Source organism: Mytilus galloprovincialis, chromosome 1 (assembly GCF_965363235.1).
Source record: "Mytilus galloprovincialis chromosome 1, xbMytGall1.hap1.1, whole genome shotgun sequence".
Taxonomy (NCBI): Eukaryota; Metazoa; Mollusca; class Bivalvia; order Mytilida; family Mytilidae; genus Mytilus; species Mytilus galloprovincialis.
Window position 1 is genome coordinate 131,157,087 of NC_134838.1, and position 288,358 is coordinate 131,445,444.

General features: G+C 33.3%; 10 protein-coding genes across 17 annotated transcripts; 4 read left to right on the plus strand and 6 right to left on the minus strand.

The window, feature by feature from the left end:
• Positions 1-1,447: 1,447 nt before the first annotated feature.
• On the minus strand, positions 1,448-41,235 carry LOC143060002 (uncharacterized). 4 transcript variants are annotated; one of them, XM_076233529.1, is made up of 10 exons: positions 41,080-41,235; positions 35,241-35,352; positions 33,441-34,050; positions 28,877-29,016; positions 27,438-27,458; positions 23,530-23,770; positions 22,350-22,950; positions 3,570-3,760; positions 2,994-3,157; positions 1,448-1,601 (listed from the first exon to the last, which is right to left on the minus strand). In XM_076233529.1, exons 2-10 carry the CDS (start codon positions 35,343-35,345, stop codon positions 1,524-1,526), a joined length of 2,151 nt encoding a protein of 716 aa, XP_076089644.1. In that variant the 5' UTR covers positions 35,346-35,352; positions 41,080-41,235; the 3' UTR covers positions 1,448-1,523. The 4 variants fall into 4 exon arrangements, with proteins under 4 accessions (XP_076089644.1, XP_076089645.1, XP_076089643.1 ...); XM_076233528.1 differs by lacking the exons at positions 1,448-1,601; positions 2,994-3,157; positions 3,570-3,760; positions 41,080-41,235 and adding exons at positions 17,163-17,843; positions 20,412-20,575; positions 21,738-21,928; positions 35,795-35,931; XM_076233526.1 differs by lacking the exons at positions 1,448-1,601; positions 2,994-3,157; positions 3,570-3,760 and adding exons at positions 17,164-17,843; positions 20,412-20,575; positions 21,738-21,928 and having other exon boundaries at positions 41,080-41,234.
• On the plus strand, positions 40,800-48,343 carry LOC143060045 (dual specificity protein phosphatase 23-like). The gene is made up of 4 exons (XM_076233531.1): positions 40,800-40,839; positions 44,732-44,906; positions 46,700-46,803; positions 47,326-48,343. Exons 2-4 carry the CDS (start codon positions 44,738-44,740, stop codon positions 47,524-47,526), a joined length of 474 nt encoding a protein of 157 aa, XP_076089646.1. The 5' UTR covers positions 40,800-40,839; positions 44,732-44,737; the 3' UTR covers positions 47,527-48,343.
• Positions 48,344-54,054: 5,711 nt separating this feature from the next.
• LOC143060246 (E3 ubiquitin-protein ligase HECTD3-like) lies at positions 54,055-128,989 on the plus strand. Of its 2 annotated transcripts, XM_076233571.1 has the most exons (19): positions 54,055-54,478; positions 56,357-56,496; positions 56,978-57,209; positions 58,050-58,168; positions 59,472-59,585; positions 81,200-81,288; positions 82,137-82,302; positions 83,061-83,142; positions 86,655-86,731; positions 104,679-104,837; positions 105,565-105,733; positions 107,408-107,530; positions 110,707-110,796; positions 111,179-111,382; positions 115,774-115,903; positions 118,625-118,778; positions 121,211-121,279; positions 126,036-126,237; positions 127,488-128,989. In XM_076233571.1, the coding sequence occupies exons 1-18, from the start codon at positions 54,152-54,154 to the stop codon at positions 126,133-126,135; spliced, it is 2,544 nt and encodes an 847-aa protein (XP_076089686.1). In that variant the 5' UTR covers positions 54,055-54,151; the 3' UTR covers positions 126,136-126,237; positions 127,488-128,989. The 2 variants fall into 2 exon arrangements, with proteins under 2 accessions (XP_076089686.1, XP_076089679.1); XM_076233564.1 differs by lacking the exons at positions 121,211-121,279; positions 126,036-126,237; positions 127,488-128,989 and having other exon boundaries at positions 81,200-81,300; positions 118,625-118,847.
• Positions 88,553-96,968, minus strand: LOC143060062 (uncharacterized). Its single transcript, XM_076233532.1, has 2 exons — positions 96,726-96,968; positions 88,553-94,422 (listed from the first exon to the last, which is right to left on the minus strand). The coding sequence occupies exon 2, from the start codon at positions 94,417-94,419 to the stop codon at positions 92,737-92,739; it is 1,683 nt and encodes a 560-aa protein (XP_076089647.1). The 5' UTR covers positions 94,420-94,422; positions 96,726-96,968; the 3' UTR covers positions 88,553-92,736.
• A 6,868-nt stretch (positions 128,990-135,857) lies between the features above and the next one.
• LOC143060078 (ethylmalonyl-CoA decarboxylase-like) lies at positions 135,858-140,502 on the plus strand. Of its 2 annotated transcripts, XM_076233533.1 has the most exons (4): positions 135,858-135,944; positions 136,620-136,680; positions 138,655-138,804; positions 139,728-140,502. In XM_076233533.1, exons 2-4 carry the CDS (start codon positions 136,623-136,625, stop codon positions 140,399-140,401), a joined length of 882 nt encoding a protein of 293 aa, XP_076089648.1. In that variant the 5' UTR covers positions 135,858-135,944; positions 136,620-136,622; the 3' UTR covers positions 140,402-140,502. The 2 variants fall into 2 exon arrangements, with proteins under 2 accessions (XP_076089648.1, XP_076089649.1); XM_076233534.1 differs by lacking the exon at positions 136,620-136,680 and having other exon boundaries at positions 135,864-135,944.
• Positions 140,503-145,096: 4,594 nt separating this feature from the next.
• On the minus strand, positions 145,097-148,766 carry LOC143060104 (uncharacterized). Of its 2 annotated transcripts, none has more exons than XR_012973851.1 (2): positions 148,593-148,611; positions 145,097-146,313 (listed from the first exon to the last, which is right to left on the minus strand). XR_012973851.1 is itself a non-coding variant. In XM_076233537.1 (2 exons), the coding sequence occupies exons 1-2, from the start codon at positions 148,655-148,657 to the stop codon at positions 145,504-145,506; spliced, it is 828 nt and encodes a 275-aa protein (XP_076089652.1). In that variant the 5' UTR covers positions 148,658-148,766; the 3' UTR covers positions 145,097-145,503. The 2 variants fall into 2 exon arrangements, 1 of the variants encoding a protein (XP_076089652.1); XM_076233537.1 differs by lacking the exon at positions 148,593-148,611 and adding an exon at positions 148,640-148,766.
• A 34,021-nt stretch (positions 148,767-182,787) lies between these two features.
• LOC143057670 (uncharacterized) lies at positions 182,788-187,244 on the plus strand. 2 transcript variants are annotated; one of them, XM_076231132.1, is made up of 4 exons: positions 182,788-182,910; positions 184,239-184,306; positions 184,995-185,081; positions 186,383-187,240. In XM_076231132.1, exons 1-4 carry the CDS (start codon positions 182,875-182,877, stop codon positions 186,714-186,716), a joined length of 525 nt encoding a protein of 174 aa, XP_076087247.1. In that variant the 5' UTR covers positions 182,788-182,874; the 3' UTR covers positions 186,717-187,240. The 2 variants fall into 2 exon arrangements, with proteins under 2 accessions (XP_076087247.1, XP_076087174.1); XM_076231059.1 differs by having other exon boundaries at positions 182,834-182,919; positions 186,383-187,244.
• A 3,464-nt stretch (positions 187,245-190,708) lies between these two features.
• LOC143060137 (tartrate-resistant acid phosphatase type 5-like) lies at positions 190,709-196,476 on the minus strand. The gene is made up of 6 exons (XM_076233546.1): positions 196,370-196,476; positions 194,710-194,918; positions 194,220-194,347; positions 192,991-193,191; positions 192,034-192,181; positions 190,709-191,192 (listed from the first exon to the last, which is right to left on the minus strand). Exons 1-6 carry the CDS (start codon positions 196,431-196,433, stop codon positions 190,947-190,949), a joined length of 996 nt encoding a protein of 331 aa, XP_076089661.1. The 5' UTR covers positions 196,434-196,476; the 3' UTR covers positions 190,709-190,946.
• Positions 196,477-207,041: 10,565 nt separating this feature from the next.
• On the minus strand, positions 207,042-209,553 carry LOC143060263 (prostaglandin E2 receptor EP4 subtype-like). The gene is made up of 2 exons (XM_076233582.1): positions 208,427-209,553; positions 207,042-207,604 (listed from the first exon to the last, which is right to left on the minus strand). Exons 1-2 carry the CDS (start codon positions 209,243-209,245, stop codon positions 207,125-207,127), a joined length of 1,299 nt encoding a protein of 432 aa, XP_076089697.1. The 5' UTR covers positions 209,246-209,553; the 3' UTR covers positions 207,042-207,124.
• A 21,987-nt stretch (positions 209,554-231,540) lies between these two features.
• LOC143060152 (prostaglandin E2 receptor EP4 subtype-like) lies at positions 231,541-252,558 on the minus strand. The gene is made up of 3 exons (XM_076233547.1): positions 252,427-252,558; positions 250,329-251,288; positions 231,541-232,892 (listed from the first exon to the last, which is right to left on the minus strand). Exons 2-3 carry the CDS (start codon positions 251,205-251,207, stop codon positions 232,431-232,433), a joined length of 1,341 nt encoding a protein of 446 aa, XP_076089662.1. The 5' UTR covers positions 251,208-251,288; positions 252,427-252,558; the 3' UTR covers positions 231,541-232,430.
• Positions 252,559-288,358: the final 35,800 nt, after the last annotated feature.

Genomic DNA, 288,358 nt, shown 5'->3' on the forward strand with positions numbered 1-288,358 from the left:
CATAACACTTTTGAATTTAGGGTACTGCAGGTGAACAATATTTAACAAGAGGCTCTCAAGAGCCTGAATCGCTCACCTGGTTTAATCTCTCATCAATGATTATTTTGGCTTTTCAATTTATTTAAATGTTCTTTGAATCGTCCTATTTTCTTCAAAAGCAAAAAAAAATCATTTTCTCCTATGTTCTATTTTAGCCATAGGAGCTATGTTTCTTGACATACAAGGAAATGAAATATAAAATTTATACTAGATACTCTGAAACTCTGAAACTCATTTAGCCTAAGTTTGGCTGAAATTGATACAGCAGTTTCATAAGAGAAGATTTTTTAAAGTAAGTCAACATGATGAACAAATTGTGAAAAAAGTCTTTAAAGGGCAATAACTCCTAAAGAGGTCAATTGACAATTTTGGTCAAATTGACTTATTTGTAGATCTTACTTTGCTGATCATATTTGCTGTTTACAGTTTATCTTTATCTATAATAATATTCAAGATAATGACCAACAACTGCAAAATTTCCTTAAAATTACCAATTAAGTGGCAGCAACCCAACAATTGGATGTTTGATTCATCTGAAAATTTCAGGGCTGATAGATATTGACCTAATGAACATTTTTACTCCATGTCAGATTTGCTCTTAATGCTTTCGTTTTTGAGATATAAGCCAAAAACTGCATTTGACCCCTATGTTCTATTTTAAGTAACGGCGGCCATGTTTTTTGACGGATCAAAAATCAAAGCACACACTTTGTGCAGGATAATCTAAGGAACAACCATGCTAAGTTTTAACCAAATCCATTCAGTAGTTTCAGAGGAGAAGATTTTTTAAAGTTAGCAAATATGATGAACAAATTGTGAAAAATTGTCATTAAAGGACAATAACCCCTTAAGGGGTCAATTGACAATTTTGGTCATATTAACTTATTTGTAGATCTTACTTTGCTGATCTTTTTTGCTGTTGACAGTTTATCTTTATCTATAATAATATTCAAGATAATGACCAAAAACTGCAAAATTTCCTTAAAATTACCAATTAAGTGGCAGCAACCCAACAATGGTTTGTTTGATTCATCTGAAAATTTCAGGGCTGATAGATCTTGACCTAATGAACATTTTTACCCCTTGTCAGATTTGCTCTAAATGCTTTCGTTTTTGAGATATAAGCCAAAAACTGCATTTGACCCCTATGTTCTATTTTAAGTAACGGCGGCCATGTTTTTTGACGGATCAAAAATCGAAGCGCACATTTTGTGCAGGATATACTAAGGAACAATCATGTTAAGTTTCATTCAAATCCATTGAGTAGTTTCAGAGGAGAAGATGTTTGAAAAATTGTTAACGACGACAGACGACGACGACGACGACGACGACGACGACGGACGCCAAGTGATGAGAAAAGCTCACATGGCCTTTTAGGCCAGGTGAGCTAAAAAGGTCATATAAAGTCCCCATTGTGAATCACTTTTTGCTTCCTTCAATAGTAAACTCCATTTTGTATTTTTCGTTTTATAGTCTATCCTATGTTACTGTCTCATTTCTGATTTCACCATTTTCATAGCTTGTTTAAAAGTCAATGTCTTTGGTCTGTGTTTCTTTATATACTGAAAGTAGACAAAATCAAACATGACATAGAATTGACCTTAATATAATATAATATAATCATACAAACAATTACATCAAAGTATTAGATTTTTACTCCAAGAATACCTTTCTTTGAGTATGTTTGTTTTGTTCTTACATCGTTGACAATGTAATGGAATTTGACGCGACTGTCATACAAGTGAGAGGTTTAGCTAGCTATAAAACCAGGTTCAATCCACCATTTTCTACATTAGAAAATGCCTGTACCAAGTCAGGAATATGACAGTTGTTATCCATTCGTTTGATGTGTTTGGACTTTTGATTTTGCCTTTTGATTTTTTATTTCCCTTTTTGAATTTTCCTCTGAGTTCACTATTTTTGTGTTTTTATTTTTTCATGACAAATTGAATAGCATTGGTATACAAATTGGTCTACAAAATACCCTGAACAAATTTTATAGAAAGAAAGATAACTCTAAGTTGTATACTATAAATAGAAATTAATACATGGCCTTTTCCATATCAGCCCGGGTATCATTCCGAGATGAAGTCGAGGTGCTGATATGGGTCAAGGGATGATACCCAGGCTGATATAGAAAAGGCCATATATTAATCTCTTTATCATATACTTCTGACAATTGATTTTTGTATGGCAAATTAACAAATGCAATAACTAAAACAGTCGAAAACTTTTTATAAAAGTTAAATTATGAATCCAACAAATCCACTATAACTGCCCAACAATAACATCACTACCCCCATATTTATTTATGTTACTATTTTCTGTAGAGACATTTTGAAACATTGAAAATTTGGAAGAGTTTTATGATCATTATTACTCTATGTTTATTGTACTATAAAATGATTCATAATTGTCAATGGCATTTGTTAGCAAGTACTAAACTATCCCCCCCAAAAGTTTCCCTAAATTTTGATGTCGTCATACAAAAATATCGGACGTCACAATGGACAGTAAACAACCGATACCGGAAATACTGGAAGTAACTTGCACGAGAGGCACTATTTTGGATTTTGTGCATGAGATGCCCCTGATATGGGTATTTAGCCCGGGTGGGAAATTATGGCTTGTGTGCTTCCGCTCATTACACATTGCAAAAGCTATCATATCAATGCTAAGTATACTATAATGTAAATTAAAGCATTTTAGGACTTTCAGGAATGGATGTGTAAACTATGGTTCATGATATCTTTGAGAATGGATATTATATTAGAATTCAGCCTTGAAAGGTAAAAATCTAATCTCTAAATATGTAATAAAGTTTGTATTCCCTGAAAATTTTGTAATGAAGATGATGGACTTGTAAATTGATGGTGTTTTATGTCAGCTAAATAAGAAAATTAATGATACAATCAAAATCTGGCATTTTAACCTAAAGTATAATAATAGTGTACCTGTCTTGTATCCTCTAGTGTTGTATATTTATGTGTTGTCTCCATAGAGTCTGTAAATGATGTGTACAGATATTTCTGAGACTGAATAAATTGTTTAGTCAGATCTAACTGTTGTTTTAACATATCATGGAGTGCTAACATGGCTGGACTGTACGCTGTCATAGCTGAAATACAAGTTGTCTAAATGTATTGATTGTCACTGCCCTTACAACATACATGATGACTTAATACAAATGTATCAGGAAGACTTAAAAAGTTCGACAGGCTATCTCCAGAGGTGAAGCATTGTAATTAAGTCCCTTTAATACTTTTCTCTGATTGTTTTGTGATCATGACAGCTGTCAATCATTCGCGTATTGTATCATTACTATTACCTGATCAAAATGACAAAAAAAAACCTACACATTGACAAACCTGAAAGACAAACATATTTGATTGATCTGCTCCAAAACTTTAACCCAAATTAAAGTTTTCACAGTTTATATGTGCCTTTGTGCACAGACATGACAATTAAAGGGAACAAAAGTGCCTTAGCGAAGATTATTCCAATATTTCCAAATATACTATATATTATACCTTCTAAAGCGTCTGGACTGACCACATGTGTTGCTATAGGTGTGGGGTCCACCATTCCTAGTCCTGTTAGAAAACCTGGTACAGCAAATCCAGAATATTTAGAGTCCCATTGATACTGTAGTCCTGGTTCTGATGTTTGGACCTCCACTGTGTGGGTCTTTACTCTTTCTCGTCTTGGTGCTGGTGTGTCACTGGGGGAAAACAAAATGTAATAGTAAATATAAACAATTGTACATATTCTGAAGTTGTTCAAATCATTTTAGTATCATTTTCTTTAAAACTATTTCTTATTTTATATCAATAGTCTAACTTTTGTGGTTCATTTACAAACATGATGTAAAAATAATGACTGATGGACGGACGGACGGACGGACGGACTGACAGACAGAGGTAAAACAGTATACTCCCCCCCCCCTTTTTTTAAAGCGGGGGTATAATAAATGAGATTTAATACAATTACTAAAAACTTAGAAAGTGCCTCCTCTACAGCTGAAAAAAGTAAATCTTCATGGGAAATAGTGTATGCATAAACTGTGCCTATACTGTATGTAGTTTTCAGCATACTTCCAATATTCTTAAAATTAACCACGAACACATGCATAATAAATACTCCTTCTAATATACTTTTCAACAACTATAACATAAAATTTAAAGGAACACATAACTGGGAATTTGTACATGTTGTAGGACTAAACAGTAACCATAACTGCCATAAAGTTAATGACTTATCATAACTGGTACTTATATACAGGACCTAAGCATAAGTTCAACATGTAATAGTCAAATAGTCAGAAGACCATGAGATAGGAAGCAAAACAAGATATGCTATATATGTTCTAAAGTTTGAATGTACCCTGGATTCTGTCATTAATGACTCTGAGTCACTAATCAACCTCTCACTTATATCCTCTGTTTCATCCTCATCACTGTACTGAGTCTGTATTTCAGAATATGATTTCATTTTAGGTTTTTTCTCACTTTTACCAATACGTTCTGATATACTACTGTCAAAGTCTTCTGAGTAGGAGCTATATTTGGGGGTTATTGACCGGGTCTTTATTTCTGATACTATCATTTCTGATCGTGAATCCTTCAATTTCTGTCCTCCTAACATCTGATCTGATCTCTCTGTTTTAATTTCCGCTGATTCTGATTGAGTCTTTATCTCGGATACTTCACTTCAAGGTTCTTCCAAATCTTGGATATCACCTAATAATTCTTCTACAGTGTGTAGACCTAGTGCACTAAATATGTCATCATTCTTTTTCTCTTTTTTCTTCTTCTTTTCCTCTTTTTTTATTTTATTGACTACTTTTTTCTTTGTTACATTTCTTGATTTCCTTTCTGAGATGTTAGGTTTAGCAATAATTACAGGTTCCAGCGTGTCAGCATCCATCAAATTCACTGAATTCATAGAAATTCTTATTAATATTTTAGCAAAGAAAATAGACATTCATAGTGTATTAATTTACGTTGTTTGATTGAGTTAAGCCTGCCAATTGATATTTTATCGTGTGTTTTTTTTTTATGTTGCGATGTTATGCTATTGTTTTAGAAAAAGGGAGAAGGTTTGGATCCATTAAAACATTTAATCCTGCTGCAAATGCTTGCACCTGTCCTAATCAGGAATCTGATGTACAGTAGTTGTCGTTTGTTTATGTATTTTATACGTGTTTCTTGTTTCTTTTTTTTTTATATAGATTAGACCGTTGGTTTCCCCATTTGAATGGTTTTAAACTAGTAATTTTGGGGCCCTTTATAGCTTGTTGTTTGGTGTGAGCCAAGGCTCTGTGTTGAAGACCTATAATGGTTTACTTTTTTTAAATTGTTATTTGGATGGAGAGTTGTCTCATTGGCACTCACACCACATCTTCCTATATCTAATTATAATGCATTAAAAAATTTGTAAGGGTTCCACGGAACCCAGTGTCTCGCCTACTTTTGCTGTAAATCGCAGGCTCAACAAAAATGAGGAAAAAAATCAATAAAAATATTCCTCTTGATACTATCTTAGGATTGTAAGAAGCTTCTGTCCAAGTTTGGTAAAAATCTAGGATAGTTAATGAACATAATAAATGTTTTGAAAACTTTAACTGCAGACTGTATGTTATGTTAACTGGAAGAAAATCTAAGTCCTTTTAAAAGTAAAATACAGAAAAAATGGAGTTATCTTTTTACAAAATTTACTTCTGGATACTATCTTATGATCATAAATAAGCTTCTGTCCAAGTTTGGTACAAACCCAGGATAGTTATTAAAATTTTAAAAACTTTAACCACAGAGTGAATGTAAATGTTTCCCATTAGAAAATCTAAGTCCTTTTAAAAGTAAAATACAGAAAAAATGGAGTTATCTTTTTACAAAATTTACTTCTGGATACTATCTTATGATCATAAATAAGCTTCTGTCAAAGTTTGGTACAAACCCAGGATAGTTTAAGAAAGTTATTAAAATTTTAAAAACTTTAACCACAGAATGAATGTAAATGTTTCCCATTAGAAAATCTAAGTCCATTTAAAAGTAAAATACAAAAAAAATGGATTTATTTTTTTACAAAATTTACTTCTGGATACTGTCTTATGATCATAAACAAGCTTCTGTCCAAGTTTGGTACAAACCCAGGATAGTTTAAGAAAGTTATTAAAATTTTAAAAACTTTAACCACAGAGTGAATGTAAATGTTTCCCATTAGAAAATTAAGTCCATTTAAAAGTAAAATACAAAAAAAAATGGATTTATTTTTTTGCAAAATTTACTTCTGGATACTATCTAATGATCATAAACAAGCTTCTGTCCAAGTTTGGTACAAACCCAGGATAGTTTAAGAAAGTTATTGAAATTTTTAAAACTTTAACCACAGAGGGAATGTTATGTTTTCCATGCAGAAAAAACTAAGTCCATATATAAGTAAAATATGGAAAAATAGAATTTTATTTTTACAAAGTTTACTTCTGGATACTATCTTATGATCATAAACAAGCTTCTGTCCAAGTTTGGTAGAAATCCAGTAAAGTTTAAGAAATTTATTAAAATTTCAAAAACTTTAACCACAGAGTGAATATTTGTTGACGCCGCCGACGACACCGAAATGTAGGATTGCTTAGTCTCGCTTTTTCGATGATGAGTTTGTTTACAACCTACAGTAAACCAAAAATATAAATTTTCAAATGTCTCTGTCTGTGCAATATATTAATGGTAACAGTCTTTTTCAAAATTAAAAAAAAATGTACTATTAGCTACAGTACAGTGTCTATTTAGTTCGATTTGAAGATGCCTCTATTCTGCCCTGATCCAGCAATATATATATGTAGGACTCTATAGTGCGATGGGGACGCTAAAGTACGATGGTCACGCTAAAGTGCGATGGTCTACGCTAAAGTGCGATGCTTCCATTCGCTAAAGTCCGATGGTCCGCGAAAGTATAGACGTACGAATTGTACTTGGATTATGACGTTAACAGTTGTTTATACAAACCAAAAATGAATATGCCGGAAGATAAGTTAAGAATATTTGATTGACAACTTTTAAACCAAATGTTCATGACTTAATTTCAGACCTAACCGTGCTTCGTTGGCTGAAGCAACTGTGTTGATTTATTTTGGATGCTGGAAGAAGGACTTGTATCCCGCAGTCGACCATTTTACTTTATTGATCCAAAATAGTATACGCATAGCTATCGTATATACTGCTTCTATTGGTAGCAAACGGATGCACTGAAATTATTGTTTACGTTGCAGTTAACATTGCGGTCCCCGTTAAATTATTCTCGATTTTATTGGAATGTATCGTTAGTAAAATAAAGGTTCATGTTTTTCACAGTAAATTATAAATTGTCGGCTGAAACATTGTTTGTACAGTGAAGGAAAATATAACATGTCTTTTTTAAGGAAAAGAGAAAGATCGACGAATAATGCCCTTTTCTAGCATTAAAGATTAAAGCTAAATCAAGATTAAAGCTAAATGCCTTGTACAAATAAATGTTACGTATTCCGACAATGTGGTTGGTCTTCTAAATTTAGAAACTATTACTTAAGCTTACCGATAAATCATAAAGTCTACCACATATGTTATACCTTAGCATATTAGCTTTTCGAAAAGACTATTTTTTTTAAATCCATGTATTTTAATGTTTCGAACCTTATCATATTGGTCCATCGCACTTTAGCGTGATATACCATCGTACTTCAGCAAACAAACAACCATCGCGCTTTAGCGTGAGACACCATCGTACGTTAGCGTAGATCATCGCACTTTAGCGTGACCATCGCACTTCAGAGTACTATCGCACTTTAGAGTCCTACATATATATGTTATTTTGGTTTTTGTTATACAATTTACCTTACTCTTATGTTTTCAATTTTTTGACATTTCATGCTTGGTTTGCTATCTGTATCTTAGATGTTTTCACTTAGATGCGTGGGTAGCCAGTCTGTTTTTGTATTAATATATTTTTCTTATTGTCTTTATTTTTATACCCATTTTTATGCTCATTGCATGACAGACAATGCCATGGTCGATGTTCCAAGACTAGGTAGTGTTTATCAATCATTTGCAATGTTTTGGAGTTAATAAAAAATATCTGCATTAATATCAGATTAGTTGCAATAACATTATAAGCAATGGAATAGAAATAAAGCCTTGGATTATGTTTTCCTTCAAGGTTTATTGTATTCTTTTCACTACACACAAATCAGAGTAGGACAGACTTTTCAATGGCGCTGCTGAGAATACTAACTGTTGTATATGATAGACAATAATAACACTCCAGTAACTTAAAATTATTTTTCTTTTATCAAAGACCCACATCGTTTTTCCCTTCTTATAGCAAATAAAAAGTAAAATAACAAAAATGTCGAACTCTTATGAAAATTCAAAACGGAAGTCTCTCATAGGTAGCAAAATCAAAAGCTCAAACACATGAAACTAATGGATGACGATTGTAATATTCCTGATTTAATAAATAGCTTAACCCCCCACTTGTTTGACAGTCACAGTGAATTTCATTATGTTGACAACGACGTATGAACAAAATAAACAGCTAAGGTGGATGAGTTTTTTTAAGACCCTAATACAAGGGAACTCCTTTTTTAGTCAATGGGATGGATTTCCTCAGACCTAAGTATGGACGGCATTTAGACCAAAAACTTGTCAAATATAGTAATGCTTAAAAAAATATGAAACTACAAATGTACTCATTACACTATATATAGCCAATGGTCAATGCAACAAACATTACCGAGTCAAGTAGATGCGAGTGATACGGTGCTTTTTGTCCGCAATTTCTTTTCTGTCCGCTTTTCCTATTTGTCCGACACTTTTGCTTTTTGTCCGTTGCTTTTCGTCCGTTTTGCTTTTTGTCCGATAATTTTGCATTTTGTCCGACATTTCTGCTTTTTGTCCGTTGCTTTTGTCTGATAATTTTGCTTTTTGTCCGACACTTTTGCTTTTTGTCCGTTGCTTTTTGTCCGTTTTACTTTTTTAGCTCAACTGGTCCAGAGGGCTAAGTGAGCTTTTCTCATCACTAGGCATCCGTCATCTTCGTTAAATTTTACAAAAATATTTTCCTCTGAAACTACTGGTACAATAAAAGCAAATATGGCCAAAATCATCTTTAGGAGATCTTTTTTCAAAAAAAGTATCCGATGACCCCGCCCAATAATCAAGATGGCCGCCATGTCTAAAAATAGAACTTTGGGTAAAATGTAAATTTTGGCTTATATCTCTGAAATCAAAGCATTCAGAGCCAATCTGACAAGAAGTAAAAATTTTCATCAGGTCAATTTCTATCTGCTGAAAATTTTTCCGACACATCAGATAACAAGTATTTTGGTTGCTGCCCCTGAATTTGTAATCTTAAGGAAAATAAGCAGTTTTTGGTTTTTATTTGATTGGAGTTTTATTTTTTAAGTCGTTACAACGAATAAACTTACTTGTTATCACGACTTAGCTAAATACCTAGCTACATGTAACTTGTTTAACGACTTAACTAACTTGTTTATTTTTAACATCTTATTATAAATACACTTTTTCTAACAGACTTATGTTTAATTCATTGATATTTTCCACATATTGGTTTGTAGACGCGAATCCAACGTACAAGATCTTAAGCCTGTTATCTGTAATTAAATTTTGAAATGTTTATAAATTGTTACGTGACCAAAACACTTATAAGTTGTTGAACACACGTATATGATTTTGGTTTCAAGTTTTTAATTTGAGCGAAACTAATGTCTTATGTCAACGAAACGTACGCCTCTTATACTATGTCAAAGAAGCCTGTTGTTGTTGATGACTTTTTATCTTACAACCGCAGCGTCAGTTCAACTGACGGTGTATATTTTGTCTCCAAAAGTATCACAAATGTAGTATCCAGCATTCGTCTGACAGCATGAATTTTCATTGATATGATAATTTTCTGTAGATTCATTGTCTGTAAATGATCCTGCGTTACTTTTATCCATTTTCCTTTACAAAATTTTATTTGGTGTTTGATATTTGTTCGTCTTTTCGAATCTGAAACGGCGAATTAACATACAATTCTCAACACGATTCTTACTCCTACGGTGGAACGTTTACCAATAGGATATCTCATCATTAAGTAGTTTTTCAAACTCTATTTTCCTTTTATTTCTAATCGCTTTCTTATTACTTCTTTTGCTAGTTGTGCAGTTTCTATAGTATTTCGTGTTATTTTATGAAGTTTATTTTTATATGCTTTTAAACGAAATATGACTTTTAGTTCTGAGCGCTAACAGCAAGTAGTTTTAAGAAACAGACTCCATACGGCTCGGAACTCTGTACTATATGTGGAATATATCAAGCGTCCTTTTATGCATGCATTTATGATTTAACGAGCTTAATACGTAGCTTGTTAACGCTACTGATAGTTTGTAGAAAAGGCAATAAGCTGACATAAAGGTGCTAATATACACCTTTGTCAGACTCAAAGTCTGGAGCTGGCATGTCAGTTAACTGCTAGTAGTCTGTTGTTATTTATGTATTATTGTCATTTTGTTTATTTTCTTTGGTTACATCTTCTGACATCAGACTCGGACTTTTCTTGAACTGAATTTTAATGTGCGTATTTTTATGCGTTTACTTTTCTACATTGGCTAGAGGTATAGGGGGAGGGTTGAGATCTCACAAACATGTTTAACCCCGCCGCATATTTGCGCCTGTCCAAAGTCAGGAGCCTCTGGCCTTTGTTAGTCTTTTATTATTTTAATTTAAGTTTCTTGTGTACAATTTGGAAATTAGTATGGCGTTCATTATCACTGAACTAGTATATATTTGTTTAGGGGCCAGTTGAAGGACCCCTCCGGATGCGAGAATTTCTCGCTACATTGAAGACCTGTTGGTAACCTTCTGCTGTTGATTTTTTCTATGGTCGGGTTGTTGTCTCTTTGGCACATTCCCCATTTCCATTCTCAATTTTATCAAGTGGGTTTTTGCATCATTGGCAATCATACCACATTTTATGATATAGCAATGATATTAATGATATCATAAATACAAAATGATGTGTTCTATCATTTTATTTCTTTTTTTTCTTTACTTTTCGAGATATCAATTTGATAATATTTTTAGTATCATTAAATTAGGACTTTAGGTCAATTAATTTTATTTCTTCTGGAACCATACGTCTCCAAAGCTTCACAAACAGAGTCAGTAGAAAAATGACATTTGTCATAATAAATGAAAACAGAATCCCCTTGGTGATTGAGGTTCTTTTCAAAATACAAGATGAAGCATGCAGTAAGAATGCATGAACATATAGAATATTTCTTTCAGATTTTATAGTCTTTATTTTATCGGAATATCAGACAATACAATTGTCTAGAGCATGTTTTGTAATTTCCGCTCTATATTGATCCCAAAGGTTCTTATAATCATTTAGCTCAACGTGTGTTTCTGATAGATCACTCTTTTTTCATGAGAGTGAAAGACGGTACAGTAACTAATAGTTGAACTAAATCTAAGCCACGGTAGAATTGTCTGTCTGCAAATTTCATTTACAACATTGCGAAATTTAATTACGGACACTTAGTTTATCTCAATAAATATCTATATGAACACATTGAGACACGGACTCGTGCACTCAGATATAAATCCAAACCCTATATATCTAGAAATCACCATATGTATATACGTAAATATAAATCTATAGAGACAATTGTTCAGTCATGTTAAATTTTAAAAAACTAGCTTTTATTTTCAACTACAGTAAACCAAAAATATTAATGTTCAAATGTCTCTGTCTATGCAATATATTTATGGTAACAGTTTTTTTTCAAAATTAAAAAAAATGTATTATTAGCTACAGTCTACAGTACAGTGTCTATTGGGTTCGATTTGAAGATGCCTCTATTCTGCCCTGATCCAGCAATATATATGCTTTTTTGCACCAATCTTAAATGCATATAAGTACAGGCTACAGGTTATTTGGTATGGTAAGTAGTTTCACAACCTTTTAGTTCTAGGAATATAATGATTATAAATGGTTATTTGTGGGAGGGAACGGATGTACAAATGTATGTTCTTTGGCGGTATTAAGTACTGTTTGCTTGAGATGAATACCAATGGATGTTGAATTTTGATGCACTGAGATTTCATGGTGTGTTTCTTTTACAAAATGAGGTGCTATTTTATCAGCACCAATTGCTTTAGATGCCACCATTTTTTTTTCCTTAAAATGTCCTGTAACAAGTCAGAGAAATGACCATTGTTATATTAAAGTTCGTTTCTGTGTGTGTTACATTTAAATTTTGTGATTCTGCGGTGTCGTAGTTCTCTAATATTTGATGCGTTTCCCTCAGCTTCAGTTTGTAACCCAGATTTTTTGTCTCAATCGATTTAAGAATTTCGAACAGCGGTATACTACTGTTGCCTTTTTTAAAGTTTGTTTTAGTAATTTATAGCTTCTTTCTTGAGTGATATTGAATTGCTTCATTTAAAATGTGTGTGCTGTTTATTTCTATCATTTCGGTTCAGAAATGTGTTATTATTATAAAGGTTTAGGTGTGGTAAACGCTGAGTGAAAAGGATTGTCAAGTGCTTTAGTCTGATCTTGAGGGTTCGTTTATTATAAACTATTTACCTTTATAGTGCTGATACACCTGTATGAATGACCAAAATTTCGTGCTGGGTTTGCTATCCCCAAGTTAACTCTCTTCAATTATAAAACTTTCTATATAGTTCCAGTATGATTTTCTCAGCCTTTGTTGCACTGAGCATTTTGTTTTTGTTTCAAAATTTTTGATGGAATATTTTCGTCTATTATTTTTTTTTAATTATTTTTTCTACCCATCGATGAAAGACAATGTCATAGTCGATGTTCTAGGACTATGTAGTGTTTGGCAATTATAATCAAATGTTTTCGGTTAATGAAAAAACGACATTAAATATCAGATTAGTACCAATACTTTATAAACAATGGAATAGAAACAAAGCCTTGGATTCTATTTACCTTCAATATTTATTGTATTCTTATCACTACACAGCTATCAGAGTATGGCAGACTTTCAAATGGCGATGCTGAGAATACTAACTGCCTTATCTGATAGACAAAACTAACACTTCAATTACTTAAAATTATTTTTCTTTTATCAAAGACCTACATCGTTTTCTCCTACATAAAAAGTAAAATAACAAAAATACTGAACTCCAAAGAAAATTCAAAACGGAAGTCTTTCATGTAATAGCAAAAGCAAAGGCTCAGTCACATGAAATTAATGGATGACAACTGTCATATTCCTGACTTGGTGCAGGCATTTTATTATGTAGAAAAAGGTGAATTAAACCTGGTTTAATATATAGCTTAACCTCTCACTTGCATGAAAGTCGCAGTAAATTAATTTCATTATATTGACAACGATGTATGAACAAAACAAAGGTGGATGGGGTCTACGAATTATGTAGGAAAAAATAAACATTTAGCCTGATTAATATGTTCTTTTCCGTTCAGAGTTTTTTTAAAAATCCTTATACAAGAAAACTCCTTTTTTAGTCAATGGGATGGAGTTCCTCAGACCTATATATGGACAACATTTAGGCCAAAAACTCGTCAAATATATTAATGCTTCAAAGGTTGCATTTTTTTAAATTCAGCTGATCTCAAACCACGCCTCTTTTGGGGAGATATATAATATTTATAGATAATTTGATTTGTGGACATACTGGTTCCCAGATATGATCTGCATGTTTCATCTCATAGAGACAGAACTTGGCATTGTTGCCAGTATAAAAACGTAATATTGCGGTGAAAATGATTTCTGAACTAGGCAAAAAATAAAGGTTGGGGTAGTATACAATTTTAGTAGAACTTTAAACTCTAACAAGTTCAGGGCAGATAAATGTTGAAAATATGCCGCAAATTCCTATGTTTTGACCTTTGAATACAATAGTGGTGCATATCGACTTAATGTTCTAGGATTTAATTTTTTACAAAACTTAAAAGTGTCAGTTTTTAAAAATGGTGGCGTCTATAAAAACGAAAACAAATTTTGACAATGACAGGCATCATTTGACGATGGCACAAGATATTAAACAATGGTGCTGATCTTTTCATGGTGGAGGAAGATATTTTAATGATGGCGGGCCGCAATTCATAAAACAGCTCAAGGAGATCCCTGGTTTTAGCCACAAAAGGGGGTTCCTATGGGAAATTACATTGCTTATATTTACAGAAATGTAATCTGAAAAGAATATAAAACTACTCATTAGACTATTACTAAACTGGTCTAGTGTGTTCCTTGAGGACTGACAATGAAAAAACCAACTGCCATAGCTTTAGAATTGTCCAATTATAGAATACGATCAAAGAAGTTAATGGTAACAAAACTCAAAACGTTGTATTTATTTCAAAGAAAGCTGTCATTTACTAAAAAAAATCTCTTGAAACCAAGTTATGAAAAAAATGAAATGTTTTTTCCAAACCTGCATACGGGCATAAAAAAGTCGATAAAGTAGCAAGTGTTTACCCTCTGCCCCTTCGTATGGTGTTTACATATCACAATTGATACGTTATTCTCGTGCTTGTTCACACTATACGGACTTCATATACAGGAGTGTGCTCCTTACGCAGAAACTGCTCCAACAAAGTTATGAGGAGGACAGATCAAATATTGACACTCCGTAAATTTTATGGACACCATCACGAATTGGTGGATCCATACGATGTGTCTTTGACCAAACTAGCTAAGGACATTTTTACCACATGGTAGATTGTGGTTTGCCATTATGTCGTCTAATCTTTTAAATACCAAACGTGACTAATTCCCGATTGTGACTGTTTTGCTGAGTGTGAATTCGCATTACTATAAGACATATTACGGTACTTGTCTATCCCAAATTCATATATTTAGTTTAAATGTTTAATGTTATATTTGTAATTCGCATCGGATTTTGTCAAATGTGTTGACATCTTTTCTATTATATTTATGTGTTATGGTAAAGAAAATTAATCACCGCATTCATTTATTAGATTTAATTTTGTTCAACGTAATCAGTACGATATTTTACGTTTGAAGTTAGATTCAAAACAAACCGGACATAGCTTTATAATATAGTTAATTGCTACCTTAGTCTGCTATTAATAAGTATTAAAATGTGCATTGTTAATAAATGCAATATCAGTATTTAGTTCAAATATAATCTTAAATCAATCCTACATTGTAATTCTATCTTCTTCATTCTAATGTGATGTCATTTTTCATTTTTTGATGATCTATTTTACAAATTCAAATGACGTCATTTTTTTGTCATTTTTTACAATTTCAAATATGGCGTCACTTGGCGTTGAGGTTTAAACTTATTCGGATGTGTCTACATTTTGTGTTGCAAATGTCTGGTTATGTAATGTATTTCAGTTGTTTCCTGTAATTAGTTAATATATCAGTTTTATCATGTACATCTTTTGTATAATAATTTTATAAATTTACTGTTTGCAAAAGTATAAATTATTCTAAATAATAGGGATGTATTGGTAACTAACAGAAAACCCTGGCCGTTTTTGGCACAACTTTTTTTATCTTTTGGTCCTCCATGCTGTTCGACTTTGGGCGTTTCGGCTTTCAAACTTTTGTATCTGGACGTCACTAGTAGATCTTGTGTGGACAAAATGCACTTCTGGCGTATTAAAATTTTGAACTTGTTGCCTTTTGTTGGCTGCTGTTCGTGTGTTTCTTTGTCAATTGTGTTCTCCAATTTATTTATATTGTAGTCCTGTGGTGTTGAGTTGTCATTTTAATGTTTTATTTCACATGGCTATAAAAGGGGAGATTTGGCATGCCACAAAACCAGGTTCAACCCACCATTTTTTCCTTTAAAAATGTCCTGTACCAAGTCAGGAATATGGCCATTGTTTATTATAGTTCGTTTCTGTGTGTTACATTTTAACGTTGCGTCATTTGTTTCCTCTTTTTTTTAATGTAAATTCACATTGCCATAAGACGTGTCACGATACTTGTATTTGGTTTTGATGTTGTGTTTGTTATTCTCGTGGGATTTTGTCTGATGCTTGGTCTGTTTCTGTGTGTGTTACATTGTAGTGTTGTGTCGTTGTTCTCCTCTTGTATTTGATGCGTTTCCCTCGGTTTTAGTTCGTTACCCTGATTTTGTTTTTTGTCCATGGATTTATGAGTTTGAACAGCAGTATACTACTGTTGCCTTTATTTACATGTTATTTTGATTTTTTGATTACACAATCAAGTTTTCAAAATTAGAGGCTCCAAGGAACCTGTGTTGCTCACCTAATATTTACAATTGATGCATGAAATAATGCATCGGTTATACTTTTAATTAATGTGTTGTTCAGTCACTCATTGAATATTTTTCTCTATTTGAATTCTATTAGTTATTCTATAAATAATCTTGAAAATACTTCAGCTGGTTTAAACCAATCTATTCTAAGAATGCTACAGCTAATTAAAACCAATCTATTTTTAGAATGCCACAGCTGGATAATACCAATCTATTCTTAGAATGCTACAGCTGGATAATATCAATCTATTATTAGAATGCTACAGCTGGATAATACCAATCTATTCTTAGAATGCTACAGCTGGTTAAAAACCAATACATTCTTAGAATGCTACAACTGGTTAAAAATCAATGCACTCTTTGAATTCTACAGCTGGTTAAAACCAAGGCTGTAAAATTATCTATATAGTTATTAATTTCTGTGTCATTTTGGTCTCTTGTTGAGATTTGTTTCATTGGCAATCATACCACATCTTCTTTTTTATATTGACATTTGTTATTCATTGATGTTATAGGTGATAGCAATTTCTGTTGTAATCATATCACATCTTCTTTTCTTTTATACATCATGAATTATTTTTTAGGACAAGGACAAACAACATATAATGATACAGTATATTCTTAGAATGCTACAGCTGGTTAAAAATCAATGCATTCTTTGAATTCTACAGCTGGTTAAAACCAAGGCTGTAAAGTGACCTATTATGTTATGGAATTAAATGCTCATACTGAAAATAAAACTATTGAATACTGAATTATAACATATAAATTTATTTCTACAACAATTTAGAATATCACAGTCATATCATGAGTTAAAGTTTAACAAAACCTTTTCTTATTTCATCAAAACTTATAAAAATAGGTTCGCTAAAACTGATCTTAGTAACATGTACTCATGTTTTATAAGTTTGAATTTTCTTTAAAACTATGTAAGGTAAAAAAAGCTATCAATCTTCACCTGCTAGATTCCACTTTTTGAAGTTAGATCATACAACCTACATATGATGCACATTTTAATATCTATCTTTATATTTAGCACAGATAAGTTGTTTACATGTCATATATATCTTTCAGCCCTACACATGTGTTTCTTATACATGTAATGGTCATATTTTATACATAACATTTCATTCTACATAGATACAAATAATGTACATTCCAATATCTCTCAATAAAAGTCTTTTTCTAAAACATTGCTTGGCACAATCATACTTATTTATTTGAGACTAATGACGAGTCTACCATCAATTTAAATGTTTTAAAACACTGCACCATGTAACTTAACATTCAGTCAATCATAAATTTTTTGAATCTAGGGTAATGTAGATGATCAATATTTAAAACGTTCATATACTTGTCCCCATGTGAATTCACTTTTTGCTTCTTTCAATAGTAATCTCCATCTTGTATTTTTTCTGTCTTAGAGTCTATCCTATGTTACTGTCTCATTTCTGATTTCACCATTTTCATAGCTTGTTTAAAAGTCAATGTCTTTGGTCTGTGTTTCTTTATATACTGAAAGTAGACAAAATCAAACATGACCTATAATTGACCTTAATATGATATATTCATACAAACAATTACGTCAAAGTATTAAAAATGGGGATTGTGATAAAGAATCTTTTTGCATACCACGTTTTAGGGAATAGCATTTCACAAAATTACCAACGTCAGAAATTGGGAAGAAAATATTATGTGTGAGGTACATGGTGTATCATATCTTTTTTGGAGGTATAAGAATATTATGGAGCCATCATTTAATATCTTTTTTTCATTAATTCATAATAAAAATCTGTTTATCAAATTCCTATTGAAAATTAGTTTACCATTGCAAAGTATTTTACGAATAGTTAATCCCTATGATTAATTTAGTATTCAATGCACTTATAAGTAATTTTACTATACAAATTAATGGAGATTGAAATTGAACTCTTGTTTTGATTGGTTACTAGTTATTATGGTTAAGTTGTGTTTTCCTTTGTTCTCTTCTGGTAGAATTTACGTGGACTGGTTTTAGAAAAATGTCCATTTAAATGTCCAGATTGAAATATATAAAATACAATTTATATTTACCGACAAAATTTCCATGTTTATTGGACATAACTACTTTACTGACAAGAACTCTGATGAAGATTACCTTTTTTGTACTTTGTGCCACATTCCTATATGACCAACTAAGGTTTGTTTTATTTCAAGAATGAATACAATTATGATATATCCATTTTCAAAGATATCATGCACCATATTTTTACACATCCATTCTTAAAATGGTTTAATGTACATTATGAAATCTAGAGTTATCTCCCTTTCTACTTGGTTAGTGTGGATTTATTGGTTAAATAAAAAATTAAATGACTAAATATGTGTCAGTCATAGAGAATGACATCACACTCATAAAAATGTAACAGTTATTAAATAAACAATAGGATGAAAGCAAGACAATATTTTTCATTTTCACACTCTACATACAAAAAAGTTCTAAGGCAAAAACGAAGACCATGATCATTGTCTTTAATTTATTGATGTAAATTCTAAACACTGTCCTTTAAATTATCGATTTTTGATAGGTCTGCACAAGAGGGTAGCATTAATCAAAGTGATGAAAATCACTCATGGAAAGATTAGAAGAGTAGTTTGAAAAATTTCATATAAAGGTATGGTGGGAGAAAATGAAAATTAATAAAGCACTATTGCCGAAAATTTTCCAGTATGAGAATAAAATGAGCTCATTTAATTAAATAATATGGGTCTCTTAATTTGCACAATTTTATTTAAACTGCAGTTTATATCTTATCCAAATAATGTTGCCTGTTCTGAACATGTTTCAAAAAAACAAACAATTGCAAACCAAAATTCTTGTGGTAAATGCTTCCAACTATCATTGTAAGACATAAAATCTAGACCAACAGCTAAGAACTTTAAAGTGTCCACCAAAATAATCTAAATATGTTGTTATGGGGCATTTTGTAAGTTGAAACATAGGTTATATGACATTGAAGATTAAAAGTTGTAGAGTGCATTATGATAAATTTTAAAAGTATTTCTCAAAACAGGGCATTAAAAATGTACTTTTTCAACTTAAACAAATTAAAAAAAAACTTATCTTATTAAAATTTGGATTCTTTCTTGATTGCAAAAATATATATTCACTTCTAATAAAAATTCAAATGACTAAAATAGACACGATGATTGATGGGGAATAAATTAATAAACAATGGTTTGTTTTAATAAAATGTTTTAAGATTTTAAAACTGTTTCAAGCCAATTCCTGATGATAAAAAAATAAGTGAACTAATCTAAATTGTTGATTAATTACAGATGATTATTGGAAATTTATCAAGTAAATTACAGGCCTTACTTTAATAGCTTTTATATATTCATATTTATATTCATATTTCATTTTTTTTAAAGATATCTTGTTAATCCATTGATCATTTATCTTTCAGACATAATTTACAGAATCACTTTATGTACTGTAGATCAAAAGTAATAGGCAATAAATAAATCTATCATCCTTATATATGTCAAACATCTAATACAAACATTTGTGTATTCAACTATGAGGTCAAATATTTGAGGTCAAATATTTGTATATTGAAGGTTCTAATTATGTAGGACTGAGGGGTCAATTTGATTGACAGTTTAGGAGGTGGGGCATTGTAATTAAAGGTCCACCTTGTCTCTGATTGTTTGGTGGTAATGACAGTTGTCAATCATTATAGTATTGTATCAATACCCAATTACCTAATCAAAATGCTATAAAAAAAGCCTGCACATCAACACTACTTAGTTACATACATTCTTGGATGAACTGCTCCAAAAATATACCAATTATGTATTATGTGCACATACATAAGAACAATAGGGAACTATATTTCTTCAGTGTGAATACATATAGTAACAGTAGCTAACCTGTCGTGTTGTTAGAGAGGCCAGTGCCTTAGTAAAGATTTAGAACAAGTTCTAATCTTTCCAAAAAAATTGTCTCACACTGAGCCATCAGATAGAGTAAATTATCTCCCTTTTTTATCCAATCAAAATCTAGCATATTGACATGAAGCAAAATAATAGTAGTTCATATACCTGTCTCGTATCCTCTAGTGTTGTATATTTATGTGTTGTCTCCATAGAATCTGTAAATGACTTGTACAGATATTTCTGAGAATGTATAAACTGTTTAGTCAGATCTAACTGTTGTTTTAACATATCATGGAGTGCTAACATGGCTGGACTGTACGCTGTCATAGCTGAAATATAAGTAGTCTAAATATATTGATTGTTACTGCACTAACAACATGACATCTTATCCCCGGCTTAGTATATATCTAGGATTTTGATTGGTTAACGCACGTCGTTACAAAACCCATAGCCCCTGGGTGTTGCTAACCCATATCCCCAGACGTTGCTAACCATTATCCCAGGGAACTTCACGCAAGTTTTCCTTAGTTCCATGATTGCTCCTTGTGAAATATTGAATTCTGTAGATTATCCATGATGTTTGTAATTAAATATTTAATTCATTAACGATTTTGTCCTATTATGCCGATCATTTACACTCATTTCATTAAATGCATCACTTGACTGCCACATTTTCAAGTAATGGGACTACTGACCTAGCTATGCAAATGACCCACATTGACGTCACACCATCTATGACGTAACTCTCACAACATTGAGCGCCAAATTTGACTCAATCCAGTTTCTCTGTCTCCGTATTAAAAACGTCTTATATTTGACTACCTGTAGGGTTCTACCAAAGGTAGTACCCTACACCCCGTAAAAAATATCTAAAATTTCCAAATTTCAATAAAAAAAATTTAGATAATGAAAAAAATGTTGTTTTCACGTTACACTTTGTACCCGAATTTCCATAAAACTTGCCCGATTCAGACTAAGACCGGGGATAAATTCATTATCTACGTTCATATCCGTAGATATGGATATTTAAACACCCATCAGTACCCTGTACACCCTTCGGCTACGCCTCATGGTGTACTGGGGTACTTCAGGGTGTTAAAATATCCATATCTACAGATATGAACGTAGATAACTTATATTATGACCAAATACCTAGAAGACATAAAAAGTGCTACAGGTTTTCACAAAGAAGAAAAGGCAATTTGACTTGTTTCAGTTCAGCATATGTGCTAAATGTACATGTACATGACCCATTGGTGGCCTTCAGCCTGTTTTCAGCTCTTTAGTCAGGTTGTTGTTTCTTTGACACATTCCCCATTTCGATTCTCAATTTCATGTAGGCATCAATGGCAGAAGAATACCAATCACATCACATCAAAATGAAAAAAAAGGTTTTCATGAGAAAATATCTTCAATTCAGAATTATTGTTTTTTTTTCAATTATGCTGTTTTTTTTGGATAAATTGGATATATATAACATATATATTATACCTTCTAAAGCGTCTGGACTGACCGCATGTGTTGCTATAGGTGTGGGGTCCACCATTCCTAGTCCTGTTAGAAATCCAGGTACAGCAAAACCAGAATACTTAGAGTCCCATTGATACTGTAGTCCCGGTTCTGATGTTTGGACTTCCACTGTGTGGGTCTTCACTCGGTCACGTCTTGGTGCTGGTGTGTCACTAGGTGAACAACAAATGTAACAGTAAAATCATTATACATATTCTTAAGTTGTTCAAATCATTTTAATATAATTTTCATTTAAACTATTTCTTCTTCTTTATCAATAATCTTATTTTTGTGGTTCATTTACAAACATGTACAAATAATAATATTGAAAATGACATTATTCTTGAGATTTTCAATAATAAAAGAGATTTATTACATTGTCAAACTACAACTGAAAAATTATATCTTCATTGAATATAAAGTGTATGCACATCTACTGTAGTTTTCATCATTCTGTCTATACTCTTTAAAGTTAACCAAGTTTACATTGTACCTATGTTAAACATGTAATGGTCAGAAGACCATGAAATAGGAAACCAGGGGATATATTAGCATGAAATGAGATCTGCTATATGTACTAAAGCTTGAATGTACCTGTAAGTATAAGAATCCGTAATGGTTCTGTCTGAGGTTGGTGTAGCCCTCGATTCTGTCATCAATGACTCTGAGTCACTACTCAACCTCTCACTTATATCCTCTGTTTCATCCTCCTCATCACTATACTGAGTCTTTATTTCAGAAAAAGATTTCATTTTAGGTTTTTTCTCACTTTCACCAATACGTTCTGATATACTACTGTCGAAGTCTTCTGAGTATGAGCTATATTTAGGCGTACTTGACCGAGTCTTTATTTCTGATACTATCATTTCTGATCTTGAATCCTTTAATTTCTGGCCTCCTAACATCTGATCTGATCTCTCTGTTTTAATTTCCTCTGATTCTGATTGAGTCTTTATCTCTGATACTTCACTCCGAGGTTCATCCAAGTCCTGAATATCACCTAGTAATTCTTCAACAGTGTGTAAACCTAGTGCACTAAATATGTCATCATTCTTTTTGTCCTTTTTCTTCTTCTTTTCTTCTTTTTTGATTTTATTGACTACTTTTTTCTTTGAAACATTTCTTGACTTCCTTTCTGAGATATTTGGTTTAGCAATAATGACAGGTTCCAGGGTATCAGCATCCATTAAATTCACTGAAATCACATAAATTTATGTTTTATTATTAATACATCAACAAAGAAAATAGTCATTTAAATGCATTTAAACAACAAATTGATTAAAACCTTACATGTTATGATTCTGTAAAAGTAATAACCACTGCCTTAAATATATACAGTTTGCAGAAAACAAAATCTTTTTTTTTGTTTAACTTGTATTGGACAGTAAATATCGATTTAGAGTTGGATAAGGAATAGTTCACAATAAAGGACCAAATCCAGGCCTCCGTTTACTGACTCATACATGTTTGCCCTGTCCTAAGTCAGGAGCCTATTGTTCAGTTGTTGTCAATTATTGATGTGGTTGATAAGTCTTTCTCTTTTCTCATTTTTTTTCATATAAATTAGACTATTGTTTTTTTCTGTTTGAATGGTTTTACACTAATCATTTTGGGCTCTATATAGTTTGCTGTTCCTATATATATTGAGCCAGGGCTCTGTGTTGAAGGCCTTATTTTGACCTTTTATTGTTTATTTTATACACATTTCAACTTGGATGGAGAGTTGTCTCATTGGCACTCATACCACATCTTCTATCTCATATCTATCTTTTACCTCTGAATACATCTTCTGAACTGGCACTATGTGGGTCACTCTCATTTACTTCTTCTATTATATCACTGGCCACAGTATCTTCTGACAGTGACCTTGACCTTCTAAGACCAGGAGATGGTGACCTTCTCCCTACTTTAGGTGAAGGTGACCTTCGTGGTGTCCTTGATGGTGTTGGTGGTTTAGAATCTGGTGACATAGATCTGTGTGGTGACTGCGATCTCTTTCTGAATTCTTGTCTCGTCTGCAAAAATATTCCACAAATTACAGTACATCTAGTTTCAATTTAAAATCAACCTTACCCATGATAATGAACATGAATTAATATTGGTGCATAACCCTATTATTGAGGTCAACTTTATCACAATTTAAAAGCATGAAGACTAACAACTGATTTGATATTTATGTTTGATTGCCAATGAAACAACTCTCCATAACAGACAATTGACACAGAAAGTAACAACTGTTGGTCACTGCATGGCCTTCAACAATTAGCAAACCCCATACCCCATAGCAAGCTATAAAAGGCTCTGAAATGACTAATGTAAAATAATTCAAATAAAAAAACTAACAGCCTAATTAGTGTACAAAATAATGAACAATAAAGTAAGAAAAAACTAAGTAACTATGAAATTATCTATCAAAATGAAAAATTTAGTTTGTTTTTATGTTTTAAGTAGTACTGGTAATTCTCATTTTGTTTACCTACAAAGTGCATACATAACATTTTAGAAAAAATGTAGTTCTTCAAATTAAAATATATATTTATAAACTTGTTATTATTCATATAAATGGTTATCTGTTCTATGCTGAAACTTACCAGTTGTCATAGTGATATATACCTTAATACAAGTAATATGTAATAGCATAAAAAAGTAAAATGCAAAAAACTAAATGGTAAATTACAAAATAAATTGTATGTCTCAATTTGTAGAAATACACTTCATCTTTAAAAGTTTCTTAAATTTGCTTACACTTGTGATTAACATGAAGTAATAATGAATTTCTTAGTTGAATATGTTGTATATAAATATTTCTCTAATTCTTCGTCAATTTATCCCTTTCTGCACCCATTGTATAAAAAAAATTTGATCAACGTGTGGTTCGTTTGATCTCAGTTCTTCATTGGTTAAAATCCGATTATGACTTTGAATTTTCTTGTTTTCCTCTGAATTTCCGATTGTGACGGCATGAAAAAAGGCGACCATGCCTGATGACCTCACATAGAAAGAACACATCTTTTTACAGATCAGTCGCAAAGAAGCAATAAGTTTGCCTGCGTATTGTTTGAAAATCATTAGAGAAACAGATTCTACCACTAAATCTCGTGTAATATGATATTTATCCACTCTCGACAGTTAAATTTTAAATATTTAAAACACTCGGCAAGCCTCGCATTTTATAACATATTCAATTAAGAAATTCATTATTACTTCATGTTAATCACAAGTGTAAGCAAATTTAAGAAACTTTTAAATATATATATATGTATAGAAGGAATGCAAGTGGGTCTACAGATAACTGAGACAAATCAGGAAAAAACATCACTGGGTTTATTTCTTCAGGGAGCTTTCAATGTGATCATTACAATAGATTGATGTCAAAACAAGTTAGTTCTTTCAATTTTATCTGAAATTTGTAAAATGAACTGAAATGTTAACAGATTGAAATGTGCTGCTATAAAAAGGATAGAACAGAAACAATGAGAAACAAGGTGTCAAGTTATTGCAAGTTTTCAGAGAAATTTTTTAAACTGCATTTGAGTTAGAAAAGTGAACAGATTTTAAATGACAGTAAATGCTACTAATACTCAAAAAATTTGTAAGGGTTCCACGGAACCCGGTGTCTCGCCTACTTTTGCTGTAAATCGCAGGCTCAACAAAAGTGAGTAAAAAAATCAATAAAAATATTCCTATTGATACTATCTTTTGATTGTAATAAGCTTCTGTCCAAGTTTGGTAAAAATCCAGGATTGTTTTCGAATCTAATAAATGTTTTAAAAACTTTAACTGCAGACTGTATGTAATGTTAACTGGAAGAAAATCTAAGTCCATTTATAAGTAAAATACGAAAAAAATGGATTTATTTTTTTACAAAATTTACTTCTGGATACTATCTTATCATCATAAACAAGCTTCTGTCCAAGTTTGGTACAAACCAAGGATAGTTTAAGAAAGTTATTAAGATTTTAAAAACTTTAACCACAGAGTGAATGTAATATTTCCCCGCAGAAAACTAAGTCCATTTAAAAGTAAAATACGGAAAAAATGGATTTATTTTTTTACAAAATTTACTTCTGGATACTATCTTATGATCTTAAACAAGCTTCTGTCTAAGTTTGGTACAAACCCAGGATAGTTTAAGAAAGTTATTAAAATTTTAAAAACTTTAACCACAGAGTGAATGTAATGTTTCCCTGCAGAAAAACTAAGTCCATTTATAAGTAAAATACAGAAAAAATGGAATTTTATTTTTACAAAATTTACTTCTGGATACTTATCTTATGATCATAAACAAGCTTCTTTCCAAGCTTGGTAGAAATCCAGTATAGTTTAAGAAAGTTATTAAAATTTTAAAAACTTTAACCACAGAGTGAATATTTGTGGACAACGCCGACGATGACGACGGAATGTAGGATCGCTTAGTCTCGCTTTTTCGACTAAAGTCGAAGGCTCGACAAAAATCTAAAATTATGATTTTTGATGAGTGTTTTTAAAATCATAAATAACAAGAATGTGTCCAAAGTACATGGATGCCCCACTTGCACTATCCTTTTCCATGTTCCATGGACTGTAAAAATTGGGTAATAATCTAATTTGGCTTTAAAATTAGAAAGATTAAACTATAGGGAACATATGTACTAAGTTTCAAGTTGATTGGACTTCAATTTCATCAAAAACTACCTTGACCAAAAACTTTAACCTGAAACTCCCACTTTCATTTTTCTATGTTCAGTGAACCGTGAAATTGGGGTCAAAAGTCTAATTTGGCTTTAAAATTAGACAGATCATATCATAAGCAACAAGTGTACTAAGTTTCAAGTTGATTGGACTTCAACTTCATCAAAAACTACCTTGACCAAAAACTTTAACCTGAAACTCCCCCTTTCATTTTCTATGTTCAGTGGACCGTGAAATTGGGGTCAAAAGTCTAATTTGGCTTTAAAATTAGAAAGATCATATCATAAGCAACAAGTGTACTAAGTTTCAAGTTGATTGGACTTCAGCTTCATCAAAAACTATCTAGACCAAAAACTTTAACCTGAAACTCCCACTTTCATTTTCTATGTTCAGTGAACCGTGAAATTGGGGTCAAAAGTCTAATTTGGCTTTAAAATTAGACAGATCATATCATAAGCAACAAGTGTACTAAGTTTCAAGTTGATTGGACTTCAGCTTCATCAAAAACTACCTTGACCAAAAACTTTAACCTGAACGGACGAACAGACGAACGGACGAACGGACGAACGGAAGCACAGACGGACGGAGGCACAGACCAGAAAACATAATGCCCCTCTACTATCGTAGGTGGGACATAAAAATGCGAAATACACATTATAAATCAGTATCATATGTATTTTTTACAACTTCTATTCGTGAATTTTTTTTAACACCAAACCAAAGCATAATAACCAATAAGATAGAATTTAGAAATTACATTTTTAATCTCAAACATGTGTATTATTAAAAAAAAAAAAAGGGGGGGGGGGATAATTATATAATTATAATTGCAATGAAAACAGAGACTTGGCACCTTTGAGAAAGATTTATGATATATGGTATAATCTTGAATAGTACAGAGTACGGTAAAGAGACAAGTGTGTGATAGGAAATGAAACTAAACGTTTAGATTAAAGATGAATTATTAAAAGTGAACGGGATAGAAGATACGTGTACATGTAATGTTCTCACCTTACTACTCAATATGTTCCTCTGTCAACATGATACAAACAAAGTCATCAATGATTATGATTAGGATAAAGATGTACTAAATTAACAAAGCAGTATTGTATGTTAATCTATATTAGTAAAATGGTAAGCAAATGTAAAATGTTTTACAGATAAAGTCATCCTTTTTGACTGAGACTATATGTTCTAAGGTTGGATGTGTGCAGTTAATTTAATTTATAAATATTAAAGCAAGCACTGTTGGTGTAATTTTAACTGTAACTCTCAGCAACATATATATACACATTATTACACATACCATCAGATCAGTATGGCTCTTTAAAAGACCCATTTAAACATATCACATTGATTATAATTTGATGAATGTTCAGAGGCAAATTTTTCGTGTATGTTGAATGGTGATGAAATAATTAGGAAATAGTTCATGGGGGCTTGAATATATTGTGATTTTACCACAGGTTAATTTGCCTTTTATGACAAATATTTTACCCTGAGTGAAAGCTAGGGGTAAAATATAGCCATTAAGGGACAACCTGTGGTAAAATCTAGATATATTCAAGCCCCCATAAATTTTTCATTTCTAATAGGATAAATACGGCAATTCTTTTGAATCGAAGAGCTCTAAGGTGGAGGCAAAAAATTGCTGTTCCCATAAATAAACGCACTATTAAATTGGCGTAAAAGAACAGAGCATTTGTTTACGTTTAGTTTTTTGTGATGATTTTCGATTTCACAAGCGTGCATTTTCCCATAAAATGCTTATATTCTTACGTCATAGTTCTATGACGTTGGTAAGCTTATTCATAAAAAGCATATATATGACGTGGAAGTACAATCTGAACAGCCTAAGCCATATATTCATATTTTATAACCACGGATGAATTAGTTACTATAGGATATTTTAATGATTTCAACGTTAGTAAATAACAACTTAAAGTAGAGCCAAACTGAGATTTGAGCTATTGCCTAGCATAAAACCTTATAGCTATTTGTCTGTAATTATCTTTATAAGTTTGACGTCACAAAGGAAAACTGATTATTATATGACGTAAAAAGTTCGAGTGATAATTGAACTCCAGGGTATGATCTGTTGGGCCCAATGATATATTACCCCACATCTCCTTAAATGGTAAAAACTTCCCACTCACACCATTTCACAGTGCACTATTACATCATTTACCATTCTATTTTCCTTTCTCAATTGCTACAAGATTTGTACCAGGATTACCCATAGTGTAATTTGTTCAAGGGAATTGTAAATCTCAGGACATTTATTATAAAATGAACTTGAATTTAAAAACCATACAAAATTCCTTTAGTTTAATACACTATACACTATAAACCATACATATTTTATTTTGAAGTTTGCACCATTCAAATTCTGTATATCAAATCTTATTGCTTCAAAAATGTTTAAGAGAATTACAACATAAATATCTTACAATGGTTCCTCCCTTGACAACCATCCTGCCACTATCGTCACTACCATCAGCGAAGATAAATTCTTGTAAACTCTCCTCTCCTGATGACAACACTACATCTGTCGAATATTTCGTGGAACTTTTTAACTTAAAAGGAGAACCTGAAATAACATGTTTCTACATTTATTGGCTGCAAGATAAAATTATTATTTTAACAATATCTTGTTTAAAAGCAAAGAAACCCAGTAGTTAGGCTGAAAATGGAAATGGTGTAGAAAAAAAGAGAATCAAATGAATTTAATATGTACATGCTCATACGCATGTGCCTGTGTCAATCAGGAATTGTGTCAGTGGTTCTCACTGCTGATTCAGATCTCTGGAAATATAGTCTCTATTTGATTCATTCACAACTTGTTTAGCTTCTGAAATATAAAGAGCTTTACATAGTAAAGACATTTGTCATCTATTGTTGTAGACTTCATAAAGATTTAACTCCTCCTCTAGATGTTGTTTGATTTGTTTGTACATGTATTTCTATGTTGCTGTCTAAATACATTTAACCCAAATCTCCTTCTATGTATAAGCTTATAATATAAGCTGAATTGATATTCAGGGAAACTATAACTTCACAAATGCTCTGCTTTTATATGATATGTCATATAAAAATTGAGAATGGTAATGGGAACTATGTCAAAATGACAACAACCCGACCATGGAAAAGAAAGGATAAAGTCCACCAATGTGCACTGATGATTATCAGGGGCGGATCCAGCCATTTTAAAAAGGGGGGGTTCCAATTACATGTCCCCATTCAAATGCATTGATCATCCAAAAAAAGGGGGGGTTCCAACCCCCGGAACCCCCCCTCTGGATCCGCGCCTGATTATTTTATCAACCTTTTTTAGAACCTTGAGCTTTCGGTGCCTGCTGTTGTTTTTTTTTTACCTAGTGTGGGAGTTTTTAGTACCTTAAGTTTTCTGTGCCTGCTGTTGGGTTTTTCACCATGTGTGTGAGTTTTTAGTACTTTTAGTTTTCTGTGCCGTTGGTTTTTTATACCTAGTGTGTGAGTTTTAGTACCATTAGTTTTCTGTGTCTGCTGTTGGTGTTTTTTACCTAGTGTGTGAGTTTTTAGTACCTTTAGTTTTCTGTGTCTGCTGTTGGTGTTTTTTACCTAGTGTGTGAGTTTTTAGTACCTTTAGTTTTCTGTGCCTGCTGTTGGGGTTTTTTACCATGTGTGTGAGTTTTTAGTACCTTTAGTTTTCTGTGCCTGCTGTAGGTGTTTTTTACCATGTGTGTGAGTTTTTAGTACCTTTAGTTTTCTGTGCCTGCTGTTGGTTTTTTATACCTAGTGTGTAAGTTTTTAGTACCTTTAGTTTTCTGTGCCTGCTGTTGGTGTTTTTTACCATGTGTGTGAGTTTTTAGTACCTTTAGTTTTCTGTGCCTGCTGTTGGTGTTTTTTACCATGTGTGTGAGTTTTTAGTACCTTTAGTTTTCTGTGCCTGCTGTTGGTGTTTTTTACCATGTGTGTGAGTTTTAGTACCTTTAGTTTTCTGTGCCTGCTGTTGGTGTTTTTTACCATGTGTGTGAGTTTTAGTACCTTTAGTTTTCTGTGCCTGCTGTTGGTTTTTTATACCTAGTGTGTGAGTTTTTAGTACCTTTAGTTTTCTGTGCCTGCTGTTGGGGTTTTTTACCATGTGTGTGAGTTTTTAGTACCTTTAGTTTTCTGTGCCTGCTGTAGGTGTTTTTTACCATGTGTGTGAGTTTTTAGTACCTTTAGTTTTCTGTGCCTGCTGTTGGTTTTTTATATCTAGTGTGTGAGTTTTTAGTACCTTTAGTTTTCTGTGCCTGCTGTTGGTGTTTTTTACCATGTGTGTGAGTTTTAGTACCTTTAGTTTTCTGTGCCTGCTGTTGGGGTTTTTTACCATGTGTGTGAGTTTTTAGTACCTTTAGTTTTCTGTGCCTGCTGTTGGTGTTTTTTACCTAGTGTGTGAGTTTTTAGTACCTTTAGTTTTCTGTGTCTGCTGTTGGTGTTTTTTACCATGTGTGTGAGTTTTAGTACCTTTAGTTTTCTGTGCCTGCTGTTGGTGTTTTTTACCATGTGTGTGAGTTTTTAGTACCTTTAGTTTTCTGTGCCTGCTGTTGGTGTTTTTTACCTAGTGTGTGAGTTTTTAGTACCTTTAGTTTTCTGTGTCTGCTGTTGGTGTTTTTTACCATGTGTGTGAATTTTTAGTACCTTTAGTTTTCTGTGCCTGCTGTTGGTGTTTTTTACCTAGTGTGTGAGTTTTAGTACCTTTAGTTTTCTGTGCCTGCTGTTGGTGTTTTTTACCATGTGTGTGAGTTTTTAGTACCTTTAGTTTTCTGTGCCTGCTGTTGGTGTTTTTTACCATGTGTGTGAGTTTTTAGTACCTTTAGTTTTCTGTGTCTGCTGTTGGTGTTTTTTACCATGTGTGTGAGTTTTTAGTACCTTTAGTTTTCTGTGCCTGCTGTTGGGTTTTTCACCATGTGTGTGAGTTTTTAGTACTTTTAGTTTTCTGTGCCGTTGGGTTTTTTTACCATGTGTGTGAGTTTTTAGTACCTTTAGTTTTCTGTGCCTGCTGTATGTGTTTTTTACCATGTGTGTGAGTTTTTAGTACCTTTAGTTTTCTGTGCCTGCTGTTGGTTTTTTATACCTAGTGTGTGAGTTTTTAGTACCTTTAGTTTTCTGTGTCTGCTGTTGGTGTTTTTTACCTGGTGTGTGAGTTTTTAGTACCTTTAGTTTTCTGTGTCTGCTGTTGGTGTTTTTTACCTAGTGTGTTAGTTTTTAGTACCTTTAGTTTTCTGTGCCTGCTGTTGGGGTTTTTTACCATGTGTGTGAGTTTTTAGTACCTTTAGTTTTCTGTGCCTGCTGTAGGTGTTTTTTACCATGTGTGTGAGTTTTAGTACCTTTAGTTTTCTGTGCCTGCTGTTGGTTTTTTATACCTAGTGTGTAAGTTTTTAGTACCTTTAGTTTTCTGTGCCTGCTGTTGGTGTTTTTTACCATGTGTGTGAGTTTTTAGTACCTTTAGTTTTCTGTGCCTGCTGTTGGTGTTTTTTACCATGTGTGTGAGTTTTTAGTACCTTTAGTTTTCTGTGCATGCTGTTGGTGTTTTTTACCATGTGTGTGAGTTTTAGTACCTTTAGTTTTCTGTGCCTGCTGTTGGTGTTTTTTACCATGTGTGTGAGTTTTAGTACCTTTAGTTTTCTGTGCCTGCTGTTGGTGTTTTTTACCATGTGTGTAAGTTTTAGTACCTTTAGTTTTCTGTGCCTGCTGTTGGTGTTTTTTACCATGTGTGTGAGTTTTAGTACCTTTAGTTTTCTGTGCCTGCTGTTGGGGTTTTTTACCATGTGTGTGAGTTTTTAGTACCTTTAGTTTTCTGTGCTTGCTGTTGGTGTTTTTTACCTAGTGTGTGAGTTTTTAGTACCTTTAGTTTTCTGTGTCTGCTGTTGGTGTTTTTTACCATGTGTGTGAGTTTTAGTACCTTTAGTTTTCTGTGCCTGCTGTTGGTGTTTTTTACCATGTGTGTGAGTTTTAGTACCTTTAGTTTTCTGTGCCTGCTGTTGGTGTTTTTTACCATGTGTGTGAGTTTTAGTACCTTTAGTTTTCTGTGCCTGCTGTTGGGGTTTTTTACCATGTGTGTGAGTTTTTAGTACCTTTAGTTTTCTGTGCTTGCTGTTGGTGTTTTTTACCTAGTGTGTGAGTTTTTAGTACCTTTAGTTTTCTGTGTCTGCTGTTGGTGTTTTTTACCATGTGTGTGAGTTTTAGTACCTTTAGTTTTCTGTGCCTGCTGTTGGTGTTTTTTACCATGGGTGTGAGTTTTAGTACCTTTAGTTTTCTGTGCCTGCTGTTGGGGTTTTTTACCATGTGTGTGAGTTTTTAGTACCTTTAGTTTTCTGTGCCTGCTGTTGGTGTTTTTTACCTAGTGTGTGAGTTTTTAGTACCTTTAGTTTTCTATGTCTGCTGTTGGTGTTTTTTACCATGTGTGTGAGTTTTTAGTACCTTTAGTTTTCTGTGCCTGCTGTTGGTGTTTTTTACCTAGTGTGTGAGTTTTAGTACCTTTAGTTTTCTGTGCCTGCTGTTGGTGTTTTTTACCATGTGTATGAGTTTTTAGTACCTTTAGTTTTCTGTGCCTGCTGTTAGTTTTTTATACCTAGTGTGTGAGTTTTTAGTACCTTTAGTTTTCTGTGTCTGCTGTTGGTGTTTTTTACCTAGTGTGTGAGTTTTTAGTACCTTTAGTTTTCTGTGCATGCTGTTGGGGTTTTTTACCATGTGTGAGTTTTAGTACCTTTAGTTTTTTTGTGCCTGCTGTTGGTTTTTTACCATGTGTGTGAGTTTTTAGTACCTTTAGTTTTCTGTGCCTGCTGTAGGTGTTTTTTACCATGTGTGTGAGTTTTAGTACCTTTAGTTTTCTGTGCCTGCTGTTGGGTTTTTTACCATGTGTGTGAGTTTTTAGTACCTTTAGTTTTCTGTGCCTGCTGTAGGTGTTTTTTACCATGTGTGTGAGTTTTAGTACCTTTAGTTTTCTGTGCCTGCTGTTGGTTTTTTACCATGTGTGTGAGTTTTTAGTACCTTTAGTTTTCTGTGCCTGCTGTTGGGGTTTAGGACTAGAGGGTCTGTTACTAATAACAACGGGCTCTGCTGACTGTGGTTTCTTCTTCAGAAATTTCCCTGAATTCTTTCCAATCTTAAAACTATCAGATTCTGTAATTTGACGAGGAGTCTCCATTGAGTCACTGTCTGTTTCTAAAGTAAACACTTTTCTATTTTCATTTGATCTCTGCGTAATTTTTTTGGCTAAAACTGATGCTTTTTCTAAAGCTGCTGATCTCTGACCCTGAACAGACATTTGACCTGATTTCTGGACAGACCTTTGACCTGGTTTCTGGACAGACTTTTGATCAATATGACCTCTAATTTGTTCTGAAACTGTCGGTACCGGACTAGCTGATGAAACCTGGGGCTTCCTCAAGAATTTAGACATTGGTTGAGAGGCTGTATCTCCGGTTATTTTCTTCTTTAAGAATTTGCTTCCAGATGTAGTTATTGCTCTCCGTTTCATTGAAGATGAAGTATCGTGAGTGTCTAGTTCACTGGATATAGAAATATCACCCATCTCCTCAAAATCAACAGATTTCCCCCTCTGCTGAGCAGTTTTCTGTGAAAGCGACTTAATATATGCCTACAAGGAATAGAAATCTTGTTATATATCTATGTTTAATTCAGATAGGCATGCTCATAATATAAGGTATATTATTTCAAGAAGACCATTTAGTTTTCGAAGTTGAAAGGTTAATTTCAAAGCTCAACAATAACAATGTAAAACATATATATTTGAAATATTAAATGACCATGCAATGCAGGAAATAAAAACGTTTTATATCAACCAAGCTGTTGAATATTCATTTTCAAAACAAATAATATATCAAAGATTTCAGATGTACTCTAGTACATTCTACACGTAATAATTTCCTGGATAATATTTTTGTATTTTTCTATTTTAAATATCAAAATTAGTATCACAGTTAACACAAATTGCAATTGCATCTATTGTTTCATATACATGTATATTGTATGATTTGTTTTCACTATTATTTCAATGCAGCAATTGCAATTTTGTAAATTGCATTATTTTATCAAGGACAAATCTAAAGGAAAGAGGTATAAAGACACAGTGAAAAAATATTTTTGTTTTTAAAGACTACAAGTAGCTGAAACCAATTGCCTCCTCAGTGGTAGTACATCTCTTTTAATAAGTTGATACCAATTCAATGGTACATGGATGTAGGGTTGTCAAATTTTCATTTAACAGGCTTTTATTTCAACTAAGAAATATTTTTGATTATGTAATTTTTTGTGCTTGAAATTTTTAATGAATTCCATTTTTATTCTGCATTATAATATTTTTTAGCGTTGCATAACACTTTAATTTCCATACAATGTATTTTGTATAGATAGTGTTGTGTGTCGCACAGTACATTCTATTGAAAATGTGCATTCTTCTCTGTAATAGAAAGTGTTGTGCACCGCACAGAACATTAATGCTTCAGAATAAAATACAGAATAAACATGGAATTTATTAAAAGCCTGTTTTTTTTTCGTTTTCATAATTTCATCTGCTTTCCTCCCTAGGCTTTTTATCATGTTTATATGCAAAACTTTAAAGTAGGCCAAACTGTGCTCACTTTTAAAAGAATTTATACATCCAATTAAAAGTAAACATTATTATGTTATTTTATATTGTTTAACTATAATTTACTCATTATATAATGCTTTAGACAAACAATTCATCATTAACAAGTGAAAAGGGACTTCTTCTTTATCAAAATATATCTTATTTCCTGTTTTTATTTTACTGTGGTAAAATCTTACATTGAGAGCTTCATCCTCATCATCCACTTTCTTTACACGTTCCGCTTTCAACTGTGAGGAAACTTTGTCCAACAATGCATTGGTAGAACTCCCAGATCTTTTCATCTTCAAACTACAAAATGATAAACATGATAAATAAATGATGTATAACCTATACAAAATGATGTCTGGGAAAATTTCTTGAAAGATGTCAAGATTTTACAATTTTATACTTCAACACCACTAAAAAACACAATTCATTATACAAAAGGAAATAATTAAATTTAACTATCATCTTTGAATTCAGCATCAATTCAACAGCATCACAAGATGGATTATATATACATATATTGTGTACAAATGGTGGGAATGGAATAAAAGTGCTTGAAACAATAAATGTTAAAACAAGTTTTAACTTAGATGAAAATAATTCCACATGTTTTGTTTTATATAAAACTTTCCACAAGTTTCTTTTTGGATATAAAATTCCACAAGCATGACAAGTTTCGTTTTGAATTAAAAAAAATCCACAAGTTAAACAGTATGCATGGTATGTGGCATGGATCTACATCTACCTTTGTTAATTGGGAATGATTATTCAAGCGTTGTTAAAACATTATCGCATTGTATACACAATAAATCTGGGAACTCCAAAATGAATTTCCAATATTTTACATATATCAAATTCAAAATGTTGGGATAATTGTCTCTGTAGATTTATGCATGACTTTCCAAAAATGTCTATTTTGGTGTCAATCTTAATTACATTACTAAGGGCATATATCCTAACAAAGTTTACAGCTAGCCATTTAAACCTTTGTTCAACATGGAATTTGATCATAGATCTTATTACTTTAGAAGGGATTGTCCTTTAGTACAAATGTACATACTTTAAGTCTGGGTTTATTAATAGAATATTTAGAATTTTCAAAAAATAGGAATGTATGTTAATCAAACAATTCTTTATTGTTTATAACTTAATAAATAGAACTTTTCTAAATCTTGGCAATCTTTTATTATTAAAAATTATATGCATAGGCGCACTTCTAAAGAAACCTTTTAAATGTATATTGTAAATAAATTGGACTTTTTAAGAATTGTCATCATGTTATATTTATCATGCTTATATATCCACGTCATTTAAATTTTGTCTCTGGTCATGCTGGTGGATAGTTGTCTAGCTAATTGGCAATAATACGTCTCATCATTTTTATATAAAGTGGGAAAAAAATATTTTGGCAGCACAACTTTAAGTAACAGTCAGGTAAATACAACATCAAGTTTATAGTTAATTATGTTTTAGTATTTTCTTAGTCTACTTTTAATACCAAAACAAAACATCTGTCAGAATTTGTGTGGTTTTTTTTTAAAGTAAAAAAATCAGACATTATTTTCAATGAGTTTATTACACAAAATCAAAGTCATGAAAGTATGAAGTAAATACATGTACTAAGCATGTTTAAGTAAAAGGACTTTATAAGGTTATTCTTAAGTAAAGATAAAATATGTGTTATAGTTAAAAAAAATTAATTATAATTTAGCCTTTGAAAAATTTCTAAAACTTAAATCTTCTTTAAGTTTTTTATGTACATGTATCATAAATTGTATATACAACTCGTCTAAACATCAACCAAACAATGTTAGATCTGTAAATTGGCTTTCGCAAATTTTTTGTTCTTCCCTCGCCGGGATTCGAACCCATGCTACTGAGATATCGTGACACCAAATCGCCTGCACTGTAGCCGTCCCGCTAGACCACATGACCACCTGGGCGTCATCTATCATAATGTACATGTATATGTAGTACAACATAGTAGGGGCCGATCCAGCCATTTTAATCACATATGAAGTCAACTTGTGAAAATTGGTTATCCCTTGAAATCAACTCTCATTACATTTGTACTTTAAAAGAAGATCCTTTAATTATATATAATATGAGACAGGCATTACCTTTATATTAGATTTCCTTAAAGTGTGATAATAAGTTAAACACACATATCAGAAATGTTAAACTTCTTAGAATAACTATAGATTTGGACTTAAATTTTAACAATCATATATCTGAAATATGTATAAAGGCATCAAGACAATTAAATATTCTAAAACGTATGGGTAAATATTTAAACAGGCTAGGCAGGTTAACAGCATACTTCTCATTCATTCTTTCAAATTTTAACTATTGTCCAGTAATTTGGCACTACTGAAGTGAAAAAAATTCTTTTAAAATGGAAAAAATTCAAGAAAGAGCTCTCAGATTCATTTATGAAAATCAATGAAAATTATGATATATATTAATCCTTACAAAAAACTGCTAGAAAAATCTAAATTACCATCTTTAAAAATAAGAAGAATAAAAACAATCGCAATAGAAACATTTAAAATAATTCACAAAAAAAGTCCAAGCTACCTTCATGATTTGATTGATATAAAAATTAACAAGTATGATTTAAGATCACAGGAAACAGCAGTACTCCCAAGAGTTTGAACTACTAAGTATGGCTTAAGATCGTTTCACTATAATGCTGGACAAATCTGGAATGAGCTACCGAACCATTGTCGAATGGAAACATCTTTTGACCAATTCAAACAAACAGCTGCGCCATGAGCGCATGATATGCCCGATGTCTGGTGTGGAAGTTTAAGGGCATACGATACAGTTTTGATCCCGTATTTACAGTTTAATGAAAATTTCCATATAGGCTATTTTTCGCCTGATTAAATCAAATATATGTAATAAAAAATATACCTTCATGTGCTACTTTTTGAGTTAAATGAGATTGAAATTTTGTATATTTCCTCAAAATTCGGATTTGTGGCCGTATTTTCCCTTTCGAAAGAAAGCCATAACTTTTTTGTTTTAAAAGATAAACACAAATTGTTTTTTGTTAAATAATTTGTAATTCCTGTATTTTTTAAGTATCCTATTTTTTGCTGTATACATGTATTTATAAAAAAAATTAAAAATTGCACTATTTACAGTTTTATAAAATTTGGTCCACATAATCTCCCTGCAAAATGAAACAAAATATTGTTTTTAAAAAATAGGGGTCCATGTACTCGTTTTCAAATTAAAACAGTTTGAATGATAAAAATCAGTTGAAAAATGAATCTTTTCCTGATACATGTATGTCATAGTTTGACGCAGCGAAAATAATATTTTACGTTAGCAACGTCATTACTTCCCCTGTAACTGTATTGTATGCCTTTAATGCAATAATCATAAATAGTTTCCGAGAAAGTTTTTAGCAATAACCATATATTATTTTTCAGATATGGCGGGACATATGAAACCCCCCCCCCCCCTCTTTTTTTTTACAAAAAACTAAATATCACTAAAATAAAATTTTGAATCAAAACCAAAAGTATATAGATCTTAATTAGATTAATATAACAAAGAAGTGTGTAAAGTTTAAAGCAATAAACATAAATTGTTTTTGAGGTACTACGCGACATGTAAAAAAAAACCTACCCCTTTTTTACAAAATACTCAATAATTCTAAAATAAAATTTTGGATCATCACCAAAAAGTATACAGATCTTAAGATTGATATAACAAAGAAGTGTGTAAAGTTTAAAGCAATAACCATAAGTCATTTTGGAGATACGGTGCAACACATGTAAAAAAAAACCTCCCCCTTTTTTACAAAATACTCAACAACTCAAAAATGAAATTTTGAATCATCACCAAAAAGTATACAGATCTTAAGATTAATATAACTAAGAAGTGTGTAAAGCTTTAAACAATAATCAAAAATCGTTTTTGAGATACAGTGTGACATGTGAAAAAAAACAACCCCTGTTTTAGTTAATAAGTGCCGTAACTCAAAAAGTTTTAATTTTATTTTCACCAAAAAGTATACAGATCATTTGACCATCATAAGAAACAACCAAATTAAGTTTCATGAAATTTGGATAAGTCGTTCTCAAGTTACAGTGTGACATGTTAACGACGGACAGACGGAAAGACAGACAGACGGACACTGGATATTTGTATACCATAATATGTCCTGTCAAAATTTTGACGGGCGTATAAAACTTGGTACAAACATGGGATGCAAGTAACAGCTCATGCCAGTGCAGTGCATGCATGTAGTGTTTATGCCTGTTTTATATTACTTTTATTTTTTGTGTGACTATATGATTTGTGCAATTGGATTATTAACTTGTGCTATGTTTTAAGTGTACTATATGCTTTAAACTAATACATGTATATGTCATTTATGGTATCTTACTATGTATGTATGTATGTATGTACTGGTAAATGCCTCCGATATCCGAAGAACCCCTCGAAAGCAGCAAGGGTACAGTGGCATCCATGTACACTCCCTAACAGGATTAATGGAGATGTGTCACTAACGTATATTTATAGGACAATTATTTTTACAAGGACAATCAATCCCCACCCAACACAAAGGGAGTGCTAGGACACCGGGCAGTCTGTTATTGTGGTGGAGGAAGCCGAAGTACTCAGGGAAAACCACCGGGCCACTCGGTGGAAACAGACAAACCAGAGAGATATCAGAAGATTGATCTCCAGGTCAAAGTAAGGGGCAACTTTGACCAACCGAGGCCCCCAAAGTACCCATTCTAGTTTAAACTCCGGTCTGGGTACCAGAGATGTGTGTGAGAGGGTGAAAATTACCCTTCTGATGTGTTGATAATTTTAGCACCCCGAGTGAGAATCGAACTCGGGACCTTCAGCACTGTAGCCATCGGTCTTAACCACTAGACCACAAACTCACACTATGCATTATATGTTTAAAATTGTGTTGTTTTCATGACTTTTGTATGTGTGTATTGTATTGTGTGTGTGTATTGTATTTTGTTATTAAGTCGATTTGAAAAGCTCACTAGAGCTTGTGTTTATGTACATGTAGTTTATTGACTATCGACTCTAAATAAAACTTTGAACCTTGAATAATGATTGATCACATGATCAGGATGATCCCTGATCACTTGAACAGGTCAGGAATAACCACCAATTGGTGGATTATACCTCAATTGACATATAATCCACCAATTGAGGTATATTGGTATAGACCAATTGACGTATAATGCAATTTTTTTGTAATAAAATGCTAGTGTGCGATAGGAGCATGATTTTGCAACTTATTGAGTCCTCTGAAAGTTTCAGTTTTGTCAAAGCCTGCTGCATCTCTTGAGAATGCATGTGTGCAGCAATTCTTTTGTTGAAACATTTGTACTATTGACCATGATTGACTTTTAATAATGAAAGTCAAGTATTAACAAAGAGCTCCATTCACCTGTGGAGTTGTACTCATGATTGCATGACTGCAAACAGTAATGATGTCCATTGACAGATGATTACAGGTAAATTTGCCAATCAAGAATTGACAAGATAGCAATAGAAGAAACTGCAAATGCAATATGTTATGTTACTATACTAAACTAGGAATGTTTGACAAGTTTTCATACCATAATATTCTTTTAAGAAAACAATGCTCCATTTTGATAGAATAATTTCTTTTGAAAAACAAAGAATTATTCACCAATTGGTCTATACCATTATACGTCAATTGGTGGATTATACGTCAATTGAGGTATAATCCACCAATTGGTGGTTATTCCTGACCTGTTGAAACCTTCTGGAGCTCAACAGGTATCATTTGTTTCATTTTAATGATTACTCTTTATTTAAATTTAACTCTAAGCCTAATATTAGATGAGGGTCAGTACTGTTAGAATGTTAACTTTCTTGGAAATGTTATACTAGTACTAGTTTTAAACAGTTAAAGGTAAACAAAAACATGTCTGAGCAAAGCACGAGATTCAAATCAAGGAAAGCAAAATGACAGCAACACGTCACAAATCTTTGAAAAAATATGCAATAGTAAAAAACCTTGTTGTTGATTATTCCAAGTTCCAAAAAGATATCATAGTTCTCTAGAAATTAGCATTAAAAATCCTTTTTGAACTGATTTCACATTTTCCTTCCATTTGTAAACAAAACAAAATTCACAATCTTCTCCGCGTTTGATGTGAAGCAAACTAAAAACTATACCAATGACGGTAAAGCTAAGTCGTAATCTCGGATTGCATCTTTTTCTTTACTGTATCTTCCTCCTGCTAATGAGGAGCACATCCAAACGGATTGTAAGAAATAGTTGGCTTATATTACTAATACACGGGCACAAATATCAATATAAAATGTGAGGCTTATGTTACACGGGCTCCCGGTTTCCGGGCTCCTGTAATTTAGCTCCTGTAGAATATTTCTTGTTCAGAGTCATTTAACCATATTATAATCAGGTTACTAGAGTAGTAAAAAAGAGAGACATAGATGGTGATACGATATACGATATACGAGAGACGATTTTGGTACTAGAGGTGCTGCCACTCGGGACGTACTCTTAGTGATATTCATACGGAGACTATGCCAGAGGTCCGGTATCGCCGGAACATCGGGCACTGTTACCCAAGAAAAAATCATTATAGAGTTATCCAGGAGATGAGCAATAATGAAAAAGACGGAGGAAATGGTTGGAAGAAATTTTGGCAAATATGGGTTATTTTGCTTACACTCAATAGCGGCCTCGTCGCATCAGCATGGATTTATTTTCCTAACAACCGGGTTGTACAGAAATCTCAGGAATACGGTATGATTGGGCTTTTAATGATAATAGGACTATTAATTTGTACAATTGTTTTAAAATTAATTTGGAATTCCGTTCTAAATGGTCAGAAAATAGACAAAGCTCCAATGGATGAAAGCGATACGCCCTATGATTCAGATGGAATGCCCTCTTACTGCTGTCCTAGTCCTAATAGCCCTGTTTTTAACAGGCAAAGGAACACGGAAATGGAGTTATCCGGGCACGAATCGGAAAACATGGGCACATCGACAAAATAAATTCAATCGCCAGATTTTCATAATCGGGCAAATGAATTTACTACAGATATGCCGAAAACCAAATGTTTTCGTGTGAGAAATGTTCGACCAGCAAACGAATACCCTGAATAGAACGTTTTCCGGAGTTAGCGATGACGTTTGGAATGAATTTGTACAATACTTTGAGAATGTATCCGAGCTAAATGTTTGGAATAACGAAAAGGCACGTAGGGTACTACTAAGTACTTTAAGAGGACAAGCTGAGACCTTTGCATACGGGATGCTATTAATTATTCAAAGAGATTTTGAACATCTGAAACGGAAGATGGAAGAAAGATTTGGACATACGGCGATGAAAGAAAGGTATGTGACAGAGGCAACACTGAGAAAAAGAAAACCGGAAGAATCTTTGAGAGACATCGGTCAAGCCATAGAGGATTTGTACCGTTGAGCGTATCCGGGCAATCCTGAAATTGTAGAGCAGAAGTCTATTAACGCGTTCCTTGACAAGTGCGGACAATCAGAGGTTTTTCGCCCTGCTGTCAAGCGAACCAGACATAATACCCTGCAGGAGGCGGTAAATAATTCAATGCAGGAAGAATGATTAAGAATTGGAGTGAAGGATTTCGTTAGCCAGCATTTCAAACCAGTTCAGCGGCCGATATTTGAAGTTGAAGACTGGGATAGTGATGAAGATGTAACTACAGAAGCAGAAGGAACACGAAGAGAAAATGTCGACAGAAATAATGTTCCTGATAATTACCCACGGAATAACGGTACATAGAGTTCCGAGTGCGACTTTATAACCGTGATAGATGGCGTGGAAGAGGCAGATCCCTGATGTTTAAAAATCGTCCACCAGAATTTCCGGAACCGAGAAGGGGACCGTAGAGATTCTCGAGAGACAGATTTACGTACACCAGAGGCCAGGTTTTTTTTGGTGTTCCAGGAATAGTTCGCATATAACTATGAGATGAGTAATTTTTATATATTTTTTTTTTTTATAAGATGCATAAACTGAACAGTGGAAGTTCAGGGCTAAGAGGGGGGCTGTGTAACGTTTTTCGTTCATTACATGTATCACTGGGTTTTATGATCATGATATAATTAGATTACTTAGCCGCATTAACTGTTATAAAGTAATTCCTTACAATCTATTTTTATCGCCTTTCATCAGAGTGAACTTGTTAAATGTCAAATCAATCATGTTAATCAGCTGGTGCCCCGTTGCTTTGTTTATACAGGTGCCTCGGTTGACCTCAGCTTCAGTTGACCTTAGCTCCGGGCTCCTGCAATATAGATCCTGTGGAATATTTCTTTGTTCAGAGTCATTTAACCATATTATAATCAGGTTACTAGAGTAGTATAAAAGAGAGAAATAGATAGTGATACGATATACGAGAGACGATTTTGGTACTAGAGGTGCGTACGTAGGAGATTAACGATTATACCACTGTAAACTTGTATTTACTGTTACATGTACTTTGGATTTTGAATAATACAGTATTGAACTTTTAATCGACTTTGTGTTTATGTTATCTTGCAAGACTTCGTTCATATTCAGACTACACCAGGATCCATTTATTTATTTATGTGACCAGGATTCCCTTAATCACGCTACCAGAGATTTTTTAGGGTAACCCTATTAAAGAGTATACTTGGCATTTGTCGTCCGTGGACGTGTGAAACGTAGACACCAAACAACAAAGCACAAACACAAGAATACACACTTTAGTTTAAGTCTCCATACTTAAACTTTTTCGTCACTATATAATTATACAGACTAAAAATTTCAGACTGAAATCTTTAAAAGCTAAAAAGTTTTCATATAAACGGTTTTGTAATCAGCACAACATAGCAAGACCAGGCCACTAATATTTGCTACTGTTATTCTAGCAGGCAAGCCAAGCCACACAGATTAAGCCATTCAATGCTAAAGTCCAAGCACAAAGATGATATATAAACGATAGCTATTGATTAGTCACTATGATTAATACTGGGTACACACACATTCACTTTTATTAATCTATGTACATTGCGTTCAGACGCTTCACATGCATATCATAGCACATTCTACGAGATGTTGACTCTATATTGCCATTCATAAGCTCTGTATGATAAGGAAGACATTCTCCAGTGAGTTTCCTGCAGTCTGTTTTCAAACGGCATATAATGTATCTATCACGGAACTTGCTATTCCACTGAATGCTTCTAATTTTGTTCACTATCTCTTGCTTGATGGTTCCATAGTGTTTTCTGCGGATACCTCCAAGGACAGGACATCTTGTAATGAAGTGGATAAGGTTTTCTTCTTCAATCCTACAAATGGGACAAATTGAGTGAGCCTTTTCTATGTGGAATTTTGCTTTATTTGCTTGAAGCATGTAAATTCCAGTAAGAATTATAGCTTTAATTATTGCTCTATTGTGTCATATTACGGCACGATCTCAGTATCGAATATGTAAAGTGACGTTTGTTTATATTTAAAGGGTTTATAAGATTTTAAGATAGATATTACCAATTGTGACAAGAAAGACGCATAACTTTTAGACAACAGCAAGTTTTTAGAATAAGCTATTTAAGCTTAAGTTCATGTCACAAGATGTGTGCTGGCAAATGAATAGAGAACAGAATATAAAATCGTTTGATGTTTTTTTTTCAGGGTGAAATGGATTATTTACAAGAACCACCGAATTTTTCATGGGTTGTTGATGGTAAACTGTGTGCCATGGGTCTTCCAAGATCAAAGGAACACATTCAGTACTTACTGGACAACAATGTCACCTACCTTATATCTCTAACATACTACAGTCAACCTCCGGTAACTGATTTCAAAGGTAACTCTAACATACTACAGTCAACCTACGGTCTCTGATTTCAAAGGTAACTCTGATATACTACATACAACCTCCAGTTACTGATTTCAAAGGTAACTCTGATATACTACATACAACCTCCAGTTACTGATTTCAAAGGTAACTCTAACATACTACAGACAATCTCCGATCACTGGTTTCAAAGGTATCTCTAACATACAACAGTCAACCTACGCGGTCTCTGATTTCAAAGGTAACTTTAAAATACTACATACAACCTCCAGTTACTGATTTCAAAGGTAACTCTAACATACTACAGTCAACCTCTGGTAACTGATTTCAAAGGTAACTCTAACATACTACAGAGCACCTACGGTCGCTGATTTCAAAGGTAACTCTTACATACTACAGCCAATCTCCGGTCACTGGTTCCAAAGGTAACTTTATTTGGCCTTTTTAACTTTTTTGGATTCGAGCGTCACTGATGAGTCTTTTTTAGACGAAACACGCGCCTGGCATATATACAAAATTTAGTCCTGGTATCTATGATGAGTTTATTTACAACCACTGGGTCGATGCCACTGCTGGTGGAGATTTATTTTTGTGCTGACATGAATTATCATTGATATGGTTATATTTATAAATTAACTGTTTACAAAATTTTGAATTTTGAAAAATAAGGCTTTTCTACCTCAGACATAGATTACCTTAGCTGTATTTGACATAACTTTTAGGTATTTTGGTTCTTAATGCTCTTCAACTTCGTACTTTATTTGGCCTTTTAAACTTTTTTGGATTCGAGCGTCACTGATGAGTCTTTTGTAGACGAAACGCGCGTCTGGCGTATATACAATATTTAGTCCTGGTATCTATGATGAGTTTATTTACATACTACAGACAACCCCTGGGTACTGATTTCAAAGGTATCTCTAACATACTACAGACAACCTCGGGCCACTGATTTATAAAGAAACTCTTACATACTTGAGACAACCTCCCGTAACTGAATTCAAAGGTTACTCTGACATACCAAATACAACCTCCCGTAACTGATTTCAAAGGTAACTCTAACATACCAAATACAACCTCCCGTGACTGATTTTAAAGGTTACTCTTAAGTTTTTAGATTTTGTTTTTAGAATTGTACGGCGATAGGATTTTACAGTTTTCAAAGAATGAATAATGCGAAACGTATTAACAAACTCACATCTTGAATGGAAGACATCAGTAACTCACAGCTAAAAGAAATACTTTAAGCAAATCAAAACTTAAAAGAAAGCACCGTTAAATCACTTTAAGGGACAACTTCAGTAACTCACAGCTATAAGAAATACTTAAAGCAATCAAAACTTAAAAGAAAGCACCGTTAAATCACAGCTTAAAGGGTAAACTTCACTGGTAACTAAAAGTGTTGAAAGCTTTTTTGTCCACTTTTAAATCCATAAAAAGGAATGTAATGCATATATTTTATCTGTATGAATATTGAAAACACCCTTCTTACAATAGTGTTCACATAATTACTATAGTTAAGTTTTACTGATGTGAATATAACCATTTATTATATTAGGGTAGTGTATCAAATCATAAACTTTACTGGTTTATGTGATTGTTTGTGAAACAAAAGTCCCGTGAAAAATACATGTAACTGTTTGATTGTGTATATAACTGATTTTACAATTGACGAACTTAAAGGTATATAGACAGTAGTTCTCTTTCTGAAATGTTGATATTAATCTACTTTTTTTTTGTATTGTGTAAGCTTACCAGATCTTACCATTTTCCAATCAATTTTTTTTCACATGTTTCTATTTCAGATATGAATCATCTTCATTGCAAAGTTGAAGAATTTGAACCACCATCTTTAGATCAAATCAAAGAATCTATAGATTTTATCAACACGGCATACGAACATGGAAAGGTATAGTTACAGTTTTTTTTACAGGAATTGATAAAGAAGATAACATTTTAAATAGATATAGGAAGATGTGGTATGAGAGCCAATGAGACAACTCTCCATCCAAGTAACAATTTATAAAAGTAAACCATTATAGGTCAAGGTACGGTTTTGAACACAGAGCCTAGTCTCACACCGAACAGCAAGCTATTAGTGGCCCCAAAAATTACTAGCGTAAAACCATTTAAAATGAAAACCAACGGTCTAATCTATATAAAAAGAAACGAGAAACAAGATACACATATGAAGAAAATGAACAAACGACAACCACTGACTATCAGCTTCCTGACTTAGGACAGGTGCAAACAATTACAAACAATAAAGCATTCTTTTTCAAAACCTTTAGAACGAGGTCGCCGCCAGTCGACCATCAGTGGCGGATCAAAAGGGGGTTAACATAATAACTATTTTCAAGTCTCGACGTTGCTGAATTTGTTTTACATTGTATATGTAATTTTATGCATTTTATATGTCGATAATTTTCAGGCAGTGGGTATACATTGTCAGCATGGTATAGGTCGAACAGGGACAGTTGTAGCATGCTATTTTGTAGAGAAACATAACATGACAGCAGCAGAAGCCATAATACACATCCGATCACTACGCCGGTGGTCTATAGAAACAATAGAACAAGAACAAACAGTGTATCAATATGACAAGAGAAAAAGAATAGAACAAAATAAATAAAATATTCTTATTTACCAAATGAGGTCCCCCAGGAGGCCATATATCACACATAAACAATGTCATTTTAAAGACTTGCAGAACAACGATATAATTGGGAATATTGTTTGCAAAATAAAACTTATAACATTTGTATATATTTATAAAAAAACAAATGTCATCATCATGTATGCTTTTAACATGTTTAAAAGAGCAATATTTTCCCGATTGTTATCTCACATGTTATATTTTCCTTCAGTCGTCGTGCCACATTGACCACACTTATTCTTAAGTTGTTCATTGTCAAAATATAGTGAAAAATATAAATTTGCTGTGATATGTGCATGGCTTTATACTTATATATCTACATCCCGTCATCATGTTATTGTGCTATGGTACATTTATCTATTCTTGTCTTTCATTTTTTGCTAATGTGCTATGTCTAAATGCCTTTTTTGTAGTCTTTGTTGCATATGACGTGGCTCTGAAAAAATTTACACGCCCCGCCATTGTGTTATTGTAAATTTGTGTATTCTTGTCTTTCATTTTTGCTAATGTGCTTTGTCTGAATGCCTTTACTTTTTGTGTTTCTTTATTACATATTTCTTTATTTGTAGTGATAAACAATTTAACACAATGTTGACTGCTGTACCCCTATTTTTGACATTTGTACCTTTTGTGTCTGTTTGTTTTGTTTCACGTCGTTGTCAACTTGATTTAAGGGGGCTCGCGGGTCTAAATCATTTTTTTTTCTAATATAGGATTTCGCTATATTTTTCTATCAATGAACTTTATCTTATACTTAAAAGAAAAAGAAAATAAAAAAAATGGGGTCACCATTTATTTACGCACACATTCTGTCTTCGAAAGAAGCATACATTTTTGTAAAGGTACTTTTTTCTGTTAAACTAATAGGAGAAAAAAAAGAGGGACGAAAGATACCAAAGGGACAGTCAAACTCATCTATACTATTAAACGAGAAGACCTCATTTTTGGTGTCGCTTCTCTTCTTTCCACAATAAATTAATCAACACGCCTCTGTGTCCTATAGGCAGGGGCGGATGCAGGAATTTTCGAAAGGGGGGGGTGCTAACCCAGGGCATCCAGGGCAAATGGGGGGGGGGGGGGGTGCAAAACATATGTCCCGATACAAATGCATTGATCGGCAAAAATAAAGGGGGGGTGCGCACCCCCGGAACCCCCCTCCCCCCCTGGATCCGCCACTGATAGGTACAGTGCATAGTCGCATTTGTCATCCATTCATATGATTATTCAGATTGAGTTATTTTAGGAGAAAAACGAGAGAAAAAAGGCATCCGGGTATTGTCCCGTCATTGTACGAAATTTTAAGTCAGATTAGACTTCCGGTTTGCCTTTTTTTTTGTATACTTTGAACATACATATACTACGAATAAAGTGTATTTTAAGAATTTTATCTGCTATCATTTTCAAGTTTACTATCCACGGCAGTCACAGGGTTTATTAAATAGAGAGGGTCTGTATACTATATCAATGATCACCATGGATCGATTAGTAAACTTAGATTTGAAAGTAAATACGCTTTATTTATATAGTAATGAATGTTCATAATATACAGATAAGCGCTAAAATTATTCATGTGAACTTTTGATACTTTTTCTGAAATTCTCCAGTCATTAAATCTTTTACAAAATTCATTGATTACAAAAAAAAAAGAAGATGTGGTATGATTGCCATGTTGAGACAACTCTCCACAAGAGACCAAAATGACACAGAAATTAACAATTATAGGTTACCGTACGGCCTTCAACAAAGAGCAAAGCCCATACCGCATACTCAGCTTCAAAAGGCCCGAAATGACAATGTAAAACAATGCAAACGAGAAAACAAGCGGCCTTATTTATGTACAAAAAATGAACGAAAAACAAATATGTAACACATAAACAAACGACAACCACTGAATTACAGGCTCTTTACTTAAATAAATGTTCATAACATACTAAATGTATGTTCATATTGAAATTGATAGAAAACCAAAAATTGTGAACTTTGGAAATAAAGGTGGAGGGTAAAAAAAAACATTTTCCTGTCCCCAATAACCTATGACTTATGATACTTTTGCTGAAATTCTCCAGTCATTCTGTATTTAACAAAATTCTTCCAACAACACTTTACATATACTGATACTTTAAACTACGCTCTGAATGCCCGCGATTTCGCGGGTGTGTTCTAGTAAATCTAAAATTAACTGACAACGCCATGGCTAAAAATGAAAAAGACAATCAGACAATTAATAGTACAAATGACACAACATAGAAAACTAAAGAATAAACAACACGAACCCCACCAAAAACTGGGGGTGATCTCAGGTGCTCTGGAAGGGTAAGCAGATCCTGCTCCACATGTGGCACCCGTCGTGTTGCTTATGTGATAACAAATCCGGTAAATAGTCTAATTCGGTAGGTCACATTCATGAAAGGGAAGGGGATTGTAGTTACAACGTAAGCAAACTATCCGATATCATTTGTGAAACGGTTATTCCATAACGGTCAACCAACTCGTGATGGCGTCCATAAAATTTACGAAGGGATGATTTCAACTTCACCATTTGGAACTCTTGTTTTAATAGCTTCCTTGTGAGCAGCAACCCACTATCAAGGAAACCATGATAGGAAATGCAAGCACTGGAATATCTTATCAATTGGGAGATATATACCCCGTATGCAGGTGCTGCTGGAATGTTGCTACTTAGAAATGGAAAGTTCCCAATTGGAAAGCTGAAATCATCTCCTTTGTCGTAAAGTTTTGTTTTCAGCCGACCCTCATTGTCAATTTCTAGATGTAAGTCAAGATATGAGGCCGACTTAACTTTATATGTACTTATCCTTTATCTCTAGTTCGATGGGATAGATGCGTTTCACAAAGTTACCAAATTTTGAATTATTTAGTGAAAGAACATCATCTATATAGCGGATCCGGAATCTAGAGTGAAAGGATATTGCTAACTTCTTGTATTTCTTCCTAAGAAGTTCCTGCATGAAGTTAGCCTCATAATAATTAAGAAACAAGTCGGCAAGTAGAGGGGCAGGCACAATTTGTTCCCATTGGAATGCCGACAGTCTGTTGAAAAACACGTCCTCCCAACGTAACAAATATGTTGTCAATCAAGAAATCAAGCATCTTGATAATATCAGTTTCAGAGAATTTTTTGTTTGAATCAGAGTGATCCTTTACAAAGTAAGATTTATCTCTCCCTAAGACAAGATACTTGTATCTACGTTGGCCATTCTTTTTTATGATTTCAATTTGTCTTTTAGTTTGGAATGTAATACTTCACGGTGTAAAGAGTAAAAAAGTCAAATGTTTTAATACTGTTACAAGATGAAAGAGAGTTAGATTGTATGTACTCTAAAAGATCTTTGGAATTTTTAAGTATCCACATCTGATTCACGCCACCTCTAGAATAGGCAGTTTCACAATAACTTTGAAGCCCGTCTTTGATTGCTGATAAAATAGATGTTAATAATTTAGAAAGAGGTTTCGTGGAGCACTTGGAAGACCCATCAATATACCGAGAGGTAATATCGAAATAAAAAAAATCACCTAATTACAGAAATCGCTTAAATTTTACAATTATTTAGTTTATGTACAGCTTATTTGAAAACAATAATAAAAATATATGTCACCGATTTGTTAAAAATGATATTTCAATTTTAATGCCAAAAATTACTAAAGGGAGATAATTTGGAGCTTTTTTCAATGATATAAACATTTTAAAAGTCATCTGGGGGCAAACAGAATCGATTTAATTGGTTGATTTTTGTTCAATATCATTAAGTAATAACTAATTGTGTTATAAATAAAATTTGTAATGGAAAAACAAATGTTTAATTTTTTGCTGAAAATTTTGTACCCGCGAGCCTCCTTAATCGAATTGTATGCGACTGTCATACAAGTGAAAGGTTTAGCTAGCTATAAAACCAGGTTTAATCAGAAAATGACTGTACAAAGTCAGAAATATGACAGTTGTTATCCATTCGTTTGATGTGTTTGATGTTTTGATTTAAATTTGCAATTAAATAAGTGACTTTCTGTTTTGAATTTTCCTCGGATTTCAGTATATTTGTGACTTTACTTTTGACTAGGTACCATTTATCAATTTATATATTAATTTATATGTTTAATGAATTGTAATATAAGAATATGTTGAATTTGGAAGTAGACCTTTTCAAAAATATTGTCGGCATTCATATATATAGGAACGAACTGTGCCGACCTCCTCTTATTTTCGTATGAGTCAGAATTTTTTCAGACACTTGTCAAAAGAAGAAGATTAAAGAAGCCAGATAATTTCGTTAAGATATATTGATGTTGTATTTTCCATTAACAATTCAAAGTTTTCTGATTGGGTTCCATAAATATATCCTCCAGAACTAGAAATTAAAGAAACCACAGACAAAGCTTTCTCTGTCTCATATTTAGAGTTATACCTCGAATTTGACATAAGCGATCGTCTAAGTATCAGAATGTATGTCAAAACGTGACGATTTTAATTTTGAAAATATCCTCCACCTTAGCACCATTATACCAACTTCACCTGCATATAAATATACATTTTCCAACTACTCATTCGGTATTCAAGGGTTGCTACTCCCCAGACTTTGTAAAACGTCACCACTGTCAGAGCAAAAAGTTAATGAACCAGGCAGGCGCGGATCCAGAGGGGGGGTTCCGGGGGTTGGAACCCCCCCTTTTTTTTTGACGATCAATGCATTTGAATGGGGATGTGTAATTGGAACCCCCCCCCCCCCCTTTGTCCTGGGTTAGGACCCCCCCCTTTTTTAAATGGCTGGATCCGCCCCTGCCAGGGTTATGTGAAAGAACGTCTCGGCCTTTTGTCTAGATACCAAGACTTTGTTGATAAATATTCCATATCAATTTGACAAATAATAATACATGATGGTCTTGGGGTATTGATAATGATTATAAGTACTAGTTCAAACATATTTTATTGTTCCAAAAAAAGACAAATGTATTAGACACAAGTTTTTCAACTTAGTAACGTCTTCTCCATAAATTACTGTTTAGTCTATTTTTTGTTATATTCTAAGTACTGACGTTGTTCACCATCGTGTTATAGTGTTCTTTCATTTGTCTTTGTACATTTATGCTTTACTGTTTAATCTATTTTTTGTTATATTCATTTGACGTAGCTCGGTACTTATATATCCCGTCATTGAGCTATGGAGCTAAGATAGTGTTTAGATATAGGAAGATGTAGTGTGAGTGCCAATGAGACAACTCTCCATCCAAATAACAATTTATAAAAGTAAACCATTATAGGTCAATGTTCGGCCTTCAACACGGAGCTTTGGCTCACACCGAAAAACAAGCTATAAAGTGCCCCAAAATTACTAGTGTAAAACCATTCAAACGGGAAAGCCAACGGTCTAATCTATATAAAAAAAGGAGAAACGAGAAACACGTATAAATTACATAAACAAACGACAACTACTGTACATCAGATTCCTGACTTAGGACAGGTGCAAATATTTGCAGCGGGATTAAACGTTTTAATGGTACCAAACCTTCTCCCTTTTTCTGAAACAATAGCATAACATCACAACATAGAAAACACACGATAAAATATCAATTGGCAGGCTTAACTCAATCAAAAAACGTAAATTAACACACTATATGAACGAATAAATTTGATCTGCGATATCTGAATGCAAATGCACAGTTAATAAAATATTAGGGACAAACACTCAAGGACAAAAAGCAAACCAACAATTCCAAACAAAGACATGACAAGACACCACTGCGAAATATTCAATCCTTCGAAAATAATCACATTTGAAAAAAAAACCGGTTTTAATAATACAGGTAAATCTTGAAGTTTATACAAATGTAGTACGAAGAAGTGAAAATTAGAAGATATTCCAAAAAAAAACAAAGCTGGTATATAGACAAGATCCATATTAATATAAAATAACAAAAAAGCATTATAAACAGTATCAACAGGTATTCTTGTCTTTCATTTTTTTCTAAATGTCCTTAAACGGTATGAGATGTATGCATGCCATGTTGATTTATATTTACGAATTATGTCCTTGAACTGATGATAAACTCTAGTAAATGTTTTGACTAGTTTGTGATATCGAAAACTGTTTCAGAACCATGCAGTTTAGGCATCTTTTCAATGGGCTTGATTGATCTTCGAAATTCAAAGGAATACTTGGGTGTTCTTTCTTGTACTTTCAGTGATAATTGATATTTTTGATTTTTTTCTCAGGCAGTATCTAGTCACGGTCCTGAGACTAGCTATAATGAGTTATAGTAGTCTCAGATCTGTCGAAGGGCATACATTGAATTGCTCAAAAGATACATTGTTCAAATAATTTCATTGCACTATAAAAATCATGATTTTTTTGTAAAGAATTATCAATAATTATTAAACTGAGTGAATTTATTTTTCAATACGATGATATCACTGCAAATATTAAATATAGTCCAAGCCTACAATTATTTCCGGATTTTTTCCCGCTTCGACTTTGAAATTACATGCTCTTCTTGGACTTCCGGGGAATTTTTCGAAGAAATGATTCAACAACAATTTGGGCTGTTAAAGTTTATTTGATATTTTAATACATTAACAAACAGACAATTAATGCATTCTAAGGACCATAAACAAAATGGAGCCCAAGGTTCTAGTGTTGATAATTTATCAGGTTCAAGACGCAGATTAGCCAGAATCCGTTGTATTCTGGAATGTATCCAATGCTTAAAAGAGCGAAAAAAGTTTCCAGCATGCATTTGTTTTGTTCCTTCTGAAGTTGAATATAAATGCCAAAGTAAAACAACCCTAAGGGTCTATCCTGAACCCCTAAAAAACAGTAGAAAAATAAAAGACTTGCATTGTACAACAGAATCCCGAGTGGTAGCAAGTGGAGAAGAATATTGCAATTCTCAAGGGAAATGGCTAAGGATAAAAAGGGTAATCTTTGTGTTAAATAAAAAAAGACATAGAATTTTTAAAATCGCCTTTGAGTTTCAAAACAAAAATTGGCTGCGGAATGGTGACTCTGAGGTCCTTATGTAATTTTTTACTATTTCAAGTATTTGCGGACCATACTAGGCATAGAGCATTGAATTGCTCAAAATATACATTGTTCAAATAATTTCATTTACATTACACTATAAAAATCATGAATTGTGTGAGTTCGTAGTCAAGTGGTTAAGACTGATGGCTACAGTGCTGAAGGTACTAAGTTCGTTCCTCACTCCGGATGCTAAAAATGTCAGTACATCAGAGGGGTGATTTTCACCCCTCTCCCACACATCTCTGGTACCCAGACCAGAGTTTAAACTACATTGTAGCATGGCTACTATGGGGGCCTGGGTTGGTCAAAGTTGCTCCAGACTTTGACCTGGAGATCAATCTGCTGATCAATATCTCTTCTGTTTGTTCCTGATGAGCAGCCTGGTGGTTTTCTCTGAGTACTTCGGCTTCCTCCACCATAATAACAGACTCTGCCCGGTGTCCTAACACGCCTTGTTGATAGGGTGGGGATTGACCTTGTAAATATTAAGCATTTTAAATACGCTAGTGACATATCTCCATTAATTCCGATACGGAGTGTACATGAATTCCCTCGCATCTCTCGAGGGGTTTTGGATATCGGAGGAATCTACAAGTACATGCATACAAAGAGCTACGGAATTTTTCCTATTTTAAAACATAGGGTTCTGTGGCTATACAAAAATATGATGCAAGATGTTTTGAATAATTGTATTTTGCATATTTGTTATACATGTTAGTGTTAGTATTCAGATACAAATTTACAGGTGATTGCTTGCATCTTATTCATGTTTTGACAGTCAGAAAACCAGAATGAAGTTTGCCTTTGTTCAGTGTTGTTTGTTGAACATATATCACATACATGTACATGTTTCTTTGTGCACAGAAATCAAAGAACTAGACACAGGATGTAAAATGATATGGGTATTGGGTAGAACTATTAAAATCAAATGCACATAAATGTTATACATGTGATTAATATCGACCTCATGAGTCATGACACTTCATCATTGTTCAAAGAGTTCCTGAATGAATCAATAAGTTAAGTAGAATAAACGACAGCTCAAAGTCCACTACGATCATGACGATTATTGGTTGGGACTCTAGCATACAATACACCACTACTTCAGAAATAGTGCTTACATCTGATTTAAAACCAAAAGGTTATATCTATACTACTTAATATGCTTAAGGGAGGGACTGATTTTATTGAGTTGCAACTCTTCTGAAACCCAACAAAGTGTGATATATTTGTGATAAGAGTAAAGACAGTTAAATGAAGTGTTTTGTACATCCTTAACTGTCTTTATAACAATCTTATTCCCAATAAGGGCATCAGAATGATCAGGAAACAGGTACATTTCAAATGCAAACAACCATGGAATTACACGTAAAAAAATATGTATTCAAGTTCATGTACTACCTTTTTTGTGAAAAATATATAAACACAAGAATGATACAAAAATAAAGAAGTACATGTATAGTGCTGACATTTATTTACTTGTGATCAGTATACATTCATGACATTTAACATTAAAAAAACAGATATAAGAAACTATTTCTTTTAAACAGTGCACACAAAAAAGCTGTAAAAATTGTAACTTTTGAAAATCTTGCCATGCACTAATAACCATATTGCTATGGGGATTTTCAAAAGTTGACAGCTACATGTATGTTGTAATTGATTGATAAGTAAGCTGTATATTTATTGGAAGTGATTTTTTCAAATTTTTGTCAGGAAAAAAACTTGTTTACATGTATCTTACAATGAATCATGTTTATTTGTCTTTACAGTTTAGAGTTACATCAAATGAGGAAGAAAAATTTGATAATGAAGCTTGGATACAACAGTTCAGCAGCAAAAGTTCCAATGATGAAGCACCTGTTTTAGTTCCAGTAGACAAAGCATTAAAAAGGACAAATCCAATCTCCAAGTAACTATATATATCATTAAATAATTTAAATTTGGCTTACTGGTTCATGATGTCCATATGGTATGGAATCTGATTTTAGTTTAAAATTACCTTTTTAGAGGCAGATGTAGGCATAACAGAGGGTGGGCCAGTTAGTAACTGGATTAAAATATCTGAGGCATGTTAATAAAATGCTTCTATGAGTACCCGATACATTTTTGTAGAATCACGAGAAAAATTATTCAAATATTTAACATGTTTAACATACTATTAATGTTGAATAGAAAATTTGATTCTGACAAATATTACATCAAGTACAATGCATATAAAATACACTTATATAAGTTGTACTATTAACTGCAGAGTTTGAAGTTGTTTAACCGTTTTGAATGGAAACAAAACAGAAGCTGACAAATACTTTATAATTTATATTGTGTATGTATACGTAAGTAAAGAATTAGATTTTTTTTTGTTATTTTAAGAATGTTTTCATGAATTGCAGTTGGGAAGAAGTTGTAGAACAACACTTTGCCATTCAGCTACCTAAAAAGAAATTAGACATCATGGCCGCTGATGAAGAAGCTGTAGATAAATTAAGACAAGTACCTGCTAACTGGTCTATAGAATGTGAAGAAGCCTTAGTTCGTTTAATGTCACAACATATACCTCCAGAAAATGATCATCTAGGAAGCATTAAAAACTATGTAGAGGCTGTCGATGTCTCTTCCTGCTGTGTGAGTAAAATCCTCCCAAAAATTTCCTCCCAACTAAACACTAATGGTCAGTGCATGCTATTGTCATTTAGAACCAGTTTTTTTTTTTGAAGATTTTGTCCTCTAATGTTTTTACTTTTAAAAAAATCATCCTGAGTTTGTGTATTTTTAAAAAGGTAACCATTGCCTTGTCAACCAATCAAAATGATCACTTTGATTGAAAAAAGGATAAAATCAGTAAATAGATGTACCTTTTGATATCCTATGAAATGTAAGTTTTAAGGTGAAATACCACCATTGATTTTCCCCTATTAGTCTTTGTTAAATTTGCACTTTTCGAAAACATGTGTAGAATTTATCTTTGTTTCAAATAAAGAAATACTTGGCATGAGTAAAGCTTTATCCTGTCCAGTACTATAGAAAAAACTTCACATAGCATTTCATTGCATATAAGAAAATAACCATCACTGAGTTAACTAATCAAATTTCTCCCACTATTTTATCTGTGTACAAGGTTTAGTCACCATGTAACCTCAAGATTACAAAATATTCTATAGAAATCCCAAATAAAAAAATAATGGTGCTTTGAAATACCTAAGACATACGTTTATGACACAGAAATATTTTACTGCAATAAAATATAGGATTAATTACCTACAACTGTCAAATCAAGGGAATATTTTTTTTCGACCTATTTTCGTATACAACCTGATGTTGTGACGTACCATGACTTGGTGGTATTACACCTTAATTATATTTATCAAAGCTTGGGGAAATAAAGAAGATCACTTTTCAGATTTATAGATATGCATTGTTTAATTGATCTACCATGAATGATATTTTATTAAGAAAATATTACAGGATGAATCTACTGGTTCCTCTCCCCTGACTGATGGGGATCCTGACACATACTGGGAAAGTGATGGTAGTGCAGGCAGACACTGGATAGAACTCAAAATGAAGAAAGGTGCTGTGATATCGTAAGTAATAGATTTTGAATAAAGGAAGGTCAGCACTTTGATATCTAACCTGAATAATTCAGTCCCTACCCATAATTGATCTCTCCTAATTGGGAGGGCCCGATTTCAAAACACAATAAAAGCTCTTCAAGAATCCTGTATTTTGATTGGTGCCCTGTTGAAGATGTGACCAACAGGAATCAGCTCAATTTTATCCGAATAGGTAAATCTGGAGCTAACTCCGAATGATTGATTGACGATTTTACACTGTCAAGCATCGAGGCGTTAATGGAGAAATTATAGATCAGCAGAATATAGCAAGTGATTTATTAGGGTTATGTGATATTGTAAGTACTTAACATAAAATAAAGAAAGGTCAGCACTAAGATATCAGAAGTATTTTAAACATTAAACAAAAAATTAAACATAAAATTAAAAAATTAAGACTTATACGACTGTTATATCTTAAGTAACAGACGTATAATGGAGAACAAAGATATCATATTGTTAATGCAAGGATCAAAGGAATGTAATTCAGAGGGTGTACTACCTCCAAAATATTGATTTATAAGATTTTGATTTGAAATTAAACTTTTAGAGAACATATAAAAATCAAGGAATTATGATGATTCTTTTGTTAAACAAATAGGATGATAGAATTAAACACTTTAGTGAAGAAATTTTACAAGTGATATGATCATGATGATATTGTAGTTGATAAAATCTATGTCACCAGATATTAAATTTTAAGAATAACTGGTAAAAGTCTTAAGTACCTCTGGCATCCTGACAAAGAACAAATATAACTTGTAGAATGATGTCAGATAACATTTGAAATAGTAAATGCAGGTTGTCATATTATATGTAACTGTGATATATGTAATAGACCTGTTCGGCTGTTATCTGCTCACTAGTTGGGTAACGTTGACGTTTTGACATATTTCTCATTTCCATTCTCAATTTGATATCCAAATACCAACAAAAATTTAGAACTATAACCATCGAACATCTATGGCTTCCTCAAATACTAAAATGGGATATACTGTAAACCAACTAAATTTCGCGAGCCATTTATTTTCGCGACTTTCGCGAGTAGAAAAATAACGCGAAATTAAATCGTCTTTCCCTATCAAACTACATTAGGTAAATAAGAAAATCGCAAAATTAAATCGCCGCGAAGTTGGCTAGCTGGGTATAAACGCGAAATAAAGTATCCGCGAAAATAAGTTGGTTTACAGTATATGTCATAAAAGGAATAAATTAATAACATTATCAACATTATATTTAATTGCCAAAAGTTATATTATATTATGTTGTATTACAGAGAATTGAAGGTGACCTTAGATGGTTCTGATGACAACTATCTCCCACGGAAACTTGTAGTGGAGGGAGGAGAACCTAATAATTTTACTGTGTTGAATACTGTTAATATTACTTGGTATGTACAGGTTTTCAGTACTAGTTATTCCCTCTGTTGAAGAATGTTAATATTACTTGGTATGTACAGGTTTTCAGTACTAGTTATTACATTCCCTCTGTTGAAGACTGTTAATATTACTTGGTATGTACAGGTTTTCAGTACTAGTTATTACATTCCCTCTGTTGAATACTGTTAATATTACTTGGTATTTACAGGTTTTCAGTACTAGTTATTACATTCCCTCTGTTGAAGACTGTTAATATTACTTGGTATGTACAGGTTTTCAGTACTAGTTATTACATTCCCTCTGTTGAAGACTGTTAATATTACTTGGTATGTACAGGTTTTCAGTACTAGTTATTACATTCCCTCTGTTGAAGACTGTTAATATTACTTGGTATGTACAGGTTTTCAGAACTATTTATTACATTCCCTCTGTTGAAGACTGTTAATATTACTTGGTATGTACAGGTTTTCAGTACTAGTTATTACATTCCCTCTGTTGAAGACTGTTAATATTACTTGGTATGTACAGGTTTTCAGTACTAGTTATTACATTCCCTCTGTTGAAGACTGTTAAAGGGAAACTTCGCAAAAAAATCAAAAATTGATATTATGTCCATTCTGTATAAAAAGGCTCAAATTTATAGATATTAAAGTTTTATTCCGCTAGATAAGAGATCAACATCGATTTTAAAATTTGAGTATCAATTTTCTACGCTCCGCCATCTTGTCATCTTCTACGATTATAATCACGATATGTCTATAAAACACAAAGGACCAAAACTACAGTAACCGATGTAGTCGTAATTGCGTGTCGATATCTTGTCAATCGTACGATTGTTTTATCTGACTAACTATAAACTTGATACGGAAAATGTTCTTATTTTTTTTTAAATGACCATTATTATATATCTGTTATTTTTAAACTGTTAATATTGGAATTAGTTAAAGAGTCACAGTTCAAATAATAAATAAGTGTTCCGTGAAAATTGTTTTCAAAAATCTAATTCGTTCATAATTCTTTAAAGTAATAAACTTTATTCAAATAAATTCGGATCTTTCCTCATCTGATCACCAGCATGGCTAAAGGTATTACTCCCAAAGGTATTGTGAGGGGTGTGAGGACTCAGGTGACACGTCCGGGTATTCAAGCGATTTCCTGTCGGGCTTGCAAGTTCATGCATCGTTTCACTTCTGTAGGTATTGATCAGTGTACACGGCAGACTTATAACTTTCCATTTTGAACTATCAGGTGTATAATACACATCTCTGTCTTGTGTGTCCGAAAGTGATATGATGCCAATAATTTAACTCGTACGCTTGTTTATAAATAACATTTCTGGTGTAAAGAATATTATTTATGAAAATATAAAAAATACCACAAAAAAAAAAAGATTTGAAGAAACAAAAATCTATATACATATTTTTTCCGAGGGTTAATTTGGGAAAATGTAATTTGTCAATTATAGTAAAGGACAGACTGGTACATACCAAAAATATTGATTTAAAAAATGTACGCACTTGTCGATGTTGGCTTATACGCCTGGATAGAAAGTTACGGAACTATAGTGCAATTTAAAATATATACATGTATCAGACTATATTGTATACTAAAAGAAGAAGAAGAAGAAGAAGAAGAGAACCAGTTTGATTTAAATACAGGTCGATATATATCTTGCTTTGGTTCATCGAAGTTATGAACATAGTAAAATCCCAGTTTTATGTATCAATTAGATTGTTCTCGAATAAAGGAAGAAATTCGTCATCATCACAATTGTTCCGACATTCATGTAAAATATATGCAACTGGACGTACACTAATAATCCCAAAGGGGTGTGAGTATTTTCTAGGAAAACTATTGAGTATTAAAGTTTCAAATCAATTTCGGGATTTATTTTCTTTCTTGCCGTGATATGATAGCAATTTAAAGAATAAACTGCTTGTTCGCTTTAGCGGTACCAGAAACATGTATATATGTCTCTGGCGGTATTCTTGCCAGTTGAACAGCCTTATAAGTTACATTCAAAAATAGGGAAAGATGACATAAAATTCGCTGTCTTTTGTTTTTGAACATCGTTGGTCAAATAGATAGAGTATTATACATTGTGAGACGAGGACTATTTCAACAAATACTATAAATACAAGTGGAAGTTTTCGTTTTTTGCAATTTGAGAGTAAATGATGTATCAAACGTTCAAGAATACGCATGTAAAATGTGTCACTGGATATAAAAAAAAATCAATCTCAAAACCTACTTCCGTATGGAACTTCCCCTTTCAGTGACCTGCAAATTTAACAGATGATACACTTTATAAGATTTGCATGTCCAACAACGACCCACTACTCTACATGTGTTACTGACAGCCTAAGATAGTAATTCTTCTGTTAGGTCAATTCTCTTTCGAACAATACCAGAAAACATGGAAAATAAGTTCTTTAAATTTTGACTCTGGAATTAACACCATTTTTTCGTGCGACAAACTTTATTTCTGGCGATGAGCAGACATGGACGGAAAACAATAAACAGATAGGTTTAATATTTGTTCATTCATTTAACATGTATAATATGAATACGATTGTACTTTAAAAAAACTTATATAGTTAGTTTCAAGAACAACCGGGTTCAGACAAACTGTTATGAAATCGATGCTGTTACTTATGCATTCACCCAATTCAATATTACGATCAAAGAGAGTAAATTAGTGGCAACATAGACATTCCGTTAATAACGGCATAAGTATGCAGTTAGTACACGAACACCAATCTGTGTTTTAAAAACTAGCGATGGTTGCTAAGGATATCTTGATTTCGGGAACTTTCTGCAGCTTCCATTTTATGGAGCTCTTCTTCGGTATACCCTGGCTCTAGTGCGTACCCAATATGACCATACTCGTCAAAATCTGACTCTTTTGACTGACTGGAACCACTGTTATAGTACTATCATCCTCCGAACAAGATATTTTTATTTATGATTTTATGATAAATTTTTGGACCATATATAAACTGTTCTATAAAAACAAGCACGCAAAAATCATAAGATAGAAATATAAGTAATATGTGAGTAAAGTTAATTGAATCATTTAAGTTAATATCCTTTGGGCTCGAATGTAGTTAACTAATAAATGTGTTTTATAGGATAGCTCAAATCCTCATCCAAATAATATAATCTAGTATATGTAATAAAACCCTTCCTACTACACCGAGTTTTAATGCCAAGCGGTAGACATATTTTAGGTACCAATTAAGTAATTGAATGAGTAATAGATAACAATAATTAATCATGAATGTGCAAAGATTTAAAAACAAAAGTATTTTTCTTTGTTCGTACATATTATACTCCGCTTCGGTAGATTTATCTACTTATCTTCAGATAGTTTCAGATATACATTAATACATGGCTTTCAAAAGTCTAAATGTAAGTGTTCTCGTACATTTTTTGCCTAATAAAGAAAATCAAAATGCTTTGGTAAAGCTATTTCTAATTCCCCCTTTTTAATGAGACATACATCAAGGACAAGAGGTGTATATCATTTCATTCTGACACATGAATTAAGTTTCCCGTCTTAACCGAAAATTGTTTAAATTTTATTACTTAGTAAATTAATTTATTTGAATTGAAATAAATGATACAGCAAATATAATTAAATAATTCCACGGCGATCTATTTTTATTTGTAACAAACTTGAAACTTGAATTAGTATTATAGATGTGTATATTGAATGCTCCCTTGTTTTATAATCCACTGATCCGAATAGACAGTCACACCTGGCAAGGTGTGCCCTAGAGGCGTGGTTAAATACCGAAGTGCAAATAACAATTTACCTTTCAACAAGCCATCTAAGAGTATTCAATTTGCCACAGAACCGTGAATACACACATCGTATAAATCTAGTCAAAGCAGAGATAGTAAAAGGTCAATAAGAGTACACCAACATATTGTCTTTACAGATTATTGTACTTTAATTTGTTCACCTCATATATCAGTCCGAAAATGCATTAATTAATAAATTTATAACTTTTTTGGTTGTCTACTAAAATAATTCGAATATATACGTTTAACATAGAAAATTTATCTCATGAATGTGTACAATTGCACGTCTGTGCGTCTTATCTTCTTATTATCGGATGTTTATTAGATAAACCATAAGTCATCGGCGCGCTTACGATTACGTTTAAATATCATTAAAAACCAAGACTTTTACTGATTGTATTTTAAATCCCGGCATGCAAAAACCAGGAGAAAACGTCACGACCTACAGGAAGTAGTTAAAAAAATTTCATTAATTGTTGAATTTCTCCTTTATTACTGGACATATAGCGATAAAACTTTGTGAATATATATATTTTGTCATAATGAACATATTTAAACCATAAGTAAAAAATCGCGAATTTTCCCTTTAATATTACTTGGTATGTACAGGTTTTCAGTACTAGTTATTACATTCCCTCTGTTGAAGACTGTTAATATTACTTGGTATGTACAGGTTTTCAGTACTAGTTATTACATTCCCTCTGTTGAAGACTGTTAATATTACTTGGTATGCACAGGTTTTCAGTACTAGTTATTACATTCCCTCTGTTGAAGACTGTTAATATAACTTGGTATGTACAGGTTTTCAGTACTAGTTATTACATTCCCTCTGTTGAATACTGTTAATATTACTTGGTATGTACAGGTTTTCAGTACTAGTTATTACATTCTCTCTGTTGAATACTGTTAATATTACTTGGTATGTACAGGTTTTCAGTACTAGTTATTACATTCCCTCTGTTGAAGAATGTTAATATTACTTGGTATGTACAGGTTTTCAGTACTAGTTATTACATTCCCTCTGTTGAAGAATGTTAATATTACTTGGTATGTACAGGTTTTCAGTACTAGTTATTACATTTCCTCTGTTGAAGAATGTTAATATTACTTGGTATGTACAGGTTTTCAGTACTAGTTATTACATTCCCTCTGTTGAAGAATGTTAATATTACTTGGTATGTACAGGTTTTCAGTACTAGTTATTACATTCCCTCTGTTGAAGACTGTTAATATTACTTGGTATGTACAGGTTTTCAGTACTAGTTATTACATTCCCTCTGTTGAAGACTGTTAATATTACTTGGTATGTACAGGTTTTCAGTACTAGTTATTACATTCCCTCTGTTGAAGAATGTTAATATTACTTGGTATGTACAGGTTTTCAGTACTAGTTATTACATTCCCTCTGTTGAAGAATGTTAATATTACTTGGTATGTACAGGTTTTCAGTACTAGTTATTACATTCCCTCTGTTGAAGAATGTTTATATTACTTGGTATGTACAGGTTTTCAGTACTAGTTATTACATTCCCTCTGTTGAAGACTGTTAATATTACTTGGTATGTACAGGTTTTCAGTACTAGTTATTACATTCCCTCTGTTGAAGAATGTTAATATTACTTGGTATGTACATGTTTTCAGTACTAGTTATTACATTCCCTCTGTTGAAGACTGTTAATATTACTTGGTATGTACAGGTTTTCAGTACTAGTTATTACATTCCCTCTGTTGAAGACTGTTAATATTACTTGGTATGTACAGGTTTTCAGTACTAGTTATTACATTCCCTCTGTTGAAGACTGTTAATATTACTTGGTATGTTGAAGACTGTTAATATTACTTGGTATGTACAGGTTTTCAGTACTAGTTATTACATTCCCTCTGTTGAAGACTGTTAATATTACTTGGTATGAACAGGTTTTCAGTACTAGTTATTACATTCCCTCTGTTGAAGACTGTTAATATTACTTGGTATGTACAGGTTTTCAGTACTAGTTATTACATTCCCTCTGTTGAAGAATGTTAATATTACTTGGTATGTACAGGTTTTCAGTACTAGTTATTACATTCCCTCTGTTGAAGAATGTTAATATTACTTGGTATGTACAGGTTTTCAGTACTAGTTATTACATTCCCTCTGTTGAAGAATGTTTATATTACTTGGTATGTACAGGTTTTCAGTACTAGTTATTACATTCCCTCTGTTGAATACTGTTAATATTACTTGGTATGTACAGGTTTTCAGTACTAGTTATTACATTCCCTCTGTTGAAGACTGTTAATATTACTTGGTATGTACAGGTTTTCAGTACTAGTTATTACATTCCCTCTGTTGAAGACTGTTAATATTACTTGGTATGTACAGGTTTTCAGTACTAGTTATTACATTCCCTCTGTTGAAGAATGTTAATATTACTTGGTATGTACAGGTTTTCAGTACTAGTTATTACATTCCCTCTGTTGAAGACTGTTAATATTACTTGGTATGTACAGGTTTTCAGTACTAGTTATTACATTCCCTCTGTTGAATACTGTTAATATTACTTGGTATGTACAGGTTTTCAGTACTAGTAATTACATTCCCTCTGTTGAAGACTGTTAATATTACTTGGTATGTACAGGTTTTCAGTACTAGTTATTACATTCCCTCTGTTGAATACTGTTAATATAACTTGGTATGTACAGGTTTTCAGTACTAGTTATTACATTCCCTCTGTTGAAGACTGTTAATATTACTTGGTATGTACAGGTTTTCAGTACTAGTTATTACATTCCCTCTGTTGAAGAATGTTAATATAACTTGGTATGTACAGGTTTTCAGTACTAGTTATTACATTCCCTCTGTTGAAGACTGTTAATATTACTTGGTATGTACAGGTTTTCAGTACTAGTTATTACATTCCCTCTGTTGAAGAATGTTAATATTACTTGGTATGTACAGGTTTTCAGTACTAGTTATTACATTCCCTCTGTTGAAGACTGTTAATATTACTTGGTATGTACAGGTTTTCCGTACTAGTTATTACATTCCCTCTGTTGAAGACTGTTAATATTACTTGGTATGTACAGGTTTTCAGTACTAGTAATTACATTCCCTCTGTTGAAGACTGTTAATATTACTTGGTATGTACAGGTTTTCAGTACTAGTTATTACATTCCCTCTGTTGAAGACTGTTAATATTACTTGGTATGTACAGGTTTTCAGTACTAGTTATTACATTCCCTCTGTTGAAGACTGTTAATATTACTTGGTATGTACAGGTTTTCAGTACTAGTTATTACATTCCCTCTGTTGAAGACTGTTAATATTACTTGGTATGTACAGGTTTTCAGTACTAGTTATTACATTCCCTCTGTTGAAGACTGTTAATATTACTTGGTATGTACAGGTTTTCAGTACTAGTTATTACATTCCCTCTGTTGAAGACTGTTAATATTACTTGGTATGTACAGGTTTTGAGTACTAGTTATTACATTTCCTCTGTTGAAGACTGTTAATATTACTCGGTATGTACAGGTTTTCAGTACTAGTTATTACATTCCCTCTGTTGAAGACTGTTAATATTACTTGGTATGTACAGGTTTTCAGTACTAGTTATTACATTCCCTCTGTTGAAGACTGTTAATATTACTTGGTATGTACAGGTTTTCAGTACTAGTTATTACATTCCCTCTGTTGAAGACTGTTAATATTACTTGGTATGCACAGGTTTTCAGTACTAGTTATTACATTCCCTCTGTTGAAGACTGTTAATATAACTTGGTATGTACAGGTTTTCAGTACTAGTTATTACATTCCCTCTGTTGAATACTGTTAATATTACTTGGTATGTACAGGTTTTCAGTACTAGTTATTACATTCTCTCTGTTGAATACTGTTAATATTACTTGGTATGTACAGGTTTTCAGTACTAGTTATTACATTCCCTCTGTTGAAGACTGTTAATATTACTTGGTATGTACAGGTTTTCAGTACTAGTTATTACATTCCCTCTGTTGAAGACTGTTAATATTACTTGGTATGTACAGGTTTTCAGTACTAGTTATTACATTCCCTCTGTTGAAGACTGTTAATATTACTTGGTATGTACAGGTTTTCAGTACTAGTTATTACATTCCCTCTGTTGAAGACTGTTAATATTACTTGGTATGTACAGGTTTTCAGTACTAGTTATTACATTCCCTCTGTTGAAGAATGTTAATATTACTTGGTATGTACAGGTTTTCAGTACTAGTTATTACATTCCCTCTGTTGAAGAATGTTAATATTACTTGGTATGTACAGGTTTTCAGTACTAGTTATTACATTCCCTCTGTTGAAGAATGTTTATATTACTTGGTATGTACAGGTTTTCAGTACTAGTTATTACATTCCCTCTGTTGAAGACTGTTAATATTACTTGGTATGTACAGGTTTTCAGTACTAGTTATTACATTCCCTCTGTTGAAGAATGTTTATATTACTTGGTATGTACAGGTTTTCAGTACTAGTTATTACATTCCCTCTGTTGAATACTGTTAATATTACTTGGTATGTACAGGTTTTCAGTACTAGTTATTACATTCCCTCTGTTGAAGAATGTTAATATTACTTGGTATGTTCAGGTTTTCAGTACTAGTTATTACATTCCCTCTGTTGAAGACTGTTAATATTACTTGGTATGTACAGGTTTTCATTTCTAGTTATTACATTCCCTCTGTTGAAGACTGTTAATATTACTTGGTATGTACAGGTTTTCAGTACTAGTTATTACATTCCCTCTGTTGAAGAATGTTAATATTACTTGGTATGTACATGTTTTCAGTACTAGTTATTACATTCCCTCTGTTGAAGACTGTTAATATTACTTGGTATGTACAGGTTTTCAGTACTAGTTATTACATTCCCTCTGTTGAAGACTGTTAATATTACTTGGTATGTACAGGTTTTCAGTACTAGTTATTACATTCCCTCTGTTGAAGACTGTTAATATTACTTGGTATGTACAGGTTTTGAGTACTAGTTATTACATTTCCTCTGTTGAAGAATGTTAATATTACTCGGTATGTACAGGTTTTCAGTACTAGTTATTACATTCCCTCTGTTGAAGACTGTTAATATTACTTGGTATGTACAGGTTTTCAGTACTAGTTATTACATTCCCTCTGTTGAAGAATGTAAATATTACTTGGTATGTTGAAGACTGTTAATATTACTTGGTATGTACAGGTTTTCAGTACTAGTTATTACATTCCCTCTGTTGAAGAATGTTAATATTACTTGGTATGTACAGGTTTTCAGTACTAGTTATTACATTCCCTCTGTTGAAGAATGTAAATATTACTTGGTATGTTGAAGACTGTTAATATTACTTGGTATGTACAGGTTTTCAGTACTAGTTATTACATTCCCTCTGTTGAATACTGTTAATACTACTTGGTATGTACAGGTTTTCAGTACTAGTTATTACATTCCCTCTGTTGAAGAATGTTTATATTACTTGGTATGTACAGGTTTTCAGTACTAGTTATTACATTCCCTCTGTTGAATACTGTTAATATTACTTGGTATGTACAGGTTTTCAGTACTAGTAATTACATTCCCTCTGTTGAAGACTGTTAATATTACTTGGTATGTACAGGTTTTCAGTACTAGTTATTACATTCCCTCTGTTGAATACTGTTAATATAACTTGGTATGTACAGGTTTTCAGTACTAGTTATTACATTCCCTCTGTTGAAGACTGTTTATATTACTTGGTATGTACAGGTTTTCAGTACTAGTTATTACATTCCCTCTGTTGAAGAATGTTAATATTACTTGGTATGTACAGGTTTTCAGTACTAGTTATTACATTCCCTCTGTTGAAGACTGTTAATATTACTTGGTATGTACAGGTTTTCAGTACTAGTTATTACATTCCCTCTGTTGAATACTGTTAATATTACTTGGTATGTACAGGTTTTCAGTACTAGTAATTACATTCCCTCTGTTGAAGACTGTTAATATTACTTGGTATGTACAGGTTTTCAGTACTAGTTATTACATTCCCTCTGTTGAAGACTGTTAATATTACTTGGTATGTACAGGTTTTCAGTACTAGTTATTACATTCCCTCTGTTGAAGAATGTTAATATAACTTGGTATGTACAGGTTTTCAGTACTAGTTATTACATTCCCTCTGTTGAAGACTGTTAATATTACTTGGTATGTACAGGTTTTCAGTACTAGTTATTACATTCCCTCTGTTGAAGAATGTTAATATAACTTGGTATGTACAGGTTTTCAGTACTAGTTATTACATTCCCTCTGTTGAAGACTGTTAATATTACTTGGTATGTACAGGTTTTCAGTACTAGTTATTACATTCCCTCTGTTGAAGACTGTTAATATTACTTAGTATGTACAGGTTTTCAGTACTAGTAATTACATTCCCTCTGTTGAAGACTGTTAATATTACTTGGTATGTACAGGTTTTCAGTACTAGTTATTACATTCCCTCTGTTGAAGACTGTTAATATTACTTGGTATGTACAGGTTTTCAGTACTAGTTATTACATTCCCTCTGTTGAAGACTGTTAATATTACTTGGTATGTACAGGTTTTCAGTACTAGTTATTACATTCCCTCTGTTGAAGACTGTTAATATTACTTGGTATGTACAGGTTTTCAGTACTAGTTATTACATTCCCTCTGTTGAAGACTGTTAATATTACTTGGTATGTACAGGTTTTGAGTACTAGTTATTACATTTCCTCTGTTGAAGAATGTTAATATTACTCGGTATGTACAGGTTTTCAGTACTAGTTATTACATTCCCTCTGTTGAAGACTGTTAATATTACTTGGTATGTACAGGTTTTGAGTACTAGTTATTACATTTCCTCTGTTGAAGAATGTAAATATTACTTGGTATGTTGAAGACTGTTAATATTACTTGGTATGTACAGGTTTTCAGTACTAGTTATTACATTCCCTCTGTTGAAGAATGTTAATATTACTTGGTATGTACAGGTTTTCAGTACTAGTTATTACATTCCCTCTGTTGAAGAATGTAAATATTACTTGATATGTTGAAGACTGTTAATATTACTTGGTATGTACAGGTTTTCAGTACTAGTTATTACATTCCCTCTGTTGAATACTGTTAATACTACTTGGTATGTACAGGTTTTCAGTACTAGTTATTACATTCCCTCTGTTGAAGAATGTTTATATTACTTGGTATGTACAGGTTTTCAGTACTAGTTATTACATTCCCTCTGTTGAATACTGTTAATATTACTTGGTATGTACAGGTTTTCAGTACTAGTTATTACATTCCCTCTGTTGAAGACTGTTAATATTACTTGGTATGTACAGGTTTTCAGTACTAGTTATTACATTCCCTCTGTTGAAGACTGTTAATATTACTTGGTATGTACAGGTTTTCAGTACTAGTTATTACATTCCCTCTGTTGAATACTGTTAATATTACTTGGTATGTACAGGTTTTCAGTACGAGTTATTACATTCCCTCTGTTGAAGACTGTTAATATTACTTAATATTACTTGGTATGTACAGGTTTTCAGTACTAGTTATTACATTCCCTCTGTTGAAGAATGTTAATATTACTTGGTATGTACAGGTTTTCAGTACTAGTTATTACATTCCCTCTGTTGAAGACTGTTAATATTACTTGGTATGTTGAAGACTGTTAATATTACTTGGTATGTACAGGTTTTCAGTACTAGTTATTACATTCCCTCTGTTGAATACTGTTAATACTACTTGGTATGTACAGGTTTTCAGTACTAGTTATTACATTCCCTCTGTTGAAGACTGTTAATATTACTTGGTATGTACAGGTTTTCAGTACTAGTTATTACATTCCCTCTGTTGAAGAATGTTAATATTACTTGGTATGTACAGGTTTTCAGTACTAGTTATTACATTCCCTCTTTTGAAGACTGTTAATATTACTTGGTATGTACAGGTTTTCAGTACTAGTTATTACATTCCCTCTGTTGAAGACTGTTAATATTACTTGGTATGTACAGGTTTTCAGTACTAGTTATTACATTCCCTCTGTTGAAGACTGTTAATATTACTTGGTATGTACAGGTTTTCAGTACTAGTTATTACATTCCCTCTGTTGAATACTGTTAATATTACTTGGTATGTACAGGTTTTCAGTACTAGTTATTACATTCCCTCTGTTGAAGAATGTTAATATTACTTGGTATGTACAGGTTTTCAGTACTAGTTATTACATTCCCTCTGTTGAATACTGTTAATACTACTTGGTATGTACAGGTTTTCAGTACTAGTTATTACATTCCCTCTGTTGAAGACTGTTAATATTACTTGGTATGTACAGGTTTTCAGTACTAGTTATTACATTCCCTCTGTTGAATACTGTTAATATTACTTGGTATGTACAGGTTTTCAGTACTAGTAATTACATTCCCTCTGTTGAAGACTGTTAATATTACTTGGTATGTACAGGTTTTCAGTACTAGTTATTACATTCCCTCTGTTGAATACTGTTAATATTACTTGGTATGTACAGGTTTTCAGTACTAGTTATTACAATCCCTCTGTTGAAGAATGTTAATATTACTTGGTATGTACAGGTTTTCAGTACTAGTTATTACATTCCCTCTGTTGAAGAATGTTAATATAACTTGGTATGTACAGGTTTTCAGTACTAGTTATTACATTCCCTCTGTTGAAGACTGTTAATATTACTTGGTATGTACAGGTTTTCAGTACTAGTTATTACATTCCCTCTGTTGAAGAATGTTAATATAACTTGGTATGTACAGGTTTTCAGTACTAGTTATTACATTCCCTCTGTTGAAGACTGTTAATATTACTTGGTATGTACAGGTTTTCAGCACTAGTTATTACATTCCCTCTGTTGAATACTGTTAATATTACTTGGTATGTACAGGTTTTCAGTACTAGTTATTACATTCCCTCTGTTGAAGACTGTTAATATTACTTGGTATGTACAGGTTTTCAGTACTAGTTATTACATTCCCTCTGTTGAAGAATGTTAATATTACTTGGTATGTACAGGTTTTCAGTACTAGTTATTACATTCCCTCTGTTGAAGACTGTTAATATTACTTGGTATGTACAGGTTTTCAGTACTAGTTATTACATTCCCTCTGTTGAAGACTGTTAATATTACTTGGTATGTACAGGTTTTCAGTACTAGTTATTACATTCCCTCTGTTGAAGACTGTTAATATTACTTGGTATGTACAGGTTTTCAGTACTAGTTATTACATTCCCTCTGTTGAAGACTGTTAATATTACTTGGTATGTACAGGTTTTCAGTACTAGTAATTACATTCCCTCTGTTGAAGACTGTTAATATTACTTGGTATGTACAGGTTTTCAGTACTAGTTATTACATTCCCTCTGTTGAAGACTGTTAATATTACTTGGTATGTACAGGTTTTCAGTACTAGTTATTACATTCCCTCTGTTGAAGACTGTTAATATTACTTGGTATGTACAGGTTTTCAGTACTAGTTATTACATTCCCTCTGTTGAAGACTGTTAATATTACTTGGTATGTACAGGTTTTCAGTACTAGTTATTACATTCCCTCTGTTGAAGACTGTTAATATTACTTGGTATGTACAGGTTTTCAGTACTAGTTATTACATTCCCTCTGTTGAAGACTGTTAATATTACTTGGTATGTACAGGTTTTGAGTACTAGTTATTACATTTCCTCTGTTGAAGAATGTTAATATTACTCGGTATGTACAGGTTTTCAGTACTAGTTATTACATTCCCTCTGTTGAAGACTGTTAATATTACTTGGTATGTACAGGTTTTCAGTACTAGTTATTACATTCCCTCTGTTGAAGAATGTAAATATTACTTGGTATGTTGAAGACTGTTAATATTACTTGGTATGTACAGGTTTTCAGTACTAGTTATTACATTCCCTCTGTTGAAGAATGTTAATATTACTTGGTATGTACAGGTTTTCAGTACTAGTTATTACATTCCCTCTGTTGAAGAATGTAAATATTACTTGGTATGTTGAAGACTGTTAATATTACTTGGTATGTACAGGTTTTCAGTACTAGTTATTACATTCCCTCTGTTGAATACTGTTAATACTACTTGGTATGTACAGGTTTTCAGTACTAGTTATTACATTCCCTCTGTTGAAGAATGTTTATATTACTTGGTATGTACAGGTTTTCAGTACTAGTTATTACATTCCCTCTGTTGAATACTGTTAATATTACTTGGTATGTACAGGTTTTCAGTACTAGTAATTACATTCCCTCTGTTGAAGACTGTTAATATTACTTGGTATGTACAGGTTTTCAGTACTAGTTATTACATTCCCTCTGTTGAATACTGTTAATATAACTTGGTATGTACAGGTTTTCAGTACTAGTTATTACATTCCCTCTGTTGAAGACTGTTTATATTACTTGGTATGTACAGGTTTTCAGTACTAGTTATTACATTCCCTCTGTTGAAGAATGTTAATATTACTTGGTATGTACAGGTTTTCAGTACTAGTTATTACATTCCCTCTGTTGAAGACTGTTAATATTACTTGGTATGTACAGGTTTTCAGTACTAGTTATTACATTCCCTCTGTTGAATACTGTTAATATTACTTGGTATGTACAGGTTTTCAGTACTAGTAATTACATTCCCTCTGTTGAAGACTGTTAATATTACTTGGTATGTACAGGTTTTCAGTACTAGTTATTACATTCCCTCTGTTGAAGACTGTTAATATTACTTGGTATGTACAGGTTTTCAGTACTAGTTATTACATTCCCTCTGTTGAAGAATGTTAATATAACTTGGTATGTACAGGTTTTCAGTACTAGTTATTACATTCCCTCTGTTGAAGACTGTTAATATTACTTGGTATGTACAGGTTTTCAGTACTAGTTATTACATTCCCTCTGTTGAAGAATGTTAATATAACTTGGTATGTACAGGTTTTCAGTACTAGTTATTACATTCCCTCTGTTGAAGACTGTTAATATTACTTGGTATGTACAGGTTTTCAGTACTAGTTATTACATTCCCTCTGTTGAAGACTGTTAATATTACTTGGTATGTACAGGTTTTCAGTACTAGTAATTACATTCCCTCTGTTGAAGACTGTTAATATTACTTGGTATGTACAGGTTTTCAGTACTAGTTATTACATTCCCTCTGTTGAAGACTGTTAATATTACTTGGTATGTACAGGTTTTCAGTACTAGTTATTACATTCCCTCTGTTGAAGACTGTTAATATTACTTGGTATGTACAGGTTTTCAGTACTAGTTATTACATTCCCTCTGTTGAAGACTGTTAATATTACTTGGTATGTACAGGTTTTCAGTACTAGTTATTACATTCCCTCTGTTGAAGACTGTTAATATTACTTGGTATGTACAGGTTTTGAGTACTAGTTATTACATTTCCTCTGTTGAAGAATGTTAATATTACTCGGTATGTACAGGTTTTCAGTACTAGTTATTACATTCCCTCTGTTGAAGACTGTTAATATTACTTGGTATGTACAGGTTTTGAGTACTAGTTATTACATTTCCTCTGTTGAAGAATGTAAATATTACTTGGTATGTTGAAGACTGTTAATATTACTTGGTATGTACAGGTTTTCAGTACTAGTTATTACATTCCCTCTGTTGAAGAATGTTAATATTACTTGGTATGTACAGGTTTTCAGTACTAGTTATTACATTCCCTCTGTTGAAGAATGTAAATATTACTTGGTATGTTGAAGACTGTTAATATTACTTGGTATGTACAGGTTTTCAGTACTAGTTATTACATTCCCTCTGTTGAATACTGTTAATACTACTTGGTATGTACAGGTTTTCAGTACTAGTTATTACATTCCCTCTGTTGAAGAATGTTTATATTACTTGGTATGTACAGGTTTTCAGTACTAGTTATTACATTCCCTCTGTTGAATACTGTTAATATTACTTGGTATGTACAGGTTTTCAGTACTAGTTATTACATTCCCTCTGTTGAAGACTGTTAATATTACTTGGTATGTACAGGTTTTCAGTACTAGTTATTACATTCCCTCTGTTGAAGACTGTTAATATTACTTGGTATGTTGAAGACTGTTAATATTACTTGGTATGTACAGGTTTTCAGTACTAGTTATTACATTCCCTCTGTTGAATACTGTTAATACTACTTGGTATGTACAGGTTTTCAGTACTAGTTATTACATTCCCTCTGTTGAATACTGTTAATACTACTTGGTATGTACAGGTTTTCAGTACTAGTTATTACATTCCCTCTGTTGAAGAATGTTTATATTACTTGGTATGTACAGGTTTTCAGTACTAGTTATTACATTCCCTCTGTTGAATACTGTTAATATTACTTGGTATGTACAGGTTTTCAGTACTAGTTATTACATTCCCTCTGTTGAAGACTGTTAATATTACTTGGTATGTACAGGTTTTCAGTACTAGTTATTACATTCCCTCTGTTGAAGAATGTTTATATTACTTGGTATGTACAGGTTTTCAGTACTAGTTATTACATTCCCTCTGTTGAAGACTGTTAATATTACTTGGTATGTACAGGTTTTCAGTACTAGTTATTACATTCCCTCTGTTGAAGACTGTTAATATTACTTGGTATGTACAGGTTTTCAGTACTAGTTATTACATTCCCTCTGTTGAATACTGTTAATATTACTTGGTATGTACAGGTTTTCAGTACGAGTTATTACATTCCCTCTGTTGAAGACTGTTAATATTACTTAATATTACTTGGTATGTACAGGTTTTCAGTACTAGTTATTACATTCCCTCTGTTGAAGAATGTTAATATTACTTGGTATGTACAGGTTTTCAGTACTAGTTATTACATTCCCTCTGTTGAAGACTGTTAATATTACTTGGTATGTTGAAGACTGTTAATATTACTTGGTATGTACAGGTTTTCAGTACTAGTTATTACATTCCCTCTGTTGAATACTGTTAATACTACTTGGTATGTACAGGTTTTCAGTACTAGTTATTACATTCCCTCTGTTGAAGACTGTTAATATTACTTGGTATGTACAGGTTTTCAGTACTAGTTATTACATTCCCTCTGTTGAAGAATGTTAATATTACTTGGTATGTACAGGTTTTCAGTACTAGTTATTACATTCCCTCTTTTGAAGACTGTTAATATTACTTGGTATGTACAGGTTTTCAGTACTAGTTATTACATTCCCTCTGTTGAAGACTGTTAATATTACTTGGTATGTACAGGTTTTCAGTACTAGTTATTACATTCCCTCTGTTGAAGACTGTTAATATTACTTGGTATGTACAGGTTTTCAGTACTAGTTATTACATTCCCTCTGTTGAATACTGTTAATATTACTTGGTATGTACAGGTTTTCAGTACTAGTTATTACATTCCCTCTGTTGAATACTGTTAATATTACTTGGTATGTACAGGTTTTCAGTACTAGTTATTACATTCCCTCTGTTGAATGCTGTTAATATTACTTGGTATGTACAGGTTTTGAGTACTAGTTATTACATTTCCTCTGTTGAAGACTGTTAATATTACTTGGTATGTACAGGTTTTCAGTACTAGTTATTACATTCCCACTGTTGAAGAATGTTAATATTACTTGGTATGTACAGGTTTTCAGTACTAGTTATTACATTCCCTCTGTTGAATACTGTTAATATTACTTGGTATGTACAGGTTTTCAGTACTAGTTATTACATTCCCTCTGTTGAAGAATGTTAATATTACTTGGTATGTACAGGTTTTCAGTACTAGTTATTACATTCCCTCTGTTGAATACTGTTAATATTACTTGGTATGTACAGGTTTTCAGTACTAGTTATTACATTCCCTCTGTTGAAGAATGTTAATATTACTTGGTATGTACAGGTTTTCAGTACTAGTTATTACATTCCCTCTGTTGAATACTGTTAATATTACTTGGTATGTACAGGTTTTCAGTACTAGTTATTACATTCCCTCTGTTGAAGAATGTTAATATTACTTGGTATGTACAGGTTTTCAGTACTAGTTATTACATTCCCTCTGTTGAATACTGTTAATATTACTTGGTATGTACAGGTTTTCATTTCTAGTTATTACATTCCCTCTGTTGAAGAATGTTAATATTACTTGGTATGTACAGGTTTTCAGTACTAGTTATTACATTCCCTCTGTTGAAGACTGTTAATATTACTTGGTATGTACAGGTTTTCAGTACTAGTTATTACATTCCCTCTGTTGAAGACTGTTAATATTACTTGGTATGTACAGGTTTTCAGTACTAGTTATTACATTCCCGCTGTTGAAGACTGTTAATATTACTTGGTATGTACAGGTTTTCAGTACTAGTTATTACATTCCCTCTGTTGAAGACTGTTAATATTACTTGGTATGTTGAAGACTGTTAATATTACTTGGTATGTACAGGTTTTCAGTACTAGTTATTACATTCCCTCTGTTGAATACTGTTAATACTACTTGGTATGTACAGGTTTTCAGTACTAGTTATTACATTCCCTCTGTTGAAGAATGTTTATATTACTTGGTATGTACAGGTTTTCAGTACTAGTTATTACATTCCCTCTGTTGAATACTGTTAATATTACTTGGTATGTACAGGTTTTCAGTACTAGTTATTACATTCCCTCTGTTGAAGACTGTTAATATTACTTGGTATGTACAGGTTTTCAGTACTAGTTATTACATTCCCTCTGTTGAAGACTGTTAATATTACTTGGTATGTACAGGTTTTCAGTACTAGTTATTACATTCCCTCTGTTGAAGACTGTTAATATTACTTGGTATGTACAGGTTTTCAGTACTAGTTATTACATTCCCTCTGTTGAAGACTGTTAATATTACTTGGTATGTACAGGTTTTCAGTACTAGTTATTACATTCCCTCTGTTGAAGACTGTAAATATTACTTGGTATGTACAGGTTTTCAGTACTAGTTATTACATTCCCTCTGTTGAAGACTGTTAATATTACTTGGTATGTACAGGTTTTCAGTACTAGTAATTACATTCCCTCTGTTGAAGACTGTTAATATAACTTGGTATGTACAGGTTTTCAGTACTAGTTATTACATTCCCTCTGTTGAATACTGTTAATATAACTTGGTATGTACAGGTTTTCAGTACTAGTTATTACATTCCCTCTGTTGAAGACTGTTAATATTACTTGGTATGTACAGGTTTTCAGTACTAGTTATTACATTCCCTCTGTTGAAGAATGTTAATATTACTTGGTATGTACAGGTTTTCAGTACTAGTTATTACATTCCCTCTGTTGAAGACTGTTAATATTACTTGGTATGTACAGGTTTTCAGTACTAGTTATTACATTCCCTCTGTTGAAGACTGTTAATATTACTTGGTATGTACAGGTTTTCAGTACTAGTTATTACATTCCCTCTGTTGAAGACTGTTAATATTACTTGGTATGTACAGGTTTTCAGTACTAGTTATTACATTCCCTCTGTTGAAGACTGTTAATATTACTCGGTATGTACAGGTTTTCAGTACTAGTTATTACATTCCCTCTGTTGAAGACTGTTAATATTACTCGGTATGTACAGGTTTTCAGTACTAGTTATTACATTCCCTCTGTTGAAGAATGTTAATATTACTCGGTATGTACAGGTTTTCAGTACTAGTTATTACATTCCCTCTGTTGAAGAATGTTAATATTACTCGGTATGTACAGGTTTTCAGTACTAGTTATTACATTCCCTCTGTTGAAGACTGTTAATATTACTCGGTATGTACAGGTTTTCAGTACTAGTTATTACATTCCCTCTGTTGAAGACTGTTAATATTACTTGGTATGTACAGGTTTTCAGTACTAGTTATTACATTCCCTCTGTTGAAGACTGTTAATATTACTTGGTATGTACAGGTTTTCAGTACTAGTTATTACATTCCCTCTGTTGAAGACTGTTAATATTACTTGGTATGTACAGGTTTTCAGTACTAGTTATTACATTCCCTCTGTTGAAGACTGTTAATATTACTTGGTATGTACAGGTTTTCAGTACTAGTTATTACATTCCCTCTGTTGAAGACTGTTAATATTACTTGGTATGTACAGGTTTTCAGTACTAGTTATTACATTCCCTCTGTTGAAGACTGTTAATATTACTTGGTATGTACAGGTTTTCAGTACTAGTTATTACATTCCCTCTGTTGAAGACTGTTAATATTACTTGGTATGTACAGGTTTTCAGTACTAGTTATTACATTCCCTCTGTTGAAGAATGTTAATATTACTCGGTATGTACAGGTTTTCAGCACTAGTTATTACATTTCCTCTGTTGAAGAATGTTAATATTACTTGGTATGTACAGGTTTTCAGTACTAGTTATTACATTCCCTCTGTTGAAGAATGTTAATATTACTTGGTATGTACAGGTTTTCAGTACTAGTTATTACATTCCCTCTGTTGAAGAATGTTAATATTACTTGGTATGTACAGGTTTTCAGTACTAGTTATTACATTCCCTCTGTTGAAGAATGTTAATATTACTCGGTATGTACAGGTTTTCAGTACTAGTTATTACATTCCCTCTGTTGAAGACTGTTAATATTACTTGGTATGTACAGGTTTTCAGCACTAGTTATTACATTCCCTCTGTTGAAGAATGTTAATATTACTTGGTATGTACAGGTTTTCAGTACTAGTTATTACATTCTCTCTGTTGAATACTGTGAGATGAAGATAAATTCATCAGACCATTGATTTTCTTATATTATGACATGTCGAGGCCTTTTACAGGTGACTATACAGTATATGTTTTGCTCATTGTTGAAGGCCATACAGTGATCTATAATTCTTCATTGTTGAAGGCCATACAGTGATCTATAGTTCTTACCTCTATGTCATTTGGACTCCAGTGGATCGTTGTCTGATTGGGAGTCAAGCCACATCCTTTTTATTTTCATTCATAGATTATCAAGGGTTTTTCAAACAAGATGATTCTTTGCTACAATATAATCTCATCAATAGGCAAAATAAAGGCAATAGTAGTATACCGCTGTTCTAAAGTCATAAATCAATTGAGAGAAAACAAATCCGGGTTACAAACTAAAACTGAGGGAAACACATCAACAATAAGAGGAAAACAACGAAACAACAGAAACACTTATATTTAATGAAGTGCAACAAAAAACCAAAAGACAATGTCACGCACATAGAAACGAACTATAAGATAACAACTGCGGGCGGCAGCCATATTCCTGACTTGGTACAGGACATTTTAAGAAAAAAATGCCAGGTAGGTTTAAAATGCCTGAGATCAGATGTGGCAAAAAAACATCCTCTTGTTTGAATGACAGAACATTGATAATTTGATTATTGCCTATGGCATTGTTGATATTAACATTGACTACAGCACATGTGTCATGTGTGTTCTTTGTTCCTAAGGATAATTTCTAATTCAAGCAAGTAGCATGAAAAATATGTGAAAGGAAAAAAACTCAAAATAACAATGAATAAGTTTACATAGCAGACATGGCATACATATTCATATAAAGTTCAATTTAAAATAGAAGTTTTAGATATTAATATTTTGTGAGATTCCTTAGCTTATGCTCTGATTTTATGTGTTGCCCTTGAAACCATTTTAATGGATCAGTGAATATATAATAAAGTATTAGCTTTTGTCTCAACTTCAAGTGATGCTTTGTTATGTGCACTTGCTCACTATAGATTATTAAATTTTCTCAAGAAAAGATGGGTAGGTTACTTTTTTGGCTTATTTTTTATTGTTTTTTGCAATATAATTAAAATGAGATGTTTAATTACTTTTGTAGGGAAATTTCAGATGTGGAGGACATACCATTGTTAGAAAACTCCACCGAACATTATCCTTATATCATGATCAGAATCAAAGAATGCAAATGTGAGTATACTTGTAAGTAAATCTTCAAACAAAGGGATTATAAGTTCTACACAAATTTCTTATATTAATATATTGGATTCCTCGATTATGATGGAAGCAGTTTTACTTTGTGTTTAGTAGTATGATATTTTTATATAATTATATATAAGTGACTGTAAAATTTGCACAGTAAACAAAATATATTAAAACATCTTGTCATTTTTATAACTTTGTTTTCATTAACACTGGTGATAAACAATTGGATTATTTGATTATAAACTTCTCTCAGGTGATTACATTGCTCTGGTGTGAATTCCTTCAATATCTATTGTGAACTCAACATTGAGCTAAACATTGTCCATTACTTTAATAAGGAACAGATTGTACCACATTAGCAAATTGACTAGGCCAAACAAAAAAAGTATGTGTGTTTACCATGTTTACTGTCACATGCTGAAAAAAACAGGGTAGGTAGCTATAGGTAGGGATTTGTTTTTACATTGAGTCTATGGGAGCAACATTGTGACTTTAACAGTGCTTAATCAAAAATGGCCAAAAAACTCTAGGGTAGGGGATACAAATTAGGGTAGGTAGGGGTACAGTAAACACACATACTTTTTTTTTTTACCCTACATCCTTTACTCACTCAAGATGGGTAATTGTATTCAAATTTTGAAAATGCTCTGTCAATATCTGTTTACATCATATTTTAAAGTTTGACTTACCTACTGAATTAATATTGTAGTCAAAAGGGCTGCATGATACAATCTATATATCAATATAGATTTAAAGAATAAGGAAAATCATTTTGAATATGTATAAGAAAATAGATATAGAAGTGTTTTAATGTTATAAATACTGTTTTCTAGCTGGAGGTATAGATACCCGTATTAGAGAAATAAAGATTACAGCATCAGAAGGAAGATACATGGGATTTGATATGGACGTATTCAAAAAGGATAACTTAGTCAGATTTCCCAAGTTAGAATCATACACCTCAGAACAGTTATATAGGAGATCTATTTTAATTCAAAGGTACAAATTCTGTATGCTATTTTACGTATTAGTTATATGCGTTATATCGGCAAGTTTTTACTTAACAACCTTGACTACCCATGAGGGTCTTGCACTGTTATATTTTGATTTCTTTTATTATATTGTATCTTTGTTATATTTTTTTTTCTTTTAAGCAACACATTTAGGCTATTTTGTAACGGTCAGTTTTTATTGGTGGAGGAAGCCATAGTGCCCAGAGAAAACCACTGTCCTCTGCTGTTATAAGTTTTATATATGTAAAATATGTTATATGGGTCAATATCCTTAATTAATTTCCATAGGCGGTAATGGTATGTCTTTTTCCTGTAGTTTAGTCCATAACGTAAACTTGGAAATGTATAATGGCTTGTTTTGAAGCTGAGATATTTTCACATATGTGGTTAAATTTTCAGGGTACGAAATGAGATTTACTTTTCCGTAAATTAGCATACTCCCAGAATCCTTTCATGATGTGGCTCCGCCATGTGTGATATTGAAAAGTCGTTTCATAATAGCCTGTTCAACATTGACTGATACATCACAATTGCCAATAATTGTATCAATCATCTGCTTGACTTGTTTTTCTTCATAAAGAAGATTATAAAGAGGATTTTGGCAGATATAAAACAAGGTTTCCCTCTGATATACAGCTAAATGTTTCAAATTATTTTTGTTTATCTATTTACAGATTTATATCTATATTGGATAATGTACTTAAACATGTTAAATATTTAATTCCTTTTTTTATCTATTTACAGATTTATATCTATATTGGATAATGTACTTAAATATCTAGTTCCGTCCTGGAAATACTCAGTTGGTTCGTACAGCTCACTAGAGGTAATAATTAAGTCTAATTATGAAATAAAAAAGCAAATAACACAATAAGCAGTTTTTGGGATACGATTGCTTTTAAGCAATCTGTAGACTTATACCATTGACTCAGGGCCATGCCCTGAAGTCAACCGTTTTATTCTAAACATCAAGAAAAATCTCAGATTCTTGAAATTGTCTTGCTTTAAATGGTATAAAAAACAAAAGGATTGAATTTAAACGACTGTCCTATAATGTTCTTCTCATAATTTTCATGTTTCGATATTTCCCTGGACTTGTTTGCTTGTTTTTAACATCACAGAAAATCAGAATTAAGCAGTATTTATATTTAGTGTTTTTATAAATTTAGAAACACGTCAGAGGGAATTCCCCAGTTTCGATAACATGCAAGAGTTCTCTGAATTCCAATCAACAAATCTTTTTCTGTCATATATATAAGAACTGAAGTGGAGTTTTCTTATATGTCACCGTCATGAAACTGATATTTGATATTTTACTTCCATAAAGAAATGGAGGTCGTTTAATTAACATTTAATATAAGTCCTTGCTACAAATCACAAGTCTAGGGTTTGTTTAGGTAATAATGCGAATGCGTATATTTTTCTTGACTTCAAGGGGTATCAGATTGAATGGTTGCTCTAGATTCCCAACTCCATTGATTAATTTAAAACTCACGAGATCCTTTCTATGTCTGTCAGCTATTGAGGGTTATTGTTGTTGCATAATTTTAAACCATATGTATCATTGAAATTAGAATAAATGTAGTCCACAAAGTAAAGGTGTAACTAGAACACCCCTTCAGCCAAAATGGAGTCTTCCATATTATCGTTTCGAGTTGTCTCCCTTCTGTTGTCTCCCTTCCGTAAGTAACTTCCGTCAAACGACGATACGTCCAGAAAAAATAACTTGTTCTATCGATAGATGCATATTATATTGAAACGGATCGCAATTTAAACAGAGGAACGTGTACGGAAAGGAGTCATGCCCACTGACCCAAAGGAAATTACGATAGTAGATATTTAAAGAGTAAGAATGGGGTTCCACCTAGAATTCACGTAGGAAAATAGGTGATAAGGTACGAAGTGAAATACATTCTCTCACTCTCAGTGACTGCTGGAATTGATAGTACAAAACTAAAACACAATAAGTACATTGTTCACACACTTGTATCAAGAATTGGCTATTTTTAAAGTTATTCAGGTTACGTAAATTACATTTTACGAGCATTTTACACGTGCAGTTGAAATATTTTTGAAAATGATAAATATGTGTATCAATGAAAACAATGGTAATCGTATCCTTCTAAGCAATCTGCTCTTTGATTAGTTATTAGCCTACTAGATCTTGACCTAATCCGTTCATGTACAAGTTAAACCGAGGACTAAACACATCACATTATACCACTTTGCAAAACAATCTTTTTTTAACTATTTACAAAATAGAAGATAATGAGACAACTTTCCAACAGAGTCTAAAGGACATTGACATACGCAAACTTAGGTCACAATAAGACCTTGAACAATGAACAATCTTAGGTCACAGTAAGACCTTGAACAATAAACAATCTTAGGTCACAGTAAGACCTTGAACAATGAACAATCTTAGGTCACAGTAAGACCTTGAACAATAAACAATCTTAGGTCACAGTAAGACCTTGAACAATAAACAAACTTAGGTCACAGTAAGACCTTGAACAATAATCTTAGGTCACAGTAAGACCTTGAACAATGAACAATCTTAGGTCACAGTAAGACCTTGAACAATAAACAATCTTAGGTCACAGTAAGACCTTGAACAATAAACAAACTTAGGTCACAGTAAGACCTTGAACAATAAACAATCTTAGGTCACAGTAAGACCTTGAACAATAAACAATCTTAGGTCACAGTAAGACCTTGAACAATGAACAATCTTAGGTCACAGTAAGACCTTGAATAATAAACAATCTTAGGTCACAGTAAGACCTTGAACAATAAACAAACTTAGGTCACAGTAAGACCTTGAACAATAAACAAACTTAGGTCACAGTAAGACCTTGAACAATAAACAATCTTAGGTCACAGTAAGACCTTGAACAATAAACAATCTTAGGTCACAGTAAGACCTTGAACAATAAACAATCTTAGGTCACAGTAAGACCTTGAACAATAAACAATCTTAGGTCACAGTAAGACCTTGAACAATAAACAATCTTAGGTCACAGTAAGACCTTGAAAAATAAACAATCTTAGGTCACAGTAAGACCTTGAACAATAAACAATCTTAGGTCACAGTAAGACCTTGAACAATAAACAATCTTAGGTCACAGTAAGACCTTGAACAATAAACAATCTTAGGTCACAGTAAGACCTTGAACAATAAACAATCTTAGGTCACAGTAAGACCTTGAACAATAAACAATCTTAGGTCACAGTAAGACCTTGAACAATGAACAATCTTAGGTCACAGTAAGACCTTGAACAATAAACAATCTTAGGTCACAGTAAGACCTTGAACAATAAACAATCTTAGGTCACAGTAAGACCTTGAAAAATAAACAAAACCCATATGAAATCTGCTTTAAAAGACTCCCAACATGAAAAAATGTGCAACGATTCTACAGAGAAAAGTAATGGCCTAATTTATATACTGTAAATTCAGAAATTATTGCAATGTTTTTATTGTTGCGTAAAATGTGACAGGGTTATAATCTCAATAATTTAAACTCGCATTTTGGAATATTTTATATGAATAAAACAGCATTTTTTTTCATGTCGCAAAATTTGAAATCATATTATAGTCTAAAATGATAAAATCGCATTAATAAATGCACGCAATAATTTCTTAATTTACAGTAAACAATACAATTTATAGAAAAAATAAAAAAAATATGACAGACATGAACCACTGAATTACATGCTCATGACCTAACACTAGCACATTAAGAATAGGGTTAAAGATATGTGTGTGAGGGCTCAACCCTTCACTTTCATATGGGACGGTGGTGTTGTAGCACAACATGAGAACAAACTAAAAATCAATTGCAAATGAATATACTCAATAGATTTATACAGTGCACAAAAACAACTAACATAAAAACAATGGAAACACAAGTCTAAGAGCACTCACAGTAATATATAAATATAGGCAGTTGAATGGGTTAGAGTGCCCATTGTGGACATATGGCATAGATTAACTTAAATAGTGGAGAAATATGGATTGTAACACAATAGGTAGAATGGATAATTAGCTTTATCCAGATCTTGACCTAGCTTTAGTTCATTCATGTACAAGTTAGATAATGATAAATTGAGTTATAAGTTGAATTGTAAGTACAATGTACAAGTTCATATTTTAAGAGATATCACACCCCATAAGGTCGTGATAGCCTGATTATAGTATACATATGATGTTTTAACTACCTAAATAAAATCTTGCTTATTCTTATTATGTTTTATAACCTAGAAAGAAAGCTTGTTTATTCTTCATTATGTTTTTACTATCTCGAAAAATAATTTCAATTAATATAATTTTTTCAGTTTATACGCCAGCTTTTGCCTTTATCAAAGAAAAGAATGCATTTAATAGAAACTTTTGTCAAAGAATCAGCTACAGAGTAAGTAATAAGATGTTAGATGTTTATAACTGCTACTCGAGTAGTTCATTGATATCTATTAATAGTCCCCAGTCGACAAGGTTGAAGAGAACTTTAGGTTTGCTCTCTGTCTCCATCCATCAGTCCGGCAAACCAAGTTCTAATTTTGTTTAGCTCTGATAATTTTGTGACTAGTTATGGCCCTTGGATTTAAAAAGATCACTCAAATGTGTCAAATATTCAGTTTTACAAATATTTTTTTTGTCATGATAAAAGATTCTGATTAAAAAATTGGTACATTATTTTATCATGGCAAGTTACAAATCAATTTCCAATTTTGTTCAGGTCTGATAATTTTGTGCACAGTTATGTTCCTTAGAAATTCATGGAAATAATCAATTTTCCACACTATATGTCATGCTTGAAAATATTGACTTGATATTTGTTATATTTTGTATCAGCCACCCATTATAATTATATCTATATCAGCATGGTTGCAAAGACTTTATCACACCTTTTATCTGTATGAGGTCATGTCATCGATTGCAGTCACGGTTGCAAAGGCTTTTATCAAACTTCTTATCTGTATGACCTCATGTCAAGCCTATATATAGTATAGTCTGTATGATGACATTTTAGACTTCCTTCTATGTATGACATCATGTCACATAAAAAACATCTACTTGAGGTATATATATATATAATAATGAGTATATGATATGGCTTTTTCAATATCATACACTGTATCAACCCTCAACCAATATAATCCTTGAGCAGAACTCCTTGGGATTATATTGGTGTGTCAGATTAGTATATACTGATGTGATATTGAATAAAAAACATATGAAATTCTCTATGAATATATATACATTAAGTATGTCATTTTGGTATGGTGGATCAATATTGAGATCTTCTGTATTTAAATAAAACTTTTAATTAGCTAACTGTCGATCAGATTCTACTGTAAAAAAATAGTGAACTCTCTATAGTGGTTGTCATTTGATAATGATAACTTGTATTTTGTTTTGACATAAATTTAGCATGATTGAGTCCTGCTGGTCTACTTAGCATGCTTAGGAATGACTGTTTTTGGGGATAGACTGCTTTAAGCCGTCAATTCCCTGTGTGGTTGGCCAGAGTGCCAAGCCCTCACATCATTTTGTTTTTATAGTTTGGAAACCCCCCCACAAAATCTTACTGAGATTGATGAGAAGGAGACACACATATGAATAGATTGACTCAAAACACTTTTTAACGCATTTCCCTTCTGTTTCTCATGAAATTATTGTTTCTTTAGCTCTCCCTTACACTGTTTACGTTTCTTTTACAATCTGGAAAAACAAGTATTACGAAATATTCTAAATATATCCAACCTACATTGCAGTGATGTCATAGTTGGAATGCCACACTACGTAGAAGCAAGGATATCCTTTACTGATTATTAAAATCATTCTCAAAATTTGTGTACTAATTAAAAATTGGTATTTGTTTAATTTAAACATAATCATGTTTGCTGCAGATGATTCAAACATGCAGAGCTTTAATTTGTAGGTCATGCAACTTGCAAATTTCGCGGTAAACAATGCAAATGGGGATACATGAGATTGGCGAGAGAAACAACAGTTTTCATTCTTTGTGTAAAAGTCTGTTGAGAATCTTTCTCCAATACAGGAGCACCTCAATTGATGAGTAATTATCCACTAAAATAAAAGTCAATGTATCTGAACACTTGAAATGTGACATTTAGTATATGATAAGTAGTTTTCCATTTAAACAAAATGGTGTGTACCAACATAATCATTGTAATGGTAAAAAAAAATATAAACAAATAAAATCGTTGCATTTTGTAGTTTAAAACTATTTATTAATGAAATTTACAAATATATCAAAATGTAGGATCTGGAAACAAGCTTCACACAGCTTATATCAATCATATTGGTTTTTATAAGTACATGTGTCCCTGTGATGAGAGTTGTAACTGAGAACTTTATCAATGAAAATTTAAAACTTCAGAATAGATTTTTCAGTCCTCACTTTCTTGAGAGAAAATTAAAAATCTTAGAGTACTGTCACACAAAATGGAGAATGGCCCTAGCCTACAGTTCAGTGGTACACAACTAAAATTTCAAAAAATATTGTAGTTGTTGTTAAATGATAGAATTCAGTTGAATTTTAGATAACTATAAACTTTCAACTTTAATCAATGTTTGTATTGAGAAGGTGCAGATCTCTTACATTGGTCAAAATTGACCTCATGATGTATTCTTAACTAAGGAAATGAAATTACATTAAACAACAACTAATTGCAATATTGTCAAACTTTCTACATGTTTTACCTGTTCTTTTGTTTATTCTTTGTATGTAGACTATCAAAAGATACCCCCCTCCTCCGGCACAAAAAAAATTTAAAACAATGGCCATCTTTCCCCTCAGAGCTCTTCAGCTCTTTGATTTCTGTCTATGAAGACATAACATAAAAATGTGGTGCATACTGAATATTCCATTTTATTGAAGATGATGTGTGAATAAAACAAAGGTACATCATAGGTAAAAATATACAAAATAGTGGTACATCAATCGACATTGTGTTATAATCTTAATCACTTTAAAAACAAACAAATATGTGTAACAAATAAAAACAAAAAGTCATACTAACAAAGCACATTATCAAAAATAAAAGACATGAATACAATAATTTACCATAACACAATGAAACAATGTATAAGACAATAAACAACATAAGTATCCAGAATCTATACTTCAAGGCCATCATGCATTTTTACAAAAGTCTGTATAGCAGCTACAAGCTCTTCAATTCTGAACAAGTTGAGAAATATATATCCCATATGCAGGTGAAGTTGGTATATTGTTACAAAGGTGGGGGAAATTGATAATTTCAAAATTAAAATTGTTTTGTTTGCCATTGATTCATCAACCCACTTTGGTTCAGCCATGCTGGACCTATATGATCGTATTGGAGCAAAATTCTAAGTTGAAGACATGTCATGAAAATAATTTTGTTTTTCATGACTTGCAGAAATTTTTTGTTCCATTTTAATCATCAAATGCCAACATTAAATATGTTGTTTGTCCTGAAATCAAGAAAAGATTAGATAAACAACTCTTTTATATTAGAATTTAGATATACACTTAGATAGTTCCTTTGTAAATCAAAATTTGCAATAAGTTACTTTTAATGAATTATTGTGAAAACATAACATACATCAATCTAATTATTTACTCCCTCGTTTCACTCGTCCGAAATTGTTTTTCTTTCTTAAAATAGATATTGTAGAAAAAAACAAACACAGTATATAGTTGTGCAGTCAGCCATACATAAATTAATTAACACAAGTCAATAAGAAATGATTAAGTCCCATATTATATGGGTAAGAGGTGGGAGGGTGGGGAATAGTATACCAAACTAACCTAGTCATAACTTTCTTGTAACAAGTGTTACATTAGTCTAACACACCTCAAATCATCCTTATATACTGACTGTTGACATGGTCTGTGCAGTGTATTTAGTAGATTATAATTTTGAAAGTATTTTATTAGTATCTTATGCATTGAATAAAATTTAGGTCAAGATGTGTATTGATGTATCCTAGTTGATTCCCAACTTTTTTATGGGCATAATGTTTTTTGGTCTGTGCATCCATGCGTCTGTCAGTCCATCTGTCTGTCCCCCTTCACGTGAAAGTTTTTGGTCAAGGTAGTTTTTGCTAATGGTGAAGTAAAATCAACTTGAATACAAATACAAATACAAATAGTTAATGTACGTCTCACCATTAATATTACAATACATAAGGCCATAAAAAAGAATAGGTTTGTTTGCCCAAACCCTACCTACCCAGAAAAAAGCTGCCTACTCAAATTCTTTTATTGTCCTTATTTGAAGAAGTTTTTTTTAATCAGATATGCATGAAGACTGATAAACACCAAATACTTCAATTTCTTTTTTTGAAAAAAAAATAAATAAATGCCTACCTACCTACCCACTGTCTCAACCTTTGGGTAGGGTTTGGGCAAACCAAAATATTTTTAATTGTGGCCTAATATCACTGTACAGCTAGATTATATAATTTCCTTTAAATATTTAGTACAAAACGATAATGATAAATAATAGTTTATTATTAAAGTGTCACATATTGATCTACAATAAAATTACATAACAATATCATAAAAAAAAAGAATCAATACCAAGCCTATAAAGACACTGACGAGACACTGTATATACAAATAAAAGCTATAACAGTTATACTGAAGGAAAATGTTTTTTTATAAAAAGGCATAGTCATGCATTACATGCTTTAAAACTCATTAAATATGTACACACAATTACAAAATAAAACAAGAACTACACATGTTCCATATGATGTGATCTTACTAGTTTTAATTCCAAAAAAGGGGTTTAACCTCCATTTCATGGTCCACTGAACATAGAAAACAATGGTGCAGGTGGGTCATCCTTGTACTGTTGACACATTCTTGTTTGAAATGGTATTACTACAATACTTTTCTCTAAGAGTCAGTATGGTTATCATCTGTCATGATTCTCAAACAATTAAACCCAAAGGTATAAGTATTAATTGGAATCAACTTCAGTCTTAATTCACCACAGTTAATATCTCACGACCTGTTACATGATTTAATAGACACAATTTATTACAAACCTAACTGAATACACAAATTCTTGACCTTAATAGCAAACCTACAAATGTATTAATCTACACTACATTAAATATTCTGTTAATTTTTTGTGAAAGCTGAATGATTAATCAAATTGTTTTTTTTTTTTAAAAAGAGACAAAAATGAAAAACATATCCAGACTTGGATTTCTCTTGAACTGAATTTTAATGTGCGTATTGTTATGCGTTTACTTTTCTGCATTGGCTAGAGGTATAGGGGGAGGGTTGAGATCTCATAAACATGTTTAACCCCGTCACATTTTTGCGCCTGTCCCAAGTCAGGAGCCTCTGGCCTTTGTTAGTCTTGTATTATTTTTAGGGGCCAGCTGAAGGACGCCTCAGGGTGCGGGAATTTCTCGCTGCATTGAAGACCTGTTGGTGACCTTCTGCTGTTGTCTTCTCTATGGTCGGGTTGTTGTCTCTTTGACACATTCCCCATTTCCATTTTCAATTTAATATATATGTATAAAATATGCAATCAGATATTATTTCACTTGTAATTTGAATCAGTGTCGATATCATCTGATTCAGGTCAATAATCAAGTCCTAAGTAAATGACAAGTTATCAGTAATATTCAACAGTAATTAGAAATAAATCAGCAATAGGTATTTGTACATTTATATTTGAATACAGGAAATGTATTTTTTTCTATATGAGGAATGAACACCAATTTAGATAAAAATTAGTTACTTTTTTAAATTTCTGTTGTTATTGAGAAAGTAGATGTCAAATGCCTCTATGGAAATTATTAAACCAAATATTATTAATGGCATATAAAGAATAATTATACTGCTTGATTGAAGGTTTCCCTTATTATCATGATTATTCTTGTAAACATCATTTAATTGTAAATATTTGTTTTAAAGAAAATGTTAACAAATCTGACAGTGTCTAAAATTGAAACATGTAAATAAATATTTGCATCAATATTGCAAATTCTACAGCTTTGGGCAAAATATAATACCATTTTTACAGAAACATTATGGACAAGATAAGAGCAAAAAAAAGATGTTGGAAGAATTATAGTTAGAAAAAATGTCAGACTAGCTATACAATTGGCTTGATCACAACATAGAGGATGCTTTAATTAAATTAAATCCCAACACATTTTGTACTCTTTATCAACTGAGGCTATCTGGACAGTATGATGTTTACTGTTTATATCTTTATTTTGATATTAGTATTTTTCAGGGTGTTGATGGTTGACACGGTCTGATATATTGTCCAGTTTATTGGGTCACTGATTCCTTAATTTGTATTACTAAATGTATAGATATAGTTGGTTGTTAAGATTCAGAGAAAAGAAATATTGTAGGATTCCTCAGTGTATATTTTATCTATCAACTAAATTGAATTTTGTCAAGTATGAGCCATTGAAATCACAAATAAAACCTGAAGACTCATTATGTTTAAAACGAATACACCAAGGCTCCTTCAGTCCATCCTCTTTACCAATCAGTACTTTACTCTCCTGTCCATCTTTTGATATTACTATTATTCTACCAGAGTAATAGTCTGCTACAATAATGTTACCATAACTATCTGTACAAAGTCCTCTTGGTCCTGTTAAATCCTCTTTATAATTCCAGATCTGTTTACTTGATTCATCATAACAGTATACTGCATTACCTTTCCAGTCACTATAGATTACTCTGTCATTACAGTAAACGATGTTCTCTAGGGATGATTTACTCTCAACCTGTATTGACTTCAGTGTATTGCCTTCCAAGTCTATAATACGGATTTCTTTACCACTCAAACCTACAGCCAGAGAATTATTGGAGAATGATAAACCTCTGCATGATTTGTCTAATGTGATAACTTTGGTAACTGTTTCATTGTCCATATTGAAGATCTTAATGGTTCTCTCATCAGGATAAGTTATGGCTATAGTGTTCTGATTGATCGGTGTAACACAGTAGAATCCACCAGGTATAGGTAACTGTTTCTGTAGTTTACCATCAGAAGTAAGTAGATTAACTTTCTCCAATGCTTCCACTACTATAACTCGTCCGTCCATCAGACAAATCATGTCACTGATATACTTGTTTATGTTGATATCTATCTTTGTCTCAATATTCATGGTCATGTTGTTTATGTTGGATTGTTCTCTTGATTCTACTTGTGCTTCCTTCCTCACACTTGTTTCTCTATTTAATGCTATTTCTGTTTTAACAACTGTTACTTCTCCTAGGGATTCTAGGGATCCTAACTGCTGTAGTATGTTTTCTATCTCATCATTTTTGGTCATTTTGATACAAAATTCTTTAACCCTGTCATCGTTTTCTAGATCTTCAACATATTGTTGACATTGATGTATTTGTTGTTCGATCTGATGTACACCTAGAAATGATTGTAGTTTTGAACTTTGTGTTGTAACACTAAGTAAATGCTCTTGCATTTTCTGTACGTTTGTCTTTTTCTTTTCAATTTCAGTTATAAAATTTCTTGCTGTTGATGTTTCCTGATCCCAGAGGTTGTCTGTTTCTTGACATAACTTTTTCTCAAGGTGATCTAAATGTTTATTCATTTTCTCCCTAATTTTGTGGAATAATTTCTTTATGTTTTCACATTGTTGTTCTCCAGTTTGAATGTTTATTGATTTATTATTAACCATTTTATCCAAAACATGTAAGATGGAGTAGATTTCTTTCTCTATAGAATCTTTGGATTTTTCAATTTTTGTTTTCTCCACAACAGCTGCTAAACTTTTTATTCCAGTACATTTCGAATGGTTCTTGGAAATACATTGATCACAGCAAGGCATTAAATGACTAGGACAGTACAAGTTAAGCTGTTGACCATGTTTGTCACATTCTGTTTTGATAGCTCTGATGGAGGGTTTATAACTTTTGATATCAATAGTTTTATGATCACGTGTTCCTCTGAATCTTTTATGATGACCAGAACATGCTGAACACAATCCTTCTTCACAGTTGTAACACCAGATGTCAGCTTTAGCTTTTACTTTTCCTTCTTGACAAGGTCCACATGGTATAGGTTTACTGGACGCCATGACCTGAACATATAAACATGTACAATATACAAGATCTTCAGCATGATGAATATTTTTTTTGCTTCTGGCTAATGATTAAATTCAGGTAAACAAAATTTTTCAAGATTTAACCATAATTTTATGATCAATTTAATACAGGTCAGGTTCAATAATGATGTCTTCAATAATTATCTTAATTTGTTTGAGGCTCTAGATTCCAAAAATTTCAGAAAAAAAAAAATGTTTTGCATTATTAATTTTCGTTATTACACTTTTACTTGTTACTATGTGATATGGTACCAAAATCAACCAAAAGTTGATTGGTTTTGGCCCTAGATGACTTTAAAATGTTTATATCATTGAAAATCTCCAAATTATCTCCCTTTGGTACAAAAATGCCATTTTTTTGGCATTAAAATTGAAATATCTTTTTTAACTCATCAGTGACCTATATTTTTTTTATTATCATTTTCAAATAAACAATAGGCGGATTCTGTAAGTTAGTTCTTTTTTTTATTACGATATATTACCTAATGTTCTACTATTAGTTCAACAGAAAAAAAGTACGTTAACAAAAATGCATGCTTCTTTTGAAGGCAGATTGTGAGCTTAATGAATGGTGACCCTATTTTTTTATTTTATTTTTCTCAAGTATATGATAAAGTTCTTTTGTAGAAAAAATACCAAATCCTATATATATATAAAAAAAAATTGATTTATACTCATGAGCCGCCTTAAGGTCAAGTCCCACTTTTAACAAGAGGTTGATTCCTCTGTTCATGCATTGTTAGTGCACTGTCATGCACATTAAGATAATGTGTTATTGTAGCTTGCACTAGCTTGTAAATAAACTGTGTTTGAAATAATAGATTTGTGTTTTTTTTTCTTCTGAAACAATGTGTTCTGTGTTAAATGTACCTGTTCAATGATATGTTATGAGAATATTTTATAGGATTAAACACATTTTTTCTAGAGGTTATTGATGTGTAAACCGGGGCGATTAACTCACGAACTGAATAAAAGTCCAAAGGACTTTTTTGTTGAGTTTGTGAGTAAGAGCCCGGTTTACACATCAATAACCTCTAGAAAAAATGTGTTTAATCCTTATAATTCTTCAGCCAAACATTTTTTTTGTTGATGGCTACTATATATATTTACTATCAAAAGCACAATGGCAAGTCGTAGCTAAGGAGGAGTACGCCGCCATCTTGACTTTCTAAAAACCATAAATGTCCGATAAATACAACGGAATCTGAAATGAAATAGCACCTACCTCAAAAACTCCATTTTAATTAAATTTTATCCGAATTTAAAGCGTACACGTAGCTAAATAATCTTTCCCTTGAAAATTTCCATTCGTATGACGTCGTGTTTTGCCATGACGTAAATTCGCCAAATCCTTCATGACATTTGGCGGAATTTTATTAAATTTAATTTTTGTACATTTTCGAAGCTTTAGTGCAATAAATGTATTTCTTTTTTTGTTATATATGCACTAGAATAGTCACAACTGTTATGCAATTGGTTTTTTTTGCTGAAAATCCCGGGATCACTGCAAGCTTGTGTATCGCGCATGAATAGATTACAAAAGTAGTTTCGGAAACATGGTTTATCGAAGTGTAAACTTAGAGAAAAATTCTAATTGACCAATCCAATTCAAGTATTTATAGATATGCAAATCATATAAGAATTATTAAGTTATAATACCAAGTTAAAAAAATAACATGGGTTAATACTGTCTATGAATTTTCAATTCCACTCCAAAATCCATTAAAGTCTCAATTTAAATATAATACAAACACTTATGATGAGGTGAATATGATTAGGTAACACTGAATGGAACCCAAGCTTCAAATCAGTCCATTGTTATTTGGTCAAATTCACGATTTCAAGTAGGGTTCAGATTTTTAATAAGCAATGTAAAATTGAGAATGGAAATGGGGAATGTGTCAAAGAGACAACAACCCGACCATAGAAAAAACTACAGCAGAAGGTCATCAACAGGTCTTCAATGTAGCGAGAAATCCCGCACCCAAAGGCGTCCTTCAGCTGGCCCCTAAACAAATATATACTAGTTCAGTGATAATGAACGCCATACTAATTTCCAAACTGTACACATACCATCATAACATATATGAGAAAAACATAACCTGTGTCATGCCAACAACTTGTTTTTGAATAAATGCAGACTTTTCCATAAATATTTGACTTTGCCGCAACTAAAAAATAAACAAATAAGTACAAAAATACCATATATATATAGGCTGCTCTTAAGGTGAAAGTAAGAATAATCAGTAAACTTTTACAGTAAAACTATAAATATGTACCTCAAAAAAACATCTAATCTCTGCGGAAATTACTTTCTGTATGTAACAACCAGGAAGCAAATTTGAACTTGTTAAAACATGACTATGGTTATCAGTAAACACATAAATGACATGGCCCAGATAACAGAATAGTATGATCTATTGATTGTATTTGACTTTGTAAGGGGTTTAAATCTTTTGTTTGTTGAAATATAGTTATTTTTATTGATATTGATCCTACATGACCCAAATAAATGAAATGTATGATATATTGACGGTAATTGACCTTGTAAGGGGGTTTAAATCTTTTGTTTGGAGAAATATACTAGAATTTATCATTTATTAAATAAGTACAAGAACATTTAGTTTGGAAAAATTTAGATGCGTTTTTTTTCTTTTATTTATTTTTTGTGTGTAGGAAAGGTATTTACTTATTTGTTATGATTTCATGATGGATTTAGATATGCTTGTTGGTTGTTTTCTTTTTATAATATTATTTATACTACATTTATTTTAGGGAGAAATTATATTATTTTTTGGAAAGTTTGCTATAGCTTGCTATTGCTACTTTCCATAGGCTACTTTCTATACAACTTATGTTGACAGATTATCGCATTTTAACCGCTCCAAGATAATTTAGTACTAATACTAGTGTTTGAATTCTGGTTCTTGGAAGATTCTTTTAAAATTTTGAGTAACTACTCTTTTGACTGAAAAGATTACAGCTTGAATAAAAAAGAATTGAATGTTCACCGACGATTAAGATGAATTTAACTTCATTTTGAAAATGAGTATCACAAACACTACTTCGCGGATGATCTGCCATGCCCTGAAGAGAAAATCTAAAAAAATCTACGCTTGATAGCGTTTTCATTCATAAAAATTTCATGAATGAACATTTTCTGCTCTACTTTTACTTGTTAACTATATGTACGTACGTAAACGTGATAAAAGCCCGAGTGTATCCAAAGTATTGGGAATGACTGATTAAAATGTCATACTGCTGTTGTTATGCTCCCACCGTATTGAGTTTTATCCTTGTTCTTCTGTAAGTATGTACGTTCTTCCTTTACTTATACGTACCTCCATATATCCAAAAAAAAAATTCTGTTCTCTTACTTTGATTTGCCTGAACCAAATTGTATGAAACTTATACACAATGCTTATAACCACAATTCACAAGTCAAGTTTGAATTTTAGTTGCGTCACTTTTACCATTTTAGCGTTTTTATGCTACTTTACAAATAGAAAAGTAGCTGGAAATTTTAGTTTCTGTTCTCTAACTTTAGTTTGTCTTAACCAAATGTTATGAAACTTATACAAAATTCTCATTACCACAAACACTGATCAAGTTTGAATTTTGGTGGCGATAGTAATACCGTTTTAGAGTTATGCCCCTTCACATATGTAAAAATTTGCTGAATATTTTCGTTTCAGTTATCTAACTTTAGTTTGCTCAACCAAATGTTATGAAACTTATACACAATACTTTTAACCATAAAACCAAGATCAAGTTTGAATTTTGGTGGAGTTTTTTTACTGCTCTAGGGTTGTGCCTTGTTACAAATGGAACCAGATGCTCCTCAGGGCACACTTTATACGACCACAGAGGTCGAAACCCTGAACAGTTAGGACAAATATGGACACAACATTCAAGCTTGATACAGCTCTGAATTTGGATTGCGATAAAATTTTTGACATAAACATATAGGTTTCTGACACAAAACAAATGTACATATCTATTGTACAATACTGTGTAATTAGAATGTCATGAATGTATACACAATGCTTAATGATATATATTTATACTTATATGATAAACAAAGAGCTGCTGAACCAACGCCTCTTATGTTTTGTGCTGGTAGAGTTCCCTTAAGTGGATACCAGATGGTATGCAGGGTTGTCACATAAAAAAATCAAATACCGCTACATTGACAACAACACTTAAGTAAACTGCATCTTTTATTGTCGACATGTTTCGCCGATTAGATCGGCTTCATCAGGACAAAGTATACAAAATTAGAACCCCTGAAGTACAAAAAGACGGTATCATGTATGTGACGTCATAATTGTCCATTGTTGACGTTGCTATGGGATACTCTATATCATTATGTAATGTTGAACAGAAAATGAATCAAACATAGTACAATGCAAATGAAGTTACTAAATTTAGAGTTGATCTATAATTTTTATACGACCGCAAAATTTGAAAAAATTTTCGTTGTATATTGCTATCACGTTGGCGTCGTCGTCTGCGTCGTCGTCGTCGTCGTCGTCGTCGTCGTCGTCCGAATACTTTTAGTTTTCGCACTCTAACTTTAGTAAAAGTGAATGGAAATCTATGAAATTTTTACACAAGGTTTATGACCACAAAAGGAAGGTTGGTATTGATTTTGGGAGTTTTGGTCCCAACATTTTAGGAATTAGGGGCCAAAAAGGGCCCAAATAAGCATTTTCTTGGTTTTCGCACTATAACTTTAGTTTAAGTTAATAGAAATCTATGAAATTTTGACATAAGGTTTATGGCCACAAAAGAACGGTTGGGATTGATTTTGGGAGTTTTGGTTTCAACAGTTTAGGAATAAGGGGCCAAAAAAGGGCCCAAATAAGCATTATTCTTGGTTTTCGCACAATAACTTTAGTTTAAGTAAATAGAAATCAATGAAATTTAAACACAATGTTAATGACTACAAAAGGAAGGTTGGTATTGATTTTGGGAGTTTAGGTCCCAACAGTTTAGGAATTAGGGGCCAAAAAGGGACCCAAATAAGCATTTTTCTTGGTTTTCGCACCATAACGTTAGTATAAGTAAATAGAAATCTATGAAATTTAAACACAAGGTTTATGACCATAAAAGGAAGGTTGGTATTGATTTTGGGAGTTTTGGTCCCAACAGAATAAGGGGCCCAAAGGGTCCAAAATTAAACTTTGTTTGATTTCATAAAAATTGAATAATTGGGGTTCTTTGATATGCCGAATCTAACTGTCATGACTGTGTATGTAGATTCTTAACTTTTGGTCCCGTTTTCAAATTGGTCTACATTAAGGTCCAAAGGGTCCAAAATTAAACTTAGTTTGATTTTGACAAAAAATGAATCAGTTAGGTTCTTTGATATGCTGAATCTAAAAATGTACTTAGATTCTTGATTATTGGCCCAGTTTTCAAGTTGGTCCAAATCGGGGTCCAAAATTAAACTTTGTTTGATTTTTATCAAAAATTGAATAAATGGGGTTCTTTGATATACCAAATCTAACTGTGTATGTAGATTCTTCATTTTTGGTCCTGTTTTCAAATTGGTCTACACTAAAGTCCAAAGGGTCCAAAATTAAACTTAGTCTGATTTTAACAAAAATTGAAATCTTGGGGTTCTTTGATATGCTGAATCCAAAAATGTACTTAGATTTTTTATTATTGGCCCAGTTTTCAAGTTGGTCCAAATCAGGATCTAAAATTATTATATTAAGTATTGTGCAATAGCAAGTCTCTTCAATTGCACAGTATTGTGCAATGGCAAGAAATATCTAATTGCACAATATTGTGAAATAGCAAATTTTTTTTAAATTAGAGTTATCTTTCTTTGTCCAGAATAGTAAGCAAGAAATATCTAATTGCAAAATATTGTGCAACAGCAAGATTTTTTTTTAATTGGAGTTATCTTTCTTTGTCCAGAATCAACTTAAATCTTTGTTATATACAATATACAATGTATATTCACTTTTTACTACCAACTGATAAATTAAAATAATCTTTACCATTCAGTGATAACAAGCAGTTTTTTTACATCTTAATATTTTATGATGTATTTAAATGAGTAGTTATTGTTGCAAACTCCATTAGAAATTTTAATTGAGATTAGTTTTGGAATAAGGGAAAGGGGGATGTGATTAAAAAAATTGGGTTCAATTTTTCTCATTTGAAATTTCATAAATAAAAAAGAAAATTTCTTCAAACATTTTTTTGAGAGGATTAATATTCAACAGCATAGTGAATTGCTCTAAGAGAAAACAAACATTTTAAGTTCATTAGAACACATTCATTCTGTGTCAGAAACCTATGCTGTGTCAACTATTTAATCACAATCCAAATTTAGAGCTGTCCATACTTGCCCCTACCGTTCAGGGTTCAACCTCTGCGGTCGTATAAAGCTACGCCCTGCGGAACATCTGGTTCGAATTGTCTTTAACTTTAAAATGGTTGTAAACTATTATAATGGTAAGTGTATAAATAAAATGTGTTTTTAAATAGAAATTAAATTTGTGTAACATGAATGTAAGTACAATGTCAGTGTACAGTTTTATAAAGTTTCTTCCTAATTTGGACAACACTTATAGGGCACACCCCTACCACTTCGACTGGGTTCCCTTTGGCTGGAGGTACTACTTCCAATCGCGTCGGGAATGCCGTAAAGTGGTTTACTGTCGCAAAATTTCTTGGCAATGTTGGTTGAACTTGAAATGGTGGTGGGAAGGATTTATGTTCTTTGTATCTTACTTCTTTTAACTTTAATTTCCTGCAGGTTTTAAATAGTACTGGAAATCTATCTTGGCTGTTTTGTGTCATCTCCATTTACTTTTGAAAGATCCTTTTTAAGGTTTCACACTAAAATAATTTTACATTTAATTTTATGATGGCACAGAATGATGGTACATATAAATCTTGATATATTGGCCGTCCTGTTGTAGGAATGTAGTCCTCTGTTTGTTCTTCATATAAGTTTCCTTTTGTTTGGTGGTTTCTTGGCAGTAATTGATGGTATCAGTTGTTTGTTGGCTTCTTGGAATTCTTCGTTCTTGCTCGGTATAGAGATGGCCGTGGGGTCGGCGCTGTGTGGTATAGGCGGATCCGGGGATGCAGGGGTTCAGATGGAATATCAAAAGATAAATAAAGAGCTGCTGAACCAACGCCTCTATGTTTTGTGCTGGTAGAGTTCCCTTAAGTGGATACCAGATGGTATGCAGGGTTGTCACATAAAAAAATCAAATACCGCTACATTGACAACAACACTTAAGTAAACTGCATCTTTTATTGTCGACATGTTTTGCCGATTAGATCGGCTTCATCAGGACCAAGTATACAAAATTAGAACCCCTGAAGTACAAAAAAACGGTAACATGTATGTGACGTCATAATTGTCCATTGTTGACGTTGCTATGGGATACTCTATATCATTATGTAATGTTGAACAGAAAATGAATCAAACATAGTACAATGCAAATGAAGTTACTAAATTTAGAGTTGATCTATAATTTTTCGAATTGTCTTTAACTTTAAAATGGTTGTAAACTATTATAATGGTAAGTGTATAAATAAAATGTGTTTTTAAATAGAAATTAAATTTGTGTAACATGAATGTAAGTACAATGTCAGTGTACAGTTTTATAAAGTTTCTTCCTAATTTGGACAACACTTATAGGGCACACCCCTACCACTTCGACTGGGTTCCCTTTGGCCGGAGGTACTACTTCCATTCGCGTGTGGAATGCCGTAAAGTGGTTTACTGTCGCAAAATTTCTTGGCAATGTTGTTTGAACTTGAAATGGTGGTGGGAAGGATTTATGTTCTTTGTATCTTACTTCTTTTAACTTTAATTTCCTGCAGGTTTTAAATAGTACTGGAAATCTATCTTGGCTGTTTTGTGTCATCTCCATTTACTTTTGAAAGATCCTTTTTAAGGTTTTTGGTTCATCCGTCTGTCCGTTCATTTGTCCCGCTTCAGGTTAAAGTTTTTGGTCAAGGTAGTTTTTGATGAAGCTGAAGTCCAATCAACTTGAAACTTAGTACACTTGTTGCTTATGATATGCTCTTTTTAATTATAAAGCCAAATTAGACTTTTGACTCCAATTTAACAGTCCAATGAACATAGAAAATGAAAGTGGGAGTTTCATGTTAAAGTTTTTGGTCAAGGTAGTTTTTGATGAAGTTGAAGTCCAATTAACTTGAAACTTAGTACATTTGTTCCCTATAGTACAGTCTTTTTAATTTTAATGCCAAATTAGAGTTTTACCTAATTTCACGGTCCATGGAAAATGATAGTGTGAGTGGGGCATCCGTGTACTTTGGACACATTCTTGTTTATATTTACTTTCAAGAGTGTTTTGGTTAAAAAACGGATTTTGTGATTTTTATACCACCTTTGTATAATGGTATCATGTCGTTGTTTGCGTCGTACATGTGAAGACGTGTTTAGTTTCCGGACAATAAGGCCAACCTTAAAAATATGTTTGTTTGCTGTTTTCCGACTGTACCTTCAGACTGAAGGGTCGGTAGGTAGGAAAAATATTTTATTTTATCAGCCAAAATACAGTTTAAACAAGCAGTTACACTAAACCAAGTTTCTTGTGAAGAAAAAAACATTTTAAAACAACAAACACTGGACATTCTGAAAACCAACATCAAATGAACAGGCATTTTCAGATAATTTTTTTTTTAACCAAAACTGAAACTTTAACATAGTGTCATTATCCAATTTATGACATAAAATATGATATAATTATTAAATACTGGAATACTTATAAACAAGGAATGTCATTATGACTAGAACTGTTTTAAAGAAATATATTCAGACATGTATGCTTCTTGACTAAAATGTTTTCATGAGTAGAGTATTTTCATCAGAAAAATGTATATATTATAGATTTATAAGACAATTATTAAAGAGTGTATTTTTAATAAAAAAAAAAATAACCATTGAATCTTCCTCAATTGAAAAAAAGGCAACTTGAATAAAAAAAGTATTAAGACATCCGACTGTTTTCATATTTCTAACAATATTTAATTATATGTGATAAGGTTATATTTTTGCCAGGTTTTAATGAAAACCAAAGAAATCTAAAGTTAGGGGTGAAATCCATAGCACCCCATTAAAAGTAAATGGTCTGTACTGAAATGTTTTTAATGCATAAAAAAAATTGGCAGCATAGCTCCTAAGGACATGTTTTAATTGAATTCACACAGTTTGGGTATATTTAATATTGTAAGAAAGAGAATAATTGCAATGAGTGGGGCAGCCCCCCCTTTATCCTAAAGGGGCATACTCATTGCAATCGAAGATAGATTTAATATAGAGAGAGTATATTTATTTTTCAAGCTAACCATTCATTTTCTCTACATCTTTGTGTAGTTAGGGTTGCTTCTTATTGATTTGGCATGATCTATATCCATTAACATTTCAAATGAGCCCTTCCTCCGTACAGGCGTGTTTACAGATATCCATGAAGATTTAAGTCACGGAGGAGTGGTTTCATTTTTGTCGTCTTCACAACGATTTGTAGAAAATATGCCATACTTCAAGCTGCTGTCGAATATTTAACCACTGAAATTGGTTCCATAAAGTCAGGCTCCACAGATTCTGAACCCGATTTGTTTGAGACAGAATGGTTATCGTGTCAGTTATGAATATCCGCTGCATCATGGTCAATGATATCATCACACATCATTACATGTGCCTGAATCTGTATAAACAGTTTGCTAATAAACTTTTTGGTTTGTTATTTGTCCTAAAATTGACACGAGACGACAGCGTAAAGTACTCCTCCGTGACTTCATGGATACTTGTAAACAATTTCCATGTGCTTTATCATTAAATGGTCACATGAACGCTTGACGGGAAGCTAAGAAAAACCGAACTTGCGAGTGGGGCACCTATGTTCTTGTTTATTTCAGACTAAGTAACATGAAAGAGCCTTGCTTTATTAATAATCTATTCATTTTCAGTAAGAAAATAAGGGAAAGATCAAACATATCTATTTTCTAAAGATAAAGAAAAAATGTGATGTATGATCAAGAGTTTTGTTGATTTCTTTACTATTAAATAAAAGATATGTTGATTGGCTCTGTGAGGGCCCCTTAAAGGAGTTTATCTTTTACTGATGAAAATAATGTATAGTTTGTAAGTACCAGGTGAGCTATACAGATGGCTTGGAGCCTCTATTTATCTATAAAGAATTATTATAATGTATAATTATATTTTTCAGAAGACCATCAGATACACCTAAGCTGTATATAAATAGAAGAGCTGCAATGGAACATCGGTGTGAACCAGGGAATGATCCAGATTTTAAAAATTCTATTTTCTCACAGATTTATGAAGGATTAAAACCAAGAGATAGAAATAGTAAATGTTTAGACTATAGGTATGGACATGATTCACAATGGTTATGGCTTTATTAAATAATTTGTAATGTCATGTAAATGTATTAAGGAATAATGGTAAAGTAGGAGATTTAAATAGCTATAAATTAATACCAGGTTTAACCCACTATTTTCTTCTCAAAATGCTTCATCAAAATCAGGAATATGACAACTGTTGTTCATTTGTTCTTTAAATTTTCATTTTGATTTTCTATCTAAAGCTAAATATGACAGAATAAAAGATGTAGGCTGAATAGCCTCAAATTTAATGATCTGCATTCCGAATATTCTATTTCAAAATTCAAATAGTCTCTAATAACAAATTTTATGTAAATGGAAAAAGTAGTTTTATGTTTTTATGTCCCATTTATGGGCATTATGTTTTCTGGTCTGTGTGTTCGTTCGTTTGTCCATTAGTCCCTCTGTTCATTCTTTCGTCTGTCCCCTTCAGGTTAAAGTTTTTGGCTGAGGTAGTTTTTGATGAAGTTGAAGTTGAAACTTAGTTTACATGTTCCCTATGATATGATCTTTCAAATTTTAAAGCCAAATTAGTGTTTTTACCCCATTTTTAAGGTCCCCTTAACATAGAAAATGATAGTGCGAATGGGGCATCCGTGTACTATGGACATATTCTGGTTGATGATTTAATGCAAAACTCCAGTATTACATATTTTTTTTATAAAATCAATATATTGCAGTCATGTTTACTCTAAAAATTTCTATTTGCAGATGGTCATCACGCTTTGACCAATGGTGGGAGTGTAAGTTTATGTCAGAAGGTGTAATTGATCAGGGAGGAGGATTCAGGGATAGTTTATCTGATCTTTCTGAGGAACTCTGTCCAGTCACCAGTGATGCAGCTTTACCTCTACCATTCTTCATCAGATCTCCTAACCAGGTATTATTCAATATAAAAAGGGGGGTAACAAGGGAGGGGGTTCAGGGATAGTGTGTCAGATCTTTCTAAGGAACTCTGTCCAGTCACCAGTGATGCAGCTTTACCTCTACCATTCTTCATCAGATCTCCTAACCAGGTATTAATCAATATAAAAAGGGGGGTAACAAGGGAGGGGGTTCAGGGATAGTGTGTCAGATCTTTCTAAGGAACTCTGTCCAGTCACCAGTGATGCAGCTTTACCTCTACCATTCTTCATCAGATCTCCTAACCAGGTATTATTCAATATAAAAAGGGGGGTAACAAGGGAGGGGGATTCAGGGATAGTGTTTCAGATCTTTCTAAGGAACTCTGTCCAGTAACCAGTGATGCAGCTTTACCTCTACCATTCTTCATCAGATCTCCTAACCAGGTATTATTCAATATAAAAAGGGGGGTAACAAGGGAGGGGGATTCAGGGATAGTGTGTCAGATTTTTCTGGGGAACTCTGTCAAGTAACCAGTGATGCAGCTTTACCTCTACCATTCTTCATCAGATCTCCTAACCAGGTACTAATCAATATAAAAAGGGAGGGGGTAACAAGGGAGGGGGTTTCAGGGATAGTTTATCTGATTTTTCTGAGGACCTCTGTCCAGTAACCAGTGATGCAGCTCTCCCTCTATCATTCTTCATCAGATCTCCTAACCAGGTATTAATGAAAATAAAAGGATGTTAACAAGGGAGGGGGATTTAGGGATAGTTTGTCAGATCTTTCTGAGGAACTCTGTCCAGTAACCAACCTCTACCATTCTTTATCAGATCTCTTAACCAGGTATTTTAAATATAAAAAGGGGGAGGTATACCAAGGGAGGAGAATCTTTCTGAGGAACTCTGTCCTATAACAATGATTCAGCTTTACCTCTAGATAGCATTCTTCACCAGGTCTCCTAACCAGGTTTTAATAGATATAATTTAAATGTTATTCTTTGTTGTATCTATGGTATTAATGATTATGTTCATAATTGAGCTTTCTTTAATAAAATATTTCAGAATACTAGGTTGGAAATACCAACTAAAAAATGAAAATCTAAAGACAAACTGACATCAACTGTCCTCATAACACTTAATCACAGATTATTCTTTAAAACAAATGAAGTATTTTCATATGTTTAATTTGTCTGATTTTTTCACCTATACCTCAACATGGAAGTATTTGTGGATATCCATTTTGCTTTGCATTGAAATTAGAATAGGAAACAGTGTTAGACATTTATATTATACTTTTATTGATTTGGTCATACTTTCTCTCTTAAATAAATTCACATTTTCTAAGTTTGACATAAGTTTTTTGGAATTTTGAGTCCTTAATGCTCTTCAAGTTTGTACTTGTTTGGCCTTTTAACTATTTTGATCTGAGTGTCACTGATGAGTCTTATGTAGACGACATGTATTAAATTATAACCCTGGTACCTTTGATAAGTATTGGGCTTTTTAAAGCATGATATTAAATTGTATTTTATTTGATGTCTACAAGAACAACTATTTAGTGGTATTGAAAGAGTTGAATGTTTAAGTGATATTTCATTCCAAATAAAATATTGAGAAATTTAAAATAAACAAAAACAAATCTTTTTATGGACTTTTATAAGATGATATGAGTATTATGATATAGATTTTCTATGCTTTTATGTTTTTAGGTTGGAGATGATTCTAACATTCATAGGGATGTTTACATATTAAATCATCAATGTCGAGATTTTACTAAATATGAGTGGATAGGACAACTTATGGGAGCTTGTCTTCGTGGCAAGGAAAATCTGGTAGGTAAAAAAAGCTTGTATTCTTGGCAAGAAATTCTAGTAAGTTATTGACATTTGTCTTTGTGGCAAGTGATATATGGTGGGTTATTGGAGCTATTCTTTTTTCAAGAAAAATATCTTCGGTTATTGGAGCTTTTCTTTGTTGCAATGACAATCTGGTAGTTATTGAAGATAGTAGTCATCATGTCAATAAAATTCTTGTAGGTCAAGGGAACTTATCTTTGTGGCAAGGACAACCTCAGAGGTTCTGAGAGCTTGTCTTTGTGGAAGGGGAAATCTGGTAAGTTATAATGAGTCATTTTTAAGGATCCACTTAACATGCTTAAACATTTTTCAAAGATTGTTTACCTTAATAAGTTACAGCATCACTTTTTAAGCCTGCTTAGCCAAACCTATTACAAAGACTAAAAGTTATGCCAAACAAGCATGCCAAATAAGCCCCATTTTTTAGCTCACCTGGCCCGAAGGGCCAAGTGAGCTTTTCTCACCACTTGGCGTCCGTCGTCCGTCGTCGTCGTCCGTCGTCGTCGTCGTTAACTTTTTACATTTTGAACTTCTTCTAGAGAACCACTGAATGGAATGAAACCAAACATGGCATGAATGTTCCTTATGAGGTGCTGACCAAGTGTTGTTACTTTGTAGCCGATCCATCATCCAAGATGGCCGCCAGCGGGGGGACTTAGTTTAACATAGGACCCTATGGGAAATGCATACAAATGACTTCTTTTAGAGAACCACTGAATGGAATGAAATCAAACATGGCATGAATGTTCCTAATGTGGTGCTGACCAAGTGTTGTTACTTTGTAGCCGATCCATTATCCAAGATGGCCGCCAGCGGGGGACTTAGTTTAACATAGGACCCTATGGGAAATGCATACAAATGACTTCTTTTAGAGAACCACTGAATGGAATAAAACCAAACATGGCATGAATGTTCCTTATGAGGTGCTGACCAAGTGTTGTTACTATGTAGCTGATCCATCATCCAAGATGGCCGCCAGCGGGGGACTTAGTTTAACATAGGACCCTATGGGAAATGCATACAAATGACTTCTTTTAGAGAACCACTGAATGGAATGAAATCAAACATGGCATGAATGTTCCTAATGTGGTGCTGACCAAGTGTTGTTACTTTGTAGCCGATCCATTATCCAAGATGGCCGCCAGCGGGGGACTTAGTTTAACATAGGACTCTATGGGAAATGCATACAAATGACTTCTTTTAGAGAACCACTGAATGGAATGAAACCAAACATGGCATGAATGTTCCTTATGAGGTGCCGACCAAGTGTTGTTACTTTGTAGCTGATCCATCATCCAAGATGGCTGCCAGTGGGGGACTTAGTTTAACATAGGACCCTATGGTAAATGCATACAAATGACTTCTTTTAGAGAACCACTGAATGGAATGAAACCAAACATGGCATGAATGTTCCTTATGAGGTGCTGACCAAGTGCTGTTACTTTGTAGCCGATCCATTATCCAAGATGGCCGCCAGTGGGGGAGTTAGTTTAACATAGGACCCTATGGGAAATGCATACAAATGACTTCTTTTAGAGAACCACTGAATGGAATAAAACCAAACATGGCATGAATGTTCCTTATGAGGTGCTGACCAAGTGTTGTTACTTTGTAGCTGATCCATTATCCAAGATGGCCGCCAGCGGGGGACTTAGTTTAACATAGGACCCTATGGGAAATGCATACAAATGACTTCTTTTTGAGAACCACTGAATGGAATGAAACCAAACATGGCATGAATGTTCCTTATGAGGTGATGACCAAGTGTTGTTACTATGTAGCTGATCCATCATCCAAGGGGGCCACCAGCGGGGGACTTAGTTTAACATAGGACCCTATGGGAAATGCATACAAATGACTTCTTTTAGAGAACCACTGAATGGAATAAAACCAAACATGGCATGAATGACTCTTATGTGGTGCTGACCAAGTGTTGTTACTTTGTAGCTGATCCATTATCCAAGATGGCCGCCAGCGGGGGACTTAGTTTAACATAGGACCCTATGGGAAATGCATACAAATGACTTCTTTTTGAGAACCACTGAATGGAATGAAACCAAACATGGCATGAATGTTCCTTATGAGGTGCTGACCAAGTGTTGTTTCTTTGTAGCCGATCCATCATCCAAGATGGCCGCCAGCGGGGGACTTAGTTTAACATAGGACCCTATGGGAAATGCATACAAATGACTTCTTTTAGAGAACCACTGAATGGAATGAAATCAAACATGGCATGAATGTTCCTAATGTGGTGCTGACCAAGTGTTGTCACTTTGTAGCCGATCCATTATCCAAGATGGCAGCCAGCGGGGGACTTAGTTTAACATAGGACTCTATGGGAAATGCATACAAATGACTTCTGTTAGAGAACCACTGAATGGAATGAAACCAAACATGGCATGAATGTTCCTTATGAGGTGCTGACCAAGTGTTGTTACTTTGTAGCCGATCAAGATGGCCGCCAGTGGGGGACTTTTGAATGAAATTAAACATAGCCTGAATGTTCCTTTCCGTATGAGGTTGTGTTGTCACTTTTAGCCAAATTTATATTTTTTTATATGATTTCAAAAACCCAAGTAGAATCAGGTGAGCGATACAGGCTCTTGAGAGCCTCTAGTTTTATATTCTAAACACAATGCAGTATTTTAAGTGTGAATTGAAAGCAGTCTCAACCCCTCAGTACCTCAGTACTTACAGACACTGATAAACAGGAGGTTTGGCCAACCATCAAACATAATTCAACCCACCATATTTTCTTAAAATGTCCCATACCAAGTCAGGAATTTGGCAGTTGTTATCATCAAATAGTCCTTTACTATGTATGTTGGCATTTGTTTTTGTTGCACTTCAATGTTTCTGTTGTTCTGTTATTTTCCTCCTACAGTTGATGTGTCACCCTCCGTTTTAGTTTGTAACCTCCTCCTATAGTTGATGTGTCACCTTCAGTTTTAGTTTGTAACCTTGACCTTGTTTTCTTTCAACTTATTAATGACTTTTGAACAGCGGTATAATGCTGTTGCCTTTATTTATAATGTTCAAATATGATCCTGTTGATCTGGTCACCACCTATTCTGAAAAAAAATTGATAGCTGTTAGATTTTGTTGTTTTCAGTAGAAAAAACAGGCCTTATTTCTATTTGTGTATATTTTAGGTGCTATCTTTTCCCCCATTGATCTGGAAGATGATATGTGGAGAGAGGGTGACCTGGACAAGAGACTATCATACTGTTGATGCAGCTGAGGTATGGGTCATCTTGATGTAAGATTATATATGGCAGTATTTGTGTGTAGAGCCTGAAAATCTTATCAGATCATATGGATGATCTTTAAATAAATTTCTTTATCAGAGCTGATGTTAAACCATCTAAATCTAGAACTTTATAGCACTTGTATAACTCATTTACTGTAGTTCTTATCAGGAAATTATCTTTTTCTGAATTAAACGTTTTAGATTATAAAATATATACCAAAAATTGTTGGCTATTGGGAGGAAACAAATTGATATATTTGCCTGGTAGCTTAATTATACTCATTCCTATTGAGAACATTTAAGGTATATAAAATTAATGAAATTCAGAACTTACAATTATTTAATTATTTATATTGTAAGAATTTTGTTTATAGGTAAAGTTAATAGATCAGCTAGAAACAATGGATAAAGAGACGTTCTCAGGAGCAGGTAGAATCTGGAGTACAACAATGACTGATGGTACACCTGTAGAACTGAAGGTAGACGGTGAGGGAAACCCCCTTCCTTTAGACTATGATGACAGACAGGAATATTGTAATAAAGTCAGACAAATCAGAATGTCAGAGTTTGATCAGCAGGTACTTACAAATTTTATCAAGACCAGAACATTACATAATTATGTATTATATGATTTTTAGTGAAGAAATAAACAAGTTTGGTAAGCAGTACAATGATAGTAATAACAATGCTTCTGTAACAAATAAGATGAAATGATTGCAGATTGATAACTCTTTATTTGGTCAACAAATGGCCTTCATCAGTGTCAATCTTTTTCAGAAATGAAATAAAACAATTTGAAAATCCTTTGTGTGTTCTAGTACTTATATCATGAGACAGCAAGGATCAAGAGGTCATTCTGACAAACTGTTTAAAGTCGATGTTCATATAATTTTTTTTAAAGGCAGTGCTTTAAGGCCTGACTTTCAAGTCATGAGGTTCATCTTTTCATACGCAATCTATGCAGGGGGTCTTTTGGCCAGAAATAGATCCGGAAATGTTCGAATTTCTCCTCTTCTTTTTATGGTATGATATGGTTTTTGTTTCTTTCATTTACATTGGGGACTAAAGAAACGATCAGTGAGTATTGTTCGTTTTATAGAACTTGTTATTAATGTGTATTTTGCATTATAAGCAGTCAACCCGACTACAAACTATCATTATTTGTATTCCGTGTGGAAAGAGGTCGGGTCAATTTCGAGTGTTATCTGACATCTAAAGATTTTTTAATTAGTTCAGACGTTGATATAACAATGAAAAGTCGACTGAACATGATTAATATTGCATCTTCTATAATTCAAAGCTGAATTCGGTTTATAAACGAGAAACCGTAAAGCGTTTTCAATTTCGGTATTAGTTATGTATGTTGTCTACGTATTATCCTGGTTCCCGGTACTACGTTCCGGGTATTAGCTATTTGATATATCTGATGTGTAACATTACGATCAGGTACCAGCCAATCTACGTGTGTATGCGTACATGATTTCCCGCCAAAATGACCGACTTACAGCTATGGAAAAATAGTCCATAAACGTTCCGTATAATGATATGCAAATTCATAATTAATCGTAACTTTTTTTATCTTTATATAATAAATATAACAAAATGGATTCCACAAAATTGAAAATAGCATTATTTTACGAGGATTTCTAATATTTTTTTCACTTCCGGGCGCAGTAATACGTATGTTTTGAAGAAGCTCGAAGAAATTGACAAAGTGAATTGAGAAGGAAACGGATAGATATACGTCCTTGCTATCAGGTAAAACAATTTAAATGTACAGAAAAAACACATTTACTTCACACAAATAATACAGGCTTAAGCATTTTATTGTCTTATACACGACTGTAGTCTAGTGTTTAAACGACGGCGGTGACCTACAAGGTACGGGTCATACTGGGTCAAGTCTAAATATGTAAACATATCCACGTGCTATTAGGTAGAAAGCATCGTAATGCAATATCTACAATTTTTTCCTTCTTTATACATCGTTTAACCAGATATATTTCTCTTTCAAATACACTTAAACACAGGTTGTATGTACATATCTTTTCTAGTGTTTTCTTGTCCTTATAAAAGTTCATTTGTTGATGTTTAAATATTTTTGAACGACTGAACACAGGAGTGAATGAATGCAACAATTATATATACTGAAGACTTGGGCTGTACAATGATAGTGTACGTATATCATACTGATAATTATTCTAGCAGTAATTATGTTAATTTAGGATGTAATGACAGGAATTCATGAGCTATGCCTCAGGCTTTCTGAAAAAATATCAATGACAATGTAAACAGGAACAAAACATTGACACGAATGATGCTCTCTTCTATGTTATAGTTATTTAGGTATGTGTGTTGCACAAGTTTAAAAAAAACTTAAGTTATAAAACTTTTTTTCAGGGCACAAACCCACTTTAAAGAGACTTGTCTACTGCCATACCCATCCTATTTTCATGCACCATTTGCAAGCAAGAGACTGAATGGTTTGCAAAATTAAAAATCAGGACAGTGTCCAATTAAATCAAAAGAACTAAACTGGATGAATATTGTAGGAGAAATCTAGAGGAAAGTTTTGATTTGTGAAATTGGTTTTCCTGAAAAGTCATTCATCCTAGCCTGCAGAAAGGAACTATAACTGTCCACCACCAACTGACGAGCTAATGTTGAGCTTCACATATGGAATTACTCAAATACCATCAATGTCTATGTTTTCAGCACAGATTTCACAAGTTATGACACAGCTGTGCTTTTTTTTTTATACCTGTTAAAGAGTTGTATACTAAATTTTATTTTTTTATCAATAAATATATCTTGTGTCATTTAAGAACTTGTATTTTGCCAAAAGATGCATACTAGTGAATGAAAGTGGTGCAGTTCATTTTGCTTTGGTATATAGAATTGAATTACAATTGTTCATGTTATTGGAATGCATATGAAAATAAGGAGATGTGGTACAATGTATATACATGATATTTAGTGAGTTTATCAAGCAAAAGTGAATAAGAAATAGGTATAAGCAGTTACAGGTACTACTGTACAATCTCAAACAATGAGAAAAACTCATACCGTAAAGAGAATTTCATATTTACAAGTAAGTTTTGTTTTTGCGTTGAATAATTTTCTTCTATTGTTTTAATTGCAAATATGGGAAGTGGTTAAAATGCTAATGAGACAGCTGTTATGGCCACAGAGCCTTAATTGAAAACTTCTTTTTCATTCATACCGGTAGATTTTGCCTGGAGTTAGAAACATATCTGCCAACTTTTCAAAATGCACATGGGGGTTTTACGTGAAAGATGGTTCATATAGTCATACAAAACCTTCAAGGGGGTCTTCAAATGGAAGCAGGACAAGTCGCCCCACTGGCTAATCGCCCACTTTTAAAAAAACCGCCACAAACTGATTTATCAAATCGCCCCACATGTGAAATTGGTTAAATCATGTTAAATATTTTACTCCTGCCAACCCGCCCTACTTATAAAAAAACGGTAATATTTAGATTAATATATATATATGTAATTAAAAATAAAAACTCGCACCACTTTAATGAAAACTAATCTACACAGAATACAAACAAACCGAAAATTTATTTAATTACTATTATTGATATACTGAAATTATAATTCTAAAAAAAAAATGTATTGTTGAAGAATAACTAAGTTTTGAAGCTTAGTTATTTGCATAATAATTGAAAAGAAACCTGTTAATTGTATCATAATGCAATATAAGGAATTTAACTTATATTCAACGGGATAACATCTTTTTCCATAAGTGGGGAGAGTTGGCATTACTAAATTCATCCTGGTTAATAATATATTTATCTAGATTTCACCGATTTCCATTAGGTGGGACCAGTTAGCAGGAGTAATATTAACGGAATTTAACTTATATACAACGGGATAACATCTTTTTACATGAGTGGGGCGAGTTGGCATTAGTAAATTCTTCCTGGTTAATAATATATTTATCTAGATATTATCGTTTTCTATTAGGTGGGGCAAGTTGGCAGGAGTAATATTAAGGGATATAACACATTTCACAAGTGGGGCGATTTGGTTATCCAGGTTGGGGCAGTTTTTTTTTATAGTGGGGCGAGTTAGTGAAAAAGTGGGGCGATTTGTCATGGATTCCCTTCAAATATATTCTAATGTGGTTTTTGGCTTCTTCGTGCATAAACAAGCTCATTGCCATTGTTGAATTAATTGTTTTCTTTAAAATAGTCGACAAAATTGCTCTTACAAAATTTCCATTTGGGAGCCTCGAGCTCGATGGTGGAAATACTCTGCAAATACTGACAGTTGGCAGGTATGGTCATCAAAAAAGTTGATGTGTTACTACGTACATTTACCATTATGTTACTTGATGTTCTTGCTATACACACAGTACAGAGACTAGTCAATCTTTGTGAACTATTTTTTATGGGAGTCATAGAATATGTGTATACAATCAATAATTAAAAATAGTCTATTTATATTGAAAAGGAAAAGTTCTTATATGTCTAAAGAAGAGGGACGAAAGACACCAAAGGGACAGTCAAACTCATAAATTTAAAGCAAACTGACAAGGTCATGGCTAAAAATGCATTTCATGGCAAGGCACAGAAAATATACTGTAAACAGTAGACTATAGATATAGGTGAACTAGGTACAAAAGAACTCTAAATCTTAAATTCTACAAACCACCTCTGTTCTATGGAAGATAATGATATAACTGGACTAGAAATACACACAACCTGTAATTAACTGCCTTTACAGTGCTTTCGCGCTTTGATTAGTTTAATGTTTTGGCTAAAAAAATAGCAGTTGTACAGTCTTTTGTTCTAAACACCTTCTCACATATTTAGCTGATTTTGAAGTAAATATATTGCATATTACAGGTTTTATGTTACTTTCCTTAAATACTTGCACCATCAAGTAAAGCTCAGTAGCTAAAATTGAACTTGTATAATAAATGTGTAACTATATTGTAGATTTCTGCCATCAGAAAAGGTTTGCTGAAGACAGTACCCCAAGCTGTATTTGACCTACTTACATGGCAAGAACTGGAACACAGGATTAGTGGCAACCCAGATATTACAATAGAGGCTTTAAAACGTTCTGGTAGGTGTATGTTGTTTATCAAATTTATAAATGTTACCCATTAGAAAGAAATAATTTTTATGTTCCTATTAAAAATGACTTGTTTAAGGTGGTACCCAACACTTTCACTAATATTAATTTGGCTCGTTTAATTTTCATAAAATTTTGACAAAGTATTTACGTTGACCCTTTAACAAAAAAAAACAAAAAAAAACATTTTGAACCAACTGTTTTGTCAGTAAAAATACACTGGTTATATAACAATTTGACAAACACCAATTTTGATCATTGAGAAGCTTTATATTCCCTTTACAATACAGCGTATTATTAAAATGTTCAGCTGATTTTACAGAGTTATCTCCCTGTAGTGTTAGGTACCACCTTAAGACCCATTCATATTTGAATTGATTTAAACTAGATTGGTTCACTTAAGATGGATTAAAGGTCTATTGTGTACAATTTTAATCGGACTTTAATCTGTCTCAACTAAAACAACATAAGAGGTAGTTTAAGTTAAATTGATCTAAAGTGAACAGATCTATTTTAAATGTGTACACATAGATTGGTTTAAGCTAGTTAGATTGAAAGGAAAATAATATAGAGGCAAAACTAACATAACACCCCTGTATATATATCAGTGATACTTTGTTTAGTCCATATTTCTCTGTTAACGAACCTTTGCGTACTAGAAAGTAAAAAACAAAAAGGAAAAAATGGTGTCTTCTGTTCTTCTGTTGTTTTTACTTTTCAGAAACTGCAGTATTTTTTATGCCCCACCTACAATAGTAGATGGGGCATTATGTTTTCTGGTCTGTGCCTCAGTTCGTCCGTTCGTTCGTTCGTCCGTTCGTTCGTCCCGCTTCAGGTTAAAGTTTTTGGTCAAGGTAGTTTTTGATGAAGCTGAAGTCCAATCAACTTGAAACTTCGTACACTTGTTGCTTATAATATGATCTTTCTAATTTTAATGCCAAATTAGACTTTTGACCCCAATTTCATGGTCTACTGAACATAGAAAATGAAAGAGAGTTTCGGGTTAAAGTTTTTGGTCAAGGTAGTTTTTGATGAAGTTGAAGACCAAACAACTTGAAACTTAGTACACATGTTCCATATGGTATGATCTTTCTATATTTATTGCAAATTTAGATTTTTTATCCAATTTCACGTTCCATTGGACATGGAAATTGATAGTGCGAGTGGGGCATCCGTGTACTTAGGACACATTCTTGTTATGTTGTAACTTCCTTGTTGCATTTTTTTGTTTGTTCCAAAATTAATGACAGTGCAAAAACACCAGTAGAAAAATTTGAACTTCAAGAGAAACAATCACTTCATCCATTTTTTTTCCAGTGTGTGTATCAGTGTATTAACTCATATAGAATTTGATAAATTATTTTCTATTTATACACAATGTTTACAGTTTTACAGGTTATTTGGTCAGATTGATTGCATTTTTTCTTGAAGTGTGGACCCAGTGGTTCAGCTTAGACCGATATATATAAAAAAGAAGATGTGGTATAATGGCCAATGAGATAACTCTTCACAAGAGACCAAAATGACACAGAAATTTACAAATATTGGTTCAGAGGGCCTTCTACAATGAGCAAACCCCATACCGGATAGTCAGCTAAAAGGAGGCCTCGAAATGATAAATGTAAAGCAATTCAAACAAGAAAACTAACTAGCTAATTTATTAACAAAAAAATGAACAAAAAACAAATATGTAACACATCAACAAACATCAACCACTGAATTACAGCCTCCAGATTTGACGGGCACAAATATCAGAATGTGGTGGGTTACCACTGAATTACAGGCTCCAGATTTGACGGGCACAAATATCAGAATGTGGTGGGTTACCACTGAATTACAGGCTCCTGATTTGACAGGCACAAATATCAGAATGTGGTGGGTTACCACTGAATTACAGGCTCCAGATTTGACGGGCACAAATATCAGAATGTGGTGGGTTACCACTGAATTACAGGCTCCTGATTTGACAGGCACAAATATCAGAATGTGGTGGGTTACCACTGAATTACAGGCTCCTGATTTGACAGGCACAAATATCAGAATGTGGTGGGTTACCACTGAATTACAGGCTCCTGATTTGACAGGCACAAATATCAGAATGTGGTGGGTTACCACTGAATTACAGGCTCCTGATTTGACAGGCACAAATATCAGAATGTGGTGGGTTACCACTGAATTACAGGCTCCTGATTTGACAGGCACAAATATCAGAATGTGGTGGGTTACCACTGAATTACAGGCTCCTGATTTGACAGGCACAAATATCAGAATGTGGTGGGCTACACATTTCATGAAATTTAATACATTATACTAGTAAAGAAATTTTTTTACAATGTACTGAAAAGATTACATTATGTTAAACTGACTGAAAAGATTACATTATTTTACATTGTATTGAAAATAGTATTATTATAAAAAAAAAAACATTTTATGAATTGCTAATATAATGAATTTAATGTATGTGGTGTATATGCTGGTATTTTTTTGCTTATTTTTGTTCATGCTTATCTAAGATCTCAATATTTGCTATTGTTATGATTACATACAGCCATTCTAGTGAAAGATGACATAATCTGATTGTCACCATACAATAGAATATATTGGTTATATATTTTTTTAAACATTTTGTGTTATTAATATACATGTAGATAAATAATCAAGCATTTGTATTATATTGATTTGACTTTTCGTAATAGTAATTTATCTTTACAGTACATTATGACGACATTGAGGAGGATTGTTCTACTGTTAAATACATGTGGCAAGCATTGGAAAAGTTCTCTACAGAAGACAGGAGTAGATTTCTCCGATTTGTGACTGGTCGTAAACGATTACCAGCTCCAATTTATGTTTCTTCTGGTAAAACGTAAGTTTACATAGGATCATATTTATTTGGACATGGAAATTGATAGTGCGAGTGGGGCATCCGTGTACTTAGGACACATTCTTGTTATGTTGTAACTTCCTTGTTGCATTTTTTTGTTTGTTCCAAAATTAATGACAGTGCAAAAACACCAGTAGAAAAATTTGAACTTCAAGAGAAACAATCACTTCATCCATTTTTTTTCCAGTGTGTGTATCAGTGTATTAACTCATATAGAATTTGATAAATTATTTTCTATTTATACACAATGTTTACAGTTTTACAGGTTATTTGGTCAGATTGATTGCATTTTTTCTTGAAGTGTGGACCCAGTGGTTCAGCTTAGACCGATATATATAAAAAAGAAGATGTGGTATAATGGCCAATGAGATAACTCTTCACAAGAGACCAAAATGACACAGAAATTTACAAATATTGGTTCAGAGGGCCTTCTACAATGAGCAAACCCCATACCGGATAGTCAGCTAAAAGGAGGCCTCGAAATGATAAATGTAAAGCAATTCAAACAAGAAAACTAACTAGCTAATTTATTAACAAAAAAATGTTCTCTACAGAAGACAGGAGTAGATTTCTCCGATTTGTGACTGGTCGTAAACGATTACCAGCTCCAATTTATGTTTCTTCTGGTAAAACGTAAGTTTACATAGGATCATATTTATTATATGCTAGAGGTGCTCTCTTCATTCATGTCACTGAGGACAGATTCCACATTTTATACTTTTGGAACAACCTTTAACCTCTTTTGTGAATTGTCTAACCAATCAGAAAACCTTGTACTTTTTCATCCTTTGTACCATTATTACCCGAAAATGTATTTTAATTAGAATGTTGAATATAATGGTACTTCCTGATTTTACAAAATCCAAACTGAGAAAAAAGTACATTTTAAATAACTCAAAATTTAGTCTTGGCTTTAATATTTTTTCTCTAATTTTCAGAATTAAATGTTAAATGATAAAATATAAATCTGTGTACTTTAAAAAAGTATTGAGGTTTTAGTTTAGAATATTTTCCATTGATTGGTAATTTAGCTCAATAAAGACAGGAAATTCTTAAAAATGAAAAAATTGACAAATATTGTAACAATTTATAAATATTTTGATATAAGCGTCACTGAAGAGTCTTATGTAGTCGAAACGCGCGTCTGGCGTACTAAATTATAATCCTGGTACCTTTGATAACTATTTAATTCACAGACGAAAATAAATAATGTAGAACACAAGTCCTGTCTACAAATGAAATGGACATTGAAACTGTATATCTTCTTGCTGACATAAAATACTTTTGGGGAATGTTTGTGCTTCTTCTTATTTTGTCGTTTTGATATGTTATTTCAGAAGAAAAAAAACTGGACACAGATTTTTATGTGTAATTACAAGTGAAGTTTGTATAAAAATAAAGACTAGAATTTTACATTGCTTGTGAATAAATTTATTTTATAATTATGTTGCATCTATGTTTGTTAAACTTGTTAAAAAAGGATTTGGTAACAAAACTGCACTTAACATGTATCAAAACCTGTATTAAGATAAAATAGTGTCTGTGAATGTTTATTGTGTAATTAGGTGATAACTGTATTGTAATTTAAGCTTGGCCTGCGTAAAACGTAGATTTGACTGTCGGGAATTGAGTTTACCTAGCGACACTTTGCAGAGCTAGGTAAATGGATATTTGTGACAGTAAAATCAAGTTTTATGAAGGCCAATCTTAAAATACAATATAGCTATCTCCATTCTAATGCAGCAGTTTAAAAACAATACCATTTAACAAATTTTTTGGTGAAAAATGGCATGATAGGTAAAAAAGACTGTGAAACTGTTGCATTGTCTTTAGCAACTACACAATGTGGCGTCATATGTATACTCAAACATTAAACTCTAGATAAAATTGAGAATGGAAATGGGGAATGTGCCAAAGAGACAACAACCCGACCATAGAAAAAAACAACAGCAGAAGGTCACCAACAGGTCTTCAATGTAGCGAGAAATTCCCGCACCCGGAGGCGTCCTTCAACTGGCCCCTAAACAAATATATACTAGTTCAGTGATAATGAACACCATACTAATTTCCAAATTGTACACAAGAAACTAAAATTAAAATAATACAAGACTAACAAAGGCCAGAGGCTCCTGACTTGGGACAGGCCAAAAATGCGGCGGGGTTAAACATGTTTGTGAGATCTCAACCCTCCCCCTATACCTCTAGCCAATGTAGAAAAGTAAACGCATAACAATACGCACATTAAAATTCAGTGCAAGAGAAGTCCGAGTCGAGATGTATTAATACATTTCGTACACTTCAGAATGGTTTCAATGTTGACAAAAATATCATTTTGAAAATATTTGTCAACGTCCTATGAATATTATCATTACAAACAAATTGCTTTAGAAAGTATTTTTTTGTTCTTTCCACAGAGATGCTATAGATTGTTTACCAGAATCCTCAACTTGTGCTAATATGCTGTACATTCCTACATATACAAGGTAATATACTCTTTAACTAAACCTATACAATCTACTCCTATAAATTATTATGCTCATTTCAAATACTTATTTAGGGATCTCAGTAGCAAAAACCTAATTTTTTTTTTTGGGGGGGGGATAGTGGAGGATGCCTGGGGTTTCCTCTTTTCTCGGAAAAATTTGGATAATTAATTAAGGTCCTTATGCAGTTATTGGGTTCACCTTAGGAAAATATCTGGTTCTCCAATGAAGTTGCTTGATTAGTTCATCTACAGTGAGCCCTAGTCTGTCGACACAAGGGTGTGTATTTAGATCCTGCTCATGACAAGGTGCTGTCGTCCCTCATAAAAATTGACTACAATTTCAAGTTTTCCTGTTAAAGGATGGCAATTCTCCATAAGTACTCCAGTTTCTTTTTATGCTTAGGGGCATTATTTTTTTTTCTGTCTGTGGTTCTGAGCGTTTGTTGGTGTGTTCGCCAATCCACCACTGTCAGTCCCGCTAATGGTTAAAGTCAAGGTATTTTTTGAAGAAGTTGAAGTCCAATCAACTTGAAACTTAATAAACATGTTCCCTATGATATGATCTTTCTATTTTTAAATTCCAAAATAGAGTTCACATCTGCTGAACATAGAAAATAATAGTGTGGTTTGGGCGTCCATGTATTATGGACACATACATGTTAAATTTTTCTGAAAGCAGCATTAAACATCAATCATCAATCAATCATTACATGTAATAATTGGCCTCTATCAAACATGATCACCACCTCTGATACAAATTTCTGTTTTTTTGTCTTTCTCCTTTGAAATACCATACCTGTAGCCAGGGGGGTTTCTGGTCAGAACCCCCCCTTGAAAACAAATAAGCACGTTCTGTTCGAAGTTTGACTGTTGAAGTCGATTTTGTGAGTCCATATAACCCCCCATGGAAATTCCTGGCTATGGGCCTGGAAATACCTTTGTATTCATGCAGTTTTAATCCTAAATCTTGTTCTGATTCATGTACATATCATTTTTTATTTTTATTTCATAATTGATATGAAATCAACAAAACAGAAGCTTTTGAAACATTATATCCTGTATTCCTGAAGCCAAATTTTTTATCCAAGCACTGATAACTATAGTCGCCGTCACGTAAAATTGGCACCATGTTTTTTGTCAAAATTTTCTTAAATATTGACCGTGTTTACTAAAGATCATGTTTTTCAATTAGCGGAAGAAATATCCTGTCCAAATATCCACAACTGTCCTACCTTTTATTGTGTTTGCACTGTATAATCCTGACCTTCACATAATCCAAGATTATTTTGTATGGTGGAATCCGACATTGTTATTACTGGAAATGTTGCTGTGGAGTTCCACGTGCTCTCCATTTTCTTGTGTCTCTCTGAGCTTTTCGGCATCTTTACGTGAAAAAGCGCGGGAAATTGTATCATCAATGACAATGATATTACCTAAGAGTAACGAATGTTATAGAATAAGGGATCCTCATAGAAACCAAGATGGCGGTTTTACAATGTAAATAATCTTGAAAAATGTGAAGGTCAGGATTATACAGTGCGAACACAATAAAAGGTAGGACAGTAGTGGATATTTGAACAAGATTTTTCATCCGCTAAATGAAAAACATCATCTTGAGTAAATGCGGCTGATAGTCTTGCACCAAGCTCTGACATTCATGTTCTGTTTAACCAAGTGTTCATAATTACCATGTCTTGATACAAGCTCTGATAATTACGATGTCTTGATACAAGCTCTGATAATTACGATGTCTTGGTACAAGCTCTGATAATTACGATGTCTTGGTACAAGTTCTGATAATTACGATGTCTTGGTTCAAGCTCTGCTAATTACCATGTCTTGATACAAGCACTGATAATTACGATGTCTTGATACAAGCTCTGATAATTACGATGTCTTGATACACGCTCTGATAATTACCATGTCTTGATACACGCTCTGATAATTACGATGTCTTGATACAAGCTCTGATAATTACGATGTCTTGGTACAAGCTCTGATAATTACGATGTCTTGGTACAAGCTCTGATAATTACGATGTCTTGGTACAAGCTCTGATAATTACGATGTCTTGGTACAAGCTCTGATAATTACGATGTCTTGGTACAAGCTCTGATAATTACGATGTCTTGATACAAGCTCTGATAATTACGATGTCTTGATACAAGCTCTGATAATTACGATGTCTTGATACACGCTCTGATAATTACGATGTCTTGATACAAGCTCTGATAATTACGATGTCTTGGTACAAGCTCTGATAATTACGATGTCTTGGTACAAGCTCTGATAATTACGATGTCTTGGTACAAGTTCTGATAATTACGATGTCTTGGTACAAGCTCTGATAATTACCATGTCTTGATACAAGCTCTGATAATTACGATGTCTTGATACACGCTCTGATAATTACCATGTCTTGATACACGCTCTGATAATTACGATGTCTTGGTACACGCTCTGATAATTACGATGTCTTGGTACAAGCTCTGATAATTACGATGTCTTGGTACAAGCTCTGATAATTACGATGTCTTGGTACAAGCTCTGATAATTACCATGTCTTGATACAAGCTCTGATAATTACCATGTCTTGATACAAGCTCTGATAATTACCATGTCTTGATACAAGCTCTGCTAATTACCATGTCTTGATACAAGCTCTGATAATTACGATGTCTTGATACAAGCTCTGATAATTACGATGTCTTGATACAAGCTCTGATAATTACGATGTCTTGATACAAGCTCTGATAATTACGATGTCTTGGTACAAGCTCTGATAATTACGATGTCTTGATACAAGCTCTGATAATTACGATGTCTTGATACACGCTCTGATAATTACGATGTCTTGATACACGCTCTGATAATTACGATGTCTTGATACAAGCTCTGATAATTACGATGTCTTGGTACAAGCTCTGATAATTACGATGTCTTGGTACAAGTTCTGATAATTACGATGTCTTGGTACAAGCTCTGATAATTACCATGTCTTGATACAAGCTCTGATAATTACGATGTCTAGGTACAAGCTCTGATAATTACCATGTCTTGATACAAGCTCTGATAATTACGATGTCTTGGTACAAGCTCTCATAATTAGGATGTCTAGGTACAAGCTCTGATAATCTTGTACTCTTGATTCAAGCTATGTGAATTCACTGAATTGTATTGTCTTGAACCAAAATCTGACAAACATTTAGTCTTGATCTAAGCTCTATGAATCCTATTGTCCAAATTTTTGCTTTATTGTGAATGTTTTATGAATATTTAATATTAATTCAGTTCAAAGGTCGCTGAAGAGAAGTTACGATACGCTGTATATAATTGTACAGATATGGATGCCGACACGTTATACTTGAGTGATACAGATCTTGATATATTTTAAGTATGCTGATTTCTTTTCTGCATGTGTGTACTAGTTTTCCCCCCAGATTTTTTTGTTCTGACATTTTATAGTTAAGACATTATATTTAAATAAATGAATGTCTGAATTTTAACAAAAAGATGATGTATACAACGAAATGTAATTGCTAGAATAATCATAGAGACAGCTAAATAAATATTTTAGGATTAATTTGTTGAAGGAGAATTTAGTTTGATATAAAAAAAATCACAATTCTTATTATAAATATTCCACAAAAAAGGTTCTGTGTACTGATTGTCATGCTTATAAACATATAATATTTTATTTAATGAAATAAGCATGCTTTTTTTGAAAATTAGTTACTGCTTTGCTCCATTTATTTACCTTTATTTAAAGCATTAATTTTATTTTGGTGACAGCAGAAATTTGCTAGATTATCTTTAAAAAAGGGGGAACAAATTAAATGCTTAGCTTGCTTTACACATTTATTATAAGAAGCAGCGAGGGCTAGTATTGAAGACGTAATGATTTACTTTTTTTTCTGATAAATAAGTCTCCATCATCCTATATTTTCTTTTACAATTAGTTTTAACAGTATGCAGTTCTCAGTCACTGACAGACAGGGTTTGTTTCTCTATATAACACTTTGGTTACCCTTTACATTATACAGTATCATATATAATAAGGTGTTGTACACTGCTGTTATATGATAGCATTAAAACTACAACTTTTATTCGAATATTACATTATACCCCCACTCTGATAAAAAAAGGGGGGGTTATATTGCAATCACCTTGTTTACCCGTAACTTTCTCTGTTCTTCCAACAGACACCTGTTTGCTGATACTTTTAATTTTACAATATTTTGGTTGATCTTGAGCATTTGTTGTACAGCTGAATAGAATGACTACATTCCCTTTATCTCTCGTTGATATCTAATCAATGTCTCCTTTTACTTATTCTCCTGAATATGCATGTAAAATTTGCCTTTGGACATGAAGCCAGAAACAATCAATCCATCAATCCTTTTATTTGTATATATAACTGCATAAGCATGAATTGAAGGTTATGATTACATTACTTAAGATAGACTTTCTAACTATGTTGCATTGTATTTCTAGTGTCAGGTTTGTTTATGTATTGCTACGTTTATTAATTTCGTAGCATGGATGATATGGATGAGAATTAGTACACACAAACAGAAATATTTCGGTATACTTTAATTTCTCACTATTATAGATTAACTAAGTGTCAATGTAAAGAGCTTACATAATTTATTGAACTATTTATATTATTTTGATTTTTTTTTTTTTTCAATCAATGTTATTACATTTAAATTATAACATAATGAATTATATTAAACAACATCTTTTACTTTCAGTGCTAAGATTGCTGAGCAGAAACTACGCTACGCTGTTTACAATTGTACGGACATAGATTTAGACTTACAAGACTGGGGCGATTCATCCGATACTGAATAAGCAAAGGCATTTACCTGATACACATATCCCAGTAGACAGAGCTACTCATATGTCAAATAGTCCTTCATATATTCATAATTTATTGCTGAATGTGACTTTTTATTGTCGAGCCTGCAACTTTTGTTGCAGAAAGCTCGACATAGGGATAGTGATCCGGCGGCGGCTACGGCGGCGGCGGCGGCGGCGGTGTTAGCTAACTTCTTAAAAGCTTTATATTTTAGAAGGTGGAAGATCTGGATGCTTCATACTTTGTATATAGATGCCTCATGTTACGAAGTTTCCGTCAGTCACATGTCCAATGTCCTTGACCTCATTTTCATGGTTCAGTGACCACTTGAAAAAAAAGTTCAAATTTTTTGTAATGTTGAATTCTCTCTTATTATAAGTAATAGGATAACTATATTTGATATGTGCGTACCTTGCAAGGTCCTCATGTCTGTCAGACAGTTTTCCCTTGACCTCGACCTCATTTCATGGATCAGTGAACAAGGTTAAGTTTTGGTGGTCAAGTCCATATCTCAGATACTATAAGCAATAGGGCTAGTATATTCAGTGTATGGAAGGACTGTAAGGTGTACATGTCCAACTGGCAGGTGTCATCTGACCTTGACCTCATTTTCATGGTTCAGTGGTTATAGTTAAATTTTTGTGTTTTGGTCTGTTTTATTTCGTACTATATGCAATAGGTCTACTATATTTGTTATATGGAATGATTGTAAGGTGTACATGTCTAACGGGCAGATGTCATGGGACCTTGACCTCATTTTCGTGGTTCAGTGGTTATAGTTAAATTTTTGTGTTTTGGTCATGTTTTTTTTCATACTATATGCAATAGGTCTACTATATTTGTTGTATGGAATGATTGTAAGGTGTACATGTCTAGCGGGCAGATGTCATGTGATCTTGACCTCATTTTCATGGTTCAGTGGTCAAAGTTAAGTTTTTGAGTTTTGGTCTTTTTATCTAATACTATATGCCATAGGTCAACTATATTTGGTGTATGGAAATACTTTATGATCTTTATGTCAGTAGCGCAGGTTTCTTTTGACCCTGACCTCATTTTCACGGTTTATTGCACAGTGTTAAGTTTTTGTGTTTTGGTCTATTTTTCTTAAACTATAAGTAATAGGTCAACTATATATGTTGTATAGAAGCATTGTTAGCTGTACATGTCTGCCTGGCATGGTTCATCTGACCTTGACCTCATTTTCATGGTTCATTGGTCTTTGTTTAGTTATCTTGGTTAATGTTAAGTTTATGAGACAGTTGTAATAAAGCTTTATACTTAGGACTATCTACATAATATCAATGATTAGTATAGAAGGCGAGACATTTCAGCGTGTGCACTCTTGTTAAGATATTAAAACATTTAGGGTATCAAAGTGCTGTTGGTGGTCAAACTTCTAATGTTTGACAGCAATATTAGTTTTGTTCATTTGATGAAAGTACAACAGGTCATAAGATACTGGTTCCTGAATAGAGCCAAATGTACCAGATGTTAGCTGTAGGTGTCAGACCACCAATTAAAAGTCCCTATCTGTTCCACCAAATTTTGCAATTTTCACAGTTTTCTAAATATTTTACCTTAAGTTTAACTTCATAGAAACCAGGTATATATCATGTATTGTACATGTGTCACCTTTCTTCATATCAATTTTCAACCCATGTTTAAAATCTTCTAAGAAAGAATAATTGTCTTTGGGAAAATAACTACCCCAAAAATAACCCCTGGAAACTTTCTATCAGTCTTAAATTAGTATACTATGTAGCACGTTAATCCAGAATATTTAATGCAAACTCATAGACAAGTGAATTTTGACTCAAAATGGCCTAAATATATTCCTCTTTCGCCAAAAGTTTCATTTCTGCAAGCGTGTTGGTTAGTATAATTAAACAATGACACCAGAAGCACTGTTTTGTGTCAGAGGAGGGCTACTTTACATATGTTCTAAATTGGAGGGAGTAATTGGTGGTCTGACACCTAAATAATATATTATATATGTTACTTTTATAAACACATCCTGGTATTTTAGCAGTATTCTAGTTTATTATCATATGATTATGGTATTTCTTTAATTTTGGTTTGTGTGATTTTGAAATCATTTGTTCAAATTATACATATATACCAAATTTCTTGTAACCTGTCCAGTATGAGAAGAGGCTTCATATTTTTCTGAAAGTGAAATATTGCTTGTAAAAAAAAAATTATATTTTATAGTAATAGCTTTGTAAGAAAATATTTTATAACAATGTCAATTATTCTTTTTAATAAATATGGAAGAATTATTAATGGTAAGTTGTGAATGTTTCAATACATAAAAAAAAGTTGCAACACATGTAAATGTATTTGTCATTATGTTGATATAGTGTTGTTCACGTTTAATATCAGTGAATCTGGTTAATAATATGACAGGATGAGAGAGGCTTTGTAGAAATATTGGCTTTTATACTAATCATTAATATTTATAACTCTGTTATTTTTCTAAGATATTCATCAGCAGTGAATTTGTACAAGTTTCAAAGATTTTTAAAGTTAACATATTTTTTTTATTATTTGTTATTTTTTCCATGCCTTTTTTTCTTTCAATATTTTTTAGCCAAAATTGAAGTTTCAAATTATTAAGGTTAGGATACGGTTCAATAAATGTAAAGATTAGAAATCATGTTTCAAGTATACACCAGCCTATTGTTTCTCAATCAAATTGTATACATTGATAACGTAATCTGATATTATGTATGATGTTGTATAACAATTTATTATTAGATATTCTGTGATTTGTTTATGTTTTGATAAACCAATGTGATTGATGCTTTTATATTCAATTAATAATATTGATGTTAAGATATTATAGAATTGTTTGGGTTGTTCATTTATTAATCCCACGCTTAACTTAGGCACATGTATTCCACACATATCCTTGAAAAAAAAAGACAAGCTTTTAAAATACAGTACAGAGTATATAAAATTTAATTGTTGTGAGTGGAGAAGTATTGTTTTGCCAGAGATTCAGGGGTGGAACCTGTTTCTCTAATGATTTAAAGGTGATATGTAGACACACTGAATCTTTCCTTTTAAATGTAGACAAACTGAATCTTTCCTTTTTAATGTAGACAAACTGAATTTTTCCTTTTAAATGTAGACAAACTGAATCTTTCCTTTTAAATGTAGACAAACTGAATCTTTCCTTTTAAATGTAGACAAAATGGATCTTTCCTTTTAAATGTAGACAAACTGGATCTTTCCTTTTAAATGTAGACACACTGAATATTGCCTTTTAAATGTAGACAAACTGAATCTTTCCTTTTAAATGTAGACACACTGGATCTTTCCTTTTAAATGTAGACACACTGAATCTTGTCTTTTACATGAAGACAAACTGAATCTTTCCTTTTAAATGTAGACCAACTGAATCTTTCCTTTTAAATGTAGACAAACTAAATCTTTCCTTTTAAATGTAGACAAACTGAATCTTTCCTTTTAAATGTAGACAAACTAAATCTTTCCTTTTAAATGAAGACAAACTGAATCTTTCCTTTTAATTGTAGACAAACTGAATCTTTCCTTTTAAATGTAAACAAACTAAATCTTTCCTTTTAAATGTAGACAAACTAAATCTTTCCTTTTAAATGACAAACTAAATCTTTCCTTTTAAATGGTCACAAAAAGATAGTCATCAGAAGTCATCAGACATGCTCACCTTTTATGTGTCATCACAATTTGTAATTCAGAGGAAGCAAGAAGTCTTAATCAATTGAATTTTGACCAGTTGAGAATTGAGATTATGCAAACCACAAAAAAATAATCAACAAGTTAGGAAAATGCATATCGGGTATATCAGTTTTAAGTGTCAAGACAGGAGATGCATTAGTGTGTTTCTGATAATATATCAGTTTTAAGTGTCAAGAAAGGAGAAACATTAGTGTCTGTTTCTGATCATATACCAGTTTTAAGTGTCAAGACAGGAGACATTCGTGTATGATTCTGATCATATATATCAGTTTTAAGTGTCAAGACAGGAGACACATTCGTGTCTGTTTCTGATCATATACCGGTACCAGTTTTAGTGTCAAGTCAGGAGACGCATTAGTGTGTTTCTGATCATATATATCGGTACCAGTTTAAAGTTTGGAATTTCATGGTTTTTTTTATGTGTAAAGTTAGGAATGTCTTTGTTTGTCCCAATGTTCCAGTGTCTAGTCAAAACGTCTCAGTGTTTCTCTTTCAGGAAACATCTGTATGTTGTTACTTCTATCTATCAGTGTTAACTCAAGGAAACGTATCAGTGATTGTCCCTGTTTATTTAGTGTTTAGTGAAGAATCCTCAATTTGTGTACCGGCGTAAAGTCCGTTCTGAGTGTTTGTCCTTGTTTAGGTACCAATGACAAGTTGGGGAAAGTTTTTAATATTTGTCTCTGTTTATGACAGTGTCAAGTCAGGAAAGCTCAATTCTAATTGTTTATCTACAAATGTAAATTCAGGAATCTTCTAGTGTTTGTCTCTTTATCTCTCTGTAACATTGTCGGCAGTGTCAAGTCCGGAATATCTTCAAAATTTTTTCACTGTTTATGTATCAGTGTCAAGGTAAGAAAATTTAGTGTTTGTGCACTTTTATGTGCATATGTCAAGCCAGGGGGAAATGCGGTTCTTTTGACTGTAAATTTACAGTTTCAAGTGTCAAGGCGAAATTTTTCTCAGTGTTTGTAGCAATTTAAGGGTCAAGTTTGGAGACTCTTAGTAAAATGATAAAATTATGTTGTATAACTGCTAATGAGACAACTTACAACCAAAGTTCAAATAAAGTCAATATAAGCAATAACAGGTCACCCTACGGCCTTTGATAAAGAGAAACACTCATACCATATTGTATACTTATTGACTGGGTATGAGTGGAATGTTAAGTTGATTGTCTCCGAGGTGCAATTATTGCACTGCGGCGTAACTTAGTAATTTAAAAAAAACCGGTTTACCTATTTTATCTAGGTTTGTCGTCAGTGCAGGACGTAGCTTTAGCATTTCCGAATATTTATGAAGTAAACGTTAAACAAGATGGTTGGGTTTCTGTTTTTATGCAGTTAAGCTGCATTATGCGAGCACCCTAGATTTGTGTTCTATCCAATAAATCCTGAAATACTTGCCATTGTTATTATCTAGCTTGTTACTATGTTATATATAACTAATTGAACACTTTTTTAATACTTTTTATTCTGGATTACAAAAAAAATGACCAGAAAAACCTTAAATGATCGTCGATTTATCCAAAAGTTTTAAAGTTACACATAGGAAGTAGTGCTTATTAAAAATCCTTGTGTAGTTCATTATGACTTGAGCTTTTAGCTAAGATGTCAAAGAACAATTGTATGAAATATTTAATCGCCGAAAATCTCTTAAGACAAGCAGTTTAGATTTCCCAAATGACCAAAGTCGTAGCAATATTGTTTGTCATCAATACGTAGTACAACTACGTCAGTAGTCTATTATATAATTCAACTGTTCATGCTGTTGGCGGCAATTTCAAATTAGAAAAAGAAATTTTCGTAGCTTTTCAATTTGGAGGCAGGTGTGCAAATTAGCGGTGGTCCGCGACCTTCCACTTTTGCAAGCGGAATTTCGACTAGGATAGTTGGTTTCTAGCTACGCCCGACGTAGTCGCCTTACATTTGAAAGAAAATAAGAAATTACTTTGCAAACCTTTTCACCATGTTCACCAAAGTCTCCAATTAAACGAGCTAAAAACTTATTTTTATCATTATTATTCATGACGGCGATGTTCAATTTGTTCAACCGCTAGCTTTATACAGAAAATCGCCGACAAATATTGTATAAATTCGAGTAAAATCCCGTAAAATCGTATCTGATTGACAAAAACAACATTGTAAACACATAACAATGGCGGCCGTGAAGACAAAATTTTACAAAATCGGATCCGATTCCGGAAGCGGATAAGGGTAATTCCGGGTTTGACGATCATTTACAAAATAAATCCAAGCAGGTGAAAAAATACATCTATGCATGGTAAATGAATATAAACACTAGTATTGTAAACCAAAAGATATATGTTAAAGAAAGAAAAAGCAGAAAAATATTTTATTCAGAAACTAAAAATTACTTTTTGATAAATTTTAATTTAAAAATCCAATACAACGTGACAGCTGGGAACAGTATATCTAACGATATACATGTTCATGGTCACAGTCTAAATTTTCTTTATAAATGATAAATGATGATAATGCATGTGAGATGCTTTTAAAGTGTAAACATATTACTGCAATTTCGAGGGGTTATTAGTTTTTTCTCAATTTTGAAGGGTCGATTAAAGTAGCTGAAAGTTTCATTCTTTATTTTCACAAATAATGCAACTATATTATATATACCTTAATGTAAGTAAATCATATGATATATAGGTGGCATTCTTTGGACCACTCTACCCCCTCCTGTTTGATAACTTGGAAACGGTCGAGCTCCCCACCCCTAAACCATATGAGGGGCAGATCCGGGATTTTAGGTTAGGAGGGGCGCAAACTTAAATTTTCGCCGAGCAGAGCGAGGCTAAAAAAAATTGAGGTAAAATTATCGGAATTTTCTTTATTAAGCTGAGAACAACCCAAGCTTTTCAAATTTAAGGGGGGTGCAAGCCCGCAACTCTCCCCCGTCTGAATCCGCCCCTGCATATATTCAAGTATAGGACAATATAATAAATAAAAAATGAAATATAGGGGGAGTCACTGGAGTTACCCCACCCCCTCCTGTTTGAGAACTTGGAAACGGTCGAGATCCACACCCCTTAACCATATATATTCATGTTTGTGACAATATGAAAAATCAAATGAAATATAGGAAGAGTCGCTAGGGGTCACCCCACACCTCCTGTTTTAGAATTTAAAAATGGTCGAGATCCCCATCCCTAAACCATATATATTCATGTATGGGACAATATAACAAATCAGATGAAAGATAGGGGGAGTCCCTGAGGTCACTGTTCACCCTCCTGTTTGAGAACTTGGAAATGGTCAAGATCCTTACCCCTAAACCATATATACTTATGTATGGGACAATATAACAAATCAAATGAAATATAAGGGAAGTCCCTGTGGTCATCCCAACCCTCCTGTTTGAGAACTTGGAAATGGTCGAGATCCCCACACCAAAACAATATATATTCATGTATGGATCAATATAACTAAGTAAATGAAATATAGGGGGAGTCCCTTGGGTCAGCCTACCCTTCCTGTTTGAGAACTTGGAAACCAATGAGATCCCCACCCCTAAACCATATATATTCATGTATGGGACAATATAATAAATAAAATGAAATGTAGGGGAAGTCCCTAGGGTCACCCTACCCCCAGTGGCGGATCCAGAAATTTTCATAAGTTGGGCCCACTGACTGACCTAAGAGGGGCCCGCTCCAGTCACGCTTCAGTGATTCCCTATATAAGCAACCAAATTTTTTCCCAAAAAGGGGGGGCCAGACCCCCTGCCCCCTAAATCCTCTGCCTACCCCTACCTGTTTGAGAACTTGAAAACCGTTGAGATCCCCACCCCTAAATTATATATATTCATATGTATGGGACAAAATAACAAATCATTTTAATTTTACATTTACTATGGGCAAGTCAGTCAGACCTCATCTTTGATCCCTGTTGTAGTGAACATTTGTCTGATTCGTGTCTCATAACTTTTGTACTATAGAACACAAACTCAGTTTTCTTTCCAGGGAAACCAGTCCATTCATACTATTACATGTTCATACTACGTCAAATTGAACTTCTAGCAGTCAAATAAAAATCAAGGTTAACTACCAAGTAGAACAACTGCAATCATTGGGAACTTGTACCACTGCAGACTCACCATAAAAAATATACATTGATATATGCATTGCTTTTGAAACCTTGATAACATATAAATTATTTGCCTTAATAAATAAATCATTAGATAAACATGAATTTACTATATGTGAATGTTTAATGTTGAGGCAACATTGCCACAGTTTTCATAATTACGGTTGCCTTGGTTTTTGGTTAACTGCCTTCAGCGCTTACAGCGCTTTGATTTATATAACGATGGTGTTTTTCCCCCGCCATTAATTGTATGTTGTCTTTTTCGATATACTAAACCACTTACTGACTGGCCATGATATTTGTGAAAAAGTAAGTTAATTGTACCCTCGGATACAAATATTGCCCTCGGCTACACCTCAGGGCAATAGCTGCACCTTGTGGACAATAAACTTACTATTCCACTCATACCCAGTCAATAAGTATACACTATGACATGTCCCATACACGATAAATGGTCAACAGTTCAAGGATTTAGATATAGGAAGATGTGGTATGAGTGCCAATAAGACAACTCTCTATTCATACTATTCAAATAACAATTTTTAAAAGTAAACCATTATAGGTCAATGTACGGCCTTCAACACGAAGCCTTGGCTCTTATCGAACAACAAGCTATAAAGGGCCCCAAAATTACTAGTGTAAAAACCATTCAAACAGAAAAGAATAGAAAGATACAAGTCTTTGAATAGTCCGAACTAGAAAACCAATGGCATAAATTATAACAACATAATATACGAAAAACAACTTTTATAGATATGAACCAACAACAAGCTCCTGACATGGGACAGACACATAAAGAATGTCGCTGTTTATGTACACTTGTCATTCTATGCGTTAATTTGTCTCTGTTTATATGCACAAGTCGGTTCCAACTGTATCGTATGCCTATAACACGTAGAATGCTAATCACAAACACGTGTTAAAAAGTAAATTAACAGAGGATTTTGAAAATAAATAACTCAGCCTTGATCATCACAAAAATAAATTGTTTGTTCTGTGGTAGTTTGAAAATAAAAATAACCTGACTTACAGCGGATTGAAAATAAATAACTCTACAGGTCTATTCAAAAGTATAAATGGCACTAGATTCTTCATAAAATTCATCGTTTTTCACCAAAAAAACCGGTAAACACTTCCCAAATCTTTGAATAATAAAATTATAAACATTATTTGAATATACTTGAAATGTCTGAAAATGGGTTTTATTTAACTTGAGGTATATTGTGTCAGAAACACATACCTCACTTTTATTACAGGGTAGTAACTACAATGTACATTGAGCCAAATGCCTCATGTAGGAAATTTCAAAATCAAATATTTGTCTTCATTTCAAATTGTTTACACAGCGAGTGTCTTGCAAGAAACAAGTTCTGTTCTCCCTCAGAAGTAGCCCCTGTTTTTTAAGGGGTCAATGTTTCTTATTTATTTGTCTTTTGTTCATTGATCATTGTTGATTGCCCCTCTGTTAGTGTTGCATTCCTTTTGTTATTTAGTAATTTTGTTATTAACTTGACTGAGTTTTAAAAAAACAGCAGCCACATATACTTTCTATGTGACTAAAATTTTTGCTTAAGCCTTTATCCTACATATTAGTATTTTGATATGTTTTCAAATATTATAAATAGTTGTGAAAATAAATAATCAGTCCCTTGTTTTAATGAAAATGAAAAGCCTGGCTTCAACAGTGTAGAAAATGAATAACCTGTCCTCTTAAATTACAAAAATAAATCCTCCCCAGAACATAAAATGGTTGTCCTCTTACTGTGTGTGCTATATTCACATAAATATAAAATATCATTATTGCGGATTATCATTGCTTACACCGGTAACGATGCCCTATTTTTAAACTACTAGTTCCTTGTTTAAAGCAATACGTTTATGCCTGGCACATACAGAATATAGTTTATAACAAAAACAGTCTACTTTCATTTTCATTTTCATGTTGATAAACGATAATAAACTGCAAATTTGTGAGTATCTGATAAAAGAAAGTTATTCGTCTTCTTAAGGAAATTTTATCTAATGTAAAGATCGTATGAATATTAAACATGAAACCGTGTTTTTGGTGTTTTGGAAAGTATTATGTTGTCTTCTTTTCTTTGTAAATTCCTCCGCTAAAGGAACACCGTATCACACGGCGTGTAAACGCTTAACTCTCAAATTACATTAAATTTTTAACTTAAGCATGTTTTAAGGTATTAAAATATAACAAAAGCAAGAATGTATCCCCAGCACATCTGCACTTACATTTTCTATGTTCAGTGGACCGCGAAAGGGGGGGGGGGGGGAATCTCTTATTTGGCTTTAAAATTAGAAAGATCATATCATAGGGAACATGTGTACTAAGTGTCAAATTGATTGGACTTCAACTTCATAAAAAAAAACCCACCTCGACCAAAACCTTTAACCTGAATCGGGACAGACGAACGGACGAACTGACGAACTGACGAACGGACGAACTGACCAACAGACGAACGAACGGACAGCCGCATAGACCAGAAAACATAATGCCCATAAATGGGGCATAAAAATAAAATAGTAATGGTATTTGTTTGCATTGGTCATGATCTATCTGTATATTATGCATTAGTAACAAGATATAATTGACAATATACGATGGATGTAAGAATGTGCTTTAATTTCAGTCAATGGCATGTTCGTATTTCCAGTTTGTCAGAAGTTCCCATAGATTGGTCAATCTAACAGGTATGTTTACATTTTCGTTACACTTTACCTTTTCTTGTTAAAATGTTGAGACGGTGTAGACCTATGTTAAAATGTGTTGAAGACCGTACATTGACCTATAATTGTTTACTTTTTAAAATTGTTATTTGGATGGAGAGTTGTCTCCCCTTATGAAACTGAATTGTTTGCCGCAAACTTGCAGCAGGAACACAGAAAATAGTGTTTGCAGATGTTTGCCGCTAGCTGTAAACTTCCGGCAAACATTGCTGCAAGCTTGCGGCAAGTTTGCAGAAACATCAATGTTTGCCGTAAGATTGCCAGAAAGTTTCAAATAATTAAGAATAAAACTGTACCTGTGGTAGAATCGAAAGCAGTAAGCATTTTCTTCTCGAGTGTAATACTTACTCCCTTGTCCGAAAACGTACGATAGAAAAAATTCCGTTCCCATACAATATAGAAACACTCCTATTTGGCTGTAATAACCTCAATCAAGAGGAAAATCTACTCGTGTTTAAACAAGTACAACAATTTTTGGTAGATTCGAAGCGTTTTGACTTATAGTCCTTCGTGCATGATTAGGATCGTAATTGGGTGAGACAGTCTTGACAAAGTCCTGTAATCACACTCCGCCGCCGGTACATATATATATATATATATATATATAGGAAAGATCTGACGAAAAAAAAATCAACTTTTTTATTTGCAGTTATTTCCCTTTATCTTTTTTCTTCAGGGAGACGGATTAATATAAGGGAAACCTTGTTTCCGAATCCCTTTGTAATATTGTATCACTGTATTTATATGTGTATGTCATGTACATGATTTTTTGAAATAAAATATGTTTAAAGTAAATAATAAAGAATGTTTGCCGCAAGATTGCAGAAAACTTTGACCATTCAATATGTTTGCCGCAAGATTGCAGAAAACTTTGACCATTCTATATGTTTGCCAGAACATTGCCGGAATTACACAATATTGACTGGGCATGCCTAGTTGGCACTTCCTGGATGCAAACAATTTGAAATTGTGGCTAGGTCATGTTGGTTGTGTTTGGAAATGTATTTCACATATAAGAGATCAAGGAGGTTTTTTGGTTCAATAATATGGGATAATCAGTATGTAATTGTGTAACATTGTGTAAGTACAAATGATTCATAGAACTGCATGTTTTAATAAAATAATTAATGTTATCATCATACATATTTGAGTAAGTAACTATATATACATGTATGTGTGATTAAAAAACTTAAGCTGTAATGCAATTATACCTAGCTTTATACTCAATACATCTTGAGATTTTTACCTTTTTCAGTTTTTAATACAGGTATATTATATATATTATGTCATTTGAGAATGACTCCTGCCACTTTTTCAAAACTCAAATGCATGTATGTATTTCCTCACATCTCACGAGTTTGCAGGAATTCTTTCAATAGCTGTTTGTATAAAGACAGGAATTGACTTTTTAAAAATGTTGCTGTGTAATTTGAAAGAGATAAATTGAATGTGTCTACAAACATGACATTTGTATATGTGTAGTTCCTGCAAGTTTGCCGCAAGTTTGCAACAAACGATTGCCGCAAGCTTGCAGCAAACAATTGCCGCAAGCTTGCGGCAAATCTAATTTGCATAATTATGTTTGCCGCAAGCTTGACGCAAACTTCATTTGCATGGTAAAATGGTTGCGGCAAGTTTGCAGCAAACGTTTGCTGCAAGCTTGCGGCAAATGTTTGCTGCAAACTTGCGGCAAATGTTTGCCGCAGGACTTATTTTTCGGTAAGGGTCATTGGCACTCGCACCACATCTTCCTATATCTAAATAGCATGGTTGACATTGTAAGGTTTTAATATGACTGTTGCCTTTTAAATTATTTAAATTCGAGGCGAGCTGATGAAAGTTATTCAAAGATACTTTGTAGAAACACTATGCTGACAGATTCTTAACACGTGACTTGTCTTTTGCGATTACAACTTAAACTGAAAACATCTTTTAAAGGTTTTACCAGACGAAATTGCACAAAGGTACACAAAGCTGAAGATACACTTAAACACATGACTGGTGGCAGTGTTACACTGGACAAAGATGAGAAAAGTGGAATATCTGTGATTTCTCTTGATAATAATAAGAAAAAGAATGCACTATCAGGTAAATACACAGACCATATTTGAATGTTGAAAGGTAAATGCACAGGTCATGCAGGAAAGTTGACAGGTAAATACACAGACCATACTTGAAAGTTGACAATGCTGGAAAGTCGAAAGGTAAATGCACAGGTCATGCAGGAAAGTTGAAAGGTATAAACGCAGAACATACCGGAAAGTCTATAGATGAATAAAAAGAAGACCATGCTGGAATTAAAGTTGACAGGTGAAAACACAGCCTATGCTGGAAAGTTGACAGTTAATACACAGACCATGGTGATTCACAGGTAAATACAAAGACCATGGTGGAAAGTTAACAGGTAAATACACAGACCATGCTGGAAAGTTGACAGTTAAAAAAGACAGACCATGGTGGAAAGTTGACAGGTAAATACACAGACCATGGTGGGAAGTTCAGAGGTAAATACATAGACCATGGTGGGAAGTTCAGAGGTAAATACATAGACCATGGTGGAAAGTTTACAGGTAAATTCAGACCATGCTGGAACATTTGTAATATTCCATCTGCTTGCCTTATATATCATGTACTGTGTTATGATGCTAAATAAAAACTGAGGAGGAAAGGTAAAACCTGAACACCGGAAGCTATATTTGTCGTCAAGCCTAGGTGGTCGTGTGGTCTAGCGAGCCGGGCATAATTCAAGGCGATTTGGTGCCACGATATCTCAGTATCATGAATTCGAATCCCGACCAGGGAAGAACGGAAGCAAATTCAAAGATCTAACATTGATAGGGTGTTTTTTAGACGACTTTTGTATATAATTTGCTCCACGGTTTAAGTTTGGGCCTTCAGTTAAATGAATCAATACAAATGTTAAATCCCAAATTGCATAGATTTTTTTATGACGGATGTTTTACTCTAATGTACTTGATATTTAAACATAATGTACTTTCTTTTGTTTGTAGGTTCTATGATGTGTGAACTCAATGACATTATCAATGAATTGCAATTATGGCAGACTGGAAAAGGTCTCATTCTTAGAGGGGAAAACCAAACATTTTGCTCTGGCGGAGATCTTGATACTTTTCAAAATATTCTGTCTCCTGAACAGGGATACAGTATGTCAGGTTTTATAGGACAATGTTTGACAAATCTTTCCCAGTTACCTCTCATTAGCGTTGCACTGGTTGAAGGCAATGCATTGGGCGGAGGAGCAGAAATGGCAATGTCATGTGACTTTATGGTAATGTCTGATGATGCTAGATTTGCATTTGTACAAAAGAAAATGGGCGTCATAACTGGTTTTGGTGCTGGTACACGGCTAGTCAGAAAGTTTGGAACTTTGAAAGCTTTGGAAATATTGGCTTCTGCTAGAACAATGGATGCCACGGAGTGTGAACAATTAGGACTAGCAAGTAAAATATTACCGCATTCCGAAAACGTGCTTGACCTGACAAAATCTTGGTTACACAATTACTGTGACGGAGACCCAAAAGTAGTTCGAAATTTAAAAGAAATGGTTGTTGCTGCTAGTAATTTATCTCTTGAAGACTCACATGCCATAGAAAGGAGGTTATTTAGTGAACTTTGGGGTGGAGAAAGCCATTTGAAAGCACAAAAAAGTAAACTAAAACATTAGTTTAAAAAAAAAAGAGTTTTAAAAGTTTGAAGTTAAAAGGAAAGTAAATAAACACTGATAATATTTATAGATAACTTAATAAAGGTTTATTTTTAACAGTATTTACTATTAAAATCATAACAATACAAAATCAATGCACTATTTTACACAGCAGTCAAATATTGGAAGTTTAGAAAAACTCTAAATCCGTGTCCCGAGGAATGTATAGCAAACCATGTCATAAATAAAGTCACCAAGCTGAATTATTCAGCAAGAGGACATTACATATGCAATGGAACGTACGTCATAAAAGTTCACGGACAATTTTAGCTTTTTTCATTGTCCTTGAGAAGTCAAAACAGGAACATAACATAGAAAAGGGCCTTTATGATTGATGTATAATTGGTTCCCATAGGATGCTCGCCGTTTCTAAATACGTTTACCAATCATTAACGATATGTTCTTAATACAATAATCAGGGGAGATTGGCTAATGGATGAAAGATTTGTAGGATTCCTGGTATGGGGGCTTTTAATTTTTTTTTTATAACTTGATTTTAATAAACACTATCAGCTTTTCTCATCACTTGGCGTCCGTCGTTCGTCGTCATTGTCATTAACTTATACGAAAAAATCTTCTCCTCTGAAACTACCTGACCAAATTAAATCAAACTAGACCACAATTATCATTTAGGTTACTTGTTTCAGATAAACTCCTCATAGATACCATGATTAAAAATTTTGTATTTGCACCAGTGTGTCCGACGACTTCGTCTGCCAATCAAGATGGCCGAAGTGGCTAAAAATAGAACTTTAACATAAGGTAAAATTCAGTTTTTGACTAATATCTCTGAAACTAAAGCATTTCGAGCAAATCTGACAGGTTTAACATTTTCATCAGGTTAATATTTATCTGCTCTGAAATTTTCCAACAGATCAAACAACCCGTTGTTGGATTGGTAATTTTTAAGGAAATTTGCAGTTTTTTGTTATTATCTTAAACATTATTAAAGAAAGAGATAAACTGTAAACAGATATACCGTTTAGCAAATTACGATTTTCAAATATTGTCAATTGACTCCTTAAGGACCTTTCGTAGTCATTTATTTTTAATTTTCTCAAATTTTTGTTTGCAATCTTTCAAAAAAAAACTTATCTACTTAATCTGCTTGGTCAAATAGAACTAAATAAAGGCAACAGTATTTTACTGCTGTTCAAAATTCATAAATCGATAGAGAAAAAAACAAATCCGGGTTACAAAGTAAAATTGAGGGAAACGTAACAAATATAAGAGATTTACGACACAAACTTAGCCATAACTTTGAACAGGATATCTTGATTTAAAAATGTATCCACAACCTTGTTTTGTAAGGTAACATTGCATTTATGATAATCTATCTTGGTGATTCAAACAGTTTAAGGCATTTAGTGTACACTTGCAGGTTTGTTAGCAAAAATACTGAACTTAGAGGTAAAATCAATTCGGAAAGTCCATAATCACATGGCAAAATCAAGAAACAAAATACATCAAAAACGAATGGACAAGAACTGTCATATTCCTGACTTGGTACAGGCATTTTCAAATGTAGAAAATAGTGGATTAAACCTGGTTTTATAGCGCTAGCCCTCTCACTTAGATGACAGTCTCGTCAAATTCCGTTATATTTACAATGATGCGTCAACTAAACAGACACAATAAATAAAATAGTCAAAATATGGGTACAGCAGTCATCATCGTGTAACAACTTTAAAAGGAACAATTTAACAGAACACAAAATATCCATTTTCACCAATTTTTTAAGACTTTGAACTGAGGCCAAAGATACCAAATGAACATTCGAATTTATATAAGTCGAAAATAAAATTATTATCTTTACATTATACTCTAGTGACTAGCACAGGAACAGTAATCAACATTGTCATATGATGAAGACATAATCTTTCTATCAGTTATTTTTAGGCCTGGATCTGGCATGCCAGTAACTGCTAGTTGGCCTTTGTTAATTTATGTATCACTGTCATTTTGCTTATTTTCTTTTGTTACCTTATCTAATATCGGTCTCGGACTTCATTTAAACAAAGTTTTACTGTGCGTGTTGCTGTGTGTTTGTTTAATTGGTGTATCGTCCATATTTGTTGAAAAAGTCAACATTATCTCTAAGGAGCAAACTGAAGCCAGCTTCCGAGTTCAAAATAAAGGCAATAGTAGTATAACGCTGTTCAAAAGTCAAATAGATTGAACAAATACGGGTTACAAACTAAAACCGAGGGAAATACATCAACTATGACAGGAAAATAACGGAACAACAGAACACTGAAGTGCAACAAAAAACAAACGAGAATGTATCATACATAGAATCGAACTATTAGAAACCAACTGACATATTCCTGCTTTGGTACAGGACATTTTAATTAAAAAAATGGTGGCTAGCCAAACCGCAACGCTTTATTGCAATATTTCAAATATATCATTAAATAACATTAACGGTACCAATTTTCCTGCACCAGATGCGCATTTCGACAAAACATGTCATTTCAGTAATGCTCGTGGCCAAAATATTTGAAATCCAAAGCTTAATATATAAAAGGTGATGAGCTATAATCCAAAAGGTCCAAAAAGAATAGCCACATCCGTAAAAGGAATCAGAGCTTTGCTTGGGGAGATACATTCCCTAATTTATAATAATCTCTAACATTTATATAGACATTACATATAAACATTTATTTAAACATGCTTAAATGACAACCTTACATGACGGGAATACGGTACAAATAAATACAAGAACACCCAAGTCAGAGAAATACATAAATAAATGATATAATAGCACATTTCGACATGTTAACCTCAGGATAGCAACGAATAACCAAAATAAATTCAGGACAGTACACAAAAACAGCTTAATAGATTATCTAATTGTGTGTCTTTCACACGAATGCATCAACGCCACAAAAAGTAACGTCACAGGTCAATTTCTAAAATTTCGATATAAATCAAGATAAGGTTTATAATTATGTTATTTGATGTTATTTGATTTCTATTTTACATTCAATATACAACGTAATACCTAAAACTAGAAATTTAACAAAAAAGATTTAAGGTGGTACCCAACACTTTCACTAAAATTAATTTGGCTCGTTTAATTTTCATAACATTTTGGTCAAAATATTAACTTTGACCCTTTAACAAAAATATAAAAAAAAAAAATTTTGAACCAACCGTTTTGTCAGAAAAATTACACTGGTTATATAGCAGTTTGACAAACATCAATTTTGATCATTGAGAACTTAATATTCCTTTTACAACACAACGTAATTAAAACGTTTAGCTGACTTTACAGAGTTATCTCCCTGTAGTGTTAGGTACCACCTTAAAAGTGTCGTAAAGTATATTCCAAATGTGTGGGTATTTTTTCAAGAAAATAAGGCCCGTGACCCACTATTTTTATTTGATATTGCAGAAGTATTAATGATTTTCTAGCAATTCTCTCATAGAATTTTAGGCAATTTTATTTTTAATGTTTCCTCGATAAGGAAAGCTAAAGATCCCCTATATAAATAACCCAAAATTCGTTGATTTCAATGTATTATTACGAAAAATCAAGATCCATGATCCCCAGTATTTGTATTGAAATTTGAAATTATATACTGACCAGTATTGAAGTATTTTACAGAAGTTTAAGAAATATCTATCGTCGATCATCTGAATGAAGTGGTTATAAGCAATTATTACAGGCAACCATACGGTCTTAAACAATACCGTATAGTAGGCTATAAATGACCCCGACTTGGTATACATTATTGTCATTACCCCCTTCCCCTTCTTTCCCTACCTTATAGTCTTAAACTCAATTCTATTACAACCTTTAATAAAGAGTTGAGCAAAAAAAATGTAACTCCAAAATAGTATGCACTGCTTCTAAATATACAAAAGCACAACGAAAGAAAACAAATATCGCTTTTCCTTCAATTATGAAATTTGATAAAGAAAACATAACATATTCAATTTTTATGAAAAATGTGAAGATTCAGTTTCAACCATGGTTCTTAATTTAGATTTTACTTTCCCCAAAAACTTGCGGACAGAAAAGAAGACACCTGTTTATTTTCTGCACTTATAAACTGACATTTGGATGACATGAATTTATTTTTCTGAGAAACATGTTATAGTGCTCAATTCTTAGTTTCTGTGTAATGTTTTGTGGACAGAATCTGATTTTTTTGTTTTTTGTTTTGCTGTTGGCTTTGTTCTACGACTTATAAATGTAACATTAATTCCAATTGTTACCCAGTCGAGTCCTCTTTTCCTCGAATATGACATACCGAATTAGACTTAACACCTGGTTTGTACTTACATGAGTAACATAACAGTGCCACATGTGTAGCATGAATTGATTACCCTTCTGGAGAACTTCACTTCACCTGTGGTCTTTGGTGGTGTTCCCGTTGCTCGGTTCTCCATTGGTGGCCTTGGACTGTTTTCTGCTCTTTGGTCGGGTATGTTGTATCTTTGACACATTCCCAGTTTCCGTTCTCAATTTTATCATTATAATTGAAAAATGTCTAAATATCTGATATTATTAGCCTTCCGTCAAAAGTAATAGATAAAAGCAACAGTAGTATACCGCTATTCAAAATTCATAAATCGACTGAGGAAAACACATCAAATATAAGAGGAAAACAACGACACAACAAAACACGACACTAAAATGCAACACACACACTGAAACGAACTATAATATAACAATGGCCATTTTCCTAACTTGGTACAGGACATTTTAAGAAAAAAAATGGTTTGTTTAACCTGATATTGTGGCTAGCCAAACCTCCCGCTTTTATGGCAATATTGAATATAACATTAAAATCACAACCTTTCATGACAGGACTAGTATACAAATAAATGGGAGAACATACAGGACAAAAGTAATAGGTTTGATTATAAGTAATCTGAACAATAAAATCACAAAACCTGTAGGTAACTGCCTAATTCATGCTTTGATTATAGACATAAGTTGTACTTTCACATGAATGAAATATCATAAGATTCCTCAGTATATATTGTATCAATTCAATACTAGTAAACTAAATGGTGCCAAAGCACTGCCTTTGTTACCACTTTGTATATTATTATGAAGATAAATTGAACTTTGCTAAGTATGTGCCATTTTCATCACAAATAAATCCTGAAGACTCATTATGTTTAAAACAAATACACCTAGGATACTCCAGTTCATCCTCTTCACTAATCAGTAATTTACTATCATGTCCATCTTTTGATATTACTGTTATTCGATGAGAGATGTAGTCTGTTACAATAATGTTACCATATGTATCTGTACAAAGTCCTTCTGGTTGTGATAAATTCTGTTTATATTGCCAGATCTGTTTACCTGATTCATCTACACAGTATACTGCTTTACCATAATAGTCACTATAGGTAACTCTATCATTGCAGTAAACAAGGTTAGCAAGGCATGATACATTATGAAGTGGCATTTGTATTGACTTCAGTGTATTTCCTTCTAAGTCTATAATACGGATTTCATTATGACTCAAACCTACAGCCAGAGAATTATTGGAGAATGATAAACCATAGCATTCTTTGTCTAATGTGATAACTTTGGTAACTGTTTCATTCTCCATATTGAAGATCTTAATGGCTCTCTCTCCAGAATAAGTTATGGCTATAGTGTTCTGATTGATCTGTGTAACACAGAAGGGCTCACCAGGTACTGGTAACTGTTTCTGTAGTTTGCCATCAGAAGCAAATAGGTTAACTTTACCTCTCATGTCCACTACTATAACTCTTCCATCCATTAGACAAATCATGTCACTAATATCCTTCTTTATGTCGATCTCTATCTTTGTCTCAATATTCATTGTCATGTTGTTTATGTTGTATTGTTCTCGTTGTTTAGATTTAATGGATGCCATGACCTGAACAGATACAATATACAAGATATTAAGCTTGAAAAATAATTCATATCACTATGACTATGTGAAAATCTATAACATTGACCTAACATCTAAGGAATTTTTGAAGTTATTCAAGAAATCAATCTTGTTTATGGGATGTGTCAGTTATTTTCTTTTTTGAATTTAACATGGACATCATTGACAAATAAAATTTACAGGATGTAAATTTAATCTGAACATATACAAAAAGTTTAGTTGACAAAACCCATATGGTATAGATAAACTTGACATGGTGCAGTAGATTAACTTGATAGGGTCCAGTGTTGCCACTTTTAAAGACCATAGATCATATTGTTTTTGCACAGTAGCTAACACAACTTCATTGTGACATAAAAGTTCTATTAGATTGTTTCTAGCACAGTAAAAGGCAGCAAATTATAATTTCAAGGATTCCAATATGAAGTATGCATGAAAAAAATTGGTTTGTCTTGAAAACTGGGATTGAGATCCCCCAAATCAGCTAGGGAAAATTACACTCAATAGATAATACACTACCTGTATCATTGACATTAAATATTGAAATACAAATGTTCAAATTTGTACATGCGTATATGGATAAATTTTGATTTATTAGAACTAAAAAAAATGTGATTGTCACAATTGAACTTTTAAGGATATATGATAAACTAGAGGCTCGAAAGAGCCTGTGTCGCTCACCTTGGTCTATGTGAATATTAAACAAAGGACGCAGATGGATTCATGACAAAATTGTGTTTTGGTGATGGTGATGTGTTTGTACATCTTACTTTACTGAACATTCTTGCTGCTAATAATTATTTCTATCTATAATGAACTCAGTAGTTTCAGTGGAAAATGTTAGTAAAAATTTACAAATTTTATGAAAATTATTAAAAAATGACTATAAAGGACAATAACTCCTTAGGGGGTCAATTGACCATTTTGGTCATGTTGACTTATTTTTAGGTCTTACTTTGCTGTACATTATTGCTGTTTACAGTTTATCTCTATAATAATATTCAAGAAAATAACCAAAAACAGCAAAATTTCCCTAAAATTACCAATTTAGGGGCAGCAATCCAGCAACAGGTTGTTCGATTCATCTGAAAATTTCAGGGCAGATAGATTTTGACCTGATAAACAGTTTTACCCCATGTCAGATTTGCTCTAAATGCTTTGGTTTTTGAGTTATAAGCCAAAAACTGCATTTTCCTCCTTATGTTCTATTTTTAGCCATGGTGGCCATCTTGGTTGGTTGGCCGGGTCAAGCCACACATTTTTTTATACTAGATACCCCAATGATGATTTTGGCCAAGTTTGGATTAATTTGGCTCAGTATTTTCAGAGGAGAAGATTTTTGTAAAAGATTACTAAGATTTACGAAAAATGGTTCAAAATTGACTATAAAGGGCAATAACTCCTAAAGGGGTCAACTGACCATTTTGGTCATGTTGACTTATTTGTAAATCTTACTTTGTTGAACATTATTGCTGTTTACAGTTTATCTCTTATCTATAATAATATTCAAGATAATAACCCAAAACATCAAAATTTCCCTTAAATTACCAATTCAGGGGCAGCAACCCAGCAACAGGTCGTTCGATTCATCTGAAAATTTCAGGGCAAATAGATTTTGACCTGATTAACAGTTTTACCTAATATCAGATTTGCTCTTAATGCTTTCGTTTTTGAGTTATAAGCCAAAAACTGCATTTAAGCCCTATGTTCTATTTTTAGCCATGGCGGCCATCTTGGTTGGCTGGCTGGGTCAAGCCACACATTTTTAAAACTAGATACCCAAAAGATGATTGTGGCCAAGTTTGGTTAAATTTAGCCCATTCTCACTGTTCATAGGTCTTTGTTTAGTTTTCGTGGTCAAAGTTGTGTTTTATATACTTTATGCAATAGGGCATTTATATTTGATTACTGGAAAGATTGTAAGATGTACATCTCTGTCTGGTAGGGATTATCTTACTTTAACCTCGTTTTCATTGTCCATTGGTAAATACAACGTTGTCATGTTTTGATCTGTATACTCTAAGCTGTTAGCAGTAGGTCAACTATATTCTGCGTTTGGAATGATTATAAGGTGTAAATGTATTTCTAGCTTGTTTAATCTGACCTTTACTTCATTTTCTTGGATCATGAATATTTGACTTTGTAAATCGATAGTAGAAAATAATAAATAAATACCTTACTATTCCATTCTATTAAAAGTATTAAAAGTATAAATAATTACTCAGTAAACTTTTACAATTAAAGTATAACTACAATGTACATACCTGTTAACAAAACGTCATCAGTTAAAGTATAACAACAATGTACATACCTGTGAACAACACGTCATCTAATCTTTATATCCTTTATGTGTTTTCAACAAAAATCATATTCATTTGCAGTTTTCGAAATGTAGCATACCATGAAGCTAATTATGACATGTTAAAACCTGATTTAGGTTGTCAAGTAAGCATTCGATGACATTGATTATACATGACCCAGATAACAGATATATTGACTTTTTAAGGGATTTAAATCTTTTGTTTGGAGAAATATATTTTATCATTTATTGAATAATACATAACATAATGAATATTAATGTTTGAAATATTTTCATATTTCCGTTGTTTATTTGATTTTTTTTCTATTTGTTATACCTAAGTGTTTTTGTATTAATTATAAAAAAGAAGACATTGACCTATAATGGTTTACTTTTATAAATTGTTATTTGGACGGAGAGTTGTCTCATTTGCACTCACACCACATCTTCCTATATCTAATGATTGCCAATGAGACAGCTCTCAACAAGAGACCAATATGACACAGAAATTGACAACCATAGGTCACCGTACGGCCTTTAACAGTGAGCAAAGTCCATACCGCATAGTCCACTATTAAAAGCCCCGAGATGACAATGTAATATCAATCGAAACGAGAAAACTAACGGCCTAATTTATGTAAAAAAAGGAACTAAAAACAAATATGTGACACATAAACGAACGACAACCACTGAATAACAGGCTCCTGACTTGGGACAGGCACATACATCTAGAATGTGGTGGTGTTAAACATATTAGCGGAATCCCAACCCTCCCCTAACTAGGGACAGTGGTGTGACAGTACAACATAAGAACGAACTATAAAAATCAGTTGAACAAGGCTTAACTCATTAGATGGATAAAAATCCAAATATTACAAATACAAGTGGACCCATCATACACAGTCGTCGAACAAAGGCTCCAGTCCTGGTCGATGACCCATAGATAGAGCGCGTTGGCATCGAATGAAATAGTTGTTTGGTATGGTTTTTCCGGATATTCGATTGTCCTACTTTGTGGTGACGATTGAAAAGGATGGACAGTCCAAGGGTTAACTTATATTTATCGTTGTGTTAAAGATCACTGTTGATTTCGTCGAAGAGGGCGAGGGACGCTATGGACTGTCGACCCGTATCGAAGAACGTATGTCCTGCGATTCCCTTTACGGAGATTGAGGATTTGAAGATATTGACATCTCTGTCAGATTAACATTTTGTAGATTTTCCACGGCATGGACGTACGGTCCGATGTCAAAATTGTTGTACCAGACGAGAAAGTCGTAAAATGACACCATATGTTCTGACAGTTAGCAGAGTTTTTGGCGGAGATGTTGGACTATTTCAATGGACTGTAGAAGACTTCGTCAGACGAAAGTGTCGAATGTTTCAACATATTTACACTGTCGAACCATTCAAACGGGAAGAATCCCTTGTTTTCATAAACGTCAAAAGCTTACTCGTTGGACAAACAGGCGTAACTATTGTTTCTTTTCACGATTAACTTTCCACTGGGAAGGTGCATGTCACATGTATGATTTAACCAGATTTAGGCCACACCAATTTAATTTCTTGTTCTACGGATTTTTGGACTTCAAAATTTGGGGCGAGCGAGCGATTTGAAAATTTAAATAAAAAAATATTTAATTTGCAAATTTTTGAGACGAAGCTTGAAAAGTAGAGGTGAGCGATTATAATTTTTTTTTGTAAACATAAAATAGTAGGTTTTGACAATATTAAAGCTTGATTTATCACTTGTACTTTGACATTTCTTTAATTTCTGAAGTATTTTTTCCCTGTTCACCAAGAAATAATTAAATCTGGTCTATGTATGACATGTATGTGTGACTGACAATGAGACAATTCTCCATCCAAGTCATAATCAGTTTGGGGAGAACCCCTTAATGTTATAAATATCCCTTTTACATGTTTTATGAGGGATCAATATAAGTTATAATATATTTGTTTGTACAAAAGGGCTCATATTTTCTCAAAGAACTATATATCTATCTGGTATTAAATTGTCAAAACATGTCCAAGAATTTTGTAATATTCCTGGACTTTAACCATGTTAACACATTTACTTTAACAGTTTAATATTATTCAAAATAAGTGGACCACTCTTTTATAAAAAGTTGTTTAAAATATGATGTAACTCTCCTCTTTTTGGGTACAAAATTCTAAGTTTTCAAAGGTTTTGTATAGAAGAACTATACAAATCCTTGGTATTTCTATTTTCTTTTCTACATCAGTAAAATGACCCCTTGTCCATATTGTCTGAGGGAGGGTTGTTCTCAACCTGATATAAATAACAAACACAGGTCAAAGTACGGCCTTTTACGCAGGGCTTTGATACAGACCAAACAGCAGGCTATAAAGGACTCAAAATTATTAGCGTACACAATTCGAACAGGAAAACCAACGATCTAATTTATATATCATGTACATCCAAACGGGAAAAATTATACCAATGAACTACCAATGAACAACATTACCAAACGATAACTGCTGAACGACAGGCCCCTCAATCAATCAGGACAGGTGCATAAACATGCAGAGGCTATGGATAGTTTTGTTTCGCCAACATACAATATAATTGCAGTTGAAGGCAAATCCTTCAGAAGTTCTTTGTACTTTATTCTAGATATGTCCTATTTTCGGTGCAAAATATAGTTAGCATGCATTTTGTGTCCGGGGATACATGGACACGTATATATAGAACTATATAAACAGATAAACAATCAATGTCTAATATAGTGGTTACAGTAGCCCAGTGTTATATAAAACTTGTAATTTAGGCGGACACAGCTGGACACAACGGTATTCCTATATAAAACTTAAATATGTGCTAGCTACAGGTGGACACAGCTGTACACAGTACTAATCCTATATAAAACTTATGAATATGGGGGCTACAGGCGGACACAACTGGACACAACGTTATTTCTATATAATACTTCTGAATATGGGGCTACAGGCGGATACAACTGGACACAACGCTATTTCTATATAATACTTCTACATATGGGGGTTACAGGCGGACACAACTGGACACAACGTTATTTCTATATAAAACTTCTGAATATGGGGGCTACAGGCGGACACAAGTGGACACAACGCAATTTCTATATAAAACTTATAAAATATGCTGGCTACAAGTGGACACAGCTGGACACAACGTTATTTCTATATAAAACTCCTAAAAATGAGGGGACACAGGCGGACACAAGTGGACACAACGTAATTTCTATATAAAACTTATAAAATATGCTGGCTACAGGTGGACACAGCTGGACACAATGCTATTTCTATATAAAACTTCTAGAAATGAGGGGATACAGGCGGACACAAGTGGACACAACGTAATTTCTATATAAAACTTCTCTTAAATGAGGGGACACAGGCGGACACAAGTGGACACAACGCAATTTCTATACAAAACTTATGAAAACTGCTGGCTACAGACGGACACAGCTGGACACAACGTTATTTCTATATAAAACTTCTAAAAATGAGGGGACACAGGCGGACACAAGTGGACACAACGTAATTTCTATATAAAACTTCTAAAAATGAGGTGACACAGGCGGACACAAGTGGACACAACGTAATTTCTATATAAAACTTATAAAATATGCTGGCTACAGGTGGACACAGCTGGACACAGTGCTATTTCTATATAAAACGTCTAGAAATAAGGAGATACAGGCGGACACAAGTGGACACAACGCAATTTCTATATAAAACTTATAAAATATGCTGGCTACAGGTGGACACAGCTGGACACAACGTTATTTCTATATAAAAACTTCTAAAAATGAGGGGACACAGGCGGACACAAGTGGACACAACGTAATTTCTATATAAAACTTATAAAATATGCTGGCTACAGGTGGACACAGCTGGACACAACGTTATTTCTATATAAAACTTTTAAAAATGAGGGGACACAGGCGGACACAAGTGGACACAACGTAATTTCTATATAAAACTTATAAAATATGCTGGCTACAGGTGGACACAGCTGGACACAATGCTATTTCTATATAAAACTTCTAGAAATGGGGGGATACAGGCGGACACAAGTGGACACAACGCAATTTCTATATAAAACTTATGAAAACTGCTGGCTACAGACGGACACAGCTGGACACAACGTTATTTCTATATAAAACTTCTAGAAATGAGTGGATACAGGCGGACACAAGTGGACACAACGCAATTTCTATATAAAACTTATGAAAACTGCTGGCTACAGACGGACACAGCTGGACACAACGTTATTTCTATATAAAACTTCTAGAAATGAGGGGATACAGGCGGACACAAGTGGACACAACGCAATTTCTATATAAAACTTATGAAAACTGCTGGCTACAGACGGACACAGCTGGACACAACGTTATTTCTATATAAAACTTCTAGAAATGAGGGGATACAGGCGGACACAAGTGGACACAACGCAATTTCTATATAAAACTTATGAAAACTGCTGGCTATAGACGGACACAGCTGGACACAACGTTATTTCTATATAAAACTTCTAGAAATGAGGGGACACAGGCGGACACAAGTGGACACAACGTAATTTCTATATAAAACTTATAAAATATGCTGGCTACAGGTGGACACAGCTGGACACAATGCTATTTCTATATAAAACTTCTAGAAATGAGGGGATACAGGCGGACACAAGTGGACACAACGCAATTTCTATATAAAACTTATGAAAACTGCTGGCTACAGACGGACACAGCTGGACACAACGTTATTTCTATATAAAACTTATAAAATCTGCTGGCTACAGGTGGACACAGCTGGGCACAGTGCTATTAATATTACTATATAAAACTTCTAGAAATGAGGGGATACAGGCGGACACAAGTGGACACAACGCAATTTCTATATAAAACTTATAAAATCTGCTGGCTACAGGTGGACACAGCTGGACACAACGTTATTTCTATATAAAACTTTTAAAATCTGCTGGCTACAGGTGGACACAGCTGGGCACAGTGCTATTACTATATAAAACTTCTAGAAATGAGGGGATACAGGCGGACACAAGTGGACACAACGCAATTTCTATATACAACTTATCAAAACTGCTGGCTACAAACGGACACAGCTGGACACAACGTTATTTCTATATAAAACTTCCAGAAATAAGGGGATACAGGCGGACACAAGTGGACACAACGCAATTTCTATATAAAACTTATAAAATATGCTGGCTACAGGTGGACACAACTGGACACAGTACTATTCCTATATTAAATGTCTGAATATGGGGGGCTACAGGCGGACACAACTGGACACAACGTAATTTCTATATAAAACTTATAAAATCTGCTGGCTACAGGTGGACACAGCTGGACACAACGTTATTTCTATATAAAACTTCTAGAAATGAGGGGATACAGGCGGACACAAGTGGACACAACGCAATTTCTATATAAATCTTATAAAATCTGCTGGCTACAGGTGGACACAACTGGACACAGTACTATTTCTATATAAAACTTATAAAATCTGCTGGCTACAAGTGGACACAGCTGGACACAACGTTATTTTTGTATAAAACTTCTAGATACGGGGGCTACAGGCGGACACAAGGGGACACAACGTTATTTCTATGTAAAACTTATAACATCAGGCATCCCCTCCCCCACTGAATATTAAATTCATGTATTTGGCAGGAAACGTGCGATTTTCACGAAATGTTTAAAGGGGGTGGGGAAATGAAATGGCACATCCTGCATTTTTCATCAAAGTGAAGATCACAGCTTGTTTATCTCAAATCAATTTTGGCCCCCTCCCGCTTTCCGTTTCACCCATAAAAATTAAATCTCATCTTACTTGCCACTAAAATATTTCTTTAATATATTACTTTTTAACGATGTTGCATTTTAAAAAAAAGTCTCAAACCTGTTAACAAACATCTTATGCTTGAAATGGTTCTTTTGTTTTTATCAAATTATTAGATTCCTGATTTTTTTTCTAGAAAAAAAAACTCCGTTAGAGGGAAATGAAAAAAAAATGTGTTTATACTATAACTTACATTTACTAATTTGAGGTCATTTAAGTTTCTCAAATGTTTAGTCTTGCAAAATGTAATACTTCCTTGAAACGTCGTACAAGTCGGATACAAAACAAAAGTAACAAAAAAATAGGCCGGAAACAACCTGCCGTATAGGTGTCAGACCACCAATTAAAAATCCCTATCTGTTCAACCAAATTTTGCAGTTTTCACAGCTTTCTAAAGGGAGAGATCCGTTTGCGCCAAAAATGCGTCCTTTTGCGCCACAACTTTTTTTGTCCAATGCTACGTTTGCGCCACCTGTTTTAAAATTACATGGTATCATTTGCGCCAAAAATAAAACATACGATTGCGCCATTTATAGAAGAAAAATCACTTCCCTCCTCCTTTATTCGGACTTGGAACCGGCAGTTTACACGGCAAATATTTCCTTTTCTGAAACATACTTTCTTCTTACCGCCTTACTACTTCCCAATTTAATGTATGTAGTAGCTTGTAACTTCACTTTATTGTCCAAAAAGACAAACATTTAAAGATGAAATACATAAAACAGTTCATAATAATTCCTGTGGAATACTTCTGTTCTATTACTGATAGATAGAGTTTCAGCCCAAACGGATGGTGGGATCACAGCACTGTGTCATCAACATATGTGCATGGCTAAAAAAATTATCGGCAAAAGCTTCTATTTTCTTCTCTTTTTTTGGCATATCTTGTATTAAATATTCAGCAAAGCAACAATGTTTCTTCTCTCTCTATACATGGACTGTCTAATGCACTTCAAGTCTCCAGAAGCTCATTTTCATGGTGAAATATATCTCCGAACATATAATACTTTTTAAGCCAAACATAAGAATAAATATTCATCATTAATATTTATGCTATACATGTGTACAGGTAAAGTGGCGCAAATGAGTTCCGAATATTGGCGCAATTGATACATTTGGAAAACAAAATTTTGGCGCAAATGATACCCCTGAAAAACGGTAATTGGCGCAAAAGGAGTGTTGCCTTTCTAAATATTTTACCTTAAGTTTAACTTCAAGGAAACCAGGTATATCCTGAATTGTACATGTATCACCTTCCTTCATGCCAATTTTCAACCAATGTTTAAAGTCTTGTAACAAATTTCTGATTTTGAAAAGACAGGTACTACCAAAATAGCTCCCGGTTTTCTGGAAATCTTAAATTAGTGTACTATGTAGCGCATTAATCCTGAATTTTTAATGCAAACTCATAGACAAGTGAATTTTAGCTCAAAATGGTCTAAATATATTTCCCTTTCACCAAAAGTTTCATTTCTGCAAATTTGTTGGTTAGTTTAAGTAAACAATGACATCAAAAGCACTATTTTGTGTCAAGTAGGACTACGTTCTAAATTGGAGGGAGTAATTGGTGGTCTGACACCTATAGTTTTTCTGCACTTGTAGTCAGGTCAAGGTCCTCGGCTAGCGCCTCAAGCTGTTGATTGTCACCTGTGTCATTGATAAGAAATTCACGTTCGCTCAACCAGAGACATATATAATATATACATATGTGTATATATGTCTTATATACATATGTGTATATGTTACAATGAATTTGTATAATCAGGGATTATGTAGAATCACTAAAATCATTAGTAATTATATATAATCCCTGAAAATGACCAGTGATTTTACATAATCACTGAACATTTTAATAATTATTCTACAAATTCCCTAACATTTTTCAGGGATTATGAATAATTTAAGGATCCTTTGTTTGATAAAAAGAATAATACATATAGACTAATCATCTTTTTTTTACTTTCATAGTTTAGTTTAATAAAATTGAGAATGGAAATGGGGAATGTGTCAAAGAGACAACAACCCGACCAAATAAAAAACAACAACAGCAGAGGGTCACCAACAGGTCTTCAATGTAGCGAGAAATTCCCGCACCCGGAGGCGTCCTTCAGCTGGCCCCTAAACAAATATATACTAGTCCAGTGATAATGAACGCCATACTAATTTCCAAATAACATATTTTATTTGCTGAATTAAAGCAAAATGGATTAGACATAAGTAAATCATACTTTCATATTCCTTGTAGATGAAATAATTTTGCTTTTAAACACAGAGGATGATACAACCAACTGAAGGTTTAGAAATAAAGTTGAAGACTTTCAAAATTAATATTGTCAAGATTCACTTTAAAGCGATAACTTTACATGTATTTTTTGTTTACTAAAAGCCAGAGTCCAATGGATATTCATGTTCTATTTGTAATTAAACAGAGCATGTTATTTGTGGTACATAGAAAACAAATGGTGAAGACGATTATGGAACATCTGTTTTTTGTTTTTTGTTTTTGTTGTTTTTTTTTTTGTTCAAATGAACAAGATATTTAAACAGAGAGAACTTACGCATCTAAATGTATAGAAAAACTAAGGATTGACAATTAGAACAAAACTTTAGAGGAAACTGGCATTTGGTGTAATATTCTCTTAGCATGATTTCACAGGGTAAAAAAGGAAAGGGGATACCAAAAAACTTAATGATAATTGTTCACCAAAAGTCTGAAAAAAGGATATCGCCTGGCCAAAAAACATGGTTTCTTGCTCGAACCAGTTCGGTGTTGCTAATTCCCTTTTTGGGGGGTACCTACAGATGTTTTTTTACTGAACACTTTATTTCTCTTAAGCGGGTCATAAAATCTGATTCGATATGTGAATGAAAATGGTTTCTAAAATGTGGATATTGTGGTAATAACAGATGTGAGGCATTTATTTTAATATATTGTGTTTAACATTTAAAAAAAAATAGGGTTCTCATTTTGATATGTTGTGCTTAACATTTTACAGTTTATGTTTATACAGTGTAATGCTGTTTTATTTTGATCATTTATAGCATAATTATTTGACTTTTATTTATTTTCTTTATAAATTAAAACTATTTCTTCATTTCAGTTATTATGTATAATTATCCCTGACTTTTTTTCTAGTGATTATACACAATCCCTGAAAATTTTAGTGATTATATATAATCCCTAAACTGGCCAGTGATTCTACATAATCCCTGAAAATTTCAGGGATTTTACATAATCACTGATTATACAAATTCACTGTAACATATATATGTCTCTGGCTCAACCTTCACCCGGCTATAATCGAAACCTTACAATTCACTTGTATACTGATTAAACATGTATATGGTATTTCAAAATGTTCTGTGTTTGTTGTTACCATATATCGTGTTTATTTTGTATTTCTGTCTCTGTTATATTCTTTACTTCTATAGTAATAGCGTATTATCTACTCTTATTTTTTGATATTTTTTATCCTTTTAATTTTGTTTTCTTGTTTGTAAAGTTAATTTTTTGCTGATCTCTGGTAAAGTATGGAATCAGGGTCGTGTTCGGAACGAAGTTTCATGTTTCCATCTGATGATCTGCATATGACTGTGACATATAGTCGGCGGCATATTATTTCCACGTGTATAGACATGTTCAGCAACAAATTCGTATTTATTGACCATTGCAATTTATTATATTTATAACATTAATTTTATAACTATACAAAATACACATAAGAATAACAATAAATTCATATGATTTGTTAGGAATACAACTACAATATAACGGATTAAAACCTTGCTTTCTAACCAATCTATTCATGTAACGGACCGGCAACTTTCTTTATTTAATACGAAAATCTACAGTGCCGTTATACACATGCATGTTGTTTGCTTGGAGTCTCCGCCCGAAAAGAAAGAAATAGTCTAACTCCAAGATATTATATTCCTGCATCACGTGATTTTTACCATGTGGAGCTTACATTTGAATAAATACCGAATATGGAAAGTGAAACTATAATTCAAAACATAAAGTCGGAAGGCACAAATAAGAAAAAGAAAGATTTTTTTTGGCAAAAGGTGCAGGTAAATTATTTCCGTGTTCAAAATATACATGAAATATTTGCCACTGCCACTTTTCTATTCTATGAATTCTAACCCTGAGTTTTCTATATGTTACGCCATGCCAAGAAATCCTCGCTAAAAATTCCGGTCGATCCCCTACGGTAGTCACCCGGTAGTCATTAGTAGCTGAAGATTTGATTTCATTGAAGGAATTAATTTATGACCTTCATGTACGTGTCGCTTAGAACACAGCCATATACCAAATGGTCAATATTAATCATCCATGTAATTTGCTCTAAGGGTGTTTGCAGAATTTCAACGGAGGCAATTTCTTGGCATGGTTAACTTCTATAACACATTGTGAATATTTTGGTTTCTTAAATCACTAAAGTATATGCCTATTACATTATAAAAGAAAATGTTATTCATCGTCAATTGTTGAAATAAAGATGAATTGTTAAAAAAAAAAGCATTGACATCAATTATAAAGCTATCTTTCATAGAAGGCAGTTATGATAAGAACTTTGAACAAAAAAAAACTTTTAAAATTGGTAGACGGCAGATTAATCAGAAAGAAAATGTCATTAGTATTAAATGTAATTCCTATTGAGGACGAGTTTCATTATGTTTTTGCATATTCGGCAAAACTAGACAAACGCTGTTAGAACATTAGTGGATCCCTTAGGATACCACGTTTTGTAATGGATTCGGTTGATAATTTAACGTTTGCAAATGAAATAAAATGAATAGAAATTTTTCCGACTTGTATGTGTTTATTACCTTCACAGTGACACCTAATTTTTAGAGATCAGACGACCTAATCAACACGGTTATCGGTATTGAATATGATCATCGGTCGTGCATGGCTAATCCCAAATAACGGTTCGTGCCGATAAAATTGATTTAAAAAAAAAAAAACTATAAGCATTCCTTTACGCTCACTCTATCCTGAGTGGACTTTTTTTATGTCATGACGTACTCCAAAATGTTGCTGCATTTTGTTGATTTAGAAAAATGACAACAAAAATCCATATAGAAATTGGTAGATGGGGAAATATTCAGAGAGAAAATCGTATTTGTACTTTGTGTAAATTCTGTAATATTGGCGACGAGTTCCATTTTAAAATGTTCGGCAATAGACAAAAGTAGACGAATGCTTCTAACGCATCATTTTGTAAACAGACCACATAACTGAAAAATATCAGTATCTAATGTGTGAAAATATTTACGTTAAGATGTCATGAAAAAAAACCCAATCTTATGTGCATAATTCAAATGAACATAATTAATTAGAATAATTATTTACGGAAAAAATAAGTTATTAAATTATGTCGCATGAAAAAAACGTTTGAAAATTATGTAAACAATTTACCTCGCATTAAAAATATTTAACAAAAAATGTAGTAAAAAAATGGCCGAATCCGTTTGAGAAATTCATGATGTGCATAAATTTTAAATCATCTTTCAAATTATCGAAACTATTATATATGTTGTGAACATTATGAGTAAACTTCAAATCTTAAAAGTCATTATATAGACAACTGTTCAATAAAAAAATGTCAGAGCAATGAGTACATAAACGATCTTTAACAGGCTTGGTGTATCTTCCAGTCTCAATAACTAACGGGAGCAAGCCTGCACGAAAAAGGACTGTATCACGCCGGTTCGATCGTGGAATAATTTTTGAAATAAACGGTTCAACGGAGCAGTTGCATTGGTATTGCCTGTATGTTATAAGTTTCCATTGTCTTTTCCGCGATCGTTAAAGAGTTCTCTCTGCCATTCTGTGTTATTTATGATGTTAACTTGTTCAATGACTTTTTTTCAAGGCTACTTTTGTACTCATTGTCACATCACTAACAAAGTAACAATGTTCCTAATTTCCAACAGGTTGACCGTATTGTTCACCTCCTTATTTCAACCTTTCCGTCGACGTGATATCCGACTCCAACTACCAGTCAACAAAAGAAACGATACACGACTTTTTTTTAAATTAAAGATGAAGTCTTCCGTTTATAAGACTAATATTCAAATAGTTTTTTGCTCTCGTGACGTCATCTGGCGAAATTTAAACCTTAAAGGAGATACCACCGGATAAAACAAAATATCAAAAAAACAGTCCCAATGGTTCGGCTTGCTGATGTTGCTAGTTTCTTGGTAATTCTAAACGTATTTAGTGTTCGTCATGCCAAATATAAGGGTATTTATAAGAATACGTTATTGTTAAATCATTATTACTACTTGTAAAATTAAAGTCTCAAATATCAAACGATGGTGTTCTAAAGAGAACTACTTTCATCCTTTCTGGGTTTATGAAAAACTTTCAAGATGAGCACAAGTCTGTCAGGACATTAAGCATGCGTTGTAAACTCTGTTCGTCCGGCGCGTATTTAAACTTTTGGTATTAAATAAAGAATATCACAGTAACATAATAACATTTATGTAAAATACAAATATGCACACAAAAAAAAAATGAAAAAAATAATACTGAAGGGGAATACATATGGTTTGCAAATCATAATTTTATAAATAGAATACAAATATGCACACAAAAAAAAATTAAAAAAAATAAAACTAAAGGTAAAATACATATGGTTTGCAAATCATAATTTTATCAAAAAATCTTTTTTCTTCTAAGAAAAAATCTATCCAATGGAGGAGCTTAAAACGTGTGTATGTATTTGCAAGTTTATAAGAGCAATAAATCTAATCTATGTATTCATTCTGTCAAAGTCATCATTAAGTTCAAGTGATTTTTAAAAAAAGTTCGTATCGGATGTCTGTGTATAAAGCTATTTAAGTTAAGATTTTCCTTAAGTTGAAACTCCGCCCTTTTTATCTCAGTGGTATGCATAAAAAGTCCTAAACTAACTAAAGTATTTCCTTAGTAAAATCTTAAGTGTTTTAAGTCACAATGCATAAACCCCCTTTACTAAGAAAACGCCTAAGATTTCACTTAACTCTAAGGTACCGATAGAGCTACCTCAAGTTTTCAAAAATAGTTTAAAATCAGGTGAAAGTATGCGGTTTTAATGTAGGTAATAAAATACTAACAATTCGTTTGTATATTGCTAAATATTAACGATCATCGTAATTTTCATCAAATCACGTATAATAGACAGAAAAAAAAGAGAAAGCATAGGCATGATAGGGTGGTTATGTACTTTATTATACAAATAATGTTATATTCCCCAATCTCGTTGTTGTGTATACTGAACAACGCATGGAATTCATGCTACTATTTTCTTTTGTTTACCGTCTGTATGAGAATGTTTGCACAAATAACTTCGAATTTCAATTGTAACCGTAAGTATACTCAGTTTCATGTATAGAGATGCGAGTCAGTCAAGTTCTGTGACATGTGCTTTTGACCATCCACAAGAACTTGCGGTCATCCGATGTTCAGTACTTCAGTACTTTGATTATATTGTTTTTATAGATAGAAATGAATATTGTATCGAATTTTTATGAGAAAAAAAACTTGTTCATTTTTTTAAATTACTAAGATAACCTCCACATTGCACCATACAAAGGCGGGAAAATTGTTAAAGCAAATTATCGATATCTCTTGTTCTTCAGAAAATAACGTTTACGAATAATGTAGATTCTGCAAACAAAAAGGTTAACAAAAGAAGCAATTGTTTAAGTTATTCGGACTTTCTATAAAATTTTATATATTGCAAAAAACTATGCAAGCCGAGTCACGATTTTCAAATTCTTCGAAAAAGAGGTAGTTTCAAATCGAAAACGAGGTCGGTGACCCATTTTTGTGAGGGCTTATTTTGAAGCATTTGAGTCTTTTGTACACGAAACGCGCGTCTGGCGTATATACAAAATTTAGTCCTGGTATCTATGGTGAGTTTATTTACATAGGCCAAAGTGTAACTACAATTTAAAGGAGATATTGTTGGTATATCTGAATAGAAGGATTTGTCTTGAAGGTTATTTACGCGCTCGATTTTCCATTTATGCCAGTTCCTCGCAACTTCGTTTATGAAATTGGATTGATTATGCTAGTAGTCCATTTATCTGGTAACTTTCCCAGTTCGAAACAATCGTTACAGATTATATACAAAAGTGCAATGGCTGCTGTGTTTTTAATTACTACTGCTGGTATCTCATCAAATCCAGAAGCTTTTCGTAGTTTCGCGAATTCGACTGCACTATAGTGATCTCTTTTTGTGTGGTGGGTTCATTCAGCGTCGAAATGTCACGTTGATTGTAATCGATGTCCGGCACTATTATCTAAGCTGGCATTTGCTTAAATTCCATGATTGGACTTTTTCTTAGTAAATTATACAGGAAAAAATCGTTAGAAGTAGTATTTTATCCTGAAACTTGCATATGAAGAACTAGGGAGGTGTTTGAGAAAATAGGCCACGAGAAGCGTCTACTATTGCTTGCAGGAAACAGATTATTGTTCGGTTCCTTCCGTGTAATATATTATTTGGTACTAACAACTCTAAAAAAAAGTTATTTTGATACTTGAACCTGCCGGGATCGTTTTTCTCCGCTCGAAACCGCCACCCCGTGTCAAGCATAGCCGACATCCAGCATGTGGCGTTCTACACGGTGTAATTGTACTAAGGTAGAAAATTAATGAAAAGTGATATTGTAATATGTATATGAAATTCAATTTGTTTTAGATTCGTTTAGTATATTTTTCAAATTATATAAACGTAATTTCAAGGAGTATGGAGTATGTTTTGAAAGGTGACAAAAAAGGGGAAGTAATTCAAATTGTTGTAAACAATTTTCGTACATAAACTAGGCCGTTATATTATTTTTCTCGTTTGTATTGTTATGAATTGTCATTTCGGGGCCTTTTTTTAGCTGACTATGCGGTATAGGCTTTACTCATCGTTATAGACCGTACGGTAACCTAATTTCTTTGTCATTTTATCTCTTGTGGAGAATTGTCTCAAAGGCAATCCGCATACCACATATTCTTTTTATATTTGAAATACACAAATTATTTACGACCTAAAGCTAAGGTAATTAGTGCGTTTGACACCAAAGGTGTCAAGTGAAGTCATACAATTATGTGTCAGCTAATTTGACAGTACACACAACTAGTTGAACTTCCCTTCCTGTCCATGGAAGCTAGAATTACGAAATTGCCGCCGTATTTCAAAGTAAAAACACTTATGAAATCAGTCTGATGGATTAGGAATCATAATGAAAACGGATCATTTTCGGATTTCCTGGGTTATTTAACGACCTAGCGGGTATCCCGGGTGACCCCTCAGAATTATGAAACTCTCAGTTCACACCCATAGGATACAGGTCAGTTTACAGATATGCAACAGCCGCTGACAATTTCATAATTAAAGCGGAAAGAAAGGAGAAAATAAAAAAAATATTTTTAGTAGTTTTAAATAGTATTATACTAAAATATTTTATATCATATACGCCTAAATATCTGATAATTATCTAGGAATATAATATATATTCTTACTTTGGATTAGTTGCATTGCCATGCGATTTTATTATCAATAGTCATGAGGACCAATTAAAAAATTACCTGTACCCTGGATTAATAGATTGTATGTGCGCCTGCGCATTGCGTATTTTAAGTTCAGTAAAAGTTGCAAGAATTTGGTCAACGCAAGTTTGTCCTTTTACATACTTCATATGAGGGTATAATATTATATTGACGATTTATTCACTCTATATCTTGAATATTGCATACCTTTTAATATACAGGAATGATTTGAATATTAAATATAAGTATAGTCATTGGTGTTCTATATGTGTCCGGTGCTTAAATACAATGAAAAAAAGAAATTTGCTGTATAATTCATATTTAAGAAAATTGAATCTGATTGAATTTTCATTTGTCATTTGTCATGTGGTCATTTATATTAAATCAAGCATTTAAACTGAATTACTATATTCAATGTTTGTAATTTAACGTTGTGTCCATGTGTCCGGACACAAAATGCATGTCAACTATATTTTGCACCGAAACCTTGCCACTAATGCTTTATTCTAACAACGACATGTTTTGATAGGGAATATAAGTAAGGGGGAAAGTAACCAATTTTTTGTTCTTTACTCCGGTATTGCCGCTGATATAGATTTATATCGGAGATACAAATCCTTGATCGGAGCACTCCCGCTTTGGATAAGTAGGTTTCATGCTGAAACAAATATTCTCACAGATATTTACAAAGTGTGCTGGGGTGCTTTTATGTTTAAAATCGTTATATACAGGTTAGACTGATTTTAAAAACAAATGTTGATATCTTTTTATAATGTTTACAAAAAAAACGGTGCGGGAAATGGACATGATTACATTTCCGGATGCGGGAAGCGGGAATATAAAAAAAAAAAAAAATTCTGTTTTGAAATAAATAGGTGCGGGCGGGTCCGTCGAACAAGGAATCAAATTGGTGTGGCCTTATGTCGTATTTAGCCGAGTTGAATCCAAGAAAGACGGTTTGGTGACAGTAGGCGTCAAGTTCTTCTTTCAGCTTTTTAAAAACGTTTTTTTTCCCCGTCTTCCTTTAAAAGTTCTTCGTCGTCCAGTAACGCGTCAAATTTAAACTCGTCGTCGTCGTTTTCTAGCAAGGCACACATTCTGAATGTCTTTGTCCAGTTGGTCGATGGCATCTTCAAATGAGTGTCGTGCCAGCTGTCAGACAAAATCTTGGTTACACAATTACTGTGAAGGAGACCCAAAGGTCGTTCGGAATTTAAAAGCAATGGTTGTTGCTGCTAGTAACTTATATCGTGAAGACTCACATGATATAGAAAGGAAGTTATTTTGTGAACTTTGGGGTGGAGAAAGCCATTTGAAAGCACAAAAAAGTAAATTATGACATTAGTTTAAAAAAAGTATCAAGAGTTTTAAAAGTTTAAAATTAAAAGGAAAGTCATGTCAACACTATTAGTATTTAAAGATAAATACATAAAGATTTAGTTTATTATTGAAAAAAAAACAATATGGACCGAGAACACAGTTATCGTACGGATGAATATAGTCCCTAGTGTGGAAAGTAAAATCACAAAAATACTGAACTCCGAGGAAAATTCAAAATCATATTTTATGCGTCAAGGGTGAAATTACACTGTAAAGAAATTGTACATATTAAGTTAATAAGTAATTTAGTTCAGCTGTCAAAAGATTTCAAAACCCCCTTAACATAAAATTGTACATATTGTACATATTGTAAGTTAGAGCTGATGAAATTTCCTATAATTGTGATATAATTTGTCCAAAAAGTAGTACAACACACTATACAAAAATTTATTGAGAATGCGCAGGTGGTATTTTCATGTTTTTTTCTAAAAGAAATGCACTACGAAATAACTCAGTTCTCGGGACATATAAAAGTACAATATTACACAGCAGTCAGATTTGGGATTTGGAAACAAGTTCGAAAAAACTGTATACGTCCGTCTCCCGAGGGAACTATACCAGAATTGTGACCATGTAGTTAATACAGTCACCAAACTAGATCATTCAACAAGAGGATATCAAATATGCGATGGACGTACGTCATAAAAGTAAAAAGAAAATTTTCATTTTCTTCATTTTCCCTGAGAAGTCCAAATATGGTCATGACACAGAAACGAGTCTTGAGGATTGATGCACTATTGGTTCCTATAGGATGATCACCGTTATTTTAAACACGTTTAGTAAGCATAAGCAATTAGTTCTCAATACAAAAATTAGACATAGTACGAGAGATCGGCAAATGGATGACAGAATTGTATTGTTCTTTGGAGGTGGCTTTTAAATTCGTAATACAATTTATACCAGTTGAGTATGACACACACTAGCTATTAGCTTTTTCTGATCTCCTTGTTATAAAAGAAATCTTCGTAATCATAGTATAGATGAAGCTATATTTTTCTAACCTAGTAAAATACAAACTTAAGTCAATCTGGACAAAACCTTGTCATGTAAGGTAATATTACGCAGGTGATTGGCTATGTAAGTGATTTAAACAGTTTGGAGCCTTGGATGTGTACTTGCAGATAAATAAGTGACAATGAGTTACAATATAAAAATGATACATAATTAAAACATTTATTAACATAACAAGAAAATAATATCATTTCATAAAAATGAGGTAAAAATAACATGTCAAACTTTTAGCAATCCTTTCTCATCTTTTAATTTTGAAACATTTTCTAATCTTCTCAGTTTTCTGTTATAATGTCTCACAGAACCACTGTCATTTTGAAATTCTGTCAATAGTCTCAATTTCTTTCTTTGTGCAACTAACTTCCGGATTTCATAGATGTTATCTGCCTTTAATCTCCATAGGTTTCCCCATACAGCAAGCACAAATGATTCTATTTTCGTGTCATTTTGTTGTCTGCTTATTTTGAAATATCCATTTTCACCCCACGAAGGACCCCATGAGTTAGCACATACCTAGGAATAAAATTTATACAAAACACATAATTATACTTTAATGAACGAAATTGCCTTCTATATTATATTTACATAATAGTGTCTTTATTTTACACACTTTGCATTGTATTATGGGCTAAAATATTCATCACGTTGCGCTGTTACAACGCATCACACAATTAGAAAGAATTATGTCAATATTTAGTAATAATTTCTCTAAATAAAAAAAAATATATATACATGGCTAAACGATGTGGATTTTTCATTGTTGAAGGTTTAACAGTGGCCTGCTTACATTTATTAAATTTGAACTCTGGTTGATACTTTTTTCATTGGCAATCATACCATATGCCCGTATTTGTATATGGCTTAAAATTAAACAAGAACTACTAGTATCTTTAAAAAAGATATCCGACGTATTTAAATTTGAGTATATGTTTAAAACTATCATTTCGATAACCTTCAGAAGCACAAAGATACCATTTAAATAACGTTTTCTCTGTTTGTGTTCAGTATTCTCGGTCCTCGTATCTTTCTGTTTACATTCACCAAAACCCCGCGGAATTATCACAAGCGTAGGTGCGTTCTAAAAGTCATGTACGTTCGTACAACAAAGTTTACATTAAAAATTATATAATTGTCCCGAATAAACAGCTGCTACGGATGCAAAGAGCTTTTGGAGAAAAAATTATTTTAATAAAAATATAAATCTTTGTAAGATCTAGTTCAAATATTTATAGTTTTTCACTTGCTTTCCATCACGATATAATTAACGAGACGTTTTTTCAAACACAACCAAATCACCCACCATGACAGCATTTTGTCCAATCACAGAAAGGATTTTCGAGCATGCATATTCTGTTGCCATAGTCAAGCGTCCTTAAGTTCAAAGGGCACAAACCCAAACTATACCGACTACGTCGGAAAAAAAGGCAACGACCCAACGTACAAAGTAGACCTTGGTTTTTTTTCTAAAAGTTTACTCGTAGATTTTTATTCCAGAAAGATATGTTCCGAAACCAATATCATGCTTTAATATTAAAACGTCGAATTTGGTACATTTATTTCTCTCTTCAGCATATATGACTTTTATTCTTTATCATATATGTCAAATACTGCTAGCAAAAATAAAGAGGCAACGTTCTCATAAATACTCAATAGTATGAATTCACCAGACATCAAAGTTTTCATTACTCCCTTGATAAGCTAAGAAAATTACAAAGTTATGATATGCTTTGAACATTCTACCAAAATAGTTTTATGAAGAATTAAAATAAACATCTCTGAACATAATGCACCGAAATCATCGTCTCTATTTAAAAGGTACTAGAACACACCCGTGATATCGCGGGTCTGTGACTGAATTAAAGAATATACCTATGCGTAAGCCTTATTTTAGTTTTGGTACTGTCATCTGATAAAGTCATGCCGATTATAAGATGCACAGTTTTCTCTGCTTTCAACATCTTTCTGTTTGAACCCGTCGACCTGGAACTTATCAATTATTGGTACTATTATTTATTTGGAAAACAAAATGGCCTGGAAAGGAGTATTTTTTAATCAACAGCATTGTCCTTTATGAGTTATAAATATGAATATCAATTATATGGTCATTTTTATAAATTTCCTGTTACAAAACTTTGAATTTTTCGAAAAACTAAGGATTTTCTTATCCCAGGAATATAGATTACCTTAGCTTTATTTGGCACAACATTTTGGAATTTTGGATTATCAATGCTCTTCAACTTTTTACTTGTTGAGTCTTATGTAGACGAAACGCGCGTCTGGCGTATTTAATTATAATCCTGGTACCTTTGATAACTATTTACTGTAAATCCAGAACAGTATAGACATGACTTGGAAGTATTCCACAATGACTGAGAAAAGGGTGAGGCAAACCTCTCTTCTGAAAAACGTTTTAGTTCAGGAGTCTTCAACTTAAAGTGGAATATGAACAAATGCTATCTAATGGAAGTTTATGAGCATGTTCAAATTTAAAAAAAAAAAACTTATTCCCTGAACTCTAGAGGTTAGTTTACTATGAACATTTTTTCATCACGCCCATATAAAACGTAATAACTGAATGTATATAATTTTTTATGTTTCAACATAGAAATAGTATGATACTCCTTAAAGTTGTCTTGTTTTATGATCTTCAATATGCCTTCTTCATCAAGATTTGAGTGAAACTGAACCATATTGCAGAAATAATAGAATACATCGGAGAAGATGATTTTGTAAACTATTTTTCGGAAGGTTGCACACCTTTATCATCTTGAAGGTAATTAATTACCATGTACCGTCAGACTTTCACTCACAACTTCTTCATCACAGGCACCAATTAATGTAAGGGAGACACTCACAGTTATCTTGTATGCAATAATTGTCCTGGCATGGTGATAAGTGCTTTTTACAGTAGGCGTTGAAACAATGAGGGAAAAGTCATTTGCCATCAGGGATTTAAGCTTTAACTCCATTTATGGATGAATACGCAATATGTATCAACGTCACATATTTCATTTTCAGATAAAAAGAATAAAAGCAATTTACTATTTCTTATAACCTATCTATTGTAAAGGCAATTGCTCTTGTCGTATAATAACATTCAATAACATGTTTTGAAAATTAGTATTATTTGAACTTGTTGAACCCAAGGTAAATTCCGAAAAAAGTTATCCTGTGAATCTTACGAAAGATAGAATAAGATTTGGAATAGTTTCTAGCGTGACAAATCACGGGAAACTGTTTGAAGAGGACTCAGATAAATCGGCTAATATGTTATCATATTATCATTTTGTTTTAAAAATATCATTATCAAATCCCAAAATCAAAACTACATCGCTGATATCAATAACATTTATGATAAAGATATTAAGAAATACGGAGAAGCGGTTTAACGCCTTTTGGTAACTGTTTCCTTTTCCTTCTCACACGTATCGACCTATCTTCAAAACATGTGTAAGTCGGGTATAATACATAATATGGTCATGTGTTGTCTTCAACAAAGACACTTTATATTTTAGTCAATTCAATGTTTGTGTCAACCACTTTTTGATTTAAGACCTTAATAGTTTAAATACCATATAATAATGGGATATCATATTTGATTTTGTAACATGTTAAAGTATTGCATCAATCAGACAACAACTGCCTAGAAAGTTCTAAATCAGACAATTTTTACAGATAACCACAATTCTTATTATATTCCATGATATACTTTCTTAAAAGTTACACGAGTTATTCAGATTTGAAGGAAGTTTCAGACAAGTAATATTAAATTGATACAATACAGATTGCACGCAGAAGTTTGAGCAAAGTATAAAAATATTCATTCCGATAAACTCTTTTAATGGGTTTGATGACCCGTATTCGCATGGTCAACATAACAACTACATAACAGTATCATACAAAAAAGATTTTAAGTATATATTATAAATAACTTTACCGTATAAAGAGCACCGTCACGTTTGCTGTGTATCCAGAACGAATGAATGTGTCATATAGGATCATATAGACATATATGACGTGGAAGTATTCACAATAACTATGAGAAAGGGTGGGGCCATCCCCTCGTCTTTAAAAGGTTTTAGTTCAGGCTTCAATTTAACGTGGAATATTAACCAAAGCTGTCTAATGGAAATTTATGAGCATGCTGAAAAAATAGAAAAATACACACTCACTTTTAACAATTGTACATATAAGTTAAGCATGAGTGCAAGGCCACCTTAAAAATTATGGAATCGTTCTTTCCGTCAGAAACATGATATACACAATTATGATTGTAGTATATACGCTCGAATTTATTATCACATATTAAAAACAAAAAGACATCTCACAAACAAAAGACACCGATAATAGTATCACACACACGTCAAGCTTTAAGTCAGCGAATCTCTTTCGGGTTTCTTTATATTTTGAAGAAGAAAAAATCGATTTGTGTGATAAATTTAAGGTCCCTGGGTCCAGTTGAGTCAGGGAATTACTTGTATTTTCGTATTCCGTGGAACTCTGGAGATCTGTATACATCTCATCCATATAATACGAAATAACTGAATATATATTCTAACAAAAGTTCACTCCAATTTGAAACCGATTTGATTAGGTCCTCATGTTTCCACAGGCATATGTGAAACTTAGTCGTTAAAAACTTTTGTCATTTGAAGTCGACAAACCATTTGTGTCAATCTCTGTTGTAACATAACATTGTAATAGAAAAAAAGGGAAATCACAAAAATACTGAACTCTGAGGAAAATTCAAAACGGAAAGTCCCTAATCAACGGCAAAATCCTAATCTAAAACACATCAAACGAATGGATAACAACTGTCATATTCCTGACTTGGTACAGGCATTTACTAATGTAGAAAATGGTGGATTGAACCTGGTTTTATACAGTTTTCTTAAAATTATTTAGACTGAACAGACTGGTACAGGCATTTTCTTGTGTAGAAAATGGTGGATTGAACCTGGTTTTATACAGTTTTCTAAAAATCATTTAGACTGAGCAAATTACATAGGTATTAAAGATTCTTACCTAATTTTTGTATCGATTTAATATCCTTTTTTATTATTGAATCCTGTCGATTTGTACAGCAATTCAAATCGGTTAAACTTTGAAATTAATTTTTGGGATTGTTTCACAGAAAATTTTGTCGATTTCATTATTTTTTAAGTGAACAGAATGGTAGTTTTCAATCCAAATCACTTGTTTGATTTAGGCAGCTGCATTCCTATTTGTATTGTAGATCACATCAACACAATTCATCTGGCAAATTGGTTTGTAACATTTACTCAAAACCCATTCCATTTATTCACTAGGACAGATTATTATTGTCGCATTGATCAGAACAATTCTCAAGATTTAAAGGGCACAACAAAAAACACCAATATATTGCTATCATAGACAAAAATTCGTTCATTTTTCATGACAGTAGGGATTGTTTGATCAGAAAGCTAAGTCTGAATAAAAAAAAAAGCATAACTTCTATCAATACCTTAAACATCTTTACATAGATCAAATGACAAAATATTTTTTTCTTATTATTAATCTGAGTCATGGAGTGGTCATAATGACAGAAATTGAATTTTACCATGGGTCTGGATATTTACTAATGATCAATTGCAATAGGTTCAAGTGCCATGCGTGTGAAGAAATGATATTTATTTTGTTTATGTCCATGGAATAAACGGTAAGAAATGATATTTTTCAATGACATTTTATTTCATTGTCCTTACCTTAGCATTGGTATTTTATATATAATCATTTCACCCTGCTTCATGTCCCACACCACCAATTCACCTCTGAACCATATATATTTAGAGCATTGGCAAAACTAGCCCTACACTGACAAAAGAAGTGCTTTTGATGTTATTGTTCACCTTAAAATGGCAAATGAATTTACCTGAATATAACTTTTATTGAATAAGAAATATATTTTGACCCCAAATTTACTTGCACATAAAAATTCGCAATTTAAATGTAGATGTTGTTCATGATTTGGTTCATGCTCAATAAAATTTTATGAAAACCAAAGTGCTATCTTTAGTAGTTGGTAACATCACTACAATGCTTTACAAAGGAGTAGGCACAGTAAGACCCCCTTTTGGCCCCAAAATATAGCAGTTTTACAAAATTGTTAAAATGTAAACTTTTAGTTATTCATTGGAAAGTAGATTGCTTCTGCTACATAAATATGGGATGTTTTTGACAATACAATGCACATATATCAGATCATTAAGTCATGCTAAAATAACAAAACTTTGAATTTTTGAAATGCTCAAGCTTTTCTACCTCAGAAATAGATTACCTTAGCTGTATTTGGCAAAACTTTTAGGAATTTTTGGTCCTCAATGCTCTTCAACTTTGATTTTTATTTGGCCCTTTAAACATTTTTTGATTCGAGTGTCACTGATGAGTCTTTTGTAGACGAAACACGCGTGAATTTATTTACTGAAACCTTCACAATTTTAGAATTTTTGTTAAATTTTAGACGGTTTCCGTCTTAAATGAAAGTGGCCGCATTTGTGTTCATTCTAAATATTGAAATGTAAGTTGTATTTGATGATAATACATAACATATATAAAGGTTGAGGATGAACACGGATGCGGCCACCTTCATTTTTGACAAAAACATCTGAAAAGTGTCATTTTTTGGCATATTTAGTAGATTTTTAATATTTAAGCTTGAATGGGAGCATTTTTAATGTCTAAATCAGTTAAAATCTTTCCCAGAAACTAATTGAAACAACTGAAATAGACACTTAAGTGTTTAAAATGTCTTCAAAATCTTACGTCAGATGAACCTGAAATTTGAGGCCAAAATTGGCCCTTACCAGACCTACTCCTTTGTTGAAATTGACAGGTAGAAAGCGCTAATTGCACAAGTCAGGATATACATGGTTCTCTTTAAACTAAACTTTGGCAAAATATTTAGAGACATGTGAAAATAGAAAAATTTGGATTAATGTATAAAGATTTGGATTGTGGCAGGACATCTTCAGTTAAAGAGATGATTCAGTTAGATATGATCAGCAGGAATTTTTCTATTATCTATCAAATAAAAACATATGAAATATTTGATTATATTGATTGATTTTAATTATAAACGATTTACTGAACCAACAATATAATGAGAAGAACAGCACCTTTTTTAGCCAAGGGATGTACTTCCAACTAAGGCAATCATGTAAGAATTCAGAAACAAGATTTAAAAGATATGAAAACATTTTATTTCTTCATAATTCTCTATCTTATACAAATAAATAAGAGGTGTAGCACTGATGCTTCAACATATACCTAGCACTATAGTAACACTTATACCCAGACCCCAAAAGTTCAAACATTAAAGTAGGTCACAGTGACATCAACATCAAATGTATTCAAATTACAAATGGCAAGTTTTATTAATATATAAAGTTGAACAAGAGTTTCAAGTTTCTGATCCAATAAACAGAAAAAAGAATTTTAAAAAAGAAAGAAACAAAATTTTGTCACACTTTGATTATCTTAAAATTGATCATATCTTTTGATGTGAAATTTCAAATCAGTTACTCTTGTTTCAAAATTATGTATGTAAATGTTACTTACTTTTAAATATAGGAATTTATTGACGTTAATCTTCATTAATTTTGTCAGATAGTTATCATTCCATTTACTATATACTTTAAACAAAAAAGTATTTTCACCATTCAATGTTATCAGAACCTTAATTCTGGCTATGATAATTTTAAAGTCTTAGTATAACAAACAAGTATAAAAATATTAATAAACCCAAGACAACAATATTAGACACACATACAGTCTAACATAAATATACAAAAAAAAACAAAAAACAAAAAATTGAGAATGAACTTGCAGTATATGTTTGAATATTTTATAAACCCTCTTGTAAAACACAAGAATTGGAATGAAGAGACCAACAAATAATGAAATACTGATAAGATTATTATGACAAACATATTTTAGAATATGGCAATATATGGACGGATATTGATAATAAATAAAATATATATAAAAATATAATCATAGAAAATGTGAAATAGTATAAAATAGTATGTGTCATATTATATTTCAATGAAGCAGTCACTTCTATTCTTAAGAGACGGACCTAAATTCTAAATAAATATCGAAAGAAAATAAAGTAAAATTGTCTGATTTGTGCTGATCTATTTTTTTCTTTTATTTTGTATGATAAAATAAAAACAAAATAACCTATACCTTAAAAAAAAACGAAACTGAAGGCATAAAGAGAACATAATATGAAACCAATTAGTTTTTGAAAAGGTATTCTTTGAATCTTAATGTAAGATATTTATTGAAATTTTAAAAATGAAGAATTCAGTTTTTGTTATAATGCATAATCATAAAAAATCTATCCCTTTCAAATAAATGAAATTAAAAGAAAAACAAAATTTCATTCTTGATGTAAATTAATTATTTTACTCAACATTTTACTTAAATATGTATAAAAGAAATGATAATTTGGCACAAATATTCTGTGTTTCTTAATATATCTATAAAACAATAATAACTATGGGTTCTATTCTAAGTGTACATTACTCTATATTATTTCTTTATCAAATAAATGTGCAATTTCATTTATAAAAAAAATTAAAGTTTATGTTTCATCTGTAACATGTATTAGTATATCCTCTGGATAAATAAAACATTGTCATATATAATACAAGAGAGTTATCCTTCTTTATTTTCTTGGTTAAATATTTCCAAACTTCACAAATATTTGACATAAATATCACAGTTTATTTGGTTGCTAAGTCATCCCTATTTGCTCTGTTGCTAGGTCATCTGTATAATGGTGTTGCTATGGTGATGAACTTCTTGCTTACAGGAATACTATTAGTCATATCTAAAAATAGATTAAATTACAAATTAATATACAGAAGTCTAATTTCTAATTTTGTTGCTATGGAATGTATCCCCATCTTATACACCAAGGTCTTTAGACAATCTACAAAAAAAAACCTACCAGTACACAAAGAAAAAAAAGAATGTTGGATGTGTACTGATAAATATTTATAAGTCCGGGCTAATTTTTCTAAATATTTATGTTTGATACAATTGATTGAACTAATATATTAACAAACATTGGCAAGGAAAATGTAGTTACTATGGATTAATTATTATTTGTTTGATTAATCATATGTTTGGTACAGGTGAACCACTAATTCAAATGTTCAACGAATAACAAATTTTCAATAGGCTTTAGTTGAAGAGATTAGCCACAAAATCAAATATCAATGTAAATGCAATTGTTCAGCAATCCACGAAAATTGATACTCACGAAAATAAATGAATTCACAGTCTGAGAGAATATTACCTCCCTTCACATGAAATGTTTATATATTTCCATGATTTGCTTTCCATATATAATTTGTCAATACCATACCACCAAAGTGCACATAGGCAACCATTCCAGTTACCTCAATCAAGTAGTTAAAGGATCGCTGTAGATTCATGACATTTTTTCGGATTTCATTTTTTTAAAGATTGTTATATAGACAAAACAATTCAATCAACAATGACATACAGATTTTCTATTATCTTGTTAAAAGACAAGGATGAAATTATGATAAAGCTCAAACTACTCTCTCAAATGAAATCAAATAGATCCACAGTATGCAGAAATTACCACTAAAGTTTGAGTTAGGTTGCAACAGTGTGGACCAGTGGGGAGACATTTTAACACTCATGACCATAGAAACTACTGTGGCTACACAACAGTGTGGACCAGCGGCAAGAGATTTTAAGACTCATGACCATAGAAACTACTGTGGCTACACAACAGTGTGGTCCAGTGGCAAGAGATTTTAAGACTCATGACCATAGAAACTACTGTGGCTACACTCAACTCAATACCTTAATACCAAAGTATAGCTTAATCTAAATGGGCCCGTCATACAATATCTCCCCAGGTCGGTTCATTTGCCTATCTCCCGGTTGGTCAATATGTCTGTCCATTGGCCTTGCTGCTCCAGGTCTCTCCATTGGATTATTTTCTGTGCCACAATTTGGCCCTTCAACATGCCTTTCCAATGGCCAATCACTCTGTCTATCATATATCATATTATTAGACCTATTACTAGATCTTGGACCATATTCACCTGGCCTACCTGCAGACCTCTCCCTAGATCTTGGCCTATCACCTAGTCTACCTCTGGACAAGGGTCTATTTGTATGTTTATACCTGTCATTTGGTCCACCTAGTCCACCACCTCTTGAGTATTCTGGGTCTTCAAATCGTCTAAAATAAAAGTAAAGTATCACATGCATGTCAATTTCAAAATGTGCAAATTTGACGTGACTGTCATACAAGTGTGAGGTTTAGCTAAATAAAATGTTATCACAGAGATATGTCTCACTGTTTTGTAATTTCGATAATGCAAATGTTGAAATTTGTTAAAATAGCAAAACTATGAAAAGTTTTGCAAATATTCAAAGTCAATGAACCATGACAGAAGGTACATGATTAAACAATCTCCATGGAAATGAGATGTGTCAAAGCTAATATAACTGCATACCAAATACCATTGACTTATCATAAGTAGTTCCCTTTAAACAAACATGAACACATACTAATACATGTAAACTAAGCAAAGTTTCAAAGTCAATAGACCATAACTGAGGGGATGGGGCCAAATAATCTCCATGGTAATGAGATGTGCCAATACTTATACAACTGCATACCAAATGTTTTTGACTTTAATGACATACCACTAGTGGTTCACCATAAACTAGACCTAATTACAAACTAATACATTGTTGACGCCGCCGCCATTGCCAGAAACAGCATACCTATGTCTCGCTTTTTGACTCCGTCAAGCCAGACATAAAACAGGTTCAATCCACCATTTTCTACATAAGACAATGCCTGTACCAAGTCAGGAATATGACAGTTGTTATCCATTCTTTTGATGTGTTTGAGATTTTGATTTTGCCATTTGATTAGGGATTTTGCATTTGAATCTTGAATTTTCTTTGGGTTTTTTTTTTTTATTTTACTTTTTAGCAAATTTTTCAGGAAAAAGTTTTGTCAATATCAAACTGTATGAGAACTGTAATGTTGGCATATCCTCATGTATATGGACATACCACAAATCCAAATCAAATTATTATAGACTGTCAAGTGTACATCAATATGGCTGGTAGAAAACCATGCTTACATCTTTGTCATTAAGACTAATGGATAATTGTCTCATTTGTGTCTTAGTTGATATTTACACAAAGCAAATTAAATAATAACCAACAGACAGACAGTCACAGGTACATCAATATGGTTCATACAAAACAATGCCTAGGTCTATGTTGTGTAAACTCTATGGAGATAAATGTCTCATTGGTAAATCATACCAAATCTCCCTCTCAGTATATCTAATGTTTTACCTGTAGGAAGCTTCCTCTCTTCGCTTTGAGTCTAAAATTTCCTCATATGATGGAGTTTGCCTTCTGTCATAACTTGCTGGACGATCTCTGAAAATATATTATAGAAAAATAAAAATTATCTTAAGGAGTTTATTACTTGCTGGACAATCTCTAAAAATACATGAAAAAGGTTATCTAATGGAGTTAATTAATTGTTAACCTAGCTTACTCATTTCAAAGTAGTTAAATTGGTGTGTGAAGGGGAAACTTAAAATAAAAACTAACTATGCAATTTTTTTCACTTATAATTCAGATAAAATGCACTAAATTCTATTCAGATAAAAAAAAATGTCTACGCTATAGGTTGCACTTTGTGAATACAGCTGTTTCACAAACCATGCCTCTTTTGTGGAGATATATGATATTCATAGATAAATTGTTTTGTTTATTTACTGGTTCTCAGATATGATCTCTATGTTTCATCTCATAGAGACATAACTTGGGAATGTTACCAGTATAAATAAAAGAAAATAGCGCCTTGAATTCTACAGGAGATCAATAGCGAAGGTAGGGGTAGTACAGAACATAAGTACAAGTTTAAACTCGTTGAAATGTTGAAAATATGCCTGAAAGCTCTATATTTTGACCTTTGGAAAAAAGTGGTGCATTTCTATTCTAGGATATATTTTTTTTCAAAACTTCTTAGTTAAAGTGGTACAGTTTCAGCCGTAAAAGGAGTTCCTATGGGAAATTGCATTGTCTATATTTACAGAAACACAACCTATACAAATATAATATACCTTGGAGGTTCCTGATCTCTTACAGGACTTTTGTGAAATGGTGGAGGATCTTGCTGGAACCAACTATCCTGTAACATAAAAGTTATAACATATGAAATATTAACTCTCTAGGTTCCTGTAACATAAAGGTTATAACAAACGAAAATAATAACTCTCAGTATTCTTTTAAAATTCCTAGGTGAAATATTTACTTTAACTACAAAACAAATGAAAAATAAAATTATTTTTTGCTTTTAATCTTCCATTTAGAGTGTAAAAAATGAGAACATATTAATTCTTTAAGATTATATGTGAATATTTCTAGGCTTGTCAATTGTGAATGTAAGTTTGTAAATTTTGAGTCACTTTCTTTGTAAGTTTATTATTGAAGGTTTCATAGTGACTTCTGCGTGTTTTGTTTTTTTGTCCCATTGTGCTGTTGGGCTGCTGAAAATAATATTTCTGCTTAAAATACAAATTTTGTACCTATTTTCTATTCATTTTTCATTATTTCGTTTTTCATGCAACCGCATTTATCCAGATCTTACTTTAAATTTTTATTGAAACAATGAGGGACAAAAACAGATATTTGCGATTATCAACTATAACTAGAGGCTCTAAAGAGCCTATGTCGCTCACCTTGGTCCTTGTGCATATTAAACAAAGGACACGGATGGATTAATGACAAAATTGTGTTTTTCTGATGGTGATGTGTTTGTAGATCTTATTTTACTGAACATTCTTGCGGCTTATAATTATCTCTATCTATAATGAACTTGGCCCAGTAGTTACAGTGGAAAATTTATGACAAGAGGCTGTCACAACGAAAGCAAACCGGATTTATTAACATTTATTTGTGTCCTGGCAATATCACAAGAACCATTACTGATGAATGGTGAAAGTGAAAATCGTCAATATCAAATTTGACCTCCATTTTGTCATCAGTATCAACATATTAAAATTTGAAAAGCTTAGATTGAATGGTTCATGAGTAAATGCAACAACGTGAATGGAAACGCCATTTTACGATCTTTCAAGAACCATAAATCCTGAACGGTAAAAGTCAAAATCGTCATTATTGAACTTGACCTCCATTTTGTCATCAGTAACAGCATATTAAAATTTCGGAAGCTTTGGTAGAACAGTTTATGCATAAATGCACGGACACGACTGGAAACTCCATTTTTCAATCGTTCAAGTATACCTCCAGAGGGGTTTTTAAAAAGATTGATCTTATTTCAATCATTTTTTTTTTAGTGTAAACGCTTGGAAATTGCGATCGATCTTTTTTCAGGTGAATGTTATATTTAGATATGAAAATAAATCTGCCTATGTTTATCGGCAAAAACATACGTGTTTCAAAATGATGGATGAAATAAGAAAAGTAAACATTGATTCCGCTGTTTTTGGATTAGCTTCTAAATCAATAAGGACTATTTCTTTGCTGCAAATCCTCCTCTTTAAACGCATTGACCGTTCGTATTTTAGCGAAAATCTACACACATATCTTGTTTAATGACTTGTGATGCATGAACCAAAATAATAATTAATAAATCCATACTAAATCCCAATGAGCAAACTATCTTCTACATCATTCTGCAGTGTGTGAGATGCAAAATTTCTTTTACTTTTAAGAATTATTTGTTTAGAAAACATAAGGTAATAAGGTCAGACCCGTTCTATTATGTTGTGATGTAAACCATTGGATTAAATAAGATCGATCTTGCTTGTGCAATGTAAACGTGAACCGATTTTTTTAAGATCGATTCAATTTCATGCAAGTGTAAACAGGGTCTAAGTTAACTTGTTTCTTAATAAATAGTTGATATCATGATAGTTTATTATTCCTTGTTTTAGTGTTTCCATTTTCAGTTTTTCCTGTTAACACAAAACTGCTTGTCCACCCTCTAGAAATGTCAATATTCTATAATGTCTATAATATGTTATTACTGACAACTATACGAAGGTCAAGTTCAATAATGGCGATTTTGACTTTTACCGTTCAGGGGTTATGGTTCTTGAAAGATTGAAAAATGGAGTTTCCAGTCGTGTCAGTGCATTTACGCATGAACTGTTCTACCAAAGCTTCCCAAATTTTAAAATGTTGTTACTAATGACAGAATGGAGGTCAAGTTCAATAATGACGATTTTGACTTTTACCGTTCAGGAGTTATGGTTCTTGAAAGATTGAAAAATGAAGTTTCCAGTCGTGTCCGTGCATTTATGCATAAACTGTTCTACCAAAGCTTCCGAAATTTTAATATGCTGTTACTGATGACAAAATGGAGGTCAAGTTCAATAATGACGATTTTGACTTTTACCGTTCAGGATTTATGGTTCTTGAAAGATTGAAAAATGAAGTTTCCAGTCGTGTCCGTGCATTTATGCATAAACTGTTCTACCAAAGCTTCCGAAATTTTAATATGCTGTTACTGATGACAAAATGGAGGTCAAGTTCAATAATGACGATTTTGACTTTTACCGTTCAGGATTTATGGTTCTTGAAAGATCGTAAAATGGCGTTTCCATTCACGTTGTTGCATTTACTCATGAACCATTCAATCTAAGCTTTTCAAATTTTAATATGTTGATACTGATGACAAAATGGAGGTCAAATTTGATATTGACGATTTTCACTTTCACCATTCATCAGTAATGGTTCTTGTGATATTGCCAGGACACAAACAAATGTTAATAAATCCGGTTTGCTTTCGTTGTGACAGCCTCTTGTCATAAATTTTCCACTGTAACTACTGGGCCAAGTTCATTATAGATAGAGATAATTATAAGCCGCAAGAATGTTCAGTAAAATAAGATCTACAAACACATCACCATCAGAAAAACACAATTTTGTCATTAATCCATCCGTGTCCTTTGTTTAATATGCACAAGGACCAAGGTGAGCGACACAGGCTCTTTAGAGCCTCTAATTATAGTTGATAATCGCAAATATCTGTTTTTGTCCCTCATTGTTTCAATAAAAATTACATTTGCTGCTGTCAAATCGTTGATTGATGTTGTCAACTCTTCAAATACATTACTGTCATTCCTTAATTTTATTTAAAAATGCTTACTGGTTTAATGTCCATATTGAAGGAAGATTTTAAAATATAAATGTATTTTTTATTTCTATTAAATTCAAGTTTCTTATTATTAAACTGTTTGAATTGATGTTTACCATCACTTATAAGTTGTATATTTTTTGTAATTTAATATTGAGTATTTACTAATCATAAACTTTGACCATTTGTAGAAAACGAAAATTGAGAATGAAAATGTGTTGAAAAAAATAGGTACAGCTTGTTGTATATATTTTTTTATGTTTGAAGGGTAAGAGTTAGGGGGGTTATTTCATCAGTCTTTAGTTTACTCTGTTTTGTCACAGTTTTGTAGACTGTGAGTCGGGGTTTTTTATGTGGTTTTTTTTTGCCATGTCTTTTGCAGTTTTACTTATGATTTATGATTTATTTATTTACCCTTTGGTTTACAAAAGTAATTTCAAAGACAAACAATAAAGCAAATAAAGCAACAGTTAAGTTCCTAAATAAACTGTGACATTTCTGGAGGGTGGACGAGAAGTTTTGTGTACACAGGAAAACTGAAAAAGGAAACACTAAAACAATTAATAATAAACTATCATGATATCAACTATTTATTAAGAAACAAGCTAACTTAGATCTGAAAAATATCGGTTCACGTTTTCATTGCACAAGCAAGATCAATTGAGACCATTTATGTTTATTTTAATTCAGTGCGTTTACACTACAACATAAAAACCTTATTACCTTATATTTCGTAAACAAAAAATTCTAAAAATAGAATATTAAAGGAAATTTTGCATCTGGCACACACATTACAAAATGATGTAGAAGATAGTTTGCTCAATGGGATTTAGTATGGATTAATTAATTATTATTTTGGTTCATGCATCACAAGTCATTAAACAAGATATGTTTGTAGACTTTCGCTAAAATACGAAAGGTCAATGCGTTTAAAGACGAGGATTTGCAGCAAAGAAATAGTCCTTATTGATTTAGAAGCTAATCCAAAAACAGCGGAATCAATGTTTACTTTTCTTATTCCATCCATCATTTTGAAACACATATGTTTTTGCCGAACATAGGCAGATTTATTTTTTACATTAGACCATGGAAGTAATATTTAATATTACTTCCATGATTAGACCAAAGATCGATCTTTTTTGCTAGTGTAAACGGGGTCTTAATGTCTGAACAGAAAGTGGCCATACTAACCCCCCAGCTTAACTAATATCTAACCTATTTTTACAGAAAGTTTTTGGTAAAGAAGGCATGCCGCGAGGTCGACCTAACTGGGTAGATGGAAAGGTACCACCTGTATGTGTGGTTTGCTAACGTCTTAAATCTATTTATAGCACAAACGCAAAACAACTCCAACACTGGTAAAATGTTGGTGTCTGATTTTGTCCTAGCTCACTGGAAATTTCTTTAATAAATGACAAAGCCTTATTTTTATATTTTCATACTGCACAGTAAATATTTTCTAAAAGGTGGGACAGGGGATTCTTGAATCAGATAAAATTAAGTATGGGTGTGGTAAAAACAAAAAAAAACAAAAAACAATATCTGTCATGAGGGGTCAAAAGGGCTTGGGTATGGAAAAATGAAAAAAAGGGGGAAAAAACCTGTACTTAAAATTACTAATTTTGTTTATTAAGGAAATTTCCAGTTAAATTAGAGTCAAATTTTTACAGTGTAGCATTTGTAAGTTATTGATGATATCTTTAATCAGAACAGTGAATTGTTTTGCAAAATATAGAAAATGTGAAAATTTGACTGTTTTATCATCTTGTGTGAATCTTTACATCTGTCTTTGGTTGGTAGGGAAAATGTGTATTAATCAAATTGTTCATATGAAATTATCTCAACTTCACAACTTGATTGTGAGGAAGACATTAAAGGCACACATTTTTCCTGAATTTTGCTTCTACTCTCACTAATATTCAATTATGTTAATACAGAGTTATTTCATTTCTATTTTCAGTAATTCTATTCTTAAATAATCTGAACTGCTGTTTCTGAAATGAATGGCTTTGAATGGAGCACTTTTATTTTCTGCTTATTTTGTGTGTGAAGCAAAAATGTTTTCTTTCTTTGGACAGCACATGTAAACTGATAATAAATCTTTGAAAAAATCTCATTTAAGTAGCACATTGTCTTCTTCTACTTATAAAATTAATGTTTTGGTAAATGCTTCAGTTGCATGAAAAACCAAATAATGAAAAGTGAATAGAAATAGGTACAAAATTTGTATTTTAAGCAGAAATATCATTTTCAGCAACCCAACAGCACAATGGGACAAAAAAACCATGCAGAAGTCACTATGAAACCTTCAATAATAAACTTACAAAGAAAGTGACGTAAAATTTACAAACTTACACTCACAATTGACAAGCCTAGAAATATTCACATATAATCTTAAAGAACTAATATCGATGTCTGATTTTTTTACACTCTAAATGGAAGATAAGAGGCAAAAAATAATTTTTATTTTCGTTTGTTTTGTAGTAAGAGTAAATATTTCACCTAAGAATTTTAAAAGAATACTGAGAGTCATTATTTTCGTTTGTTATAACCTTTATGTTACAGGAACCTAGAGAGTTAATATTTCATATGTTATAACTTTTATGTTACAGGATAGTTGGTTCCAGCAAGATCCTCCACCATTTCACAAAAGTCCTGTAAGAGATCAGGAACCTCCAAGGTATATTATATTTGTATAGGTTGTGTTTCTGTAAATATAGACAATGCAATTTCCCATAGGAACTCCTTTTACGGCTGAAACTGTACCACTTTAGCTAAGAAGTTTTGAAAAAAAATATATCCTAGAATAGAAATGCACCACTTTTTTCCAAAGGTCAAAATATAGAGCTTTCAGGCATATTTTCAACATTTCAACGAGTTTAAACTTGTACTTATGTTCTGTACTACCCCTACCTTCGCTATTGATCTCCTGTAGAAGTCAAGGTGCTATTTTCTTTTATAACTGGTAACATTCCCGAGTTATGTCTCTATGAGATGAAAAACAGAGATCATATCTGAGAACCAGTACATAAACAAAACAATTTATCTATGAATATCATATATCTCCACAAAAGAGGCATGGTTTGTGAAACAGCTGTATTTACAAAGTGCAACCTAAAGCGTAGACATTTTTTTTTATCTGAATAGAATTTAGTGCATTTCATCTGAATTATAATTGAAAAAAATTGCATAGTTATTTTTTATTTTAAGTCTCCCCTTCACACACCAATTTAACTTCTTTGAAATGAGTAAGCTAGGTTAACAATTAATTAACCCCATTAGATAACCTTTTTCATGTATTTTTAGAGATTGTCCAGCAAGTAATAAACTCTTAAGATAATTTTTATTTTTCAATAATATATTTTCAGAGACCGTCCAGCAAGTTATGGCAGAAGGCAAACTCCATCATATGAGGAAATTTTAGACTCAAAGCGAAGAGAGGAAGCTTCCTACAGGTAAAACATTAGATATACTGAGAGGGAGATTTGGTATGATTTACCAATGAGACATTTATCTCCATAGAGTTTACACAACGTAGACATTGTTTTGTATGAGCCATATAGATGTACCTGTGACTGTCTGTCTGTTGGTTATTATTTAATTTGCTTTTTGTAAATATCAACTAAGACACAAATGAGACAATTATCCAATAAGTCTTAATTACAAAGATGTAAGCATGGTTTTCTACCAGCCGTATTGATGTACACTTGACAGTCTATAATAATTTGATTTGGATTTGTGGTATGTCCATATATATGATGATATGCCAACATTACAGTTCTCATACAGTTTGATATTGACAAAACTTTTTCCTGAAAAATTTTCTAAAAGTAAAATAAAAAAAAAAATCCAAAGAAAATTCAAAATTCAAACGCATAATCCCTAATCAAATGACAAAATCAAAATCTCAAACACATCAAACGAATGGATAACAACTGTCATATTCCTGACTTGGTACAGGCATTGTATTATGTAGAAAATGGTGGATTGAACCTGTTTTATGTCTGGCTTGACGGAGTCAAAAAGCGAGACATAGGTATGCTGTTTCTGGTGATGGCGGCGGCGTCATGCAACAATGTATTAGTTTGTGATTAGGTCTAGTTTATGGTGAACTACTAGTGGTATGTCATTAAAGTCAAAACAATTGGTATGCAGTTGTATAAGTATTTGTACATCTCATTACCATGGAGATTATTTGGCCCCATCCCCTCCGTTATGGTCTATTGACTTTGAAACTTTGCTTAGTTTTCATGTACTAGTTTGTGATTAGGATAATTTTTGAGGAACCACTAGTGGTAAGTTAATGATAATTTGTATGCAGTTGAATAAGCATTGGCATATCTCATTTCCATGGAAATTATTTGGCCCCGCTCCCTCAGTCATGGTCTATTGACTTTGAAATTTTGCTTAGTTTACATGTATTAGTTTGTGTTCATGTTTGTTTAAAGGGAACTACTTATGATAAGTCAATGGTATTTGGTATGCAGTTATATTAGCTTTGACACATCTCATTTCCATGGAGATTGTTTAATCATATACCTTCTGTCATGGTTCATTGACTTTGAATATTTGCAAAACTTGTTATAGTTTTGCTATTTTAACAAATTTCAACATTTGCATTATCGAAATTACAAAACAGTGAGACATATCTCTGTGATAACATTTTATTTAGCTAAACCTCACACTTGTATGACAGTCACATCAAATTTGCACATTTTGAAATTGACATGCATGTGATACTTTGCTTTTATTTTAGACGATTTGAAGACCCAGAATACTCAAGAGGTGGTGGACTAGGTGGACCAAATGACAGGTATAAACATACAAATAGACCCTTGTCCAGAGGTAGACTAGGTGATAGGCCAAGATCTAGGGAGAGGTCTGCAGGTAGGCCAGGTGAATATGGTCCAAGATCTAGTAATAGGCCTAATGATATGATATATGATAGACTATATGATAGACAGAGCGATTGGCCATTGGAAAGGCATGTTGACGGGCCAAATTATGGCACAGAAAATAATCCAATGGAGAGACCTGGAGCAGCAAGGCCAATGGACAGACATATTACCAACCGGGAGATAGGCAAATGAACCGTCCTGGAGAGAGATTGTATGACAGGCCCATTTAGATTAAGCTATACCTTGGTATTAAGGTATTAAGTTGTGTGTAGCCACAGTAGTTTCTATGGTCATGAGTCTTAAAATCTTTTGCCACTGGTCCACACTGTTGCAACCTAACTCAAACTTTAGTAAAGTGGTAATTTCTGCATACTGTGGATTTATTTGATTTCATTTGAGAGAGTAGTTTGAGCTTTATCATAATTTCATCATTGTCTTTTAATAAGATAATAGAAAATCTGTATGTCATTGTTGATTGAATTGCTTTGTCTATAATAACAATCTTAAAAAAAATGAAATCCGAAAAATGTCATGAATCCACAGTGATCCTTTAACTACTTGATTGAGTTCACTGGAATGTTTGTCTATGTGCACTTTGGTGGTATGGTATCAACAAATTATATATGGAAAGCACATCATGGAAATATACAAACATTTCATGTGAAGGGAGGTAATATTCTCTCAGACTGTGAATTCATTTATTTTCGTGAGTATCAATTTTCGTGGATTGCTGAAAAATTGCATTTACATTGATATTTGATTTTGTGGTTTTGCTTCCAACTAAAGCCTATTGAAAATATGTAATTCATTGAACATTGGAATTAGTGGTTCACCTGTACCAAAAAAACGATTAATCCAATGAATAAAAATTAATCCACAGTAACTACATTTTCCTTGCCAATGTTTGTTAATATATTAGTTCAATCAATTGTATCAAACATAAATATTTAGAAAAATCAGCCCTGACTTATATTTATCAGTAAAAATCCAACATTCTTTTTTTTTTCTCTGTGTACCGGTAGTTCTTTTTTTGTAGATTGTCTAAAGACCTTGGTGTATAAGATGGGGATACATTCCATAGGCCAAACGCCCCAGCCAATTTTAAAATAACATAGCTGAATAATGATCCCCAGTCAGTATAAGCTCTAGATATATTTAAAGTCTATGGTACGAATCATTTGATTTGAGGAGACAGTCTGAGATATTTGAGAAAAAAAAATTAACTAATTTTTGCCTTAATTCTGGCTGTATCTGGATTGACAACAATAATCACTGTCCACTATTAGAAACAAAAATTTACAACAGAATTATTTAGCATATGAACATGATGAATAAAAACGGGCATTTTTTTTTGCTGGCAGGGGTTTGCATGTCTGAACGGAATGTCTGTTTTGCCGAATTGATATATCGAATACTTTTTTCAAGACCAGACTGCAACCTGCCTGATGGGTGTGGCCTTTATGTCTCCATTTGTCAACCGTCATTCATAAATTCGTTGTCATTTCAGTCTCATTCTTAGCCTTTGGTTGAATTGTAACTCCTCACTTCCCTTAATTTTGTTGGGTGAAACATATCAACCAAACATTTGGATAAGAAATTGCTTGTTTGTCTTTTTTAACTTGTGCCGGCTGTATTGTAAATTTCATTGAATACCCCGGCGTATATCTTGTTTACAAAAAGAAATCTGTGAAGTAATAATAACTTACATCAAAACAGCGACAATTTTCCATGTCTATTTTCTATTGACAAGTCCCACATCAAATTTATCAGTTCATAGCTTTGGATCCATACTATCATTTTATGATAGACAATTAATAGAGAGAATACAGCATTGAAAATATCCAACCCTTACACTTTACAGCAACTACAAAATATACATGCCCCACGCCAGTAACCATTTGGAAAGTGCATATTACACTTATTTTATGTTTTTAGCCCCAAAAAGGTCCCAAAAAATTTTCAAAACTTCGCCCCCCCTTTCCAAAAATCCTGGATCCGCCCCTGGTCAGTCCTGTGGTTTATTTGACCTTGACCTCATTTTCACAGTTCATTGCTTAGTGTTTATTTTTTGTGTTTTGATCTGTTGTTAAACTTTAAGCAATAGGTCAACTATAGTTGTTGTATGGAAGGATTGTAAGCTGTACATGTCTGTCTGGAATGGTTCATCTGACCTTGACCTTATTTTCATGGATCATGTTAAGTTTATGTGATAGTTATAGTAAAGATTCATATATTTAGGACTATCAACACAATATCAATGATTAGTAATAAAAGAGAGACATTTTAGCGAGTGCATCCTTGTCTTTATATGTCCAGCAATTTAGGGAGAAGGAAACCCAGTTTGAAGTGTCAATTCTTTCATTGAAACCGTCAGAAATAGAAATTCTGTTAATTCATATATCACTATGTATATATAAAAATATTTTGCTTCTTCTTTTCAGACCCTTGAACCTATACAAAAGTTCAGTAAAAAATAGGGACCAGTGACAAATTATCTTAATAAATGTTTATGTACCCATTTGGACCAGTGGAATACAAGATATGAGTAGCACATAAAAACTATTTTGTTTTAATTTTGTTATGCTAGTTCATGTTCACAAAATACATTCTTAAAGTTTTACGGTCACTATCATGAAGTATAATATTTGTATCTCAACTCACAACATGATTATGACGAAGGACATCTTAAGTTACAAAAATACTGATCTAGTCCTGATTGTAACATTATGACAGAGTGTGGTATCGGATGACTTGTGGTTCACATATAACAGGAAATACTTACACTGCCAACACATAAGGTGATCCTTTCATAGTTCAGAAGATCCCATCAATTTCTGTTTGCTACATTAACTTAAATATCTTTTCCCCCCCCTGATTTATTAGATTTGAACATCTACAACTAATGTTGCCAAGGTTTTATCTTGGTTGTCTTCTAGTTAGGAATTTGTTTATATGTTATTTAAAGGACTTTAAAAATTAACTTTTTCAAAAAAAAAATAATCATAAACACATTAAATATAACAACTTCAACAATATATTTTAAAGAATGATAACTTTATTTCAATGAAAGACAGGTTGATATGATCAACAATAACAAAATGAATGTAATTAAGTATCACCGTGTACAACAATCACAAAGACAGGTTGATATGATCAACAATAACAAAATGAATGTAATTAAGTATGACAGTGTACAACAATCACAAAGACTCCTACATCAAACATGTTTTAAACAAACCATGTACATGTATAAACTTTGGTCATTTGGTTTTATCAGGGGTTTTATTACCTCCCCTTTTTGTAATTTATTGGAGTTTGGTATTTTTGTTTATAGTTTATTTCACATTTATATCAACCAAAGTTTACTTCAACTATACAGAAAAAAATTGCCTTTTAACATTGAATTTCATAACAAGTTGTACTTACTATGAAAGGAAATAACTCATATATTATTGTATGATATAAGGAATTAAGGCAGGGGAGGTAATGCAAAAGCCAACTTAATATCAATACAAACATTTCTCAAGAGCATGAATACATGGGTACTGATATTAAAACGTTATCAATCAAATAGAATTAAATAGAAAACTCAACATGTTTGTGACAGAAACATAAAAGACAATAAAACATTCAGTAATGAATATATAAGATTTGAGCAACATACACAGACTTTACTATTTTTTCTAAAATAAAATTAAAATATATGAATATAAATCTGTTCCATATTTAAACATATAATCAAATGACTAGATTTCAATGACTAATTACATGCTTATAAGACTAGTAATGATGTCTGACCTATTGTGTCAATAGTTCAATGACTAATAACATGCTTATAAGACTAGAAATGATGTGTGACCTATTGTTTGAATGCTCTAAACTTGACTTCAACTAAAACATGTTATATAAAAGCAACTAAGAATATCTTGTAATTTATTTTTCAACAATGATGGAGACAGAATTTTTTTCAGATTAATTCCTGCTTGATAAGCATACTAGAAAAACAATGTTCCCCATTTTACTTTTTATCTTAGCATCATTAAACATCCTTTCTTAAGGTTATAAATATTTAAATTAAAGTTTGAAGCTGACAATAAAACTGTTAAAACATTCATTTCAAACATGTGAAAAATACTGTTTTTGTAATAACATCTAAAATTGTATTCATAAAAAAATAAAAGAAATTAAATTGTAACCAGCAGTTTATTTCAATCTAATGTGTAAAAAAAGTCAACAATGTAATTATTAAAAATGTAAATATATAATATAAAAATAATGCTGCATGATAAGGTAAGAAACCAATCTATTGGTGTTAATTTAAATAAATCTTTGTCATGGTTAATGGCACATATTAGTATAAAAAAGTCATACCTCAATATATTATATAAAAAGTCATGACCCAATTTATCAAGAATTCATAACCTATGACCTAGGATATAAAACATACTGGTATAGATTTTCACTTTTTCCGTTGACAAATGTCCATGTCATATTAGTGGCAAGAGCCTCCACATAGGCAAATCCTCCATGCTGTGATTCTTCTGCCCAGAAAAACTTAGACGACTTGTCAGGAACCTTGTTTTTATGTACGTTGCTTTTATCTGCAAAATTAGCTCCACCACTTACAAAGAAGTTCATCTTCAATCCAGGCCGTGTAACCAACAGATGCTGTAATAGACAAATAAAAGGCGATTTGTTTTCTCATTTGAATTGTTTTTCATTGTCATTTTGGAGCATTTTATAGCTGACGATGCGGTGTGGGCTTTGTTCATTGTTGAAGGCCATACAGTGACCTATATGCTAATTTGTGTGTCATTTTGGTCTCTTGTGGAGAGTTGTCTCATTTGCAATCATACCTCATCTTCTTTTTTTATATATAAGTTACATAAATTTAATTTTATAAATAATGTTGAAGTTAAAAACTATAGGTCACTGTACAGCCTTCAACAATGAGCGATTTCTAATTCAAGCTTGCAGTGGCAATATTCCATCCATAAATTTCTACTTAAATATTAAATCAATCATGGTTATCATAAGGGTCAATTTGGACTGACTCCTATCTTATGAAAATTTCTGGATCCGTCACTGAACCAATAACTTTAATAAAATGACCATTAATAATTGCAATAAACACTAAGGTAAGATACAGAAACTTATTCATAAAACACTAAGGTAAGATACAGAAACTTATTCATAAAACACTAAGGTAAGATACAGAAACTTATTCATAAAACTTATTCATAAAACACTAAGGTAAGATACAGAAACTTATTCATAAAACACTAAGGTAAGATACAGATACTTATTCATAAAACACTAAGGTAAGATACAGAAACTTATTCATAAAACACTTTTCCAACTAAAATTGATCATACATAATACTGATATGTATAGTCAGTTTATGTTCGAATTATGAGTTTGAATTTTCTAGTCCCTCTGGTATCTTTCAACCCTCTTTTACTAGTGGTTTATCTGAGATTTATATAATCACTCATTAGGAAGTAATTACCTGTAAATTATGGTCATGTCCACTGAGGTATGCAGTGATTTTATATTTCTGTAAAGTTGGTAGTAGTTTATCTATAAGACAATCAGTTGGACCATGCTCTGCTATGGAATACACTGGGTAGTGTCCAGCAACCAACAGGTATGAGGCACTGAAAGGATATTTAGTTTTTATAACAGAGGAATAAAAGTATCAATTCTTAGTTTACTATCCATAGCTTTCACTGGTAATTAATATATATAGAGAGTTCTGATAAATCATGAAATAATTTTACGGAAAATGCAAGTGTGGATAATTTGTTTGGCTGCTTGACAGTGTGTTCGGTCAAAAAAGTTTTCTATGGGTTTATTCCTAGTTTTCTATATTAAACTATGTTAAACAGTGACAGCCATCCCGAGCATCAGACCAGTGCAAACAAGAAAATTACCAGTGTCGTTTATTGAATGTTTGATTTATATGTTCAAGACTGTCATTTAGGAGACAATATTTGTACAAGTTATATGAGATTACCAACTGATTCTATTAAACCATGCTTCTTTTAATAAATCCACGCTTACAAAGGAAAAAAATAGAAACATATGAGAAGTACATACATGCAGGTTCTCATAAACAATCTTGCATATCAAAATCATATTATGCAGAAATGCACCAAATGTGATCATTCTCTAATTTTGAACTTTTGGTTTTTTTTTTGTAAGAAGCAAGTACTTTAATCACATCTAAACTTAAGCAAATATGATATGTGTCAAATGTTTTTTAAATTTCAAGATGAAGAATCACATCACTACTTTCAATGAATCTGATTCAGTATTTCATTTAAAAGAAGTACAATGTTGACAAAATATTACATAAAGCATGAAACTTTGTAAAAGAGAAAAGAATTATGTGTAAAATAATATCAAAATATCAGATTTAACTTCAAATTTTAATGTAAATCTGTAACTATGAGTACAATCTTACTTGCTTGTCTGTATTTGTTTTTCTATCCAAGTCAGCTGATCATCAGCAACCTTCTGATTGGCTGGTCCTTTTGGTTGTTTTCCAAGAAAATCGTGATCACTATTACCACAGAGTAGGATAGTGTCGATCATGATAATATCTACAGACATTTGGCTGCCTGGGATAGGGAAATTTAACTTGTAATAGTAATCAGGAAAATTCCTGAAACAGAAATGAAATAGCAATTGTAAAATGCATGTATAATAATCAAAACCTTTAGCATAATATGCGTAAACCTGTACTTGCAAAAACAAAGTTCCTAAGAATTATTTGTATCATAACTGCAAGTCCTTGTTCTATAACATAATTTTGGATAAACTTTTACTTTTTTGCTGTCTGAAAGAGTAATAATAAGGACAATGTGAAACAGTCTGTCAAATCCTTATTCTTAATGATTAGGAATATCAAGGAGTACTCAAGTATTTGTGGGTAGTATTGACTTCAAATAACAAAATGATACTCAAATCTCCTGTTTAATATATATATAATTTTGGTACCTTCCATTAAATAAAATTGATTAAAGTGAGAACACTTCTCAGTTAATTGAATGGTAATCTTTGATTAATCAAAACTTACATGTTTTGAATGTTTGAGCTTTATAATTAATCAAAACTTAAACATGTTTTGAATGTTTGAGCTTTATGATTAATCAAAACTTAAACATGTTTTGATTGTTTGAGCTTTCTTTAAAATTCCTTCAATAAGAGGTAGATTATGCGTGAGAGCAGATTTCTTTGGTTTATCATTTGGCCAAACAAGTCTCACCCATTCCGCCAAATTTGTACCATCAGAGCAAATATTTTCTGTTGTTGAAATGTAATTTATGTAACAAAGATGAGAAAACAACCATGTTTAAGAATCATAATTGTTTTAAGCTGGTCCAATACAATACAGGGAAATAACTCTGTAAGCTGAACGTTTTAATCGAGTTGGGTTGTTATAAAAATATTTAGCTTCTCAATAATCAAAGATAGTGTTTGTCAAATCGCTATATATCCAATGAATTTTTTCCAAGAAAGTGTGTTGTTCAAATTTTTTGAAATTTTTATATTTTTGTCAAAGGGTCAAAGTAAATATTTTGTAAAAAAAATTACCAAAAATTAAACGAGCCAAAATAATTTAAGTCAAAGTGTTTTGTACCACATTAAGAATTGTATTTTGACTGAAGCAAAATGCATTAGGTATCTCACCATCTGTCCTCAACTTTAGAATAAGCTATTTGTGCTGAAACATTGCCGTTATGATCATGGTTTCCAGCAACAAGGTAAAATGGTGTCTTTTGTAATGATGGGTCAGTAAAAACTTTGTCAAATGTTACCTACAAAATACAATTATAGTATATATCATTTGAAATAACGGGTTTGCAAATACATTGTCAAATGTGTCCTACAAATTTTAATACAGTGAGTGAATTTAAAAAATAATATTGCTTTTCTTTACCTTAACTGAAACATCCTTTATTTCCAGATGATTCTTAACCAAAAAATTTCACCTGATGTCTTTTTTTCTCTCTTCACATTTCAGTGATTGCAAAATATTGAACAAAATCCTAATGAGGCATCTATTCTAAAAAGTTCACATCATAATTTAACCCCCATAAAGTCATGAATTATTCATAGATTTGTTTAAATTTTATATATGATATATTAAAAAAACTAGCTGAAGTTATTTATATGGTACCTTAAATCTTGCATCACTGACTGTTTTCACTCCATCGAAGTAGAAATTGTCACCTAGTGCTAAATTAAACTGTGTTCCATATGTCGAGGTTAGGGCACCCATGGCCTTGGCAGTCCCTGTCTCTATAGAAGTTGTGTATGGGTTGGTTGGTAATCCTCCCCAATCTCCCATTACTAGGAACCTTAGACTGTCCACAGCCAAACATGACGCTGAAACAAATAATATACACAATTTTAAACCCTGTTTTATTTGGGCTTGACACATTGAAAGACACCTGTCAACTGTTTAAAACAGTATATGTTATTGACATCTAGATTTCTTATTATTATTTTTGTTGTTGGGTTGCTGTTTTCATATTCATAGGATGTTTTTCTTCTGCAAAAGTAATAATGTGGGTCTAGATTTGGGGGAGAGGCACGGGGAGGTACCTCTTTTACCCTTATTTTGTATAATCTATTAGAATTTCTCTCTATTCTTAATAAATTTGTTGTGCCCATAATTCTCTATTCAGTATAAATTAATTTTTAGTACCACATTATTTTCTATTCTTTACATTTCAGTACTCCTTTATTTTCTCTTCATTTTTTTGGAGACTATTGTTTGTTGTAGCATTTTCAGGGGTTCTTTTTTACTCTGCACTTTTTTGTTTCATGGAACTATAATTTCCAAATAGACTACTTTCCCATAAATGATAATTCAATTGCTTAAATGTTTGTATACTTTAAAAATGAGTAAAAAACTTAATTCAGTGGTTGTCGTTTGTTTATGTGTTACATATTTGTTTTTCATTCATTTTTAATAAAAATTAGGCCGTTAGTTTTTTTGTTTGAATTGTTTTACATTGTCTTATCAGGGCCTTTTATAGCTGACTATGCAGTATGGGCTTTGCTCATTGTTGAAGGCCGTACAGTGACCTACAGTTATTAATGTCTGTGTCATTTTGGTCTCTTGTGGACAGTTGTCTCATTGGCAATCATACCACATCTTCTTTTTTATATTAAACATCAATGCTTCTTTTATAATTATATCCTGGATTTTTATTTCATGCATGTATATTAAAGGGGTGAATCCAGCCAATTTTAATAGGGTGGTTGTAAACCAAGGGGAGAAAGGTATAACAGACAACATTATGTCCCTAAATACATTGATCGACCAAAAAAAGGGGGGTTCAAACCCCTGGAACCCTCCTCTTAGATCCGCCTCTGTGTTACTATTTTGGATTATCAATAGGGGTATTGAAATTATACAAATCAATCTCAATTTAATTGTGCGGTGAGTATTAAATCACCTATGCAAAACATCAATCAGAAACAAGATTCAATGAAAAGGTTCTGTAAATTAACATAAATATCTTTATACTCTAAAAAAAAAACTGAAATATTTTCAAAAACCCTTAAAACAAATGCTAAAAAATGATGGAAATGATACATGTCAAAAATATTATTTACATACTTTTATATAAGAACGAATCGACTTGACACAAGCTAGTCATTGTCTCGACCCAATATCGTAACAACAAACAGTATTAAACAAACAAGTCTTAATAATTAGTCTATAATTGTTTCTTTTGTTTTTTTTGATATATTGTACTTTCAAAATATGGAAACATCATATATTAACCTGAATAAATACCAGGGAAATATACTCTGTAAATACTCACCGAAGTGCAAGAAAATTATTGCCACTTTGATTTTAAATGATCTGTCAAACATTGTGTCTACCATTTACTAAATCATGTGACTGATCGAGTACTTTGATACCGTCACATGACAACAATGTGACAACTTCCTTAAACTCCACGCAAAAAATTAATAACTAGCTTACTAGATACAAATCTTTGATATACTCAGGAACAGGACAAGGAATATTTATATACTTAGATGTACTTTTCCCAGATTTACTATATTGTTTACTGTAGATTTGTTTTACGAAATTTTTATACATATATATATATTAAATACTAGAACACACCCGCGAAATCGCGGGCATATACAGCTTGTGAACTGTTGTAGGATGACGTTTGTAAAAGATATTTATGTATCATGGAGAATTTCAGAAAAGGTATCAAAAGCCCTCTCCCTTTTTCCAAAGTTCGATATTTTCTTTTCTGTTAAATTCAACTATTTTCGTGTTTCTGGCCTCAGACCACAATTATTCTTCTCCTTTGCTACAATGCATCTTTTGGTAAAAGTCAAATTAAATTAAAAATTTGCACCGCTTCAAACATGAAATAAATGTAACTACTTATATATAGACCATTATTAGTGTAATAAAATATGCTTCTAGGACAATCTGATCCATCAGTGCTTATTCTTTTGAGAGCCTTATTAACATGCCAATGGTAGGATATGAATCTTGTATAAATGACTAAGACCGACTAAGGCTAATTTGAGGGTGATCGGAGGGGTCCTGATCCCGAAATCCCGGTATTAAAAACATGAAATCCCGAGATGCAGAATTTAAAGAAATTCATATCCCGAAATACCGAAATCGAAAAATATATTTCCGAATTCCGTATTGATCAATCCCCAGATCCCAAGCTTAAAAACACCCGATCCCGAAGTCCCGAAAAAGGTCCTGCCTCCTTCTTGTCTCTACCCTACTTTCATTTTTGCCAAATCACTACTTTCACTTTCAACAATAAATTTTTATGCCCCATTTATGTGCATTATGTTTCTAGTTTGTACATCCGTGCGTTCGTTTGTTCGTTTGTTCATTTGTTCGTTCGTTCGTTCGTTCGTGACGTCCGTCCGTCTGTCCCGCTTCAGGTTAAAGTTTTTGGTCGAGGTAGTTTTTGATGAAGTTGAAGTCCGATCAATTCGAAACTTAGTAAGTATAGTGTCGAGGTGGCATCTGTGTACTATATGGACACATTCTTGTTTCCACATATTTTACTTATTTTAATATATAGGCAACTGGTATGAACATTTCAAAGAAAACAGTAGACAGAATACAGAGAGGAACTATATATTAAAGTAGGATAATCGTAGTTTACATGAAGATAAAACGCGTAAAATAATTGTCCTCTGTAAGGAGGTATAATAGTTGTGGTTCTTGCGATCTAAACACCATGATATGGAGAACACTCTGATTGGCTTATTTATTTATCGATTTTTGTTATCTATCATACGATTGGTTGTTTTAAACCGGATGTCTTATCTATGACTAAAAGTCAGTCTGATGACGGAATCAATATCCGGACTCCTTTTTGTCGTTTTTCTCCAAAAATAACTCAATCTGAATAATCATAAGAATGACAAATGCGACTATGCATGTTACCTATAGAACACAAAGGCATGGTGATTAATTAATCGTGGAAGGAAGAGAAGCGACACACAAAATGAGGTCTTCTCGTTTAATAGTATAGATAGAAGCTAGATAGATATGTCTGTCTATAGTATTTTTTTATAATTTTAATTTTTTTCTGAGAATATTAAACTTATACATTTTATATTATGTCCCGGATGTTTATGTAATCATATACATATTGAAGAAATAAGAAAATAAATTATTTAATGGAGCCGGCCATGGATACAATGATATAAACCGTTGAGTCATTTTTTTATAACAATGCTGAACAGGAACATATATACTGTTCCCAGTGCTGAAATAATAAAATAAAATATCTAATACGGTTACACTTGGTGGGTATATCCACAGGCACTTGTCTCTGAGGTCGGTTGCTTCCTTGATATGTACTAGTATATGATTTTTAAGTGGCAACTGCCTTTCTGACATATATATTGATGGTACCTCAGTCTATGAATGGCAACTGTACTGACGAAGTGTAGGTACCAAACAAATGATTTTCTTGAAAAAAAAACAACATGGCCAGAAGCGTGGAAAGCTAATTTGTTCAATATAAAAAGAAAGATAGTATACAATCCAACTTGAAGTGCTTCAACGAAACGAACAAATCGTCTTTGTCAACCATTGGCCTTTTTGTTTGGCTACTCACATCATCTTAAACACCAAAGAAAAAAAAAACATGTTTCAGAATTATAGTTATTGCAGAGACTACGATAACGCACTTTTGTAAGATCTTACAATAAATCTATGGCTATTGGTAATGTGAATGCGTTGTTCTTATTATAGGTATGAGATCTTACAGAGACAAAAACAAATAAAAGACAACAAACTAGCTAGAATGATCTTAAAAGATTTTACAGACCTATATGATTTGAATCGTCACTGGGCGGAAAATAAGAGTTGTAAAATCTGACAAAGTCCAACCTGATTCTACAAGAGTTGTCTTTCTTTGGAAGAGAACCCGTTATCATTTGTAATCGTATCAAAATGACAGCATGTTACTTTGTCATAGTCAGCATTCTATCCACTAGTGACACCCGTCATGTAACTTATGTCGTGGCAGCATCTGCTCCACAAGTGGCACCCGTCATGTAACTTATGTAATGTCAGCATCTGCTCCACTAGTGGCACCCGTCATGTAACTTATGTGATGGCAGCATCTGCTCTTCCAAGTGGCACCCGTCATGTAACTTATGTGGTGTCAGCATCTGCTCCACTAGTGCCACCCGTCATGTAACATATGTAATGTCAGCATCTGCTCCACTAGTGGCACCCGTCATGTAACTTATGTAATGTCAGCATCTGTTCCACTAGTGGCACCCGTCATGTAACTTATGTAATGTTAGCATCTGTTCCACTAGTGGCACCCGTCATGTAACTTAGGTAGTAGCAGCATCTGCTCCACTAGTGACACATGTAATGTAACTTAGATAGTGGCAGTATCTGCTCCAGTAGTGGTACCCGTCATGTAACTTATGTAGTGGCAGCATCTGCTCCACTAGTGCCGCCCGTCATGTAACATATGTACTGGCAGCATCTGTTCCACTAGTGACACCCGTCATGTAACTTATGTAATGTCAGCATCTGTTCCACTAGTGGCACCCGTCATGTAACTTATGTAATGTCAGCATCTGTTCCACTAGTGGCACCCGTCATGTAACTTAGGTAGTGGCAGCATCTGCTCCACTAGTGACACATGTAATGTAACTTAGATAGTGGCAGTATCTGCTCCAGTAGTGGTACCCGTCATGTAACTTATGTAGTGGCAGCATCTGCTCCACGAGTGGCACCCGTCATATAACTTATGTACTGGCAGCATCTGTTCCACTAGTGACACCCGTCATGTAACTTATGTACTGGCAGCATCTGTTCCGCTAGTGGCACCCGTCATGTAACTTATGTAATGTCAGCATCTGCTCCACTAGTGCCACCCGTCATGTAACTTAGGTAGTGGCAGTATCTGCTCCACTAGTGCCACCCGTCATGTAACATATGTAGTGTCAGCATCTGCTCCACTAGTGGCACCCGTCATGTAACTTATGTAATGTCAGCATCTTCTCCACTAGTGGCACCCGTCATGTAACTTATGTAGTGGTAGCATCTGCTCCACTAGTGGTACCCGTCATGTAACTTATGTAGTGGCAGCATCTGCTCCACTAGTGGCACCCGTCATGTAACTTAGGTAGTGGCAGCATTTGTTCCACTAGTGACACCCGTCATGTAACTTATGTAGTGGCATTTGATTTCATTAGATCTGCTCATGTAATGACACCTGTAATGTTACTTTAGTTCCACAGATTACACTTTTCATGTAGCATTTATTTTTTGTCATGTCGTGACATAGTTCAGTATACGGTACATGGGTTTGTATTATTGAAGGCCGTACGGTGACATGTAGTTGCTAGACACATATACATTAAATATAACAAATGCTACACATGAATACAGAAAAAATGTGATTGAATATGCTTTATTTCGGTTATTTAGTAATAACCTACAAACAAGTAGTGATCTTATTTAAAAAAAAAACAAACTTAACACAGTTTGTACATTTCCTGTATTTCATGTTTTCACAGAATTGAACAGGTCAAATGTACTTTAAATGAAGTGTAAAATAGAATGAACAAATATTCGCTACGATAACATGAATGGATTTTTAACTTCAATTAGTTGTACATCAAAGACCTGCGAGTATTAACCAATCGTAGTTTATTTATTATATGGAAAATATTTACAAAAGTCAATCCTCAGAATGCAATATTCATTTATTTATTTGTAATCAATCTCTATGGAATTCTAGTATAATATTGTAGAAAATATAGTACCGTTCTAATTGAAAATCTCAAACCATTGTTAATGCGAGAACTGAACGTTTCTCTACTATACTATTTAAATGCAATAAGAATCAACAGATTTTTTATCGGATTTCTTCTGTCTACGATAATGATTACACAGGGACGAAAGAGAACCTTTATGATAGTCAGGTGACACTCTTTTCCATTTATCATCGATGGTGGACGATATTTTTGTGTTTTTATTCAAAAGTTTACAACCTCTCGGTCTTGAACAATGTTGACTCGGGTCCCTTATAAGAACTTGACCAAATGGATCATATCTAAATTTTGCTTTTCCAGCGTCCTATGATAAAAGAAGAAATTCAATCATTTCTTAAAGATATGTTTTGGTTATGATTTCTGTTATCGAAGGGTATTGCTCGTTAAAATTCCATGTAAATAGTCAACGTGAAAACAATTCGCAAAGCACTGACGACTTTTTACCGTCTTTGAAAAACATCGGCAAATATCATCGTATCATTATGTAAAACAAATTGAAAGGACTCACTCACTGGATGCTACCGAGTCCCTTTATCTTACTTTGACAAAGGACTCACTCACTGGATGCTACCGAGTCCCTTTATCTTACTTTGACAAAGGACTCACTCACTGGATGCTACCGAGTCCCTTTATCTTACTTTGACAAAGTAATCTATACAAAATGCATTCGTTGAAAATGTATATACTCTATCTCTGATAATCAAGGAACAATATGTGTCAAGTTACTTATTACCAAACGAATGAGGTGAACTGAATCTCCATGACTATAATAAACATTCTGATTTTTTCAATCGGAAATTTAAATCATACTGACATATATGTGGTCTTCTCGGAGATTAAGTCGCCTACTTCCGTTTATATCGCTTTATTAATATGGAAAGTGTATCGGATGTTTTCGCATACCTTCGTTTATTCGCTTTAAGAATATGTAATGTGTATTTACTGATTCTATATATGTGGACTTGATATATAAACTCTATGAAATTAATGTCCATGTGTGGCTGCCGTCACAAGATATCGAGTTATTAAGTTAATATTCCATTAAGTACTATATTTACGTTCTATTTACATTATAAGGGAGATGAAAGTCGTAAACAATAATTAACATTATTCACAAGGGAACATATTCTCAGTAAATAGCAAATAAGGTTGGTAATCACCGATGGCTTGCATGCATTATCAAATTTAGCAATTCTTATATAGTTATCAATATGAAAATGACTTCCAGATAAAACATGACATCCAACTACCTGATAGTTATGTTACTTTCATTCTGATTGGTCTTTTCGACTGTTAATAGAATAAATTGTGTGGTGCAAGAGTCTATGTTAACCTTTTTACCTTTAATAAGAGAAAGACTGAGACATGTTCTTTACTATTTAAAATTTGTGTCCTAACACCGGAATAAAGAACCAACCTTTTTAACTGAATATTAGTTAAAATCCCACAATCACGACTGTTTGCTAATGACCCTTTTGCTGACGTCACAATCACGACTGTTTGTTGATGACCCTATTGCTTACGTCACAATCACGACTGTTTGCTGTTGACCCAATATCCTACGTCACAATAACGACTGTTTGCTAATGAATCTATTGCCTACGTCACAATGACGACTGTTTGCTAATGACCCTATTGCCTACGTCACAATCACGACTGTTTACTATTGACTCTATTTGTCAAGGATTGCGGGAACGTTTTGCGTTCCAATATGTGCCGTCGCGTTTCTATGTATATTGTAACTATGATTATACGCTTATGTTTGAATGAATAAATAAATATTGAACCATACACTTGTATTTTATTGAGAGTCAAACGTAATCGAACACAACGCGAAGTATACACCTCAAAACCCAACACCTATTGCCTACGTCACAATCACGACTGATTGCTAGTGACCCTTTTGCCGACATCACAATCACGACTGTTTGCTGATGACCATATTGCCTATGTCACAATCACGACTGTTTCATAGATGCCAACCATTACGATTTTTACGTAATTTTTCCGATTTTGCAGAGTCATCAACAAACAGTCGTAATTGTAACGTAGGCAATGGGTAATCAGCAAACAGTCGTGATTGTGACATAGGCAATAGGGTTATCAGCAAACAGTCGTTCGTTGGTTGAATCCCCTGGAGCATGTCATTTATACCAACAACAAAGAAGACAATAGTAGAATACCACTGCTCATAAGTCATACTAAGTAAATTGATTGAGATAAACCAATCCGGATAATACTAGTAAATCAAACTCATGGGAAACACGTCAACTATGAGAGGAAACAATGGAACAACAGAAACAACGAAGTGTAACAAAAATAAACGCCAACAAATGTAGGACTATTTGATAACAACTACCATATGTTCCTGACTTAGTATAGAACATTTATAAAAATAGGAGGGAAAGGGGGAGTTAAACCTGGTTTATGGCTAGCCAAACATACTGCTTATATGGCAATGTTAAAAAAAATATCGCTAAAATTACAACACTACGTGACAGGAATACAGTACAAACAAGAACACTCAACACAGGGAAACGAAAAATTTAATAATATATTAGTAAATTACAACATGTTAACCACAGAAATACAACGGAAATCTTCTTTAGACCACAGAACAGGACACCACAAACAGTGATGTATTTTTGTGACGTATATATAATCTTGAAATTCATACATTTATATGGAACCAAATCCAATATTCACAATTATTTTCATAATAATAGTATTGTAATAGAAAAATGCAGTTTATTTTATTTCATATAGTTTGTGAGTTAATGTATGTAAGTTCTACTGTGTAGAATATTTTACATAACATTATTGTTTAAGTTTCTTTACATTTTTGTAAAACAACTCACAACACAACATCTACTCACAACACAATATAGCCAGAGTACCGTTGTATTAACCTCCGGGCGAACGGTTCATCGAAGTTGGACTTTGGACTTTACACATTAAGTGTTCACCGACAATGAGTGCTAAAGATCAGATTGGTCGTTTTGATCTGCCGCCTGGGGAACAAGCACAACTTTTGTGTGCGGAAAATTTGATAAAGGATAGACACCTTATTAAGGTTCAAAATCTCTCTATGGCAGAGCTTCGAGCTTTTAATAAACATTTCCATAAAAAAATTATGATAAATGAGATGAAAGCTTTATTACCAGACTTTAGTGATAGTATTATATCAGAAGCCTGTCACTACGTATCTAACGCATTAAACAACGAGGTCAAAAGGTTTTGGGTGAATTAAAACGTAGTCGCAAGCAAGTTCCAATATCAAGAACGACATTTAAATCTAATTTATTTGTGTTCTTAACATTTTTTTTAGTACTCATTGAAGAAATGAAATTATAACAAGCGATACGGATTGTTATTTTGCACTAAGAAATGATAGCGTTTTTATACGATCGGTTACTAGTCAAAAACGAAAGTCAAATCTCTGTGGCAACAATACATCGGAATGCCCTCACGGTCATCGCAATGTAAAATAGCGTCCACGCGGCGAGCTGATTATGTTCATAGAGATTTCGATTTACCAACGGGAAAAGTCTTTGATATAAAAAAAAAGAACCGTTTTCCTTCTCAATATTTTTTTCTATGTTAATAATAAATACATTTTTTGTTTGACAAGATTTTTGACTTTCATTGTATCTGAAGTTGTCCAATTTATAGTATGAGGTTACTCAGTTGGTATCTTTAAAGTTCGGGACATCAGCATTTGTGCATTTTAATTTGTTTGGATTATTTATTTTACCATTTTTGAATATTCATTGTAATTTGGAGCCAGCAGTATTGGATTGGATTGTTTGAATGAATGTTTCTTTTAAGTAATTATAATTTTTGTCTATTTCGATATTACCAAGGTGGATAGGCTATAGCAGTGTGACCCATATATTAGAATCTAATAGGTCGGTAGACTATTTGCAACCACATTTAAATTCCGCCATTGCATCATCACTTCAAATAGAATTAGTCGGTTAAACCATGTGATTGAAAACAATAGACAGAACAGGTTATTAACACTTTCAACTATCAGTAGGATCAAGCAACATTTTCGAAATGATAAGTTTATGTAAGCGTTAATTTTGTTACAGTTACGAAATTTTAGTGATATTATAGGATTAAACACATTTTTTCTAGAGGTTATTGATGTGTAAACCGGGGCGATTAACTCACAAACTGAATAAAAGTCCGAAGTCCGAATTCATGGAAATTATACACCAGACGTATGTCGTGTTAAATGTCACCCTGTTTTAAGAAAAGAGTCATTACTTTATGCCGAGAAATCTGCCTTTCTTCGTACAAATGCTAAAATTCGTCTGAAATTTCCCACAATGCAACTCGTTGATATAAGACAATATTGCTCGTTGATATAAGAAAAGTTTTTATCGAATCGCTTCTTCCGTAGACTGTGCTTTGTGAAACAGTTCTTTTAAACCTTTGCCTCACTTAAATCAGTTTAAAAATATTACATCTCCATTTTGCCAAGACTGAGAAATAAAAAAACTGAATTAGCCCTTAAGAATACTGCAAACATGAAAACATAAACGTGCTGCAACCATACTGTATGACTTCAGAAACTCGTCTTACTGGCCTTCCGACAACGATACAAGAAGACAAGATTTGTTGCTGGCCATCAATGAACAGATCAACGTGTAGTGATAATGAAACGTCAACAGAATTTGATTATGCAACGTCATTTGCCAGACATGTTTACGGTCGCAACGTCAACTGCTAATCAAATTGCCGAGTGCATTGAGTACAGATTCATGCCATCAACTGAATTGCCAAAGAATCGACTGAAGGAACCCTTTAAAGCCCTCAAGTTCCAACCGCATAATTGCCAAAACCAGTTAATGGGTTGAACAAATGCAAAATCAGAAGGTGTAAAACAGAAGCCAAACATGTCAGACAGAATTTGTTGACCTTTCTGACAATCATTTTGGCGTTTGTAACAGGCAGTCATCGCTTTTGATGGTGACACATTCGTTCAAAAATGACACAAAAATAATCTTGTGTTGCGTTTCTAAAGTCGGTCAGTATATATTGAAAACATAATTTGGCAATTTTAGAATAAGAAATTGAAGAGATGAAAGAAAAAACAGTTTTATGTAACTTGTAATTTTGGCCTGGTCTTAGAACATAACTATATTTGAGCATTCTAAATTTTGTTGGTAACTCATAAATAATAAATTCTTTTGTTTGTTACAGTCAGTTAAGGGTTGCTAGGACATTCAGAAATTAGTAAATAAACTGATCAAGCCGCTATAATATTAAATGGCGAGTTTCTTGATAGCCTAGGTGTCAGTCGATCCCGGCCTGCCTCTATATCGGCAGCAATGCAAGACACCATCCTAGGCATTGTCACAGCTAGTTTTCCCCACCATGTAAAGCCGACACAAAACCAGCTCTCACAGATGTAGTTAGTCTGTTGAGAGTCTGTCGGGAATCAACACAACGGTTAACTTCACAATATACCAACAATCTATATACCATTGCATATGTCCAATATTATATAAATATAGTCTTTGCATGAGGTCGATACAAGGATATATTGACCTGAAAGAAGTATATTGACTGAGGACGAAGTCCGAGGTCGATATACTTCTTTGGGTCGATATATCCTGTATTGACCTCATACAAAGGCTATATTTGTTATATTATTAATTTCCGACCATGTTTGTATGAAAATCGTCATTTATTTTTGTTGGAATTTTATAGATACAACATTGTCTCTTTGACAATAACAACATATTAGTTGTTATTTCATTTACTTTTTTTTGACATCTTATGCATTTTAAGATTTTTTTTCGTCAAATAATCGATCACAGATACCATTTGTTTCAAAACGTTAAACAATATCCTGCAATTCATTACATGACGTCACAAAGTATATCGGTTTTTAGATATTCTAAAAATAACCGTGCAATATGCTTTTTGCCAGTCAATATGCTTTTTGCTATCCGCCGTTTTCTCTCTATCTTCGAAAATATAGTTTAACATGTGACTATCCCTAAACGAATCAAATTTGTTAAAATATACGAATTAATAATATAACACAATATCCAATCGAACCCATAAAAAAACATCATATAACAACAACATATTAACTCAATAAACTAGACCCCAGGTCCCAGGACAGCATCTCATTAAAAAACAAATACAACAACATTCAGGAATGAAAAACTATTTGAACATATCTTTTATTTATTATTAAAACCCGTATCATAGAATATTCGTATAAATGCGCCAAAATATTTCTGAATTAAGAATTATGACCTGTCGACTACACTATCGACGAAGTTTTGTTTTAAACTGTGCTGTGCAGATATGTTCACTGGTTTCATAGAGATATGGCTATCTCTACCGTTCTGATGTAGTGATCTACTCCTAATGAGAGTTGGAGTTGATGGGTGTAGAGTCTCAAGGTCATATGAGTACATGGAGTACATTGAGTCTGGTCTTGGACGTTTCACACGAGGAGGGTCACATAAACAGTGATAACAAAACATACAGCACGTATCATTCTCTATGTCTAAGTTGCATTTCATCGGATTAATATCTTCTGGTTGATTTTGTCCAATTCGACATAATGTTTTAAAGCCTGATATCACTTTCCATAAAAGTTCCCTCCGCAATAAAATATAGACCCACGGATCTAGAATTTGATTTAGTGATGCAATTCTTATCACGAATAAATCCAAAAGAAAATGTCGTGGTAATAATCCTGTTTGGTTTATAATAATTCTTGCCTGAAAATATAAAATACATATGGTTATTAAAAATTCAATTTTGTGAACTATGTTTATATATAGGCATACAGCTAGGTAATTGCTGCAACACATTCTTGTTTGTAAGTTGTGATAAGAAATGGCCTTCACATTTCACAAAGAACGGTTCACAAGGAATCTATATCAAACGTCGGTGTTCATACAAAATACGTTCTTATCTCTCCATTCTAAATTTTATTTTTAATCCAATTTACAAAACACACTCTTGCATTTTTATTGGAGTATGAAGACTTTACCTAAGGACATTTTGTGAAAAGCTTGGCAGATAGTTTGGATAATTTATATAAAAAAAAATCCAATAGTGTGAACTATTTAAAAATCTAGAATATGCTTTTTTCTAAAAGACATATTTATCACTTTGTTTGAATAAAAATCCACGAAATGGTGTGGATGCATTTGAGAAGTAAAGTTGTACCTACTACAAGAATAAATGGCACCTAACATTATAGTGACTTAATAGTTAAAGCAGAACCTACTGTGAGATGTCAACGTATATTTGTTTCGCCTTAGAGAATTCCCATGAAACTTTGTTGGTCATTTCGCCATTTTATATGTTCCTGTTGGAACACAAATTCTATAATTGTTTTATTGTTTGGATCAAATTATGTAATATTTGATCCAGTGAAAATAATATTACAGAATATTTCGTCTATTGTTTAAACTTATTTAATGAAAGAACTTTTTTTTATGATATAGGATACACGTAACATAACCTTAAAAATGCCCACGTAACATAACCTTAAAAATGCCATGATGACTTCTGTTAGCTGAATCAGTACCTACCATAAGAGGCATATAACACGCGCTAAATACTATGGTGACTCCAACTAATTGTACTAACATCTGACATTCATTGAAGCGTTTAGAGTTACTACCATATTTGGATCTTCCGTACTTTGACACGTGATGACATTGACGTTTTGTCAAGGTGAACATAACAGTTAAGTTACAGCAGACGGTTACGATAATGACGACAATGGCTAACAATGCGAATAAATAGTTAAATACTTTATCTACTGGGTCATTAGTGAAATAATCGACAAAACACCACGTTCTAGGGTAATGTAGTACTAATTGTCCAAAGCCTAGGAATGGGAGTGCTGCAAAACATGCTGCTATAGTCCAGCAGAATATCAAAATCATGGTAGCATGTTTTGTTGACGAACGAGTATTATATATTAGAGGGTATATTATACAAAACACCCTCTCTATAGACATGCTACACACTATCAGCATTGTTGCAAAACTGGCAAAGATCATGACATAGCCAAAGTAACTACACATAGCTGTCCCACCTATCCATTGTAGGTTGTTTATATACACGGCTAACACAACGGGTGATGTTAATGTAATACCCAGAAAGTCCGTGATACAGAGTCCGGCTACTAATCGATAAAATATCGTTCTCTTCTGTTCAGGCTCAGATCTAATCAACACAATAAGAGCCAAAATGTTTCCCAAAACTCCTGCTCCAAACATCACACCCGAAATAATAACCGTATTATGTATATTTGAAGTATACTCCGTTTCGTTGGTCTGATTATATGGTTGAGTTGCTGATGACTGTGGAATGCCACTTGTGTTCCCAATGAAACCAAACATCAAATTGTTATATCCTTGTCGTAATCAGATATATGTTACATAGTTATTGTGTAAACTGCAAACTTCACCAGTAAAAGATAAAATGAATCTTTTTTGTCATTACTGCCAAAAATAATGATATTTAAATGAACTTGATTTCAGCTAAGTGAATTTTATCAATGAATAGCAAATTATGAAAAAATGTACAAATCTCATAACAAAAATCAATTGTACTTAACAGTGATTTCGTTTCCCGGAAAACACAAAAAAATTGTCGGAAACAACCTACACAACAATTTGACAATATAATATGAAATATGTGCTAAAACTGATCAAATTACCATCCTTTCATACTTAATACTAAGTCTGTTATGAGTTTTTTTTTATTTCAATTATAACTATATATAGGAGGGTTGACACTGTTTACATACGGTTAAACGCTCTGTAGATGTTTTTAATATATAGATTGGACCGTTGTTTTTCTCGTTTGAATGGTTTAACACTTGTCCTTTTTTAGGGCCGTTTATAGCTTGTAGTTCGATATGAGCCAATGCTCAGTGTTAAAGACCGTGCTTTTACCTATAATGGCTAACTCTTGGATGGAGAGTTATCACACCACATCTTTCATATCTTACACCCGTGTAAATGGGGTTACGTTTTGTAGATTGGTTTTCACTATGGAGATGGATTAACGTGGTGTATATAGGATAACACTGTTTAGATGGATTGACACTTTGTAGAATGGTTAACGCTGTGTAGATATAGATCTAGATTAACGCGGTTTAGATAGGTTAACACTGCATAGATAGGTTAACACTGTGTAGAATGGGTTACACTTTGTAGATGGGTTAACACTGTGTAGAAAAGTTAACACTGTGAATATGGGTTAACACTGTAGAAAGATTAACACTGTGAAGATGGGTTGACACTGTGTAGAATGATTAACACTGTAGAGAAGGACTGACACTGTGTAGATGTATTGGCACTGTGAAGATGGGTTAACACTATGTAGAATGGTTAACACTGTGTAGATGAGTTAACACTGTGTACATGGGTTAACACTGTGTAGATGGGTTAAAAATGTGTAAATTGATTTACACTGTGTAGATGGGTTAACACTGTGTAGATGGATTGACACTGTGTAGATGGGTTAACACTGTGTAGATGGGTTGACACTGTGTAGAATGATTAACACTGTAGAGAAGGACTGACACTGTGTAGATGTATTGACACTGTGAAGATGGGTTAACACTATGTAGAATGGTTAACACTGTGTAGATGAGTTAACACTGTGTACATGGGTTAACACTGTGTAGATGGGTTAAAAATGTGTAGATTGATTTACACTGTGTAGATGGGTTAACACTGTGTAGATGGATTGACACTGTGTAGATGGGTTAACACTGTGTAGATGGGTTAAAAATGTGTAGATTGATTTACATTGTGTAGATGGGTTAACACTGTGTAGATGGATTGACACTGTGTAGATGGGTTAACACTGTGTAGAATGGTTTACATTTTTTTTACATAAATAAGGCCGTTAGTTTTCTCGTTTGAATTGTTTTACATTGTCTTATCGGGGCGTTTTATAGTTAACTATGCGGTATGGGCTTTGCTCATTGTTGAAGGCCGTACGGTGACCTATAGTTGTTAATGTCTGTGTCATTTTGGTCTTTTGTGGATAGTTGTCTCATTGGCAATCATACCACAACTTCTTTTTTATACACTGTGTAGATGGGTTAACACTATGTAGATGGATCGACACTGTGTAGTTGGGTTAACACTGTGTAGATTGGTTAACACTATGTAGATGGGTTAACACTGTGTAGATGGGATAACACTGTGTAGATGGGTTAACACTGTGTCGATGGATTGACCTGTGTAGATGGCTTACACTACACTATGTAGATGGGTTAACACTGTGTAGATGGCTTACACTACACTATGTAGATGGGTTAACACTGTGTAGATGGGTAAACACTGTGTAGATGGGTAAACACTGTGTAAATGGGTTAACACTGTGTAAATGGGTTAACACTATGTAGATGAGTTAACACTGTGTAGATGGGTTAAATTGTGTAGATGGGTTATACTGTGTAGATGGGTTAACATAGATAGGTTATCACTATGTAAATGGGTTAACACTCTGTAGATGGGTTAACACTGTGTCGATGGGTTAACACTGTGTCAATGGGTTAACACTGTGTCGATGGATTAACACTGTGTAGATTGGTTAACACTGTGTAGATGGGTTAACACTATGTAGATGGGTTAACACTGTATAGATGGGGTAATACTGTGTAGATGGGTTAACACTATATAGATGGGTTTACACTGTATAGATGGGTTAACACTAATGTAGATGTTTAACACGGTGTAGATGGGTTAACACTATGTAGATGGGTTAAATTGTGTAGATGGGTTATACTGTGTAGATGGGTTAACATAGATAGGTTATCACTATGTAAATGGGTTAACACTCTGTAGATGGGTTAACACTGTGTCGATGGGTTAACACTGTGTCAATGGGTTAACACTGTGTCGATGGATAAACACTGTGTAGATTGGTTAACACTGTGTAGATGGGTTAACACTATGTAGATGGGTTAACACTGTATAGATGGGGTAATACTGTGTAGATGGGTTAACACTATATAGATGGGTTTACACTGTATAAATGGGTTAACACTAATGTAGATGTTTAACACGATGTAGATGGGTTAACACTATGTAGATGGGTTAACACTGTGTAGATGGGTCAACACTGTGTAGATTGGTTAACACTATGAAGATGGGTTAGTACTAGTTAGATGGGTTAACACTGTGTCGATGGATTAACACTGTGTAGATGGGTTAATGCTGTGTCGATGGATTAACACTATGAAGATAGGTTAACACTGTGTAGATGGGTTAACACTGTGTCGATGGATAAACACTGTGTTGATGTTTTAAAACTGTGTAGATGGGTTAACACTGTGTAGATTGGTTAACACTGTAGATTAGTTAACACTGTGTATATTGGTTTACACTGTGTAGATGGGTTAACACTGTGTAGATGGGTGAACACTGTGTCGATGGATTGACACTGTGTAGATTGGTTAACACTGTAGATTAGTTAACACTGTGTATATTGGTTTACACTGTGTAGATGGGTTAACACTGTGTAGATGGGTGAACACTGTGTCGATGGATTGACACTGTGTAGATTGGTTAACACTGTGTTTATTTGTTAGCACTGTGTAGATGGGTTAACACTGTTTAGATAGGTTAACACTGTGCAGATGGGTAGACACTGTGTAGATATGTTTACACTGTGTAAATGGGTTAACACTGTGTAGATGAATTAACACTGTATAGATATTAACACTGTTTAGATGGGTTAACAGTGTGAAGAAAGGGGACACGGGTTAAACGCTGTGGAGGTGAGAAAATATTGCTTCAGTAATCAAGATATATAGTAGTAAGTAAATTATTATATGTAAACATTAACGATTTGACATGAACTAGAATTAATCATATTTAGGTCATTGTTGAACAAATGACGTGTAGGTTTCATTTAAATGTCAAGAACAAAAGAGAGTGAGGTCCCTTTATTGCTAAAGCTAAGTGAGATACCGCTCCAGAAAAAAATATAATTTTCATAAGGTTAAACTTCATGATGGAACCTGAAATTGAAGCATTATGTAAACAATTCTCAAAAGATCGTTTTAAACGTCTACTAGAAGATATGCAAGGTATGCAAAAAGAGTTGTTAGTTAGATCCCAAGGTGGCCATTTCAAATCAAAACGAAACAAATATGGCGTTCTATTCCGGGATACTGTCGAATACAAACACCAACACAAAACAAAACAAAACAGTTGGGGTTGATAATGTTACAGGTGAATCAAGTGATCCCAGTGAGTATAAAAAATTTATATTTCTGACCGATGTATTTGGTTCTGTTTAACCACAGAGACCCCTATGGCATACAAACATAGAAATATACAACGCGATGGAAACAAAAATTCCAGCTGAACGGATAAAAGGTATCCAGAGAATCCGTGATATGTGGTGCATTTACATGGATAACGAGGAAGACAAACTGTCTATGTTAGTGACAGGAATGAACTTACGTGGCCTGTAAGTTCCCCAGCACTCTCAAAATCCCCGAAATCCAGGCAATGATGATGGACAAATACATAGAGCCCTTATATTGCAGGGCTGTGATATACAGGGTCTCCATAGAATACGGTTACGGGTTAAAGGCAAAATCACTAACTGCCAAACTGGAGATAGAATAAAAATAAGTTAGACAAACCCATAGCCAGAAGTTTACAAAGAGGCAAATACATGGTCAGAGTCATGAAAACAGATGCTCTAACAGTGATGGCAATACAAAACCATGTTATAAATGCTTACAGGTTGGTCATTTTGTGTATGATTGTTCAAATGATTGGGTGTGCAGAAAATGTAAATTACCAGGCCATAAGATGATGGATTGTCCAAACGATTGGGTGTGCAGAAAATGTAAATTACCAGGCCATAAGATGATGGATTGTCCAAACGATTGGGTGTGCAGAAAATGTAAATTACCAGGCCACAAGATGATGGATTGTCCAAACGATTGGGTGTGCAGAAAATGTAAATTACCAGGCCACAAGATGATGGATTGTCCAAACGATTGGGTGTGCAGAAAATGTAAATTACCAGGCCACAAGATGATGGATTGTCCAAACGATTGGGTGTGCAGAAAATGTAAATTACCAGGCCACAAGATGATGGATTGTCCAAACGATTGGGTGTGCAGAAAATGTAAATTACCAGGCCACAAGATGATGGATTGTCCAAATGCATTCCAAGTAATAGGCAATAATGGAGAACAAATAGTGACCACTGATGAATCTGTAAATGATTCTTAGTCAACTGAAGAGGTTGAGAAGCTGAAACCAAAAACAAATGTGGCAAATAAACCAAAAGACAGAAATCACGAAACAACAGATGCTAATTCAAACAATGCAAATAAGCCAAATACTACAAAACAGGGAAGGGGAAAGGCTAGTGTGAATGAGACAAGTCGGGAATTCCGAATGGCCGAACGATTTGGTATGATACTGGACGTCAGAGGTTTGTACAACAAATTAGTACCCTGTTATCATTTCAAATTAGCATCTTATTGTACCATTGTACTTTGGTTTGCGAAGAATAAAGATTTATATATTATCAATTCAATTTAGCATCCTATTATGAACACATTGTTGTCAATCTGTAGAAATTGGTATTAGAAAAATCTGGTTTAATTAGTGTGGTACTGTTACTTGAACATCTGGTTATCACTATCATACAAACTGATTATGGTTTGTCGTCTGTTGTATTGAAATTATTTGTCATTATAATAGTTAAGAGGATCTAAATAGGGGTTTTACATTGTCATTTCGGGACCTTTTATAGCTGACTCATCTTCGCTAGCCAAGGGTTACGAACCCTTGGCTAGCGAAGATGTAGTTGACTATGCGGTATGGGCTTTGCTCATTGTTGAAGGCCGTACGATGACCTATAGTTGTTTATGTCTGTGTAATTTGGTCTCTTGTGGACAAAAGTTGTCTCATTGGCAATCATCCCACATCCTCTTTTTTATCATTAGAGATGATCCAAGTTTCGAGCATTCTAATATAATTTAATTTTGGATGTAACGCGTCTTCTGATTGGCTGACGTTATTTTGTTATTTAAGGAATGACTGTAATATTTTTTCTGTCTATGAAGAAATAACATAAAAAATTTGGTGCACACTGAATAACGCGCGTAGCGGGTTATTTAACAGTGTGCACCACATTTTTTATGTTATTTCGAATAGACAGAAAAAATATTACAGTCATTTCTTATAATTTAATACTAAATTCCATTTTAAACCGTATTATAAACAGTTTTATCAGGGCTGATAGAATGATAAATGGAGATATGTGATATGCAATTTATAAGATAGCAACAGCTGGGCATTAATTAAACGACATCAACACCTTGAAGACATCAAGAAAGTCGTGACTAATGCTAATTGGAATAGTATCTTTACACTTCTTATTTGGAGTTTAAGTAAACGTTGGAAAATTTTGAGTATGTGTAGTATAATTGTCACAGTAACATTTCAGTCTCTTGGTAAATACTAGTTTAAGTCTTAAAACTTTTGCTCTTCTCTAGAAAATTCAAACCATAATGAAATATAAGGAGATGCGGTAAAATTTCCAATTAATCAACTTTCCACCAAAGATGAAATGACGGAAATGCTAGCCTTCTTACATTGCTACTAAATTTCAGATCTCCAAATTACCATTCCATTATATGAACTGCATATTCAAAAATATGCATTGTCACCAAATTACTTATAGAGCACGTATCATCATATTGTTTAAAATAAAACATTTGTACGTTCGACCGTTAATCCCGCACTCAGTATATATAGGGTTAATTAGGCTAATTATTTAGGACTACAGTCGTTTTGCTTCAGCTTTAAAACTATGTACCTGGTGTTACTACTCATATTATAGGTGCGCATATCGTCTGGATTTTCGTTTTTGTTTCATGACAGGTTGCTGGATTAGGCATTTTGATAAAATACAAAGGCACACAGAGTACAGACTCCGGCTTACATCTAATACAGGTTGAATTTCAAGCTGGAACTTTTAAATTTCGCAGTTGTTTTACTTATATAAAGAATGCATATATGATCTCAAGATTTGTTATGTAAATAATTTTTCACAAATGACAGAATGTTGAAATTTGTTTGAAAACAGTTTGCTAACCCGAATAATTCAGTCCCTCCCCGTAATCGATCTCTCCTACTTACTTAATATAGTAAGCGGAATATAACGACTGAATTATTCGGGTTAACAGTTTGCAAGGTTTGTCCGACTTGCTGAGCAAACAAGTAACACATTTACACCACGCAGAGTACACTATACTTACTACATGTATTGTATGTACCAAGTCAAGAATATGACAACTGTTTATCATTCTTTTGATGTTTTTTAGCTTTTGATTTCGTCATTTGATAAGGGATTTTTTCGTTTTGAATTTTTCTTGGGAGTTTTGTTATTTTATTTTTTTGAATGTGTATTTTATCAGGATCATTATTTTTCCTCATAATTTTCACAAATAATAGAATGTTTAATCTTTTTTGACTGGTGCATCAAATGTAGTCTTTTATTTCGAAGACTTTGGAAATACATATCGTGAACTTCCTCGAACAACACAAAGTACTTGGGGAAAACCAGGGCGCTTTTCGAAAGGATCGACGCATTGAAGATCAAATATTTGCTCTACAGGGTATTTGTGCTTTGTCACGCTCTTCTAAAAGACCCCTTTACTTAGCCTTTTTGGATTTATCAAAGGCGTTTGATAGGGTATGGCGCGATGGGCTTTTTGTTAAATTATGGCAAAGTGGGATACAAGGGAAGGTATGGCGTCTAGTTAAGAATATTTATAGTCATGTAGAAAATAAGGTACTATTTGGTGACATTGAATCTACCTGGTTTGAACAGGAATATGGTGTCAAACAAGGCTGTGTATTATCACCCACTTTATTCTCTGTGCTCATGAATGACTTAGTTGATATGCTTAATGGAAGCGGTGTAGGTTTTGATCTTTCGCAACAACTTATAAATTGTCTCCTATTTGCAGATGATGTTGTACTTGTTGCCAAATCGCCAGAAGACTTACAGACGTTACTTCGGATTTCACACGATTTCGCAACTAAATGGAACTTGAAATTTAATCATAAGAAATCTAAAGTTCTAGTGGTTGGGAAGCGGTTGAATCCGGATCGAGTCTGGTCTCTTGGTGATGTAAAGATCGAGGAAGTGAACGAATATAAATACCTCGGTTACTACATAAATAGATCACTAAAGTCAAATTTCCATGTTAATAACTATTTGAAAGATAAGATGGATAATATGCTGAACTATTTGTTACGTGTTCTCGGTGAGCATGGAAGTTTTAACCGTGTAAAATTTGGAGACGCCCTTTGGAACTCAGTGCTCCGGCCTTCTTTAACACACGCATGCGCCGTCTGGATGCCACTTTCAGCTACAAATATATTGATCATCGATAGTTGGCAATACCGCGCAGCTAAAATCATTATGAACACTAAAATGAATATTCCCCGTTCCGCTCTCCTTCTCGAGCTTGGATGGGAACCCGTATCTGCATTTATCACCCGCCAAAAAGTTGCGTACTTTAAAAGGTTCACTAACCTACCAGACGATAGACTGTGCAAGCGAGTCTTTAGTGAAATGGTTCAGTTAAACGAAAGTGTCTGGAAATATGTTCAAGAGATGAACACCTACACGGAAAGTTTTGGGTCTGATAATTTCAACTGTCAGTATGGTAATGCAATAAGGGAAAGTTTAATTATTGATGTTACTACTAAAAGTAGCCTTGATTTGTATCAGCACTGCTATATTAAGACAGGTAGCCAGTTATACTTAGAGGACATAAGCGATTTTAATTCATCTCGTCTTAAACTGCTCGCAAGAACAAATTATTTGCCATTAAAGCAGTTTCTTTTTAGAATGCATATGTCCGAAGACAACCTTTGTCCTATTTGTGATTCAGGGGAGTCAGAAGATTTAGAACATTTTCTGCTCGGGTGTACATCTCTTGAACAAACCAGGTCTAAATTTTTCACCTTATTTGCCTCTTTTAATAATAGAAATGTAAGTTTTCTGGAACTGTCGCCACGTGCACAAGTATTATTTTTAGTTGGCGATATTGGTTATGCTTTTAACGATGAAATTGGTTCATTTTATGATGTTTATGGTAGAATGTATCTCTTAGAATTATTTAGATTACGTCAAACTATGGTTGAACCAAAATAACCTTTGAGTTACTTACTCGTATGTACTATTATATATTGATCTTAGTTTTTATGGGTTATACATGCTGCATGGTCATATTTGTCTATGAGTGTTTTAAATTACATGTATATTTTAACATTCTATAAATCGTCTTTTTTATTATGATTATGTACTAGTATTTTAGAAATCTCTATTTTTGTCTTATTAATGTGCCATGTATGTTATTGTTTCAAAGACATTTTAGAATGAAACCATTAACTATAATGTATATAATTGTAAATAATATAGTATAGACGCACCATCACTTCTACCCTGATGACTGGTGCCCCCGATGTAAAGGGGTAGTTTTCTAAATAAAATATATATATATATATTAACAACTGTTTTCAAAATTGTATTATATCGTCCCGAACATGCATGAACTATTTGCCACTGAACGTTAAACAACCATCAAACCGAGCAATTAAAAAACTGTTAAATGAATCAAATTTTTTAAAATACTATATGACAGAATGTTGAAATTTGTTTGAATACAGTTTGAAATGTTTCAGTTTCACGTAAACTTAACAAAAATCTGAAGGTATTTTTTGTGGTTTTAATCAAACTTTGATATTATTTAAATAATTTTATTTCAAATTTTTACGTGAATTTAACGTGTACAAAATTGCGGTGAATTATGCATGAACTATTACCATAAGATTCACATGGAACCTGTTCACGCAAGTTTCAAGTATATGTTCATTTAATGTCAAAATCAGACGATATTAATATTAATTCATATGAGTGAAATTCCATGTGCAGGACGAAATAAAATTATATCTGATTCAGTAGAATTTTATATTGCATTACTAGGAACTTTACGACAGTCGACAGGGGATATGAAAATAAAATATACTCATTCAGATCCCAAAACATTTTTTTTTTCATTTCTCTGAGAAGGAATAACGTTATATTCCGTACATCATAACGTCACACGTTTTTGTCAAATTCTAGGCCTATCGATCAACTTTGAAGCCATAAATTATATAAAATTATATTATATATAAAATTATTTCAAAAACAAGGATGGTGACATATGAGTTTCTATACGTGTATGGATTCACTATGCAATCCTGGATATTATGTTAGTTTTTTGTTTTTCTCCGTATATAAGAAAATAGCCATCCATTCGAAAATCTAAAAAGGTAAGCCGAAAAAAAGGCATTTCCCCTATATACCTAAGTAAAATTGTCCCCAAAATTGACGTTTTCCTATGAAAATTATAAAAAAAAACAAAAATGGTGACCCCCATTTTTTATTACATATTCCGATGTAACTCGATTCAAAGTAAATGTATGCCAAAAAAATTTGGAAATCGGGAGATATGCCATTCGGTATCGTGTTACCTTAATATGGGTAGTTATTTTCCGTATTTTTTCATAATTTTTGGTAAATTTGGTACATTATTCTATAATCTGTAAACCCTAGCTAGATCCTCAGTAAGTCTTTGTAATTAATTGTTTCAGATGGAAATACCTATCAATCTATTATATAAGTATTAATTTTCGGTTTCATAATCGAAAAAAAGGACGAAAAAAAAGACAATTGGGTTGAAGGAGTGGAACGAATTTTTATTTCTATGCTCGAGAGTTTAGAACTGAGTCTTTTAGTTAACTCACTATATGTACCAGTCTATTGTGATCTATTGTTGATTGCTATGAAGAATATAACGCATTTCTCTGTTTTGTTAGCAAAACCATTTCTGTTTTCATATTAACCACTTTTGACTCCAAAGTTTATATTTTTTCGACTGGTTACCTATAATGTAGTTGGACCTCCTGGTACCAACTTTAGTAAGAGCAACGTAAAATCAAGCTTTCAATCGGTACATTTTGTGCGGAAGATTAACTTCTTAATATTTTCTTTACGTGACAAAATCATCAAGAATAAATAGACTTTTACTTCAATAGTTATCAAAGGTACCAGGATTATAATTTAGTACGCCAGACGCGCGTTTCGTCTACATAAGACTCATCAGTGACGCTCAAATCAAAAATATTTATAAACCCAAAACTAGTACAAAGTTGAAGAGCATTGAGGATCCAAAATTCCAAAAAGTTGTGCCAAATACGGCTAAGGTAATCTATGCCTGGGATAAGAAAATCCTTAGTTTTTCAAAAAGTTCAAAGTTTCAAATTACACCGATTATATCACGGTTTGATTTTACTTATTTTGGTTGCTGTTTTGAATTTTCCTCGGAGTTCAGTATACTTTTTTACATGACTGAGTATCAGGATGTCTTACCAAAGAAAAGGTAACCAACCTGTCACAAAATTATAAAAGCATTCAAAAGTTGGTAATATGAAAACAGTCTATTTGTTAGGATGTACAAGTACCCGTCCACGTCCATTTGTATTTTTATCTATCTGATGAGTTGAGCCTTTTTCAACTGATTTTTGTAAAAAGTTCTTATGTTGTACTGTTATACCACTGTCCCAGGTTAGGTGAGGGTTGGGATCCCGCTAACATGTGTGTTGCATATTTGTTTTTTTGTTCATTGTTTTGTATATAACCGATAGTTTTCTCGTTTGAATTGTTTTACATTGTCATTTTGTGGTCTTTTATAGCTGACTATGCGGTATGGGCTTTGATCATTGTTGAAGGTCGTACGGTGACCTATAGTTGTTTATTTCTGTGTCATTTTGGTCTCTTGTGGAGAGTTGTCTCAAGTTGGCAATCATACCACATCTTCTTATTTTATATACCTAGAGATAATTGGGTGCACATGGGTGACGTCGCAATTTAAATTGCAATCTCAGTTATATTTCAACAACGCCGGAAATCAAAACTTTCTTTTTGTTGGAAACTCTTTTTACCCAATAAGTCGACATATAATAATATCTGTTCACTTTATAATCTTGAAACGGTTGGTTTTACTCTGGGGTTTCTCTATCTAATTTATATATACAGTTTAACAAGAATGCTTGTGTGTCTGTCTAGTGAGTATTAGGTGTAACAAGCATGTTTTTGTTTGGTGAGTATCATGTGTTACAAGCAGGGATGTGTTTCTTGTAGATGATTATACGTTGTAAAAGCTGGTTTGTGGTCTTGTCTGATGAGTATACGGTGTAAAAGCTGGTTTGTGTTCTTTTCTGATGAGAATACATTGTAAAAGCTGGTTTGTGTTCTTTTCTGATGAGAATACGTTGTAAATAGCTGGTTTGTGTTCTTGTCTGATGAGTATACGTTGTGAAAGCTGGTTTGTGTTCTTTTCTGATGAGAATACGTTGTAAAAGCTGGTTTGTGTTCTTGTCTAATGAGTATACGTTGTAAATAGATGGTTTGTGTTCTTTTCTGATGAGAATACGTTGTGAATATCTGGTTTGTATTCTTGTCTAATGAGTTTACGTTGTAAATAGATGGTTTGTGTTCTTGTCTGATGAGAATACGTTGTAAAAGCTGGTTTGTGTTCTTGTCTTATGAGTATACGTTGTAAATAGCTGGTTTGTGTTCTTTTCTGATGAGTATATGTTGTAAATAGCTGGTTTGTGTTCTTTTCTGATGAGAATACGTTGTAAAAACTGGTTTGTGTTCTTGACTGATGAGAATACGTTGTAAAAGCTGGTTTGTGTTCTTGTCTTATGAGTATACGTTGTAAATAGCTGGTTTGTGTTCTTTTCTGATGAGTATATGTTGTAAATAGCTGGTTTGTGTTCTTTTCTGATGAGAATACGTTGTAAAAACTGGTTTGTGTTCTTGACTGATGAGTGTACTTTGTAAATAGCTGGTTTGTGTTCTTTTCTGATGAGTATACGTTGTAAAAGCTGGTTTGTGTTCTTTTCTGATGAGAATACGTTGTAAATATAAAAAAGAAGATGTGGTATAATTGCCAATGAGACAACTATCCACAAAAGACCAAAATAACACAGACATTAACAACTATAGGTCACCGTACGGCCTTCAACAATGAGCAAAGCCCATACCACATAGCTGGTTTGTGTTCTTGTCTGATGAGTATACGTTGTAAAAGCTGGTTAGTGTTCTTTTCTGATGAGAATACATTGTAAAAGCTGGTTTGTGTTCTTGTCTGATGAGTATACGTTGTGAAAGCTGGTTTGTGTTCTTGCCTGATGAGAATACGTTGTAAAAGCTGGTTTGTGTTCTTGCCTGATGAGTATACGTTGTGAAAGCTGGTTTTTGGTTTTTTTCTGATGAGAATACGTTGTAAAAGCTGGTTTGTGTTCTTGTCTAATGAGTATACGTTGTAAATAGATGGTTTGTGTTCTTTTCTGATGAGAATACGTTGTGAATATCTGGTTTGTATTCTTGTCTAATGAGTTTACGTTGTAAATAGATGGTTTGTGTTCTTGTCTGATGAGAATACGTTGTAAAAGCTGGTTTGTGTTCTTGTCTTATGAGTATACGTTGTAAATAGCTGGTTTGTGTTCTTTTCTGATGAGTATATGTTGTAAATAGCTGGTTTGTGTTCTTTTCTGATGAGAATACGTTGTAAAAACTGGTTTGTGTTCTTGACTGATGAGAATACGTTGTAAAAGCTGGTTTGTGTTCTTGTCTTATGAGTATACGTTGTAAATAGCTGGTTTGTGTTCTTTTCTGATGAGTATATGTTGTAAATAGCTGGTTTGTGTTCTTTTCTGATGAGAATACGTTGTAAAAACTGGTTTGTGTTCTTGACTGATGAGTGTACTTTGTAAATAGCTGGTTTGTGTTCTTTTCTGATGAGTATACGTTGTAAAAGTTGGTTTGTGTTCTTTTCTGATGAGAATACGTTGTAAATATAAAAAAGAAGATGTGGTATAATTGCCAATGAGACAACTATCCACAAAAGACCAAAATGACACAGACATTAACAACTATAGGTCACCGTACGGCCTTCAACAATGAGCAAAGCCCATACCACATAGCTGGTTTGTGTTCTTGTCTGATGAGTATACGTTGTAAAAGCTGGTTAGTGTTCTTTTCTGATGAGAATACGTTGTAAAAGCTGGTTTGTGTTCTTGTCTGATGAGTATACGTTGTGACGTTAAAACATTTGACTTCTCTACTCTTTACACAAGTATTCCACATTCCAAACTTAAAGACAAATTAAAAGAGTTGGTATTACTTTGCTTCATAAAAAAGAATGGCCAACGTAGATACAAGTATCTTGTCTTAGGGAGGGATAAATCCTACTTTGTAAAGAATCACTCTGATTCAAACAAAAAATTCTCTGAAATCGATATTATCAAGATGCTTGATTTCTTGATTGACAACATATTTGTTACGTTCGGAGGACGTGTTTTTCAACAGACTATCGGCATACCAATGGGAACAAACTGTGCCCCTCTACTTGCTGACTTGTTTCTTTATTATTATGAGGCTGACTTCATGCAGGAACTTCTTAGGAAGAAAGATAAGAAGTTAGCAATATCCTTTAACTCTACTTTCCGCTATATAGATGACGTTCTTTCACTAAACAATTCAAAATTTGGTGACTATGTGGAACGCATCTATCCCATCGAATTGGAGATAAAGGATACTACAGATACAGTTAAGTCAGCTTCATATCTTGACTTACATCTAGAAATTGACAATGAGGGTCGGTTGAAGACAAAACTTTACGACAAAAGAGATGATTTCAGCTTTCCAATTGTGAACTTTCCATTTCTAAGTAGCAACATTCCAGCAGCACCTGCATACGGGGTATATATCTCTCAATTGATACGATATTCCCGTGCTTGCATTTCCTATCATGATTTTCTTGATAGAGGGTTACTGCTCACAAGGAAGCTATTAAATCAAGAGTTCCAAATGGTGAAGTTGAAATCATCCCTTCGTAAATTTTACGGACGCCATCACGAGTTGGTTGACCGTTATGGAATAACCATTTCACAAATGATATCGGATATGTTCCTCACGTCGTAACTACAATCCCCTTCCCTTTCATGAATTTGACCTACCTAATTAGACTATTTACCGGATTTGTAATCACATAAGCAACACGACGGGTGCCGCATGTGGAGCAGGATCTGCTTACCCTTCCGGAGCACCTGAGATCACCCCTAGTTTTTGGTGGGGTTCGTGTTGTTTATTCTTTAGTTTTCTATGTTGTGTCATGTGTACTATTGTTTTTCTGTTTGTCTTTTTCAGTTTTAGCCATGGCGTTGTCAGTTTGTTTTAGATTTATGAGTTTGACTGTCCCTTTGGTATCTTTCGTCCCTCTTTTGTGAAAGCTGGTTTGTGTTCTTGCCTGATGAGAATACGTTGTAAAAGCTGGTTTGTGTTCTTGCCTGATGAGTATACGTTGTGAAAGCTGGTTTTTGGTTTTTTTCTGATGAGTATACGTTGTGAAAGCTGGTTTTTTGGTTTTTGTCTGATGAGTATACGTTGTGAAAGCTGGTTTTTGGTTTTTTTCTGATGAGTATCCGTTGTAAATAGCTGGTTTGTGTTCTTGTCTGATGAGTATACGTTGTGAAAGCTGGTTTGTGTTCTTGCCTGATGAGAATACGTTGTAAAAGCTGGTTTGTGTTCTTGCCTGATGAGTATACGTTGTGAAAGCTGGTTTTTGGTTTTTTTCTGATGAGTATACGTTGTGAAAGCTGGTTTTTTGGTTTTTGTCTGATGAGTATACGTTGTGAAAGCTGGTTTTTGGTTTTTGTCTGATGAGTATACGTTGTGAAAGCTGGTTTTTGGTTTTTGTCTGATGAGTGTCCGATGAAATCAAAGTACTGAAGTAATGATCATTGGATGACTGCAAGTTCTTGTGGATGGTCACAGGCACCTTTCTCAGAAAAAATCTTATCTCTATTCCTGAAAGTAAGGTTAAAGTACATAGATTTATTTTTTTTTTGAGACAAGTTCCTGTGTGGATGAAGAATAAATGACAGGGATTTCAACTCACCGTAACAATAATTATATTGTAGTGAAATAATCATTTGTTATCAGTATAATCTGGTTTGTTATCAATATTTGTAAAACAGTTATATATATATTATAATATTGTTAGCGGCAATAAGTGAAAGTAGGCATTAAGCTTAAATCCTAGGCAATAAACTAACGCCTAGGCAGTAAGTCTATTGCCTAAATGATGTTAGGCATTAGTCTTAAATCCTAGGATGTAAGCTTAAATCCTGAAAAATATGTGCAGGGATTAAGCTTAATGCCTAAAATGTAAATGCGAGTAAATAAAAGACATTTATTAATTTAAATTAAAATACATTTGTTACATAATAACATTATGATAACTGTGGCCTGTTTATCGACACTGTCCTAAGATTAGATCTATAAGATATTCTTAGGACAGAAAATATGATATAGTTAGGATCGACTTACGACATTTCTCAGCATGCTGCACATCGAAGCTATCTGAGGATTATATTAGCTGGGATGTCCTAAGTATTGGCGTAAAAAAATAGCAAATAAAAAAAAAATGAAATATTGTATCAAATTCAACCAAAAATTTTAATTCATAAACCAATTAATTATTAGAAAATAATTATTAGTTTTAAATGAAAGGTTATAAATAATTTTTATATTATAATTGTAGATCTAAACTCTTTGAAACAAAATATAAGTAAAAGAATATAACTACGTTTTATATTAGAATTGAACAAAATAATTGTAAATAGTTAAAATTAAATATATAATCGGTAAAATCATTTTATGCTTTGAGGGACCTGAATTCGAAGCGTCACGGTTTCATACCTAAAAGTTCATAGGAAAATCTCGTGCATCTTTCATATAAATACTTCAACTATTTTATTTTATTACTGCAAATAACATACGTTTGAAAATGAGCAGAAGAAAACAAAATCGAATTTCAGTGATTTTAACGATGCAAAAGTGCAGGGCCCAGTGTCATCCTAAATATAAAAAAAAAAAGATGTGGCATGATTGCCAATATGACAAATCTCCACGAGAGACCAAAAATAAATTCACTAATAAAATATGTTATTTATATTAAATTGCTTCAAATAATAATTTAGAAATATAAAAATTTGAAAGAAATTTGTGTTAAAAATCATTTTGTTATGACAAATTGTGGAACTATTAACAAAGACAATTTACTTATCCAATATAAAAAATGGAAAATGGTGTGATAAAAAAAGACATATCTTAATTTGGGCTACTTTTGACCAGTTCAAACCAGCTCGACTAATGAAGTGTACAAATTTTCAAAAAAAATAATTATAATTATTCTATAGAATCTCCCCCCTTTTTCAATTGGATACAATTACTTTTTTTTAAGTCTTTTTGATACTAAGAAATACCACACAAACATGAAAAAAGTATTAGTTAATTCTGTTTTTCAACTGATAAAATTACTAAATAAACTTACTAAATTTGAAGATCTGTCAAATGAATGTATATTTATAAATGTAGAATTAGAAATATAAATAAAAACGACTCTATATCAAGAATAAATCATCCAATATGCATAAATTCTAGAGTTTACTTATTGCCTAAAATTATGTTCGGCAATAGGATGAATAATCATCATCAGATTTCAGGCAATAAGCTTAATGCCTAAACATTTCAGGCAATAACTTAATGCCTAGGCGTTAGCTTATTGCCTAGGATTTAAGCTTAATGCCTAATTTTACTTATTGCCGCTAACATATATATATATATAGCAGGCACATTTTCATCCTTGTTGCAAAACGTCCTCGAGATATTCGAGAACACAAATTTTCTTTATTTGTTACTGATATATACTGTATATTTTTGGCGACAAAACATTTTCATACGATTTATCTATCTTAAAAATAATTCAAGCATATTTATTGATGAAATCAATATATTATAATCGATATTAATTGTTATTTTGCACTTCATAATGTCCGCGTATTCATATGATTTACATGAAGTGAAACGCAATGGCCATGTGCAGAATTTCTGCGCCAGCAAAACACCTGACTGACACCTCAAGGTTATCCGCTGTTATAAGCTTATGTGTGTTTCTGTATCACTCTGTGTAACAAGCCTGTTTGTTTGTCTAGTTGATGAGTACGGTGTAACAAGATGGTTTGTTTATTTGATGAGTATACGATGTAACAATCGGATATGTTTGTCTGTTTGATGAATATACGATGTAAGAAGCCTGTTTGTTTGTCTGTTTGATGAGTATACGATGTAACAAGCTGTTTTGTGTTTCTGTCTTGTGAATATACGAGGTAACACGCTGTTTTTTTTGTCTGGTTGTTGAGTATACGGTGCAACAAGGTGTAATGTTTATTTGATAAGTATACGATGTAACAAGCAGATTTGTTTGTCTGTTTGATGAGTATACGATGTATCAAGCGGATTTGTTTGTCTGTTTGATGAATATACGGTGTAACAAGCCTGTTTGTTTGTCTTTTGATGAGTATACGATGTAACAAGCTGTTTTGTGTTTCTGTCTTGTGAGTATACGAGGTAACACGCTGTTTTTTTTGTCTGGTTATTGAGTATACGGTGCAACAAGGTGTAATGTTTATTTGATGAGTATACGATGTAACAAGCGGATTTGTTTGTCTGTTTGATGAGTATACGGTGTAACAAGCCTGTTTGTTTGTCTTTTGATTAGTATACGATGTAACAAGCTGTTTTTGTGTTTCTGTCTTGTGAGTATACGATGTAACAAGCTGTTTTGTGTTTCTGTCTTGTGAGTATACGATGTAACAAGCTGTTTTGTGTTTGTCTTGTGAGTATACGATGTAACACGCTGGTTTTGTTTGTCTGGTTGTTGAGTATACGATGCAACAAGGTGTTATGTTTATTCGATAAATATACGATGTAACAAGCGGATTTGTTTGTCTGTTTGATGAGTATACGATGTAACAAGCCTGTTTATTTGTCTGTTTGATGAGTATACGGTGTAACAAGCCTATTTGTTTGTCTGTTTGATGAGTATACGATGTAACAAGCTGTTTTGTGTTTCTGTCTTGTGAATATACGAGGTAACAGGCTGGTTTTTTTTGTCTGGTTGTTGAGTATACGGTGCAACAAGGTGTAATGTTTATTTGATAAGTATACGATGTAACAAGCGGATTTGTTTGTCTGTTTGATGAGTATACGGTGTAACAAGCGGATTTGTTTGTCTGTTTGATGAGTATACGGTGTAACAAGCCTGTTTGTTTGTCTGTTTGATGAGTATACGATGTTACAAGCTGTTTTGTGTTTCTGTCTTGTGAGTATACGATGTAACACGCTGGTTTCTTTGTCTTGTTATTGAGTATACAGTGCAAGAAGCTGTTATGTTTATTTGATGAGTATACGATGTAACAAGTGGATTTGTTTGTCTGTTTGATGAGTATACGATATAACAAGCGGATTTGTTTGTCTGTTTGATGAGTATACGATGTAACAAGCTGTTTTGTGTTTCTGTTTTGTGAATATACGATGTAAAACGCTGTTTTTATTTGTCTGGTTGTTGAGTATACGGTGCAACAAGGTGTTATGTTTTTTTGATGAGTATACGATGTTTTTGATGAGAATACGATGTAACAAGCGGATTTGTTTGTCTGTTTGATGAGTATACGGTGTATAAACAAGCCTGTTTAATTGTCTTTTGATGAGTATACGATGTAACAAGCTGTTTTGTGTTTCTGTCTTGTGAGTATACGATGTAACACGCTGGTTTTTTTGTCTTGTTATTGAGTATACAATGCAAGAAGGTGTTATGTTTATTTGATGAGTATACGGTGTAACAAGCGGATTTGTTTGTCTGTTTGATGAGTATACGATGTAACAAGCTGTTTTGTGTTTCTGTCTTGTGAATATACGAGGTAACACGCTGGTTTTTCTTTTGTCTGGTTATTGAGTATACGGTGCAACAAGGTGTTATGTTTATTTGATAAGTATACGATGTAACAAGCGGATTTGTTTGTCTGTTTGATGAATATACGGTTTAACAAGTATATTTGTTTGTCTGTTCGATGAGAATACGATGTAGCAAGCCTGTTTGTTAGTCTGTTTGATGTGAATACGATGTAACAAACTGGTTTGTTTATCTGGTTATTTAGTATACGGTGTGACAAGCTGGTTTGTTTATTTGGTGAGTATATGATATAAAAAGCCGACTTGTTTGTCTGTTTGATGAGTATACGGTATAACAAGCCTGTTTATATGTCTGTTTGATGAGTATACGGTGTAAGAAGCCTATTTGTTTGTCCGTTTGATGAGTATACGATGTAACAAGCATATTTGTTTGTCTGTTCGATGAGAATACGATGTAACAAGCCTTTTTGTTAGTTTGTTTGATGTGAATACGATGTAACAAGCTGGTTTGTTTGTCTGGTTATTTAGTATACGGTGTGACAAGCTGGTTTGTTGATTTGGTGAGTATATGATATAAAAAGCCGACTTGTTTGTCTGTTTGATGAGTATACGGTGTAACAAGCCTGTTTATATGTCTGTTTGATGAGTATATGGTGTAACAAGCCTATTTGTTTGTCTGTTTGATGAGTATACGATGTAACAAGCTGTTTTGTGTTTGTCTTGTGAGTATACGATGTAACAAGCTGGGTTTGTTTGTCTGATTGTTGAGTATACAGTGTAACAAGCTGGGTTTGTTTGTCTGATTGTTGAGTATACAGTGCAACAAGCTGGTTTGTTTATTTGATTAGTACATGATGTAACAATCGGCTTTGTTTGTCTGTTTGCTAAATATACGATGTAAGAAGCCTGTTTGTTTGTCTGTTTGATGAGTATACGATGTTATAAGCTGTTTTGTGTTTCTGTCTTGTGAGAATACGATGTAACACGCTGTTTTTTGTCTGGTTGTTGAGTTTACGGTGCAACAAGGTGTTATGTTTATTCGATAAATATACGATGTAACAAGCGGATTTGTTTGTCTATTTGATGAGTTAACGGTGTAACAAGCCTATTTGTTTGTCTGTTTGATATGCGATGTAACAAGCTGTTTATTAGTCTGTTTGATGAGTATACGATGTAACAAGCTGATTTCTTTGTCTTGTTATTGAGTATACGATGTGACAAGCTGGTTTGTTTATTTGATGAATATATGGTATAACAAGCCTGTTTATATGTCTGTTTGCTGAGTATACGATGTATCAAGCGGATTTGTTTGTCTGTTTGATGAATATACGGTGTAACAAGCCCATTTGTTTGTCTGTTTGATGAGTATACGATGTAACAAGCTGTTTTGTGTTTGTCTTGTGAGTATACGAGGTAACACGCTGGTTTTTTTTGTCAGGTTGTTGAGTATACGGTGCAACAAGGTGTAATGTTTATTTGATGAGTATACGATATAACAAGCGGATTTGTTTGTCTGTTTGATGAGTTAACGTTGTAACAAGCCTGTTTGTTTGTCTGTTTGATATGCGATGTAACAAGCTGTTTTGTGTTTCTGTATTGTGAGTATACGGTGTAACAATCTTGTTTGTGTCCGTTTTTTGAGTATACGATGCAACACGCGGATTTGTTTGTCTGGTTGATGAGTATACGATGTAACAAGCTAGTTTGTTTGTTTGGTTGATGAGTATAAAGTGTAAAAAGCTGGTTTGTGTTTCTGTCTTGTGAGTATAAGATGTAATAATTGTGTTTGTCTGTCTGTCTGATGAGTATATTATGTAAAAAGCTGGTTTGTTTGTTTGTCTGATGAGTATACGATATAAAAAAGTTGGTTTGTTTGTCTGTCTGATGATGTAACAATCAGGTTTGTTTGTCTGTCTGATGATGTAACAATCGGGTTTGTTTGCTTGTCTGATGATGTAACAATCAGGTTTGTTTGTCTGTCTGATGATGTAACAATTGGGTTTGTTTGTCTGTCTAATGATGTAACAATCGGGTTTGTTTGCATGTCTGATGATGTAATAATCGGGTTTGTTTATCTGATGATGTAACAATCGGGTTTGTTTGTCTGTCTGATGATGTAACAATCGGGTTTGTTTGTTTGTCTGATGATGTAACAATCGGGTTTGTTTGTCTGTCTGTTTTTACTGGGTTTATAGTTATTCTTTATTGCCAAAAAATCATGTTTTTTTTAAAGATATACTTCACGGATGAAAAACAGAAATTGGTGTTGATGTTTGTTAGGAATGTCTTATGTGCGTACACCAAAAGCCCAATTAATTTATTTAGATGGTAAAAAAAAATCCCACAAATTATTGTGTATAGTATAAACCATAAACAGTAGATGGGAACCACAAACACTCTTACCACCATAACAGCAAGGTCACTTAGTTTGACTTGTGTCGCTAAATCTTTAGTTTTCGTTATAAAATTTTAAAATTATTATTTAATATCCACTCTTTTTAATTTAGAACTGCATTGTTTAATCAGTGACTTTTCGATTGCATCTTCTTGTGTTCGTTACATGTATATTAACGAGGCAGGCAGTTTTTCTTGGTATTCTTTTATCCAAATATGGACACTTATTAAAAGGAATCGTATATAAAACTCAAGTTCATGTGAAGATAAGTTATAAATATTGTACCTGTATGTCTGTCTGATGACAACTCAATACATCTTATTGAAAATGGTTGGCTCAATATGATAAAAGCAAAAGTTAAGTTTTCAGATTTTCTTTAATTCACAAAAACATTGTAAATTTCTTTCTTCTGTGACAATGGCAGTGATCAATACAATATATGTTTAATGATGAATAACCATGTCTAATACTGATGAAAGTTCTTTAACATAATTTAGAAAATGGAAACAGAGAATATGAGAGACAACAACCAGACCAAAGAGCAGAAAACAGCCTATGGCCGCCAATGGGTCTTCAACGCCGCGGGAAAACCCCGCGCTCGGAAGCTGGGTTCAGCTGACCCCTATGCAACTAAAAATAATGTATAATATTTCAGACTGTTTCCAGGGGGTCTCAACTTATAAATTTAGTTACACAAAGTCCTTGGCTTCCCCTAAGTTAACAATGTTTTCTCTGTGTAACGATCTGCACTATCACCCTCTCAGCTATTTGCTGTATGATATTATACTGGTGTGAAATACCTCGGCTAATCTTTCCATTTGATTGATTACCTTGTCAGGATTCTTAACCTATATACCCAGTGAAAATAAACGAAGATAAGAATGGTTCTATGGCGTCGTTATTGAGATGTTCAATACATTGTTTCGGGTTTAGACAAACTTGACGATTGAGCAGTAGGACGTACTCGTCATGGCGTCGTTATTAAGATGTTCAACATATTGTTTCGATTAAGGACAAACTTGACCACTGGGCTATAGGACGTACTCGTCATGGCGTCGTTATAAAGATGTTCAACACATTGTTTCGGGTTTAGACAAACTTGACCACTGAGCTGTATGACGTGTTCGTCATGGCGTCGTTATAAAGATGGTCAACACATTGTTTCGGGTAATGACAAACTTGACCACTGAGCTGTAGGGTGAACTTGCCATTGCGTTATGATTGAGTTGTTGACACATGGTTGCGGGTTAGGATGGTGATGTGCTAATGACTCTGTTGTACTGATGTGGTGCTTGTGTCAACAGAAGATAAACGTCTCTGTCCATTTCGCTAAATGAGCCTCTTCGAATGTTACTTGGGGTCAATGACGTCAGAGTTGAGCGGCGACGCTCTGAGTCATATGTTGTAATATACGTAGATTCTGCTCTTGGACGTTTGACAGGGGGATCACACAAACAATGATAACAAAATACACAACACGTATCTTTCTCTATGTCAAAGGTAGGTCTCTGCGGGATAACGTCTGGTTCGTTTTGTTTAATACGACACAACATTTTAAAGCCTGATATCACTTTCCATAGCAATTCTCTCCGCAATAAAATATAAACCCACGGGTCTAGAATTTGATTGAGTGACGCGAATCTAATCATGATTAAATCCAATCGAACATTTCGTGGTAACAGTTCTGTCTGGTTTATAATGACTCGTGCCTGAAAGTATAAATAATTAAGATAACAACAAAAAGTCATCAACATTTGATAAATTTTTGTACAATTAAATCGTTATAAACATGATCAAACGTGGAATAAATTGTATGGTAATACTCAGTTTGAAACCCTCTTGAGATAGGAAACTGTTTACAAACAGTGTTTGATATTTAAACAGAAACCGTGATTTTACTTTAATTCTATGGGAATTCTTTATAATCTCCGCGATTTTATTTTTGGAAACTGGGGCGAATAAGAGCAAAATATATGAAACAATCGCGACTGACTGTTCACGACCAATGAAATTCTCGGGACTGATTGACTACTAACGATGGTATCGACCAATGAGATTCTCGCAACTGACTGTCTACTAGCAGTGGTATCGACCAATGATATTCTCGCGACTGATGATCTACTAGCAGTGGCATCGACCAATGATATTCTCGCGACTGATGACCTACTAGCAGTGGCATCGACCAACGATATTCTCGGGACTGTTTGTCTACTAGAAGTGGTATCGAGCATTGAGATCCCTCAGTTCTATATGTCAATATTTGCAAAGAAAAATGCCCCCGCTCAAGCTTTGAAAATGGAACGAACGGACAGAAAGACAAAAAGAAGGAAGGACAGACAGATGGAAAGACGGAAGGACAGAAAGACTCAAAATCGGAAGGACGGACGGTCGAGAGTTTAATGCATCCGTCGCCTACAGTGAGAGCATAAAAACGTCTCGTGTTATTGTTCATTTACTTATTTTATGAACTAACCATTAAAAATAATACAGAGAACATTTTACAACGATATAAGTATCAGTGGCGGATCCAGAAATTTTCATAAGTGGGGGCCCACTGACTGACCTAAGAGGGGGCCCGCTCCAGTCACGCTTCAGTCATTCCCTATATAAGCAACCAATTTTTTTCCCAAAAAGGGGGGCGGGCCCCCTGCCCCCCCTTAAATCCGCCTCTGAGTATGGCTGTAGATTACATCGTTTGCATGAATAAGTAAACATATCAAAGTCTCAAACACATTTTGTCTTCCGTAATTGGTCTTACACATGCTCGTCTGTGTGTTTTAAAGGATTAATGAGATATATTATCAATTGATCTTTACGAAAAGAACTACGTTTTCTGTGCGAGTTTATTGTTTATTTTAAATGTGTTTTTTAATAGTAACAGATACGAAATTGCCAAAAATATGTTAAGAGAAAAATGTAAAGGGGGTTTTAAAATCTCGTGACAAGCCATCGTTGTCTACTCGTGATTAGCTGCAAGTATATCATGTGAAATAAGAATAAATATAATTGAAAAACTTGATACGACCTCAAAAAGATATTCTGTTTAACAGAATAGCGATCAATAACACAAGGTTACAAGAAGGACACGTTATTGTGTAAATCTTCATACACAGTTACAAGAAGGGCACGTTATTGGGTAAATCTTCATAAAAGTCAACAAATTCACAGGTTGAAGAAATTCTGGGAAACTTATCTTAGAGTAAAACTAGTACGTTAAGTTACATAACATTGTATTTGTTTTGGAGTATATTTTTAGATCCGTTGTAAATTTCAATGAGACAGCATATCCTAAATTATTTTTAATTTCGGTCACTTTTCTTTATTATGTAACAAAGAACAAATTAAGATTAAAACGTAGAACAAATTAGATATACTATTGTGGTATGTTCGTCTGTGGTAATTTTCATTATAAATGTAAAATTAAGAAGATGGAATATGATTGCTCACAAGACAACTCTTCACTAAGCTTCAACTGATGTAAAAGTTAGCAACTACTGCATGTTTATTGATCGTATAAAAAGGTCAATAAGATTGCAAATTTTAATCAAATCATAATTAACATGGAGGTTGCCAGAAGCACGTTTCTTTTAAAAACAAGACTGAACAGACGTACTCGAGCCAAAAGATTAGAAATTTAAATTAAAGGAAGATAATTACGTAGAAATTCAACAGCTCTGGTCATAAATGTAAGGAATTTATATAAGGAGAAATGTGGTGCTCACTGAAAAATCCGCGTAGCAGGTTATTTAAAAGTGTGCACCACATTTCTATGTTATTTCAAATAGACAGAAAAAATATTAGTCATTCGTTAAAGTTTAATTAAAAATTCCATTTTTATGGAGATAAAAATTCCATTTTTATGGAGATAAAAATGGGAAAAAAACGTTGATGACATCACGGTCACATCGTAAAATTATGTCTATGAGCTGATAGACAAACAACTTTTAGCTAATCAGAAAACGTGTTACATTCAAAATTTAATGATATATGACATTAACTTCTTTGTTGTTAAGGATTATGTACCCTTGTGTTGATTCAATTCTAAACATATGGAAATTTTATAGAAAATCCATGTTGAACTGGCCTTTCCCCTAATGTACTCTCATATTTGGCAATTCGATGCTTGATAGATAGAGGATTATTGCATGCATTGCTAGCAATGATTTTCTTAAAACATGTTTATAAATTTAGATATTGGTTAAAACAAATATAAATATGGACCAATTCAGGTACACTTTCTAGGGTCATAGAAAAACAAGTGAGTAATCTATCATCTATGTTTAAAATTTTATGACAAAAATCTCTGTATTAAAGTCTGTGGATTTTCTACAAATATCTAAGTTTTATTTTCATTAGATTATATTTTTCTACTAATTTAAACTATAAATAATAATGCTTTGCACGAAATGGTCCATCTCTATTTTTCGTTATCTTCGGCTGTTTGAAAATTCCGTAATTAGGCCACAGAAGGGGTCATAAACCTTAATTAACGTATGTCTATATTACATTAAATTCTTTTATAGAAATCGTGCTGTTCTGTCGGGATTAAGTTCACACATGCAAACAACATCATGAAGTGTAAGAAGATATGATATTGTGCAATGTTGTACAAAATTATATTATAGAAAATACAATAATAAAAGAGACATATAGGTCTTAGTTTCAAACTGAAAAAAGGCGGCTTGATTATTAATCCCTTCTAACCCAGACACAATGGTTTAATTATAGTAATATTATGACCGTTTTCGATATGTCAGTTTAAACGTGATAAAAATACCCTTTAGTGAGCTAGATCACACATATAACGCCCCTATGCATAGTAACATGGTATAATTCTTCAAAACCCCCTTCCCAAGAAAATAGTATTCAATTTCAGATTATCGGAATCGAGCCATTTTTTGTTGAATGGAAGCCTCCATTCATATTTCAAAAACATCTGCAAATGGAACGGCCTTATCATAGCAATAATAAAGTGAAAACGGACAACTAAAGACACGAACTGCCGGATAGACCGGCCTTATCATAGCAAATAAAGTGAAAACGGACAACTAAAGACACGAACTGCCGGATAGACCCACCAGAACACTGTACAAAGCTGGGACATGTAAAGATTTCATGAGATATACATTATGTTTTACAAATTTCGGCAAGAGCAATCATACTTTCACAATGAATGCATGTATTGATGACGAAATTAGGTAAACGTTGTGAGCCCATGATATTAATAACATTTTAAATCGTAAATGTGTTTTCTTAACTTTTAGGAAGAAAATATATCATTATTATTTTCAATCACTCGAAAACTTACTTGTTGGAAGAAACAAACATGTTCTCTACATTGGAGCAAACGAAGCATCGGCTTAAAAGAAAGGAAAATTAACAATAGGAAAAGAAAGGAAAATTAACAATTGGAAAAGAAATTTCTGCATTCTTTTGATATAAAGAATACAAATGTTGATATCAAGGTAAAAACAGACAATGGTCAAATATGATGCTAGGCTGGGAGTGCCTGTAAGGTTCATGTAGATAAATTTCGGGGAAAAAAACTGTTTTCTTTTAAATTTTACGATAAAATAATGATCTACTCTGAACTTTGTCCCCAAAAAGAAAGAAAAACTCCCGATAATCTCCATTAATATACAATGGAATACCTTTACAACGTTTGTTTGTAATATTTTTTTTTCCTTCAAAATATCAATAACAAAAAAATGACATTGACACAACAAATGTGATACTTCAGAAATAATGCAGACTTAAAGCAGATGTATCGAATGACCTGAGGCATCAGATGGACATAATAGGATCAAAGAATGCTTCTTAAATCTCGTTCAATATCACGTTACAGTTTAAATGGACGAGAGTTTTAATCTTGAGAACATCTATTGTTGTTTCCTACATTGTTTTGTAGTAGGACATCTTTGTGCATATTTTATTATTGTAAAGTACGAAAATATGTCCAACAGCAAATGTGTTTGTGTCCACGTAAAGCCTTTTTTGTTATGGGTATTTTAAAATATCGGAGACCAAAATACCTCTACATTTTTTTTTACAAAACTTCCATGCAGTTGTCATTTAATGACACTTGGTTAACCTTTGTGTTATTTATATGTTAATTAAGAAATTGTTTTTATTCTAAGAGAGAGTAGATTGTCTCTTATTCAACATATAAATAGAGTACTAATTACTTCTTATTGGAAAACAATTACTACTGATGATTTTAGCTGTCAATGAGAGCAATAGTAATTCGGAGAATCCCTTACAACAATAGCATACGTTTTAGCAAATTGCAAAACGATATTGACAGTATTTGCCAAAAATAACAAAAAACGGTACAGGAGTGTGTATCGACACACAATATATATGCATAGATATAAAAAATGAAAAACTATGAAGGTTGTTGCCTTCAAACCGTTTTCTGTGTTGATTTTACATTATTCAGGATTGTTAAGATTATAAAGAATACCCAATTTAATCATGGAGTCTGTTTTTTTTAAATGAAAATATTCTGATGTGTTTTCTCTCATGATTTGTTACAATGTATTTGTATAGTCCTTGACTGGATTTTATCATGGAAAACAAATCGACATTTAAACAACTATACACTAAAGTATCAGTTTGCTATAGTTCATATTACGGCTTTCAACATTGAGGAAAATCCGTACCTTACAGTAACATATAAGAGGCCCTGACATGACTTGATAAGAAATGATTCAAATCAAATATAACGGTCTAAAATATGACAAAACCATAAAGGAATGTGATAGACAACGACAACCATCGAATTACCGGCTCCTGGTGACATGTGATAGACAACGACAACCATCGAATTACCGGCTCCTGGTGACATGTGATAGACAACGACAACCATCGAATTACCGGCTCCTGGTGACATGTGATAGACAACGACAACCATCGAATTACCGGCTCCTGGTGACATGTGATAGACAACGACAACCATCGAATTACCGGCTCCTGGTGACATGTGACAGACACATACAGAATGTGACGGAGCTAAATCTGATGCATTAAGTTTTCAAATCAGAAATATTTAAAGTAAATCATTCGTCTTTAGAAGTAAGCGATTATATGAAATTGTTGAAGGTACACTTAATTCAAGTATATATGTGTTGGATAATCATAATACAAATTGTTCCAAGCAGTGATCATAAGTCAACGTTTAAATCCCCCTATTTGTTAGTCAATTAATGGTTTTAATTTTATGAGGACATTTAAATCGAACCCCCCTGTACTGACTCGTCCGTAATTATTTCATGATGTTTCCGAAAGTTGACTTACATTTACTATCTTCTTCGTTACTTTCCCCTCTTTTGTAATTTCCCCTTATTTACATGCTCACGTTGATGATTCAGCATCATTTATTGATATATCTGCCAGATTCCGGCACAGTGTAAGTTTATAACATATTGACAATTTGAAGAACTGTTTATTGTAAACATATATAACATGTATTGTGTTTTGATGACGTATAAAACGTTGGGTAAATGACAATGATGACAAATATGCCACGTCACCAGATTATTTGTTTTATTGTTTCACAACCGTTTGGTATTACTTGTAAACACACAGATACAACATTTACACTATAAAAATGTTCTATAAACATTCAAATACCCTTTTTGGTAATTTTTGTATGATTCATAGCACCCCCCTCATTTCGTTATTTTTAAAGTATGGAAAGCAATTCGTGTCATAATTTGCATACATAATTTTTGATACTTGTCGAGTTTTCAACACATTAAAAGCTGTACACACCAGTTTTGACTCACAGTTATGTTACAAACTTGATATATTGTTAATACTTGTATTTTTGTATGTTTTGGCAAATCTTTTTGATTGATAGGTTTTATATTGAGTTTTTATTTGTTCTTTCAGCTTTTTACCGTTTACGTTTGATGTTCACGTTCAGTTTGGAGTTATACTTACCTGTCAACATTTGTAATCATTCATTGAGCACCAGCATACCTTTGTTATTCATGCTACATTGTGTTAATAGAGTGGATTATATGACAATAAATAAAACGGTTATCTTTAATGAAGTCCATTATTTAATGCCCGCAAAGAATAGATGGGAGTCATTACAGTAAAAAGACTAAGGAGATTTGACTGGCTAGTGATATAACTTACCCGGCATTCAAGATGGCTGGTATAGAAGACAATACTGACTCTGCGTCAAGTACTACATCCGAGATGATCAACACTGCGGATATCGATAAAAGATTACGCACACTTACTGAGAGTGGTAAAGAACTTTTTGAAAACAAACAAAGAAAATTTCTGTTGAAAATGCAAATCGTAAAAAGTGACCTTCAGCTTTTAGCAAGAAACATTGAACCGTATTCAAATGAGTTAACATCATTACAGGAGCTAAAAACCGAATTCATGAGTGGAACTGTACGTTATGACACAATTTGTAAAGAATACTTAGATTTTCTTTCGAGGACTAACACTGCTGAAGGCATGGATGAAGTTCATAAACTATCAGGTGAAATGCAAGATTTTACGCAATTTGTGGAAACAGAAAGTAAACGAATGAACACATTCAATAATGAGTTACGTGCTATAGAGAGAGAGAATTCCTTAGCTAGCAGAAGTTCTAGGAGAAGCCACTCATCCAGAAAAACACATAGTTCCTCCTCTTCATCAGTTCTTGCAAGAGCAAGGGCCAAAGCTGAAGCTGCAAAGGTGAAAGTTCATTTTGCAGAGAAAGAAACTTTATTATTGAAGGAGAAGGCTCTTATAGAAGAGAAAAGGTCGATAGAATCAGCAAAAGTAGAACGCAAGAAGGCCGACATTGAAGCCGATTTAGACCTGCTTTCTCGACAGAAGGAAGCAGCAGCAGTTGAAGCGGAGGCTAATGCTTTGCAAAATGAATGCGATGAAAATATGTCACAAGTGTTGCCTGATCAACCACCACTTGATTCGAAATCAAAAACTGCTGCATATATTAATCATGTTCAGAAACAAATTAGTTCAATTGAGATCGACAAAGAAAACACTGATGCATTTCATATCGATAAAGAAAACAAACATTCAACTCATATCGATCAAGAAAACACACATGTCAGTGGAACATTAGACCCACACGCCAACTCGTTCATTCCAAGAAAAAATATTATTGCAGATACGCATGTGTCAGATAATCATCCTTATCCGAGTGATAGAACTCTTGCTACTGATTTCACACGTTTCTTGCTAAAACGTGATCTCTTAATGTCAAGGTTCAATATTTTTAATGACAAACCCGAGTATTATCCATCTTGGAAGGACAGTTTCAAGAAAATAGTGAAAGAGATTGATGCAGATTCAAGTGAGGAAATAGACCTATTGTTAAAGTGGACTGGTCCTAGTTCTAAAACACAAGTTCAAAGTATCAAAGCTGCGAATACTAACAATCCGTCAAGAGCTCTAAAGCTAATCTGGGAGAGATTGAATGAAAGGTATGGTAGCCCAGAGCTTATCGATAGTGCACTCAAGACAAAACTAGCAGCTTTTCCACGCATTACAAATAAAGATTATTTTAAGTTGTATGATCTGTCAGATATCTTGTCAGAGATATCATCTGTGAAAGAAAATGACAATTACAAGGTTATATTTTCCTATTTTGACTCATCAGTTGGTGTAACACCAATCGTAGCTAAGCTTCCATATCAGCTTCAGGAACGATGGACTACTATGGCCGTTAATTATAACGATAAAAACAAAACAATTTATCCGCCATTTCATGTATTTGCTCAGTTTATTCAGCAACAAAGTAAGGTAAAGAACAATCCAAGTTTTTTATATGACAGTCAACAGGCAAACACTGGTTTTAAGGATAAACTACCAACAACAAAAGGGAAACTTAATGACGTTCGTACCAGGAAAACAGACTTCGCTGAAACAAAAAATGAGAGGAGTCAAAGTGTGGATCCACGTGAGAAATGTTTGATTCATGGTACAAACCATACACTTAATGATTGTAGAACATTCAAGTCAAAGCCAATACAAGAACGTAGACAATTTTTGAAGTTGAACAAATTATGTTTCGGATGTTGCTTGTCAGCATCACATTTTAAACGGAACTGTCCTAACGCAATCAAATGTGGGGAGTGTGGAAAAACAGATCACCCTACAGCACTGCACATAAAAAATCGAGATCAACAGTCTACAGAGCCATCAGGTCATGGCGGGGAGCCTGTTGATGTGGAACATGAAGTTCAAACTCCTATACAATCAGCATGCACACAGATTTGCATGGATAAATTTGGTGGCAAATCATGCGCAAAGATAATACCGGTAGAAGTGTATCGTAGTGACAATCCTGATAGAAGGCTAAAAGTATATGCTTTAATGGACGATCAATCGAATAGGACTTTAGGAAAATCGGAACTCTTCGATTACTTTGGATCAACGAGTGTCTCTGATTTTACCTTGTCAACATGTTCCGGAAAATCTCAAGCATCTGGTCGAAAGCTTAGTGGTTTAGTCGTCGAGTCATTAGATAAACAAACTCAATTACATGTGCCTGACATTTTAGAGTGTAACCTCATTCCAGATTCTAAAGACGAAATACCTACTCAAGAAGTTGTTTTGTTTCATAATCATCTCAGTGATCTCGTGGAATTTATCGAACCTCTTGACAAAGAGTCCGAAATATTGCTCTTAATTGGACGTGATCTCATTTCTGCTCATCACGTACTTGATCAAAGAATTGGATCTGGGAATGCGCCTTATGCACAAAAACTTCCTCTGGGATGGACAGTTATTGGTGAAACTTGTCTCGGAAAACTGCACTATCCAGACGAAACTCGTGTTAAAAAGACATACTTACTTTCTTCCGATAGAATATCGATATTTCCACCGTGTACAAGTGAACTTAAAATTGATGAAGTGCGTACACTTGAAGTTAATGAAAGTGCATACGACAACATTGGCAAAGATGTGTTTATTCGCCGTCCTGATGATGATAAACCTGGACTGTCTCGTGATGACAGAGAATTTATAGAATCTATGGATACAAACTTTTGGAAGGACTCACGTGGCAATTGGTCCGCCCCATTACCGTTTCGACAAGATCGTCAAGTTCTACCAAATAACAGAAATCTAGCATGGAAAAGAGCCAAAGGTCTAGATGCAAATCTTCGCAAAGATCTTCAGAAGCGTGAACATTTCTTCACTTTCATGAATACAATTCTAGAAAAGGGTCACGCTGAGAAGGCCCCACATATCAACGATGATCAGGAACAATGGTATTTGCCAATATTCGGGGTTTATCACCCCAAGAAACCTGGGAAACTTCGTGCTGTGTTTGATTCCTCTGCACAATTTGATGGCGTGTCTCTTAACAATGTGTTGCTTAGTGGACCAGATTTGACGAATAATCTAATCGGTGTTTTGCTCCGCTTCCGTAGGGAGCAAGTGGCCATCATGGGCGATATAGAACAAATGTTTTACAGTTTTAAAGTTGATGAAAAACACAGAGACTATCTACGATTTTTCTGGTACACCGACAATGATTTTGACAAACCTCTAACAGTGTATCGCATGTGTGTGCACGTATTCGGCAATAGTCCTAGTCCTGCAATTGCGTCATACGGACTTAGAAAAACTGCCATGGAAGGAGAAAATGAGTTTGGCTCCGATATGCTTGATTTTGTCACTAGAGATTTCTACGTTGATGATGGTTTAACTTCGAAACCTTCTAGCGCCGAAGCAATTGATCTCATGAAGAGAACTAAGTCAGCTTTAAAATCTATTGGTAACATTCGACTACACAAGATATCTTCAAATGTTGAGGAAGTTATGCATTCGTTTGATAATGAAGATCTTGCAAAGAGTCTTAAGGATCTCGACCTAAGTTCCGATATTCTTCCAATACAACATAGCCTTGGTATGAACTGGGACCTTGAAACTGATACTTTCATGTACTACATCGATAGAGATGTCAAACCGTATACTCGTCGAGGATTATTGTCAACAATAAACAGTATATTTGATCCTCTTGGATACTTAGCGCCAGTAACTATTAAAGGAAAATTACTGCTCAGATCAGTTATGACAGGACAGATCATGTGGGATGAACCGTTACCGGAAGAGGTTTACAACGAGTGGGAATCTTGGAGAACGTCACTCTTTGATTTGGAAACAGTAAAATTCAAAAGGATGTTTGTACCTACTTCATTTACTTTAGCAAAAACAAGGAAGATACACATTTATTCTGACGCATCAGAGAAGGCAATAGCCGCAGTTGGTTACATACAACTAGATGACGATAAGAATTTTGGTTTTATTATGGGAAAGGCAAAGGTTGCACCCAGTCACAGTCATACGATTCCACGCTTAGAACTATGTGGAGCTTTGCTAGCAACAGAAATAGTACAAACAATATCCGACCAGTTAGATATACCTTTGTCTGATATTCACTATTATACCGACAGTAAAGTTGTACTAGGGTACATCTTCAATTCATCACGACGATTTTACAATTATGTTTCAAACCGTGTTGCGAAAATCCACACAGTGTCAAATTCCGAGCAATGGTCTTATGTGCATACAGATGGCAACCCAGCCGATCTGGCAACTCGATCAATAATTCCTTCGAAATTAGAAAATAGTATATGGCTATCTGGTCCGGTGATAAAAAAGGACGCCGATCAAACTATTGAAAGATTTTCTCTCATCAATCCTGACACAGATAACGAAATACGTCCTGACATTACAACTAGAAAAACAACGAGTCTCGAGAAACTCTCCTTAGGATCACAACGATTCGAAAGATTTGGAAACTGGAAGTCACTTGTTAGATCAATTGCGCTGATAAAGAACTTTCTTGTTAATAAAATCTCAAAAGAAACTAGGTGTCGATTCAGGGATGCAGAGATGTTCGTTGTTGGAGTTGTGCAAAACGAGATCTTTTCAGACGAAATTGATTGTATTAAAAATGGCAGGCCACTACGTGGAAATAGTGCACTGTTGCAGTTAAGTCCATTTATTGACAATGAAGGCATTCTGCGTGTTGGTGGGCGTATCAAAATGGCAAATGTACAACCCGATGAAAGGAATCCAATCTTAATACCTAGTAAACATTGGATTGCAACTTTAATAATACGGTACTTTCATCAAAAGATAAAACACCAAGGAAGACAATTTACATCAGGAGCTATACGAACAGGAGGATACTGGATAGTAGGTGAAAAGCGTCTTGTTTCATCAATAATTTACAAGTGTATAACTTGCCGCAAGCTTCGAGGGCATACCGAACAACAAAAAATGGCTGACTTGCCTGAAGACCGTGTGATCCCTGAAACACCATTTACATCTATAGGGATTGACACCTTTGGACCTTGGTCCGTCATAAGCCGACGCACTAGAGGTGGCGTTGCGAACGCAAAGCGTTGGGCCATCATTTTTACATGTCTAGTCACAAGAGGTGTTCACCTAGAAGTAGTAGAGGAAATGACTTCCTCGTCATTTATTAACGCCTTCAAACGTTTCATAGCTATTCGAGGGGAAGTAAAACTAATTAGGTCTGACAGAGGTACTAATTTCGTCGGAGCCACTGACCAACTAGGTATTGATAGTATCAATGTAGAAGATGGACCAATAAAGGAACATTTATATGATAATGGCATAGAGTGGCATTTTAATTCACCTCATTCATCTCATATGGGAGGTATATGGGAAAGAATGATAAAAACAACGCGATCAATCCTGGACTCTATGTTATCAGAACTTCCTGGAAAAGAACTATCACATGAAGTGTTAGTAACATTGTTAGCGGAAGTGTCTGCGATAATTAACTCCAGGCCTTTAACATGTGTACCTACGGACTCTGATGAGCCATTACCTCTCACACCTAATCTTATCATCACTCAAAAGCCTAGTGTATTAATTCCAAAGGATGTGTCATTCGATTGTAAAGACATGTATTATGCACAGTGGAAGCGTGTACAATACCTTTCAAACGTTTTCTGGAAACGTTGGCGAGTGGAATACTTGCAAACTTTACAATGTCGACAGAAATGGACCCAAGAAAGAGAAAACATTCAAGAAGGAGATGTTGTGTTGCTCAAGGACAATCAAGTTAATCGCTTAAGTTGGCCAATGGGAATAGTCACTAAAACATTCCCTAGTGCTGACAATTTAGTACGTAAGGTAGAAATTCGTATAGTGCGTACTGTGGACAAAGACTGTGTAAAACCAGCTTTCTTCGTTAGACCAGTGACAGAACTTGTGCTATTGTCAAGAACTTATGAATAGTGTAGTGGCATAAATAGCATGCCAGACGGGGAGTGTACTGACTCGTCCGTAATTATTTCATGATGTTTCCGAAAGTTGACTTACATTTACTATCTTCTTCGTTACTTTCCCCTCTTTTGTAATTTCCCCTTATTTACATGCTCACGTTGATGATTCAGCATCATTTATTGATATATCTGCCAGATTCCGTCACAGTGTAAGTTTATAACATATTGACAATTTGAAGAACTGTTTATTGTAAACATATATAACATGTATTGTGTTTTGATGACGTATAAAACGTTGGGTAAATGACAATGATGACAAATATGCCACGTCACCAGATTATTTGTTTTATTGTTTCACAACCGTTTGTTATTACTTGTAAACACACAGATACAACATTTACACTATAAAAATGTTCTATAAACATTCAAATACCCTTTTTGGTAATTTTTGTATGATTCATAGCACCCCCCTCATTTCGTTATTTTTAAAGTATGGAAAGCAATTCGTGTCATAATTTGCATACATAATTTTTGATACTTGTCGAGTTTTCAACACATTAAAAGCTGTACACACCAGTTTTGACTCACAGTTATGTTACAAACTTGATATATTGTTAATACTTGTATTTTTTATGTGAATGTATGGAACACAATTAGTGTCATAAGCCAACTTTGTATTTTTGTATGTTTTGGCAAATCTTTTTGATTGATAGGTTTTATATTGAGTTTTTATTTGTTCTTTCAGCTTTTTACCGTTTACGTTTGATGTTCACGTTCAGTTTGGAGTTATACTTACCTGTCAACATTTGTAATCATTCATTGAGCACCAGCATACCTTTGTTATTCATGCTACATTGTGTTAATAGAGTGGATTATATGACAATAAATAAAACGGTTATCTTTAATGAAGTCCATTATTTAATGCCCGCAAAGAATAGATGGGAGTCATTACACCCCCTTTTATATGACTTGTATGTCTTGTGGCCTCTTTTAAAAAAAAACGTCTGTATCTGCGCCTGACTATTGAATAAAAGGCCCGGATCTTCAAAAATAGAATAGGGTTGTTTCAATGAAATATAAAAATAGAAAGGCTTTTGAAAACATAAATTTCGGGAAAAATGCGGCTTCTAATCGGTAAAGTTTTACTTATTAAATTTGTAAAAGCCAAACTGGGCGTATCTGTTATAGGGAAAACGGTACTATTACATTTTCCCAGCATTAGGTTGGCCTTTTGTGTACCCAAGACAGGCGAAGGAAGTCAACTTAGGAGGGCTGTGATTGGATGTAAGAGTACAATATATTTTTTTATGTATCTATGAATAACTGCAGCGTGTAAATTTACAATATAAATTTTAAAACCTATTGAAATATTTTCTAGAGAATTATTCGAAAAGGCTTCCAAAATTTCATAAATTTGGTGCAAAATGACGGTGGGCATGGATAACATATACAAGCTCCGTTGGAAATTGGTCATGATACTATTTGGCTTCAATTTTTAAAATAAAGTAATAAAGAACTACATCACACATAACTGTTTTATCCAGGTTTTTATTATAAAAAGTGGTAAATTTAGAAAATGTTACTATTGTCGCCTATGGCAGAATAAATAGTACCGTTTTCCCTATAGTAACTTGTATCTGAATAACTGTCTAGTTAAAACTTTGGACTATGTCGAATTCATTTGCTGGCCTTATCACGACAAAAAGATAAGATTAATGGCCTTCATACATAAACTGACTACAGAAAATCTTCTTGAACACTTGTTCGACGCAAAAGTTAGTGAATCATTTCATTCTGAATCATTTCATTCTCCCATACTATATGGAGCTTTTTTTTTATTATGTCTTTTTGCTTTGAACATGTGTTCATGAAGTTTTGCTTGTATTTTTTATATGAAGGCATTTCAAATTTTTTTGAAGTGATAACGCTATCACATGAATTTAAATTTAATATTGTCCAAAAAACACAGATAATTATAATCAGTTAACATCGTTCCAACAAACAATATAAATATCATGTCCGAGCAAAATATCAATGAAATCCAGAGACGGCACAAAAACCACAAAAGAATGGTGAACATATAAAAAAGACGATGTGGTATGATGTCCAATGAGACAACTATCCACAAAAGACCAAAATGACACAGACATTAACAACTATAGGTCACCGTACGGCCTTCAACAATGAGCAAAGCCCATACCGCATAGTCCGCTATAATAGGCCGAGATAAGACAATGTAAAACAATTCAAACGAGAAAACTAACGGCCTTATTTATGTAAAAAAATGAACGAAAAACATGGTCGTTTAAGAGAATAAGTCACAAAAGGTCGACTAAAGTTTCCGTCATTGTTTCCGTCATTGTTTTCTTAATTACTTATTTATATCTATCGTGTCTTGCTGATTTTTTTTTTTTTTTTATATTTCTTTAGTTTCTTCTCTTATCTATTTTTATCTACTGACAATTTTGAAGAACAATTTGTAAATCTGGCAAATGTCATTTTGCTAATTTGATTTTATTTCTACATGAAAATGATCATGTTGGTTCTATACTTGTAAAAAAACCCAGCAAGTCAATGCTGAAGACTTTGTAAGGTGTGTCATTAAAAAGCAATATCAGAGACAAGTGCCAGTGGACTTACAACAGAGCTTACGATAAAAGTTGTCATAGATTTATTGTACATCTATGTTTATATACTTCCAATCATCTACACATTTGCCTGTACATAAAGATGAATGATATTGGACACCAGGTATGTATAACATCTGTTCAAATCGCTGAAAAAATCCCCTTCAAAATTATTGAAAACTATCGTTGTGCATTGACAATAATATCTTGGTGTAAATTACATACACAATTCGAGCTTATGTCCTCAGCATGTATCTAATACAAAGATTTGGTATTATATTATGTAAGTCAGTCAACAATGTTGATGACAGTGTAATACGATATGTCATGGAATGCACATCATAGATATAAATCATATTTTACTTATGAATCTGATATCTAAAGGTAATAAACTTTCTTAAATTGTATGAGTATTTGTATGACTTGCAAATAGTCCTGACATTTAACATGCAATGAATTTAATAAACAACTGTCATAAAGTTTGAGGTTTAGCTAGCCATCATTGTCTTCATAAAACGCTTGTTTTAAGTCAGAAATTTGAAATTTCTATTCCGATCGTTCCGTTGATTGATATATTCAAGGCTTTTTCTGAGGTTGTATGGTCTTTTTCCTATTTTAGTTGACCTTGAAGTGCGTTATTTTAGTTGACCTCGGAGTGTGGTATTTAAGTTGACCTAGGTGTGCGTTATTTGAGTTGACATTGGAGTACTGTATTTTAGTTGACCTAGAGTGCAGTATTTTAGTACACCACGGAGTGCGATATTTTAGTTGACTACGGAGTGCGGTATTTTAGTTGACCACGGAGTGCGGTATTTAGTTGACCACGGAGTGTAATATTGGTGTTGACCTTGGAGTTGGTGCTGTATTTTAGTTGACGGTCCTGGTGTGCGGTTGTGTTATTATTTGTTAAAGTAGTCAATAGATAATGGATAATGCATATGATAATAACATACATTTTTTGATTGTGTACTTTTAAACAGGAAACTATAAAAAATGTAGTTAACAAACATGTTTCCCCTAACTAAATGTAGATTAACAATCCTTAAATTTAAAATAATTGGGTTTTGTTTAATGTATGGCAAATAAAATAACAAAAACAAGAATAGACAGTAACCTAACGATACAAGTTCATTTAACTACAGACCTGGGAGAACATTACAGATACAAGTTCATTTAACTACAGACCTGGGAGAACATTACAGATACAAGTTCATTTAACTACAGACCTGGGAGAACATTACATATTTTTATGAATATTTATATAATTAAGAAATTTATCTTTTTTTTGATAATGAGTGATAGCAATACTTATATATAGCTTATATGTTGAAAAATCATTAAAAGTCGAGTCGATATAGTACAAGTAAGGGTATATTCAAAAGTACATAATTATGTTAAGTAAAAACACATTTTCTTGAAATGTGAATACAAATCCCTTCTTCGTATACGTAGCGTAGCGTCTTGTATTACAAAAGATAAAAAAAAAAACATAAAGTTTCTTTACAAATACACTCGGTCGGGATAAAATACTGATCAGAAATTGCGGATTTTTCAAGATTTGTATTAAAAGATATAGTCTCAGCTTTAACCAGCAGATTTGAAATGTTAGAAAAACAAACTCACAGCCAAAAATGCTTTAAAAACTGGACGTTCTACATTCTTGAATAAAATATAAATCTATATATTTTATGTAATGTTTTCTTTTACAACAACCAAGTGAATCTTGTCAGTGCCTAGATATAATTCAACTGTCTTAGTATGTGTGTGTCGGTCTTTTTAAGAAAAATTTGGTGTTTTTACTTTATAAATTGTGATTGTGTCCAAGACCAGTACTTTATTCTTTGTTCCAAAGGTATTAACATATAAACCAGAACATTTCTACAAATTAACTTTAGGGGTTAAATCAAAACTATGATAAATATTAAATATAAGAAGTGATTCCAAAATGATTCAAATGAGCGGTGATATCTGCTATTTAAACAATTAAGACACCAAGAAAAGTAGAATTATTCTATTTTCAAATAATAAGTAAAGTGTCTACAAAAATTCATAGGCGGATCCAGGGGGGGGGCCCTGGGGGGCCCGGGCCCCCCCTTTCGTGGGAAAAATTTGGTTGATTATATAGGGAATCACTGAAGCATGACTGGAGCGGGCCCCCCCTTAGGTCAGTCAGCGGGCCCCCCCTTAGGCAAAGTTCTGGATCCGCCACTGAAATTACTATAATTATATATATATATAAATAAAAAAAGTTAACGTTAACTGACATACTCACCATAAGAGGCATATAACAAGTACTAAACACTATAGTAATTCCTACTAGTTGTACTAACATCTGACATTCGGTGAATCGTTTAGAGTAACTAAAATAGTTTCTTCTGCTATTTCCTGACAGTAGACATTGGCGACGTCGACTTTTTATAAGAGTATATATCACAGTTAAATTACAACATGCAGTCACAGAAATAATCACAGTTGCTAATATAGCAAATAAATAGTTGAATGCTTTGTCAACAGGTTCTTTTGTATAATAGTCGAAAAAACACCACGTCCTTGGGTACTGAAGCACTACATTGCCAAAACCCATAAACGGTAGAGCGGCCATGAAAGCTGCTAAGGTCCAACAAAATATTAAAATCACTGTAGCATGTTTTGTAGATTTCCAGGCATTGTATATAAGTGGATGTTTTATACATACGACCCGTTCTATAGACATACTACATACAATCAACATTGTGGCATACCCTGCCATTATCATTACATATCCGAAATAATTACACATAGCTGTTCCGCCTATCCATTGGAAATTATTCACATATACAGCTATCACAACGGGTGATGTCAATGTTGTCCCTAATAAGTCTGTGACACATAGACCAGCTACCAATCTGTAAAATATAGTCCTTCTTTGTTCTGGTCCGGATCGAATTAAGACGATAAGCGCTAAAATATTTCCCAAAATCCCTGCCCCAAACATTATTCCAGAATTTATAACTGTATTATTTTTCTTTGAGGAAAAGTCTGATCCGTTTGTTATATTTGGTAGGAAAGCTGACGTCTGCGGACTTGCACTTGTATTCCCCATGATGATCTGTAGTGAATGATTATAACTACTATCGTTCACAGATGTGTAATGCATACCGTTAACAGGCATAATTTATTTAAATCACTTCAGTAGCTCCAATGGGAATATATTACCATCACTCTTGAGAGAAAGTGCCACCACTCTTTTCACCTGAAATTGTAATTAGAGTAAATGTTATGAAATATTCAGCTTATTATTTAATTATTGCCAAGATAATACATAATTCACCGGACAACAGTTGATTCCTATCAAATAGAATTCCAACTGAACTGTAAATCTGTGGTCCGTAATCTATGGATTTGACCGAGGAAAATCATTATCTGTGGTGACAATTTCACTAGTTAGCAATCAACACTTTACCTTAATTAACTAATAGATCAATACGGATTCTAATGAGGGGGAAATAATAATAAAAAATACCGTTTGGTAAACAATCATTATATAGTTGTATATTGATGACAGTTCTGACAGACTTTCATTTAACATAAAACCCCAGTCATAATAGATTTGAGTGGCTATAGATAATCAATCAGATTAATAAGTGGTCATATAATCTATGTATTTAGAAAAAAAGTTCGGTTTATATATTGAAAGATTTTATATATTCGCAGACACAAAGCTATAATAAATGGATTACGATTACCTACATGAATCAGGAGATTAATCTTAATCTTCATTTACAGTTAAAATGGTTAACAACCTTAACATATTTTATGCAGATCAGATCCCCGTGAATTTCTCAAAAATAAAAGTTACAACACCTCACCTAAAAAAGTAAAAAAAGATAACAATGTGACACTTGTCATAGTCAAATAAATATGTGTTAATTACAATAATGTACGTACTTTTTTGTACACCTCAGTACATGTGCTTACTATCTATCATCGTTAAGATACATTCATACAAATAAAAGTTTATAAATGTAGCTGGTGTACCGTGACATTTTATTTCCGTATTTTTAAAGTGTTGGGTTTTACCTTTATTAATATTCAATTTCAGTTAATGGGACATAATAATATTCGACAAGACTTCCGTGTGACCATTATTTCGTTTCTGTCTATGTTCGCTGTGTCAACTGGAGAAAAAAGGGGGAGGGCTTCAAAAGAAAATAAACTCTACTTTGAAATGGATTCATGCGATTTGTCCAAATGATTTTAACATCCTGTAACATCTGCATACGAGATAAATACGTCCTTCCCAATGTTGACAAAACAACAACAAAATGTTTTCGTAAAAAAAGTCGTATGGAAATAAATAATAATAGATAATCTTATTACTGTGGTCTTACCTCTTCATCAGGTAACATGTAAGGTGGTCCATTATGAAGGAAGTATTCACATTAAATAAATCTTTAAAAATAAATCTTTAAAGATATAATCGATTGGTTAACTAAATAAAAGAACAAGTGCCCGCTTGGTTACGTAATTGCCATAATAGTACACCAAGAATGTGAAGTTATTTGCTTAAAAGGAAAGAAAATAGTAGTTAAAGCTCGTTACTCATTGTTACGGTCTCGGGGCACGTGGCAAAATAGTTTACATACCATAAACTATTTATTTAACTACAGAAGCAGGTATCTTATGGTTTCTTTGAATGAAAAATGTCATATTTTCATATACAAGTAATATCAATAAAGAGTAACAATATTGACAACCTTATTCACTAAATACATATTTACCAGGTAATATACCGGCAATAACCAAGCACATGTCAACCTGCTTAAATCATAATCTTTAGAATTAGTGTTACGTAAAGATTACCTCGCCCATTCTCAAATATTGCCTATACACTACAATCAGCATATTTTTTTTCAGCGGACTATTTTTTTAATAACAGAAATTTCATGTTATATCGTTGTTTTATTTGTTGTGATTTTGTTGGCATGAGTTTCTCTACTTCGTTCACTATCAAGCATATGATAGTATTACCAGTTAGTCATAGATTTTGATACCTATCTCTAGAAATAGATCATTTGAAACTAATAACGAATGACGACCTCAGGACAAGATATGTCTGCTCGGTTCCAACTCTTAGTCTCACTGTAAATTTCATTTCACTTTAAAATGTACAAAACCAAATATAATTAGAGACCAATTGTTTTCCAAAATTAGTGAAACAGTTCCCCCTTTTTTTTAAATATGACTAATGAAGCAAGATTTAAATTTTTGTATACGTGTGGTGAGACTGATATAATTAGAATTATTGTTAAATTTATAAGCGACATGTACATTTCTAGAAATGCTTTATTAAGTACTAAATAACTTTGTGGTACCACCTCCTCATATATATATATATCCATGTATCACCAACACTGCTGGTGATCCGGTATATATATATAGACAACTCGTATAAACATCAACCCAACAAAGTTAGATCTATAAATTTGCTTTCGCAAATTTTTGGTTCTTCCCTCGCCGGGATTCGAACCCATGCTTCTGGGATATCTTGACAACAAATCGCCAGCACTGTAACCGGTGCGCTAGACCATATGACCACCTGGGCTTCATAAAATGAAGCTTTCGGTGGCCGGGTGTTACCTTTCCATGTCAGTTTTAATCTAGCGTCGTACTACAGTACATGATATATAAGGCATTAAGATGTTATTCTTACAGATCAGCTAAATTATCTATAGTAAAGGATCCTACAAATTAATATAAGATACAGTCACAGAAAAATATTATATTTATAAGTATGTCTGAGCCAGTGACAACTCTACAACAGATTTATCCATCGGATCACCAGCAGTGATGGTGATACATGGCTGTGTACATTGTGTATATACAACTCGTCTAACATCAACCCAACAATGTTAGATCTGTAAATTAGCTTTCGCAAATTTTTGTTTCTTGCCTCGCCGGGATTCGAACCCATGCTACTGAGATATCGTGACACTAAATCGCCTGCACTGTAACCGGTGCGTTAGACCACACGATCACCTGGGCTTCATAAAATGAAGCTTTCGGTGGCCGGGTGTTACCTTTCCACGTCAGTTTTAATCTAGCGTCGTACTACAGTACATGATATATAAGGCATGAAGATGTTATTCTTACAGATACAAATTAATATAAGATACAGTCATATATATATACATATATATACAATGTTTATAAACTTGGTATGATATAAATGTTTGTATGTTTGTGTATAACCAATGTGTATTGTCTTAGTATTAATCCTGTAATTTTGGATTTCAAACCAATAAAAATTTCTTACTTACTTACTCGAATCAAACCGTGTCAACATTCCTTATTTCACTTTAATTTACCCTGGCATAGCTATTGGCCTAACTCTAATTTACCGTATACACTGTTATTTACCCTGTTCACACTCTTAGCCTCAATCGTATTCACACTGTCCACACTCAACATCTCACTATAAATGACCTTCTCCAAGCTCTCAGCTTCACCAATTTTACATTAACCACATTCCTGTTCAAACTCTTTTCTACCCTGTCATTGATAATGATCTCACTTCAATAACCCTTGTCCATACGTTTGGTATCACTCTAATGTAACCTGTCCGTACTCTCGATATCACTTTAATGAGGGCCCTCATGGGGTTTTTGATTATGTGATTACTTGGCCGTTTTTTAATGATTATTTGATTATTAAGCCAAATATTTCATGATTATTTGATTACCTAGGACTGTATTTTAGTTTATGATTATTTGATTACTAAAGATAAGCAAATATTTAATGATTATGTGATTATATTGTCAAAAAATGGTGATTATGTGATTACTAGGACCCCCCCCCCCCCCCCATGAGGGGCCTCTTTAATGTACCCTGTCCGTACTCTCGATATCACTGACTCTAATGTACCCTATCCGTACTCTCGATATCACTCTAATGTAACCTGTCCGTACTCTCGATATCACTTTAATGTACCCTGTCCGTACTCTCGATATCACTGACTCTAATGTACCCTGTCCATACTCTCGATATCACTCTTATGTAACCTGTCCGTACTCTCGATATCACTCTAATTTACCCTCTCCGTACTCTCGATATCACTCAAAATTGCATTGTTTATACTCCAGGGGTTGAAGTCATAAAACTTTTGTCTCACTCTTATTTACTCTGTCCACACTCCTGACCTCACTGTTGATATCTTGTCTACACTCCTGACCCTACCACACCCTCGACATAATTTTCTTATACAATAGTTATTAGTGAAGTTTTGATCAATATTTAACATGTCTCGTGTTTTTAATGATCGATTTAAAACTTAACATATTGCTCTGACTGCAGTAAGATATCAGTATTAAAGCAAGTTAATAGTTGATATAATCAAAAATGAATTATATATAATTATTCAGTTGTAGATACATAAGTACAAATATTTCAATTAATGTTTAAATAAACCAATGAATGTTTCCCAAGGATTACTATGAACAGAGAACGCTGTGAGGTAGATTTAAACCATAATGGAAATTATGTGTATTAAGTAAAACCCTGGTAAGTTTAAGTGCATATTCTTATAAAAGTACAGCAATTTTAAACTTTATACAATAGCTTAATTACAGGGTAAAACATTCTAGCGTCAACTTTAAGTAAATGCTTTCTGTTTACAAAGTTCATGTATCATCCCTACACACGTTTTATACATTACTTTACAAATCAAAGAATCCTAAAGTACTTTTTTACCCCTTAAATGTATTTACAGCTATATTGATATATTGGGATGTATAAAAAAAAACCCAAAGAATCCTAAAGTACTTTTTTTTACCAGCAAAATGTATTTCACAGCTATACTGAAAGATTGGTATGTATTACAAATCAAAGAATCTAAAATTCTTTTTTTTTACCAACAAAATGTGTTCTACAACTATACTAATAGATTGTTATCAGTTATGTATTACAGCGAAGTTCTTTTAAGAATCTTATTTTTAAAATGAGTCATCGAGATACAGTTCCACAATCACTGTGCTTAAACGGCTGTGGGTAACTTAAGTTACCCACAGCCCAAGATGGCGGACTCTAAACTCGTTGATATTTAATTCATACAAAATGTACCTTTTGCTACGGTTTTCATGCAGAATGTAAATATTTATAGGATTATTGAATAAAGAAATGACTAACAATTACCATAAATTTGTTAATATAGAGTTCACTAAAGCGCAAGGTCAACTTTAAAAAATGCATAAGATGTCCGTAACTTTTTGATCGAAACTAAGAAGACTGTCCGTAACTTTATTTTTAGATGTGGGTAACTTTTTATTTAAAATTTTAAGAATTATAATTTCAACAATTAGAAGACAATTAACATCATATTTGTAACCTTCGCGGCCGTTTATACTACTCATTCACCACCAAATGGGATTTTATTAACGCATCATACTTACACCACAGACGTTTTATGTGGGGTTTGTGGTACTCCATCCTGGTTATGGTTTGAACTTTTATTTACTGATGTGCGTCTTATCGACGTTTTTCGCTTGTCAGACCAAGGCTTTTCCATACTCTTTAATGTTTTGAGTTTAATTATATGTTTGCGGTTTACCTTCACCTCTGTTTATTTCTATGTGTATTTTGATGAATACTCTTTGACGCGGCTATTTATACATCCCACCAGTTAGTTATAGTGTTATGATTTTATGAATATGTTTCCTAGTATGTTTTTTTTTTCTCTCTTTGTATGTTATCAGGGGTTGTTAGACTATTAAATTACCCTGTTGTCCTACGTAGTTATTTATATTTTTATATACTATGTCGAATTGTTAGGCAGCAACCATTTGATTTTCGGGGGGGGGGGGGGGGGGGAGCTATGGTTTTTTTTGGAAAAAAAAGTTTGTTTCCAGTTTTTGGAGAAAAAATAATTTGTTTTTGATTCTGAGAAAAAAAAATTGTTTGTTTCACCCTCAGCTGCCACTATATGTAATGCTAAAATAGAAAGAAAAAAATTGTTTTCGACTTGTCCAGAAAAAAAAACCATAGCCCCCCCCCCCCCCCCCCCCCCCCCAGAAAATCAAATGGTTGCTGCCTTACACTATGTTGACTGGTCTTTTCCTTTTATTGTCACTGACTTTTACCTATTGTGTCTTTTAGTTGTATTCAGTTTAATGAGATTTAATGCAACTTGCATACAAATGAAATATGCAGCTAGCTGTGAAACTAGGTTTATTCATTTATATAAAATGTCCTTTTTTTTTTTAGTTTTCCCATTTACTGTAAATCTTGGCCAGGGTGCCGCAATATCACCGTGCGCAACGTCCCAGTGTGTCCAGATTGACACCCCTTTTATTTTACTGTCAATGCTGATGGGATTTGTTTTTGTGGGGATGAGAGAAAAGTGTTTTTGGCTTTTTCAAAAAGACGGGAAAAGTTTGTGCACTTAAGTCTCGTATAGTCTATCCACTGCATGCCTGGGCAATTTGGGTTCCCCTCCAAAATCCCGGATTCACGCTACCCTTGTCGTTGCTGACAGAAAATCAGTAAGTGTATACATGCTACATGTATGTGTAAAAAATACTTGTGTAGTCTACTTGTTCAAAAATAAAAACGAACAATGATGTTTCAACAGTTTATCTGCTATGATCGGAAACAACCTTCCGAACTAGGCGATTCGGGTACCCCGACGTTATACAAAATGATACCCGAGTTTTTGCGGATTTATCGTGATTTTTTTCATATTTTTCCTAATTTTGTCTTCCATCGATACAATGAATTATATCATACTAGACATCTACTTCGTTTTGTGAATATGTATTCGATGCAATCTCTATCATCAGTTTAAACATTACATCCGCGTATGTCGATTCTTTGAAAGTTACGGACATCTCTATTGGTATGATGAAAAAAGTTACGGACAAGTTGTTTTGAAGTTACGGACAGCCTAAGTGTTTTTTAAAATCGTGCTGTGATCCTTTATTTTGTAGAATTTAATCACCTTTCCAGTTTAGGGGTTTCCCTAAACGATTAATACAACTTTTAAATTCAGTTGTTTAATTGATGCATTCGTGATATTGTTATTCTATAGAAGAAAAGTATCTAACCGACGCAAGGCGGCTCCATCTTGGGCTGTGGGTAACTTAAGTTACCCACAGCCGTTTAAGCACAGTGACAATGGAAGTTGATATGCACCATGCACGCAACAAAAAAAAGTTTTATATATTGTTTGGAATAATTATATACTCCAATTTTTTCTTGTACTTACATTTGAATCTTTTCAAAACATCGCATTTGTCAGGAATAAATTAAATGTTGTTCTTTGTTGTATCTATGCTATTAATGATTATGTTCTTAATTGAGCTTTCTTTAATAAAATATCTTGTATTTCGTAAATTATGTTCCTTCGTATATATATTTGTATAAATATAATAAAAGATGTTCAACTCTGCTCGCATGTATATGTTATCTATGAAAATATGATAGGTCAACAAACAAAGGGGCCTAAAAATAAACCAAAACCGTTAAAAGTCAACTATGGCCTGAATGATATGTATAAGAGACCGGAAGGAGTATGCTAAAATCAGTGTTTGTATTGTAATTTCATTTATCATAAGCATGTATACAAGTTTAGGAGAATACTAATTTTTTTTTGCGTCAAGGTCGGTGGTTTTTTCCGGGCACTCCAGCTTCCTCCACCAATAAAAACTAACCGCCACGAAATATCCTAAATGCGGTGCTTAAAAGTGGCGTTAAAATTCCCAAAATGTTGCTTCAAGCTCTTTATTTCAAAAACATCAATTTACTAATCTATAGTTTGAGGCAAATCTAAAAAAAAAATCAAAAAATCTGTAGAAACAAATTTAGGACTTTGTAGAAGCTTTAGATACTTTTGTTGTGCTATTTAGTACGCTTCTAGTCCTAGATAAGTCCCATGGGAACAGTATATATATATAAGTTCCTTATAATTCTTACATGACTTTTTTTTAATTAGACGGGGCCAAACTTCCCTCCAGTTACAGCTCCAATCCGCATAATAATATAATACGCAAATTATAGAGTTAAGGACGGAAACGATCACTGTACAGATGTTGGGCCGGGATGTGACCGTCAGAAAAAAACTAGAATTTTCCTTAACTGATTTTTAATGTTTAAAAAACGTGACCAACATTTTTATGTAAACAAATAAGATGAATATGTAAACATACCACACGCGATAGCATCCCACGGGAAAACATGAAATGAAATGATATTCTAATTAAAACATCTGCAAACTGAAAGATGTAACACCAAAATAAGGAAAAAACAACCCGAAAGTCACTAAAAAGTGTTTTCGAGGAGAAAAATGACGATAAATCGCACGAGCTTCAAGTATGAAAAATTATGTAATCTTCAGGGAATGAAAATTTACAACTATGACGGATCTCAAAGAATAATGGTCTCGTAATTCCAATGAATTACGAGAATGGAACTACGAGAGATATACTTATGGGACTTTACAGTATTGTATAGGATGTAGTTACTCCTAAGGGGAATAACTGTGTCACGATTAGGACAAATACTCGGCGATTATTTGTCCAATAATATTATCAAATAGCTACGCAATCAATATACTATTTGTACACAGTCCCACTCAGGAATGAACTTTAACTGCAAAACCTATTTTACCTAATTATGAAACCCATACAATGGAGACCTACTTACAGTGTATTGATTGACTTTTCTCCCACTAGGGAATCGATACTTAGCATTAACTACTAAAGTGATTAAATAAACAAGATGTAATTGAAATATAAACCAAAAGTCATTACCAATATTTACACCTGAATTATACTGTGGTTATATTTAATTGCCCAAATAACAAGTTAAAAATTTGGTTCGTTCGAATATCTTTTCTTGATTGACCATTATCAGAAACGCCGAAAACACCAAAATATTGAAAAACAAAAATTTGCATTGAGGAGCCAAAATACCTTTAAAACACTAGCCAATTCACCGGAGAGCAACTTTATCTGAAAAGGATGGAAACTAAGTTTCTTGATAGTTTCTAGATGTAATAGTTATTTCATGAGGACGCAGTGTGTCAGTGTAAGATCATTCCGTTGCCGGAGGCAAGAGGGTGATCTTACACTGACACACCAAGTCCGCCAAAATGTTTCAAAACATAAGAAAGCATGCAAAACAAAGAAACTTACTCAAACTGGAGTGATCTGATAGGGGTGATCATGCTCAATTCACCCCAGGTAGAACAAAGAAGAGCTAGGATGTAAGTAATAAATTTTATCTCGAGTATTGGCATCTATCCGATAATCACGTGATATAAATCAAGTTTTAATCCAAGACCGCGAATGTTGACCAGCAACAATTATAACATAAATTAGCCTTTGACGATTTCGGTTATTCATTTCAGACACCCAATAACCAGTGCTAGAATGATTTTAATGATGAATTATTTAGAAAATATCGAACTTTATATCAATTGGAAATCAGATGATAGTTACGATATTTTATACCTGTTATTAAGCACTCACGTCGTGACAACGAAATCATGGAGTAATGATTTGATGCTTATAACTTTACGATTAAGTTCTATTTGCTTTATCACGAACGTTTTGCACCTATAGATCTATTTATAAAAAGCCTATTAACAACACAACATTCATTATACAGTTTAGAAAGTTGTTTATAAATTGTTTTATCATTGCTGCACACCTATCATGTCTGTGAACACTTCATGCATTACTCAAGAAATAAAAAAAACCCCGATACACACGTTTTGTCTACTGCAATGCATTCAACAGCAATAAATATGTTTAAGCAATTGTTGTAGATGACAGAATGTCTTGGAAGTCTGGATAAACAAATTCACAAAAAGAATATGTTTTTTCGAAATTAATTTTGTAGGCTATAGTGAAACAATGACACCGCCATACAAATCATCAAACAGAGTTAATGATAAAACATATCTGATGATATCAGTCATGATATTTAAACCAGATGGAAACATTATACACAAACCCATTTAAATAAATAGAAATATTGTTCTTTTTATGAAGAGAACTTTCTGTTAGCCCATCAAACTACATATCGTTTATATATCTTGCAATAATTTAATTTTGGATGTAACGCGTCTTCTGATTGGCTGACGTTATTTTGTTATCAGCCCATAGACATAATTTAGTCATGTGACCGTGACGTCATCAACGTTTTTTCATGGTTTTCTACGGTTTAAAATGGAATTTAGAATTAAATGATTAAAAATGACTGTAATATTTTTTCTGTCTATTCGAAATAACATAAAAATGTGGTGCACACTGTTAAATAACCCGCTACGCGCGTTATTCAGTGTACACCAAATTTTTTATGTTATTTCTTCATAGACAGAAAAAATATTACAGTCATTCCTTAATTAGACGACAGAACCAATAAATGGTAGGTTTGGGGTAAAATGTGTTGTTAGGATAGGGTGGCATTATTATCTTCCTGTGGAATTTTTATCTTATATACATTTTCTTGTACTAGCATATACATTTGCATAGTAAAAAGATGGGTAAAATTGAGAATGGAAATGGGGAATGTGTCAAAGAGACAACAACCCGACCAAATAAAAAACAACAGCAGAGGGTCACCAACAGGTCTTCAATGTAGCGAGAAATTCCCGCACCCGGAGGCGTCCTTCAGCTGGCCCCTAAACAAATATATACTAGTCCAGTGATAATGAACGCCATACTAATTTCCAAATTGTACACAAGAAACTAAAATTAAAATAATACAAGACTAACAAAGGCCAGAGGCTCCTGACTTGGGACAGGCGCAAAAATGCGGCGGGGTTAAACATGTTTGTGAGATCTCAACCCTCCCCCTATACCTCTAACCAATGTAGTAAAGTAAACGCATAACAATACGCACATTAAAATTCAGTTCAAGAGAAATCCGAGTCTGATGTCAGAAGATGTAACCAAAGAAAATAAACAAAATGACAATAATACATAAATAACAACAGACTACTAGCAGTTAACTGACATGCCAGCTCCAGACTTCAATTAAACTGACTGAAAGATTATGATTTCATCATATGAACATCAGGCACAATCCTTCCCGTTAGGGGTTTAGTATCATACCATCATAACATATATGAGAAGAACATAACCCGTGTCATGCCAACAACTGTTTTAAGAATAAATGTGTTTAGTTCCGATGCAAAGACCTTATCAGTGACTCAATATTAACGCCAAAATATGCAATCTTTAATGACTTGACAACAGTATCGTAATTATATCCCTTCTTAATAAGTCTATTCAAAGGTTTTGTAAGTTTCTGAGGTGAAATACTGACACCTTTGTGCTTTATAAAGAATATTTATTTACCATAAAAAATTGGATGTGAAATACCTGAACGTATTAGAAGTCTGCATGTTGAGCTATATTTACGAATGATGTCTGTATACCGATGATAAAATTTAGTAAATGTTTTGACTAGTTTGTGATATCGTAAAATGTTCCTGATATGCATGTAATACTTTTGAAACTTGTATAAATTACTGAAGAGATGTTGACAACTGTATAAGCGGATCCAAGACTTTTGAAAAGGGTCGTTATTGAAGATATTATAATAGCTAACAAAATCTGATAAATTCATATATATATCGTGAAAAACGGGAAAATCACAGGGGAGGGTGTATGCTATGTATGCCCCGTTAATCCGCCACTGATTTGTTGTTAATTTTGGTTCAATCAGCTATATTAGTGAAATAATGAAATAATTATTCATTTTAAGGCGAGGTATATGTAATTACACGACTCTAGCGAAATTGGGGATAAAAAAAACGTGCGTCATTAGTTTCGAGCTTTACCTCCCCTAGTCCACAAAAGGATCGAAATGACTATCTCACTTTTGTCAAAATAAGCAAAAACATACCACTAATGTATTACTCACTTGCAATGTGACCTTTAATCGAACCCATTATGTAGTGATTATTTGCGCATGTGTAAGTCGTGTTCAGCACTTACAAGGAAATGAATGCCAACATTGAAAGAGAAACAAAGGAGAACCTTTTCGTTGACTGATTCGATCCACAAAAATTATTTAAAACAGTTAATAAACTTATTATGTTTAACCTATAACATGAAATTAAACAGACCTAGAAGATCCAATTGCACGAGGTCGCTACCTCATATTTATGTTAATGTCGGGTTATGTGACCGTCGGTAGTCTTCGGATGTACACAAAACTCTGATATATACTATTGAGTGCATGCATTGTTTAATATTTATTTCCGACTTTTTGGGCATACGTTTTAGTGTTTTAAATCACATATGATAATTTAAATTAAATCGATGAAGTTCAACATGAATTTGACAGCTAATGCCCCTTTAAATTGAAACATTAGTCCATTAAATTCATGTTGTAAATGAGAAATTGAAAGAAATATTTTGAAATATACATTATATGGAATAAAAATACGCCTAACTTTTAAAGTTAATTAAGAAAAAAAAATCAGTATCCAGGGTTACAAACAAGTATCTCTTTACACGATGATCAGTCGAACATTGGGCAACTTACGATATCGTCATACAAACAAATGTGTTCATTCATAAATGTTATAAAAACACTGAAATGATTTGTAATCAGTATAAAGTTGAATGCATAATATCCATCTTTTTTCCAATAAATGTCAGTTTCCTACCTTGCATTGACTATATCTATAATACTAAAATTACGAGGTCCAATTTGTCAGCCGTCATCACGTAAAAACGACGAATCAAAGAATTCAACTTTATATACAACTAATATAGTACAAAGGTGTAGATTAAAAATTACACCACTCCAGGCCCTTTTGTTTTCCACGTAATTAATATTGCCAATAATTAGAAAGTTCCGGGTCGAGTCCGATACCGATACCAATAGTATAATCACCTGTTACCTATTACCTTATCTGTACGTTCCGCATCTGACAGGCGCACCACCAAACGGTGTATTCAGGATTGATATGCTATATACACGGGTCATAATCACAGGGTTGACACTACTAAATTGTCAAATTGTTACCTATTGTAGTATTTTAATCCGTAAGACTTTCTAAGATAACAATACGAATACTAAAAATCTGGACTAAAAATAAGTTTCAATTTGTTAGCGGGCATGACGTAAAACAGCGAATCAAAGAATTCAACTTTATTTATAACTAATATAGGACAATGCTGTTGATTAAAAAATACTCCATTCCAGGACCTTTTGTTTTCCAAATAATTAATATTACCAATAATTGATAAGTTCCAGTTCGACGGGTTCAAACAGAAAGATTAGAAAGCAGAGAAAATTGTGTATCTTATAATCGGCATGACTTTATCAGATGACAGTACTAATACTAAGATAAGGCTTGCGCATAGTTATATACTTTAATTCAGTCACGGACCCGCGATATCACGGGTGTGTTCTAGTAGTGTTTAAACATATTTGATGCAGATAAAGTGATGCATAAATGCAATTACTAAATTACGTTTGAACGTCGTTAAAAAGCGCAGACAGATAAATTATATTTTTATCAAGTAATAAGTTTAAACAAGCATAGGCGAGCTTCTCTAAATAATCTAATACTCATAATTATAAATATGAAGTAATGTAATAAATGTCTAATGAAGCATTCACTCAAGTTTCACGAAGTCAATAAAGATTAACTTGCATCTGGTTTTGTGGTATATTGTGACTGCATACTGCATCTCGGTCTAGTACATAGCATTTCCTAGTATGACTGTATGCATACCTCCTTAACGTGTTGTCTTGATTATAGATGTCACTGAACTTTATACAGCCACCACTCGAGTTTGTATGCGTGCGTGGTTGGGGAGGAGTAACAAAGCATTTGTTTCCGCAATTTCATGACAAGTTGGTGGTTTAAAACGCGAAATTAACAAACCTTCATGTCTTTCAAAGAAGACGACGTTGTACGATTTCCAATAAGACAACTTTCCACCAAAAGCCAAAATGAGTTAAGTTAACTACTATATGTTGTGTCACCGGACCCTTAACCCTTTCAATAAACACATCATAGATACCAGGATTGAAATTTTATATTTACTCAAGACGCGCGTATCGTCTACAAAAGACTCGTCAAATAATTTTTTTTTTAAAAGGCCAAATAAAGTACGAAGTTGAAGAGCATTTGAGAACCAATAATTCCTAAAAGTTTTGTGAATAGATGCTTATTCATGTACATAATTTGCACTCTATCTGTACCTTTGTATCTAGAATGGTTATGAGAATAAAGATTTTTAACTATTATAGACAAGACAAGACAATATTTTATTTTATTCATATGAATTATGTGAATATTTACCATACTCCTGCAGGAACTTTATTAATCCTTATTGTCATAATGGTTTTATTTTAGAGTATCTATTATTACGTGAAGTAATTGTAAAACATTTATTGGTCGAGATGTAAGCCAGGTAGTAAATGTCTATCTTTCTGTTATTTCATTGTTAAGTTGCTGTCTCTTTGACATTAAGCTCGCATCTTCCTTTTTTCATAGAAGTAACTTCTCTGTATCATAACTAATATATCTTCCCTCTTTTGAAAAAAAAACAAAGATGTGAGTTATTTTTAACAGATATGTAGGCATATTAATGTGACGTTACGGCCTTTTAGTCTGAACTATAACTTGATCGTTTCTGTTAATTTCAAATTTTATAGAACGACATAGTGTGTAGGCCTTCAACAATGGGGGGGGGGGGGACACGTATATAGTATAATTCGTTATAAAATCCCCGACATGAAAAATATGAATCATATATTATAACAAAATAGTTTACAATAAACAAATATTAAAGACATGCATGGTGGTGGCTAATCTTTACATGGGTGAAAAACTATCTGCCTGCAAAAACAGTCCATAAACAAATAATAGAAAACTGTTGGTCTCATAGTGCCGACAATGTAAACTGATCTTAATAAGAAAAAATTAGTGTCGCAAAAGCACATATTAACCAGCTTGTTTTATCAAAAAGTCAATAATCAATTAAACTAACATGTAGCTAATGAGATGTCATTAACCATAATTGAAATTTGTTTAACATGTGACAAGTTATATTGGTACTGCGTTTAAAAAGAATAATATTCAGGAGGTTTTGTTCTTTTCAAAGGAAAATATTGCTATAACTAATCAATTTTGAATAATTAATAATTTTTTGCATTCAGTGCAAATATTAAATTTGGTTTTAAAAGCTCTTGTTCCTAATGAGGTATATTGTACAAAATTAAAGTGTTTTCGTCCTTGTTATTACTAATGAACCAGCAGTAACCAAAAAGCTAGAAGTTGTCGTTTTTATTATTGATTAACATATAACTTTTTTTGGTATTCCACATCCGAACTTGTAAGCTGGTCTGTAAAATTATAAATGATGTTGAAATTTTAGCACTATAAAATGGTGACGTCTATCGTTGCGTTTTTCTCACAAATCTCTGATCAGAAAAACTTGGTCTCTATCTTTGTTCCTCTCTCTTACTCTCAATAGAAACAGAACTTCTATGATGTAGAAACTAAACCTTTCCATTTCGGGAATAACTAACTTGTTACAATGCCTGGGATGACATTGCTGTGGCTGTAGAGACAGACCGGAATCGACTGATACCTATTAAGGAGTGGTTCGTATTTTTGTGAGCCAGCTCTAGTTCAAGCTTATTTAAGAATTGAATGCTTCTTTTTGTAACTTCATAGGGTTGTTCCCCATTTCCATTCTCAATTTTATTGTAAAAGCGTTGACCGAAGTACATTTTGTATGAAGCGCGGAAGCGCTTCATTTCTAAAAATGTGCGCACGGTCAACGCTTTTACAACCCTATGAAGTTACAAAAAGAAGCATTCAATACTTATTATTACATTTTTTAGCTAGGATAATGAAAACACGAATTTTTTATTTTTTTTATTTAATTCTCCTATGCACTTTATTCAGGGACCTCGTGTTATCATGGATGATAAGTTTTATTGAGTGATACAATTGCTTAAGGAATAACATGTGATGTGCAGTTAGCCAATCAGAATAATGTATTGTAATGAACCATAGATCTAATGTAATTATATAGAAATACACGCTGATGTTATGGCAACGTAACTTTCTTATTTATTAAAGCCAAATATCGAGTTGTCCGAAATATAGCCAATTGTTAAGTTGTTTAATGCTTCCTCAACAAATGTACAATGCAATGTTATGTTAATTAATATGTTTTTTTCTGTATACCTTTGTTCAACGTTGGTGATACCAGAAAATGATATATAAGAACAGATGTTTTTATTATGTCCAAAGGTATAAAGTAAATGTTGACCTGTTTGTGATGTTAATTTGATTCTTATCTCATCAAAGATTTGTTCTATCAAGAAATAGATAATTAGTCATTTGCATCAATCTTGAAATGATAAAGATAATGTCTTAGAGGATTATTTAAATGAGTATTTACAATAACCAACTATAATTTGTAGTATTGCAGCTATTGATTCCAATTATATTATTATAGTGAAATATTAGTTTCCGACCTAGATTGCTATAGTTTTATCAAATATTTCGTCACAATATATACATACATGTATTACTTATGATAGTTTCCGCGTACGACCTATAAAGTATAGTAAGCCACACACACATTTACAGGTAACCATACGACCTACAAGGCAAAGCAAAACCGGTAAATGTAAAGTATAGTAAGCCACACACACATTTACAGGTAACCATACGACCTACAAGGCAAAGCAAAACCAGTAAATGTAAAGTATAGTAAGCCACACACACATTTACAGATAACCATACGACCTACAAGGCAAAGCAAAACCAGTAAATGTAAAGTATAGTAAGCCACACACACATTTACAGATAACCATACGACCTACAAGGCAAAGCAAAACCAGTAAATGTAAAGTATAGTAAGCCACACACACATTTACAGATAACCATACGACCTACAAGGCAAAGCAAAACCAGTAAATATAAAGTAAGCCACACAGTCCTTTGACTCGCATTCAATTGATTCATTGAAATTTACATAAACAGCCAATTGACTCATATTTAACTGACTCACTGAACTTCACCTAACAGCCCTTTAATGGAGGTTTACCCCCACAGTCCTGTTACCCATATTCACTCGAATAATTGAGGTTTTTATAGCACAGTCCTTTACCTTCAATTTGACTGACTCATTGAGGTTCCCCCAAATCCATTGAACTGATATTCAATTGACTCAATGACGTTGACCAATACAGACTTTAACCAATATAAAATGACCCAATGAGAGTTATGTCTTAGTTGTTTAACTAATATTCAACTTTCAAATTGAAGTTTACCACCAGCCCTTTAACTTATATTCAACTGATAGTTTGAGCTTTACACGACAGCCCTTTAACTTCATTCAACTGGCTATTTGTGCTTTACCTGACAGCCATTTAAATCATATTCAACTTACTTATAAAAATTTAAATCACGCCCCTTTAACTCATATTCAATTCACTCATTGAAGTTTAACCCGAAACCATTTAATTCATTTTTAACTGACTCGTTAAAGATTAAACTACAGCCCTTTACTCATTTTCAACTGACATATTAAATAATCCACAGCCCTTTAAATTATATTCAATTGACACATTGAAGAATACCCATCAGCCCTTGTACTCATATTCAACTGACATATTGAAGTTAACCCACAGCCCATTAGCTCATATTTAATTGACCAAGTAAATTTAACCCACAGCCCTTTTACTTACACCAACTGACTAACACACAACCTTTTACCTGACCAATTGAAGTTATCCTGTCATCCCTTCAACTTATATTCGACTGTCTCACCAATTGAAGTTATCCTGTCATCACTTCAACTTATATTCGACTGCTCACCAATTGAAGTTATCCTGTCATCCCTTTAACTTATATTCGACTGTCTCATTGAAGTTTATTTAAACAAACACCTATTTGACGCATATTTATCTGACTCGTTAAAGTTTATTCCCCAGCCCTTTAACTCATATTGAACTGACTCATTGGAATTTACCCAACATACCTTTGTTCAATCATTAATGACTGAAATAGTCAAATAATTCTTTGCTTTTAGCAGCCTACATGGTTCAATTTTGTCAAAATAAGCTTAGAAATATTGATGATGAATTATTCACTTGCAAGTGAATAATTCGTCCACATTGGAGCCGTATTCATGTGCACTTCAACTCAACCCCTTAGCTAGAGATAATTAACACATGAATATGCATGTAAAATTATTTAAAGGAACAGAATGTCAACATTGAAAGTGAAACAAAGGTAAAAAATTTGATTGACTGATTCGACCTACAAAAAAGCTTTCTTATACAGGTAAAAACGATTATAAACATATATTTTCAATCTATACTATGAAATCAAACAGACCTGGAAAAATCCAATTGCACAAGTTCTCTTAGTCTATATCTAAATTTATGTTTACATCGCTTACATGGTCATCGGAGGACTTCGGGGGTCAACTCAATAGTTGATGGCGTCTTGAGTAAAAAACACACACAAAGAAGCTACATATTATCGAGCCCATGTCCTGTAAATTGTTCATTCTAGACTTTTATCAATTTGGATAAATGATTTACATTGATATAAATATGATAATTTGAGTTCAAATCAGTGACCATGAATTTGACAGCTAGTGCCCCTTTAACTCATATTCAACTGACTCCTTATAGTTTTATCCCACAGCCCTTTAACTCCCTTGTGCAATTATTGGAATACACGAACGATAATCACGAAAGGAAGTTGTGAAGATATTGGAATAGACGATTAATAGTTATAACGAAAATTTAAAGAGCGCCCTATTCAAAAATTGATAATAACTCTGCTACATGTTTATGAGAACAGTTTCGTGAGATATGAGGATAACGAACCAATGATTTATTTGGGAGATACAAATTCTTCCTGGCTGTATCAAAACAATGTACTTTAGTATTGAGAGAGAAGTCGTCTTTGGACGTAAGACATATACAGATTTACCAATTATTGTATATATCGAAACAATTTCATAGATGCATAAGCATAAAAAGTCATCTGCCATTAAATATGTGCAATTCTCCATATGCAGATTCCATTAAGTACTCTAGCGTTGTCTGAAAATGACTTTCACTGAATTCAGAAAAAATAAATAAATTGCCTTGTAAATATGACATAATTATGTAAATGGTAAGGGATACGCAGTGCTAAAACGCTTTATTACTACGTCGGAAGTACATAATTAAGGACCATTGTCTATCAAAATACCATTTTATATTTTGTTTATCTCCTCAGACCCGCCATGTTTAGTGTTTGTATTTAAGGAGAATAACGAAGTGATTTAAGGCGATATTAAGTTTGTCAGTCACCAATATAAGGTCGAAATTTCTTCGGCTGTACTCTAAGACTTCTTTTTTTTTTTATATATTTCAAATGATAATAAATGAAAGGAAAAGGAAAACATGCTTCATTCTGAGTCATTTATCCATGTAATAAAATTTTAAGGACTGAGGATACGTGGTTTAAAAAAAAAATCTAGTATGTTAGCTAGTATGTTTTTCTCACAACAGTGTTCGCCAAGTTTTTTTTATGCTTGTACGAAATGATGAATAATGCCCAATAGGCGACAGAACATTGTTCGTCCAATAGTATATACAAGTTTGAAATATAGAAGAATGCCCAGTAAGCGAGTGGACAAGTTTTCCACAGAACATTGTTCGTCCAGTAGTATTTACATGTAAGAAAAAACTAGGTGATATCATGTGACAGGGGCGGATTCAGCCATTTAAAAAAAGGGGGTTCCAACTATATGCTCCAATTCAAATGCATTGATTGTCCAAAAGAAAGGAGGGTTCCCATCCCCAGTCCCCCCACCCTGGATCCGCCGATGTGTGATATCATATGGTCGTGAAGGGTAAACAGATCATATATAGTTGTGACAGATAACATATGATGGAGAAGAAATGTGAACGGGATTATTGTTACTACTGTAACATACGACATCAATACCAAAGAAATGTGAACGGGATTGTGGTAACTACTGTAACATACGACATCCATATCAAAGAAGTGTGAACGGGATTGTGGTTACTACTGTAATATACGACATCAATATCAAAGAAATGTGAACGGGATTGTGGTTACTACTGTAACATACGACATCAATATCAAAGAAGTGTGAACGGGATTGTGGTTACTACTGTAACATACGACATCAATATCAAAGAAATGTGAATCCATATCAGAGAAATGTGAACGGGATCGTGGTTACTAATGTAACATACGACATCCATATCAAAGAAATGTGAACGGGATCGTGGTTACTACTGTAACATACGACATCCATATCAAAGAAATGTGAACGGGATTGTGGTTACTACTGTAATATACGACATCAATATCAAAGAAATGTGAACGGCATTGTGGTTACTACTGTAACATACGACATCAATATCAAAGAAATGTGAACGGGATTGTGGTTACTACTGTAACATACGACATCAATATCAAAGAAGTGTGAACGGGATTGTGGTTACTACTGTAACATACGACATCAATATCAAAGAAATGTGAACGGGATTGTGGTTACTACAGTACTGTAATATACGACATCAATATCAAAGAAATGTGAACGGGATTGTGGTTACTACTGTAACATACGACATCCATATCAAAGAAATGTGAACGGGATTGTGGTTACTACTGTAACATACGACATCCATATCAAAGAAATGTGAACGGGATTGTGGTTACTACTGTAACATACGACATCCATATCAAAGAAATGTGAACGGGATTGTGGTTACTACTGTAACATACGACATCAATATCAAAGAAATGTGAACGGGATTGTGGTTACTACTGTAACATACGACATCCATACCAAAGAAATGTGAACGGGATTGTGGTTACTACTGTAACATACGACATCAATATCAAAGAAATGTGAACGGGATTGTGGTTACTACTGTAACATACGACATCAATATCAAAGAAATGTGAATCCATATCAGAGAAATGTGAACGGGATCGTGGTTACTAATGTAACATACGACATCCATATCAAAGAAATGTGAACGGGATCATGGTTACTACTGTAACATACGACATCCATATCAAAGAAATGTGAACGGGATTGTGGTTACTACTGTAATATACGACATCAATATCAAAGAAATGTGAACGGCATTGTGGTTACTACTGTAACATACGACATCAATATCAAAAAAATGTGAACGGGATTGTGGTTGCGACTGTAACATACGACATCAATATCAAAGAAGTGTGAACGGGATTGTGGTTACTACTGTAACATACGACATCAATATCAAAGAATAGCTTTAAAAATTTAAAAATAGGGAGGAAAAGAGAGGCGAATGATACCACATTTCATCATGTTTTAATATTATTTTGGGGGATACCACGGCTTTTTTTTGTGTTGCCTATATTTTTTTTTTATCATCTTGATAAACAGGTGTCGTATGAGACAACTCTTATATGTATATAACAGTCAAAATGACGAAAATGTAGGAATATAATATACTTTGTAACTCAAACACAAGTTGTAATTAAGGACGTTGTGTTCCTAAAACGCCGACATTCGAGGTGTATGCGCAGAGGTATCAATTATTTTGCAGTAAATGACCTCGAGTACTCACTGTTCAAAAACCAGAGAATATAAATGTATAAAAAGTGGGGGTTGGATTACGTAGGCATCATATAGCAACCACACACAATATCATATATATGTTACATGATAATCAAACTTCTAATGATTTATATTTTGCTATTGATTGTTCGTGTTAATGAATTTCCGGTTGACCTGGAAATGTGATATTTCTTTGTGAAATACGAGGATAAAAAATGAGTCATTTATGATTTTGGTTATTTCAAAGCAACAATTTTTGCTAAAAACAAAAATAAAAGAAACAAGAATAAGAGCGATAAAAGAGGAAGACGATATCAACAAGGATGCATAAACACTCGGTACAGCAGAGACTAAACACAAACCATTGGTGAACTACGTACGGATCACCCGAATCAGTGTCGTTACAGATTTCTTAAAAGAACGTGATTCAACTGCTATTTTGAGAGTGTTTATAAATTGTCCTTCAAATATAGATTAAGAAATCATCTTACAACAGAAGAATAATCCAACGACCGACGAACAACACACACTTGATAATCATAATTAGTATCATTTTCAAAATCTACTGCTGGTTAGGATACAGTATTTGATATGTTGATATTGAAAAATGTCCTGTCTTCCTCACGAATGTAGACAAATTTCCCCTGTGTAGACAGTTTCGTGCATTTGACACATTATGGGACGTCACAAATTAATGGTATTTGGAAATACGCATATAGGATATGCTGCAAGATAATGGTTACACCACGTTGTCATCTATTATTTATCTTATCGAACGTTCCAAGTCATTTTATTTCAATATTATCAAGTGTTTCCATGGGGTTGAAATGTGTTTTATTTTGGTCTTTATGCATGTTACCAACATAAACTTTAGAATAACATGCAGATATACTAATGTATGGGCAGTCATATGGAATCGTATTAGGGGCGTAGACAGAATAGAAAAATCATTTGGTACCTCATTTTACAAAGTCAGTAAAATATGATATAATCAGCAACCTTACTATATATTTAGTTAAAAAAATCCTAGAAGATGACCATATCGATTTATATGTACATAGGTCTTTGACGGGTTGACATATATTGAAATATATCATTTCAATCAGCCAACTATTTTACAAATAAAGGTACACAAATACAATTTGCTTTGTACAAATAAAGTCTCCAGCTACCCTTCTTCCTTATTGAGCAACCGGTAATGTGTATTCTTCTTGTTGCGTCACAGTTCATTAAATGGGGCCCACTTCACAGTCCGCGTTTAAACTAAGTCGATTTAGTTAGATTTAGATAAGTGACAATAATTGGGATTTTAGCAACCTATGTTTCAAGTGCCCGGTGTAAATTGCAGGATAAAACAATATATGTACCTTGTCGGAAAACATTAAAGTTATTTGTACTCGCTACGAAACAGGAGAAAAGATCGGCGAGACTCGCTTTTTGTCCTGTTTTTAAAGCTCATAGAAATAAATTAATATATTTCTAACAATGTACATATATTGTTTCTGTCGACTTGATTTAAGTCAACTTGGGATATTTTCCTTACATATTTTAATTATCTTTATTGATGAAGAATATACGAAAGTATAAATTTGTTGTAAAAATCCTACTTGATTCCTGGATAAATTATTATTTGTTTTATCAACAAATCCAACAGACTAGCTAACACCCTCGAAGATCAAAGTTGTATTTGGTTTGATAGTCTGTTAACATGGTAAATCTTTGTGTTGCATGTGTTTAGCAATGGAGTACAACATGAGTCTCCACATGAGCCTGACTTGCATATCTCACATAAACGTCTTTAGTTAGGAAATTCCGGATAACGTCCCTGTTCGATTTCTGATGGGAACACTCCGCATCTTAGTCGAGCAATCAACAAATGATCATTTTCACATACGGTTGAACCGTGTATTAAGAGGAAGTCAAGTGCTTATAAGTTCGGAGTTTGGGACATTTCCTCTAGACTCTAATTTGTATAATAGTTATCAAAGGTATCAGGCTTATAATTTATACGCGAGACGCTCGTTTTGTCTACATAAGACTCATCAGTGACGCTCAGATAAAAAAAGTTTGAAAGTCAAAACAAGTACAAAGTTGAAGAGCATTGAGGACCCAAATTTCAAAAAAGTTGTGCCAAATACGTCTAAGGTAATCTATGCCTGGGATAAGAAAATCCTTAGTATTTCAAATAATTAATGTATCGAGTATTGAAGATGATGATCGCTATCTATTTAAGGATGTCAGTGGCGGATCCAGAACTTTACATAAGGGGGTCCGCCGACTTGCATAAGGGAGGGGGCTCCAGTCATGTATCAGTGATATCCTATATAATCAACCAAATTTTTCTCACGAAAGGGGGAGGCCCCCACCCCCAGGATCCGCCTATGGAGACGATATTAAGAATTCAACGATGGACAGTCAGTGCGTGAATGCTGCTTACTACCTGATTGGAAGATATTACGAGACGTGAATAATCAAAGTTTATTGATTGGTTAGGACAATCCAAACCTAATAAATGTCCTTCAATCCCGTAGAGTATCGGATTTGTCCTCTTTATTTTAGCAATTAGATTTTGCCTGGTCATTAATCATGCATATTCATGAAATTGGTACGCAGGTAACTTTTATCTATAAATAGCCGAATCTTCTGAGGTTTCGTAAACAACAACGTTAAACGATAATATATACTACTTCATAACGTGTGACCTCACGTGTGTGGTACAATTTGTTGATTGATACACGTGGCTATTCTAGTAAATGAATTAATCTACAAAGCGAGAGCACTTTCCATTTTCATCAGCTAAGAGACGACTAGCCCTTTTTGAAAAGCTAATACTTGTTTTTTAATAGTTTTTGAGAAATTTAACTTGTAAATGAAAGCTATGAAAAATCAAGAGAGAACATTTTCCAAACAAAATTCCAATGGCAAACATCTCAAAAACAAGCAAATTGACCTCTATATTTTTTTGCTTTTTTGATTCCTTAATTAATTCCCTATCAATATATTCTAGTTTCATAGTAAGCTTTTTATTTTGAAACTGAGTAGCAAATGATTTTTATTAAAGACAACAGAACTAATTTCTGATCATTGTTAAACAATCATTTACAACGATTATTGCTAAATCGGAAAAACAATGTTACTGACCTACCGAACAAAACATAAATGTCGATTTTGTTTATTTCGAGCGGTTATTTTCCATCAAAGTTTGATGAAGACCAAAGTAATGATCTAAAAAATTATTATCCGAAAACAAATAAAATGCCAAAACTTTAGTCTACTTACCACTGTTGCGACCTTGACCTTTGACCCAGTAAGCTAAAACTCAATCTTTTCACCCGAAGTTGCGGTTGGTTAATGTCGGATTTTTTTGTTTCCAAACCTACATACGTCATTGAAGAAAATATCGTTTTACTAAAGTACCAGTGGTATTTTATTAAATGCTTTTGTAAAGTAAACTCATCGATTGCACAAAAAAGACTATAATACTGTTATCTTCACATGAAGAGTTTTACAATACCGTAACCATACCAATAATGTATTTGATGATACGAGATTTCCCAAGAGACAAATTATAAAAAATATAATATGAGACAAATCATGATAGCGTTAAGGGACTAAAAATTCAGACAAGGGCACATTTTATGAATTCTATGAAATTGTCAGTAAATAATCGAAAAATGATATCACAATAATTCCTTGAACAATGCAAATAATAATAATTAAAATAGGAGTGTGCTAAAAGTATCCTAGTGAGAAAAGCAGCATACACGAAGTATAGTTCCGAAGAAGCCAGCGTACATAGAATATACTTCTGAGGAAATCAGCGTACGCGAAGTATAGTTCCAAAGAAAGCAGCGTACACGAAGTATAGTTCCGAAGAAGCCAGCGTACATAGAATATACTTCTGAGGAAATCAGCGTACGCGAAGTATAGTTCCAAAGAAAGCAGCGTACACGAAGTATAGTTCCAAAGAAAGCAGCGTACACGAAGTATAGTTCCAAAGAAAGCAGCGTACATAGAATATACTTTTGAGGAAATCAGCGTACGCAAAGTAGAGTTCATAAGAAAGCAGCGTACACGAAGTATAGTTCCAAATAAAGCAGCGTACACGAAGTATAGTTCCAAAGAAAGCAGCGTACACGAAGTATAGTTCCAAAGAAAGCAGCGTACATAGAATATACTTTTGAGGAAATCAGCGTACGCAAAGTAGAGTTCATAGGAAAGCAGCGTACACGAAGTATAGTTCCGAAGAAAGCAGCGTACATAGAATATACTTCTGAGAAAATCACCGTTCGCGAAGTATAGTTCCGAAAAAAGCAGCGTTCATAGAATATGCTTCTGATGAAAGCAGCGTACACGAAGTAGAGTTCCTAAGAAAGCAGCGTGCATAAGGTATTCATCTGCATAACGCAGCATACACGTTAATTACTTCTGTAGAAATCAGCTAACTTGAACTTAACATTGATATCGCCAGAAAATATTTTTTTCTCTCGAAACAAGCCGTTATATGCAATATCTATTTGCAAAAGAGATATTTACTTTAAATGGTTATGGTATGAAATAAAAAACAATATAAAAATAAATAGTTAAAATATATTTTGATGCATCATGCTTTGTCAACAGGTCTCCGTATAAAAGTATAACCACATATTTCTAGAATTTTTATTCATTCTACAGTCCTTTTTAAGTGTACTATTCATATTTAATAAGAAATGAAAACAGATTGCAAATATACGAAATCATAATCTCTGGTGGAGCTTGATCTTCTAGTCCAGGCTTCCAGAATATTTGATAGGGTTTGCACATTTCAGTTTTTATATTTTATTATTCAAGATGTTTGATTTGTTCCTCCTGATATATTCGTCCTTTGAAAATCATATTAAACCATTTAACTTGCTAATTTGAACATGAGAACAACCATTGTTTGATGGGATGACAAGTAAAGTATGATCAAACTGGAATGGACTTATTGTAGATTACATACACGACACACCTCAAAGTTTTAGACTCAACATTGTAAAGTTTAAAAGACCATATATTATGTTTAAATATTTACAATCTTAAATGAATAGAAAAAAGTTAGATATATCATATTTTACTTCCGGTATCATGATCATATTATTGAATCCGCCGTACAAAATGATTTAAGGAATACTTTGAAACTTCCTACATCATATTAGGATCCCGCAGACATCCTAGATTAATCGCCTCCATTTAAATGAATAAAAACACTTAAAGCTGTGTAATAACTGGTTATATGCTGTAACACTTTAAGTCATGATGAATTATAATGGATTCTACTTTGCAGAGGAAATATAGTTTATAATTCATTATTGTCTGTGAGGGTGTTTATATATACCATAGTGTAGTTATTGTAGCTTGAAATAAATGTCCACTTATTTGTAACAATAAGATATCAAGGGGACATCTAAATCTCATTAGTCGTAGAGAACAAGACAACCTTCGCCATGATGGCAAACAAAAATATATTAAAAAAAATTGCCAATGAGACAACAAGAGAGCAAAATGACACAGCACATACCGCATAGTCAGGTATAAAAGGCCCCGAAATGACAATGTAAAACAATTCAATAGAGAAAACTAACAGCATTATTTATGTACTAAAAATGAACGAAAAACAAATATGTAACACATAAACAAACGACAAACGCTGATTTACAGGATCCTGAACACTATTATGATTCCCACCAAAAACTTGAGAGTTAATTTCAAGGAATATAACGGTCTGTCGGTACGTCATATCGTTTGTTAATTATTTTTTTTCTTCAGTAAACGGATTTATAAGAGAATTTTCGAACTTATTTCTGAATCCCATGTTTGACTGTTGTGTAAATTTGTACTACTTCAATGTTATGATATTTATTCTGTTACACCGTTCCGTAGTTTATATAGTTCGTTTGATTATATTCTTAATCTATTTATGTGTTCCAGTCTAGGAGGATTATTCATCTTTAACGTTAAAACATCGTACCGTCGCTACCTTTCCCTCTCTCACACGGATCCGTTACATGAAAACTGCAAGATCATAACGATCACGAGGAACATTTCATTTCAAACGTCATCTAGGACACAATTCGTGGCTAACCACAGAGTGAGTTAACTTTACAACATTGTTTTTGAAGCCTTCAAATTACTCTATACATATCTGAACATTCTCTCTGTGAAACACTTGAAATTTAACTGCTCTTGAAAGTACAACATTTTCTCGGATTCAACGGACTGTGCTATCTATTACTTTTGACATTTCGTTTTAATAACATTAATTGAACACATTGTAAAATTGTATTTTATTTGTTTTTCAGCTTTTTACCATTTGTTAGATTGGTTTAAGAATAAATTGTCAGCACCTGATACTCTTATTGCTTGAGCCCAATCGTGGTTATACTTAATGGTCAGGCCATTACAGTAAAAAGTCTACAACTTGCCTGTTGTGTCTCACAGATAACTCCACTCCACAGCTACACAGCAACCTACCTGTTGAGCCCTGCATGTACGCGTTATCCCTTGACGTACAGTAAATTGACAACCTGTCTTTACATATCCAGACAAGGAACGACAACGTAGCAACGTACATACGTACATACCTTTACACTGACAGTGGACTACATATCTTGTGTGAACTCGACAGCAACCCAACAACGTTGCGTCAACATGGATCCCAGTCATGTGGAACAACAAGAAGAGATTCAGCCCCAAAAAGGAGATGTCCCTGAACTATTAGAAAATCCGTCTAATACATCACAGTCAGATGAAACTCCCGAGGCTAGGCGAGTACGTGACCTCACGGAAAAAGGTCAAGGAGCTTTCACTGAAAAACGTGACAAGTTCTGTCAGGAACTAGAGGCTCTCTGGGCAGACATTGAATCCCAGTTATTGGAAGTAACAACGCCTCCTAACGATCTCCAGCAACTCCTAACAGTCCAGGACAAACTTGTTAAAGCCTGTAATAATTATCGTAGGCTCACAGATGAATACCTAGACTTTCTGAAAAGGACCCGAACATTGGAGAGTCAAAAAGAAATTGATGCATGTAAACTCTCTTTGGATTTACGTATGTCTAAAGTGGAGCTAGTTATGGAAAAACTACACGAGCATCGCCTCGCTCTAACAAAGGCCAAATCCACTAAAACAAAGACCTCAAGGGGTAAGAAAACCTCGCACAGCGGTAGCTCTAACGTGTCAGACATGTCAAGCCTGGCACGGAGAAAGCGAGCCAAGGCAGAGGCTGCAAAGTCTAAGATAGCATTTGTCGAAAAACATGCCCTTATCCTACAACAGGAAGCAATGTTAGAAGAACAAGCCCTGTTCAGACAAAATGAAATGGAACAGGAAGCAGCACGCAAATAGGCTGAAATGGAACAGGAAGCAGCACACAAAAAGGCCGAAATGGAACAGGAAGCCAGTCGTAAACAGGCAGAAATGGAGCAAGAAGTCGCTCAACGTAAACATGAGGCCGCACAGAGAAAAGTGCAATTAGAACAAGAGGCCGCTCACAGAAAAACGCAATTAGAACAAGAAGCTATGCGCAGGAAGGCTCAAATGCAACAAGAAGCCGCACGAGTAAGCCGGGAAAAGGCCGAGCTTAAAGCCAAATTTAACCTTCTTGAAGCACAGAGAGAAGCTGCAGCCGCAGAATCCGAGGCTCGTATCCTGGAATACGATGATAGCCAAGCGTATAGCGATCTCCCTGACGAAAAGGAAGACCCGCTCCAGCGTGTGCAAGATTTCGTCAATAAACTTCCTGTATCAACTGTTGTTAAGGAAGTAACAGGACCTCAAAAGAAAAAAACAAATTCCTGTTAAGATCGAGCTGAGTCACGAAGCACCAGCGTTCGTGCCATCCGTGGCACCGAACTTGCTGTCACAGACATCTGCCGTCTTGCCTTCCGATAATAAGTCACCGGAAGTTACCTTTATCCCAGATCTGGGATTAGTAACCGGCATACAAAAACTAGGTCTTTCAGATGAGAGCCATACTGAACACCAAAAACAGGGTGTTAAAGAAGCCATCCCTGTCTTACGCACAAAACAAGACGTTTTAGAAGAGATCCCTGTTTCACACAAAAAACAAGACGTAATAGAAGAGATCCCTGTTGCACACCAGCAACAAATCAACCTTACATCAGAGATAACTAGATTCCTCTTACGCAAGGACCTGGTTTTCTCCCGATTAACAAGCTTTAACGATCGGGCAGAATCCTTTCATACTTGGAAAGCAAGCTTCAAGAACGTGACTGATGAGTTACAAGTCTCTGACTCAGAACAGATCGATTTACTGATCAAGTGGCTCGGTCCAGAGTCTGCTAAACACGCCATTAGCATAAGAGCGTCGAACGCCAATAATCCTTCCATAGGTATACAGAGACTATGGAAGAGGCTTGACGAGCGGTATGGTGCTCCAGAAATGTTGGAAGCCTCTCTCATGAGTAAACTTGCCAAATTCCCTACATTGACGAATAAGGACAACGCACGTCTCTACGAACTGTCTGACATCCTATCAGAAATAGAATATCACAAGGAAAATCCCAAGCTGGGATGTTTGCTAGGATACTTTGACTCTTCGTCCGGGATAAATCCAATTGTTGAAAAATTACCGTACGGACTCCAAGAAAAGTGGATAACAAGGGCTTCAAGATACAAGTCCAAATATGAAGTTGCCTTTCCACCTTTCACAGACTTCTCTGCCTTCATCAGGGAAATTAGCAAAATTAAGAACGATCCTGGGTTCATCTTTGGATCAAAAGTAACACCAAATACAAAAGACTCTACGCCAAGGTTCACACATCAGACGTACTCTAAAGTCAACGTCCATAAGACGGCTGTTGAACAGCAAACTGAAGACAGCAGTCAACAACAAAATCTGTGTATCCTACACAAGACAAAGCATACCTTGAATGAATGCCGAGCATTCCGAGCCAAACCAATCGAGGAACGCAAGGAACTGTTAAGACAAAACAATGTGTGCTACAAGTGTTGTGAGTCAACCACACACAGAAGTCGGGACTGCAACGCAAGTATCAGTTGTAACGAGTGTGGAAGTGAACGACATACCACAGCACTTCACATCACTAGACCACAACAATCTGAAAGTTCCCAGTTTAGCTCGCCCAGACAAGCCTACGGCGGGGAGCTAACACAAGTCTACGGCGGGGAGCAGACAGAGTCAGCTGAAACAAAGTTAACCTCTGTAAGTTCGATCTGCACAGAGATCTACAAAGATCATAAGAGCAAGAAATCTTATGCCAAGATATTACCTGTGGACGTGTACCACAAGGACAAGACAGACAAAATTATCAGGATGTACGCCATTATTGACGACCAAAGCAACCGGTCTCTTGCCTCGCCTGAATTCTTCAGTCTGTTCAACGTTCGGGAGAAACCTGAAAACTACTCTCTTACGACATGCTCCGGCAGAGTAGCTACTTCCGGGAAAAGAGGAAAAGATTTCGTCATAAAATCTGTACATAGTGACGTACAATTTGATCTGCCTACATTAATTGAATGTAATAATATTCCCAATAATCGAGACGAAATTCCTACTCCTGAAGTTGCAATGCATCATCCTCATCTGACAGAACTCAGAGGAAGTATTACACCACTAGAGGAACGTTGTCAAATTCTACTCCTAATTGGAAGGGACCTTATAGAGGCACACCACGTCCTTGAACAACGCCTAGGACCATCCCGAACTCCATTTGCCCAAAAGTTGAGACTTGGTTGGGTCATAATTGGAAATACATACATTGACAAGCAAACTGTTCCTATTGAAGTCAACACAAAGATAACTTACGTTTCAATCACGGAATCAAAACAACGTCTTGCCTCAAGACCGGAAATAGCCGTCAAGGACAAAAATCCAATTGTTGTTCAGTCTAACGACAAAAACCTTCATTCGAATGCCAAGGTCGCAAAATCGCATTCAATACAATCCCTTGAATGTACAAGACCTAGTACCAAGCCTGGTAAACGAACGAATTCCTCTAAAGGGACACCACTCGCGTCACTAAAAGCAAAATCTTTGACTTCTATAGAAAAATCTATAGATAAAGAAAATTTCATTCCGAAATCAACAGGACATGAAGTTCATGGTGTGGAAATCAGTAGCATTCACAAACCTATTCCGATAGAAGGACCTATTGCCAATATCAATCTGCCTTTACGCAAGCAACCTTTACTCCGAGGAGGAAGCAGTATTGCCAAATCTGACTTGAATTTTAGTGAAAAGGAACCAGTAGTCTTATCTGGACATCGTCACAGAGTAACACCTTTTCTTGGACATTACTACGACAAAATCAAACATAGAGGACACCACTCTACAGATAGAGCGACTAGATCTGCAGGATTGAACGTCATGACGAAACGCCTAATTTCGTGTGATACTCACACAGATGTGTCATATCGCCAAATCGGAAGACAACCAACTACTAACTCTTGTTATACTTCGATCTATCTGCGATCGTCATCGCCGTCTAACTACGTTGGAGAAAACAGTTCCCATTATCGATACAGCAGTAATAGAACATTCTACAGAATACAACAATGTCGTCCGAGACACCCTTCTTCTAAAGGACAAGAAACTGTGCCTACCCAGTTTCACGTGGAACGTACTTATTAGGAATCTTTATAGTGAAAAATCGTTGAGATCTGATATTTCTCACACGAAATAGTGGACATTTCACCTGTATATATTCAATTTATATTGGGATTAATTCATTTGTGTAAATCTTGTATTCATATTCGAAAAATTTATGGAAAAGTGATATCAGATAGACATCAGACGGGGAGTAGTCGTTACACCGTTCCGTAGTTTATATAGTTCGTTTGATTATATTCTTAATCTATTTATGTGTTCCAGTCTAGGAGGATTATTCATCTTTAACGTTAAAACATCGTACCGTCGCTACCTTTCCCTCTCTCACACGGATCCGTTACATGAAAACTGCAAGGTCATAACGATCACGAGGAACATTTCATTTCAAACGTCACCTAGGACACAATTCGTGGCTAACCACAGAGTGAGTTAACTTTACATCATTGTTTTTGAAGCCTTCAAATTACTCTATACATATTTGAACATTCTCTCTGTGAAACACTTGAAATTTAACTGCTCTTGAAAATACAACATTTTCTCGGATTCAACGGACTGTGCTATCTATTACTTTTGACATTTCGTTTTAATAACACTAATTGAACACATTGTAAAATTGTATTTTATTTGTTTTTCAGTATTTTACCATTTGTTAGATTGGTTTAAGAATAAATTGTCAGCACCTGATACTCTTATTGCTTGAGCCCAATCGTGGTTATACTTAATGGTCAGGCCATTACAATATTTCAAATAATAAAATACTCTGTTCCGTTAGTATACTAAGACGCAACTTGTAAGATCTAAAGACACCCCATAAGGGGTCATGTTCAGTGACCTTAGGACATCTTATCTTTCCCTTCAAATGTTTCGGTATTGTTACAATGAATTATCAAACAGATTTGCGAATATAGTCCGTAAATTGTATATTTTACCGTCATAATTTCGATTTAATACATTGAAATTATTGATGACATTTTCAGAAAAACAATTAACGTAAATAAATATGAGAGAAATGAACCAACGATATATACTGAATTAAAAGTTTTCCTTTAATTGCATGTTAACAGTATTTTCTTTGGTTTATACTGAACCTCGTTTTACATATCGCGTGTTAACAATGCATTGTTTTGTTAATACTGAACCTTGTTTTACATATCGCTTGTTAACAGGACATTGTTCGGTTAATACAGTACCTTGTTTTGCATATCGGTTGTTATTAGTACATTCTGTTGTTAATACTGAAAAACGTTTTACATATCGCTTGTTAACAGTACATTGTTTTTTAAAGCAATTGCTTTTATGCTATCGCGTATGGCAATCTTTGTGACCCAGATCAGAGACTCCGCCCATATCAAGCCATAGTATTTTGTTAAACAGGCTCCTGGTCTGTCATTCTGTAACACCTATGTATGTTTTCTAATGCAATACATAGCTTGAAACTTTAAAAGAACGTTAGTGGATTTAAGAAGTTTCAGAATATGTTCTTGTAGATGTATTTTTGTATTTAAAGGGTCAACCGTTTGACTATCAAATAACATAGAAGTCCGAGTGAAAAAGAGTACATTTTTATAACTGCGATTCCGTTTTCCGCCGTTCGTACGATGTTTCAACAAAATATGGATTCATTTCAGTTGTTGATTTAGTATTGAAAATTTAACTGAATTATCTCCTATTAAATACGGTTTTATATGTTTAATTTGTGTTTCTTTAAGAGGTCAGGTGCTCTTGTTCATTCATAAAATTATCGTTCATTCATACATTTATCGTAAAATCAAAATCACTACTCAGGTTAATGCGTAGTGTCAAATGATTACCTGTAATCTAAAAATAGACAAACTTTGTTTGCGCAAATAATTTAGCGGAACGAAACCCTTGTTGAAAACACATAACAATAAGTTCGTTTTCCTTTTCTGTCAAACTCCGTAATATTTATCGATCACCTTACTAATGAAATGGACCTGTCCAAACGTAGTAGATGCCAAGTCGGTCCAGATGAAGAGATATTTCAATTTGGAATTTTCTAGTTACATAGATTGAAAAAAAGTACGTCTTTTTAAATATCATGATCAAAACTGGGAATGCATAACAAATGTCAGATGAAACCATTATCCTCGTCTTTTCAGTGAACAAGTCTACTACGTTTGTTGACACTCGACGGTCCACCGTGTTAGCAATTTAATTTCTCATGTTTTCGAAATATTGAAGATCATTTTTCGCAATGTTTCCTGAAAATTGATAAATGTCAAAGCAACGAAGAGCTGTTTGTTCTTGTTCGTATGATAAAATTGAGAATGGAAATGGGGAATGTGTCAAAGAGACAACAACCCGACGATAGAAAAACATACAACAGCAGAAGGTCACCAACAGGTCTTCAATGCAGCGAAAAATTCCTGCACCCGGAGGCGTCCTTCAACTGGCCCTAAACAATACATCAGTGATAACGATTTAATGTCATGTTTGTCTGTGATGACCCCCCCCTTTTCGGGATTGCATGAGAATTATAGTTATCTCGTACCCACATGCACTTGTTTCTATCCATAGGAAGGTCGGCTATCCATATAAAACTATTTTGGATAGAAACAAGTGCCTGTGCTCGTACCGCATCAGAAGGACATACATGTATATCAACTGAGCAATAATGTTTGGAACTTAGTTTTAAAAATGATGACAAAGTACCATTATGAAAATATTTTTATTAAGCTGAAATATATATTTATTCTTTACATGTTTATGTCTTGTAAGATATTTTATTTCTTTCCCGTTTTTTAACATTTGCGTCTGGAAAGTTGAAATGTTTTAACTTAATCATTTGTGTTAATGGTTAAATATAAATTAATAATGAAAATTGTTAAAATTAAATCAATAAAGGAAATTATTGCCCAGTTACAAACACTACCAGGGGATAATCCATGATGATTTCTTTTTGAGTTATATGTTTCAGCACATGTATATTTGACCCCAACTTTAGCCTGGTAAACGTGTTGTCTCCTTGTGAAATATAAAACATATTAAAAATGACTTTCTGCTAAAGTATTTTATTTATATAAAGTTAAAACCTTCTTACTTCTAACTAGACAACACTCATGTCAGGTTTAATTATTATATATATGTGGATGAAAAATAAAAGTCCCCAAACATTAACATGACAGCAATTGCTTTTACAGCCTTTAAGGCTTTGATTTAAAACTGAACCTTGTTTTACATATCGCTTGTTATTAGTACATCCTGTTGTTAATACTGAAACACGATTTAAATATCGCTTGTTAACAGTACATTTGATTTTTTAAAACTGAATCATGTTTGCATATCGCTTGTTAACACTTCCTTGTTTTTTTAATAATGATACATGTGTTATATATCGCTTGTAAAGAGCACCTTGTTTTGTTAATACTGAACCTTGTTTATATATCGCTTGTTAACAGTACATTCTGTTGTTAAAACTGAAACACGTTTAACATATCGCTTGTTATTAGTACATTGTTTTGTTAATATTGAAACATGTTTTATATATCGCTTGTTAACAGTACATCTGATTTGTTAATACTGAAACATGTTTTATATATCGCTTGTTATTAGTACATTGTTTTTGTTAATACTGAAATATGTTTTATATATCGGTTGTTAACAGTACATTGTTTTGTTAATACTGAAAAATGTTTTACATATCGCTTGTTAACAGTACACTGATTTGTTAATACTGAACCATGTTTTATATATTGCTTGTTACTACGATACTTCTATGTCGTTCGTAGCCACGATAATTTCACGACCTAATCCTGTTGTTACCGCTTCTTTAAGTACCACGACCTCTGACATTTTTGATACATTTGGCGGCATATTTTCTCAAGGAAAATGGTGTGTAAATTAATGGCCTTATTCATGTAACGCCGACCATAATACGATCCTACCGCCATCATATTTTTTATTGATCGTAGTGAGATATTCACGGTCTTGGTCTAGTGTGACGGGGGCCTTTGGTAAAGAAATATATAACGTTCATAATATGGGGGAAAACCGCTACAAGAACATATTATTCATGCCATCATGCTATGAAAAGACCGATCTTGTTTCATTTATTTCTGTTTCGTTGAAAAGGGTGAATTCAAAACGATCGAATGATTGTAGGACTGTTATTTATAAATACAGATAGAACAACCCAAGCTTGAAAATGCTCGTCAAATCACCGCTCTCAATAGAAAAGTTTGCAAACTTAATGAAAGCAAAACTACACTCTATTTGTTTCATATATAGGCACTGTCAAATTAAGACATGCTAACAATATACGTTTTACATTTACGAGGATGCTTTCAATTCTGTAATTTACTTCTGTCATTTAACAATAAACTTATAAATCACCAATAAGTTACATAAAGTCCTAAATTGCAATAAAACAATGAAATGCATTAAGAGTTAGAATTGAGTGGTGTATATTTCATAATGTTATGATGTCAATGCTATAAGTACTGAATCAGACTGATGTATGGTACATGGACGAAGTCACGCTATAATACCACAAGTTATTGACGATGTCATATGTGACATGGCGACGTTTTTGTTCCTTTAAGGCCACAACTAATTAACATTTACTTCGTGGGAAAAAAATACTGCATATTTGCATGCTGTATAGAAATAAATTATTCCCTGAGGAGCGTGAACAAAATTAAGCGTGCAATAATCATTGATAGTGCAACATAGCTTAAAAATAGTCAAATTAAGGGGGAGTTAACATAGTGTTATAGTCATGTAAAAAAAAAGGTCATTGCACTTATATTGATGAATATGATTCCTATTAGAAGATTAATTGCACGTTATAAGCTCAGAAAATATCATTATACACGAGTTACATTTATTCATTTCTTCTGGATTCATTTAATTATCGACTAGCTTGTAACTTGACTGATGGTATAGAATCATTTTCATAACAGCGTAGACAAGACCATTTCTGAGTCAGATAAGATGAACGTTCGATACTTGTCATATCGTTTGTATAGTAGACATTTTAACTGTGGGGTCACCAAAGGTTATATACGCCTCAATCAAACAATACGAATAACTAGCATAGGACCAAATCTTTTATTT

Excerpts from the sequence above, each read along its gene's own strand:
- LOC143060045 (XM_076233531.1), top strand. The coding sequence starts at position 44,738 with ATGGATTATTTACAAGAACCACCGAATTTTTCATGGGTTGTTGATGGT. Across the intron at positions 44,907-46,699 it reads TCCGGTAACTGATTTCAAAG|ATATGAATCATCTTCATTGC; the intron begins GTAACTCTAACA and ends TTTCTATTTCAG. Across the intron at positions 46,804-47,325 it reads CGGCATACGAACATGGAAAG|GCAGTGGGTATACATTGTCA; the intron begins GTATAGTTACAG and ends GATAATTTTCAG.
- LOC143060062 (XM_076233532.1), bottom strand. The coding sequence starts at position 94,419 with ATGGCGTCCAGTAAACCTATACCATGTGGACCTTGTCAAGAAGGAAAA.
- LOC143060002 (XM_076233529.1), bottom strand. The coding sequence starts at position 35,345 with ATGAAAAGATCTGGGAGTTCTACCAATGCATTGTTGGACAAAGTTTCC. Across the intron at positions 22,951-23,529 it reads TTCAGAAGATGTATTCAGAG|TGAATTTAATGGATGCTGAT; the intron begins GTAAAAGATAGA and ends ATGTGATTTCAG. Across the intron at positions 1,602-2,993 it reads CACTAGAGGATACAAGACAG|TATATAAAGAAACACAGACC; the intron begins GTACACTATTAT and ends GTCTACTTTCAG.
- LOC143060263 (XM_076233582.1), bottom strand. The coding sequence starts at position 209,245 with ATGTTTGGTTTCATTGGGAACACAAGTGGCATTCCACAGTCATCAGCA. Across the intron at positions 207,605-208,426 it reads CGTGTTATATGCCTCTTATG|GCAAGAATTATTATAAACCA; the intron begins GTAGGTACTGAT and ends TTATATTTTCAG.
- LOC143060246 (XM_076233571.1), top strand. The coding sequence starts at position 54,152 with ATGCATTCTAAGGACCATAAACAAAATGGAGCCCAAGGTTCTAGTGTT. Across the intron at positions 54,479-56,356 it reads AATGGCTAAGGATAAAAAGG|TTTAGAGTTACATCAAATGA; the intron begins GTAATCTTTGTG and ends TTGTCTTTACAG. Across the intron at positions 118,779-121,210 it reads TATGTTTCTTCTGGTAAAAC|AGATGCTATAGATTGTTTAC; the intron begins GTAAGTTTACAT and ends TTCTTTCCACAG.
- LOC143060078 (XM_076233533.1), top strand. The coding sequence starts at position 136,623 with ATGGCATGTTCGTATTTCCAGTTTGTCAGAAGTTCCCATAGATTGGTC. Across the intron at positions 136,681-138,654 it reads TAGATTGGTCAATCTAACAG|GTTTTACCAGACGAAATTGC; the intron begins GTATGTTTACAT and ends CATCTTTTAAAG. Across the intron at positions 138,805-139,727 it reads GAAAAAGAATGCACTATCAG|GTTCTATGATGTGTGAACTC; the intron begins GTAAATACACAG and ends TTTTGTTTGTAG.
- LOC143057670 (XM_076231059.1), top strand. The coding sequence starts at position 182,875 with ATGCCGCGAGGTCGACCTAACTGGGTAGATGGAAAGGTACCACCT. Across the intron at positions 182,920-184,238 it reads TAGATGGAAAGGTACCACCT|GATAGTTGGTTCCAGCAAGA; the intron begins GTATGTGTGGTT and ends TTTATGTTACAG. Across the intron at positions 184,307-184,994 it reads AGAGATCAGGAACCTCCAAG|AGACCGTCCAGCAAGTTATG; the intron begins GTATATTATATT and ends ATATATTTTCAG.
- LOC143060152 (XM_076233547.1), bottom strand. The coding sequence starts at position 251,207 with ATGCCTGTTAACGGTATGCATTACACATCTGTGAACGATAGTAGTTAT. Across the intron at positions 232,893-250,328 it reads CTTGTTATATGCCTCTTATG|GCACGAGTCATTATAAACCA; the intron begins GTGAGTATGTCA and ends TTATACTTTCAG.
- LOC143060137 (XM_076233546.1), bottom strand. The coding sequence starts at position 196,433 with ATGGTAGACACAATGTTTGACAGATCATTTAAAATCAAAGTGGCAATA. Across the intron at positions 194,919-196,369 it reads AATAATTTTCTTGCACTTCG|CGTCATGTTTGGCTGTGGAC; the intron begins GTGAGTATTTAC and ends TATTTGTTTCAG. Across the intron at positions 191,193-192,033 it reads GACATGACCATAATTTACAG|CATCTGTTGGTTACACGGCC; the intron begins GTAATTACTTCC and ends TGTCTATTACAG.